General features: G+C 40.9%; 5 protein-coding genes across 12 annotated transcripts; 3 read left to right on the top strand and 2 right to left on the bottom strand.

Annotated features, from left to right (window-relative positions):
- The first annotated feature begins 9,441 nt into the window (after positions 1-9,441).
- On the top strand, positions 9,442-40,390 carry tpcn3 (two pore segment channel 3). The gene is made up of 19 exons (XM_026171996.1): positions 9,442-9,857; positions 11,639-11,721; positions 12,293-12,407; positions 15,269-15,397; positions 16,230-16,346; positions 17,657-17,775; positions 18,547-18,648; positions 19,737-19,863; positions 21,135-21,342; positions 27,606-27,750; positions 27,846-28,031; positions 31,021-31,085; positions 31,842-31,929; positions 32,094-32,163; positions 32,677-32,896; positions 33,140-33,230; positions 36,503-36,616; positions 39,666-39,781; positions 40,021-40,390. Exons 1-19 carry the CDS (start codon positions 9,768-9,770, stop codon positions 40,152-40,154), a joined length of 2,319 nt encoding a protein of 772 aa, XP_026027781.1. The 5' UTR covers positions 9,442-9,767; the 3' UTR covers positions 40,155-40,390.
- A 2,387-nt stretch (positions 40,391-42,777) lies between these two features.
- ttbk1a (tau tubulin kinase 1a) lies at positions 42,778-95,281 on the top strand. Of its 3 annotated transcripts, none has more exons than XM_026171993.1 (17): positions 42,778-42,879; positions 51,153-51,311; positions 52,222-52,369; positions 54,451-54,524; positions 55,366-55,506; positions 56,046-56,150; positions 58,563-58,655; positions 64,102-64,167; positions 64,754-64,846; positions 65,503-65,628; positions 65,709-65,863; positions 66,090-66,294; positions 67,580-67,752; positions 68,449-68,789; positions 71,376-71,557; positions 92,409-93,817; positions 93,923-95,281. In XM_026171993.1, the coding sequence occupies exons 1-17, from the start codon at positions 42,808-42,810 to the stop codon at positions 94,332-94,334; spliced, it is 3,954 nt and encodes a 1,317-aa protein (XP_026027778.1). In that variant the 5' UTR covers positions 42,778-42,807; the 3' UTR covers positions 94,335-95,281. The 3 variants fall into 3 exon arrangements, with proteins under 3 accessions (XP_026027778.1, XP_026027779.1, XP_026027780.1); XM_026171995.1 differs by lacking the exon at positions 42,778-42,879 and adding an exon at positions 45,780-46,060; XM_026171994.1 differs by lacking the exon at positions 58,563-58,655.
- A 26,381-nt stretch (positions 95,282-121,662) lies between these two features.
- saraf (store-operated calcium entry-associated regulatory factor) lies at positions 121,663-128,241 on the top strand. The gene is made up of 7 exons (XM_026171991.1): positions 121,663-122,215; positions 123,087-123,265; positions 123,922-124,111; positions 124,194-124,466; positions 124,722-124,875; positions 124,990-125,075; positions 127,767-128,241. Exons 1-7 carry the CDS (start codon positions 122,149-122,151, stop codon positions 127,790-127,792), a joined length of 975 nt encoding a protein of 324 aa, XP_026027776.1. The 5' UTR covers positions 121,663-122,148; the 3' UTR covers positions 127,793-128,241.
- Positions 128,242-135,561: 7,320 nt separating this feature from the next.
- On the bottom strand, positions 135,562-146,380 carry LOC113024708 (zinc finger protein 239-like). 3 transcript variants are annotated; one of them, XM_026171989.1, is made up of 3 exons: positions 146,104-146,377; positions 143,700-143,778; positions 135,562-137,667 (listed from the first exon to the last, which is right to left on the bottom strand). In XM_026171989.1, exons 2-3 carry the CDS (start codon positions 143,715-143,717, stop codon positions 136,567-136,569), a joined length of 1,119 nt encoding a protein of 372 aa, XP_026027774.1. In that variant the 5' UTR covers positions 143,718-143,778; positions 146,104-146,377; the 3' UTR covers positions 135,562-136,566. The 3 variants fall into 3 exon arrangements, 2 of the variants coding, with proteins under 2 accessions (XP_026027774.1, XP_026027775.1); XR_003272699.1 differs by lacking the exon at positions 135,562-137,667 and adding an exon at positions 142,741-142,774 and having other exon boundaries at positions 146,104-146,380; XM_026171990.1 differs by lacking the exon at positions 146,104-146,377 and having other exon boundaries at positions 143,700-145,019.
- An 8,465-nt stretch (positions 146,381-154,845) lies between these two features.
- Positions 154,846-277,717, bottom strand: LOC113024706 (glutamate receptor 2-like). Of its 4 annotated transcripts, none has more exons than XM_026171985.1 (20): positions 277,417-277,716; positions 263,890-264,030; positions 258,652-258,891; positions 258,284-258,405; positions 255,752-255,826; positions 244,691-244,744; positions 244,002-244,160; positions 242,827-242,994; positions 242,302-242,406; positions 242,093-242,200; positions 239,043-239,106; positions 235,099-235,241; positions 232,003-232,218; positions 231,275-231,429; positions 229,822-230,020; positions 216,954-217,201; positions 192,009-192,123; positions 185,456-185,590; positions 171,036-171,211; positions 158,410-158,469 (listed from the first exon to the last, which is right to left on the bottom strand). In XM_026171985.1, exons 1-19 carry the CDS (start codon positions 277,520-277,522, stop codon positions 171,041-171,043), a joined length of 2,724 nt encoding a protein of 907 aa, XP_026027770.1. In that variant the 5' UTR covers positions 277,523-277,716; the 3' UTR covers positions 158,410-158,469; positions 171,036-171,040. The 4 variants fall into 4 exon arrangements, with proteins under 4 accessions (XP_026027771.1, XP_026027770.1, XP_026027772.1 ...); XM_026171987.1 differs by having other exon boundaries at positions 171,036-171,217; positions 185,461-185,590; XM_026171986.1 differs by lacking the exon at positions 171,036-171,211 and having other exon boundaries at positions 154,846-158,469.
- Between the last annotated feature and the right edge of the window lie 10,641 nt (positions 277,718-288,358).

Below are 288,358 nucleotides of genomic sequence, written 5' to 3'. Positions count from 1 at the left end.
TGCCTCATTCGGTAGCTCTTTGACATCCTCAGCTTGGGTGTTCAACCTGAAGTCCCTACACACAAAGTTTAATACTCTACTGCACACCTGACCTTTCATGGTGTTTTCTTGGGTGTCTGTATCCAGTAAGGGTCCCTAGGCGAGATTCCCTATGCTAACCAAGCTACCTTGGATATGAGAAAGACAGAGATAACTGAAGCCATACCAGCTCAGACAGGATGTGGACAAGGTCCACGTCAGGTGTTGGGAAACCATGACACACAGATGAGAAGTGGGTTAACGGAACCGGAAGACATAAGTGGGGAAGAAATGAAAACAAAGCACTGTTGGCATGCTACTACATAATTAACCCCAGCGGAAGGCGTTACATGAAGACGATGTGGGACCTATGGAATCTTTGATACCCAGCATTTAGAGAGACAGCAAAACATTTAGTAGCTTCTAGAGGCCAACTTTGAACCAACAGCACAAGTTACCATGAAGTGCAGGGTCTACCAAGGAGTTCCTCTTTTCCAACTGCTGTTCTGCATTGGCCTGAACCCCCTCAGTTAGGTCATTGACAAGACTGGCTATGGAGACCAATTACAGAATGGGGCAATCGTCAGCCACCTCCTCTACATGGATGACATCAAGCTGTATGCTTAAACAGACATTGATTCATTCATCCACACCACGAGGATCTACAGCAACAACATCAGAATGTCTTTCAGACTGGAGAAGTGTAGTCAGAAGGTAACAAAAGGTAAAGAGAGGCGCAATTACCAAGTACCTGCAGAGGGTCAGGCAAGTCCAGAGAAGTCAGCTGAATGGAAAGAACAAGATCCAGGTAATCAACACTGGGATTGGGTAGCCTACTGGGATAATAAGCTGGCTAAAGGAGGAGACAGACGCCACTGACATCAAGACAAGGAAGCAGCTCACCAAGGACAAAGGGTTTCACCCCAAGACTAGAACCCTGAGACTGTATGCCAAACAGTACAGAACCACTGTCCAGGATGAGACGATAAACATTCACATCAGGATCATGGCCACAACGAACAATGTGCTTAGTGAATACCTCAGACAGCAGAAACCCAAGAAAGAAAAAAAGGAGCAAGTAGAAAATCTGTCATGGAGCCAGAGGCCCCTGCGTGGTATGTATCACCGGCAGACAGGATTTCTGGATGTCAGCCACTTCCTCTGTCAGTGGCTGGACAAAGCTGGACTGAAGGACAGCACAGAGGCACTAGTCATGGCAGCACAGGACAAGCTGTATGCACAAGATTCATAGAGGCTGGGGGCTGCCACACCAGGCAAGATCCCCAGTGCAGGCTGTGTAAAGATGCCCCAGAGACAATCCAGCACATAACAGCAGGGTGCAAGATGTTAGCAGGCAGGGCATACATGAGGCGCCATAACCAAATAGCTGGCATAGTATACTTTAACTTCTGAGCCGATTATGGCCTGGAAGTCCCGAGGTCAAAATGGGACACAAGCCAAGATCCTGTGGGTCTTCCAGATACAGATAGATAAACAGGTGATTAGGGATGGGTATCATTTAGGTTTTATCCAATACCAGTGCCAAACCGGTACATTTGAAATGGTGCCGGTGCTTAAACAGTGTTCGAACCGGTGCTTAAAGAATGGAGAACACAAACTTTGTCCAAAAAGCTTTTATGTTTTTATTTTTAGCAGTCTCTTTTTTTCTGCAAAATGATAACCAAGTTAGCCTTTTCTTTTGATACAACATACCTACTTTGTTTGGAACCGGTGCTTAAACAATGGAAAACACAAAATTTGTCCTAAAACCTCTCATGTTTAGCTGTTTGTTTTTTTTGTAAAAAGATAACGGTGTTAGCTTTTTCTGCAGCTACAGGGCATGTATGGTATCACTCTATCAAACAAGAAGACAGTCGCATGTAACTACGACGGTGTTTGCTAGTTCACCTTACGTGCATTAATTTAATAACGTGGTTAGCCTACTCAACATAAATTACACACAAACAACATTAAGCTACTCACCCAGAGAAGAACGGCTGCTGCCGCCATCATCATCCATCATCATTTCTGCTACACTGGCAGGGCTAGGGGCCAGGTTTTTCATCAGATTTGAGGAGTTACCTCCTTTGCACAGTATCACCTTAAAGCACTTGTTGCAGGCTGCTGAGTTTGCAGCTTTTGCTGTGAAGTACAGCAAGACTTTTGACCGCTTCGCCTTGGGCATTTTTAATCTGTAACTCTGCTCTAAAAGAACGTACTTACCTGGGCCCGCCTACTATCCTTGGATAGTCTGGTTACTACCGTTTATGTCAGAATGGCACCGGATACCGGTACCCATCCCTACCGGTGATGGCTAACAGCCTAACATCGTAGTGATGGACAAGCAGAGGAAGACGGCTGTAGTGATAAAATATAGCTATACTGAATGACAACAAAGATGCTGCGCAGGACCTCTGGGGGCTTGAGAAGTGTATTTGTGTGGGTGGGTGTGTGTTGGGGGCACTGCCCTGAGTGTTCCAGTTGCAACGAGGACTACTGCTGCTTTCAATCTCCACATCTTCTTGAGCTCTCCTCTCAGCTCTTGGCACTTCTCGAGCTGCTATCATTCAGTATAGCTACATCTGTCACTACAGCTGTCTTCCTCTTGGTTTGCCATCACCAGTTTTTCTGTCTGTATCTGCAAGTCCCACAGGATCTTAACTCGATCATTCTCAACTACCCTAAGGGGACATTTGGTTATGGTGTTCTATGTATGCCATACCTGCTAGCATCTTGCACCTTGTTGCTATGTGCTGAAATTTTCTCATTAGCATCTCTGTACAGCCTACGGGGTCTTGTTCCTATTCTGCCATATTAGTGCTGTCTCTGTGCTGTCTTTCAGTTCAGCTTTGTCCAGCCACTGACAGGATTTGTGGATGTCAGTCTCTTCTTCTGTCTGACGGTGGCACATACCGTGCAGGCTCCCATCCTTCCGTGATGGTTCCTTTTCCTGCTTCTCTTCTCTCGGGATTCTGCTGCAAGAGGTATTCACTAAACTATAGTGAATACATCTAAACTAAACTAAAACAAACTAACAAAAAACTAAATCTTTGTTGTCTCATCCTGGATAGTAGTTCTGACACTGACTAGTTCTCATCTTCCTTCCACTTTGCATACAGTCTCAGGGTGCTGGATTTGGGGCTAACCCTCCATGCACGGAAGGAGATTTCTTGTCTTGATGTTAGTGGCTTCAGTTTCCCCTTTGGCCATCTGATTATTCCAGCAGGTTATTTGATTACTGGCAAGGCAGCATCATAAGATGATGAAAGATTTACCCTCAGGCCCCCTCCTTGATTCAGAGATCATCTTTCCCTTTTTCGTAAATGGCCTCCTTGACTCCAAACCACCGTCCAGGATGTGTATATCCTTATCAGTAAAAGAGTGGCAGCTTGCCTGTAGGTGTAAATAGACTGGAGTCAGACATAATTTTTATTGGTAGTCCTCTAATGTCCTGTTTCCTGGAAGTTTCAGTTTGCTGTGCAACTGCCGTGCTCAGTTCTGTCACAAATTTCCACAGACATCATCCCATCCCCCACTAGAACTCAGCCCAAAAAGCTGATAAGAGTCACACCCAAATGAATGAATAAATGTTTACAGGGAATAGATTTTTTGGTCTGAGTGGTCAAAGTGTAAAGTTTTATCCATCTATTTTATATTTTCAAAACTTAGAGATTTTTTTTTATAATTTAACAGGTGAAGATATTCAAGAATGAAAACTATCAAGATAATGTAACATTCTATTTAATTGTATTTATATGGCACCAAATCTAACCTACAACAACTCGGCAATATCCTACAGTAATACTGATAAAGCAAATGACCTCCTTTGAGCAAGTACTTAGCCAAGCTATCTATATAAGTACCTTTGCAGATGCAGAAATTTTTCTATACCTTTCCTCAGATCTGCGCCTCGATACAATCCTGTCTCAGAGGTCTACAGACAATTCCTTGGACTTTACGGCTTGGTTTGTGCGCCAATGTGCACTGTTACATATGGGACCTTATATAGACAAGTGTGTGCCTTTCCCAGTCATGTCCAATCAACTGAATTTATCACAGGTGGACTGCAGTCAATTTTTAGAAACATCTGATATGTAATCAATTGAAATAGAATGAGTGTCAGAGTTACAGTGGCTTGCAAAAGTATTCGGCCCCCTTGAACTTTTCCACATTTTGTCACATTACAGCCACAAACATGAATCAATTTTATTGGAATTCCACGTGAAAGACCAACACAACGTGGTGTACACGTGAGAAGTGGAACGAAAATCATACATGATTCCAAATATTTTTTACAAATAAATAACTGAAAAGTGGGGTGTGCGTAATTATTCAGCCCCCTGAGTCAATACTTTGTAGAACCACCTTTTGCTGCAATTACAGCTGCCAGTCTTTTAGGGTCTGTCTCTACCAGCTTTGCACATCTAGAGACTGAAATCTTTGCCCATTCTTCTTTGCAAAACAGCTCCAGCTCAGTCAGATTAGATGGACAGCGTTTGTGAACAGCAGTTTTCAGATCTTGCCACAGATTCTTGATTGGATTTAGATCTGGACTTTGACTGGGCGATTCTAACACATGGGTGTGTTTTGTTTTAAACCATTGCATTGTTGCCCTGGCTTTATGTTCAGGGTCGTTGTCCTGCTGGAAGGTGAACCTCCGCCCCAGTCTCAAGTCTTTTGCCGACTCCAAGAGGTTTTCTTCCAAGGTTGCCCTGTATTTGGCTCCATCCATCTTCCCATCAACTCTGACCAGCTTCCTGTCCCTGCTGAAGAGAAGCACCCCCAGAGCATGATGCTGCCACCACCATATTTGACAGTGGGGATGGTGTGTTCAGAGTGATGTGCAGTGTTAGTTTTCCGCCACACATAGCGTTTTGCATTTTGGCCAAAAAGTTCCATTTTGGTCTCATCTGACCAGAGCACCTTCTTCCACATGTTTGCTGTGTCCCCCACACGGCTTGTGGCAAACTGCAAACGGCACTTCTTATGGTTTTCTGTTAACAATGGCTTTCTTCTTGCCAGTCTTCCATAAAGGCCAACTTTGTGCAGTGCACGACTAATAGTTGTCCTATGGACAGATTTCCCCACCTGAGCTGTAGATCTCTGCAGCTCGTCCAGAGTCACCATGGGCCTCTTGGCTGCATTTCTGATCAGCGCTCTCCTTGTTCGGCCTGTGAGTTTAGGTGGACGGCCTTGTCTTGGTAGGTTTACAGTTGTGCCATACTCCTTCCATTTCTGAATGATCGCTTGAACAGTGCTTGGGAAATCTTTTTGTAGCCTAAGCCTCCTTTAAATTTCTGAATACCTTTATCCCTGACCTGTCTGGTATGTTCTTTGGACTTCATGGTGTTGTTGCTCCCAATATTCTCTTAAACAACCTCTGAGGCCGTCACAGAGCAGCTGTATTTGTACACCCCACTTTGCAGTCATCACACTTGTAGTATGGCTGGACTGTCGTTAAAACATGTGATATCATCGAAACAGTGAGAACAAAGTGGCTGTTTGGAGGGAAAGTGCAGGGCTTTTTTCTCATCGTGGCTTTAAATGCATTTATCATGTCAGCAGCAGTCTTACCTTTTCCTTGCAGCTCACAGTTCAGATGGTTCAGTTTCCCAGTGCCGCAGCAAGTGAGACATACACCCTTTGTTTACCTGTGATTAAAAACAAACTCTTCCTCCCAATAACTGTGAAAATGGTCAATTTTATTTGGCTTCCCTGCCATGTTTTTCTGTATACCAAGTGTTTGTGAGTAAATACTGTTTTTCTTCTTCCCCTGCAGTGGTGTCACCATGAAACCTCAGAGCTGGCTCAGAAGGAACTGGCTGTGGGCCGTCTCTGGTGCCTTTGTGACTATCCACCTGGCTACATGGATAATGCAGAGAACTATGAAGAGCGTGGTGCGCTCTGAGGTTGCAGTCAAAAAGAAAACTGTTGAAGGGAGACCAGACTGATTTTTATTTAAGTCCCTGGAATGATGGAAGGATAGAAATCAGCCTCCAGACGACTGTGCCCCACATTAACTGATAAAGACTGTACTCTATCCACATCCATCCACATCCACTTGAGAATGTCAAGTTTGAAACGATTGCTGTAAAAAATCAGTTTTGTTGGACAGTTTGACACTTTTCTTGAGTTAGTTAAAAATAAATTGATGTTTCAAGTTGTGATTTAAAGTAAATAAAAACATGGAAATGTATATTTCAATAAAATAAATGTCGTGATTAAGACTTTTTTTATGTTGATTTAAAGGGTGGACTTACTCAGCTTCACAGTGTATTGTTGGGAGATTGTATTTATTTCTTCATGTTAACCAATTCAGTTTAAACACCTAAAATTATAGATGTCAGTGCTGCTAACAAGAATTATCTTAACCTAAAGCACAAATAGTCAAATTTTATTTCAACTGGGGCAGACACTTAAAACCACAGTATTAATACTGTGTTAAAAATGTATCCAAAATGATTTGTTTCTTGTCATTAAGAAAAAAACATTGTTTCATTAAATGTGATTGTTTTCATATCCATATCAAATAAATCTGTTGGAATCTCCCCTTACCTTAAGTTTCTTGCTTACTGAGTATGTCAAGCCGGTGGTCCAGTCAGGGGAATAATTATTTGATCCCCTGAAGAAATTTAAAATTTGCTCACAAAAAATGAACAGCAATAAATTTTATGGTAGCTTCATTTTAATTGAGAGAGACATATCAACAAAAACAATCTTAAAAAATACATTAAAAGGTTGTTTTGTATGTCATTGAGTGAAATAGGAATCTGTTCCCCTACAACCCAGCCAGAATTCGTACAGGTTGACTACAATCAGTCAATTACAGATACTTTTGATTTCAGCGTATGTGTATAATGCACACATGTCCACTGAATTGATATCTGCTGCTCCAACCACCTCACCACCATGGGCAGGACCAAAGAGCTGTTGATTGAAGGGACATAATTGAAGACTTGCTCCATGCTGGAATGGGCTCCAAGATCATCAGCAAGAACCTAGGTGATAACTGTTAGTGCAGTTATTTGGAAAAAATAAATGTATAAAATAACCATCTCTCGTCTTTGGTCAGTTGCAGCCAAGTGGTGAAGAGTGTCTGGTTTGGTGGTTGCAGGATCTCATCTCAGCTTTTTATGGATGATGTATCTTTTTTTTTTAGCTTCATCAACAACATCCAGCTCACACTGGGGCAGTTTGCAACACGTGTGAAGTGACTGGGATGAAAATTAACAACTCAAAATCTGAGGCCATGCTCTTCAGTTGGGAAAAGATGGAGTACCCACTTAGGGGTGTTAAATACCCCAACTCTTTGATCTTTGGGCTGAAGGAGGAACAACAGGAGCAAGTTACTGTCTCAGGAGGAAGAGCTAAAGATTGAGAGACAACTAGTATTTCACCATACTAGTTGTGATGTGGATTCTGTACACATCTGCTATGATGAAGGGAGAGCTCAGCGTGGAAGCTGACGATTTACAGATCGATCTACCATCACCTGTGGTCACAAGCTCTGAAAAATGAACTGAAAGAATGACATCTCAACTACAAATGGCAGAAATGAGCTAACAGGCTTAAGGATCATCCACAAAGCTTCACTCCTAAAAACATAAAAAAGGTCAGTGCTCTTTAATTAATTAATCATTAATTTATTGAATTGAATTCAATTTTATTTGGATAAAACAAAATCACTAAAACAGTTGCTGCCAAGTGGAGCAGTTTAAATATCTTGGGGTCTTTTTCAGGGGTGAGGAGAGAAGGGTGCAAGATAGTGCACCAATCAGTCTGTCAATATCTGCAGGGATGTGGATGCTGAATCATTCTGTCGTAGTGAAGAGAGAGCTGAGCATAAAGGGGAAGCTATTAATTTACTGGTCGATCAATGTCATTTCCCTCATCTGAGGTTATGACCTATAATAGTGGCTGAAAGAATGAGATAGTGGACACAAGTGGCAAAAATAAGCTTTCTGGCCTCTCCCTTAGAAACAGGGTGAGGAGTTCAGTCATTTGAGAGGGGCTCAGAGTACATCGGGCAGATTAGGGTCCCACTTGCATGAGCTGTTCCCACTATTTACACTATGTGTCTACACAATATTTGTGGTTGAAAAACAGTAGGATGAAGTTTACACTTTTTCTTTTCCTACCCACTTTTTTCAAATCCCATTGTTTATAAATCAATATTCAGAATTTGACATTATATTATCCATGCATGTTTAACTATATACAAGTCTACACTCATATACAATACACACATAAAACGAATTAAGCATATAAACTAAAACAACAACAAACTACAACACCCAGAATCAGAAACGTTATTGTCATTGTCACGAGAACAACGAAATTAAGAATGATTAACCCTATGATTAACATTCCAATAAATCTCTTATCTTTTTGAAAATTGTCTCTCTCTCCAATTTTATCCTCCGGCTCAGTGCTGGTGAAATTATTTTGGGTCTTCCACTTGACTTTTTTGTTCCATAACCCTCAGGATCATTTAAGAAATTCCAAATGACTGTCTTACTGTATCCCACCTCAGCAGCGACGCTGCAAGAGACCGTGCTTATGCAGTTCAACAACCCAACCACGTTCAAAAAGGGAACTTTTTTTTTGCCTTTGCCATCAGAAAGTTATGACAGTGAGACTACCTGACAGAAAATGACAACGAAACCACATTTTTGCACAGAATTGGCATTTTAAAGGCATGTGGTTCTAAGATTTTGATCATCTGTAAAACAGCCTGTTTCAGTTTAAGCATTGTTTTCAATAAATTGCATGTTCAAAAAAACGTTTTCTTACGTTATATTGTAGGATGAAGACCCTACAATAACGCAAAAACTTGTATTTCTGTATATTCTCCTAATTTTCCCACTATTTGAAATGCCTCTGACTCTTTCTCCCAGTTTCCGTTATCGTGCTGAGTCACATGATACCACATGGTGCTTTTACTGTCTCCGAGTAATGTCTGAAAAATACAACAGCATAGTAATACGAGTTCAACAGTGAAAACGGTGGGCATAAAAGAAAAAAGCACCAAAAATAATTCTTTTATAGAAACCACTACAAAGGAATAAGTATAGAACAAATTAAATTGTAGAGGTTAATTGGACAAGAATAAAAAGGGACATGTAACAATGACATGTAGCAACAATGCTACGAAAATAGGATTTTTCCTTTTACTTATTTATTCAAAGTTTAAAAAAAATCTTCAACCTTTTATGCATTTATTGTTGATTTTCATTGAGACATTTGGTCAACTACTCTAAATCTGGTTAAAACGTAACATTTTGCGTTTTGTAAGTCTATTACTTACTCGCTATCTGCAACTTCGTTATTAGGGAATATGAGATAGTTTGTTGTTGCTTTGTTTAATGGTAATCAGCCTGTTTTACACATCACTGTATTTTTTCCTCCTTATTCATTCCGCTGGTCCGTGAAGTCAGCAAGAGTCGTGGTTTATTGGAGCAAGACTTGAAGCGGCTCTGACCAGATATCAGTAGGCTGAGATAGATGGCAAGCGGTTGTCATTTTTATGCCACTGGAAAGAAATCCTCTGATGCGAATCTCGTGGATGACGCTTGATGTGACGTTTACGTCAAAAAGTGCGACTTAAACTAAGTTTGGATATATGTTTTTCTTTTTTTCACCACTTAGAAACGCCGAGGAGCTGGTAGTGAAAGTTTGGAGACATTTCGAGAGTCATTAAAAAGTTAGAAGAAACATTTTGGGACGTTTTGTGTCGGTCGTGTTGAGAGATGTCTGAATCAGAGAAGAATGAAAACATTCCCGAAGCGTCTGCAAGAAAAGGAAATTCAAACACAGGGAATACAGCAAAAAGCGAAGAGGTATGACACAGCTGGACGCTCCTGCACAACTACAAGTGATTATAATGTGATTGTGCAGGTTTTCTGTCAGCGGATGGCCTGGAGAACGTGCAAATGATTCCACGACTGCAGTAAACTGTTGGACTCTTGTCCTTTAAGCCCCATAAAGCACCCATCACTAGTATACAGCTTCCAACTTCCCTAGTTAGTTCTCTGTTAAAGATGAATTTATTGTGCATTAAGTGAATCATTGACAAATAAAATAGATTTTATTCGATAGCTTTGGACGACTGTTTAAAAAACAAAAAAAAGGGGACCCTTTTTTTTCACGGACCATTTTTGACAGATGGTTCAATGCTTGAAACAATCTATATGTTCCTTCCACTATTTGAGTGAACTGCCTTCTATATTAAATCACTGTAAATCACCTTAAAACTCTCTCGTCACAGCTCAGGACCTGCTTGCCAGTGATTCTTACCAGTTGCACTATTCTTTGCTAGCCTTCAGGCTCATGCACTGTGGTCACCAATTAATCAGACAGCATAGACTTGACCTCAAACACAGTTTTGTGTTTAAGTGCACTAGTCTTTTGGTGCTTGGGATGTATATTGGCCCTGAACCAAGGATCCATCACTGAGGTTCTGTCTAGCAGGTCACTGCTGACCCTGAGTCTGTGCTTCTGCAAGTTGTTTTCATTTCCTCAACCTTTCGGTGAAGCTGCTGATAATTACAGTGGGTAAAATAAGTATTGAACGTGCCACCAATTTTCTAAGTAAATATATTTCTAAAGGTGCTTTTGATGTAAAATTCTCACCAGATGCCAATAACAACCAGTTCGGTCTACACATGTAAAGAAATCTAACCACAGATTACCATAAATTATGTGTAATAATGAGAAATGACAGAGTGGAAAATGTATTGAACATGCATACTATCATTTGCCTTTGTTTCTCTGTCTGAAATCTTGCAGTGAGCACCTGGTCGTGGCCGGTTTATGGTGAAATAATGTTCTTTCAACTTCCGGATATTGGCTTCAAAAGTGCTCACTGGAACCTTCAGTAGTTTCTTCTGTAAATTCTTCTGTAACCAATGCTTTCAGTATGTTTTGCAACAATAAGGCTTCAAAGGTCTTGAGAGTCCTCATTGGTTTTACCCATGTTTCTTATGAGACATGTTTTTATAGGCCATCAGTTTGAATGAACCAACATCAATTTGAACCAAGTGGCAGGACTGCTTACTGATATTATTCAGCTGGTGTCATGACTTTCCATGCCTTTTTGTACACCCCTTTCTTAGTGTGTTCAGTATGTTTTCTGTATCATTTCTTATATTACACATAATTTATCGGGATCTGTGCTTTGATTTCTTTGCATGTGTGGATTGGATGGTTTCTCTGGTGAGAATTTCTTATCAATAGCAACAGTTTGTCACATGGTCAAAACTGATTTTGCCTGCTGTATCTCACACAGAGAAATGGCTTAGGTAAGGCTGTTGTAATTCATGCTGTACCTTAGCCAGTGTGCCTATGGATAATACCATAATGATGGTTTACACTTGATCTCATACCATTCATATATGTATCGCACAAGCCGGCCGAAAAAACAAAAAACAATCCACTAACAGACAAAGGAAATGTGAGAATTAAGGAAACAAACAACTATATGTAACTAAAAAAGACAATCAGATAGTAGATTGGTTTTAATTTTTGTTAATTTTTCAGCGTTAAATACCTTTTATTTTGCAGATCTTCTTATATTGAGAGTAATATTTAAATGCTTTAAATGCCCTTCTGTGTGTTTCAGGATTTTAACTTGGCTGCCATCTATGTGTCAGATGCCCAGTACAACAGAAATGTCTACTTTGACACATCACCTCAGGCTGTCAGGTGCGGCTTTCACATCCATCCATCCATATTAAATATGTGGAAATTCTATAATTATTTTGTTTGTCTCTGCTGTATTTCTGTTGTGCTGATTTCTGTACACACGTATATTTAATCTGTTCAGCCTGGAAGATGTTTCACTCCTCTCCGTCTCCTCTTAATTTTTGACCAGCAGTTTGAACATGTCAGACTAGAACAGTTTCTTTTAGCTCTGTTTACGATGACTTTCTTTGCCTGTGCTGACTGGTTGGTATTTTTTTTATTCTGTATATTTACTGTAAGGTGTCATAACTTTATATTTCACTTTTAATAAATACATATTAGTCTTTATAACAGCTTTAAATCAACATTGTTGAATGGATAATTTTTCATGTAGAATATATTGTCCCAGCAAATGCAACATTTTCTCCTGTTTATTAGTCAATCTGCTATGGCAAACTATGAGGGATGTGAAATGACTTCCCCCTAATGTGAAATGCATTTGGATGTGAGGACTTTAAGTTATAGCATGCAGTTTGGATTGAATAATGAGTGTGAGTTGCTCTAATATCCAACTTTGTGTGTGGATTTTCAGACTGTATATGCTCTATAATCATTGGGCCCTAAAGGTACTCCTCTACTTCTTCATGCTGGTCAATCTGTCTCTTGCCATCTTCGAGGATCCAGCTGTATACCCTCTGCCTATATGGGTAAGACTGCAACTGCCACACAGAGACACTGTCCTGTTTTTATAGTTTCTCTTTTTAATGTGCAGGCTAAGGGTGCCGAGAGGAATAAAAGGTTTGTCAGCAGCGCCAAATGTCCAAACAATCGTAAGTGCTTTTTGAAAAATTCAGAGATGCAGACAGTATTGGAACTGATATATCTGAAATATCTGAGCCTCTGTCATGCTGATTGAAGCAGAGTCTATGAAAAAACACTATAAGAGTTATTCTGATATAAACTAAGTACTAACTAAGTGATGTTCTGAGGGCTCTTGTAAATCTAAGTTTCATTTTGGTTTAAAGGCTGACTAGTAATTAAACTTATACAGATGTTAAATTTAGCAAGTATGTAGCAAAATTAATGAATGCAAAAAAGTGAAATATAGCAGTTTAAATAAACAACTAGCATACTTTCTTACTAGTTTGTTTGTTTTTGTTGTTGTTGTTTGTTAGTTTTTTCAAGGCACTTTTTATTGTAAGGTAGACCCTACAATAATACATACAGAGAAAAACCCAACAATCATATGACCCCCTATGAGCAAACACTTTGGTAACAGTGGGAAGGAAAAACTCCCTTTTAACAGGAAGAAACCTCCAGCAGAACCAGGCTCAGGGAGGGGCGGGGCCATCTGCTGCGACCGGTTGGGGTGAGAGAAGGAAGACAGGATGAAGACATGCTGTGGAAGAGAGACAGAGACTAATAACGAGTATGATTCAATGCAGAGAGGTCTGTTAACACATAGTGAGTGAGAAAGGTGACTGAAGAAGAAATATTAAATGCAATAGAAGCCAATAGAGGGGAAATCTGCTCTCTCTTTCTAGTCCCTGTCAGGACTCTTGCTGCAGCATTTTGGATTAGCTGAAGGCTTTTCCGGGAGTAAGACATTCCTGCAGTTTAACTAATTGGTGTGTGAGATCTGGTATCATGGATGGATAAAGCTGTGTGTTATCTGCAAAGCATTAAAATGTGTGAAGTCTATTAGTTAGATATGATACAAAACAATGCAGAGCAGTACCTGTAATACCTACAGCGTGCTCTAATCGCTCTAATAGGATATTATGGTCGACAGTATCGAACGCTGCACTGAGGTCTAGCAGGACAAGCACAGAGATGAGTCCACTGTCAGAGGCCATAAGAAGATCATTTGTAACCTTCACTAAAGCTGTTTCTGTGCTGTGATGAGCTCTGAAACCTGACTGAAACTCTTCAAATAAGCCATTCCTCTGCAGATGATCTGTTAGCTGTTTGACAACTACTCTTTCAAGGATGTTTGATATGAAAGGAAGGTTGAGATTGGCCTATAATTAGCTAAAACGGCTGGGTCTAGAGATGGCTTTTTGAGTAACGGTTTATCTACTGCCACCTTTTTTGGCTTCACTCCTTGACAATGCGAATTAGCAATAATTCCTCTTCCATTTTTATATAAATAGACTTCTCCCAGAGCTTGACAGACTTCAACTCCAACATTTTGGACTGCACCTGGCAATTGTATTTCTTGGTCTGCTCCCCAGTCTTGGTGAGCCTTACTGCTGCTGGTTCTGGCTAGAGTGAACGGCGAGCTCACAACAGGTGTCTAAAGCACAACAAGAGTTACAGTCAAGTACAGTCAATACGCTTGGATGGATGAGGTCTATTATGGAGACACTATCATATGTCTGATCTTTGATAATGATTGAGACACAGCAGCTCAAGATGTTTAGTTCTAGTATAATGTTCTAATCACTTAAAATAAGCTGCTTTTCTATCAGCAGTAATTTGTTACCAACTACACACCGCTATAGTTTTTATGAAACTGGGAGATAGTGGTATTAGGGTATATATTATATTTTGATGTAGCTACAGTCTTTCTATGTCTTTCTATATCAGTCTCATGGCGACTGAGCCTTCTCTGTGGCAGATCCCGCATTAGATCTGCACAAACACGTGATCAGTTTAAATCGTTACCGAAGACACATTTTTATCGTCTGGCTTTTAACAAACTTTGACCTAAACATTTTGGTTGTAACAGCCTTAGTTGTTGTTTTAGTTGTTTTTATTGATTTACTTTATTTATTTTTTCCATATTTTACTGCATCATTGTTTTACATCTTATTTGTTTCAGTGGCATTTTACATGGTTATGCACTTTGTGCAGTATGGACGGTTTGGAAATGTGCTATATAAATGAACTTGACCTTGAACTTGACCCTTGACCTATATGTAAAATGTGCAATCATTGAAATTCCAAATTGGAGTTCAGTAATAGCTGGTAATGTAAAAGTAATTAATAACACCATTAACTTTGACTGACTCTAATGTAATCTTCTGTGGCTTGTATGAATAGAAATACTAATTACTGTCTACACCTCAGCATTTTATTATAAAAAGACTGAATAGATTTTCAGGCCATTCAACATTTTACCAGTCCTGAAGAATAGAATACAATAGAATAAAATTCAACTTTATTGTCATTGCACATGTCACAAGTACATGGCAACGAAATGCAGTTTGCATCCATCCAGAAAGTGCTTTAGTAATAATATATAATACAGAATTTGGATCTATTATAGTATGTTACATGTACAAGGTATGAAGGAATGTTATGAATATACTATAAGTATGCGCAGGCTATGAACAGGTTATGCATATGTTTAAAAATATGAAAACTATACAGGTTGTAGATATACAATTGCAAGTATTAATAAACAGTTGGAAAACTATAATTATTGTATTGTACAGTATGATGGTCTATACAGCAATTACAGTAGTGCAGCTGAGATCAGTGAAATAGACTAGCTACTGTGAGGTCCAAGAAGTTAAATTATTATCAGAAGTATGGTCATGTGTTGTGTTATGTTGTTTTTCAGGCCACCATGCTGGTGGAGATACTCTGTCTGCTCATCTTCACCATTCGAGTCATTCACTATGCCAAGGTGATTCTCCGTGACAAGTTCTGGAAAGATCCCAAAAATATCTGCATCATTGTCATCCTCACGGTAGGAGTGCCAATCTGCATTATTATTGTGGGAGGGGTTTATACACATTATTAGTATATATGTATTTTTAATTGGAAGATTTTGGAAGAAGGCTCCTCTAACTCAGACAGAACCAGAACAAGTCATTGTAAAGATGTTTTTGACTAAGTACTTAGGAAGAGGTTATACATTCCTGTCAGTTGGTGAGTGTGCAGTGTGCACCCAGAGGACTTCCTGGTTTAGGGTCTGAAAGCTGAAACTGTTAACGTGTGCTGAGCTGCAGAGACAGGATGTGCTGAGAAGGCTTTCCTCTTGTTGTGAAACAACCTTTAGCCTAAGATGTTGCTTTCTCAGCACTACCAAAGTAGTAAAGCTTCCTTGTGACTCAGTGATTCTGAGGCTCTCAGTCACAAATTTTCTTGCACAACTTTTTATTTTCTGGAATATTTGGAATAAGTTGTTATTTTGTTTGTATTATATATGAAATCATTTTCATTTCAAAGAAGACTGTCCTTCTACTACTGCTCAAATAATTTCATTTTAGAATAATCCTGTTTATTCTTATCTAGCTAGTTTGGTCATGGAAACACTTTAAGTATTGACATATGCATCTTGAACTGCATCTGACTCTTTGAAATGCAAATAGATAGTAAATACTAGCATTGAAGCTGGTATTCTTTCAATGTGTGTGAATGTTAGAAGCACTTGCATAGAAAAAAGTGCTTGTGCGACTGGGTGAACGAGGCAAGTTGTATAAAGCGCTTTGATTGCTCAGAGTAGAAAAGCACTATATAAGAACCAGTCTGTTTACCATTTACCATTAAATGACTTTGTTCTTTTGTGCATTGACTAGCTCACTTTGGTTGATATGATCATTTATGGAGCATTGAAAGCTGCAAATTATTATGGTGTTCGCTGGTCCAGAGTCCTGCGGCCGCTTCTACTGGTCAACGTCACAGAGGGACGGCAGGTAATGGCTGAATGTTTAAACAATCCACAGTCAGTAATGAAAGCTTCATTACCATGAACATTTCAATTTTTTTCCGTTTTTTTCCTCATTAAATCCTCTCCAGAGGATGATCCATTTCAGTTGTAATGAGCACCACCTTTAGAGAGAACTAGCTCTGCTGAACTGATATGGGAAGGCTTGAAGCACTAAAAGTAAAGTGAGGATAAGCACTGTAGTCAAATGTAGGTCATTGGTTACATTTTTCATGGCTCTACTATAGACTGTCTCGGTGTCTTCTTTCTATGATTACATTCCTAGGGTTAAACTCAGAAACTTTGTGTACTACAGTGAAGATTAGGAGAAATTACTAAGAAAACTAAGAGAAATAACATATATCAGAATACATGTTAAAGAAGAAATCATCCCCGTTAGGAGTTCATTCTCAAAATATGACGTCTTCATTAGCTCAGTGTTTTTTGACACCAAATATAATGTGTTTGTGGGGATTATTAATGATTTGGCTGTAAGAAATATTCCAGAGACATCACAAGATGGCTCTATTTAACGAATTTTTAGGTCTTATTAAACTAACTTCTATTATTTATACAATTAACTTATTTATTTTATTTTTTGCCTGTCCTGTCCGGCAGTGCAGCAGTCAGATTTGTTGTCAAACAAAATCTCCAACAAATCTATTTTCACAAGTGGACCATTGCAGCTGCTATGCTTGTCCGTTCGATAGGCATATTTTATTCGATGTACTTCAAACACTATCTATCTCACATCCATGGCCAGTTTAGAATCACCAGTTAACCTAACATAGTAGTGGTAGAACCAAGAACCATCTTGCTGTGTCAACAGTACTAACCACTACATTTTTTGGCATGTTTTTTTCCCAGTCTCAGCCCTGAAGGTGATTAGGCTCATACAGAAGTTTTATGCATGTATGTTATAAATGACAAATTGCCCAGAAATCCAAGTGACTCGTGGTTTGCAGACATGTAGAAAGCTTTGGTCCTAAATTCAGTTTAAGTCATACTTGAAAATGTTTTCACATCTGGTCAGAGTTTGAGCATTTGTTTGTGTTCACGTGATCAAGGCTCTCAAAGTGGTGTTTTGTCTGTCATGAATTTTCTGCCGTTTGATCAATGGATCATGTTTGGTTTTTCTCTGTTAGAAATTTGTGGAGTGTTTGAGGCAGACATAATGTTGTTAAACATGTAAATGTTTGACTTCACGAGCCAATGGTACTTGAAAACATTGTTGATAAGTGTATAAGGAAAGAGCTTTTGCATGTAAAACTGTGTCACTGTGTGCTCCTTTGTGTTCAGCTCCGCAGAGCATTCAGGAGCATCCGTAATGCTCTGCCTCAGATTTTCTACGTCTTCCTGCTCTTCATGTTCAGTATCCTCATCTTCGCCCTCATGGCGCTGAAGTTGCTGGGCAAACGGTGAGAAAGCTGTACCTTTGTATTCTGAGGTTGGCTCTTGACATCAGTTTTCAAATTCTCTTTAAACTTGTTTTCAGTTAGAATCATTCAAGTTATTTCATTCCATATATGTGACATCTTTTTGGCCTGTTTATTATCTTTTAAAAGGCTGTATTTACATTGCATATAACTTGGGAGTCTTTGAGACCCATGCAACTTGAAAACACTTCCTGCAAAAGCTAAAGCGCTCTATAATGGGCAGGTAGGTAACAGATGATAGCTTTCAGGCAGTGTAGTGAGAAGCCTGGAATAATGAGAGTAAAAGGGACAATAGTAAGCAGCATACAGACAACAGATTTGACAGACTTGCTGGGTCATTCTCTGACATTTTGTAACAAGCTGAATACATGTAAAGATCTGAGATCCAATCCAAATATATTACCTGGATTTCTTTCTTTCTCTATGTAATAAAATCTTGCATGATGCAACCAGTGAAATTGTAATTTATAACATGAGCTTGCACAGGCAATTGTGCAAACACCCAGCTATGTCATCCATATAAATAAGCAAAGATTTTAAGCTTATGCAACATTTACAAACATGTTCTCCTGGTCAGTCAAAGAGCCACACCACCTGGCGCAGTTAGACAATGGTCAACATTTTCCCAAAGGCTCTACTGAGGCCATGTGTTCTGTTTTTTTGCTTTGTTTTGTTTTTAGTGAAAAAGTAGAGGACTTTTTTGAGTTTTAGCAATAGTTTTTAAGTGTATGTATTTTTTCTCTCTCTCTCTAGAGGTTTGACGAACATAAATGGAACACCATATTTCACCAGCTACCTGGAAATCATGTTTGACTTGTACGTCCTCGTCACCACGGCCAATAGCCCTGACGTCATGTAAGTTTGTATTGTAAATCTCAATTTGTGTTCTTTGAGATCAAGCAATTTACAATTATTTCAGTCTTCATGAAGCATGCCTTTTTCTAAAGTACGTTAAATCCCTGATTGTGTTTGCATGACGTTACTTTATATAGTATTTACTTTGAGATGATTCAGTTTGTGAAAATACGTGGAAGTCAGATTTTGCGTGTGATTGCAAAATGGAATGTAGTGTTGGTTCATTCCACTTTAGTTTTATGTGCATTTTGTCAAACAATCAACAAAATCAAGTAGACAAAGATGACTATGAAACATGGATGAAAATAGATTCACAGATTAATGATAGATGATTAAATATTTGGAGAGCAATTAAGATGCACTTTATCTCACATACTGTACATATAAAACTGGCATAAATGTCACATTTTTATCCAGATCTGTCTTTTTAATCTAAATTGGACATCTTCACATCATCTTATACATCATTCAGTGGCTCTGACTGAAAGAAAGAAACAGCACTGTTGTTAATAGTGCTTATCTCGTTGAACCAACTATTCCATCCCAGCTGTCATAGGGCGAGATGAACCAACTATTAATATTTGAAAAAGGACAGTTGATTTAAAAAAAATTAGCAGATTTTCTCATTTCTGTTAAAATTTTTGTTCAGATGAAACCCACTGAATGTAATTTGTGTTGCATTCAATGTTGTGCATGTATTCCTTGAATACTGGAATTGTTTATATGATCAATAAGGCGTGATGTCTGAACAGCAAGGAGACGACATGAATAACACAATTCAGCCAAACTCAGTTATAATCCTAATTCTCAGATTTTTAATTAGTGTATTTGACATAATGTATTTTGAAACTGTTTGTGAAGTAAAAGTAGTGTTGTTATTTAGATAGCACTTCAAACCACACAAACTCTTGTGTTTCTTTCTGGCGCTGACCTCTTGGTTTGAGAGGGAACTCTCTGAGCTTTACAGAAAAGAAGAAGGAAGTGAACACTAACCGTTTTTCTTCTTCTAGTATCTAGTATCTTTCTATTAGTATCTATTTGTCTTTGTATCTTAGCCTGACTTCTTTTTTTCTGCTTGTTATTGTCAGGATGCCAGCATACAACGCCAACTTCTTCTTCGCAGTCTTCTTCATTGTGTACATCCTTATCAACACTTACATCTTCATGTCCGTCTTCCTGGCTGTCGTATACAACAACTATAAAAAATACTTGAAGGTACAGCCATGTGACCGTTTCCTGTGCAGGTTCTCTATATTTTTATAATTTCTTTAAAAAATACCATACTGTGCAAAAGTTTTGAGCCACTCCGCATTAAAAAAAACCACACACACTTGACACAGGACTTGAGAGATGTATCTGGACCTGCATTTGATTTATCTACTGTTCACTGAAGCCTTATTACAAATAGTCTCAGTGGAAGCGTAGCTATAAAGAAGTCATTCTTAAGAGAGGGAAACCAGGAGAAAAGGCTAAGCTATACCACAGTCCACAAAAACTGAACGGAAAATCAGTGGGACAGGTCTTATGGTATCATAAATCCAAAATGAAATTTTTAATTTAAATCAGTATGTTCAGAGGAAGTTGGCAGAGGGGTACAGTAAGTGTCTATAGCCATCTGTAAATCACAGTAAAGGTTCTGTCCTAGTTTGAGCATTTCAGCCGGTGGTGTTGGGAATCTTGCCAAAATTGATGAAACTATGTACATAAAAATGCACTGTCAGATTTGATTGCAATACCATCTGGCAGGCCATTTATTTGGTGATGGCTTAATTTTTCAGTATGGCAATGATCCCGAAAACACTGACAATGCAATAAAAGCATGCATTTTTAGAAAAACACATGGTGGAACACAAGCAGTCATGGATTGGCCTCCCTAGAACCAGGACCTCAACATTAATAAAATGGAATTTCCTCCAAGAAGCCTGGAGAACTGTTTATGAAGACTACTTCAGGAAAGCTACAAGGAAGCTTGCCTAGGAAATATCAGGCCGTGGTAAAGAATAAAGGACGTTGGAGCCAATATTGACTTTTAGGATCGTTAGAATTGTACAAAATCACGCAACATTCACACAAGCATTGCCACTCTGATGTATACATCAGAGAACAACTTGGGGTTCAGTATCTTGACTAAAGGTATTTTGACATGCAGACTGAAGCAGCCAGGGATTGACCGCCAAACGTCTGATTAGTCAATGACTTTCCATACCTCCTGAGAAGCTGTGCAAAGGGTTTTGCAAAATACTCTATATGCCATGTAAGATTATATCAACTTATATAAAGTGGCAAGCAGATCTGATTAATATTTGTCAATTCAATCAAATAAGATGTATCCCGAAAGTTCCTTTGTCACAGCAGCACCTGGATCTTGGAATTATTTATTAAACGTACTTATTTTTCTATAAATTTATGTCACATCTTTTGTGAATACAGTAGATTTCCTTTGCACATTCCATGTCATTTAAGAAGAAAATGATCATTTCCAACAGGAAGAGGTACGGCAGCTAGTGAGAGCTAAGAGGCACAAGATGGTGCGAGCATTTGGTGTCCTACAGGAGCAAAGGGAGGAGGGCGGCGAGCCAGTGGTGACCCAGGCCAGCTGGAACCAACTGGTCCGACTGGTCCAACCCAACCTTAGTAATGCTCACAGAGAGCTGCTATGGAGCGTCTCTGATGACAAGAACCAAGGGGCCATTGGTGAGTGATATCCAAACCAACATACACACCTTAAATCCAAAACACGTTTAGGGAAGTTGAGTTTAGTAAAGTTCTTTATAAGTACCCAAGATGGAAGGGATGAGATTTATTTTTCTTTAGCCGGTTTGTTGTCAGCTGTTTAATCTGCATGTCACATGTCTAGTCAGCTGACAAGTAATTGTGACAATATGGAGAGTAACTGAGCATATTTATGTACATTTTCATGTGTTAGAGCTTTGACTTAATTTAAGGAGATGAGGTTGGAGATGAGGAGGAAGAGGAGAGAGCAGTGTTGGAAGAGAAAGGCATAATGAGAATGACATGATGAAAGTATGCATGTAAAAATGTTAAAAGGTCATCTATAGTTTGAAATAACTATTTGTGGCCTTTAAAGAGTAAGAAACACAAAGACAAACATTAAACTCGTGGTTAATGCCCCTGAAATTGTAATTTAAGCAAGTAGGCAAAGTCAATAATGTTGTAGGCATTGCAAAGTGTAAAATTTCTGTCTAGCTTTTAATAAACTCCTGGTGCGTCACTATGCAACTTGGCAAAATAGTTCGTTTGTTCCCAGATCCACAGCTAAGAAGCTATGAGAAGAGTGTAATATTCAGCACAAATGAACAAAGCTGCTGTGCAATGCTGCCTTCTTTACATTTTAGCAACATTTCAAGGCCAAACTGGCTCTGTACGACTGAATATGATTGCATGTCACAGATAAACTATGGAACTGCATTACATCTTCTATTATTCTACACAAATATCTCAACATTTTGTATTTGCTTTGGAATAAGGGTAAGGTTATGAATAAGATTAAATGTACATGCATTTTAATTGCTTAGAGCCGTAGGTGACCAGGTTGTCTCACAGTTTTGCGTGTTCATGTGTAAACTGAGTACAGCCTGCATGCCCTAAATCTACCTAAAGGCCATTAAATTGTCACCAGTCCAGTCTAATCCTTGAAGCTGAGGCATTGTTCAGATGTCCAGTATCATTCAGCTCTGCATACTCTGCTGAGTCAGTGTCTTCACACTCATCTTCCACATGAAGGAAGTCAAAATGCATTATCATTGAGCATTTCTATTTTTCCACCAACCACAACATCTGATGTTATACAACCCAACAAGTAAAAAAAATAATCTAATTGATCTTTACAGTTATACATATTTCCCTGTGTGTGGTTGTTATCCCTGAATTCCTTTAATGATTTTGTCTCTATCAAGTTATTTACTACTGCCTCTTATGCAGGTTTTTATTTTATTTTATTTTATTTATTTTTTTAAACCACAACTCTTGGTTTTTAACCTCTGCTTTATGAACACGCAGTGTGTGTGACTTTGCACTTGAGCAATAGCATGAATTTGCTGTTTCTGTTTTCTTCTTCCTCACTGTGAAAACCATTTTTGTGCTATGCTTTAGACATCCTTTCTAAAACTATAAAACTTTGCATTTTCACATGGGAGTCTTGCTTACAGAGCAAGCCTCAAGTGGCAGTTAGTTACTTCAGTTTTTGGCATTTTGTCTTCATTTTTCAGTCTTGCACAGGGGATAAAAATTTCCAAAAATGCTGCTATATACTCGAAGGAAAAATGAAAACAGTTTTGCGGTGCGTACTGCAATTCCTGCATTTAACAAACAGAAGGTTGTTACATTAGGTCAGGGGTCGGCAACCTTTCTGATCATGAGTGCCATATAATATTTCCTCAGAAGTCAATGTGCCATATGATTGCATTAGCAATAAATGTAATAACGCTCTATATTAACAGTTACACACTATATACAGTGTTGGGAAGGTTACTTTTAAAATGTATTCCATTACAGAATACAGAATACATGCCCCAAAATCTATTCTGTAACGTATTCCGTTACGTTACTCAATGACAGTAACGTATTCTGAATACTTTGGATTACTTAATATATTATCATGCTTTTTACAACAACGTGAATGTACTATTGCTGTGTGATTTATTACTATTACTGAAGGTCCGCGACTCCGAGCTGTAGTAAAGGGACATCTGACTAATACGGCGGGGTCCCTGTCGGCTCGTAGCCGAAAAATAGCTTTACTTTGTTGTGTGGGTCAACTTTTCTTGCGACAGACAGAGAGAGGCGTTGAAAGGCTGCTCCAACGGAACTTATTGTTTTCGGAGGAAAACACGAACACAGTGTGCAGTCGAGTCTTAATACCTTACTTACAACTGGGCTCGTCAGGCACTCTTCTTGGCTGCAGTGGTTATTATTATATTTACATGCTTCCAGCTCCCGTTTTTCCTCAATGACAGCTCGTACCTTTCCACTCCCCTTTTTCTCCCTCCTCGCGCTCACAGACCCATAACGTGTATGGCAGTCCATTCTCCCTGCAACACGGACTACACTGAACATGATGCTACATTCTTTAGAGCTATGCTTGTAGCATTCTGCCTGTTAGCTTAGCACAACAACAACAACAACAACAACGAAAAGGCGCTCTCTCACCCAGGAAACACACAGTCGCAGAGAGAGAGAGAGAGCGTCGCCCTGTAACCATGGCAACCGTAGCGCTGCCGCCTGGAACAACAGAACGTAGCTGTCAAACAAAACCCAAACAGTCCTGACCCGCGACAAAATGAAACAGGAAAGTACCGCAGTGTAATCCATTTATTTCAACAAAGTAACTGTATTCTGAATACCACCTTTTTAAACGGTAACTGTAACGGAATACAGTTACTCATATTTTGTATTTTAAATACGTAACGGCGGTACATGTATTCCGTTACTCCCCAACACTGACTATATAGAACCACTTTATAGAATTATATTTGTTCACAGATGTTGGCAGCTGTCAGCGAATAGTTATCAGCTATTTTGAAACAAAAAAAGACTTTTTATCCATAACAGCAAATGAACTGTACAACAGAAAATGCAAATGCTATTTATGGTCTCCTCACAACAGTAATAAGAAAAATAAACTGGGCCAATATGGCATGTTTGTTAATACAGAGACACACATGTTAATATGATCTCTGGTCTCCCACTCAGAGACACAGGTCTCCGAGTGTCCAGCATTCAGACGGCTACCTGAGGACACTCATGTCAGAGAAAATATGCTCACACTGATATGCAGAGCCAAATACTGTCAATAAGGCCTCTGCAATGTTCTGAAGACATTTAAACTTGTCCAGCAGGTGAACATGCAGCTCCATGAACACGCACAGCTGTGGATTCCAGCTGCGTCTGTAGTTCTGCAAACTTTGACCCCCACAGACTCGAGCTTTTCAGTTCAATCAGCTGCATTTCGATGTCCTCTGTGTCCAGCCAGTTAATGCAAGACAAATCCAGCTGCTCATTAAAGCTTTCTGGTTTGATCAGAAAAGAAAACATTGGTCCATACACCTGCAAGTCCCGAAAACGCATTGTGAATTCTGTCTCGAGTCTACGGATTTCCGTGGTGCTGATGCTGCACTGAGCAGACAGCTCCTGAAGCATTTGAAGTGTTGGAAAGTGGAAATTTCAACATTGCTCGAAAAAACTGCCAGCTAGCAACGTCCCTCTCACCAGTAGGCAAAGTGATTTTTAGCCAATTACAAGTTGAATCTGGTAGTTGGGGTTGTTAGCTAAGATACCATCATTAAGAAGCAGCACAACTAATGTGTCTATGCGAGCTAATTTGTGATGTACACCGCTGGCCCGGCCATTTTTTTTTTTTTTTAAATGCACCTGCTCAAATTAATTCCCTGCGTGTCGTGCCCAGGGCTGGACTGGGACAAAAAAATCAGCCCGGGCATTTTGACTAGAGACCAGCCCACCAGGTATTATAGGAAAAGCCATAAAGCCTTTGAATGAAAACAAACGCTGTTGTGACAGTGATGTACTGTCTCATTGGTATGATTTCTATACATTTTATATCAGATAAAAACTTTGGTTGTAAGATTCAGATAATTATTTATTAAAAGCGAGACATCTGAAATGAGAATAAGAAAGAAAAGTATTTCTTTGTTCCCACCTCTCCCTGTTAATGCCTCCCCCCCCCCCCCCCCCCGGCAACACTTTGCTAGACCCGCCCCTGCACAGTTACCAGCTGTCAGCTACATAGAAAAGGATCCTGGTGTTATTTGTCTCTCAGAAACAGTTCATAACTTCCCTTCAACTCATTCATGTCACCTAAAAGGTAAACCTGTTTCTCCATCACAGCTCTGATGATTCAGTAAGAACATCGCCTGGTTTCATCTTCATGTTTCCATCTCACCAGATAACCAAACCATATCATGACCAGCAGCTTTACAGCTGTGGCTCCAGCAAACATCAGCTGATACTAGAAATTAATATGAAATTAATTCTAACAACAGCTGATCAAGTTTAAAAGTGCTGCTGTTGTTTAGCGCGACATCCGCTGGTTTCCTCTTTCTGGCACAAAGTGATAAACAAACAAGAGAGAAAAGCCGATCAGCTGATCATGGATCAGTTTCATGATTGAAGTAGAAACAGGAGAGGGAGGGTGAGAGAATGAGAGAAGAAGAAACCGCTGACAGCGTAAACACACAGAATAACTCCAGCTTTGAGTCTTTTTCCATTGTAGCTGAAGTACGGGACAAACTGTGTTCCTTCTCAGCTCAATATGAAATGCGTAATATTTTCAATGAACGAGGGACCATTCCATTTTTAAGGGACTGTTGGCAACTCTACTAACTAACCTTTATGAATAAAATAAAATTCACTATCAGTAACATCATAGCACCCGCCCAGCTGTATAGAAACTCTGTCATGCTAGCTAGTACGCTGTACGAGTTATTGTAACTGACTGTAACAATTCAGCATAACGAAAATAAACTCCACCTAAACTTGGTTTATATCTGACCCAGATAGACTGCAGGTCATACCGTCTTACCTGAAGTTCAGTTCACCTGACACTCGGACCGGCGGCCGCCTCGGGTCTGTCCTTCTCCTGCCTCCCCTTTCCCTCATCCACCTGCTGGCCTCTGTGGAAGCTCCGCCATAGCCACCACCAAACAACTGAGTTATTTTTACGCATCGGCCAGCATCTGACCAATCCACCACCTTTCATTGTTCATGCCGTTACAAAAAGAACAAAAAAACAAAAAAGCATTGGCCCATAAAAACGAAAAATCACCATCGGCCCACCGGGCCCAGCTATAGTCGTGCCATCAGTTAACCCAGTGGTTCCCAAACTTTTTCCGCTGGGCCCCCCTTTGTTTTACAGAAAAATGTTCGCGCCCCCCCTCACAGTGTGCGCACGCACACACACACACACACACACACACACACACACACACACACACACACACACACACACACACACCCATATTTTGCTCAATTGCGGTTTATTTCACACCTCAAACATTTAGTGATCTGTAGGTAGTAAGAAAATAAACTACTAACTCTTTTACGCTACGTCTGCACCTACACGGGTATTTTTGAAAACGCATCTGCTCCGTTCACACGTAAACGGCGTTTCGAATCACCGAAAAAAATTTTTTTTTAAAACTCTTTTTTTCCGTTTACCTGTGGACGAGGAATACAGAGTTCTTCACGCAACGTTTATGGTATGTGCCTTTTTTCACGTCAGCTGTGCGCCTCTCTGTGCAAAATAGGTTTAAAAACATAAACAGCTGTGAGATCCTGTTTGTCCCTGATTTGAACTGGGGGAACAAATCCTGGCAGGATCAGCCTGATATTATTTATATCCCGCTGTAACTTTACTGTATAAAGAGCAAACATCTCCAACATGTCAGGAGTAGTTAGTCATTACAACAAGTGTTTGTGAACTAAAAATCAAGAATGTGGGATACTGTTTGTCCGTGATTTGAAGAGCCCAGCTGTGCTCCTGACGAAGGGAAAACCAATCCTGCAGGGAGACCTACCTCGGCACTTGTGCAGGTGAAACCAAAGGGAAGACATGCTTCACCATATTTTCTAGTCTTTGGCTTAGAATGAAGTTGGTTTGGAAACATATTCAGCGATGCTTCATCTCCTGCTTTGCGTTTGTGGGCGCCTCATGCTAGCAGTGTCCAAGTGTTGTTGTTTTTTTTTTTTCCCCCTCTTCATGCCCCCCCCCCCCCCCCCCCCCCCTGCAATGGCTCTGCGCCCCCCCTAGGGGGCGGGCCCCACACTTTGGGAAGGTCTGAGTTAACCCTTCGCGTGAGCTGGCACGCGTGCCCAGGGTTGCCGACCCCTGCATTAGATGATTCATTTTAAATAGACCTAAGTTTAAGTTTTTATATCTTTGTAACGTTTTTGATTACAATTCTAGGATGATTATTTTACAGGTAAGGTGGCATTTGTCCAGCTTGCTGACCTCTTGAATATTGAAATAATAACAATTAAGTCAAGACCTCATCCACTTCAAAGTTTGTGCCCTTCCCTCTACCAGTCAGCCCCCAGCAAACTCCTATGCCAACTGGTCCAACACCGGTAAGATACAAATTCAACTTTGAAACCTTCTTTTTTTTTCCTCTGATTTTGATGTAAGTAGTTACAAACACAGAACTATATGTGTTCTTTTCCAGGGCCTTTGTTATGGTATATGACCTGATCATACTGGTGAATGCTGTTTTCATCGGTCTTGATGAGGAGAATCCAATGATTGCGAATTCAGAGTGGGTTTTTCTGGCTCTGTATATTCTGGAGATTCTGCTGAAGCTGTATGTGTTTGAGCCCAGAGTGTTCTTCTCCAAACACAGTTTTTGGAACTGGTGAGAACATGCCGTGAGAACAAGTGTATAACATTATAATGTCATTAATGTGCTTTTGACACTTTGTCTTTACTCACCAAAGAGTCTGAATCCCCAGTACTGATTTATCTACAGACAGCTTAAGGTACATTTTAACAGGTGTTCATGTGGAATCAGAGATCCAGACATTACACAGCACCATCTATTCATGGGTGTGATCAAGCTTTTTCAGTGAGGCAGATGGTTTAAAAAAACAAAAAAAATCCACTGTGCAGATCAAAACCAACAGTGTAATCCAAGTCTGCTTGCTTAATACACAAAAACCTTACGTAGACATTTATAAATTAACATGTACTGTATTTGTGTGTTATGTCAAATGTTTAATTTCTTAAAATATGTGTATAGTATTTTTGAGTATTTTTTAATATAACAAGTAATGGAAGTATTTAAGTGAATCAAATCTAAGATCAACAAGTTGTGTTGCATGAATTTCACACAGCTTATCTACATCCCAGATTATAAGTACAAGGTATGTGACATGATTTAATGTTTCTTTTACATTATCAGCCGCTTCTTTTACCTTCATACGCCTTCAAGTGCTTCGACCAAGTCATTGATGCTCAGCGGGTTGTTTATCTACTCTTTTAAGCTTTGGGAAGTGAACTTTTCCTAATGATGGAGCTTAGTTTAATGTCAAAAGTAAAAACAAAATATCTCCAAAAGTTGATTCTGTTCATCTGGACGTAGCGTTTTGTCCCATATGGAAAAGATGTATATAAATCTTATAAAGTTTTTATCTGTCTTGTATGAAACTTGTATGAAAAGCATACAAGAGTGAAAACACATAAGATCCCTTGAAAAATTATATAATGAAACTTGTATGTTTTGTATACTTACTAAAAAAATATATGAAAGTAATGAGAAAGTGGCCACTTTCATGAGTAAATCATATATGTTTTTACTATTTCTTTTCCATATGGGGTGGGAGAAACGTTTCGTCACTCATCCAAGTGACTTCTTCAGTCGTCACTTGGATGAGTGACGAAACGTTTCTCCCACGAAACGCTACGTCCAAATGAACAGAATTAACTTTTGGAGATTTACTTTCCTGGATGATTGAGAATGCATCAAGACATAAAAACAAAATATGTTGTCGAACATAGGATAAAGGGTAAAACTAAACAAGTGCTCAATAATGAGAAATATAATAATAAAACAAAAAATAATAATACGTAACAAAAACCAGCAACTGGCTTACTTGGGTTATGCAAGTTATATAAAGCTTAAAGTTTAATAGAAATTCTACAAAGACAACTTCAAGTGATGACACTGGGAAATCTGATTGTGTTTGAATAGTGTGTAAAGGACAGTGTGACAATTTGTTATTTAAGAACAACAAGAATTGGACAGACTGAAAAGTCTTTGTACACAAGGGAAATTTCTATATTGAAAATCACCATCATTGAATTCAATCCACAAATGCGCGCACATTTGTAGACCTTTTCTGAACTTCAAATGAACTTCAGTTTGGTTTAATCAGAAAAAGTGAAAATATTAGTTTTTGATGTAATTGATAAACCTAAAGCAGGCAGATCCACTCACAACTAAACTGAAAAGAAAAGCGCAAAACAAAACATGGTAAAATGGTACAATGTACAAAAATGTTCTATTTAAAAAACAAAACAAAAAACCAACTTTTTTCAGTTAAATTTAGTTTATATTACAGTGAGGAACATCAGTATTTGAACACTCCACTCAAGTTCTCCCAATTAGAAATCATGGCGGGGTTTGAAATTCACATTGTAGTGCCACTGTGAGAGACAGCATTTAAAAACCAATTCAGGAAAACACATTGTGTTTGTTTTTTTTTTTGTTTTTTTAAATAATTTATTTGTATTGCACTGTTGCACATAAGCATTTCAGCTCTTTGGTCTTGCCCATGGTAGTAGTTGGAGTCTGACTGACTGTGGGGTGGACAGGTGTCTTTAAAGAGCTCAGACAGGTGTTACTAATTTAGATTAATAAGTGGAGTAGAGGTGGACTTTTTAAAGGCATAGCAACAGGTCTTTGAGAGCCGGAATTCTTGCTGATTGCCTGGTGTTCAAATACTTATGTACAGCAGTGCAATACAAATAAGTTCTTTAAAAATCATACAATGTGATTTCCTGAATTGTTTCTAAGTGCTGTCTCTCACAGTGGGAATGTACCTACAATGTGAATGTCAAACCCCTCCATGATTTCTAAGTGGGAGAACTTGCAAAATCGCAGGGTGTTCAAATACTTATGTTCCTCACTGTATTTGCCAGTTAATTGCCTCATTTTCATGACTTTTTGCACTTAGTGGCCACTTTATTGGGTATGATATTATTGTGTGTGTGTGTGTAGAATGACAATAGGTTTGTCTTTAGATCCGTCTTGGTGCACCTAATAAAGTTGCCACTGGGGTTTTAAGCTCTGATCCTTCTGAAGGTTTCTTGCTGCAGCTTTTGGAATAGTTTTTGTCTTCATTGTTTCTTATGCTATCATTTCTTTTTTACAGTAGTGTTACATTTGCTACTGAGCAGTGTAGCTGCGATAACTTCCGTCAAAAAAATATTCAGTATTGTGTTTGTATATTTTCTGGATAAATTGCTAGACCTGGATCCAGTCCATGAATGAAAGCTGCTTGTTAGGCTCAAATGGTTTCTTGTTCTGTTTGCTTCCACACTCTGCAGCCTCCTGCATGTGCTTGTTAGTTTTAATGTTCCTTAAATTTGAAATACTTGGATAAGAATACAAAAGATAAAATCTTTTGATTCTTTTACAACGTGAAGATTTTCTCACACTTAACTGATGCTGAGAAAAATGGTCGTTTTATTTACATTCATGGTATATTTGTGTTTTTTGACACGTTGGTGGTGTCAGACTGACGCCATAAGAAAAAAGGGTTTTGTTTTCAGCATCCTCGTTCATAGCATTTCTGCCTAAATTAAAGTTTGAATTTTTTCTGATTTCTGTTTTCTGTCTTCAGGTTTGACACAGTCATTGTCATCTCTGCTCTTATTGCCACCATCGTAAACTCTGTGATGAAGTCATGTAAGCGTTTCTAATTAATGTTAAGCTTTGTTCCAACAGGGTCAAAATCAAGGTCAAACTTAACCCTTGCCAAATTTACATCTGGCTGGCACATCACTTTTTGTTTGTTTGTTTGTTTGTTTGTTTGTTTGTTTGTTTGTTTGTTTAATGCAATCTGTTTCACCACTTTGAATGTACACACCAGCATGGAGTCGGGGAACAGAGGCAGAAAATCACTGAACTGAAAACAAACATGCAACTACAACAATAACAAATTACACGGTGTAGCTATAAAGGCAAATTTCGCCATGGCAGCGTCATCAAGTGTAATGTAGTCACCCCCCCCCACAACTACATTAATTGTGCAGTACAATTTTAACCAAACAAAACAAACAAACAAAAAATGCAGACTAACTAATATAATACAAATTAAAACTTTGAATATGCAAATTCACAAGTTTGTTGTTGTTTTTTGTTGTTGTTGTTTTTTTAAACAGTTTTGAAAATTGAGTTCTAAAATACTAAAGTATAAATGCTCAATTTCCCCCCAAAAAGGATTTCATGAGTTAGCCTTTAAAGCTCCTGCTGTTCTGGTCTCTGAACTGTTGATAGTACAATTCAACAAAACTTAATTACTCACATTTTAGATACATCTTTGAATGTTTACTTTGAGTGTTCATGTCACTGTCAATCACAATAACTATTTTAAAACACAGGATGATACAAGCTATTGGTCTTTGTTAATTCATTAATTTGTTAATTCCGTTTGCATTATAGCGAGTCATTTCTCCAGCCGACAAATCTTGGACATTGTTTTCATTCTACGAGTCCTCAGACTGATACGGGTGGTGGACAGCATCAAAAGGTTTAACTACATTTCTTATTCATTTATTTATCCTTGTATAAAAATCATCTGTATTTGTGGTGATCCTGCAGTAATCCTTAGATGCATCAAATGAAAAATGGATGTTACAGTAGGAAGGCATAAGCATGTTGCTTTACTAACAGTGAGGTCTATTTTCTTGCTAGGTTTCGTACAATCATCAACACCCTGATCAGGATTGGACCAGCAATCCTCACATTTGGACAGCTTATCATTGTGAGTTTGTGACAGCAGGCTGGTTTGTCATAGTAGCATTTGTTAACAAACACTAAAACAAAGCACAGCTGATGTTAGCCGCCCTAATGATGGTTCTGTCTTAAAAGATCCATCACCAATATGAGGGCAACCTTCAGTAGAGACTTCACTCTAAAACAGGGATGGGCAACTCCAGGCCTCGAGGGCCAGTGTCGGGCAGGCTTTAGATCTCACCCTGGGTCATCACACCTGAATCAAATGATTAGTTCATTACCAGGCCTCTGGAGAACTTCAAGACATGTTGTTAATTTAGCCCTTTGAATCAGTTGTTTTATATCAAGGACACATCTAAAACCTTCAGGAGACCTGCCCTCGAGACCTGGAGTTGCCCACACCTGCTCTAAAACATAGTGAGGACCAGCCAACCTACAAACGCTGCATTATGCAGAGCCTCAACCTGCTGAGGGGTCTGAAAACTGAAGCTGACATTATGTTTGTGAAGATGGTTCTGTCCGTTGTGGTGTTCCTCCACAGGTGGTGTACTACATTTTTGCCATGGTGGGGATGGAGCTCTTTAAAGGGAAGGTGACGTTTTATGAACAGAGCTCCACCGATCCAGCAAAGGCATATTGTGGTAATCCTCTGCTGAATGGAACAGACTTTGCAAAGCTCAACTACTGCAAGAATAACTTCAATGATGTGGTCTCCTCCTTCATCCTGCTGGTTGAGCTTACCGTGGTCAACCAATGGCATGATATCCTTTAGCTGAATGTCTCAGCATTTTCTGTGTTTAATCTCGTTTTCAGTTACCAGCAGCGATTTGAATTTTTAAGACATCTTCAAAACTACAAAAACTCCCCCCCCCCCCCCCCTTTTTTTTCTCAGTGACTTTCATTCTACTGCAAATAAAATCATCTGCATTTATGAAATGTTTGAGAATAATTGCGTTGCCAGGTTTGATTCCTGTTTGTGTTATCATTTCTTAACAAGACTCCACTTCTCAGCAGCGGCTTTGCCACAGTCACCCACATTTCGGCCAGGATCTTTTTTGTCCTCTTCCACGTCATAGTCGTCATCGTCATTCTCAAGTAAGGCTAATGGTGTCGTACTTTCATCACTGGTGTGGTGTCAGCCACAAAAACAAGTCCTGCTGTTCCCATAATCTAGAAGAATATGTATAATTATTTATATTTACGTCTGACACATTTTAACCACTAGATGCTTGAAGGTGAGTTGCACTGGGTGTTTTATCATAGAACTCTATAAAAGTAGAGTTTCCCCCTCAAACAGAGTCCTAGAAGTAGGCAACTCACTGATTCACAGTTCAAAAATATTAATTACCTGTTGCAGTCCTTCAGATATCCATTTTAGCTCCTTTCTCTTTAAGTGAAAAACTCCATTTAAACCACCTTTTTATCCTCCTATCCACCTTTAAACCTCACCTTTTATCTTACGCTAATAACTCGGCCTACTCTGACACCTTTATTTAAACAGTAGCCATGTTTATTAATAGTGGCCACTATTGTAGCAGTGTCAGTGCCATAAAGTAAGGAAAAGGTTTAGCAAAACACTGTTTCATTTGTGTTGAAATTCCCCAAAGTAGAATATGATCAGTGTAAAGGCTTACAGGATTAATGTATCAATGTGAGGGTTTTCAAAGTGGGATGTGTGTATCATATATAATACACAACGTTTTAGATTTTGTGTGACTTTTTTGGTAGAACAGAATAATCCTTTAATTGTCCCACAAGGGGAAATTTGGTTGTAACAGCAGCCAGAAAGACACATATACAAACAAACAGGACACAGAACAGAAACATTACATTAAAGACAATAGTTACTATAAACAGAGTACTGTACAGTTATTAAATTAAATAAAATTAACTACAGATAATTTAGTTAATTTTATCTGTAGTTTATGAGGATTTTTATGCTGTCAAAGCAACAAGGGGCAAAGATTAAGAGGACAAACTTTAGTTTGTGATGACTGATGAAATCATACAGATCATACATACAGGCTCTGGACGTTGTAGGGCTGTCCTGGTTGACACGCCTCTGCAATGTTGCGTGGAGATCAGGGGCAGTACCCCTGGACTGGCAGACCGGGGTGGTGGTCCCCATCTTTAAGAAGGGGGACCGGAGGGTGTGTTCCAACTACAGGGGGATCACACTCCTCAGCCTCCCTGGGAAAGTCTATGCCAGGGTGCTGGAAAGGAGAGTTCGTCCGCTAGTCGAACCTTGGATACAGGAGGAACAATGCGGTTTTCGTCCTGGTCGCAGAAAACTGGACCAGCTCTTTATCCTCTCCAGGATACTTGAGGGTGCATGGGAGTTTGCCCAACCAGTCTACATGTGTTTTGTGGACTTGGAGAAGGCATTCGACCGTGTCCCTCGGGGTGTCCTGTGGGAGGTGTTGCGGGAATATGGGGTGTCTGGCCCATTGCTACGGGCCATTCGATCCCTATACAACCGTTGCAAGAGCTTGGTTCGCATTGCCGGCAATAAGTCGGACTCGTTCCCGGTGGGTGATGGGCTCCGCCAGGGCTGCCCTTTGTCTCCGGTTCTGTTCATAATTTTTATGGACAGGATTTCTAGGCGCAGACAAGTGGCGGAGGGCTTTCGCTTTGGTGGCCTCAGAATCTCATCTCTGCTTTTTGCGGATGATGTGGTTCTGTTGGCTTCATCGGGTGAGGGCCTCCAGCTCGCACTGGAACGGTTCGCAGCCGAGTGTGAAGCAGCGGGAATGAGGATCAGCACCTCCAAATCTGAGGCCATGGTTCTCAGCCGGAAAAGGGTGGAGTGCCCACTCAGGGTCGGGGATGAGTTCCTGCCCCAAGTGGAGGAGTTCAAGTATCTCGAGGTCTTGTTCGCGAGTGATGGGAGAAGGGAGCCGGAGATCGACAGACGGATTGGGGCTGCAGCTGCAGTAATGCGGACGCTGCACCGGTCCGTCGTGGTGAAGAGGGAGCTGAGTGTAAAAGCGAAGCTCTCAATTTACCGGTCGATCTACGTCCCTACCCTCACCTATGGCCACGAGCTGTGGGTAGTGACCGAAAGAACGAGACCGCGGATACAAGCGGCAGAAATGAGCTTCCTCCGAAGGGTGGCTGGCCTCTCCCTTAGAGATAGGGTGAGAAGTTCGGCCATCCGGGAGGGGCTCAGAGTAGAGCAGCTGCTGCTCCACATCGAAAGGAGCCAGCTGAGGTGGTTCGGGCATCTGACAAGGATGCCCCCTGGGCGCCTCCTGGGTGAGGTGTTCCGGGCATGTCCCACCGGGAGGAGGCCCTGGGGCAGACCCAGGACACGCTGGAGAGATTATATCTCTCGGCTGGCCTGGGAACGCCTTGGTATTCCCCCGGATAAGCTGGAGGAGGTGGCTGGGGAGAGGGAGGTCTGGGCCTCTCTGCTTAGGCTTCTGCCCCCGCGACCCGGCCTCGGATAAAGCGGATGAAGATGGATGGATGGATGGATAACTACAGATAAGAGGCAAACCAGGTTGTAGTGCAAATCATTTGATTAAATTATTGCAGTTACAGCGCAGATATAAACATCTATGATTGTTGGGAGCAGTGTTGATTGTACAGTCTGACAGCTGCAGGGAGGAAGGACCTGCGGAAACGCTCCTTCATGCATCGAGGACGCAGCAGTCTGTCACTGAAGCAGCTCTGCAGTTCAGCAACATTTACATGCATGGGGTGGGAGACTCTGTCCATCAGAGATGTTATTTTGGCCAGAGTCCTCCTGTCTCCCACCACCTGCACTGGGTCCAGGGTGCATCCCAGAATAGAGCTGGCCTTCCTGATGAGTTTACCCAACCTCTTCCTCTCAGCTGCCGATAAACTGCTGCTCCAACATACAACACTGTAAAAAATGACAGATGCCACCAGAGTCATAGGTCTTTAAAAGCGCTCCCTGGACTCCAAATGACCTCAGCCGCCTCAGCAGGTAGAGTCTGCTCTGACCCTTCCTGTAAAGAGCATCAGTGTTGTGACTCCAGTCCAGTTTATTATTCAGGTGAACACCCAGGTACCTATAAGAGTCCACTATCTCATTGTCCACTCCCTGGATGTTCACCGGTGTCAGTGTGGGGGGGTCTGCGTCCCCGGAAGTCCACCACCAACTCCTTGGTTTTCCCAGCATTTACAAGCATGATATAAGAAAAAGCTTGTGATATTTTAAAAAATCATAAATTAGAATCCTAAAATGTTCTTTGATATCATGGAAATATAAATGGTCCCGGTTCTGCCTCAGAAAAATGTCTTCAATATTAAACTGATAAAGTGGTTGTTCTGAGTACATGCAGTAATACAGTTTGGTTAAGAACTGCTAAATGTTGCATGCGATTGTTCTTGTCTTTCAGTATCTTCGTGGCGTTTGTCCTTGAGGCGTTCTTTGTGGAGTACTCTGTGGATAAAAGTGACTTGCAGACATCTTTGGAGAGGAAGATTGAAGAACTGGAGCTTGCTGTGGCACAGTATGTTACCTTGCAGAGAGTGGTGTGTGGTGGTCATATTGAGTGGCTGGGCTAACACATATAATTCACAACCCCAATACCTGCACTATCACATCCCTGATAGGACGTGACAGCACCACCTTGTTATAGCAACACTTGAAACAGATTTACAAATTGGGGCAAAATAGCATTGATGGGTGTGATTTGTTTTGTCACACAGTCCATTTCAATATAACACGTGCAATATGTGAAGAGCCAAACAAATTGGAGGAAGGTCGCAAACTAAGAGATGTGACCAAACAAGGTGCAACCTTCAAACACACACCGGCTGGATTGGACGTCCAATCACATGACTAACATCTAACCACCCAGTGTGCAGCCACACCTCATCATCCTCTCTAGCTGTCTGACTTTTCCACATACATCATGTAGCACAGGATTTAACTTTAAACTTCAAAATCACCTCACAACATTTTCTTCTTTTGTGTGTTATTGCTAACTGTTACTATATACTATAACAGTCGTTTTCACTCCTCAACTACATTTAACATATCAATCAGACTTGTACTTTGGTGATATATTTGATTAAGAATAATAATGTTCTACTATTAGCAAAGAGTGAGAGAAAGAGAGAGACAGATATTGTGTGGCAGAAACTTTCCTTAAACAGCTGGGAATCAACAAATGGCATTAAGTGCGGGACTTTCTCAAAGCGAGCCTTTGACTGCTCCATCAATATGTCACATTACTGTGCAGCTACGGAGTCCACAGCATCCTACCCAATCTTGATTCTGTCAGGCAATTTGAACTGACCCATTGTTTCAAGGCTTGTCATTCCAAATGTTTTCAAAACACCGATTCAGTGTCTCTGTATGTTGAAACACCGTGTGGACGGTGTGAGTTTGAAGGTTCCACCTTGTTTTCCCTGACACTGGGCTCCTCCTGCCACACACTTCATCTAGGACTATGGTTCTCTTAGGGGGGTTGAGAGAAATACTGCAAAAATGCTGAGTTGCTGGCAAAAAATACTCTGTACACTGCCACACCAATCAGTTCAATCTGATAATGCAGCAGGACTGCTGTCCTCTCACACATGTCAAAGTATGTATGAGGACTAGGGCTTCTAATTATGGAGTCTTTCAAGTTTCCTAGCAGTTCTGCTGACTAAAGGCGAGAAACACAGCAATCTTTTTTTTAAGTGATGTATACTACCAGTCAAAAATTTGGACACACCTTCTCATTCAACATAGAAGGAAGACCACCCGAGTCCCCTCTGCTGTTGCGGATAAATTCGTCCAAGTCACTAACCTCAGAAATCACAAGTTAACAGCGCACCTCAAATTGGATCCCAGATAAAAGCCACACAGAGTTCCAGTTCATTTATTTTTCAACAGCACAATAATCCCAAACACACCTCCAGGCTATGTGAGGGCTATTTGACCAGGAAGGAGAGTGATGGAGTGCTGCACCAGATGGCCTGGCCTCCACAGTCACCTGACCTAAACCCAATCAAGTTTGGGATGAGATGGACCGCAGAGTAAAGGCAAAAGGGCCAACAGGTGCTCAGCATCTCTGGGAACTCCTTCAACAGTGTTGGAAAACCATTTCAGGTGCCAACAGTGTGCAAAGTAGTAATCAAAGGAAAGGGTGGCTATTTTAAAGAATCTAAAATATAAAACATGTTGAGTTATTTCACTTTTTTGTTTACTACATAATTCCAAATGTGTTCATTCATAGTTTTGTAGATTCTCATTGAAGACATCAATGAAAACAAAGAAAAACCATTAACTAAGGTGTGTCCAAACTTTTGACTGGTAGTGTACCTGAGCACAATTGCACAACAGCTTAAACATCCTGTATATGTTGTGTCATCAGCTCACACACAAATGGTGTCTGCAATGTTTTTCTTCAAGCAGTGGATTTTGACTAGTTTTAGAGGTGTACTTGTCACCTGCGTGTCTGAAAGATAATCAGCTCACTGGCCATCCAAAAAAGAGAACTGGTCAACCTAGTGATAGTGAATCAGCTCATTGTGCCATTATAGTGGTACGATGTCAACTGGACCTAACATTAATAGCACTACACCATTTCCAGTATGACTTTGCTACTTGCATGTTTCATAATTTTGTTTGATATCTTTTTAGATCCAGTTTATTTTTGGTGTGCTTAGACTTGCTCTTAGCCAGTTCTTTTGTTGTAGCACAAAATACAATTAGAATTTTGCTGTTGGTTCCTGGCTGTAGCTCAGGAGGCGATGGTTTGATTCCTGGCTCCCCCCAGTCTGCATTCCAAATATTCTTGGGCAAGATATTAACCCGAAGTTGCTCTCCGACGCGAGTATGAATGTGTGTGAATGGTAGTTAGTGAGCAGTAGAAGACAGTGCTTGTGTGAATGGGTGAATGCGGCATGTTGTATAGAGCGCTTGAGTACTCAGAGTAGAAAAGCACTAAATAATAATCAGTCCATTTACATTATTTAAAAATCATTTGGACAATGTGGTCCCTGTCTCTTAACTTCATTTTTTTTCTCCAAAGAAATCAAAGAAAATGCACATGAAATGAAAATGAATGACTAAGTAAATGATCAGCTTGGTTGATCATTGCCGCTATAGTCACGTTGTCCTCTGCACTCTCAACGTTCTGGGTTGAGCAAATTTTACTGAAATGGCAAATCAAAAAGGCTTGCAATGACACTTGTCACTCGCTGCATTATGAAGATGAATGGAAGCTGATGCTGCTGTGCTTCAGTGTTTAAAAAGTTTAATACTTTACCTTAATCTAGTGGGGTTTCTTTTGACTATTTGGTGCTTTCTTCATAGCACCAAGCTTTAAAAAGATCTTTTCTAAGATGATTAAAAATATGTTTAAAAAATATTTCTCTCTTTATCTTCTCTTTTTGAATCAAATCCAAATTAAGCTCTAATTTTCAACGTCTGTTATGCACAATGTCTAATGGACTCTTGGCTTCATGGCTTCTTATGATTATCTTGCACATCTTTCATGCTGTTTTATATCTCTGATTATCACTCTCATATTTCTGCCTGATCATCTGTATTTTTTTGTTAACCAGGGAGATGATGGAGGACAACTTGGTGAACGCCATGGAAACTATTGACAATGACCTGGGAGGCAGCCAGTCAGCAAAACCAAACTTACCGTCCCTGATGTTTAAAATTGCTTCAAAAAGTAAGTTGACAAGTGGAGACAGAAGGTGATTTTTAAAAGATAAAAAAAAGGAACACTTTTGGCTAACTTTTAATTTGAACATTTGCTCAATAGATTGTCACTAATTTTACATCAGGCATTCTTGTTCTCTTCAGGAAGAAATGTAAAAATGGGCAAAGTATTTGAGGACAGACAATAATAAAAACTTGCTCTTGTTTGTTAGAGACAATATTTATGTAAGTGTGTGTGTTTTGTGTCAGGATATCGAACAGTGGACGCCTTGTTACAGCGGATATTTGAGGCTGATCTGGACCCTGAAGATTTTGCTGAGAATGACGATCCTGAAGCTACGGGCAACGAGAATTTTGCAAATCCCTTATTCAGCCATGCATAGGCATTTGTAAACATGTATGAATGGATACAAACTGTAGTCATTTTACACTTTCAGAAATGTTGAAATCTGATGTTTATCCAGTGCAGTGTGTCAACAATATGATTGGGTGCTAATCAGTCTTATCTAGTGTTAAATGTTCATATTTCTGTCCTGTATCTTTGTGTAAAAATGCAAGAAAACCAGAATTTTCACATAAAGAATTCTTGCACAGAAGCCTGATTTGTTCAAAAATGCTTTTAGACCTTTGTTTTTTGTTTTGTTATATATTCTATATATATATATATATATATATATATATATATATATATATATATATATATATATATATATATATATATATTTTTTTTTTTTACATATTTTCAGTTTAAAAAAATGTCACTAGGCTTACAATACAAGCATAATGCGAAGTATGTGTGACGAATCACACTTTTCTGTTTGCCAAATTGATATACAGGTCTGGGTTTTCAATTGCCAGGAGACTGCTACTTGTCTGACTACATTTGTACCAAGTGTAAAGAAGGAGGGGAGATAATTTATTTGTTTTTGTTTTTGTTGTCTGTTTTTTTTTTTTTTTTTTTTTGTTTTTTTTTTTTTTTTGGAGGGGGTGGGGGGACCCCATAGTTTCAGTGAAAGGAGCTCTTAATATTTCAGCATACCAAAACATTTTCCAAAAATTTCCTGCTCGCAACTTTGTGGGTGGGAATAGGGGGATGGTTCCTTCCTGTTTCAACATGATTGTGCACCAGTGCACAGGACTAGGTCCATGGAGACATGGCTGAGTGAAGCTGGTGTGGAAGAACTTGACTGAACCGCACAGCTTTCTGACCTCAACCAAAAGAACACCTTTGCCATGTTTACACTGGAGACTGTGAGCCAGGCCTTCTCGTCCAGCATCAGTGTCTGACCTCACAAAGGTGCTTTTGGAAGACTGGCCAAAAATTTCCATAAACACACTCCCAAACCTTATGGGAAGCCTTCCCCTAAGCTGCAAAGGATTGGAAGACATCATATTAAACCCTGTGGATAAAGAGTACGATGTCACTCAATGATTATATGTGTGTGAAAACAGACAACAGATGGCAATATGTAAAATTGGCAAATAAGGCCTCTGTTAATCCCTGGAATATGCTGGAAAATATGTTGATGCCCCTTGAAAAGTAGAAAGAATGACTTCATCATTCTTTCTTACTGTAATATGTTCTTATGTGTATATGTACTCTGACCTACCCAGATAAACATTTCATGAACAGTCACACATACGATAATTAACATCTGCATTAAAAAAAAAAAAGATTGGATTGTTTTGGAGTGTGTGTGTGTGTGAGAGAGAGAGAGAGAGAGAGAGAGAGTGAGTATGGATAGATAGATATAGACAGATATATATCCTGTTCATCATCCCCCTGCAAATGTAAAGTTACTGTATGTGTTGTTCTCTATTTGCGTTAACAAATTTGTAACCACCACAGAATACACACATTCACAACTAAGTGCGTAATGAGGTATTTGAAAAAGTGCTCTGCCTGCAAGGCTAATTAATAAGAACCATAGTTAGTGTCAACCAGAACTATTTTCTTTTGCTGCCTAATGTATAATTCCTTATTGCTGCAAAGAAAAAGGAAAGAGTCTATTTCCAAAGTAGGAGATGACCATTAGTGATATGGTTAGCCTGCCAAACCTAACGTGTTAAGTTGTTGTGATGTCTTGCAATGGATGACAGGTTGGTGATTGTTTCATCTGTCCTCAAGCCCAACATTCACATCAAAACAAATCAGGGAGTCATAGTTTATTTATTAGCTAGAAATATGTTCACTTTGTAGCTCAGTCCTGTGAAAAAGAGTTTTTGCTGTGCTTTATGCAGTTCTGTGAAAAAATAAGTACAACCTTACTGCTTCCATAAGAATTAAGAGGGTTAGGTGCCAGCCACGTCCTGTAAATGCACTTAATTTAATGATCATTAGTAAATGTGAGCACCTCCTATAAAAGTTTGGTGGTCTTTAGTTTGCTGGTCTGGAGCAGGCGCGTGGCTGTCCCAGTAAATTCACCCCAAAGTCAGACTGTACGATGCTCAAAAAACAGACCGTACATCTCAGATTCTATAGGCCTTAGTTAGCATGTTAAATGTTAAAGGTCATCGGAGTTCAAGGTTGCCAACAGAAAGCCCCTTCTCTCTAAAAAGAGTATGCAGTCAATGAGTCAGCCATAAACTCTTGATGATTCTAGGTGCATCTAACCACTTAAGCTGGACTGAAATTGGGTGATGCAACAGGACAATGATCCCAAGCACACCAACAAATCGACAATTAAATGGAAAGAAAAAAAGAATCGAGGTGTTACAATGTCCCAGTCAGAGAGCTTAACCCAAATTCTATGGCTTGAACTACACATAAACAAATGTCCACAAGGTTACAATTTACATACACTAAAATTGATTGACAAACGTTGCAGTTTTGGATGAAGAATTGGTTGTTACATTTAAAGTGCTTCTAATATTTTGTCTTTAGGAATGGGAGCTTATTGGCCACTTCTATTCAAATAAAGATTATTAAGAAAAAATTTGAATCCCTAAAAAACTCCGCGACAGCAGGGGGCGGTGTGAGTGGCACTGCAGCTTAGACATGGCGACGCCAAGGGGGTGTGCGTGTATGTGGTGCTGATGCTGAGAGATGGAGGAGAGGGAACGGATTTATCTCAGCCCTCTGGTGTCCGGACGGAAAACAATACTCAGGTAAGAAGAAACGGATTGACATAAGCATCAAATGACATAAGGCATACCAAATTTTCAGATGAACTGTGTGATCAGGCTGTATGTGTGTGTGTGTGTATGTGCGTCTATGACAGTGTTAGTGGGAGAGTGTGAGGCCACAGGCAGGATGTCGGGTCAGTGAATCGTAATCGTTCGTTACTGTGTGTGTTCCTACACACACACAGCTTTATGTGTGTGTGTGTGTGTGTGTGTTTATATATATATATATACAGATATGTAAAAGCAGAAGGGTGGGATTAAACAGCGCTCATTCAACTGCCACTGTTTGATAATACATAAAAGACTGACTGTAAAAATAACAGCCTGTATGGTCACAGCGTTAGGTTGATTTTCAAAATAAATGTAACATTATACAACAAGACATTGACTGAAATGTATATTCTCCGGGTACTAATTATACTCACACACAAACAAACTATAAACCCGGTATGAGTGTAGAGCTGCAACTAATGATTATATTCATTTTTTTCTTTATTCTTTTTTCTGTTTTTTTCCTGTAATGACAAAAATGAAAACAGTTCACTTCCCAAAGCCCACAGTAGTCGCTTTGTTTGAAATGGTTATCATCCATTTGCACTGTAAAATTTGAGAATTATGTGTCAAAGGGGTTACAGACATTTCTCTCCATAGTTTTGCGGCATTTGGCTGAATCTAAGAATGGAAAATAGCCCTGTACACTTTATAATCCATCTTCCTTAATTTTTTCTGTTTCTGAGCTTTGCCACTTTAGCCCTGCAGACATTTTGCTATTTCTCTGAAAGGTGTATTTTGGCTTTTCAGCCTACTGATTGCTGCCTTCACTTGCACTGACATTTCTCTTAACCTCCTGTTGAGGGTTCCAGTGAACAGCCACCAAAATGCAAGATCAGCACTTTTAATCAACTCCAACTCCAATGTGAGGAGAACTCTGATCACTCTATAATTACTCCTTTATTTATCCAGTTAAAAATCTCATTGAGATTAACATCTCATTTCCAAGAGACACCTGGCAATAATAAAGCCAGAGAGTGTCAAATAGTGCTTTATTATTGTTGTATATACACTGTATATGCAGAATATTGCCAAAGATATTTGCCCATCCGCTTTCAAACATATATTACCAAGAGTGCCATCATCCCATTCTTAATCGATAAGGGTATGATGGTCAGACACTGATGTTGGACAAGAAGGTCCGGCTTGCAGTTTCCACTCTGTTCTGTCTACATATATATATATGTGTGTGTGTGTGTGTGTGTGTGTGTGTGTGTGTGTGTGTGTGTGTGTGTGTGTGTGTGTGTGTGTGTGTGTGTGTGTGTGTGTGCCTGTGTAGGGGTGACTTCTGTGGTTGCATAAAGACATAATGAGAAAATGGCTCTTGGCTCACAGTTTACAATGAGCTCAGTAAATATTTCCCTGGTGAGTTTATGGTCCCTATCTATTATTGGAAGCCTTGCTAAACAGAACATTAAGTTTTTTTAAATTATGGAGAAAAGAGAGAGAGCTAAGTTTACTCAGAGCTGGAGAAAGATATTGGATCTATATATGATGTGTTTTGATAAATTATGTATTTTTCACTTTGTGAAGCATCCTGCAGAACAAACTATGGTATACTAACTCTGTGTTATTCAAATGTTGCATGAAAGTTCTGGGTAGTTTTGTTGCGGATGAACAGGTCAGTTTGTGTTAATGGGATGAATTCACAGTAAAGCTCGGTGTTGGACTGATGCACAGTGGCTGTGGTGCTCATGATCAGAGTTGGGTTGCATCAAGTGAAATAGAGATTCATTTAAAGCTGATGATCCTTAGATTAATTTACTAATTTCAATCGTTATACTGTGTCTAGTATAAAGACAATGTACAATATACTGTTAGTGAGAGAAACAGAAGTAAGCTGAGTTAGCTGTGAAGCATCTGCTTACATCTTGTTGAATCCAGCTGTGTAAATCCACAAAGAGCAACTGGTCTGCTGATCACAGCATGTACACTAAGAAAATCTACTAAAGCTTATTTCTGTCTAGCCCTGGAGGCCTAATGTACTAATATCATAGTTGTATTATATTAATGTAGCAGAAGGTCCAATTACATATGCAAAAAAATAGGTGGTAGAATTGTCCTTCAAGGAGATACTTTTTGCTTTCTTACTTTGAGTACACTTCAGAGCCTGTACTTTTTCACTTTTACTTGAGTAAAGACAGTGATTCAGCACTTAAACTTATTGGAGTATTTTTTTTAACACAGATCTCTGTACTTTGACTTAGGTGCAGAGTTTGTGTACTTTTGTCACCTATCACACCTGCTCATAAAATCCATCACTGGAACTGGAAAACACAAATATCTTGAATATTTTAACAGAACCCATCTGTAAAGGTTTAGCATCTGTTTTTGGTATATTGGTAACCATTATGGTGAATAAAAGTGCATCACACACCGATGCACTGATGTAAATTGCTATCAAATGAACTGCCGTTTTGTTCATTAACGCGAGGAAAGCGTTGACGAGGAGGAGCTTTATTTTGAAAGTAGTGGCCGGATGTTGTGTTTGGTGGGGATGATTTGACGCTGGGGAAGGCAGCGCTGCAGTGCGGACAAACAGCCTGGAGCCGGAGAACCTGACACCTGCAGACCGTCCCTGTCAGCCGAGCCGGGTTGTCCTGAGCCGGGTTTCGGGATCTGGTTTTGTCCTGAGTTGGAGTTTAGGATCACATCCAGGAGTAGGCAGAGAGGACCAGTCCGCATCATCCTCCTCCTCCTCCTCAGCTGATGCAGCGGAGAATCGGAGGAGGATCCGGACGTCGGCGTGGATTTTATTGAGCGTTCCGGGGCTCTGAGCGAAAATAAAGGCTGCTATTGTGTGTATGTGTGGTTTTTTTTTGTTTTTTGTTTTTTCATTTTAATTAATTAATGTATTAATTAATTTATTTATTTATTCTTTGGACTCTGCCTTGGATGGGACTAACGGTCTGAGGATGGACCGTGTCTGGTTTGATATGAGGCACCTTTGTAGAAGAAATAAATGGTAATTTAATCCTGCGGAACCCTGAGGCCCAAATTCTGGCCCCACGTAAGAGGAACGGTGGGTTTTCTGGATCAGGACGTTTTGTGCCGAAATAAAATCCCAGATGAAGATTCCCAAAAGGCGGAAAAGGAGCGGACGGTGCGCCAGGTAGGCCTGATCCGAACTAGCTCTCTCGGCCCATACAGAAATCATTCAGTGGGTGTGAGTGTTTCGCAGAGATACGCTATAACGAAAGTGGCATGATGGTAATTAGACCAGGACCGACGGGGGCTCTACAACTGTAATTATATTTATATTTAATTCAGAACTTGTCCAGGCCACATTGATTGATCAGCAGGATGTGATGGTGCGCATGCGCACGGAGCATCCATGACTGTGCACTGCAGAGAAGAGATATATACAGAGGGGGGAAAACGGGGTGGTAGTGGGGGGTTAGACCTAAGCGGAAGCTCCATTCAGTGTTTAAGTCATTTAGTCCAGGATTATTTTCCATAGCATAAAGAATATATATCTAGTGGTTGTTCTGTGAAGACCAAATATATATGAAAAACAAAAATAAATATAAAGACTAATATAAAGACAATTTACAGTATGCTGTTAACGACAGGAACGGAAGTCAGCCGAGATAGCTGTGCAGCATCTGCTTACATCTTGTATAAATCCACAAAGAGCAACTCGTCTGCTGATCACAGCATGTATACTAAGAAAATCTACTGGAGCTTGCATTAGAAATTATTGTGAGTTGTTGGTTATATTATTATATTTGTCTAGGTGTGGAGGCAAAGTCACTGTGCACTGCAGAGAAGAGATACACAGAGGGGAAAAGCACATGCTCGTAGTGGATGTTCTGTGAAGACCAAATATATATGAAAAGCAAAAAAGGCAGTTCTTGAGAAAAGAAACAGACCTGCACTCTTTGCATGTTTTATTAGACCAGGCTTGGCGAGAGCTGCCATCCCTCTCTATCACTGTCAGAGCTTTCCTTGCTAATGTAGTGTAATAAAACATAAATTTCTTGTTTGTCTTAAACAGGTAATGCTGCCACCGCCTTTGGTAAATCTGTTTGGTCTTCAGAGGTCAAGAAACAAACAAATACTTTCAAAGCAAAATCTTTATTTGAAACATAATTCATTAAAATGACCATCTTTATTAGTCTTTATTCCACAATTTGCAGGTCTTTACCTCTCAGGACTCATACATAACACAACAAGCACTCAAACTCAAAGAGCCAGTGTCAGCTTGCCTTGATAGCTGCTCTCCCATCGACTGATCAGCGGTTTATCCACAGTGAGCATGTGCAAATCACCAAAAGAAGCTGCTGGTCTCTCAGCTTGCTCAGCTGGAGACAGACATGCCTGTAAAATGAAGACGGCTAAAGTTTACTATGAGTTTGAAACAGTCAGAGCTTTCAATGACAGTAGCTGACTGTGGCCACAAGATGCAATGTAAAGGATGGATGCAAACCATACAAGGAGCTCCATGACAGATGAAAGGAGAGAAACTGCTTTGACAAAACAAGCTTCTCCTAGTGATATGCACAAGTGTCTTTAAAAGAAAAAGAAAAAAATATATATATATATAGTCGCAAAAGTATGACGTCACAACAAGGTGATTGGTCACTTGCAATGTTGAACCTGGAACAACATTTATTATGATGGTGTGGGAACCACACCGACACGAGGATATCAGATCGTGCATCTGTAGTCAGTCTTTTCATATTATTCATTTCATGTTGTCATGTAACTCTGTTTAGACTTGGGACATGCTTCTGCAGCACCATCTGCTCATAGAAACACTAAAGGTCCTGTTTAATCTCATGAAACTGTACTGTGATTTAATGTCAACCTGAATACTTTAAGCTTAGTTTTAAAAATTCTGTATTGTCAGAAAACTCACAAAAGACACATCATCATCAATAGAATTCCTTGCAGGTGCAAAGAAAGTGTATGTTAATTGTTATACTGACTCTGTGAGGTGGACCTTTGGAGGTGCAGAAGTTCAAAATGCAGGAAACTGTAGCAGCTTATTAGCTATGTTCCACCATCATTTCCATTCTGAACTAATAGAGTTGCTAAAAGTTGTGTGAACCTTTTTCCAAAAAAATTGTTTAAAAAAAACAAAGGCAAAGGCTCGTGATTGCAACTGGCACAGCAAGAAGTACATTGTAACAGGAGTTTTTACCTTTTCTGTTGTCTATAGGGGCACATTGATAAATTACTCTGGGCTATACACTGTTTTCACTGTAGGAGTCTGAAAACAAAGTGCTTCCAAGTTTTTAGTCTATGAAGGGTTTAAAGTGCTGGAGTTGGAGAAAATTAAACAACCCACCACTGAGCAACATGACTGTTGTTATACATGGCTATACATTGTTGCAACCAGCAAGTGAACTTGGGACAAGATTGACACGGTAAATGAGTACAGTTTTTCGCATGTTAGATTATTTCGCTGCTTCAAGTTTTCAAGGTTAACGTGGTGTATATAGGCCCTTTGTGCCCGACCCTCGTATTATGTCTGGTCAGAAGACTGCAGCACTCACTGCTTCTTCTCTCCTGGTTAACTGTACCCTCTGTTTTGGCTTGTAGGCTAACAAAGGAACAGGAAGGGTTTTGCCACACTCAGGATTTGTTGTAAATCTTAAGGTTTTCCAGGAGCTCAGAACTATGGTGAGCTCTGACCAATTTTATCCAACTCAGACTGGAATGATGCAAGCCCAGCTTCTGGCAGAGCACCCCTCCCTGTCCCACCCACTAGCAGATTAATAGAGCTGTAGGTGACGAAGGAAGAAAAAAAGATTGAGGTTTAATAAAAGGTCTGTCTCTCCAATCTGCTGCTGAGACGCTTGAAAACAGCACAGTTCTCTCTTTTACACGTATTTCATGCTGCAGTGCAGATTATTAGTGTTAATGTAAATAGTTAAATGCTACGGCGAAAAAGTAAGACATAAGACAATGTTGTATCTATGACATATGATGGTACTACATGGTACTATTTGATAACTGGCTGGTGATAGTAACCTATTCAGATCATTCAACAATATCTGACAAAATAATGGTATAGCTTCATATAATAAATATAGCATAATGTAATTTACATATTTAAGATAATTGTACCAAATCTAAAGTATACCATAAATACTATACTAATTTATGCTTTGTATCCACTGTGCATCACATAGTGCTTTTGATAGTATATTTCCAAAATGGATTTTGTTACACATTGTCTGTTCTCATAGTCTGTAGCAATATATTTGACTATGGCACTATAATAACACGTAATGCATAGTATCGCAATTCTGATTGGCCATTTACTCTGCACTGTGCTTACTGTCGTCCAAGACTATTCCAGTGTATCCGGGGAGACTGTGTGGTCCCACCCTCTGCAGTGATTGGCGGCTCAGCAGTTTGTTGAGGCCTGCAGCAGGTTTCCCTACCTCTCCAGTGTTACAGTGACTCCCAGCTGCCTGGTCTCTGTGCAGCTGCTGCTGTTAAACAGATCTGTATCACTGTAGGTGCAGAGAAGCCTCCTCCCCACCTTCCCAGTCTGTCCAGTTTTCTATCAGAGTTGGCCTGACTGAAAATGCAGTGGACACGCTCCCTTATTATCTGCAGTCCGCCTGAGCTCTGCATGCACTGATGAAAGCCCATGGCATTGCATGCAGAACAGCATGGTTTGGGGACTCACATGTATCACTCTGAACTTAAGATTTCTTCTATGGATCCACTGAAAGCTGATAACCATTCATGGCAGATATCCTGTATAAAAGCAGAGAAAAGCCAGAGTTCTGTTCAAGTTGAATGGCTGGAGAACACTAAGGTAATGGCTGACTACATGAATTAAGTTGTTGGCAGTGCCTATTAGACTGATGGTCAGTGAGCTGACAATATTTAACAGGGGAACCACATCCTCCAGTCACTACTGTTAATGAACTGTGTTGCCTAATTCAGACTTATCACCTCCTGAAGCAGTTCACTGCTTTGACAGTGCAACAATTCACTCAGCATCGATGAGTCCCTGCACTGTTTGTAGATCTGTCCCATTTGCAACGATCAAAGCATGGTTGAATCTTGCAACAATAACAGGTGATATTGTATCAAACAGACAAAAAGATCTGTAAGGATTTGTTTTTCCTGGAGTAGTTTTCTCAGGCAGCGCTCACTCCAAGGTTGTTTTGTGCCCAACAAGCTCCTTATGATCTTGCTAGTCTCATGAAACTGTTGCTAAGCTTAAACGCAAACACATCCGGCGCATTGTCAGATACCTCATTCCAATTGCGTGATTTATGGAGTTTTTGAGAGCAGTACTGCCAACCGTTATTTAATTTCCTAAGGTCAACTTGGATACTTTCTTTGAAAAAAAAAGAGTTTTTTGACCCAAACAGTAAATCATGTTATTAGTAACTGCATTATAAATTATTCTGGCAGTCCTATATGTGTGTATGTGAGAGAGAATTAAACACAGAAGGTGAAATAGATAAGTTTTATAGATTCATTTTTATTACCTAAAAATGTCTATTACTCCAAATGTTAAAAGACCACTTAAAGTAATGCAGTTTGCACATATTTCTTAAAATTGAAGTGAAAAGTGTTCCCATGCCATACTTGTGGTTGTTAGTATTTTTTGTTGATTAAATCCATCTTGTTCTGATCTACAGTAAACATTGCAAGGTGTTGGCTATTGGGCTGTTGCAGCATCTGACCTGCAGCTGCAGTCAGGATAAGAATAGAGCATTAGACTGCTTCCTCTGCAGACATGATATTTGCTCCAGTTACTGCAAATACCATCACGCCATATGTCCGTGTAGGTTCTTAGTCATCCAGGTCATGGTAGTCTTCAGAGCTTGAGAAAACAAGGCAACTGGACCGCTTTAGGTTTGCAAAGATGTTTCCCCTCTCTTCTGAGAGAACTAAAGAAGCTTCTTGGAGAGGTAAAACATCTTCTCAAACCTAAAAAGTCCAGTTGCCTTCTTTTCTCAGGGTCTCAAGATCACGCCATACCCAACCCCTCTTGCACCCCGCACCCCACTGACCTGTACCCTGATCCAGCTGAAGAATGGCTTCTAATGGCAACCAGCCACCTCTAATGCCTGTTGTTATACGAATAATATAATAATGTTGCCATGACTGTCAGCAGCAGAGAGCTCTGGTTAGACTGGGAAAATCCCGGTAACAACATTGTGTGTATAAAGTATTGACTGTCTTTTCTTACTTCCTTTTTCTCCTCTCATCCTCCCTGCTCACAGATAAATGGCTCTTTTAAGTTGGGAGCTGCTCGTGTTCTGTCTAGCTGGCAGATGCAGTGCCTAGTCCCTGGCCTCCAGGACAACGCCAACATGAACGGAACATCCGAGCAGGCCGACATCCTGCCTCCAAACTGCATGGTCAAGGATCGATGGAAAGTGGTGAGTCTGGAAAGCTCCCATTCCCCCAGTTCAGTTTCACGTTCTGCAGTAGTGCGTTTGAAAGATTTGGGTGTCTGATTTCCCCCATACAATTTTGTATTTATATTTTCTTAGCTGGTATGCATATTTGTTAACTGTTTGCTATCTATTCTGATTTCATCCAAACCTTCTTTCCCCCAAAATTTTAAATATAAATAAAACAGAATCCAATCCTATATTCAGCAGTACAAGGCAAATGTTAAACTATGCATGTAGCATTTTGCATTACATTTTATTTGATTAGTACTTGGGAGCTGAGGAGACCAGCAAGAATTAGAAGCAAAACATCACGTATCATTTAAATGTAAGCTTTTTCCATGTATGAACGATACATGATACACAGTAAACCATTTTTAAACAAATTGTATCCTTTGTTCTGATTTTATTTTCATACAAAAATGTCTGTATCAGGATCAGAATATGTTCTGTTGTTCTGGTTGTGATAAAAAAAAAAAAGAAATCCCAAAGAAAAACACAAATCCTTTATAGACGATATTAAAAAGATGAGATGACTGTCGAATCACTGATGCCTCATGTTCAGCTAAATAAATTGACATTTAAACTGGCAAAGAATTCAAACATTTAAACTCGAGGGTTTAGTGGAAAGACAAACTTTTTTTTTATTTTCTGTTTGAGCTTCCTTTGGATTCTGAAGTACAAGGTTGCTCGTGTCTCAGCCAGTCAGGTTGCAAAATGAAGGCTGTTTGCACTTTACTAATCAATCTACTGTCTCCACTGAGCTGCAAAGACCCAACACATCATGAACTAAAGATAAAAAAGAATGAAGAATGAAGAATGAAGTCTTTTTGGAGGTTACAGTATGTTACTTTAAGATAATTAAGAGCTCTTTGCCCTGCAACCTGTGTTCCAGCTAAAGAAGATTGGCGGGGGTGGGTTTGGGGAGATCTATGAAGCCTTGGACTTGCTTACGCGGGAAAATGTGGCCCTAAAAGTGGAGTCAGCCCAGCAGCCCAAACAGGTGCTAAAGATGGAGGTGGCAGTGCTGAAGAAGCTGCAAGGTAAGCGCTGCCAAACCATCTCCTACACTGATTGCTTTGGGCCAGTGGTCCACAGCGGAAGTGATTAGGTTGAATTATTAGGAAAACCATAACTGACTGCAAAGACGTTGTTTATACAAGCTTCCAGTTGTGGAATTGTTAGTGAGTAGAATTCAAGAATGTTTTTTAGGTCCAACTTTCAGAGTGTGATTTTTAGCAGCAGGGCGGTGACCTTTCAAGAGTCTTTGTCTTGTAACCCTCGTATGCTGCTACATTCCCTCTTCTGCTTCACACTTGGTTGTCTTGGACTTGTGTTTCACTTTGTTCCTCTGATTTTCTGTGAACTGTTACCAGTACATCTACAAGCTGGCACTGAAGTGGCAGGTGAAGTGGTGGGAATGGGAATTAGTCCCTCCAAGTCTGAGGCCATAGACTAAGCCAAGAAAGGGTGGGGTCCCCACTTCAGCTCAAGGACAAATTGCCTCCCCAGTTTAAGTTGTGTCGTGGGTGTCGCGAGACGATTTTCACATCACATCCTGTGTCATGAGACACAATCTCTGTGGCGTGTCGGACGGCTTTTTGATTTTTGTAACTTGTGCATTGTGTTGCAGTCGTCGCAGCTGGCTTGAAGACACAAGTGTATGATCATCCTGGCTATTTAATCAGAATCCTGCACCAAAGCTCAAAGAAATACTGACACACAGAGAGATAACGCAACAGTTTGAAAACCTGAGTTTGTGGAAACACTTGACTTCTGCTCCTCCTTATCAGCATGTATGACGTGATATTGTCTGAGTGGCGACAACTATTGTCTACTGAATACTTAAACATCCGTGTGATAATGGTGCGTTTTTAACAAAGCGATCACTGTGGAGGGTGTATTGGCACTTTTATAATCTCTGAAAAATAGGACAGCCCTTTATTGTGATTGCATATGTTCAACAAAATTTGGGTGTTCCACACTAACTGTGCAGATATTAAATATGAATAGTAAACAGCAGGTTTAAAAAAAACCATGAGAAACATACACAAATATATTTCTCACTGCTCACCGCCACACCTGCATTGCACAGATGCAACCATTTATACCCGCTATTAAGGTGCAGGAAGCCTCTGTTGTATTCTCCTAAACAATAGGTGTTGCCACTCAGACAATATCGTACGCACTGATGAGGAGAAGTCAAAACTAGAAGCCAAGACTTTGTCAAGTGTTATTTTGTAAAGTTCTCTCCACAAACTCAGGTTGTTCTGTTTTTAATTTATTTTTTCAGTGTTTATTTGATAGAAAGAGTAAAGAGTGACGGGAAAGTGGAGGGGGAGAGAGAGGGTAAGACATGCAGCAAAGGGCTGCGGGTCAGATTCGAACCTGGGGAGGCTACTCCCAGCCGCACGGCATGTAGGCACCTGCTCGTCGCAGTGAGTTAAACCAGCACCCACAAACTCAAGTTTTTAAACAGTTGGAATGTCCTCCCCTTAGTGTTAGTATGTCTCTGAGCTTCTGTGCAAGATTCTCAGTAAACACACGATTATACACCCATTGTGTCTATTGTGTCTAGCGACACAGGATTTGATGTGAAAATTACACCACTACACAAGCAATGTGGCGAGCATAAAAATGGCCTTACATTGGTCTGCTGTGGTGATGAGGGAATTAAGCATAAAAGCGTAGCTGTTGATTTACTGATCAGTGTGCATTCCTACCCTCCACTGTGGTCGCAAGCTTTGGCTAGAGCTTTCTCCGAAGTGTGGCTGGCAAAGAGGATGAGAGGGGCTCAAAATAGAGGCACTATTCCTCCACATTGAAGGAAGCCAGTTAAGGTGGCTCGCATATCTGATATAGATGGGCACCTCCTGGGTCAGGAGCTTTAGGCACGGGAGAGTAAATCTCTCAACTGGCCCAAATAACGTGGAGGAAATGGCTATTGAAACATAAAATAGATACATCTCTGAAAGAATTTAATCCAATATGTAATTTTCAGGGTGCTAAATATATAAGTCTTTGTAAATCTGATTAGTTTAGTAGAACAATATTTGTTTCGTTGAAGTTGTGGTACATTAGGAAAGTGTTTATTAGCCTCCTCTCTCTTCTTTTTCCCTTCCAGGGAAAAACCATGTTTGTAAGTTTATTGGCTGTGGGAGAAACGACAAATTCAACTATGTCGTCATGCAGCTTCAGGTGAGTCACTGTCTGGATGCATGTCAACCACAGTCTTTTACTGGGAAGCATAACAGTGTAGAGGGACACATAACACACAGTAATAAGGTAGATTATTGCTTTAGAATTTAAAAAATTCTGCTTTGAGGAAGCACACCAGGAGGAAGTCTTCATGTTGCTGTCATGTTAAGATCTACCAAATGCATAGGTTTTACAGTCTTAAAAAAACCTTCAATTCAATTCAATTCAATTTTATTTATATAGCGCCAAATCACAACAAAAGTCGCCTCAAGGCGCTTCATAGATACAGAGAAAAACCCAACAATCATATGACCGCCTATGAGCAAGCACTTTGGCGACAGTGGGAAGGAAAAACTCCCTTTTAACAGGAAGCTACCTCCAGCAGAACCAGGCTCAGGGAGGGGCGGGGCCATCTGTTGCGACCGGTTGGGGTGAGAGAACCTGCTGGAGTGCAATTACATTAATATAACCCCTGCTTCAAGGATTCAGCATTTGGTATTATGACTTCCTGCAATGTAACCAGAAAAAATACATAAAATAATGAGGATAAGTGTAATTGACCTTTAATAAAGTCATAGCCAGAATGCAAACAGATGAATTTACTGGTGACCACCTTTTAATGTTGCCTTTGCTGATAACAGCACAGAACAGTCCCAATTTATTTGAACCTGGTGTATTTCTCATTACTGTTGCCACTGTGTCTCCTATGAGTCATATCCAGTTTTGCATTTTCCACGTTTTTATTAGATTACTTTTTTGAAACCTGATCTTTACACATTTCAGCCTGACTAAAAGCAAGCAGAAATTAAGTCCCGCTGTCTTGTCACTGTCCCTCACCCAGGGTCGTAACCTGGCTGACCTGCGAAGGAGTCAACCCAGAGGAACCTTTACCATGAGTACCACCCTGAGACTTGGGAAGCAGATCCTGGAATCCATTGAAGCCATCCACTCAGTGGGCTTTCTGCACCGCGACATCAAACCGGTACAGGTTTCTTGAAAAATTCTGCAACCTTGTGTTTCTCCTGTAGACTGAGTTCCTGAGTTAAAAGTGATTTTAGGTAGAGATTATTTACTGATATTAACTTTTGATTTTTCTTGCCCGGATGTGTCAAAATGGTAATGAATGCTTTTCCCCTAAGCTATAGTTTTCTGCAGGCCAAATATAGGTCCATGAGCTGGTTGAGCATTATTGACTAGTTTCTGTAATACCAGTAGAACAGTCCAAATGTCTGCAATTTGGTAACAATTTAATATAAGTAGCTGAAAGTTTCTCAATTTAAAACGTCTATCTGGTTTCAGGTGAACTTTGATACTTTAGATCTTTAGGTAATCTAAATATCAAAGCAAGCCAATAAAACCAGAACAGAAGGGGTGTTAATAGGATGTCGGATGAATAGATTTTTATGTAAATGAGCAGAGGTAGAACCAAAGTTAGAGGACCCATATACCCTTCACGTTTCTTGTGTGCAGATGCTTTTAGATTAAACTAGTTGAGTGATGCACTGTGTTTTATTTCTGCAGTCAAACTTTGCAATGGGACGGCTCCCCTCCACCTACAGGAAATGCTACATGCTGGACTTTGGTCTGGCAAGGCAGTACACCAATACCACAGGAGAGGTCCGCCCGGTAAGACACTTAGTCTGTGAAAGCGAACCGTACCAAAAGCTGAAGCACAGCACTGAAGCTCATCTATTACAGTGGAGATATTGTTGGAGAGAATATTTGTAACTCAAGGTTCATTTGCTAGTTTTTGCTAGTGTTTTTTCAAAGAACAGCAATTATTATAATAAAGTCACTAGAGGTTTGGAGAATGTATGGAGAATTATTCATGCATATTGGATGTTAGGGAAAAAAAAAAATCAGAGGTAGGACATATATCCTTATTTTGACTCTGCGTATACTCCAAACCTAAACCTAAACAACATAGTAAAATAATTTCTCAAGTATCTTTTTTTTTTAGCGTTTTCTTACAACTTTGTTATTTAATTTCTTATTGTGGTCCTACACACAACACATATGTCATTTCTTTCTGTGTTAGGATTCAACTTTATTGTCATTACACAGGTATAAATACAGGGTAACAAAATACAGTATGCATCTAATCACAAGTGCAAGAGCAGTGAGTGCAATAGGAGCAGATTATATGCCGATAAGGGTAGTATAAAAGGTGGGAATAGTTATGAACAGATTATGTACAAATAAGTCAAGTACACAGATGCTTATGTTGCTATACAGAGAGCAAATGTACAGATGTAGTTATGTATACATATGTACAGATATGTACAGATGATCTGTATAGCATACAGACGGACAGATATACAGATGTATCAATGTGTGGTAAATATATGTACAGTAGTGGGAGTATGGTGCTATGAACAGACTATAATAGTGAACAGTGTACGCACTATAACAGAGACTATGCTATATCAGTGTCCTAAACTATAGCAGTAACCAATATGAGATAGTTTCCTTTAAAGCTGCAAAAAATACCAAAGTAAATAATAAAAAACTACACAGGTGCACAGACTCAGGCAGACAAATGGGTGTGTTTGCTGCACTGCAGTACATTCTCTCTCATTTCCTGTGAGTCTGTACAATATCGGATCAATGATTTGCAGTACTCAATAACAAATCTCAGGGATTCATGTGATAGTTTGCTGTAAACTGACAGAAGTGGTTGTTGGGCTTCTAAACAGCTTTTGTATCGATCAGGTCTCTTGGTATTTGTAGTTTCAGTGTGATCAGACACAGCTGCTGCTTTTAGGTTCTCTCTTGCTTTTTTGTCTCTCTACCACACTCAACACAGCTATTTTTAGATCAGCGAGTATGTATAGTGCTTCCATTTGCTGTCAGCTTGCTCCTCGTCACTTTATCTCCTTACTTTCATTTTTTTCTCTTTTCCTCCTCTCCTCATCCTTTTATGGGCCCTTCTTCCTTACCTCTCCTCACCTATTCATCTTTTAACCAGCTCCCCTGTTCTTCTCCTGCAGTGTTGTGTTCCTTCTGTTGCAGCAGTCAATGAATATTTGATGCTGTAAAATGCGTCACTGGGTGAGAAACGTTAGCCCCCCCCCCCACGCACTTTCTCTCTGTCACTTCCAGTCTCTCCACCCATCATCTTTTGTCTCCCAGTCTCTCTCTCTCATTCTACAGCTGAGTCAGCTTCAGTGCAGTGATCTGAGCTCGCTCTTTCTCACTTGATTCACCCCTCCCCCACTGTATCTTCCTGCCTTGCTTCCTTCTTTCCCCATTACCCCCCTCTCTTTAACCAGTCTCATTGACTACAACATGATGGTAATTTTGTAAATCATGGTACCCTATAATTTCCAGATTTGGGGGTTGGTGTACCTGTTAAGTTGCTACCATATGCTTGTAGTATCTCTTGGTTTCTAAGTCAGAGCTACCCCTCCTATCTGGTTTCATAACACCCAGAAGACAACAACAAAAAACACTTAGCTGAGACTTCACCTACTTACAAATGCAGTGTATGAAGTACACTCAGTAATTTCTCAAAAGTGTCATTATTGTTTGCAACAGCTCTTGTGTGTCCAACACTCATTGTGGGACTGTTAGCAGAAAGTTGTCATCACATCTTTTTTAGCCAGACCTACCATACATTAATTTTAAAAAATTTGACACTTGATCTGAAAGTGAACATATCCTGATGAAACACATGCTCAGCAGATACAAACAGCAGCCTGAATCTGTTCTTACAATTTGCACGTATCAGCACAAGCGTTATTTTTTCATCTTGACTGTTGAGGTTGCTACGTAGTGACAAAATTTTTCACTTGCGGTATTTGGAAACTAAAGTATGTTGAGTGAAGTCCTCTGTAGAATGAACCGGTTGTCCAGTGAGGCAACCTGTCCAGCTGCTTGTGGATCAGGTCACTCTTTACTGTGAAATTTTGTATGATGTTCACTCTCTACTGATCACCTGCCATCAGTTTTTTTTATCAAAGATTTATGTTCTGATTTTTTTCTTGTTTTCTTCTTATCAGTTCAATGTGATTTATGTTCACCTTTTTTATGTTTCAGTGTTGTGTTTGTCTTTCTTACAGTTCCTTTGGATTTATGATTTTGACGTGCATGCCTCCTGTTTCTCCATCATCTCCATGGTTACCCAGGGATGTGAGTGGTTTCTATAGTGACAGATGGGTCACAGCCACATCGAAAGCTACGCACCAAAGTGAAAGCTGAATTAAAAAAGAAAAGGAGCAAACATGACATAATGTCTACTAAGAGTTTTCTAAAATCCACATATAAAAATAATCATGATCGTTACAATAACTGTAATGAACTGTGAATGTGCTAGAAGCCCTATCAGAAAATGGTCTGGTGGCACAGAGAATTTAGGCACTAAATTATACAACTTGTACTTGAAAGTGAAATTCAGATTTGATTTTTGTCCGGGAAAAAAACCCCTAGATGGTGGACAAAAACCTAAGTATACGGTAAGTCAGTTCTATAAACTAAAAAAGGACACAATATAAATTGTTTTTTCAAATTTATGTAGGTCATGAAGCCATCATGAAATTTCTGTTTTTATGGGTATTTTAATTTGTGTATTTCTACTTGTATTTATCCATGAGTTTCCCTCCCATGTAAGGTAGGACATTATTAAAAGAGAAAATATCATGTAGATTTTATGTAGATAACAAATTTTTGCACATACATGCAAACTTTGATGGGCTCGTCAGTGATATTTGAGGGTTCAATATCTTCCCCAAGGACACTTTGACATATAGACAGCAGGAGTTCCATCTTCTGAGTAGAAAACAACCTGTTCTAGATCATGAGAAATAAAAAACCAAGAAAATTTGTGACTGCCATAGATGACAATTGAGTCAGTGAGGAGTATAATGGGCCCATCCAGGAGTTGTGACTGAAACAACTGATAATACAACACATAGTACAACGTGAACTACTAAATCCTATGTCCCTTTCTGCAAATTGCTAACAAAAATGTCAGGGTAGTTTCAGACTTCTACAGTTGACTTCTACTTATTTAAATGTGTATAATTTAAAACTTAGACATTCATAAAAAAAAGAGTGTAGTTCACTTTATGTTTTTGTTAACAAGTAACTTGAAAATGGTCACTGTATTGAATTTTTAAATGTTAAATGGACTTTTATCCACCTGTCAAGTACAGTGGTGTGAAAAAGGTGTTTGCCCCTTTCCTGTTTTCTTCTTTTTGTCACACTTAAATGTTTCAGATCGTCAACAAAAAAATATATAAGACAACGATAACATCAGTAAACATAAAATGCAGTATCTAAATGAAGGTGTTTATTATTAGGGGGAAAAAAATCTAAACCTAAATGGCCCTGCTTGAAAACTTGGTTGGGCTGCTCTTAGCAGCAACAACTGCAACGAGCAATTGTGATAACTGGCATCAAGTCTTTTACAGCACTGTGGAGGAATTCTGTCCCACTCATCTTTGCACAACTGTTGTATTCCAGCCACACTGGAGGGTTTTCGACTATGAACCACCTTTTTAAGGTCATGCCACAGCATCTTACCTGGAGGTCATGACTAGGCCATTCCAAAGTCTTCATTTTGTTTTTCTTAAGCTTTTGTGTTTTGGCTGGTTTGCTTTGGATCATTGTCCCGCAGGCAGAACCCAAGTGCGCTTCACCTTGAGGTTACAAACAGATGACCAGACATTGCCCTTCAGGATATTTTAGTAGACAGCAGAATTAATGTTTCCATTTATCACAGCAAGTCTTCCAGATCCTGAGGAAGCAAAACATCCTCAGACCATCACCACCATATTTTACTATCGGTATGATGTTCCTTTTCTGAAATGCTACATTACTTTTATGCCAGATATTTGTCATATCAGTCCACAGAGTATATTCCCAAAAGTCTTAGGGATCATCAACATGTTTTCTGGCAAAACTGAGACAAGCCTTTGTGTTCCTTTTGCTTAGCAGTGGTTTTCGTCTTGGAACTCAAATGGCCACAAAGGCCATTTCTGCCCAGTGTCTTTCTTATGGTGGAGTCATGGACGCTGACCTTAACTGAGGCAAGCGAGGCCTTTAGTTCTTTGGATGTTGTTCTGGGATCTTTTGTGACCTCTTGGATGAGTTGTCACTGCGCTTCTGGGGTAATTTAGGTTGGCTGTATACTCCTGGGAAGGTTCACCACTGGTCCGTGTTTTTGCCATTTGTGGATAATGGCCCTGACTGTGTTTGGTTGGAGTCCCACAGCTTTAGAAATGGCTTTAAAACCTTTTCTGGGCTGAGAGCTCTCAGTTACTTTGTTTCTCATTTGTTCCTGAATTTTTTTGGATTGTGGCATGATGTCTGGCTTTTGGGGAGCTTTTGGTCTACTCCACTTTATCAGGCAGGTCCTTTTTAAATTGATTTCTTGATTGAGAACAGGTGTGGCAGTAATCAGGGCTCAGTATGTCTAGAACAACTCAACTTAGCTTTCCAAAGATGTGATATAGATTTTTATTCTGACATTTCAGAATTATACAAAAAGGCCCTTTTCAGGGAACACAAAATGGGTTAACAATTTAAAGCTGTTCCGCAGCAATGGAGGTTGATCAAGCCTTAAAAGCTGGTGCTACTAATTCCTACAGGTGTTGTAATTTTTCTAGATTACTTACAACCCCCTCTGTCTGTATAAAAGCAGTGGTGGAACACACTGTGGTACCATACCCTTGTGAGCTTTAGTTGAACAATATTGTACGGCAAAAAGTAGTGTGTTGCCACAAAGATGTCAAGAAAAAGAAAATTAACAATGGAAGAGAGACAGACCATCATAGCACTTAAAAGAGTATGTCTTTTCTACAGAGAAATTGCAAATAAAGTCAAGGTGTCAGTGAGTACAGTTTCCTTCATCATCCAAAGGCACTCAGAAACAAACTGACAGCAAGAGGTCTGACAGACCCAAAGACACAACTGATTCAGAGGACAGCTTGTTTGATAGGTGGCTCGCAGGACAACAGCTTTGAGCACAGCTTAATAGTGGTCGTATAAGCAAGTCTCAGTTTCAACTGTGAAAATAAGACTTCAAGCTGTAGGTTTGACAGGATGAGTTGCAGCAAGAGAGCCATTGCTAAGACGTGAGAATAAAACAAAGGGACATGCCTGGACACCGCCATTGGACTACTGAAGACTGGAAGAAAGTATTATGGAGGGATAAATCAAAATTTGAAATCTTTGATTCATCATTCAGGATCTTTGTACACCGTCGAGTAAGCGTGAGGATGGTTCCACAGTGTGTGGCATCAACTGCCAAATGAAGGAAGGAGGAAGTGTGATGATCTGGGGCTGTTTTGCTGGATCCAGGGTCAGTGACTTGTACAAAGTGAAAGGCACCCTGAACCAAAACAGCTACCGCAGCATTCTGCAGCGCCATGCAGTACCCTCTGGTATGCACCTAGTTGGTCAGGGGTTCATCCTACAGCAAGATAATGACCCAAAACATAAGTCCAAGCCATACCAGAACTACCTCAGGAAGAAATAACATGATGGTGAGCTTGAAAACATGAAGTGGCAGCACAGTCTCCAGATTTGAACCCCATCGAGCTGGTTTGGGATGAACTGGATGGAAGAGTGAAAGCAAAGCAACAGACAAAGTCCACATTTATGGGAACTTCTGCAACAGATATGGGAACAACTTTCTGAAGAATATTTGATTTCTATTGTAGAAAGAATGCCACGGGTGTGTTCAGCTGTTATAGCTGCCAAAGGTGGCTGCTTTGATGAGTCAAAGTTTAGAATATATTTTGGTCTATAAATTGATTCCATGATTTCTTTTTTAACTCCAATTGCTTATTTGTACTATGCTTTCATTTCAGAGTGCAACGGGCCAATACACTGCATAGTTTTCAATAAAAAATTGGAAAAACTTGTGTGTTCTTAAACTTTCGTCCTGTAGTGTAGGTTTGGATTTTTTTGACTCTTAACAATAAACACCTTAATTTAGAAACTGCATTTTGCATTTATTTCTGTTATCCTTCTAATTAATTGCTTTTTCATGTCACTGTATTAAGTTATCGGCTAGTAGGTGTCTTGCTTCTGTGTGGCAGAAGCAAGTACTTTTTTATGGTGAGACTAAAGGCCCTTTCACAGCGGATGTCTGAAATCTCAAAAATTGAATGTGTCAAGAATATTTTTCAGGCTCACCAAGTCAAGTATTCTTACTCATTAACACCACCAACACAAATTTGTGGCATTTATTTTTTCGAACCAAATCGATTTTTCCAATTTTTTGGGATACCAATGAATAGATCTGACTAAGATCACTGTATTTGGCAACAAGTGCACTAATAGCACAAATCTTGCACCTTTACTGAGTATACAAGGATATGGTAATAGTAAAATGATACAATTGTGTTCCCAAATCTGCTAAAAAGACTTCAAACTGCCTCTCTGACATCCTGAAATATGTACGAATGCAGCTCCAATTCTGGGATCAAACCATAATATTCTCTAGCAGCCGCCCTCTTGTGGGAACTGGATGAACCCAGAATATCAGTTTGTTCCTTTTCTCGTTTAGGAACATCAGGACCAGTTCGTTATCCCTTCATCACAACTTCATTTTTTTCTGTCTGTTTTTGAGGATGAATTTTACGCACCCATATACACACATTTGGTGTGTATATGGGTTACATGGGAAGATCCGTAAAATTTGGAATTTCATGTTGTTTTACACAACAAATTCAGTGTGCCTTTAGACTAACTGTCCAATAAATGTATAGATAGAAAAGTACATAAAGCAATTTATTAATTGATGTAAATCTAAAGACTCAAAGTTGAGTCATAAAAATGAATAAAAGTTAATTGTGTCTTTTTAAAAATGTATTTTTTATCTCATATAGTTATTTATATAAACATATATACATAGATAAAGGCATTACGCAATCTACATATAATATCCAAATGCATAACCAGATTTTAACACTACTATTAAGAATAGGTCATAAAAAACAGCCCAAAAAACAAATTTGAATAATATTAAAGTGGAATTATGTAAATTGATACTTGCGTGTGCAGATCTCTCTGATGATGTGTGTTCGTCTGCTGGTGTCTTTGTGTCTTATTTTGCTTATTTTTCTTTTGATGTCAGAAACACGTGTATAACGATCACATTGATGTTAAACAGGATTGCATCTGTTTCTTTCTAAAGCTCCTGTACTACAGAGTTATGTTGACACTGGGTTGAATGTTTGATGCTATATATCCACTTGATCGTTTTGTTTACAAGTTACATGTTTTTAATGATTTATTTTGTCACAATACTTACAGTTTATTTTCATGCCAACACATAGGGTATGCTATGTGTTGATATATGTCTATTGGGGTGCCCAAATTTATGCATCTGTCTAATTTTGTTATGATGCATATTGTATGTTAATCCAATAAACTTTATGTTATTGCTGAATCACTACTTTTTCCATAAGGAATGACATATATTAAAAGGAAGCCAATCACCCAATGATAAACACAAATTCAAAAAAAATAATAAGAGAGATTCCCAATCTTTTTCATATTAGTGTAACTGGATGTGAACTGGATGCATGTTGTTGCAACTGCTGACTTTTTTGCATCCTCTTTTTAGCCAAGAACTGTGGCAGGTTTTAGAGGGACCGTCCGCTACGCTTCAGTCAATGCTCACAAAAACAAGGTCAGTACTGTTTGTTTGTCTTTAAAGTATAACCTCTGAGTTGGCTGCAGAGTTGGTGGTGAGCCTCTTGTACCTAGAAATGGTGCAAGAGGCTGGGAGAAGCAACATGGATTTGTGAGGTAGAAGTTACCACTCTACCATCTACTGAAGAACAAACTGTGGTAGAGGACCTTGGTACTCCCTAGCCCAGAGCTCTCAGTTCAAGTGCATGAGACAGATCATTCTGCTCCTTTTTATTGATAAACAAATATAACAAATATACACATCAAATTGCCATCGTTGTTCTATATTTATATTTTTGTAGGAATTTTGCCTTTTTGCAGTTTTAATGATTATGCTCCTGAACACACAGCCAATGTGCAGATTTTGTTTACAAAAGTTGCTTCATACTTGTGAAAGATAAATGCAACTCAAGCTAGTCTGATTTGATACTGAAACACCTAACCTTAATGCAATAAATATTCCATTAGATTACCTGTCACCCCACAACACCGTCTTAATTAGCGATTTTAATGACACAAGTCAGAATGTGAACATTCTGTTTAGAATGTTATGCTAACAATGTCTTCCTGTTGTGCTCCTCCAGGAAATGGGTCGCCATGATGACCTTTGGTCATTGTTTTACATGCTGGTGGAGTTTGCTGTTGGGCAGCTGCCTTGGAGAAAGATCAAGGATAAGGTCAGAAGGTTTCTTGTTTCTAGTTTTTATGAGATGAGATAGCCTTTGTATCCACCTTAGTTACTATTACTTGTTTTGGTAGTGCCTCCATGAATCATACAAGGTGTTAAACATATTTAACATTTTGTCCTGCTTCTTTAAATACATCTATGTTTTAAAAACGTCTGTCTGTGAGCTTACATTATCCAAAAAGCAGTCAGAATTTGATCTGTTTTGATCAATGTATATATATATATATATATATATATATATGTACAAGCGGCAGAAATGAGCTTTCTCCAAAGTTTGGCTGGCCTCTCCCTTAGAGATTGTGTGAGAGGTTCGGCCATCCGGGAGGGGCTCAGAGTAGAGCCGCTGCTGCTCCACATCGAAAGGAGCCAGCTGAGGTGGTTCGGGCATCTGACAAGGATGCCTCCTGGGCGCCTCCTGGGTGAGGCCCCGGGGCAGACCCAGGACACGCTGGAGAGATTATATCTCTCGGCTGGCCTGGGAACGCCTTGGTGTTCCCCCGGATAAGCTGGAGGAGGTGGCTGGGGAGAGGGAGGTCTGGGCCTCTCTGCTTAGGCTGCTGCCCCCGCAACCCGGCCTCGGATAAAGTGGATGAAGATGGATGGATGTATATATGTATATATATTGTTGTCTTTTTTTCTGTTTAGGAACAAGTTGGTCAAATTAAAGAGCGTTATGACCATCAGCTGCTGCTCAAACACATGCCTTCAGAGTTTAAAATCTTTCTGGACCATGTCCTGGCCCTGGACTACTACACTAAACCAGATTACCAGGTAGATATAATAAAAGTTCAGAGGAGCAGTCTAATATTGAGACTTTGATTCACATTCATAAATTTGTGTATTTTTTCCAGCTGCTGATGTCAGTGTTTGAGAACAGTATGAAGGAGCGAATCATTACAGAGAATGAACCCTTTGATTGGGAAAAGGGAGGAAGTGATGTCACGCTGTCAACCAGTGCCTCCACCCAACCACAGCACAACACCCGACCTACTGCAGCCATGGTGGGGTAAGAACAAGCTGCAACCTCCTGTAAAATAAGTCTGAAATAGAAGTGCCAAAAAGGGAAGTTTCTCTAACAGCCACTTGCCATTTTTCTTTGATTTGTAAAGCTATGCAGACTGTATTAGAAATAATTTGGTTAATATACCATAACAAAAAAGTTTTGTAAATTGCAAAAGTATTTCTGAAATAACAGCATCTATGTAAAGATTTGCTATATTCTGTGTCCATAGAGCCATTGTGACTCCAGTTCCTGGAGACCTACAGAGGGAGAACACCGATGTTCAAGACGAGCATCTCAGTGATCAGGAAAATGCTCCTCCACCTCCACCGAGCCGACCCCCTGGGGAAACCAGTGTCCAGCATCCTGGAGAGACTGGAGAAGGCTGGGATGACACAGACTTTAACCGCAATAGACTCAGGATCAGCCTAACCAAGGTATGAACCATCAGTTATAGGTTTTGGTAATGCCACAGTCCCATTAAATCGACCCCAGAATCAGACTCTGGAGGCCTTAGTTAGCATGCTAAGGAGGTACTACAATTAGGAGACTTAAAATGTGGCTTGTTTGGAAGAATTTACAGGAGGGGAAAACCTTGAAAAATAAAAATGGTAGCACAGTTTATATTTGCTAAACTGTGTCAAACCACAAGCCTTCTAGAACATTGTCCATTGGATAGACATGACCAAAGTGGAGGTTGGGCCATAACACAGCATGTCAGTACAAACACTGACTGTCAAGCAGAGTGGTGATGATTTGGGCTTTTTTTTAACTTGGTCCAAATGGGATCATACAACAGATAATGATCCCAAGCACACTAGCTTGGGATCATTATCTACAGCAGAATGACTGTGAATAATCAAGGTTAGCTCTCTCGTCTTGCCTGGAAACACCTCAGTGTATCCCTGGATAACCTAGAGGAGGGGGTCTAGGTTTCTCTGCCCATGGGTAGCAGAAGAAAATGGATGTATGGCTGGACAATTTGAGAGACTGATTAAGCTATAGAGAAAACAATTACTTTGAGTTATTGCTGCTAAAGGTAGTTCTACCTGCTACTGAATCAGGGAGTGTACTTTTTAATAGGACTGCATGAAGTCCTGTGGAAATCCCTGAGATTTCACATGGACTTTTTTCATTAGAAACATAAGCAACATTCTTATGCAATTATTAGTTGATAAAAACAAAAAGTGGATTGCCTGAAAATATTTTTGTCATTACAGCCTTTTAGATGATTCTAAAATGTGTTAGTTGTTTAGTCTTAAGACATTTTGGTTCACATGAACCTTCTGCCAAGTCACTATCAGTGACTGCCCTCAACTCTACCCATATACTATCAGAAAATGTCATTTTTCTTTTTTCTTATTTTTTCTTCTTGCAAGTTTTGAAGTCTTGTACAAAAAAAAAAGAATCACTGGTATCAAAATGTATTAGTTTTATCTCCAAAAAACGTTTCTTTTGCTTGTCTCCAAAACATCACGTTAGCTTTTAGGCTTAGGGTTGCTGTTATTTATGCTTCTGACTTAATTCCAGAAAGTTGATTCTGTTCATCTGGACGTAGCATTTTCAGTGGGAGAAACATTTTGTCACTTATCCAAACTCGCTCACCCATTTCCTTACCTGGATGATTGACCATGCATCAAGACAATGTTGACTTAAGGAAGTCGTTTTAGAGTTGCCTTCGAGAGTGTTTAAATGGTTGCTCACTTTTTTATCATTCCTCAGGGGGCTCAGGAAGAGGAAGCAATTCGAGGGGCCTGTCCAGTGTCTCCTGTACGAGGTGTAGGACCCGAGTCCCCAACAGGACAGGGTCGGTCCTTACGATATCGGCGGGTCAACAGCCCAGAATCTGATCGTCTTTCTGCAGCTGAGGGCCGGGCTGACGCCTATGGACAGAGGTGACAGTAAAGTATAGAAAACAACAAAGGTGGTTTTAGGTGAAGAGACAGCGTTTCATGTTACTTTTGGTAACAAACAACAAATATGAAAACATTTTCCAGTTTAAAAAATAAACATAAGCCAAACTCAACCTGCCGATTGAAAAATAAAATCACACCAAAGATTAGAATTAATTAATTATGAGGCCTTTGCTCTAAAAGAATTTGATCTCAACTTTTTGAATCCACATAAATCAGAAATGTACAAAAGAGGTTCAACTAGATTTGAATGACTTGGATTTGGCTCTGAGATTTTGCTTGATTTTGATTGTTGAGAATTCATTTGGATACACTCCAAAGACCGAATCTTTTTAATGTGAAACTTGGCTTCAAAGTTTCTGTTACCATGACTTGACTTGGACGTGTCTGAACTGACCGAGGTTTGTAATGGACTTCACATTCTGTATATCATATGTTTTATATGATATGGATCGGTGGTGAACCGAGACTTAATGTTTCCTTTGAAAAATCAACTAGTCTGGGCTATATTTAAAATTGACTTCGTTTTACCCTTAAGAAGTTTAAACCTGAGCTTTAAATTGAACTGAATAATGAAACAAAAAGTTGAAAAAGTATTTTTACCAGGTTGTTAAGCTGTAGAAGAGTCATAGTCCCATATCCTTCTATTTTGTACACATTTGTTTGTGTGTCCACCAGGTCTAGGATGGACATCCTCGGTTCTCCATCTCGTCACGTCTACTCCTCCCAGCCGGCTCAGATGCTGTCTGTTGACCCCGGCTGCCGTGGAGATCGTCAGGTCAGTGGCCGTCAGGAAGTGTCCGTGGCATCCGTCGACCAGGAGGCCCACAGCAACGCCTTTATTCGTTCTGTACCGCTGGCAGAGGAGGAAGACTTTGATAGCAAAGAGTGGGTGATCATTGACAAAGAGGCAGAGCTGCGAGACTTTCTTCCAACCACGTCAGGAACTACTGACGAGGAGCCTGAGGAGCTACGCCCTCTGGAGGAACAGGAGGAGAGGAGGCGACTCAGGGCTGGAGGTAGGAGATAAAAAGAAGCTTTTTAGTCATAAAACTGAAATGAACAGGATAAATATAATAAAAATGGTTGGTTCATCAGAGCAGGGCACTATTTGAAATGTTTCAGTGCTAGTGTTAATCTGAAACCTTAGCTTTGGTGCCATCTTCCATAAGTTTGGTTGTTACCTAGGAGCTGATAGGATAGGAGCCCTGTTCTATTGACAAAATAGGTCTCTTTAAAAGTGGTGAATTCTAAGTGGATTGGAAGCAAGTCTCCATTTTATCAACAGTCATTAATAAAAAAAATAACCTACTGAATTATTAGGAAAACAAAAATGAAAACCAGACTAATTAAAGTGCTAAATCTATCAAATAGAGGCAGAATGAGGGAATTCAACAAATAAAACAAGTGTTTTGATGGAAATTATGAAACATCTAATTGGGTTGTTGTCTGTGACATAATACCACCCTGAAAGTCAGAGCCATTCCTTTTGGGGAAATATTGTATTACAGTTTCGCTCAAATGCTAAAACACATTTCACAAACGTTTCCACCATGTTCCCCAATGTCTAAACACAACACCCTTTTCTAAAGCTACATAAACACAACCACACCTTCCCACTGCAAAACTCAAACATTCACACCAAAAGAGCAGCTTGAAGCTTTCAAAAATGTTAACATTTTAAACACTGTAGACATTTAAAAAGTGGTCACTGTTGGTGGTGAATCACTCTCTGATTTGGTTTGTTCTGTGGAAGCGGACATTGTCCCAAATGATCACATAAATGTGATGTGCGGGCCCAGGATGGTGTTGTTGGCGGTCCAGGAGGATGTCTTTTAGCTCCTCTAGGAAGGTGAGGAGACGTTGGGTGTTGTAAGACCCAAGGACAGCAAGCCCCTCCGAACATTGTCTCGTCAATGCTCTCAAAGTTGACATTATCGGCAATGACTTTGTCTCTGATCTCCCGGAGTCTGATGAGGTTGTTCCCACGAACCATATCCACAATGAGGGTTTCTTGTTCCGCTGCAAATATGGCAACCCTCCCACCTCTATGTGGCATTCTTTCAACTCTAAAGAAAGAAACATGTGTTGTCAATTGACATGTGTTACAATACAGTCACAACTGATTTGAAACCACTAGACTACTTTCACAGGTTTGTAAAACTGTATTGTGACAAAGAAAGCAATCGAGTACAATACCTGTTGTGTTGTCTGAATGCCCTGATAATGGTGGCCACGGTGAACCTACTCAGGTTTGGACGGACTCTTAGTTCTGCTTCAGACATTGTCATGCCATGGTCAATGACTGTTGCTCGCATCTAGTCCGTAATGATGGTGCGAGGTTGTCTTGCTCTCCCTCCTGGACCTTCTCCTCTCCCATGTTGGCCTCCTCCTCTTCCTCGTTGGCCTGCTCGTCTTCCTCCTCTCATTTGAACTCCTCTTCCTCGTTGGCCTGCTCCTCTTCCTCCTCTCATTTGAACTCCTCTTCCTCGTTGGCCTGCTCCTCTTCCTCCTCTCATTTGAACTCCTCTTCCTCGTTAGCCTGCTCCTCTTCCTCCTCTCATTTGAACTCCTCTTCCTCGTTGGCCTGCTCCTCTTCCTCCTCTCATTTGAACTCCTCTTCCTCGTTGGCCTGCTCCTCTTCCTCCTCTCATTTGAACTCCTCTTCCTCGTTAGCCTGCTCGTCTTCCTCCTCTCATTTGAACTCCTCTTCCTCGTTGGCCTGATCGTCTTCCTCCTCTCATTTGAACTCCTCTTCCTCGTTGGCCTGCTCCTCTTCTTCCAGGGCCAAGCGCTTTGAGGGGTCCCAAAAAAGCGCTATATAAATGCAATCCATTATTATTATTAATAACTCGAAGAATCATTCGCTGTAACAAAGTTACGACTAACTGGCTACCCTTAAATTGCTCAACTGCTCGCTAATGTTATCTTTTTTTAAAGACACTGGACAGTTTTGCAGTGGTTGCACAATAATCTCAAGTTAAATTAAATACCTAGATGTTTTAACTCATTTTTTAAAAATACATTAAAGCATAATTATATAAAAGCAAACTAGAAACTGAGACCATTTGCCTTCAAAGCAAACGTTTTAAACTTAAGGCACAACTTTTACTTTGAAATTGAATGTTCTCTGTTTCTGGTTTGCATCACACTTTTTCACTACCGCTCAATGGTTCAGTGAATGTTTGCAGACAAGTTGGCATCTTGCAAACTGCAAGTGACTGTGGCAGCCTATTAGTGACTAACAGGGAGTTGGGCGTTCGTCTTGTAATCGGAAGGTTGCTGGTTCGAGCCCCGGCTCCGACAGTCTCGGTCGTTGTGTCCTTGGGCAAGACACTTCACCCGTTGCCTACTGGTGGTGGTCAGAGGGCCCGGTGGCGCCACTGTCCGGCAGCCTCGCCTCTGTCAGTGTGCCCCAGGGCGGCTGTGGCTACACTGTAGCTTGCCATTGCCTGTGAATGGGTGAATGACTGAATGTAGTGTAAAGTGCTTTGGGGTCCTTAGGACCAACTAAAGCGCTACACAAATACAGACCATTTACCATTTACCATAAAGTAAACACAAGGAGGTTTTGACTGCAGAATTGTCTTTGGTTTCCTTTGCAGGAGCGGAGCCAGTAGTTCGTCCAAAGACTCACACGCGGGAGAGCAGCCGGGGGATGCTAACGCTAACAGAGGAGGAGGCATCAAGGAAAAGTGGTGGTAGCCCAGCACAGTCGCCCTGTCATTCTCTGCCATCAGGACGTCCTCGCCGGAGAGAGTCTGAGCCCACTGGACCTCAGAGACCGGTAAGAGACCCAGCCAGCCAATAACACAAGTTTAGTTCTTTGATGGCATGTTTGCGGACAAATGAGCGGGCTTGACGACTGCAAAAGAGGTTTATTCTTTGATGTCAGTATGTGATTCTGACTGCTCAGACACTGACATATCGAGGCATAGTGCACGCTCCGGCTCATTTATCTGCCTGCCAACATACAACTTAAAAGACAAATCCAGCATGATCAGAGGTTTTGCAAATTTATATTCTTCCCTCTTTATCAGTGATGATGATTTACAATTTACTTTAAGAGTCTTTAAAGTGGTGCCAATTTATAAGTTGGTTGTGCAGGAAAAAAACACGTGTTGGAATGGAAACACTTGTTACAAGTGTAAAGGTGCCCTTAGGCATTCAATGGCCACTAAGTCAGACTGTGGTGGTGCTGAGAAACACAAACTGCTGGATAAATTAAGCAAGAAACTTGAATTTAGAAATTGGACACTAATATTTTCTGTTTGTAGACATGAAAGAGCATGTTGAGGCAGACCATTTTTGGAACATCCAGCTGTCCCATCCATCTCTATGTCCATCTGTCCATCCATCCATCAATCCATCCACCTTCTTCAAACTTATCTCAAAACCTTTATTCTTATACTGATGAGTATATATTTTTTTTTATCACAATTAGTTAATTCAATCAGTGTTCGCCTTACTAAAATATGATCTAAAGTTAACACACAAAGAGACTAGTTAAATTAAGAAATGCCTAATCAAACAACAAGTAATCAAGACGAGGAATATGTGCTTTCCTTCTTCTTCTCTATATCCTTCATATCGTAATCATGGGACTGCTACAGACTTCAAGTGCAATAGAACAATAATGCAGGAATCTGTCTATAGATTGCAGAGAATCAGACAGTCCACGTACTTTTTGGATAATGAGCAAAATATTTCGGGTCATGCTGGACTTGTCCTAAAAAGACCACGGTGATAAGAGGGGAACAGACACCAGACACCTGAGTTTGTTTTCAGATTCGAGGCAGCTCTGTCTTGAGCACCAGTCACATGTACAGTAGTTGTTCTGTTCAATTACCAGCATCCAAAAGATCCTCTGGCAGGTTAAATGCTGACCTTAAAGTAAAGCTGAACTCCGATAGCTTGCTCACAGCTTGTCTTTAGGCTAGATAGCTAATTGTTTTTTTTAGCAAATTTTAATTAGCCAATTTTTAAAATTAAATACTTGTAAGCAATGCTGAAAATACATTGCTTGGTACAGAAAATATCAAAAAAATCACCAGACCTGGGAAATCAAAACAATAGTAATTTTGATAGGATTTAGCTACAGAGTGAGTCAAATTAAGACAGCTACGTTTTAAAATGCTTTACAGACAGGGGATGTCTATACCAAGTGCCTTAGTTCATTTCTTCCCACCGAATGCCAAGATTCGAAATACTCTCTCTTTTTTTCTGTAGGCTAAATTCTGTTTAATAATCATATTATAGTCTCAAAACCACCACCTTTCTTTGAGTGTTGTTTTCTCAGGTTTGTTGAGTGAAGTTCTAGTATTTATTTAGTCTTTTACTAATTAGTATCTGCCTGTGAGGTGCACCTGTACTAGGCAAATCAACCTTGTTAGCATTAGCTGCTAACTGAAAAATTTACCATCTTATCCAAACATGGCCACTTGTGACAGCAGCTGAAATTCTAACATCAAAAATTCAAAATGCAGAGTTGTGTAAAGTCACAGTAGATTTGTCCATATTTTGTGCGTAATCTATGAGACTGACTTCCATTGGGAGTCTGTCATTCTTTGCATTTTTGCATTGTTGTTCATTGGTAAACTACGGTAAAGTAACTATGGTTAAACAAACTGCAGTTTGTTTCAGATATCTAATTACTGTTGCCACAATCAGCTTCATTCTGACCCAGAATATTACTGATGGTTTGTTTTTTACAACTGCCTATGACTCGTGAAACACAGATTTAACTGTGTAGCTGTGAGACTTGTCTCTTTCTAGTCCTTGAGACAGATTGATGTCTTTTCACACAAACACACACTCACGTCTGGTGATATTGTGATTGGGGAAATTTACTCCAGAATAAAAATGGCCGATTTTCCAGAGATTGATCTCATTGAATACATTTTCAGCTGAAGCTGTACATCCAGTGACAAAATTCCCCACTGGAGGAAGTAAAGGTGTGAAGGTTGTTGTAGTGTTGTGTGGGTGGCATTTACTGTTATGATAGCCTAATCTTTATGTTTAGTTGCGTAACCCTATCATTATTTCAATTGATTGTTTATTTTTCATGATCAAGCTCTTTTCCTAATCTCTGAATTCTGGCTTTGTGACATAACGTTTGAAAAGTGTGTTTTGCAGAAGCAACCAATAATGGTGTTCTTGTCTGGTTATAGGGTGATAAAAAGAAAACACATCTTTCTTGTGCTTTCTTCATGGTGAAATGCAATAGATTTGTGAATGAAAGCTGTAATGTAGATGAATGTTGTTGCAATGGTTGAGTATGTTGAATATTATTATTTCATTTTTGCGTGTTTGGTGTAGGGAAAAAAAGAAAAAATTGTGAAACAAAAAAAGGCTTTTCCAAATGTAAAGCACAATCAAAATATATTTTGTCATGTTAGAGAAGTTTTTCAAAAGTCTGATCATTTTTATGTTGCACTCTGCTCACTGTAATGTCTCATAGATTGAGTCCAAAATAGTTAGCTAAGAAGCCACTAATTGTAGCCGCGTGTGCTGATAGCTGATTGCAACCCGTTGCTTCACTGTTTTGTTGATGGGCAATGTAGGCCTTTCTTTGTCGTGTGAGTGTCCTGCAGAGGTGGCAAAAGTACAGACATTCTGTACTTAAGTAGAAGTACAGATTCTTGAAGTAGTGATTCAAATTCTTTACTCAAGTAAAAGTGAAAAAGTACAGGCTCTGAAATGTACTCCAAGTAAGGAAGTAAAAAGTAGCTCTTTGAAGGACAACTGTGCAAAGCTAACTGAACCTTGTGCTATATTAATGTATTAATGTAATAATAAAATTATATCAGGGAATAAAGACTTTATTTCAGTCTGAATTTGAATTCAAATAATTTAGTCAGGTTGAATTATTTATGTAGAACATGAGCAGAGAAAAAGACAAGCTCTATTTTCTTTCTTTGTACTCAGGAAATGAGTACAGTCAGGGGTTACAGTGGGATTCAGTGGGTGGGGGAACCCTAAAATCAGTTTTGATGGTTCAGTGTGGGGAAAAGAAGCACAGCTCACAATAATTTCTGTTGAGAGCTCCAATAGATTTTCTTAATGAAGAGACTGTGATCTGCTGAACTGCTCTTTGCAGATTTATACACTTGAATTCAACCAGATGTAAGAAGATGTTTCACGAGTGGTCCTGGCTAACTTACATTCTCTGCACTAATAGTTAGGGCTGCCACAAACGATTATTTTGATAGTCGACTAGTCACCGATTATTTTTGCGATTAGTCGACTAATCAGATCATGCATCCATTGGACGTAAAACGTACAGGTTATTGCACCAGCAGCATCTGCTCTTATATAACTATCATTATCTTACAGCTTGAAGTGTTTAAGGTTTGTGCTAACTAAAAATAAAGACAAGATGATAATTTATTAAATTTTAATTAAATTTGCAGATTGTTGTCCAATATGAAAAAACATGAAAAAACATAAACAGCTATTGGGTATGTACAGACCCAATAGCTGTTTCCCAATTCCTAAGCCGCATCCTTTGAAGGACCTGGCCCTTGCCGTCTACGCAGGCCCGGGTCCTTCGAAGACCAATAAGGCTGGAAGTGCGAGGCTGTGAAATGGGATGGTTTAGCCTTCAGATTTGCATCACCAGCTGTCTCGGTGAAGTTTAATAAACTCAGCCATCTTCTCCTTGTTATCTAAAGTATAACAGGACGTTGGAGTAAATTCTCAGCCATCTCACACTTCTGTTTAAGCAGTTTTCTGTTTGACGTTTATTCAGCTGTGTGAAAACTTAAATCTCAGTCAAACCAATTTACTCAGAAACAAATAAAAAAGCCTTACAATAACATTTTTAAGTTGTCTAAGTGACTTATATATCATGTTTAACCTGAGTAGCGAAAGACCGCAGGGGTCTGAAAACAATGTGCCAGGAGTCCAGTGTTCTTGCTGGCTCTAGTGAGTCTTGACCTCCCAGTCAGTTATCGAGCTGGTGGGTAACAGGCATCTCTGAAAACGTCAGAGCACTTTTGCAAATATGTGATGTCTTGATAAATCGAGCAGATATTTGAAGTTTACACAGCTACATTCTTGCCTGAAAATATCTTAAAAGTTGATTTTGGGACCTAGAAAGAGTAATATTAAAACTTAGTAGCGCTATAAATTCTGGGATAGTTTGGGACATGAAGGATACACCCGACCCATCCTTCATATCTGGGGAAATGAAGGACGCATTTGTCGGCTGCATTTGGAGCAGCCTTCGAATTGGGATCAGCCTTCGTCGCCTGGCTGTGATATAATCGGCCTACAAATGCGGCCTCCAGCTGGACCTTTAGCTAGCAACATGTTGTGCATCAAACTGCACACAAACAATTTGTGTGTTTGCTAATCTTTGTTGAGCTGATAGACGCGCCATATTTGAAATTACCTGCCACTTAAAAAATGTTGTTCCCCTTTATGTTCTTTTGTAGTGCTAGCTAGATGCTAAAGTACAGCAACCACAACTTATGGACACCTGTAGTCGTTTGAGTGCCCCCCCCCCCAAAAAAAAAACAACTTATAAAACAGAAAACACAACCCACTTTAACCCCTGACTATGACACACGATTGAATCTCTTTGATATCTTTTTGTGCGACATTTCCTGGTGATACCCAAACAGGACTGGCTGTTTAGCCTCAGATTGATTTGATTATAAGACTATTTTCTCAATTATAATTAGATTAGCCTATACAATACCTTCTCAAATACCCTTTTAATATCAAAATACCTTCTTATACAAATGGTACTGATATTTTTATTTTAGTGGTACAGCTTGTCCTATTTGCTTAACCCAGCATGAAATTTGAAATTTGAATGAAAAGTCTAAATTTTCTTCATTTTTCTTACTAAGAATTTCATGTTTTTAAAAGCAGAAAATTGCCATGACATTCCTGCACATGACGAGTGTATGGAAACCTAAGATCCCAATGACATTATGATTATAAACTTGGCACAAAAAGTAAGGAAATGTGAGTTTGTTCTAGTATTTCTTTATCATACTGCTTCTTGGTAACCAATCCTCTACCTGTTTATTTCCCCTTTAAATGGTGCCAAGTGCGTGAGGAAAATGAAATTCGGGCTTAGCAGAGCTAAGTATGTTGGCTACACCCATGAAAAACTTGCTAAATTGTCTCTTCCAAAGAGCTTATTCTGCTATTGACTCTTGTTTTGAGGTTCTGGTACCCCAGTAACTAAGAATCTGGTGCCTGATTAGCAGTGTCTGTGAGCATGGACCTAGTGGTCCGCAGCGGTCATTGGTTTCTACCAGCTGTCTCTGTGAAGCTGTCAGCTGTCTCTACCATGCCATGTTTGATTTACTTGGATCAGGTCACATGTCATAAGGCAACTTCAAGCTGGTGTTCCACAAAACCAACCACTTTTTGGAGTGAGGCTTATTGGCATCTCCAAGTGAAAGAGCAAGTTTCATATATCAAGGGACGTCAGAGACAGGCTGCAAAATATGTGTCCCAAGAAGATGATACCACAAGAATACGGTTTTCTTACCCCGTCAGCACTTACAAACTGTAGGCTGTCTTCTATATGTTCTATACCAGAACAAACTGCACACAGCCAATCTTCAGTCCCATAGGTCAACCAGGAGGCCTGCCATGACTGTACCCATAGGGTAACAGTTTTTGCTTGAGGCAATGTGATGGTGTGGGTGGGTGTTATTGAGATGAGATTCCAGTAGCAAACCCATGTCTCCACAGTCCACCTCGTCCCTACAGTGCAGGGTTTATCAGAGACTTCTTCTTGAATTTGGGAGTGGAGAGGATTGAATGGCCTACCTGCAGTGCTGACCTTGATGCTTAGGTGTGCTGTTTGTGCCAGAATGACCAACACAACCACACTGGCTTACTTGCAACAAATGATGGTTGAAGAATTGGATACCATCCCACAACCAAGCTGGTGACCGGCATGAGGAAGAGGTGGTGCCATGCTGTTGTGGCTATGTATGGTTCTTCCACATGCTGCTGAGGCCCCTGTTTGTTAAATGAATTCGTCCACACGTAAACGGCGTGGTCACTGAAAACGGAGATTTTTAAAAACTCCGGCCAGGGTGGATATTTTTGAAAACTCCGTTTTTGCATTTACGTGTGGACGAGAAAAACTGAGAAAACGCAGCGTCAAAGGTGTGCGCCTTTTTTGACGTCAACCTGTGCGCCACGTTATTGTTTCGGTGAAATGAATTTCTACAATACTGTTACTGTTAATTCTACTCTCTGCAGTGTTTAAATGCTTACATATACACACACAGTTACTGTCCCTCCACACATATGACTCGGTTCTGCTTCTATGCCCCATCTTTGTTTGCTATTTCCCACCGAGGCTTCTAGACTTCTGATTGGCCAACATTTCTACACGGTTAGGAATATATCGCCACCTGTTGCTTTGGTATGTTCCTAGCAGAGTTTTCCTTCATTTCTGCATTTATGTGTGGACGGGATTATTTTTTAAAACGAAAACGGAAAATCTCAGTTTTCAAAAATACCCGTGTACGTGTGGACGTAGCCTTAATCACCCAATACAATAAAACAGCACCAAACAGGACTCAATAACAGAATAAGCTGTTTGGCATTGGCAGAGAGGATTTGGCTAGTTTTCTATGGGTGCAACCCAAATACTAAACTCTGCTGCTTAACCAATGCTATCTAACAGAATAATATTCATTGCCAGGAAGCGCTGTTACAATAAAGCAATACTTGAGCAAACAAACATTTTCTTATTTTTTATGCTAAGTTTATATATGCTAAGTTTTGACCAAGTCAAAGTAAACAAATAAAAACATAAAAACAAACAGCACTTTGTTATGGAGGACCAAACTAGGGACCAAAAAGAAATGAAACTTCATTTTAATAAATAAATAGATTAAATACGTTTTAGTACATTTGTCTTGAGAATGGGGCTAGAAGAAATGTCATGGTATCATCTAATGGGTTCATTCTCTGAAAACCAAGAACTTTTCATGACACAGGATTCTTAGTTGTGTGTGTGTGTTTGTTTTTGTGTGCTTGGGAATTTCTCAAGAATAATTTCTATGGAAATGGCACTATAGAACTAGAGGAAGAGGTGGGGGGATGGGGTTGGGCGGTGGGGAGGTGAGCACAACAATTGCTTGGTTCTCCTTAGAGATAAAACTGAACTGAATTCTGCGTATGAAGAGCCGGTTATGTGGAAAACTAATGTGGAATCACTGAATTTCACATTAAGCTCACTTTGTATTTTCACATCATTTTCATTTTCCTTAGCAGGATTTTCTTCATGGATGTGATTTTCTATTAATTTAAATCTACGTTTGATTTTTTTAGTTGAATTACAATTTTGTGACCATTTGAGTTGTCCATTATTTATTTACAAATAGGTCAGGTTTGGTCCTCCATACTTGGTGGCTGCTGTTTACAGGCTGGACGTGCAACATCATCACTGAAATTTCACTTTATCTGCAGTGAAACAGGATACCTTTTAAGCCCGTGTCAGTGGAAAATTCGTATGCACAAATTAATTTTAGCGCTTTTTAGTGAGCTCTTCTTTGACTTTCCTTTGTTTTCGCGACGATTGTCATCTCTAGACTCAGAGCAAGCTTGTCTGCTGCCAACCATCGAGGACTGCCATTGTCTTTTCTGCGTCAATTCTTTTTCCCGCTCCCACATAACTACTGACGCCTTTGCCCCCAACCTATCGCTTTAAAAGTACACAGTATGTCAAGTTTGACTCATCTGAGGAGACAAAGAAAAGAGCGAGGGTGCCATTGGGACAACACAAGAAGAAATAAAGTGATGTTTCGGGGTAAGCACAGTTTAGGAATAGTCCTTTACCTCTGTTCTCTCACTGAATTTCTGTTCTTCCTCTTCCTTTTTCTTCTGTTCAAACATATTTCCTCCCTTTTTCCCTCCATTGTGTGTTTGTGTTTTGTGTGCTTGATGACTCATCTCTTTTTTGTGTTCCCTGTTTCTTTTTGTACCTCCAATGGTAATTTTTCATTCAGAAAACAAAAGCTCAAACTGACCAGACTAGTGAGATACAGTATGTGCAGCGCTTGTGCTGGTGCCTTTGTGTCCTTTTAAGTGCTTTGTCGGGGAAAGTGTCTTCATCGTCATTTTCCCAGTCTAATCCAGGATGCTAGTCTGATCCAAAAAGCTAGTCAATTGGTGTAAATGTCCAGTTAAGTTTCTAATAGCTTCTAAATAGTTTCTGATAACTGTAACTTTAGAGTGCCAGGTTTACACCAGCACTCCACCAGCTTCTCTCCCCAAGCACCTTTTCTCACAACATTTAAGCTGAGGGCTTTTGACAGAAGTGAGCATCAATCAGCTTTCTCCTGTCTAACCTGTCTAACGTCATGGAGGGGTAGGAGAAAAGGGCAGGAAGTCAAACCAATGTTGGGTTGTAGCTGTAAGAAAATCTGAAATTTATTGTTTGCTTGTTGTTTTTTTAAAATAAATAATTAATTTAAACTTTTTTAACCTCACTTCCCTCTTTCTGGTTGATCTGTTTGCAGTTGGAGGAGGACAGGCACCAACCACGGCCCAACCAACTGAGGAGGCTGGCCTCCTATGTCTTTTCTTCCTCCACCCTTGAGACAGAGCAGTATCCTCATGGAGGAGGGAACTTTATCCAGAGGAGCCGCTCAGCTGAGAGCAGCCCAGCACACGTCAACGCCACTGCAACTTCAACCCGCCGGCGGCATGCTGGCACTCTGCCGACCCCTGGCAGCCCACGGAGCAGACACTCTGTTCTGAATATGTCGAGGGCACAGCTGCAGCACGTGTTAGCTAAGCTCATGAACAAGAACAACAGCTGAGAGATGGACTCAAACACATTAAATTAACACATGTGTTAAGTAGGCACATACACAATACACACATACTGTATGCAGGGTTGGTCACACCAACTTGGGGCCCGGTGCAGTTTGGCCTCTCACTTCCTTTTCTTCCACCATTTGTGTTCCACAGTCAAGATCATCTCTGGTGCATTTGCTCTGATTAAGAGCACCAACTATTAAAATACTAATTATTTTATTAGTATTTATCCATAAATCTTTAAATTTCATTGGCCCTAAATAAAATGTGTAGAATGCTTCAAAAGGCCCTTAAATTACGAAGCATCACTGGTGAGCTGGGAAGACATTTGACTTGTGTCAAAACAAGGAGTATACTTATTAATACCAAAATAAAACACAGCTTTGCCTTTGTATTTGGTTCATTAGATATTTCTGGCCAGCTCTGCATATACAAATATTCTAATGAATGTACACATAGATAAATCAGACGTGATAAAAACAGCACACTAAGAGCCAGGCATGGTCATGAAACAAAACAAGCCATATTACTGGCAGACAGCAGCACTGCTAAGCTGGTAAACACTTAGTATCACACACACATTCACAGTCACGTAGCTCTATCAATTGTAAGAAGAGGAACAGAAGAAAAGAAGAAAAATGCTCAAGATGGGGAATATTTTCCATGCAATAAACTCTAACAAGCTTCTACAAACCTGATGTTGCACATGCCACAGATCTGGCAGACTCATGTGAATAATGTGAAACTGAATACATCCTTCTTGCTTCTATGAAGAAGAGGAGCGTGAAACAGAGTGGGGCTGCAAACAGACTGTTAAGCTTTACAATATCTGTGCATTTATTTATTTCAATTCTTTTCTGCTAAAACGAAAGTGTGATTATCAACAAGTGCAGGTTATCCCACCAAGGTTTTGCACCAAGACTTCACAAATCTTCGCCATTACTCAACCAGTGATATAAACATCTCACTCTGCTTCTGCTTCATTAAACTCTGTGTGTGAAGAGAGAGGGGTATGTGATAAAAGTCTTTCTCGAGGTGTGAAAGGGAATTCAGCATTAACCTCTAATTACACCTACACCTGACACCAAGAAGTACGGTGTCCCTAAAAGACAAATATTTCACAAAAAATAATAGTTACTAAATAAATTGAAACTAATTAGTAAAAGAAACCAACACACACTGGCATGTCATAAATGAATTAACACCAATAACAAATTTACAAATGTATAAAATCACTTTTTATTTACATTAATTTATATTACAAATTAACAACTACCACTACATAGTAAACAAATTTACAATAAAGACAATATTCTACCTAAGAAAATAAAAAGATTCCTTTTCAAAACAAGCAAAAATCATGAAAAAGACCAAAAAAAGGTTGTTTTTTCTTGAATGGATTTATTATTTATAGTTTATAGTCTTATTTAAAGTTTTAATACGCTAAAAAGTTTATTTGAAATAAATAATTTTCTGAACTGTTTTCTTTGAGATTAAGGGCCACCTCTTAACTGGAAAATGTATAGGGCTGAAGAAGGCTGCCAGATAGGACCTAACAAAGTTAAAGCCTGTTTTATGACATTTTTAAATTTAACTTTTGCACTTTTTTCTAATGAATTCTCATTAGTATCAGAAGACTGTAAAAGAAGTGAACTTACATTTGGAACATTTAAAAGTACATGTCAGTTTGTGAAGTGTTTGCTGGAGCTCTTGTTTGACTCTCCTTTGATACATATTTTTAGGTGATCGGGATCCATTCAAGCACACAAATGCTGACAAATTGAGCTAAACAGAATGTGCTTGGATGTATTATTCCATCAAAAGAATCGTGCACGTTAGTTGTACAGAATCTTGTTTTACACAACATATCTGTGATTTTCTTTTAGCATTTTTCTTTTTCTGTTTATTATAATTTAAGCACACTCACTGAGGTAGCAGATTTCCATGGAATGAGAAAAGGTTCTCAAAGGTTTTGTGGTCAGGAGCCCGTTTGCCGTGTGTCCTTTGCTATTTGCATTTGTGTGCTTTGAATGAGTTTTGGGCATTCACAACAGTGCCAGTCAGTGAGCCCATTACTGAAATATTTTAACATCTATTTTTCCTAACATCATGATCCTTTTGAATTCATTCAAACAGATTCATTCAAATTCTTAAATGTTTTAAATTCTTCATTTAAATTTGTAAACTTGTTTGAGTTTGAGTTAAATCCAGGTCTTCCAGAGGATGCAGTCAATCCTGTTATATTTATTGTTAGTTTAAAATATATTCAAAACGACATTTTATGTATTGTATGTTGGGTTTCTGTTGGAAGTACTAATGTAAATAGACACATAGATAGATATCACACCAACACTTGCACACCAACAGGTTACTTGGCAAACTGCCTGAAGGGGTATACCAGAGAGATAGAACCCTGAGAATAAACTGGATGTTCTCTACTGAACCATCCAAGGTATACTCTTAGCGACAGGGGAACAATATGGGAGCAGCCCCACCAAGTCTGGAGACACAGCAAAACAGGAAGATCAGATGGGAGACGAATGCAACAAATAATAACAATCCTTAGTCGTTAGTGGTTCTAAGAGCAGGCCACAGCAACCTTGAACAATTTCCAGTAACTATCACAGTGGCAGATATCCAAGAAAGAGTCTCAGGCACAAAGAGCTGGACAGTACTCGGCCCTGACACTTACTGGCTGAAGAAGCTAATTGCATGCCACGAGCGCCTGGCAACACAAATTAAGTTGCTGTTTATGGATGAGACATACCCAGAATGGCTAGCCAGACAGTCCTGATGCCCAAGTACGTCCAACTACCGACCAATAACCTGCCTTACGGAAACTCTTGTCAGGTATCATAGCAGCTAAGATGGACAGACACATGGCTCAGTATATGAGCGAGGCCCAGAAAGAAATTGGAAGAAACACCACTGGTGCAGAACACCAGCTTCTGCTTGATAGAGCAGCCACTCAAGTCACTTAAGACCAGACTGACCAACCTGTGCACCGCCTATGACAATACCTGACACATGGATCCTGGAAGCCGAGAAATGTATAAGGTCAACAGGACCCTAAGAGCCTTTATCAGGAATTCAATGGGGATGTGGCAAACAACACTAGAGGACAACTTCAATCCAATTACACAAGCCACTATTAAGTGTGGTATTTACCAAGGAGGTGCTCTGTCCCACTGTTATTCTGCATAGGTATGAAATCAGCCAGACCATTAACAAGACTGGCTTCGCATACCTACTAAAGAATCAAGCAATGTCAGCCAAATCCTGTACATGGATGGCATCAAGCCACATGCCAGGAGTGAATTAGACCTTGATTCGCTGATCCACGCCAACATCAGAATGTCATAGTCGAATGGTAGCAAAGAGAGAAAGAGTATATGGTGAATGGACTGGTTCTTATATAGCGCTTTTCTACTCTATCTGTGCACTCAATGCGCTTTACACAACTTGCCTCATTCACCCATTCACACAAGCAATTTTTTCCTTGCTATTTCTAAGTGCTTTCTGTCTAACATTCACACGGCAGGCAGCATTGCAGACATTGAGGATAGGTGCAAGTACCTTGCAATCCCACCTGCAAATAGGAACCACGAAGAGGCCCCAGGAAAGCTGCAGGCACCAAATACCTGCAGAGATTAAGAGAAGCTGAATGAGAAGAACAAGATCCAAGCAATCAATACCACCACTCTGCCAGTTGTAAAATACCCTGCTGGGATAATAAGCCATAACCATACATTGAGGGTTTCACCAGAAGTCCAGCACGCCAAGACTGTACAATAAGCAGAAGAAAGGAGACCAAGGAGTACATCAGGAAGATGGTCACAACTGAGAAATCCAATGGCTGGACAAAGCTGGACTGAGCATAGGCACTAATCATGGCAGTGCAGGAACAAGCTCTAAGATCGATAGAGGCTGAGGTCTACAACACTAGGCAAGATCTCAGGTGCAGGCTGTGTAGGGATGCCCCTGAGGCAATCAGGCACATTGCAGCAGGGTGGAAAATGCTAGCAGGCAGGGCATACGTGGAATATCGTAACTAGGGGTATAATGACCAGTCTAAGATCCTGTGGGACTTCCAGATACAGACGGCCAAACTGCTTATGGCTAACCATCCGGACATAGTAGTGGACACACAGAGGAAGAAGGTCATAGTGATAAATGTAACTTTACCAAGTCAAAGTGAGAAATATCAGTGGCTAAGAGAGGAGCAAGAGGAAATGTGGTCCTGTGGTAACTGGAGTGCTTAGGGCATTTACCCCTAAACTGGGTGAGTGGTTCAGATCCCAGGAACGGAATCAGAGATCTCTGTCTTTGCACCTAATATCACATAATAGATCCAGTAGAGCAGAATAAGGGATTTTTCTTTTTAAAAATGCAAAGGTCCACTTTATCTTCTAAACAAACATGATGAAACGTAACATTTCAGTTACATTATAAGGTCAGTGCCAGGGTGTCAGTGCCAGGTATGATTGACGAAGAGGTGCTTTTTGTTGGGAAATTGAAATGGTTCAATGCTGGAAAGATAACCAGAGATAAAAAGAGAGAATACGAACAAAGTAAATGGTTTTTCATTTTGGAGAACTTGTTGGAAAAACTCTTATCTCTATAAACAAAAGAATTCGTGAGCAGTGGAAAAGATCTTTGAAATAGAATATTTCAAAAATATTTTTATTTGTTTTCTGTTTATAGTTTGAGTAGCATTCAGTTTCAGCCAGGTCTGCAAGCAATAAGTCTGTGATGGTTACTATCATCAGCTTTTATCTGACAATAATGTAACTTTTTATTTGCTTTTTAACCATCACAAATATCAGTTATCCAGATATCTGCTGGCTTTTACCGGAAGAAATATTGGTCTTCTCAATGTGTCTGTGTAGGTTTTCAGTCATCTGGGTCATGGTAGTCTAAAGAGCTTGGAAAGAAAGCAAGTGGAAGTCTTAAAGTTTCATGAAGATATTTCACCTCTCATCCAAGAAGGTTTTTGAGTTCTAAATTAAAACGGTTTAGGGTCCTAAGAATTTTAAACCCTATTTGGGGTACCCTAAGAAGCTAACTGACCAACCACATGAGCCAATGTGAAAAAACATGGAGGGTTTCAGGAGGAAAGACATACAGTATATATGTCTTTCCTTCTGAAACCCTCCACTTTATTCATGTCATGGCTCATATAATATAGTCTGTTGTATGCTGCTGTTAAAGAACAATTTTCTCTTTAGTCTTAAATATACAGAACATTAGATAAGAGGGCCATGTTGTGCAATGAAAGACATGCTCGGGCAATGTCAGGGCTACAAAGGGCTACATTAACTAAATACGCACCACTTGCGCTTTTATTTAGCTTCTATTTGAGGCATTATCTCTGTGCCGACAGTTATTCAGATCCAGCCTGATGGTAAGACTGAGTTTGTTTTCATGCTGCTTCACACTGAGTTCAGGACACCCTGTATATTTTATATTACCATAGCATTACAACATAAACACTTTGAGAATGTATGAACGGGACTAGCTGCTAACTTTGAACTTTATTTTGCATGCAAGCAAAATGATTCAACTACCACACAGGATTGTCACTAGTACAATCCTGTATCACCATTAAGGTAATGCTACATTTGGTTACAAACAGGGAGTAGAAATATGTCAGTGTGCTTATTCTACTAAAAACACCTCAAGTCTAAAAGAGTGATCTGCAACAGGTGTCATCTTGTACCAAAACTGTTTGCCAACTGTGTCCATTCATTGCATGAGATCTGCTATCTGAACAACATGCATTGCCAACTGTAAAAAACAGCACTGTACAGTAATTATGTATACAGCTCTGACTAAAAGAAGTCTGGGATTGTTCTGTAAATAATTCACATCTACACGAGATACTCACGGATCAAGTCTTTTTGATTTGAGTGTTTTTGAGTGATTATGTGAAAATATATTTTAGGTGTTCTCCAGTTAGTGGAGGAACAACCTGCGATTAACCATATATGTATATTATGAGGTTTATAGTTTTTTATTTTGAAAACTCCACATTTTTAAAGTTATAATTAACTGGAAGAATAACTGTTTCATTACATAAAATTACAGCAGTTGTAAAGCAATTAGTTGATTGAGTAAAACATATTAAAACTGTTAAGGTCTACCATAGAAAATATGGCATGATTCACAAAAAATTATAAAATAAATAAAGAGATATGTCCTTCCAGATATACATACATACGTTTGCATATTTAATGTCTTCCTGATATTCTTTAAGGACTAACAAAAAAAATGTGAATATACATAGAGAGAGGTATATACTGGTGTCCAGTTGGTATATTTCAGCACTATGCCACTTTCATAGATTTGTTGATACAATTAGCCTAGCTTGGTACAAAAGCTAGAAGCACGGGGATACTGCAAGACAAGTTCGTGCATGTGTCTCCTAACTACCTTAATAGTTTAGAAAAAATCTATATTCTAAGTGACGCTGGTGTGTAGCTGCAGGAGATTGCTTGCTGTTGCCAGTTGAAGATAATCAATCGTGCAATTGCCTTGAACACTAGCAGACTGTTGCAGTTGGCCGTAGTTGGCAAGGAAGGGAGGATTTTGTTAACTGCTTGCTCAGTGCTAGTGAAACTGTGAAATTCCAACCAAACACGAAACAGTAACTGTTTGGCTTTGAATTAAAAGTTGGGACTTTTAACCACAACTTTTCCTTTGAAGTTGAACAGTTTAAGTTTTTCGTTTGCTTTGCACTTTTTCCAATTTCACTGCAACTGTTCTACTGCTTGGTAGCTAGCTAGCAAGAGTTTGAAGACAAATCTGCATATTCCATGCAAACTATGGGTAACTGCAGCAATCTGAGTTTTTTGGTGCAGAAATTGGTGCTCTTTGTGACCAATTTCAGCTGGTAATAGCCAGCAAACATTCACCAACTGGTTGGTGGAATATGCTTTTTCCCACCTAGTGATCAGAGGGAAAAAAGTATGCAATAGAATACTATAAACTATTGCTACTAAAATTAATTAACTAATTAATTTAAGTCAGCATTTGAATTAGGACATTTTTGTTGTTGTAGGAGACAGAAACTTTTCCTAGGCTTAAACGTAACCCTTTGCTTCTAGTTTTTGCTCTGAACTATGCTTCAAGGCACCCATCTTTAATTTGACTATAGCAGCAACAGAGCAAAAAAAAGAATATTAAATTGTACCTGAATGCTCCTTCATCAGTTTTGTAGTCTCAGCAGATTGTAGATAAGGAAAAGATGACTGAATGCTCACAATATTTGTTCAGTGTGATGATCCGTGAGTGTCTTTCACATGTACAATATATGTAAGCATTTTTTTCTATCACTATATGATTGTACAGCATTGCTTGTATAATTTACAGGTAAAGCATGTATTTTAAACTTTTGTAAATCCAAAAAATAACCCTGTACAGATATATATAGAAATGTAGAAAGCAATTAAGAGAAATCAATTTTCATTTAACCTCTAATAAGCATGATAATAACCGGGGTTCAGTATGTATGTCCAAGCTGTATGTTAAAGATTGAACGAGGGAAACACTTGAAAAATCACCTGAATATCAAACTGTGTGCTATCTAAGGATGAACTCTGCAATGCATTTTTGTGCCTTTTATATCAATTTATGTAATCTAGACAATCTTGAAAAGCTTGTGTTCAACCAAAATGACATTAAAATGGGTTTTGGGAAAAATGTACCAGTTTATGCTGTCTTTGCTTCTTAGGGAGAGCCCATTACAAGCTTTTAGCTTCCCCTTGTATTTTTTTTTGTTTTGTGATGATCCCAATGTTTTTAGGTGGTGAAAGGCGTGGACTGCATGCAGGTCAGTTAAACAGCTGGCCTCTTCTACTACAAAGCTGTTGTAATAGATGCACTGTTTACCTTAACATTGTGTTGCTGTAATATGTAAAGCCTTCCCTGAAAAAGACATCACCTGTCAGTGTTAATCTCGTTAAAATGACGTTAACGCCATTACCACATTAACGCGGCAAATCTCTGTTAGCGAGTTAACGTGGGGCTGCACAGTGTTAACGAGCTAACCACGATAACGCATTGACGCACGGGGCGATCCGTGTCAACTCGCTAACAGAGATTTGCTGTGTTATGGTGTTAATGTCACTTTAATGAGATTTTAACGAGATTAACGCTGACAGCACTACTTAAGCAATAAGTTGTTTTTTTCATTGTGGAAATTTGCTCCATGACGTCTCGCCATTGTTTCAATCGCAAAGGATCACTTTAAAGCCAGTTTCTTGTAATAATGTTTGTACAGGCATCAGTTTGAACAGGTAAAGGTCCTCACCGTGAATTACTTCTGCGGGTAGTAGGCCTAAGTACAAAATCTGTAGATCATTAGGTATTTTATAACTTAAGATATCCTCAGGTATTTTGACAATTCCCAGAAAAGTTGAACCTTTTCACATTTCCAAAAAATGTTAGTGATTCGCACTGATATGACTGCAGTCTCCACCATTGCTGTGGGATTCACAACTGTTTACTTGTGACGTGAGGTGTGATTAAAAAAAATCTTGTCAAATTTTTCCAGCCAGATTCTCTCCATTGTCCACAGCAAGTAGAAGTGTGTTGTAACAGGCAGCTTATCCCCTGAAAGGTTAATCTTCAGTTCTGATTCCCATTTTTGTGTTATCCACAATGAATAATTTCTGTTACATTTTTGGAAGCATTTTTACATTTTTGACACAACCTTTGACGGTAACTTCTTCTTCCACAGTAACCATTTCTATTAGCTCAATGCCCTCTTGAGAGACAGAGTTTCTGCTCTCAGTGTCTCAAATGAAGATACCTAAATAAGTCAGAATTATCCAGCTCAAACTCTTCTTTTTGAAGGACTTAAACACTTTCCCGTCTGTTAACATACATACTGCTGTGATTTCACCGTCTCTCCATTTCGTGAATGTGTTATCCAGTTGACCAGTTCTGAATTCTGGAGAATGTGAGGGCCAAATCAGCATTTTACAATCTCCTTCGATTTTGTATTTGATTACCAGATCCCACCAGACCTTTAATGTTGTTGCAACAATGGGATTTTGGTCCCTGAAATGTGTGTACATTTTGTCTGAGGGCAACTCACTCCATCATTGAGCTCAATATGTTTCCAGTGCATGTCAGCTGGGCTATCTGATAATACTCTCTTGGAATAGTCAGTCCTCCTCTTCCCTTTTCTAGTTGGAGAGTTTTCAGTTTTACCCTCGGTTTTTACCCCTTCTAAATAAATCTACTCATTTGTTTGTTCCATTTGGCAAATTGAGCATCAGGGATATGAATTGGTAGTGAAAGGAATAAATACAACAATCTGGGTATTACCTCTATTCTTGAATTGAGATCCATAACTAAGGGTGTCCATTTTGTTAAATCCTTTCGTAATCCTACTGTAAATGGTCTCATATATTGTGTTTAGTTAGATTCCTAATATTTTTAATTTTCTGAATCCCATTTAAGTTTGTATTTATGTCTGATAAATTCAATGGGTTTGTAGTTTATGCACAATATTTGAGTCTTAGAAATATTACATTTTCCTCCAAACTCTTCTAGAATAGTCCAGAGCTTTAAGAATGTATGATCTGGGTTTTAGAGGTATATTATTACATCATCTACGAAGAGACCTACACTTTGTTCTTCCACTGCTAACCCCTTTCAACTCATCGCTTTGTTATATATTGAGCCAGAGGCTCAATAAATAATGTCAATAGGGAGGGGCTTAAACAGCACCCCTGACGTGTTGCTCTGGAGCAGGGTCCTCAAACACCAACCCATACTTGGACTACACAATTTGGCCCTTGAAGTTATGTTTTTTGTTAGGGAGGATTTGTCCGTTGTTGAGTGCAATGTTAAAATAAGTTATTTTAAAAGCAAAAACTTATTTAATATGAAGGTAACATGAGCAGAGAGTAGAAACATGTTGAGGGATTGGCTGTGTTATTTGAGAGAGTTATTTGTAAAGAAAACAGTTTTCACTAGCAGTCAAAAACTAATGCGTGCACTTGTGTCTGGCCAGAAAGAGAATAGTAATTTGTTTATTTGGTAGTTCAATGAAATGCTTCAGTTAGTTAAGAGTGAGAAAAAAATTGTGTTCACATTTGCAGTTTTATTTTGTTATACAATATTTGAAATTGAAAAAAACAAACCAAAAAAAACCCACTACATTTTTGGGTGTTTTCTAGTTTGTTTGTTTATTCGGTTTTTTGTACTACTTGAACAGTAAAGTGGCCCTCCAATGAAATGTCAGAGCCAGCTGTGCCATTTAAGGTTGAAACCCCTGCTCAGGTGAGCTCAAAGCTGTCTGTCAAGTTTCCATTTATTTTAATTCTAGCCACTGGCTTATGACACATTGCTTGTAAATGGACTGATTATAGCGCTTTCCTACTCTCACAGAGTACTCAAAGCACTCTATACAACATGCCTCATTCACCCAAATTCTCACAAGCACTTTATCTACACTTAGTGCTTTCTAACAACATTCACACATTCATACTCCGATGCATCAGAGAGCAAGTTGGGGTTAGTATCTTGCCCAAGGATACTTGACATGCAGACTGGAGGAGCCAGGGATCGAACCACCGACCTTCTGATCAGTAGGTGACCTGCTCTACCTCCTGAGCTACAGCCACCCAGTTGTATGCATCTATTGTATTGATCTACAATATACACTATTGTAACTCACTGTTTATGTGTCTGCACATGTGGAACATCTGCAGGTTGTGCAAAACGCTGCAGCTAGGCTTCTGACCAAGTCCTCTAAATATTCACATGCGACATTGTTGCTATGTCATTTACACTGGCTTCCATTTTAAGATCCTGGTTTTGACTTTTAGAGCTTTGCATGGACTGGCACCAGCTTACATTCCTGATCTTCTATAGCCCTATGTCCCTAGCAGGTCACCGAGATCATCTGATCAGGGCTTACTTGCTATGCATCACACTAAGATGAGAACTAAGGGTGACAGAGCTTTTGCCACTGTGGCCCCTAGACTGTGGAACTGTCTCCCTCTGAGCCTAAAAACTGTGGACTGTAGTGGCTTTTAAAAAAACAACTGAAAACTCATCTTTTTAGAATTGCTTCTGGTTAATTTTTGCCTGTTTGGCAAGCTGTAAAACTGCCTCCATCCTAACTGTCCAACATCTTTACTCCTGCTGCTGGTGCCGCTCCTCTGTTCTAATGAGTTGAAGAGACTGTGACGTCACACGTGATATAAGAATGGCCTTATATCATCTATATCAATTATCTTCACGTCTTTGAAACTCCCTCTGCCTTTCTTTTACTCTCTGCGCTGTCGAGGGTCGGTTCTGTTGCTGGGGGCGGGCCACCCATTGCCATCGTAGTATCTTGAGCAGGCGAAATACTGCAGCGTCTTCCTCCAACGCCGCTGCTGGTGTCACCGTGTTAAAGCCTCGTCTGCGCAGCTTGAGGCTGGCTTCATGCGTGCTACTTTAGAGACGGACTATGTCCTCCTGTAATTCCTTCCCCACTCATTTGTGTATTTAACTCTAGAAAAATCGTCAATGAACGAGTTTTTAGTGTCATCACACCGGAAGTTTTTGCCATCAGATTTTCTTTTTTCTCATTTATAGGCTGAGACACTTATTGTGACTGTTCTCCCATTCCACCCTGATATTGTTTTAAAGGCTACGTATGTTAATATTAAATAAGCTTCTAATGAGTGCTTGACATTGTGCTCATGCATTGTTAAAACTGCTAAAAATGTTTCACTAGTAAAGGCCTTTTATGATATTTCTGTACAGAGCTGGGTGAAGTCTTTGAGTTGACTCATCGGTAATACACAATGTTATTGCATTGCTTCTAGGTGTTATCGCCTTCAGAGCAGAGTGGTTTGTCGCCTCCCTCTCCAGACTATCGGACAAAAGGCCAGAGTGACGAGAAAGAGCATTTTCACATCCTTCCTCAGCTGCAGGCCAAGAGGGCTGACTTTCTAACTGTCATGCTGACTGGTACTTTGCCTCAGCGGCGGAGTTTTGCCACACCAGACGAAGAAGTTCCAGAAACCCCAGGGCCAAAGGATGACGACGTTACAAAGAGTGAGTCCAACAGTGAGGTGAGTCAGAAGAGTACTGAACGTAGCCAGGATGCTGCGCCTTCAACACTGATGGCTGAGGACCAGAGGGGCCAGAAGGAGCATGCCTCCGCTGCTGATGCAGACCCAGACCTAGAGGATGCATCCAAAACCCTTGTTCTATTCTCCCCAGGAGACACTCGCAAGTCTCCTTCTGGCGGCGATCACGTTCTGGATGGTGAGTTGGCTACACCATGTGCTCTAACATCCCGTAATGACCGCCTTCTAGTTGGGGATGCAATACAGCCTGAACCTTCAGAGACTGGCCGTTTGTCCCCAGCTCTCAGATCAGACCTGAGGCCTTCCACACCCATTGCTCCTGGTTCACCCCCCTTCACCAAAGTTGAGCGTACTTTCATTCATATTGCCGAGACATCACACCTCAATGTTATGTCTTCCAAGGAGGGTGACCGGGAAGTCTTTCCCATCATGAATAAATCCGATATAGATGCTGACACCCATAAGAAGGTGGAGGGAGCACCAATGATAGAAGAGTATCCAAAGGACTCAGTGGAAGACCAAACTCAAATAGACAAATACCCCAAAACTGAGAATGGTCCATCTACTGAGCTGGCCCAGTCTTTGGAGCCTGTTCCAGAAGCAATGTCACCAACTGACATACATAAAGATCGGTCACAGGAACTTACAAAACAACCACCACCAAGTGAAGACCCTGCCAAACTTCAGACAGCAGAATCAAAAGTACTCTCTGCCATCAAGCCCAGAATCCGAAGCCGAATTCCAGTGCTCATTTCTATGGAGGAGGATTCAGGCTCAGAGCAGTCCTTATCTCTCTCGGCTCGGGTCCGGCTTCAGCATCGCGCCAGGCAGCTGGATTTGGCCCACCTGCTAGTCCAGAAGCAACACACTCGCTGGATGAGGAGGAGAATGCTTTCTGGTACATCATCATCGCTGTCTTCGGGGGACGATGAGCGTCGAAGACCGTCAGAAACCCTGTCCACTGCAGGCTCAGAGGAAGACACGCATACATCAGATGAGTCCAGGTGGAGCTCTCGTCTTAAAACAACTGAAGAGCAAGGCTTCAAAGAGTGCAGGAGCAAGATCCCCAGGCCAGTTACCCCCATAAAGCGGTCTTCAGGCGGGCTTGGTAGTGCTGCTCCTACTCCTCGCTTAAATAATGGGTATGATTTAGTTTCTTTCTTATAGTGTACCCACAACAATTTAAGCAGTTTGATACATATTTTTAAAGTAAAATAATTTTTCACATTTTTATGTTCTCTTCACAGGAATCAGAAAATTGGACTAAGCACTCTAGTTACCCCCCCAAAATTTAGGCCTATTTCTCCTGGGTCCTCCTTAACATGTCCCCGTCCCTCAACTGTCCCTGCTCCATCTGGCAGCCCTCGAATGCCCCTACGAGTCTTGTTTGGAACCAGACGCAGCCTTAGCTCATCCCACTGTAGGACTGACAGTCCCTCCCCTCAGAGAGTATGTTCATCTAGGCAGCCCCTCTCGGTACGAGCCCCAACTGTCCCCATGCTGCCACCCAGGACTACAACCATCATGCGACGCAGCGCCTCGCAAGAAGCCACCACTCAGTCCTCTTCTACCACCATGCCCGCTAGGACCAGGCCAAAAACAGCTAGTACAGCTAAGGGGAAAGCAAATTCTAGAGAGAAGGTGGCCCTTGCTAGATAATACAAAGACGCTTATCTCCAAGTATTTGTGAATAATCAGTCTTTGGACCAGCTATGCCTCAAAGGTTTTCACCTTATTCCATATTAGACTGTGATGCCACATTGACTTCTTTCAGTTCATTTACTATATACATACATACATTTTTTTTTCCAAGGACAGCTTATTGAACTGACTACCTGGGCTTCCATTTATCTTATTGTCATACAGGAGCATTACTGCCATGGTGCTATGGATACGTCTGCTGCTCCCTGGTTAGTCCCTAATGAAACTGCTGTCTGAAGCTGAGAATCCTTATTCCAACAAGTCCAGTTTCAGACACTTTCACCTGATACACCTAATACACTACTCCTGGCTTTCCATGGGTATATTACTCTTGAACTGACAATATCCTATTTGGTTCACATTGCATGGTAAAGTATATCAGAGAAACATTGAATCTGTAGAGGAAACACAACATGTACAAAAATCTGTACCCCTTGCCTATTGGCTAAAGAAAAAAAAAGATTAAATTGGACTTGTTTGAATACCCTTACTGTGATAATGTGAGACTCCTAATCTATATTCATTATGACTGCGGATAAAGTGAAGAGCTGAACGTGAACATATATCGCTCAAATGCTTGCCTACTCCTTATGGTGTGATAATGGCCATGCTTTAATCATTCTATTATATATTGGTGTTTTAGTTTGTTTATGCTTTGAATTGTACATAATCGAATCATTTCCCATAAAGACATCTTTATTTTTATCTTGGCAAGCAAAATGTAAATGAAGTCTTTAATCTTTGGTTCCAATTTGTTGGCATTATGCCTGGTTTTTATGCATGAGAAAAACAGGGTTAAGCATGAGAAGATGTTATACCTGCTTTAATTCTGTTGGCAATACAAGTCTGGACTGTGTATATGGAATCTCTGGGACTGAGGCGTGAAGTAAAGTTTTGATCATGTGGCAGAGGGTCTTGTCATTCTTTTCTCCCTGGTATCTGTAACTAACATTCAGAACTGACATATATCCATCACAGTGGCGTGCAATGACTTTAACAGAAAGGCAAACAGAGATGATTTTTGCATAAATTATCAAAAGTAAAAGTAGTTCATCTGCAGAAAAATGTTCCCCATCTGTGTTAAGCGGATTAATGTTATTTTTGCAGAGTTTAAGGTTGAGCTCATTTGAAATACTGTTTAATTGAGTAGCATCATACTAAAGCATATTGATGCTTCCTGTGAGGACCTCTGAAAAAAAAGTGTATTAAAAGATTAGTAAGAAAAATATCAGCTGCATTAAATGGCTTGATCATCATGTGACATAGTTAACTGTTAATACCTGAAGGGAGAATTCAAATATGAATGAAAACTTATCATGGTCAAGCCATTTAATTCAACTGATATTATTTTGGCAAAACAGTTAAGTGTATTACATTCAGATATTCTATAAGATGCAAATCTAAAAGTGCTGCTCAACCTGCACCTGCTCAACATGCATCTTTTATTAGACTGGAAATGGTTAGAGTCTCCATCATCGTTAAAGTTTTCCTTGCTGATATACTAAAACTATACTTTTCCACACATTTCCTCTACATCACATATGTTGCCCAAGGTGGTTAGCAAGGGGAAACTCCTTTGTTATCTCTTCCACAGCATGTCTTTTTTCCTGTCTTCCTTAGCTCTCCACAACCAGTCGCGGCTAATGACTAATCTCAGAGCAGTGAAAGCAGACCAGTGGTTGCTGGCCGTGCATGTTGATCTCCCATCAGTTTACAGTCGCAGACAAGCGGCTGTTTTTCAACAGGTTCAGTAGTGGACCCCCATGTTGCCTCTCCTCACACAGTGCCAATATTAACACCTCCTCAACCCTCCTCCACACAGAGCTTGGGTACCCAGAACCCCCTACCTTCCTCTCAAGTTTCCCCTTCACTGTGATGGCTGACCAAGTGAGGAGACAACTGACCAAGTGACTACACCAAGGCGAAGCTGTAGGCCCTGACAGTATTAGTCAGGGAATCTTTTTTTTTGTTTTGTCCTGTCCAGCAGTTGCCACAAGCATAATAATGGTCTGAATACTTTGTTGTGCCAAATATATTTGCTTTCACAAGAGGAACACTGTAGCCCAGGGGTCGGCTTGCTGACTGATGGGATGGGTTAACTGATGGCACGACCATAGCTGGACTGGCCAGGTGTTGTGCCAAAAAGTGATTGTCTGCCAAAAACTGATTTCCGGTATTTGCCAAAAACTGATTGCTCATATTTAAACTGCTATAAGTAACTCGTTGGGCTATAATATGTGAAACATATGTCAAATGCATCCCTCATGGATGACATAAAGTCATCTTGAGCCACAAACAACATTCGTGTAACAAGGTAGAAGCCGGCCAAAAAAAATCTGTTTTTGGCCGTGACTTTTATATAACCTTTATTTATGCAAAAAAAAAAAAAATTAAAAAATCTCATTAATATTAAAATAGTCTTTTTTAAGAGTAAGTTGGCCAAGAGGACAGCAGAAATGGCAGCAAATATTACAATAGTTCAGTAAAAATATTTTAAGTGGGGATAAAGGACCGGATTGGTTATAATGTAAGTACAATAACACAGAGTTATAAAGATACTTGAAAAACAGATAATTTTTAATTCTATATATAACCCCTTTGTAAACCCTGTTCACCGAAGTCTATTTACCAACATGCGTAAAGATATTACACATAAAAAATACACAGAAACATTGGAAATCACTTTTTGGCACAACAGCGATGGTGATTTTTCGTTTTTATGGGGAGATGGGTTTTTTTTGTTTGTTTGTTTTGGGTTTTTTTTTTATTGTTTTTGTAACGGTATAAACAATGAAAGGTGGTGGATTGGCCAGATGCTGGCCGATGTGTAAAAGTAACTCAGTTGTTTGGTGGTGGCTATGGCGGAGCTTCCACAGAGGCCAGCAGGTGGATGAGGGAAAGGGGAGGCAGGAGGAGGAGAGACCCCAGGCAGCCGCTGCTTCGAGTATCAGGTGAACTGAACTTCAGGTAAGACGGTATGACCTTTTCTTTCTGTACACCGTTATATTTGTGCCACAAAACCAACCAATCAGAGACTTGATCTCATTGGCTGTTTTGGTCTCCAATCAGCTCGCAATGACGAAATGCTATATCCCAGAATGCATTTTGTTCAAAACTCAAATGATGCAGTGGCGGAGAAACGCAGAGTGGCGATTTGTTTATCGCCCACTTTGCGCCAGAAAGAACATCAGCTGATATCAGTATAGTGGCACACAAATAACGCCATACTTATGAACTGTTTCTGAGAGACAATGGCTACGTTCACACTGCAGGTCTTAATGCTCAATTCCGATTTTTTGCTCAAATCCAATTTTTTTGTCTGCTTGTTCACACTACAAATAAAATGTGACAGCCAACGCGCTCTGGCGTGAACCCTCAAAGCGCCCGCATGCGCAAAAGAAGACGTCACACACAACGCGCTCTGTTTAGACCCAGACCGAACAGTATTGTTTGACTGATGGCCTTAATATAAAGACTTGTTTCGGACTTTACATTTCCCAATTTTGCTTTAAGTTATAAAGTTATTTTGTTATTTACATTTGGCCTAATAATGATCCTTACTGCAGTTTTAGAGAGGAGCGGTGCTTCAAAGGATAGTTGCAGATTTCTGTCAGAATCTGTAGATTATACAGTACAAATAAAATGTTCATGTTCCTCCAACGTTGTCTTCCCAACAGTTTCACTGGATGGCCAGGAAGCGTTCACGATGTCTACTTGGGCGCTGATAATTGGCGTCTGTCTTGTGTCAGTGACGTAAAAGACGGATTTAATGCGACATGACCATTGAAACAGTAGTCGCTTTCTAAAACATCAGATATGTATCGGATTCAGTACCACATACAAAGTGACCCAGATTGGATTTGAAAATATCGGATTTGTGCTGTTCACACTGTCATGATCGGATATGGGTCGCATAGGGTCAAAAAAGTCGGATTTGATGTGCTTTCGCCTGCAGTGTGAACGTAGCCAATAATAATACCAGGATCCTTTGTAGCTGACGGCTGGTAACTGTGCAGCAGAGGCGGGTCTAGCAAAGTGTTGCCAGGGGGCCAGGTAGCCTGGGAAAGGGGGGAACAAAGAAATACTTTTCTTTCTTATTCTCATTTCAAATTTCTAGCTTTTAATAAATAGTTATCTGAATCTTACAACCAAAGTTTTTATCTGATATAAAATGTATAGAAAGTATAGAAACAATACAGTACATCACTGTCACAACAGCGTTTGTTTTCATTCAAAGGCTTTATGGCTTTTCCTATAATACCCGGTGGGCTGGTCTCTAGTCAAAATGCCCGGGCCGATTTTTTGTCCCAGTCCAGCCCTGGGCACGACACGCAGGGAATTCTGCGAAGGTGCATTAAAAAATAAATGGCTGGGCCAGCGGTGCACATCGCAAATTGGCTTGCATAGACACATTTGTTGTGCTGCTTCTTAATGGTAAATGGTAAATGGCCTGTATTTGTATAGCGCTTTTCTAGTCCCTAAGGACCCCAAAGCGCTTTACACAACCTGTCATCCACCCATTCACACACACATTCACACACTGGTGATGGCAAGCTACAATGTAGCCACAGCCACCCTGGGGCACTGACAGAGGCGAGGCTGCCGGACACTGGCGCCACCGGGCCCTCTGACCACCACCAGTAGGCAACGGGTGTCTTGCCCAAGGACACAACAACCGAGACTGTCCAAGCCGGGGCTCGAACCGGCAACCTTCCGATTAATGATGATATTATAGCTAACAACCCCAACTACCAGATTCAACTTGTATTTGGCTACAGATAACTTTGCTTACTGGTGAGAGGGACGTTGCTAGCTGGCAGTTTTTTCAAGCGATGTTAAAATTTCCACATTCCGACACTTCAAATGCTTCAGGAGCTGTTCGCTCAGTGCAGCATCAGCACCGCGGAAATACACGGATACATCCATAGACTCGAGACAAAATTCATAATGTGTTTTAGGGACTTTCAGGTGTATGGACCAATGTTTTCTTTTTTAATCAAACCAGAAAGCTTTAATGAAAAGCTGGATTTGTCTTGCATTAACTGGCTGGACACAGAGGAAATCAAAATGCAGCTGATTGAACTGAAAAGCTCCAGTCTGTGGGGGTCAAAGTTTGCAGAACTACGAACACAGCTGGAATCCACAGCTGTGCGTGTTCATGGAGCTGCATTTTCACCTGCTGAACGTCACTACCTGACGAGTTTAACTGTCTTCAGAACATTGCAGAGGCCTTATTGACAGTATTTGGTTCTACATATCTGTGTGAGCAGATTTTCTCTCACATGAAGAGTGAGAGAATGCTCTCAATGACATGAGAGCATTCAGACGGGTAGCCGTCTGAATGCTGGACACTGAATGTTGTACAGTTCATTTGCTGTTATGGATAAAAAGTCTTTTTGTTTCAAAATAGCTGAAAACTATTCGCTGATAGCTGCCAACATCTGCGAACAAATATAATTCTATAAAGTGGTTCTATATAGTGTGTAACTGTTCATATAGAGCGTTATTACATTTATTGCTAATGCAATCATATGGCACATTGACTTTTAGATTAAATTTTAGATGGCACTCATGATCAGAAAGGTTGCCGACCCCTGCTGTAGTCTCTGTAAGCTCATCTTGTTAATGTTTTTATTTTTTTGTTTATCAATTTTATTATTCATATTATTGTCTATACACACACACACACACAGAGAGAAACTTCAGAGACACAAATCCATCCACATCCACCCCACCCACTGAAGTGTGGATAGACAGGTGCCCCCCTATAGGACGGAGTGATCCCAGGACGCGTTGAACCCATCACCAGATCACCAGCGAGCCCCAATGACAGACATTGATGGGTTTGTATCCTGAACCCATCCGCTGGAACGTTAAGACAATATAATTACACTGCAAGCAAGACGCAAGTAGGCAAACTTCTTCATGGTACTCGTGCACGGGAGAGAACCGGACAAACGCCGTTCCTTCGCTTGGCCCCAGTTGCTCTCGTCCGTTCTCCCGTACACTGCCCTTTTATTGAGGTTACATGAATATGCATAAGTTCACTAACATGTGACGTCTACATACACACAAAGAGTACCTTGCCTGTTGTGTGTGTGTGTGTGTGTGTGTGTGTGTGTGTGTGTGTGTGTGTGTGTGTGATCTGTGTGAGGTCAAGATGTGACCCTGTGAAGACTCCCCAAGGCTAGTGCCAGGACGTCTAACTCCATTTAACAAAAGGCTCTTATACTTAAACAGATATGCGTGTGCTTGCTATACCATAAATCAACAAGAAAAGATAAACTCTCCTAGGGAGTGTGATCTATGCCAGGACACTCTGGGGAATGTATGCACTCCCTTCTACAGCTACACAAAGTTAATACAGACCTCTTTAGGATGAAGCATTCTTTCAATCCACCAATGATTATATACTTCTAAGCATATATGAGTAAATATTTCTAAGCATAAATGACAATCAACAATACAAATCTAACAGACATGATGCAGGAAAAGGAGTTAAGAAGACCTCCCTGCTTCCCTGCATGTCCGTGTTGAAAATAGCCTGCTGGGTGCATGTGTTAAATGTAGATGTGTTGTTCTTCAATTTTGCAATATAATTATAACTTTGGAAATAAGTGCAAATCTCGTATTGCTACAGTCAATAAGACGATTGTTCATAGCTCCCGCTTTAAAATACATAACCTGACCTCATGAAAGGTAACAATTCAATGATAAAAACGGCATCCTTTAAATACTGTAAGGATAATTCTGGCTATAAAGCCACTGTATTTATATGAATTTCTCAAAATGTTCTCCTGACAACAGTTGAAAATATGACAACTTTGCAGCTGTTGGAAAGCTGTGTTATTAACATAAAACACCTGTATCTGCAACACATTCACAGTGGATGAGACACAAATGCAGAAGACAAAGCTTCTGGGTAAAAGACAAAAATCCAAATCTTTAGTCAAAAGATTTGGATTTTGACTAATTGGTTAAAAAAGAAAGTGGTTAAAAAAGAAAGACAACCAATCCACTAAACAGTGTACAGGGGTCATCAAATAGTAGTTCAATGAGTAGAGATTATTGGAAAGAAATTAACATGATTCACTGGTATTTGGCGGTTAGTCTTCGATGGTCCTCAGCAGAACAGAACCCCAACAGTGATTGACCCCCGGAGTCTAGATGCTAGTGGTGGAGATGAAAATGGGGGGATGAGAGGCGGTGATGGAGAGGAGGTGGGTTGCACAAAGGAGAATGACAGATGCGCAGTGAGAGTTAAAGTACATAGTGTGAATGCTGATAGGCCTGAAGAAGGCTGGGAGAAAGATCATTGGACTAGACCGATGATGTCATAAACAACCTGACAGCATGGGAAAGTGGAAGTAATGTAAAGCTTAGATTTAGCCGGCAACACCTGGGAGCAGACACATGTGAGACTATAGTTCTTCCTTATCCTTTAAATTACCATTTTATAATTGTTCGTTAAAATGACTGTAACTCCATCATTGTTTTTGCTAGAGAGAAAATGCAAAGTGTTTCAAAAAGAAGAGAAGCTGAGCTTTACATAGATATTTGGTGTATTGCAGTAGCATTAAGCATTCACAAGCTACTGCTGTCTGAACACAGAAAAATCAACTCGCTTAGATTTTACCATGGATGCTTTGCACTACCGTAACTCCTCAACCATTTGGGCTAGAGAGAGATTTCAAATGGTTACTGAACAATGAGAAGACAAGCTTTACAAAACTCTATGGTGCACCATTGCACAAGCAGTGACAGTCTAAACACGGGTATGAATTAGAGATGGCACGATACCACTTTTTTATGTCCGATACCGATACCGATATCATAAATTTGGATATCTGCCGATACCGATATGAATCCGATATAGTGTTTTTTAATCAACAAAACTGTTTTTTAAAATATCTTGCTGCATTTTGCAAGTCTGCAAGTTCATACTCAAGTTTAAAACAACAACTACACTAAAGCTATTCTGTTATACCTGTATACAAAAAAAATATTTCATAGTTCAGCAATACTGATCAATCTAATAAACTTAGACCTACACCATCCTCCCTATTCTGGTATTTTAAAGAGTACTTAGCGTAAATATTAAGCAACCTAACTAATAGGGTTCCAACTCCCAGCAACAACAAAAAGAAATAAATAAAAAATAGGGAACCACCCCTCACACTCCACCTCATGATGCTTAATCGACGTAATCAACCTTAATTTGATGCAGTGTGAAAAAAAATGCACAGAAATCAATTATTTTTCAAGAAATATTAAATAGATTCAACATCTTTCTTCAACAAAATTGCAGACTGCACAGATGGTACCTTCCCAAAGGAAAAAGTACTATAGCTTACTAGGGTATATATATTAGACTTAATAGTCACTATATACAGTAATTGACTTCTATTCATTTTACATCAAATTAAAACTTTGTGTGTCAGATAATTATTTATTAAAAGCTCGACATTTTAAATGAGAATAAGAAAGAAAAGTATGTCTTTGTGCCCCCTTTTCCCTGTTCATGCCCTATCGGCCCCCCTGGCTAAACTTTGCTAGATCCGCCCCTGCACAGTTACCAGCCGTCAGCTACGTAGAAAAAGATCCTCGAGTAGAAAGTAATATTAAATACATTCTAACAACAGCTGATCAAGCTTAAACGTTCTGCTGTTGTTCAGCCGCTGGTTTCCTCTTTCTGGCGCAAAGTGGACCAAAAACAAACGAGAGAGAGGACTCGCGACAGAAAAGCCGATCAGCTGATTTAAGCAGTTTCACGATTGAAGTAGCAGCCGGTGTTCCAGATCAACTGGCGTTTAGATCAACTGGCGTTGGTCGAACAGATGTGTGGCAGTCTTGCGTTTCAGGAGCTCCTACCGACAAACCAGCAAAAAAACACCAAATGTGTCACCTGTGACACTTGTGAGGTTGTCTCAAACACACTCCGTCAGTCTTGATGCTGTTGAACAACAAAATGTTTAAAAATGTGGCGAGTTTACCTGGTGATATCCTCATGCGCGACGCGATCGCGAAAACAGCAAACAAGTAACACCACGCCGTTGTTGTTCACAGGACAGCAAGAGTAAACGATCGGGAGACCCTTGTCGTCGTTATCGTTCCCCTCGCACGGTTTATTTCACCGAATTCAGCGTTTTTGCTCCACAACTAAAGCGAGCAGTTTGCTCTGTGCACCAACATGGAGTCGAGTCAACCAGCGCCACCTCTGGCCAAGTGCCACAGCCTACAGCCAGATCAACTGGTGACACACATCTGCAGCACGTTTGAATTCGTGTCATGCACATTTGTACCTTTCAATTGTGTCTGTTTGTGCGTCATGCAAATAAACCTTTGAAATGATATCATGTATTTATTATCAGCCTACATTTGTACAAAATGCCAAATGACATACACATAAGAATCACCATCCTGATATCAACACTTTTGCCCATAAGAAAAATGTCGTGAACAAATATATGACACACCAATATTTCACCAGTGTTGTAACTCACATGTCGCCAGCATAGTCTGCCTGTGTCCCCCCTCTGCAAACGCACATTTCAGAGTTGGATGTGATATACAGTCTGCATAAGTGTGGTCAATCTAATAAACATTTATAAGGAGATGGCAGTTACTGTGAATGTACAGCAGTTACACAGTGATTAGTAATAAACAGTCAGACAATGACCCTGACAATCACATTCAATCTTGCAGATTGCACCTTCTGTGGAAAGTGGTACCACACGGTGTGTGTGGACTTCCCCTGTGCAGAAGGCGACTACAAATGTTGTGGGTGCTAAATAAACAGAAACAAATGATCCCTGTTGTCTTTGCTTACTGATTGTTTTCAGTGTTGACAATCCACATTGCTGGCATTGCATGTTTCAACATATTTGTGGGTAGATTTAGATGCACCACGTGTGAGTGCAGCCACTCAGCCTTTACTCAATGTGATCATAGCAGCAGGTGCAGATGTGTGTCACAAGTTAATCTAGTGGTAGGCTATGGTACTTGGCCACAGGTGGCAGCAGTGGACTGACCTGCATTGGGGACTGGTCCAGCTGCTATGTGGTAGTCAGTAGATGGGCTCCACATTGGGGATTATATGCAAGTTTTGGGGACTGTTTATTGCTGATCACTGTGTGACTGCTGTACATTCAGCGTAGCTGCCATCCCCTTACGGATCGTTATGGGATTGACCACACTTATGCAGACTGTATATCACATCCAACTCTGAAATGTGCGTTTGCAGAGGGGGGACACAGGCAGACTATGCTGGCGACATGTGAGTTACAACACTGGTGAAATATTGGTGTGTCATATATTTGTTCACGACATTTTTCTTATGGGCAAAAGTGTTGATATCAGGATGGTGATTCTTATGTGTATGTCATTTGGCATTTTGTACAAATGTAGGCTGATAATAAATACATGATATCATTTCAAAGGTTTATTTGCATGACGCACAAACAGACACAATTGAAAGGTACAAATGTGCATGACACGAATTCAAACGTGCTGCAGATGTGTGTCACCAGTTGATCTGGCTGTAGGCTGTGGCACTTGGCCAGAGGTGGCGCTGGTTGACTCGACTCCATGTTGGTGCACAGAGCAAACTGCTCGCTTTAGTTGTGGAGCAAAAACGCTGAATTCGGTGAAATAAACCGTGCGAGTGGAACGATAACGACGACAAGGGTCTCCCGATCGTTTACTCTTGCTGTCCTGTGAACAACAACGGCGTGGTGTTACTTGTTTGCTGTTTTCGCGATCGAGTCGCGCATGAGGATATCACCAGGTAAACTCGCCACATTTTTAAACATTTTGTTGTTCAACAGCATCAAGACTGACGGAGTGTGTTTGAGACAACCTCACAAGTGTCACAGATGACACATTTGGCGTTTTTTTGCTGGTTTGTCGGTAGGAGCTCCTGAAACGCAAGACTGCCACACATCTGTTCGACCAACGCCAGTTGATCTAAACGCCAGTTGATCTGGAACACCGGAGAGCAGAGGCAGTCGCTCGTTAAGCTTAACGTGGGAATGCTTTACAAACATTCAGAGATGGACTTACACACTTGCTTTACTTCTCTCGGGGATAACTTTGTCAGAGATGAAATGCCAGGTTGCTAGCGAAGCTCCACATGCTATCCAGACCACCGACAGGTCCCGCATGCCACAGCTGCTCTATCACGTGATGCATACTGCTCCGACTGCTAACGTTCTGAGGTGAGTTACGGCGTGTTGCAAGTTTTGTGAGGTGCTTTCGTGATATTTAATGGATCGGATTACATTTTTTATTTTTCTCCGATATCCGATCCAGTAATTTAGGTCAGTATCGGACCGATACCGATACGTAATATCGGATCGGTCCATCTCTAGTATGAATTGATGACACATGTAGTACAGAGAGGCGGGTGTAGAGAAGTGGCAAAGACCAAAGACGCCTGGAGATTTGTTATATAAAAGGAACAATATATTTAAAAAAACTGGGTGAGCTAGGCTCAAAAACATTTTTTGTACATATTTAGTATGGTTCATATTTAAAGTTGATGTTGTGTTACATTTTGTTCATGGTGAATATCAGTTTCCACTTAACTATAAATCTAAAAAAACGCAGTCAATTTTCTTTCCACTTTAAGCTGCTGTTACATTGTCACAACAATACAGTAGTGTAAAATAATTGTGAGATACTGAAAGCTGAGGTTATTCTGAAAGAAGGGGCAAAAGGGTTCACTCTTAGTTTCTGACACTTTTACAACCAAATTGATCAAATAAATCCAGGCGGCCTAAATGATACTGGGTAAAATAATAATAATAAAAAAAAAAACACAGGGGGGGGGGGGGGGGGGGGGGGGTTGAACTTGTGCAGATCTTCATTACAAAAGAACACTGAAACTGAAAAACATTAAAGCAAAAAATTAACAAAGGGTCACAGCTGAGTATATTTATTGAATTACCACCAATTACAAAAAAGGAAAAACTTGTAAAGGCAGCAAAGTAAACTGAGCAGAATACAGAAAGACAAGTGATTACAAAATAAATAAGGTAATGACTTCAACCTCTACCTGGATTACTTAAATATTTTATAAATTCAGTTCAGTTCAATTCAATTTTATTTATACAGCGCCAAATCACAACAGTTGCCTCAAGGCGCTTTATATTGTAAGGTAGACCCTACAATAATACATATACAGAGAGAACCTCAGCAATCATATGACCCCTGTGAGCAAGCACTTTGGTGACAGTGGGAAGGAAAAACTCCCTTTTAACAGGAAGAAACCTCCGGCAGAACCAGGCTCAGGGAGGGGCGGGGCCATCTGCTGCGACTGAGAGAAGGAAGAGGGAAAAATGACATGCTGTGGAAGAGAGACAGAGATTAATAACAAGTATGATTCAGTGCGGAGAGGTCTATTAACACATAGTGAATGAGAAAGGTGACTGAAGAAGAAATACTTAATGCATCATGGGAATCTCCCAGCATCCTCCCCCCTATTGCACCATAGCTTAGCGAGATGTTAGTGAGTGGGTCTAACATCTCAGGGTCACCTGATTCAGCCCTAATGATATGCTTCAGCAAAAAGGAAAGTTTTAAACCTAATCTCAAAAGTCCATCCGTCAATGTCTATCTGCTGAATTCAAATTGGAAGCTGGTTGAACAGAAGAGGGGCCTGAAAGCTGAACACTCTGCCTCCTATTCTACATTTACAAATCTTTGGGTTACTTAACGTAATACCTGGTTCTTTGATAACAGAGTGAGGTGTTTCACTATGGGAATCGCCTCGGCGTGACCAACTACGGAAGCTCCAATGACACCACGTCTGTCTATGACAGACCTGTCGAGCCGTGCTCAGGGCTCCGCCCCCTCGTGCTAACACGGCCGACCAGCTCCTCCTAACTCATTCCAAGCAGATTTCTTTCCGTGCCTAAGCAAGGAGGGAACTGTTGGTGAAACACCTCACTCTGTTATCAAGGAACCAGGGATTACGTTAAGTAACCCAACGTTTTTTTTCTAACTTCGCTCGGTGTTTCACTATGGGAGATATGGCCCACTCCCGGATTGCGCCAGCTCCCGAAGCTACTCTCCAGTGCTACTCCAGGATCTCAGGTCGAACCTGAGGCACCAGAATCCAGCACCGTCTGAGCCAGGGATGACTGTGCAACATCCAGCCGATAAAACCGGCCAAACGGGTGCGGTGTAGCCCAGCTTGCTGCCGCACAAATATCCTGGACTGATACACCTCTGAACAACGCCCAGGATGTGGCCACACCCCTAGTGGAGTGTGCTCGGAGTCCCGGGGGGGCCTGCAAGCCCTTACAGCTATAAGCCAGAGCTAAGGCCTCTACAATCCAATGAGCTAGCCTCTGGCGTGATACGGGCCTGCCCTTGTGAGGGGAGGCCCAGGAAACAAACAGCTGATCCGACTTCCTGAATCCAGCTGTTCTGTCAACATAAGTCCCCAAGGCCCAGACAGGGCACAAAGTGTTCAGCCTCTGCTCCCTCTCGGAAGAGAATGGAGGGGGGTGAATAGCTAGGAGCTCTACTGTAGAGCACCTGTATGATGTTTCCAACACTTTAGGGACAAAGGCTGGGTTAGGCCTCAGGAGTGTTTTAGTGAGTCCCGGGGCCAACTGTAGATAAGAGGGGTGAATAGACAGAGACTGTAATTCACTAACTCGCTTGGCTGTGGTTAGAGCCAACAGCAGAGTGGTTTTAAGAGAGAGAAACTTCAACCCCACTGCCCCAATAGGCTCAAAGGGGTGGTGGGAGAGGGCGTCTAAAACGACTGACAGATCCCATAAAAGGGACCAGTGGTCTAGAAACTGGGAGCGTTCGACGTGCCCCTCTCATGAAGCGACTTACAAGGGGGTGCTGCCCAGCAGGTTTATCACCAAACCCCACGTGGCAGGCTGAAATAGCTGCTAAATAAACCTTTATAGTGGAAAAAGCTTTCCTTTTGTCCAGCAAGTCTTGAAGAAAACACAACAGCTCCACCACTGAACACTGAAAAGGGATAATCTGCTTTTCATGGCACCACTCTTCAAAAACATGCCATTTACTGCTGTAAATGGAACGAGTGGAGGAGGCTCTGGCATTCTGAATGGTTTCAATAACCTTCGGAGGCATGCCTGCTGCCTTCAAATTCCACCTTTCACGGGCCAGGCCCAGAGAGCAACCTGGTCTGGATGGGGATGGTATATCTCCCCCCGCGCCTGAGACAGAAGGTCCCTGCGGATGGGGAGTGGCCATGGCTCGTCCACCAGAAGCTGGATGATTTCTGCTATCCAGTGTTTGGATGGCCACCGTGGAGCTATTAAAATCAGAGACAGCCCCTGATCCCTCACTCTGATCAGTGTTGGGGAGATCAGGCTGAGGGGAGGGAAAGCATACAGCAGAGTTTTTTGGCCATGGATGGGCCAGCGCATCCATGCCCAGTGGCGCGTGTGCGTCTGACAGGGAGAAAAACAGGGGGCACTGTGTGTTTTCTCGCGAGGCGAAGAGATCTACGGCAGCCCGGCCGTATCTCTGCCAAATCTGCTCCACCACCTGTGGGTGAAGCCTCCATTCTCCGAACAGTGGATTTCCTCTGGACAGGAGGTCCGCCCCCCTGTTCAGAATTCCTGGCACGTGAGTTGCCCGAAGGGAGAGGAGCCGAGTGCTGCTCCACATAATTATTTCCCTGGCTAACCTGTGTAGCTGCCGGGAACGGGTGCCGCCCTGGCGGTTGATATAAGCAACTACAGTGGAGTTGTCTGTTTTCACTAAAACATGTTGACCCCGGAGATACGGCAGAAAATGCCGTAAGGCTAGGAGCACCGCGCGGAGCTCCAGCACATTTATGTGATTCAGAGTAAGTCTCTGTGACCAAACGCCATTCACTGCTCTGCCCATCATAGTTGCACCCCAACCTGACAGGGATGCATCTGTGGTCAGCGTCACCCTGGATGATACTGCCCCGAGCGGTGCCCCCGCCGCGAGAGCTGTCGGGCTCCTCCAGAGCCGCGATACACGGCTGCGTTATTTTTACACCACGACTGAGATGTCGGCGAGGGCACAGCTGCAGAGAAGCGACCCACCACTGAAAATCTCTCATCATAAGCAGCCCCAAGTGTACCACCGATATCACCGAGGCCATGAGGCCGAGGAGGCGGAGACAGAGTCGGAACCGCACGACTTTCCCCAGCTGAAAACAGGAAAGACAGTGAGTGAAGGATGCGATCCTCCGCTCTGAACGTGCGATACGATAAGAGATGGAGTCTATTCTGAGCCCCAGATACTCTGTAGACTGTGCGGGTTCCAAGTGGCTCTTTTCCAGGTTGATAGTGAACCCAAGCTCCGTGAGGTGATTCACCACCACCCCGGAGTCTTTGATCGCCTGCTCGCGCGATCGTGAGCATATTAGATAATCGTCTATGTAAGAAAATATTCTGATGCCGCTGTTCCTTAACGGAGACAGCGCTGCCTCCACACATTTGCTGAACACCCTCGGAGCTAAGGATAGCCCGAATGGGATAGTTTGAAACTCGTACGCTACGCTCTGATAACCGAACCTGAGATATTTCCTGTGTGGAGGATAAATGGTGATGTGAAAATATGCATCTGATAGGTCGATTGTAACAAACCAATCGCCTGTGTGAATTGAACGACAAAGCGTCTTGTGTGTGAGCATTCTGAACGTGTACTTTCTTAAATGCTTGTTTAACACACGCAGATCCAGAATAGGACGGAGCGACGTTCCGTCCTTTTTCGGGATGAGGAAATACCGGGAGTAAAAGCCCTGCTGAGCTTCTTCGCTCAGAACCGCTCCGATCGCCTGTTTGTGTAACAGGGAGGATATTTCCTCCTCCAGCACATTCGCTGAATCGCGACTGGCCACAGAAGCTAACACTCCGCCGAATCTCGGTGGTTTTGCCGCAAACTGTAGTCTGTAACCATGGGAAATGGTTGACAAGACCCAGGGATGAACTGCAGCTGCGCCCGCTCGCAGCGCAGCTGGAGCGGGCCTCTGAAGAAGCGGTAGCGTGACGTCACCCCTGTCTCCCGGAAGGAGTTGGGGCTCTCCCCCTCGGGAAGAGCGTGAGCTCCCCCCGCTGGGAACAAAGACAAATTGAAGTGATTTTCTTTTGTTTTTATTTTGAAACTGGGGGGACATTCTGCCCTTGGCAAACTGCCTGGCTGCAGAAATGCACGTTTTATTTCTTTTGTTACCCCCAAACCACAGTGAAGTGTCTGATGACTCTGGGCAGTGCTTGGTGACACAGACAGAGTGCTTAGAAGTGTTTGGTGACACTGCGCCATTTGTCCACAAGTCTGTCCTCCCTGAACTGGAGGAGGAGACTGAGAGGGTGCTCCTGGTGAACTGGAAACTTCCGGAGGCCCTGAACTTTGGAGTGATTTGGTTACCCCTTCTAACACCTTCCTTCTCTTTGGGGAAGAAAAGAGGGGTGACACAGAATGCTGCAGGTGTGCTAGGCTGACCGCTTCTTTTTCCCCTCTCCGGGGTGTGACGGCTTGTTCTTTGCAGCAACTGCTGCAAAGGAATGCTTGCCCCAAGGTCTTCGGTTCTCTACCTTGGCCTGGTGGGCACCCTGCTGGTCTCCTGCTCCTCTCTGCATTCTGACCCCACTCTGTCTCCCTCTCACAGCTGCTGCTGTTGCTGCAAAGCCAGCTCTTGGCGCCTGCTGGGGCTGAGAGTTAGGTTTTCTGGGTAAGCAGAAGTTGAATGCTTCACCCTCCTGCTTTCTGCGGGTGCTTGTTTCTCTCATTCTCTCCAGGGCTGGGCCAAAGAGACCCTTGGTTGGGTCATAGGTTGCATCCATGACCTCAGCCTTCTGAGCATCACCTAGGCCTGACAGGTTTAGCCACAAGGCTCTCTCACCCGAGACTGCAAGGCCCATAACGCGACCACACCCTTGGACTGCTCCCCTGGAGGAGCGACGAATGAGATCATTAACCACGCAGATTTCATCCCAGAGGGCTGGGTTCGGGGAACCCGAGTCAAGCTGACGGCCCATGTCTTCCAGAATTTCTGCCTGATATGCTGATAGCAGTGTGACTGCATTAAGCGAGCATGCTGACTGTGCAGCATATTTGTATGTCCTTAGATAAATAGATGCCGTGAGGCGATCTATCTTGTTGGGCAAAGAAATGCTAGAAGAAGCTGAGATTGCCCTGCGGTTAGGGTGAAGGTGATACGCCACTGAAGGCTCCACTGCTGGGGGTTCGGTCAGCCCCAGTTCACCCATCCCCTGGATCTCAAGCTTAGAGCAGCCCTTGGTCGGAAGCTTGCTTTTAAAAGGGCTTGACCAATTGCGACTCATTTCTTTCATGCAGGCTGGGACTGCTGGCAGAAGCTGCTTTGATGGCGGCAAGGCTGGTGGGAGCCTCTTGCCGTCATACAGGTCGCGTTCTGCCCCTTCGGCATCCTGGGCGGCTGGCCATGGGATGCCTAGCTTGGCAGCAGCCCGTTTGCAGACCTCGTACAAATTGCTGTCCACCAGGGGTGCAACTTCAGCCCCACTCGGTGGCCTGGACTGCTGGGGAGGAAAGGTAGAGTCATCCTCCTGTTCCTCATCCATGTCCTCCAGGTCGAGGAGGTCGGAGTCGGCATCGCCCTCCGCATCCTCGCCACCCGGCTCGCCCACGTTTTGATCGAGGAGGTCCTCGAATGATGGGGGCATGAGCGGGGACTCTTCTTCCATCATGTCCGCCCAGCTTGTGGAGGCTCGTGGATGACGGATATCGCTCGTAGCAGTAGCAGCATACAGGCAGCAGTGACTGTTCGTTACTGCTACTCTCAGCCTCATTTCCAGGACTTTCTCTGGCATCAAAGCACAGTGTGGGCATCCCTGAGGGTCCGCCAGTGAAGCCTGAGCATGCTTGGCACCCATACAGACGATGCACATTGGATGAGGGTCCCTGCCCGAGATGGTGGCACCGCATGATGCGGGGCACGGGCGGGATGCAGCCTCTTTAGCCTTCGGCTCCGACCTTTTGGCGGGAGTAGGAGCCGTAGACATGGTTAGCGGAAAGGGGTGAGACTAGGCTACACCAGGCTCGTCTCGACACATTAGCCCGTAAGTAGCTAGGACTAGCAGCGGGTGTTAAATCTGATCTAGTCGCGGCGGGAGTCAGCTCGTCGTGACACGTTAGCTGCACTCCGCTAGCCAATATCGTTAGCAACTTAATGCTAACCGAACCCTAGGTCGACCAACAAGCTAATGCTAGTGAGACGCTAATGTGGTTCGTGGCCTGCTAACAAGTTAATGCTAGCCGGACACTGAACGAACAGCTCGCCGTAACGCATTAGCCCGAGTCACACAACGTCGGCTACCTCGCTAACTAAAACCAGGAACCGCTGGGACAGCTCGCCTGACGCGGTTGCTGTTCCACAGTGCAACTCTAAGTACACTTCTTTCGAAGGACTTACTCAGCACGATCCAAACTGGAACCGGAAAAACTGCGTTCGGCGACGTACTCCTACACGGGACACCTGAGAACTGTTAAGCAGCTAATCAAGTTAGCCTGGATGCGCTGAGGGAGCTCAAAGTAGTTTCTCACGGGAAGAAAGCGAGAATGAGTTAGGAGGAGCTGGTCGGCCGTGTTAGTACGAGGGGGCGGAGCCCTGAGCACGGCTCGACAGGTCTGTCATAGACAGACGTGGTGTCATTGGAGCTTCCGTAGTTGGTCACGCCGAGGCGATTCCCATAGTGAAACACCGAGCGAAGTTAGAAAAAGAACCACCAACATTTTGTCTTTAGATTAGATTGTCTTTTTGGGAATTCCTCAGTTTACTCTGCCCAGTTAGCTGGTCCAGTAGTCTTCCTTCCTTCTTTTCAGGCTATTTCACATGTATATTTGGCATTTTTGGCATCTCCCTGTCAGTGGACGAAATGTGATCCTGTAGTCCACAAAAACTTGAAACACAACAGTCAACTTAAATCCTGTCTTGAGATTGTCTTGAGAAGTCCAACTCCAGGTCCAGTCTTGTCTGCTGTAGAGGACTTGTTTTTGAGAACCTGCACTTTATTGGAAAGCTTTTTTTCCCCATCTAATCCAAATATCACTTTTTGAAGAAATTCAGATGTGTATCACAGGCTCTTAGGCTATCTCAAGTTTAAACCGTAGATCAAGTGTGTGTGTGTGTAGACAATAATATGAATCAAAGCCAAGTGATGATACCAGCATTTTCAGGGAGATCCATCTCATCTGCTGCCTCATGCCTCACAATGTAGGTGCCCAACACTATTTTCTTAATTTGTCTCACAGGGCCAGAATCAGTACTGCATGGCAGAAAGTGCACACACATTAACACTTATACCTATAATATAAATTGGCAGTATTAATGAAACAATTTACAAATGATATAAGGTTGGTAATTATCTATATTTTCCATTTTCAGTAAATCCTAAGAGAAGATCAGAACCATCAATGAATAAACAGTAAGTAAAATTTAGTGTATATTAACACTCATAACTTGTTTGCACCACAGATCTCGTCTTATTGTGGTTCATGGAGAAAAAATTCCATGGTTTACTAGTGGAGAAAAATGGCAGTATTAATAGCACACTGATAATAGTTCCACCTCAACCATAACTCAAAAGTCCCATTTTCTGTATAAACAATGTGGACAGGTTTTTAAAATCAAAAAATGCTGTGTAAATTTTTTTTTTTTACAGATTTTCTTTGTCAGTTGGGCTCCAACGGTGTTGCAACTTACAAGAACTCTGTAATACGGCTGTCAGGATCTTCATTTAATTAGAGCCGCAATGCTTTCAGTATGTTGCCCCACCTTACTTCAATTGTGTGAAAGACGGTTTTTAAACTAATTATTTTATTTACACTATCCTGTAAATGTACATAAATTCTCTGCACAAGACACATTTTATATATGCAACCTGTATAGCTCTTGTCCTATTTCCAGGATCATTGTTGCATTATTATTATTTTTTTAATCAACATTCTGTGCAGAAGAAAAATGAAGCATCAAACGCTCCTTTTTAAGTCCACAGATCCTTAAGCAGAAACCCTGGAATAAGAAAGTTTAGAATCACAGACATGATAGCTGCTACCTCTGGGATTTTACATTTCATCAAGCAGACTAAAAGATATAAAGCCTGGTTATGTCAAACTTGCTTCCTGAGGTTTACACCTCAGTGTCAAGAGCTTAAACAATCATAAACTCATTCAACATGCACACCTTGTGCATGGTTGCCATGATCTGTCTGATATTGTGTCCTGCTGTCCCCCCTTCTTTCTAAACACCCATAGTAGTTTGCTGGAGTAATGCTCCAGTTGGACCAAAAAGATTTAGACTAGAGGACTGTGGTGATGCGGGTGAACTCTGCATTAACCTGAAAACACATATTAGCCAAGTGTATCTCAGAGCAAGCTAAAACTGATGTTGATCAGCTATAACATATTCTAGGTAAGAACATCTGGTTTTGGTTGGAAGTTTTCAGGTGCAGAGTCACTGACTAGTATGTTGTATGTTATACAGAATGAGTATTGTAATATAAGCAGAACAAGCGTATAATGCCCACTCTTTTTATCGTATTCACAAGAATTACAGCTACAATCAATTTCTGATGCCAGCCCATGTAGTATGTCTCCCTTAAGCTTGGAGCTTGGACTTAGAAGTGTGCTGTAGAACGCTCGATTCGCTCTCTCTAAACTAAATCTGTATCTCATAACTGAACTGAGATATTTTGAAGTTTGATGGCCATGGATGGGATCTAAGGGTAGAGCTGTGTCTCCTCCAACTCCTCCTCTTGCACTGAAAAAAAGGGATTGGCCAGCTCTAGGATTTACGTGAGCATCATGTATTTAACACAAGTGCCTCATGCTTTAAAGTTAAGTGTAACTGTATAGCGTAGAAACTACATGATATGCAGAGAGGCTAGATTAAATTGTTCATATCATGTTCGAGTGAAGTAAGTCAATAATATAGCAATGTTAAATCCGGCGACACTGCACGGTATTTCAGTCTTGCGCGCTTTGGATCGTGGTCTCAGTCAAGTCGAGCAGCCACCTCTACTTTTTTTGGTATACCGAAAAAAGTAAATTGGCTGGTTGTTACATTAAAAAAGTCTAACTTGTAATTTGAACACAATAATTTCATGTTTCTATGAACGTAATTAAATCATGAAGGATCTGTACGAAATTCAACAACTTAATTTGTTCTTGTTGCGATGACATGATACAATCTAGTAAGAGTGGTTAGTTGCTGAACTCATGAAATTCATAAGATTGCATGCGATGTCAAACTACAGGAAAATCACTGGAGTTAGAGGCAGACAACCATACACACACAAAACAAAAAAATTCTGCATCAAGCCTCGAAATCATAGCTTTCCTACTTTTGTTAAGCCTGGATTGGTGGCATCGTGGTTAATGCTGTTGCTTCACAGTATGAAGGTCCTGGATTCAAATCCGCAATATGGCTAGTTTGTAGTGGTTTCTCTCTGGGTCTACTGGTTTCCTCCCACAGTTAAAAGTCATGCAGTTATTATAGTTAAGTTAATTGGTGATTCTAAATTACCTGTAAATGCAAATGGTTGTTTGTCATGTGATAGACTGGTGAGCTGTCCAGGGTGTACCCTGCCTCATAACCTATCACTTCAGGGTTATTTCCCAGCCAGGATAAAGATAGGAGGATGGTAGTTGTTGTAGATCCATTCAACTTTCATGGTAACCAGACTCTAGACTTTGTTGAACATTATGTAGTATTTAGGTGACCAAGTAGTACTGCAGTAAAAGTTATTGAATAGTGGTGAAATAAAATGACAAAATTGTGAAGGATTAAAATATTCCAAGAGCTCAACTTACTTCATCTAAACATGTTTCAATTGCGTTTTTGAACACAAAATGCACAGGTTTATTGAATATGAAAAAATTGTGTTGATTTAACTAAGTTGTTTACATTTCTGCCAAAGCAAAACATTTGTGTGCAACCAATGTCCACTACTGAATTAAGTAAATCCAACATGGCCTTTATTTCAGTGTGTCTGACTCATTCTGAAGGTAAATAACTTTAACCGTGCTCTTGTCTTTGATCTCTGAAGTTGCTGACAAGTTCACAAACTCTTTGTCAAACTCACTGTCTCTATCCTTCAGTCTGAAATTGCCAGACAATGCAAAGTTCCTTCTAATCTCTTTGTTAAGGACTTCAGCTGAATCAGGTATTCCAGTGGGCAGAATTAACTTTGATGCATTGTCAACTCCAAGGACAACTCTCAGGACTGCAGCCATCTTGTGTTCACTCTGATAAAAAAGGACACATTTCTTAAGGAAACTGTTTTAATTTTCACCAGTTTTGTATTGAGTTTAAATTTGAAATGAGAAAACCATTGCATTTCTATATGATCTAAATTTGTTTTATTTCTTGTATCTTTCCTCTCTTCCCTCTTTTTTCCCCCTTCACTTTCATTTCTGGCATTTCCCCCTCTGCTTTAAAAACAGGTTTGTATGACAGCCAATAATAACAATATCATAATAATGACAAAAATATTGGCATTGGCCAGTGGTACCTCTCCACCTCCTAGTAGATAAACCTTTCAATTTCAAATCAATTGCAATATTCTATGTTGCTTTAGGCAAGTTACCTAAAATCCAATAAATCAGACAATATTTATGTTTCTTGCATGAAACAATAGATTGCAAACCTGGAAGTCATTAATATGCAAACACAATGAAATCTTTAAATCCTCACATGAAAAAAAGGATTGTTTGACCATCAAAACTTGTATTTGGTGTAAATTTGCAGAACAGGCTATATGACTACTAGCAAGCTTGTCCACTATATCATTGTAGTCTGTCTGTCAGTGCGCCCCAGGGTGGCTGTGGCTACAATGTAGCTTGCCATCACCAGTGTGTGAATGTGTGTGCGAATGGGTGGATGACAGGTTGTGTAAAGCGCTTTAGGGTCCTTAGGGACTAGAAAAGCGCTATACAAATACAGGCCATTTACCTTTTTTTTTTTTTTTTTTTACCATTATGCCCAAGTAGCTGAAGAGACTTAAGTATGGGAACATATTGAAATGTTTTGTTGAACCTTGCCTCTAGAACATACTCAACAGGTTCCACAACATTAAACTTTTCCTCACAGAATTGCTTAAGTTTGAAATCTGATGCTAGTGGACGTCCCTTAGATTTAGCTTGGACCAAAGGACTGTTGCTAGAAATGGCAAGGCTGAGTTCCTTAATTATAACCTGAAGATTATACTTAAAAAAATCTCAACCGTTGTATTATGTGATATCAGTGCTGTAGCAGAGGCAAAAATGAAACCTTCAAGTAACTTTTGAGAAATTGGACAAGCCAATTTTTTAATCAATTTTTCATTTGGTACAACTTCACATAAATTATGTAACTTCTATGTCAGAGGCAATTTCTCCAAGATAAGTTGACTGTTCTTCGCATAACTGAGGTGCTCAATTTTCATCACCATCACAAGAGTTTGCAGTTCGTCTTGTAATCGGAAGGTTGCCGGTTCGAGCCCCGGCTCGGACAGTCTCGGTCGTTGTGTCCTTGGGCAAGACACTTCACCCGTTGCCTACTGAATCGATTCTAGAACGTAAATATCTGGTATTGGAAGAATCAAAATTTCAGTATCAATCCACACACCACTATTTTTCAATGTGTTTCCAGTCTGTGAACTGCAGGTCCTGAGCTAGTGATGAGCAAATGAAGCTTTCTGAAGCACTGAAGCTTGTATTGAAAAACTATTTCAACACAGTTCCCCTTGGTGACATCTGGTGGCCAAAAATATGAAGAGCAGCTTGAACCTACAACTTGTAATGAACTGCTTCATTATGCCCAGTTAACAGAGCTGAATTGACAGCCTCTGTTTGATATCATGTGACAGTTCTGTCTGATATCGGGCTGATATGGTGTTTTGAAGGTGTATTTTTTGTTGAAAAAATGATGTTATACCCATTTTAATAATATTGATGAATACATTTTCCTTGTTTAAACATGTGCCATGGTGTGTTCTCCTTTTGCTTGTGACTTCTTGATGGTTTTTTACTAATTAAAAAAAAAAAAAACCCACACAATAAATAACAATGTACAACACATTATAATAGCTTGGGAGTATGCTTGTACTGTGAGGCCACGTGATTATGCAATTACCAGCAGACAGATTCGTTTATATAAAATATACCAAGGGCGTAGATTTGGTTTTGGCATTGGTGGGGACAGATGATTCAACCACCGAACCCTGCCCTGTTTCTTTTTTTCCCCTTTTTGTCTTTGCTTCTTGATAAAAAGGAGAAATATACTTGCCTACATATGCTATTCTACATGCTTTTAAACCATTTAAAATTACAATTCATAGTTTTACATTTGAAATTATATAATGTTAAATTACTATTAAACAAATGACTGACTAAGTATTTTAGGCTTTAGTTTACTTCAGCCATATTTCATATAAATCAGGCATCATACAAACATAAAAATAGCTTCAAATACAGTCATGACAATAAAAGAATATGACTTTAAGGAATTAACAACATTACTTCAGTTGTAGTACACCAACATCTCTTATACATTAGCACTAAGGGAACACTGAATGACCTGCTGGTTTTTGTCCATAAAGCTACTCATCTAAGATTACCACAAAGTAAAAGATCTCTCAGCAAAATTATGCAACATTTTAGGCACTGTTGCTCCGATCAAATCAGTGAGCTGGGATTTTTTATTCCAAACATGAACTACTGTTACAGAAACAGACATGGACTACTAGTGTCCCACACAACAACTCAATGTGGACTATGTGAAGGGGCCACACACATGCCTTCTCCTCTCGTTAACTGAGGTAAACTGCTGGCATATCTATATATACATCTATACTGTCCAGTCTCTCCTGGTGGACATGGCATACAGCAGCATTGTTTAATCTCATTCGAGTCATTGTTGACCTTACCCATCTTTTTAGTCTTCTGAGAGCACTGAAGCTTCTTTCAGCCTCAGTACATGCGTGTTATCCTCAGATTAAAATTATTACTATGTGCTTGATGTGCCTCAGCTTTGGCCCTGGCTCTTCCCCTCTGACTGCACTAGGACATATTGCCACCTGATAAAATAACACATTGATTCATGCCATATTCTTTGTCAAATAAACACTAATGAATCAATTTACATCAGCAGCTGACAATTGTCATGATAATAAATACTAGTTAATCTACAGCACCAAATCATCAGTCAGTCACCTGTGACCTCGCCTCTTCACCTCTGTCTGAGCTACAACATGGCAGAGCTGCCTGTCACCTGATGAATAACAGTGAGACATTCCAAATACATGCAGTCACACATGTGCTTCAAATACAGTAATTGAACCATCAAGTCATCATCCAATTTCACCTGTGATCTTGTGTCACCATTGTTGGTTGGAATATTTGCAAAATCATGACTACCATGATATTTTGTCTCAAAAATTAACCCTATGAATATGTCAGCACCATTAGGATGAAATTATTGTGTCACCAACATTTAACGTTAGATATATAATTTTAACAGCCTCTGTAAACTAATATCCTGGCTGCTCAAGGCTGCCGTTTTCTCTGACAGTTTCAATCAAAATTAGAAATGCTACTGTGGGAGACTGAGGTAACTAATAGTGCCGCCTGCATAGCCTGTAACGTTATTGTGACGGACACATTTTATGAGTGAACTTGGCTTTAAGTGACTTACAGGTAGTGATGTGACGTTCTGTATCGAGGCTTCGAAGCTTGTGTCGAGTAATGGAGGGGGCGTTTCCGCGATGCGCGTATCGAGGCTTGCTTCATTTATGGGAGGAGCTGAAAATGATGACGTCCGAAGCCTCGCTGCCCGGCTGTACCACGTGACTGGTTCATGAAGTGGTTCGAATTTGCCGCGAGCTATGACAGCGATACAAACCCCTCAGACTTCATTCTAAATGTGGGTGTTTGATGGAGAGTTGCGGTTAGTGAGAGTTTGGAGACAGTTTGGAGGTTTATGAGAGTGAGGAGAGAAAGTCAGGAGAGAATGGAGCCAGCTAAGAAGAGGAGGATGTCCTCCCCTGTGTGGGAACATTTTGATCTTATATCTCCCAACAAGGTATGTAAATTTCTACAGAAGATGTATTTTCATAATACTGATGGTGCAATACAATTTATGTTAAGCGGCTTTACTTTTGTACAAGGTGGAGTGTTTGCTATGTGCCAGGGAGCTGGGATATAACAACAACACCTCATCCATGCTTAGGCACTACAGAGCTTTGCATGAGAATAAGGGGAACACTGATTGTGGAGCAAGACCAGGTGAGCATCAAATGCCATGATAATATAGCATGCAGTAATGTTACTAAATGAGATAACGATATTATACAATGCAATAAGTTACGTGTGTGATATTTATATTTGTGCTTTGTTCTGCTGAGGAAAGACAATAAAGACAATCTCAAATAGATGAAGACCTGGTTAGCATGGTGATTGAGGACTCCCAGCCATTTAGCATTGTGGAGGACAAAGGATTTAAAAGATTTGTTAAATCATTAAATCCTAGCTATGTTCTCCCCACTAAAGGTTATAGAAGCAGTGAAAATTTAGTTTTTACAGAATAAAATGTGAACAGGCAGGACTGAGGCCTCAGTGTGTAGCTGTCCATACCTCAACGTTACAAAAGCACCACCACTGTCCACACCCCAACCACACCTCACAGTAAATGATCATTTCCATTTTAAGCATTTCCAAATGATCATTTTCCATACTGCCAGTATAAATATACACAGTATACTGCCATCACTACAATATAGATGCTTACACACTCCTTTTGTTGTTGACATTTACGGGCTGTGTGCAAAAGGCCACACTCTTCAAATTCATGCCAACTAATATTTTTACGTCCAGTAGGTGTCCTACTAGAGCAAATGAAGCTTCAAGACGCTTTGCGCTGGGGTGAACCAATTGGATGAAAAGCTTCAGTGCTTCATGAAGCTTCATCTGCCCATCACTACTTACAGGTTTCTTTGAAAAATACTTTCTTATATCCAGGTTCTTCCTTTTTGCTGCCGTCCTCCCCGCAGCGCAGGCTTGCCGCTGCTAAAACTAAACAGAGCTGCCTGAAAGGCACAGCCAATCACATTGGCCATATTTGTCACATGACGTAGGACTCCAGTAGAGATCGTAATTTAACTCTTTCTGCACCGCTGGGTGAATGAGACGTCGACAGATGTTTTTTTTTTTCTTTCTATTGGGTTTGTTTTTCTTTACTCGAAGAGATCAAATTATTGGTGGGGACAATTCAATAATCGCTGGATATTGGTGGGGACATGTCCCTTCCGTCCATGCCAAATCTACGCCCTTGAAATATACTATACCTTCTATAACTATAACTATGATTATTTCTTATCTAGACTTTAGACCTGGGAGCAGAAATGCTTATGAACTGTTTTTTATTTAGGAATAGGCAGAGCATCCTCTTTTTGTCTGGCTCCATGTCTCTGATTACGATGGACGGCATTGATCACGTGACTCTGTTGAGAAGACCTGAACCTCGACAGTTTCTGAAGCAGTGTTGATTGTTTTGACACATGTGCCGGAGCTTTGCCGTCATTATCCCGAGCAAACTGCCCCTGCCCTTTTCTCTCTTTCTCACTCACAAACACACGGACGTGCCACAGTCCAGCCGTGCACGTTCCTCATTGGTCCCAGGAAGCGAAAAACAGGTGACGCAACACGGAAGTATCGGCAGCAGAGTCTTCGGGTTGTGGTGTGTTTATCGAGGCTGTGTGTGTGAAGGCTCTTGGAGAAACAACGACGCGACATGAAGGTGTTTTTTTCCGGTGTACTGCTGCTCCTGTGTGCGCGGCACACCGACAGCTGGGATGACGGTGGGTTGGCGTTTAGTGTCCGCTTCTTTTACGCTGCTCTTCAGTTCCGGTGAACTGAGCGATCGCCTGCCAAAACTGATTTCCGGTATTTGCCAAAAACGGATTGTTCCTATTTCAACTGATATAAATAACTTGTTGATCTGTAACATGTCAAATGTATCCCCCATAAATGATATCAAGTCACAAACAACGCTCCTGTCACAAGTTAGAAGCCGCAATCAGTCTTTGGCCGTGACTTTTATTTATTTATTTTTATTTATCCAGTTAAAAAAAAAATCTCGTTGACATTAAAAATGTCTTTTTTAAAGAGTAATCTGACAAAGAGGACAGCAGAAATTGCAATAAATATAACAAAAAAACCCTAATATAAACATATTTTAAGTGGACAAAAAGGACCAGATTGGTTATAATGTAGGTACAATACTAGGACGTTATAAAGATACTTGAAAAACAGGTAATTTTTAGATATTATATATAACCCCTTCGTAAACTCTGTTCACCAAAGTCTATTTACCAACATATGTAAAGATATTACACGTAAAAACAGAGGGAAACACTGGAAATCAATTTTTGGCAGACAATCACTTTTTGGCACAACACTGGTTACCGAGATGCTCCCCTGTTTAGGAAATACACCACAAACTAGTGACAAACACGCTGTGCATGCATGTTTGTCAGCAATGGTAGGTTATATGATGAGTATGGCACTACATGATGTCATAAAGAACAGCGTACAGAAAATGCTGGTTGATTCAGGACTAACGAGTCAAAGTTTGTTCCCGAAGAAGAGCTTTAGTGTGTCTAAAGCGACATGACTGTGATTTGTGTAATCCTAGTGTGGAAATCAGCCCTTGCCTTTTGTCACCTGCAGGCAGTGTACTGCTGCGGGACATCCAGGCACTGACTCTGTACAGGAACCGGTACACCACAGCCAGGCGCTCTAGCCCGATCCCTCAGCTCAAGTGTGTTGGAGGGTCAGCGGGCTGCCACGCCTTCGTCCCAGAGGTGGTCCAGTGTGTGAATAAAGGCTGGAATGGAGTCGATGTGCAGGTGAGGGACCTACTGGTGCTGTACTGTGTGAAATGAGCTCAGTAGGACTGATTCAGCTGCTTTATTTCAATTTTTGAAGAAATGACTCCTGTGTGTGCTGTGCATATTAAAATGTTCATCTCAGACAGTGGTAGGCCAACCCAAACTACAAGGACATTATTTCTACAGGCGACAACGAGGAGAGGTGGTTTGAGCCTTAATCTTTATTGTTGTTTCCATGTTTTTTTGGCACCACTGGCTGTAGGATGGTCTGCATGTTCAATTTCAGTAATATGTATGTGTTGACGGGCACATTCTGTCACATTCAGGCAGTTTAATCTTGTCAGCACAACTGCTCATGAAAAAAACAAAATCTGACAAATTAAATTGGGACTTTTTCTAATCTGAAATTTTGCACTTCAAAACTTGAGCAAGATTTGAGAAACTTGTGTGGGGAATCTCATCCTTGACAGATATGGGACACCTGCAAAATAGAAGACCTCACATTTTCCTTTTATTTTGTCTCTTTAAACTAAGTTCAAATGCAAGAATGTCTAAGTGGTGAGAGTGAAGTTTAAATGAGGTATTGTACCGTGTGTATGAGTAACCCTCAAACTTGTTATGCTTAAATACATTTTAGACTGATGGGGTGTCTCTTGTTCTGCTGTGTGTCACAGTGGGAGTGTAGGACTGACATGGACAACACACATCGATTTGGTCACATTGAGGTGAGCTGTGAGGGCTACAGTCACCCTGCTGATGCCTACATACTGAAAGGGTCTTGTGGGCTGGAGTACACACTGGAACTGACTGAAGAGGGCCAGAGGAGGTCTCACAGTAGTAGGGGTTCCCGTGATGGGTTTAAAGGTAGGAGGATTAGTGATGCAGGTTTTCATTTTTACACAAGGATTAGTTGTTTAAGAATGTTCTTTGTTGTTTTGTCTGTCAGATCTCTGGGGATTTGCCTCCAGTTTCTTTACTGGTTCATCAGAATATGGGCAGCAGCATGACCGTCAGAGCTCTTACACTGCAGGCACTCAGGACTCAGGAGGACTGCTGGTTGTTGCTGTGCTTCTGCTCTTAGCCTATGGCATCCATAAACTGTTCCTAAGTGGGAACACCACTGGGGGGCAAGATGGTGGACCAGCTACACATTCTGGACACAATTACCATGGCTCCATGGGTGGACCACCCCCACCAGGATTCAAACCAGACTACACAGGTAGTTGATGCAAAATGACGACGTGCGGAGATGTAGACGGTGTGGTCTGCACATTTGTCAAAGCAGCACATCCTTTTGGTAGAGCGGACCTTGTATTCTGTATTATTTTAGGATCTTTACTGAACAACATAAAGCACCTTGAGGTGACTGCTGTTGCGATTTGGTGCTAAAGAAATGAGACGAGTCTTATTTTATGTAATTTAGGCTGCATTGCATGAAAAAAAAAGTTTTGATCAGTTCTTGTTTTCTGCTCAGACTACCCTGGAGCCAACCCCAGTTATGGTTTCCACAGTGATTACACTCACAGACACCAGTACCCAGGAGGCCAGGCAGCTCCCGGCACAGGAGGTGGTTTCTGGACTGGAATGGGAACAGGCGGGTTGCTTGGATATCTTTTTGGTGGTCGGAGGTTAGTAAAGGGGTGGAAGGAGAGAGAATAATGGAAAACGGAGACTATGGACTTATGTTTCACCTTCCTGTCTTCAGGATATTCATGCTGTGTTCCATCTCATGTATTCTGCAGGAGCCAGCCCTACAATTCTAACTACTCCACTCACACTAACAGACCTGCCAGAGAACCTCCCTCTTCCGGGACACGCATTATTTCAGGTACCAAGACTGTATGTTATTAGAAGGGACACAGAAACAGTTTGCACATGTTACCTACCTACCTTTGTGATTCTTATAGCCCTTTTCCATTAGTACCTATCCGGGTCAGCTCGACACGGTTTGTCCAAGAAATCAATTTGTCCTATCTTTCCGATATAGTGTGTTAATCCTATCCATCAGAACTTTTCTGTGGTCATACGCCATAATGTTTTGGAGAAAGACACTTTTTTTGGTCTCTGTACACCACCACAGTGGATTGTAAATTAAAAAAAAAAAATCAATTCATGATTGAAATGCAGACTTTCAGCTTTAATTGCAAGGGTTTTCCCAAGATTTGCATTAGAGACAGTTTTATAGACAGTCCAAATTAATGGAAGAATTGATGAGTACTTTCAGGGCCAGGTGAGACCTGGTCCCTTCTTATTTCATGACAAATGAAGCAGACATGACCATTCTGACGTTGATTTAGAGCGTTGAATTTCTATCTTTAAAATTACTGCTCATGTAATTTTAATGCATTTGAAATATGAGACTCACAGAGAAACTTGGGTAAGATGTGGCGTAAAAATATTGATAGTTGGTAGTAAGGAGCCCAAAGTGTGCCAAGAAAATACCCCCCGCCATTATACCGCCACTGCCAGAAGCCTCAATGCAAGCAAGGGTGGATTTATGCTTTCATGCCAAATTCTGACTCTACCTTCTGAACGTTTCAGCAGAAATCAAGACGCAGGTTTTTCCAGTCTTCACGTGAGCTGTAGTGTAAAACTTGGAGTGGTCTTCTGCTGGTTTGAACTTCAGCCTGTAACTGTCTGATTAGATACCTGGTTTAACGAGCAGTTTGAACATGTGAACTAGGGCTGCTCAATTAATCGAATTTTAATCACGATTACGATCTGGGCTTTCAACGATCATTAAAAATGACTGAGCCGATTATTAGCCCCTCCCTCATTTATCCGCGACACCTTAAAGGCCGGTCCGTGAAAATATTGTCGGGCATAAACCGGTCCGTGGCGCAAAAAAGGTTGGAGACCGCTGATTAAGAGGACCCGAGGGAAGCTCGGAAAGCTAAGCAGAAGTTATTTGGAGAGGAGAGTGACTGCCGTTGGTTGAAAAGAGAGGTAAAAAAAACTTCAGTGGTGTTGCACACTATTTTATATTATTTTTTAAAGTCATTGTTAACCCTTTAAAGCCGGTCAGAGCAGCACGCTCCGTTTTGTGTAACTATTTTTAAATCCCTGTAGAACCTGAACCGTGTAAGCTAGCGCAATAATTTGTTTTGCATATGAAACCGGAGGAGTTGTACTTACATCTTATGCCATCAGCTTGTCCTCGGTCACGGTTTCCTTCCACATAAAGCTTTGCAAAAATTGCATAAAAAGCGCTTGCAGGAACAAAAACATAATATTCCAGAAACACGCTTTGCCGATCCGATCAGCTGTTCGTAACACTTCCCACAGTGTAACAGACGTCAGCGCGATCACATGTCCGCCATTTCCTGGCCGAAACCGGAAGTGACGTCATTTTCGCGGAAATGTAGTTTTTTTTTTACTTGTAGGCCTTAAAAGCCTATACTGGTCATGTTTGACTTTTCTGAATAGTTTCTGGGATGCTTAGAACTCGAATTGCACATCTGGAAATAGTTTATTTTGATGCACCTGCTGTTTTCTTTGCAAATTTGCATCATAGGATTGTTTTTTCGTTTTTCCTGCTGTATCTCCAAAATAACACTATGAAGACACTCAAAATAAATTTCTTGTTGTTGTAAACTATTTTTTGCAACTTTTTTGTATTTAACGTTTTGAGGGATAAACCTCTTAAATTTCTCCAAGTAGAAATATATGTAAAAAAAACAAAAACGATTTTCCATTTTTTTGTAGTTTATTGCACTTTTTTGCAATTAATGTAGTTACTGTGGACTTGATACATAGATATTATTAAAATATGGGCTATAACAGTTGTATAGCAACTTGAAATGCTCCCACAAATGGCACTACAACATGTAAAAAAATAATATATATAAGCTCTGGCGGACTTGGTTCTATAGTAGGTCTTAAAGGGTTAAATAAATATCGTCAAATAATCGAGATCTCAATTTCAGTGAAAATAATCGTGATTATCATTTTTGCCATAATCGAGCAGCCCTAATGTGAACCTAATAAAGTGTCTGAGTGTGAATACCAGTCTTAGCTGATCAGAGCAGGATATTAAATGGTTTTTAAAGCTGTGCCTCCATGCACACGGTCACATTGATCTGCTGATTCACCTGCTTAGTTACGTGAATTACATTTTTTTTTTTTCTTGGTTTAAAAACTAACTGAGAGAACCATTAGTGCAATTAATGTCATGCTCATGTCAAGCTGCGTACCACAGCTGATGCTAGCTAGTTTGATAAATGATGTTAGACCAGTTGATACATTTTGCTGCATGGCTGTGTGTCTGAGCCATTAAGCTGCTGGTTTAGCTGCTCTTAAGTGAATGAAAAACACATCAGTTACATCCATACAAACAATCCCAAACAACTTTATATTACATGTTATAATGATATAAGCATTAATATCTCCAAGCACAGAAGCAGGATCACCGCACCCACAATAAAAGAACAATTCCTCCCTTTTTTCAATGAGCATGCCAGTAAGTGTTCAGTGCAAATGGCTACAACTGACTGACTCCTGTTTGTTTTTTGTTCTTTAGGTTTTGGAGGAACCAAAAGAAGATAGAAGCCCCCCCCCCCACACACACACACCCCCACACTTTCTGCAGTGGACAGAATATGACTAAGTGCATTGATCTGTTTGCTGCTTGCAGGCTGTAATCATTTCTTCAAGCAGAGACGTCCAAACGTTACTGCTCGGTTGTGTGTTTCTTGGAGAGCTTGCTGTGGTTCAGTAGTTTCTGTCAGCGTGTGGTTTGGATTTTAGCCTAAAAGTTTTAACGTCCAGCATAAGAAGCTTGTAGGGCTTTATTAAAACAATAATAATGTTTCATTGATAATTACTAGATTTGGGGGTTTTTTGTAGGCAAGTTAAATATTTGAACTCTTTAACTGCAACCTTCTGCTCAAATGTTTGTATCTGTTACGGTGTTCCTCTGCTGATGCACCTTTTCCCTTCCAGTAAATGAAATATTAGAATTGACAAAATGGTTAATAAAATGGTGTGTACTGCTGCTCTCTGGCTTTGTGCATCAGCTAAGAAAAAACCTTAGTCTTTAGACTCATTGAGAAAATCCACCTTTCAATCATCTGTGCAAACTCATCACTGGATGAGTTTGCACTAGGGCTGTGCGATATGACCAAAATCTCATATCCCGATATAAAACATTTCTCATCCTGATAAAGATATATATCACAAAATAGTGGTTTTTGTGTAAATTCTGTGAATCTCAGGCAACTCGACTTGTTTTTAGCTAGGCGTCGTGTACCTGGCATCGAGTGTTTTGACAGATGCATGAAACTATATATTTTTAGATATACGTTGTAACGGCCATCATTTTCTTTGTATTTATTACATAGTGTGTTGCGGGGGAAAACCTGGCGGCTCTTTTTTGCTTCTCATCCATAAACTCTCTCCATACTCTTTCACGTGATTCTTGCATAGGTGGTAGAAGAGGTTTGTTGTGTTTGAGTCTGTGGTGGGGACTGGTTTGCGGCATAATTTGCACAGTACAGTTTTCTGGTCAGACTGTGTCAGACTTTTGCATAACCAAACCATGTCCCCTTGTAGGAATAAGGTCCTCGATCGGTTTTGACTGGTCCTTCGGTTTGGAGCTGCCTGGTTCTGCCTCATCTTCACTGGCCATGCTGGTATTCTCTGTGAGTGTAAGCGCCATTTATAGTTACTTCATGTTTTTATTTGAGGTAATTTGTTTGATGCACATTCTGAAATTTGATGTTTGAGGATAATGTATATCATTTCATTTCATTTTGAAAACTCATCAGGATCTTGAGCTTTATTGTGAAAGGTTTATGTGGAAAATAAACGAGCGGACGGCGGAGCCACACAATGGTTTTACCGTCGCTGTTGCTAACGAACCAACGGCTAAGAAGTTGATTGTCCTCCTGTAGTGTGGTTATTTTAAATATAAGAGAAAGAGAACTTAACATATAATATGAAATGATCAATGTTTTCATATCGATATACTTATTTTGATACATATCGTCATATCAAACAGCCTTAGTCACTTGATAAGGAATCCCTTGTCATCCCCCCAGCCGCTGTTTGTGAGGCCCTGGTTGTGCCTTTATAAAGCTTCACAGGAAAAGCTGTCGATATTTAAGAAATGTTTCTGATCACACTCAACAACACATCAAGGTAGAAAACTGATTTCTACAATCCTCATTTTAATTGCATATTTAAAATATCAAAACAAAGTGTGCACACTTCCTGCTTTCCAGAACGTATGAGATGTACAGGCACAGATGGGCCCACACTAAATACAAATAAATACAGTGCAGGGCACTGGTGTGCGCCCTGGTGCCTGTATTATGTGAAAAAAGGTTAACATTGACTAGTAATGGATCACTTTTATTCAGAGTAGTGAATAAGTATTTAGACTCTTTACATAAATTATAATCCTACAAAACAGTCTTACATTAATTTCATATGAAAATATATTCAAAATAGCAAGTAAAGTAAAACATTCTTTAACATTATGTTCCTTTTCACGATATATTAATTATTCAATGATAAATGCTGATTGGCTAATGTACTTTAATGTTTCATATGACACAATACGGTCATATTAATATGACAGCACTGGTCACAATGATGCAAACGAGCTCCAACATTTAATGTTACACTGATGATCTGACACAACAAATGTTAGATGAAAAGCATCAGACACAAAGTCTTTTACAATTGTATCAGCCTCTCACATATGTTCTCAGGCTGATCTGCTTTCTTGCAACTTGTGAAATTTGTAAAGTTGGTTGCATTTAATAGACTTACATTTGTTTATATTAGCTAGCTACTGACGGGACTAAAACTAAAAATTAGTCACTTTCGTACTGCCCCTCACTGCAACAATGAGTTTTATGTTAAGAAACTAAGGATATACTGTTTACTTTCACTGTCTGTCTCTTTGGCAGTTGGTGGTTCATTACATTACATTAAATACATAACATTACATCTACGGGTGCAGCTAGTCAAACAATGACACTTGCTGTTTAAGAGATCATATGACTGATGGGGTTTTGCTGACTAAGTGCCTTTTTTTATTTTGTGATTTAGGGCTATATAAATACAACTGAATAGTAGAACAAGACGGAGAAATACTTCTACATCACAGCAGTCTTTTGCCCTCACTATGTCCAAAAGATTAAAGTGTCAGAGGGCTTATGTTAGCAGCTGTGCAGAGATTCTGCACAACTGCTAACATAATATGGATCGCACGAGAGCCCACACAATTTGCAAATCATGTTCAAGATATCAAATCATCCTTTTTGCTGCTGATTCCTAAATCAAATAAGAAAATTACACTGGATCTTGCGGGAAGATTTATTTTTAGAGATTAATAGAAAGATGTGGATGTAATGCATCTGAACGGTTGCTTTGGGGATCCTCATCCTTATGTACAGGTCAAGAGAGGAGTTGACTGTATGTATGTGACAGGGAGAGAAATTTTTAGAGCTGCAATGTCTCTAAAGAGATTTTATTTATTCTCAAGGATCATTAGATTTGATGACTGGGAATCAAGATCGGTTATAAGGCAGGGATAATCTGCACTGTGGGACAACTTCATGACACTAGGCCCACGAATGGTTTAAAGGCAAGGCAAGGCAATTTTATTTGTATAGCACACTTTCAGCACAAGGCAATTCAAGGTGCTTTACATCAGCGGTCCCCAACCCCCGGGCCTCGGACGTTTGGTACCGGCCCGCGAGAGTTGAGGCTCAGATGTGAAATGTATGGTTTTCAGGGTTTTTAATCGGTTTTCAGCATTATTTTGTTATCGTTTTTATCGTTAACTCGGTTTTCCTGAAAATAATGTCGGGCATAAACCGGTCCATGGCGCAAAAAAGGTTGGGGACCGCTGCTTTACATGATTAAAAATAAAACACTATAAAAGTAAAATACAAGAAAGCATTTACAATAAAACAATAATCAAGACAATAATTTATATGAAAAATTAAAACAAACAAGTAGAGAGCCATAATATGATCAGTTACTCATAAGCAAGTCTAAATAAGTAAGTTTTAATTTTAGACTTAAAAGAGTTCAGTGTCTCTGCAGCTTTGCATTCTCCCAATAATGTGTTCCAGATGTGATGAGCATAGAAACCAAAAGCTGCTTCTCCATGTTTAGTTCTGGTTCTAGGGACGGTCAATAAACGAGAGCTGGAGGACCTAACTGATCTGGATGGTTTGTACCATGATAGCAGATCCCTAATGTACAACCCGTTCAAGGATTTATAAACTAATAAAAGCACTTTAAAGTCTATTCTCTGAGCTACAGGGAGCCAGTGTAATGACTTTAGAACTGGAGTAATGTGCTCTATTTTCTTGGTTCTAGTGAGAAAACGAGCAGCAGCGTTCTGAATCAGCTGCAGTTGTCTAATTGATTTTTTGGGTAAACCTGTGAAGATACTGTTACAGTAATCAAGGCAGCTAGAGATAAATGCATGCATGAGTTTTTCTAGGTCTCCTTGTGTCATCAGTCCTTTAATCCTAGAAATGTTCCTCAGGTGATAGAAGGCTGACTTTGTTATAACTTTTATGTGGCCATGGAGGTTCAGGTCTGAGTCCATTATTACACCGAAATTTCTGGCCTGGTCGGTAGTTTCTAGTTGGACCAGTTTGAGCTGATTACTGATATTTAATCGACCTTTTTTGGGTCCAAAGATAAGTACTTCAGTTTTGTTATTGTTCAGTTGAAGGAAATTATGAGACATCCAGTAATTAATTTGCTCAATGCATTTATTAAGAGTTTGGATAGGTTCAACATGACCTGGTGACATTGAGATATAAAGTTAAGTATCGTCTACATAATTGTGGTAGTTAATATTATTGGTGGTTATAATCTGGCTTAATGGGAGTATGTAAATGCTAAATAAGAGGGGCCCTAGGATGGAACCCTGGGGGACCCCGCATGTGATTTCTATATTTTGTGATGAAAATTGGCTAATTGACACATAGAAGTTCCTGTTCTTAAGGTAGGACTTGAACCAGTCGAGTGCTGTACCAGAGAGTCCGGCCCAGCTCTCTAGATGTTCCAGTAATATATCATGATCAACGGTGTCAAACGCCGCACTAAGGTCCAGTAGTACCAATACTGTGGATTTCCCACGGTCATTATTTATACGGATGTCATTAAACACTTTGAGGCTGTCTCGGTGCTGTGGTGCCTATGAAAACCAGACTGATAAATATCAAAGCGGTTGTTCATTGCGAGAAAGCTGTTTAACTGCTGGAAAACAGCTTTTTCAATAATTTTACCGATAAATGGAAGATTAGAGATTGGTCTGTAGTTTTGCATTAATGTGCTGTCTAGGTTCTTTTTCTTTAATATTGGTTTGATAACTGCTGATTTTAAGGCTTTGGGAAAGACACCTGATAGGAGGGATGCGTTAACTATTTGGATCAGATCCTCCCTGATGGCTGGGAGGACCTTTTTAAGAAAACCTGTCAGTAATATATCCAAGCAGCAGGTGGCAGAGCTTAGATTCTCAATAATTTTATCGAGGCTTGATTGATTTATTGTTTGAAAGGGAGTCATTTTCTCTGCATAAGTGCTAATTGGGCTTAACGTCGGTATTGGGGTTGAAACTAATGTTCCAACTGATCTTCTGATTTTCAAGATCTTTTCAATAAAGAAGCTGGCAAATTCATTGCAGGCCCTGGTGGAGCTTAGTTCAGGGGCTTTTGCCACTGGAGGAGTAGTTAATCTTTCCACTGTAGCAAATAATGTCCTAGCATTATTGTTGTTTCTATGAATACTCTCAGAGAAAAATGACTCCCTTGCATCCTTCAGGGCTAGTTGATACTTATTCAGCCTCTCTTTATATATCTCGCAGTGAACCTGGAGTCGAGTTTTCCGCCCCTGACCCTTCAAGGCAGTATATGGCTGCATGTGATCTTACTGTATTTTAATGTATGGAACAGAACATTTATACACATAAGCCAGATGGAGGAGCTGCTGAAAGAAACTAGGGGGACAGTTTTTCACATCATACAACCTCGGATAGTAGCTTCTCAAAACAAAGCTGACAATGGTTGGAACGCATATTAATGCTAATGAGGACATTGTCTCAATTCCTTTTCTCCAAGATAAAAATCCACTATACTGAAAGCTTAAAATAAAATATAACCTTATGACAAATCACGAACCATACATCTGTTGCTAATTGTGTTCCAGTAAAGACTGATTGCAATCATTAAACATGCTTTTTTCTGTTTAAAAATGAGATACAGACATAATATGTTAATGGTTTATGAAGGGAAATTTTATTTCAGACTTGTTACTAAAACCCCAAATATGTTCAGAAGAATACCAGAAGGTCCCAAAAATGAAGACCATACACGGGTTAATCTGGAGAATTTCTGCATTTTAGGAAATTTAAAAAGGGTGAGCATGTTCAATAGTTATTTCTGTTAGATATTTTATGATTGATGAGACCCATGTGGGCCACTCAAGTCGTCCCATGATCACCATCACATTTCTATAAAAGTAATCACAGTATACTGATTAACTATATATTACTACTATCACGGCTAAAGTACTGATATTTCACTACCCTTATCATGTAACCAGCAGGCCACCTCCAGTCAACTAACTGCACCCCATGTTAGCCCTGATGCTGTGCTGTAGTGATGTGTTTGAAGTGCACAGGATACAGCACTTTATGAATGTGTGTGGTTGGGCTGATGCAGCTTGAGCAAGTATATAAGTGCTCTATCAATTCCAGTCTATTAGGGTACAAATCTCGGTGGGACCTTGTCCTTTTTGTTCTTTAATGTGTGCTTTTCTCTTGTTTTGCATACATTTCTCCAGGGGTCCGTTCTTCGTACGTCGCTCACTACATCCAAGATCAAATGACACATCCAAGACCAAACCATCGCCCTAACCGTGAGCTCGCTAATCCGGTTCCCCGAACACACCTGCTGTTGACGATTAGTACAGCTGGACGCAGTAATGTGACATCACTGGGTGTTGTAAAAGGGGCTACGCATCGATAGTAGAAACATTGATCGGCAACCCTCTGATTGGTCGGCGAAAATGTCGACGGAGTGCGCTCGGCTCGGTATTTTTCGGCAGCAGAGCAAGAACTCTTGAGTGAGGGATTTCAGGAGTTTCAGAGTTTAATCAGAACGCAAGGGAACACTGCAAAGGCTGCAAAAGCAAGGAGAGAGGGCTGGCAGAAAGTTGCTGACAAATTAAACTTGTAAATAATTTAATAATAACAATAATAATGGAGTGGATTGATATAGCGCTTTTCAAGGCACCCAAAGCGCTTTACAATACCACTATTCAGTCACTCTCACATTCACACACTGGTGGAGGCAGCTACAGTTGTCGCCACAGCTGCCCTGGGGCAGACTGACAGAAGCCAGGCTGCCATATCGCGCCATCGGCCCGTAGGCAGTAGGGTAGATTTATTATATTACACTATATTATCCAATATTATATTACATTATATTATAATATGTTATATTATATCCCCTTTCACATTAGAGCCACAACAGGACCCACTAGAACATGGGAACAAGTAAAAGTGAAATATAAGAATATTCTACAGAATGGTAATATTTATCACTTATATTGCTTTTCGTCTCTTGGAAAGAGACCCTGGAATAATCTGTTTGTTTATAACAGCAACCAAGAAAAGGGCAGAGCAAAAAAAAAGACAGGTGGTGGTCCTGCACCCCCTCGTCAACAAGTTGGTTAAGTAAATAATACCCTCACGGGAAAATCGATATCTCTCTATAAGCACAGTTGCGCTGAGCTAAAGGATCCTGTCTGTCCCGCAATATACGCTGGATTCTGAAAACTCTCCTTATCAATCTTGCACCTTCCGCAATGGGTGGCTCGCGTATACGGACAGGACATGGCTGCGACAGGCTTCCCAAATCCACCTTCGCTTTTATAGCCGTGGTCTCTCATCTTGATTACACAAAGTAATTTGCAATTGCTACTCTGAAATATGAATTACATCTGTAATAATCACATACATGTGATAGAATGTTAGTAGTACATTTCCCTTTTTTAGGAAATGACCTGTATGTGTCTGTGTGACATCAATAAATGGATCAGGTGCTGCATTATCTTTAGTTACATTGATGTTATTTATTTATGGTGAAACAGTGGTGGAATATCGCTGTTGCTTTCGTATAAATGAAGCGGACATACCTGCGTGGCCGTGATCTAATCCTGTTTACATAAAGTAAACCTGCTCCCGAGCAGGTTTACGCTTACGGCTCTGTTGCTATGACAGCAAGTCCCGGATGAGCTTCGGGGAACCGAACGATCCAAGATCACGCGAAATCATCAACAATCAAATCCAGCTAACCTACTTAGCGAGGTACGAAGAACGGGCCCCTGGTTGCTGCTTATTCCTACTGTCTACTATTTATGTTTTATCCTGGCAAAGTTACTGTGGAGCACCCAATTTCATACAATGCCAATAAAGGGCTATTCAATTCAATTCAATTAAGCAGGTGACATCAAAAGTCTGCTAAATTCAAAGAAGTGAATCTTTTCACTTCTTTTTTTATTCAAAATAAAAAGCTGGTTTTATGGTCCTGCAAATGTGTCCGACTGCATACATTTTTCAGTTGGACAGAGCAGGAAGAGGGGTTTTTAGAAGCTCCTGGGCAGTCTCCAAGATCCTGGCTGTGCACAGCTGGAAGCAGATGATGTAAGCAACTCCCAAAACTTATTTGGTTGACAAGTGGGCAGGTATAGAGCAGGGATAGCGGGTTTAACCGATAATAAGAGAACCATGAAAAACAAACAAACAAAAAACTTCATAGAATTTTAAAAAAGAAAAAAAAAATCTAACTAAACATGAAAAGCACAGACAGTGGCCGTTTTCCATGGTTTTTAAACACTCATCAGCTCTTTCTATGTTGTGAGTCACAAACCAACAACACATACTTTATATACTGCCTCCATCTGACAACAGAGCTCTCCTCAGGCAGAGACGGTCAGGCCCTTGATTGGACCCGACAGGCCTAGTGGTCAGATCAGATTTTTTTGGCTGTTCGCATTAATCTTTAAATGTGGCCATTAGTCTGGCCATTATCAGATTCTAATATAAACCAGTATTGGCCCTGTCATCACCTACAAAAGAACAAAGGTATCACACGAGATTCCCAAAAGAGTCCCAAAGATAGCTCCAATAACAAGGTGTCCAGAGCTCTTATAGTGTGGGGGACATTTTTTTCCCCCAATCCACTTGTCCCTTTAAACATCCTCTTTATCAAAAAAGTTCTTGCAAGTTATCAGCTTTGTCTAGGTATTTTCATCATGTCAGACATGTTCATTTGACACGTACATTAGTTTGTCACCTCTTTCTGTAGGTTGGAATTGGTCGAGGAGCAGCTCACCTCACTCTCTCTCTCGTCATCGTCATGTATTACAGTGCAGCGATGAGTCTTTAAGGACTGTGACCGAGTGAACAGTCTCTTGCAATGTGAACACCAATATGGTTTCTCTCCAGTGTGAACACGTAAGTGGCGGTTGTAACTGTATGAGCTATTGAAACATTTCCCACACTGGTCACAGCTGAATGGCTGCTCTCCAGTGTGGATGCGGAGGTGGCGAATATAATTGCTTAGACGACCAAAACTCTTTCCGCATTCTTTACAATTATAGGGTTTCTCTCCCGTATGAGTGTGAATATGTTGCTTGTATGTTTTTGAAATAGAGAAGCTTTTCTTGCATAATTCACACTGGAATGGTTTCTCTCCCGTGTGTATGCGTAAATGTGATTTATAATTACCCAGCTGAGAAAAACTCCTGCCACACTGGTCACAGCAGTATGGCTTCTCACCTGTGTGGACACGCTGGTGTATCTTGTAACTACTTAAGTCACTGAAGCTCTTTTCACATTGGCCACACTCATATGGTTTCTCTCCGGTATGGTTCCGCAGATGAAGACTGAAATGGCCTGACTGAGTGAAACTTTTTCCACAAAAATCACACTGGTAAGGTTTCTCTCCACTGTGGCTCAGCTGGTGCCGCTTGTATGAGCTTAAAAAGCTAAAACTCTTGGGACACTTGTCACAGCAGTATGGCTTTTCTTTAGTATGGACACGCATGTGTATTTTGTAAATACTTAAGTAACTGAAACTCTTTTCACACTGCTCACACTGATACGGTCCAGTGTGATCGCGAAGGTGTTTTCTGTAGGAACTCTGGTCACTGAAATCTCTCCCACACTTGTTGCAGCAGTATGAGGTGTCTTCAGGGTGAGTATACAGGTGTATCTTGTAAGCATTTAACTGGCTGAAACTGCTGCCACACTGTTCACAGTGGTATAGTTCCTCTGATGTGTGACTCAGTTCGTGTCTTCTTAGACTACAGATCCGAGTGAAACATTTCCCACAGGTCAGACACTGGTGAGGTCTGCTTCTGTCTGGATCTGACGGTTTCAGCTAAGTGGGGAAAAAAGACAAATTAAGGTCAGCTGAGAACTTGCTCAAATAGTCCCTGTATATCATGGAGTGTTAACATATAAAAGATGCAGTTTTTTGAGGTTTGTTAGATACAGCTCAGATTGTAATTTTAGGGAAAGTTACATAGGTTTTTGTGCTTAAATACGCTACTGCTTATTCTGAGATACAGTATGAGATTTGCTATTGCAGTGCTTAAACAATTATTAAAATGGAGGAAACACAAAACCTCTGTCCTGTCCATTGTGCATGCCACCTCTAACCCAAAGTCAGGTAGAACAGACCAGATGGGGGTGAGGGGTAAGAGGGGAGAGCAAAGAGCCAGGACACAATCAATCAATCCATACATCCATCCACTCAGAGAGAAATTAGCCACACCTCTGGCCAGTTTAGACTCACTAGTTAACCTAACAACATACATGAATGTGAGAAGAACCTGAAGTACCCAGAGAGAACCTACATTGAGGAGCCCATAGCAATTATTAAGAGTTAATAAATAACTTAAACATATTTGAGAATTGTTAACAGCACTTAATAATTTATAAAACAATATAGAACTTTAAGTAATTTATATTTCATCATTAACTACAAGCTTGGCCTGGAATCATGAGGTTGATATTCACAGGTGGGCAGACTTGAGCAGATAAGGTAAAGCATGTACTGGAGCCTGCAACAGGACCTGTGCTCGTAGGAAGTGGAGATAGGAGTGATTGAAATAATGCTGACTAATGGACCAATCAGAAAAATAATTAGCTGATTTGTCAACCCTCTCGTGAGGGTTTTTAATCGGCTTTCCCACTCACTCCAAAAGGTCCTTGATTCTATGGCTCTGTAAAATCCCACTCTGTTTCCTTCGCTCTGCTCCATGATTTACCTCTGACCTCTGAGCATTGAAGGCCAAAACTCGGGAACTAGAGCATAATGCAGAAATCTGTGAACTCCAGTATAAAGATTCCATTAACCAGGCCAAACAAACCTTTTATTGTATTATCAATTCAATTCAATTTTATTTATATAGCACCAAATCACAACAACAGTCGCCTCAAGGTGCTTTATATTGTACAGTAGATTCTACAATAATAAATACAGAGAAAAACCCAACAATCATATGACCCCCTATGAGCAAGCACTTTGGCGACAGTGGGAAGGAAAAACTCCCTTTTAACAGGAAGAAACCTCCAGCAGAACCAGGCTCAGGGAGGGGCGGGGCCATCTGCTGGGGTGACAGAAGGAAGACAGGATAAGGCATGAGGATAAGGCAGTTCTTATGAGGGTAACACCAGGATCCTGTTTTTGCTTTTCTACAAACTTCTTCAACCCCTCTGACGCTTTACCACCACACTTTTATTCATCTGAAACCTGTAAGTCCTTGATGCTGTTCTTCACTACGAAAATTAACAACATTCACCGCCAACTCAGTTCAAATGTTGTGTCTACCCCCACTTCAGAAGGTTTTCTCCATTTTGAGCCTTTTTCCAACTTTCATGTTCCTGATATATGTGATATTTCTGAGTTTATATGTAAATCAAAGCGGGCTACATATCATCTTAATCCTATGCCTACAGGACTTATGAAATCCTGCCTCTCTTCCTTACTCCCACTCATCTCTGCTATCATTCACTCACCACCGGTATCGTTCCCTCCTTATTCAAGATTGCTTCAGTCACTCATATACTGAAAAAAACCTTCTTTGGAGCCTGACAACTTTAACATCCTCTGACCAATTTCTAATCTACCCATCATTTCTAAAATACTTGGGAAAAAAAAATAGTCATAGCTCAGCTTCATTCACACTTGGTTAATAATAACATCTACGACAGAATTCAATTTGGCTTTCGCTCATGTCACAAACTGCTTTATTTAAAGTTACTGATAATATTTTACTCAGAGCTGACTCTGGTCTTCTGAACATTCTCATCCTTTTGGATCCGAGTTCAACCTTCAACGCCATCTCTCACTCAGTCCTTCTAGCTGAACCCTGGTTCAGCTTTGATTTTCTTAAGCTCAATGAGGATAAAACTGAAATCCTTCTTATAGGCAATAAATCCAACCTACTCAAGGCAAATCATTTCACCCTCACTACTGATAACTCCATAGTTCTCCCATTAGAGCCTTGGTGTCATTCTAGACAGCTCACTATCCTACAAATCTCATATCAATCTACGGAACGTTAACCGATTACTAGGGATGGGTACCGGTATCGGTTCTGACATAAACGGTAGTAACCAGACCGAAAAGCAGCGCACATTTCGGTGCTTTTTTTTCCCTGAGATGTCACACACTTTGGATTCTAGCCAATCATTTTACCTTTTCGAGGATAGTAGGCGGGCCCAGTTACGTACGTTCTTTTAGAGCAGAGCTACAGATTAAAAATGCCCAAGGCGAAGCGGTCAAATTCTGGCTGTACTTCACAGCAAAAGATGCAAACTCAGCAGCCTGTAACAAGTGCTTTAAGGTGATACTGTGCATAGGAGGTAACTCCTCGAATCTGATGAAACACCTGGCGAAGTATAGCATTTTGTTAAAAGCCGAGAAATGCGCCGTATTTCATAGCTTGCTGCGAGACCTCACACCGAGCACATCTACTGCAGGTGGGTTGTCTGTTATCGGGCCCGGAGTTAGCAACATCCCCCAAAAACCCAAAGAGGAGAGTCCTGGCCCCTAGCCCTGCCAGTGTAGCAGAAATGATGACGGATGATGATGGCAGCAGCAGCCGTTCTTTTCTGCGTGAGTAGCTTAATGTTGTCCGTGTGTAATTTACGTTGAGTAGGCTAACCACGTTATTACATTAATGCATGTAAGGTGAACTAGCAAACATCATCATAGCTACATGCGGCTGTCCTCTTGTTTGATGGAAGACGCTCCTTTCACCCTGGCCAAAAAGGCTAAAATGACCAAAAAAAAGTGGAAAACAGCTAAACATGAGAGGTTTTTGGACAAAGTTTCTGTTTTTTTTTTCCATTGTTTAAGCACTGCTTCCAGCCAACAGTGATACCATAAATCCCCTATAGCTGCAGAAAAGGCACACATTGTTATATTTTTACAAAAAAAAAAAAAACCCCAGCTAAACATGAGAGGTTTTTGGACAAAGTGTGTGTTCTCCATTCTTTAAGCACCGGTTCGAGCACCATTTAAGCACCGGCACCGTTTCAAAAGTACCGGTTTGGTACTGGTATCGGATAAAACCTAAACGATACCCATCCCTACCGATTACGTCCATCTCTTTCCACCTAGTCTGCGTCCATTCTTGTTCATAGTCATGTTACCTCCCACATTGACTATTGTAATTCTCTCTTGCATGGTCTCCCCCCCAAAATCCCTCCATAAGCTTCAACTGGTTCAAAACTCCACTGCCCACATTATTACCAGAATCCCCTCATACCAGCACATCACTCCTATCCTTCAGGAACTTCACAGCCTACATGTGAAATTCCAAATAGTGTACAAGCTTCTTCTGCTCATCTTCAGGGCCCTTCATAACCTGCTCCTCCTTCCTTTTTTTTATTGGTCTTTGTTTTGTCATTTTTTAATATGCGTTTTATTCTATTGCTAGGCATTCTTGGGTGTCTTCAAAGGCACTTTTAAATAAAATGTATTATTACTATTATTATCACTGATCAAAAGGCGTTTCAGTGCATTATTGAACACCTACTGTAAAGAGTACCCTGCACAGCAGATAAACACCCACCCATATTTGTCCTGCAGGATGTTTGCAGCCAGCACTACATTGGAGCCATTGTCACAGACGCAACTTTGCTTGGTGGAATCTCAAACTTGTCTACAGTATGCTCAATCCAAGGAACAATGTTTGGCCCAGTGTGCAATTCATCAAGTTGCATGTTTATGAGGCAGAAGCTAATGTTATCACTTAGTGACTGATTTAAGAGTGTTTGATTCAAGAGCACCTTTAAGCTTACAAAGAGCAGTTTCATACTTCCCCTCCATTAGCCTTGTAAAATAAATTCTGGAAAGCTGTGTAAGCTGTAACCTGAATGATATGTGCCGATTATCATTTTTTAACTATGGATATTGGTCTCATGTTGTTGCCATGACAGAGAATCCTCTCTGTTAAGATGTCAACCATTTGCTGGTTGCGTGAGCCTGTCCTTCAGCGCAAAAATCATCTAGACACCCTTCGCTTATTACTATCAAAACAGAAAACAAACAAACAAAAACCAACAAAGCTGTTACTAATCTAGTAAGGCCTTGAGGCAACTGTTGTTGGGATATGGTGCCATCTAAATAAAATGGAATTGAATTAGTTATCAAAAACTGATGTCAAATAATGTTAAAGTTAATGCAAAAAAACAAACCAAAAAAGCCAAACCCCACACACACACACACAAAAACAACCCCAAAACAAGAACAACAACCACATCAAGGAAACAGCAACTCCAGGTCACTGGTTTACTATTGCAGTTCACCTGTTAGTTAACATAACTGAACTGGTGTTCACTTGGCAAGCAATTAGCTTGTTTCCAACAGGTAAACGAAGATACATTAACAGTAGGGATGGGTATTGATAAGATTTTCACGATTCCGATTCCATTTTCAATTCTGTTAAACGATTCGATTCTTTATCGATTCCGTTATCGATTCTTTTTAAAAAAGGAGAACACTAAGGTCGATTAGCTTAGAACTTTGTTTTATATCTTCTCTTTGAACAAGATAGAAATTTAGGAGTAACACGGCCTTACAAACCCAACAGTGAGATCTTAAGAGATCCAGCCTATGGCTCTTCAATGGGTGTCACAGGGTCCCCAGGGGGAAAAAAAACAAAAAAAAAAACTGTAAATGTAAACTATTAAAAAAATAAATATTCTTCTGTAGCAATAACAAAGTTTAACATAAATTATTCTGTAGCAATTACACAAGAATATCCAGTAATGTCCCTGCCTACAATTAAACACATTCACTTACCGAAAATCATCTGCTGTGGCAAATGGATGCAAGCCTTTTACCCCAAACTTAGTCACTGCTCGGTGACATTCGTCTATCCTGGCCTGAAAGGAGACGCTACCTGTAGACTGCAGCGAGAACTGCCAGCGAGCGCCAGCCAGACTCTGTCTGTCTCTCTCATCATGGTCACCTAAATGCAGCGCACAGTAATGGCAGGTTTTGTAATAAGGCAGCTAACATAATATGCATTGTTAGTTGATTATTTACCTGCCGCATTAACGGGAGAGGACGTGCAAACGTTACCGCCGCTGCTGGGTTGAGATTCACGAGTCCGGAGCGGATTTAAAAACACGACATTCATTTAAGGTCATCGTGTGTTTTGTGAACAAATGCTTTTGCATATTCGTAGTGTTTCCTCCCTTAAATGAAATATCTACTTTGCAAGTTGACCTGTTGTCATCCGTTCTCGTGAAGTATGACCAAACTTTTGAGCGTTTGAGCCGCTTAGGCGCCGTGTTCGTTGCCAGGTAAATGACGCTCCGCAATGTGGTGACGTCATGCGGGGCAACTGGAATCGATAAGGGAATCATTTGCAAAAATGGCAAACAATTCCAAGGAATTGAAACAGTGGGAACCGGCTCTCAACAAGAACCGGTTTTCGATACCCATCCCTAATTAACAAGGTGTCAAACTGACGCTAAATTGAAACAAACTTAATTCTCTAAAAACTCTAGCGTTGACATGACGGCTCCAGAGTTGCTTAATGCTCATGCACTGCAGTCGCGCTACCATGCAAGGAACGCTCTGCTTTGCACAGTTTGCATTCAACTTTGTTTTTTGTGAAATGCTCCCACACTATTGAAAGTCTCTTTGAAACATCCACTATGTGACGTGTCAACATTAAAAATTGATCATTGCAGTAAAACATCATCAGAATGGTTCTACAGACATTGCAAACACTAATTACATTGTACAATGCCAAGAAAAACTCTACAGCAGGGTTAGACAATCATCAGATATGATGAGCCATACACACGAATCTGCACTATGTGATGCTCATTCTTATTTTTGTTGCCCATGTATCCTGAAACATGTTGGTTTCTTTTTGAGCTCACCTCTTCTGAACAACTCATTTTCCCTGCTCACTGGTAAAAGATTACGAACTTTTCCTGCTTCTTCTCAGCTGTGCTGCATCTAAAAATCACAAAAAGAAGATTATTTATCACTCAAACACAGGCATATGACATAACATTAAAATAGACATTTAATTCCACTATGCTGAACTTGAAATTGCTCTAAAGCAATTAGCCACATTCCACATGCTACTTATTTTCAACAATTCTTTTATTAGTGGAGATGAGACACTATTTCATCAAAGCCTTTTTGTCATTTCAAAAATACTCAAATTTTTGTAAATTTTGATTCAAATTTGCTGAGGACACGCTTGAAATTGAATTGGTGTTCATCAGATGCAGGTATGATCAATGAGAGCAATGCCTGAACCACAGAGCCGGCAGTCCACAGGCAGATGGATGACAACGCATACGTCTCTTCCACCCTGTTGTTTGGGCCAACAGGGAAAGCTTTCTGTGAGTGGTGGGCAGAAGGGAGGGGGGCTTGCTATTCTTTTTAACACTGAACTGTGCACTGCTGGAATTTACCCAACAGTGGGGGTAGGGGCTGGACAGGTTGTCAGTCTGTCATAGGACCAACACATAGAGACAGACAACCGGAGAGTGCCCAGAAAGAACCCACACAAACACAGGGAGAACATGCAAACAGAAAGGACCCAGCTGGTTGATAGAATCAACAGTGCTAATCACTGCGCCACCCACAGCCGCATGTGACATTATTCACTTTGCCACAGCCCGGTTATGGACTCAGCACCTAAGTGCCTTCATTGCTTTGATTTCAACTGTCTCAACTTGGACGCTACACTGCAACCTTTACAGTTTATGGTCTGATCCAGGAGATCATTTTATCTATCTTGGACTTCCCCAAAACATTTTCAGAACCTGGCTTTAAACCAGAATGAGTGGTCAGAACTCATTCTGATTTTATTTGTGTTATTTTATTATAACACAAATATACACAATATAATTTAGTCTTATTTGTGTTGTTACTCAGGTTCTCTCATTTTATGTGCCCTTTCTTAAATTCTGTCATCTTTTCCTGTGTTTTTATGTCAGTTGATTCTTTGACATAAATTTGACTTTGACCTACAGTATGCTAATGCTATGGATGCATACAATCTGACCCTGGGGTCACGGGTATAAACAGACTCAAACTCATCCACAAGGCTGGTTATGCTGTAGGGAAGGAGCTGAATAACTCTCCACCACCTCCACTACAATAACTGTACACCTTTAATACGTTCAAAATGCAAAGCTACAACTGCAAAGCTCTCCAGCGAGTAGTGCGGTGCTCTGAACGGATAATTGGAGGTGAGCTTCCCTCCCTCCAAGACATCTACAGGAAGCGGTGCCTGAGGAAAGCGGGGAGGATCATCAAGGACTCCAGTCACCCCAGCCATAAACTGTTCAGACTGCTTCCATCAGGAAGGAGGTTCTGCAGCATCCGGTCCCGTACCAGCAGACTGAGAGACAGCTTCTTCCACCAGGCCATCAGACTGCTGAACACGTCATAGACACCTCAGCTTCACTACTGGAACTTCAACATTATGCACTCCACACTGTATATAAATGCCACTTGTTCTGCACATATTCAACTCTGTATATTTTATATATTTTATTATTATTATTATTATTATTATTATTATTATTATTTTTATTTATTTATTTATTTTTACTATTTAATTTGTAAAAATGTGTATACACACACACACACACACACACACACACACACACAGGAAAATATTTAGTATACACATCCAGAAATGCATATACTATTATATATTGTACATATATTTATTAGTTTCAGGTTGGCCATTCTTGTATTTTGCTCGTTTGTGTTGTTGTGTTTGCACATCTCTGTTGCTTGTGGGGCTCGCACACAAGAATTTCACTCGCATGTGCTGTGCCAGTGTGCCTGCACATGTGATGTGACAATAAAAGTGATTTGATTTGATTTGATTTGAAATGTAAACTTCAAAACTTGCATTTGTTTTTTTGTTTGTTTTTTTACAAAATATATACAAATTTGTGTATATGTCTAGATGACCACTAAGGATACCCTACCCTAAGTGATTAAAACCATTTAACACATCAGGTTTGAACTATGTCATCCATCATAAAAAAGTTTGAATGAAGACATATTTTCAAAAAATATAAACATAAACATATAAACAGCCATGAATCATTTTATTTGAATAAACTAATACTACTGATTGGTGGGAATGAGACTTAAAAAAAATCATACAAATTAGGACCCGATTCAAGTGAAAAACTTCTCCACTGGGAAATACAAGAACGATCAGTCACCCAATCAGACATGGTGTGTTCCAGTAATGCTATATGGTGATGATAAATAAATACCCAATAAAACAAATTTTGCACATACCTCTATTTTTCCTTGCCGGTGCAGTCCGAGGCCTGCAGAGACAACCTGAGCTCAGAGCGCTCGGAGCTCCGCGCAGAAGATCACTGTGCAGATCCCCTCCCTACTAGGAGTCAGTAATCGCCCAGATTTAGCCTAGCACACCGTTCATTCGGTATAACGCAGATCCTTTCAAGCCCTCATCTGTCTGCTAACGTCGAAACGCAATTGCCACCATCTTTAACAGTGACGTCAGCTTCTTCATCTCTCCGTTTGTGGGAGCTGTGACGTATTAGAGCAGCGCTACTGCCCCCTTGTGCGGGCCCCTGGTTTTCAAAATCTTTTCAAAATCTATTTTTTTTTTTAAGTTGAAAACCTTTTTTTTTTTTTTTCAATTTTGAATTCGAAAATGGTTTTTCAAATGAGGATTTCTTTTTTGTGAAACTCTTTTCTTTAAGTATTTATTAATGGAATGACAATTCATTTTTAAAATATTGATTTAAAAATAGTGTTTTTATTTTAAATTTAATTATTAAACAATAAATTACTTTAGTAATGTTTGAACAAATGAAATAATAAAAATGCAATTTACTAATGCATATTTGATTGATTGATTCATTCATTATTTAAGCACAGAATTGATTATTCCAAACCGTGTGGCTCTTGTAGTCCTACATACCTGTCATATTCTTAGGATTCAGCTGTTTATAATACTTTTAACTTTGGATTTGTAATCAAGAGATTTCAATGACTTTTTAGCCAATACATCTACCTCATTTTTCCAGACCAGCATCTGCTTGAACCCAAAGAAATCCAACATTTATGCCACCATTGCACAATCTTGACCATTGTTCACCTGTCCTTATTGCAGTCTGCAAGTTTCATTAGCGCTGATAAACTGTCAGATGCAATAACTATAGCTTTCTGAATATTTATGCCCACTGCAAACCTAGCATTATGGCTTCCAGCTCTACTGTGTTAAGATTGATTAAATGTCTCTTTTTAATAATTACTCTAAGTTGAGGAATGAAGACCGCAGCACCGGTCTTTTGATCCATCTGTAAATATTAGGACTTCATGTGTATATTGTTTCTCCAAGTAAATCTGTGCTATATACTGAACAAGTGTACGACTGGACTTTCCGTTATTGCCTTTTGAATGTATAAGTCGCTATATAAGTTGCTTTTACTGTGCTCATAGCACTCTTGCGTGAGCTTATCTCTTCTACTTTGGAAGGACATTTCTCCCATTTCCACCTGCATGGCTGTTACTGGAGATTTAAATGCACCACTGCAAATTCTGAGGGCTTGGCTCATTCTGCATCCAGAAATTCCCCCCCCCCCCCCCCCCTCAAGTCCAACCTGTTAAACATGTTAGTCTGAGCCTTCCTGATCTCTGACTGTAGGCATAGCAGAGCATCCATTGCATTTTTACCTCTACTGAATCCATTTTGGTATGATGAAAACAGGCACTTGCTTTCTAAAAAATAAGTGAGTCTTTCAGTGACCATCTTTACTATAGTTTTACCTAACTGAGACGTTAATTGGTCTGTAATTTGATGGATCTGATAGATCTTTTCTGGGTTTTAAAATCGGAACAATTGCAGGCTGTTTCCATGTAGATGAAATTATACCCGTTTCCCAAGCTGCATAAATAATCACAAAACAGCAACAACTCAGTCATTATCCATGTACTCCAACACAGTATAACATTTACTGTCTTTACCTGGAGAGGTGTGACGAACATTTGTTAATGCTTTCTTAATTCATACTGAGCAGTAAGTCCAAACTGCCTCTGAATTCATTTCTTTTTACATTTACCCTGCATCTAAGGTTCTTTGCCAGTGTCTCATTCCTGCACTGTTTAGGAATATCTGATAAATTACCAGAACTATGAATCTTTACAAACATTTGAACATTGAGCTCTGCCTTGTCTATATTATTAATCGCTATTCTGTTCTCTGTCCCTACTGTTTGGAAGCTTGTTTGTCCTCCTCACCACACCCCAAATGTCCACTAACCATGTCTCTCTGCCTATACTATTACAGTACTATTACATTGCCTCCAATATGTATGCTTTGTAGACCTTTTAATTCTTCGCTTGTGCTCTTGTAGTGAATCAATACTTTTATTGAGTGGTAATTTTTCAGCTGTCTAAATGCTCTTTTTCTGTTCTTTACCGCTTTACTTACACTCCTCATGCCACCAAGGTACATACAGATTATTATATCAAGTTCCTTTACCATTATTAATACACACTAGCCCCACCCTATCCATAAAATCCTACTAGCACTGGACTACTAGCACTGGACTGACTAATCTGTACCTGGCTGTAGCTCAGGTGGCAGAGCAGGTCAGCCACTAATCAGAAGGTTGGTGGTTCGATCCCAGGCTGCCTCCGGGCTGCATGTCAAATATCCTTGGGCAAGATACTAACCCCATGTTTGCCTACTGGTGGTGGTCAGAGGGCCCGGTGGCGCCAGTGTCCGGCAGCCTCGCCTCTGTCAGTGCGCCCCAGGGCAGCTGTGGCTACAATGTAGCTTGCTATCGCCAGTGTGTGAATGTGTGTGTGAATGGGTGGATGACTGAATGTAGTGTAAAGCGCTTTGGGGTCCTATGGACTAGAAAAGCACTATACAAATGCAGGCCATTTACCATTTACCATTTATTCCAGTCTCCACAATAGTGCAAGAATAGCTGTGGTTAAAAAGAAAATGAGGAAGAATATGTCGCAGAAGCCCAGCAAAGAGGATACAGTGTACTCCTGTAAGCGATGTGGTAGCAGACATGAACCTAGACAGTGTCCAGCTTATGGCAAAAGATGTTTGAAATGCGATGGAAAAAATCATTTTGCCAAACAATGTCTGTCGAAAGCCAAACCCAAATCAGTGCATGTAGTTGAAGAGACTGACTTAAGCGAGACTTTCTTTGTGGGCATAGTGTCACTTGAGGATGTAAAAAGTGAGCATAACGAAGCAGAGGACAGTGAGCGATGCTCAGATTATGAAGACACGTGGATTGTTTCACTCCCAATACAAGGAGCTTTGGTGGCACTAAGGATTGATACAGGTGCGCAGGCGAACCTAATCAGCATGACAGAGATCCATGCCATGAAACCAAAGCCCAAAATAATAAAGAAAAGAGTACCTCTAAAAGACTACAATGGAAAGTATATTGAGAGCAGTGGTCAATGCAGGCTTAAAGTGACAATAAAACATAAAGATTATGATGTATTGTTTAATGTTGTTCCAGAAGGTCGTGAATCACTGCTGGGTGGCGTGACATCCAAAAGATTGAACCTAGTAGAAAGAGTGTATCACATCAGCTGTCCAGAAACAGAAAGTGGACAGCGAGGAGCAGTTGACTCCATTGTACAGCATTATGAGGATATCTTCAAAGGTTTGGGATGTCTACCATGCAATTACAGTATCCAGCTGAAAGAGGATGCAAAGCCAGTGATCCATGCACCACGTAGAGTCCCCGCTCCACTGAAGGACCGTTTAAAGAAAGAACTTAACAGGATGTTACAGTTGCAGGTCATTACAAAAGTGGAAGAACCGACTGCGTGGGTAAACTCAATGGTGTTTGTGGATAAAAGGAATAAAAACAATGATTTGAGAATATGCATGGACCCTGGCGATTTAAATCAAGCTATAAAACGTGAGCACTACCAGATACCAAAGCGTGAAGAGGTTGCAAGTGAAATGGCAGGCGCCAAATACTTTTCAAAGCTAGATGCAGCACAGGGTTTTTGGCAAATAAAGCTGGATGAGAAAAGTTCAAAATACTGTACTTTCAATACACCTTTTGGCAGGTATAGATTCCTCAGAATGCCATTTGGCATAATCTCAGCATCTGAGATTTTTCATCGTGCCATGGACAACATGTTAGAGGGTTTACAAGGTGTTCGCTGTTATGTTGATGATGTGGTTATATGGGGCTCCACCCTACAAGAACATAATGAAAGACTGGTGAAGGTGCTGCAGCAGATGAGGGAGAATGGATTAAAGTTAAATCGTGACAAGTGTCATTTTGGTGTGAAGGAAATAACATTTCTGGGAGACAAATTCTCTGCTGGGGGTATTGAGCCAGATGAAAGAAAAGTAAAAGCAATCGCAACAATGCCACGCCCGACAGATAAGAGAGGTGTGCTCAGAGTGATGGGAATGATAAACTTTGTAGGAAAATTCATACCTAACTTGTCAGTGCGAACATCAGCACTAAGGGAGTTACTTCGTGATTCCATAGAATTTAAATGGTCAGCGAGGCATGAACAAGAATGGAATGATTTAAAAACCACACTGACAACGCGCCCAGTGCTTGCATATTATGATCCAACTAAGAGTCTGAAAATCTCAACAGATGCCTCAAAGGATGGGCTTGGAGCTGTTTTACTTCAAGCTGAAGAGGGGAGTTGGAAACCAGTTGCTTATGCTTCTAGATCCATGACTAAGTCTGAAGCTAGATATGCTCAGATTGAGAAAGAATGTCTCGGACTGGCATATGGACTTGATATTTTTCACTGTTATGTTTATGGTCTTCCTACCTTTACAGTTGAGACAGATCATCGTCCTTTGGTGTCAATCATTAAGAAACATCTGAACGAGATGTCACCGAGGATTCAACGTCTCATGATGAAACTGCAAAGGTACAGCTTTGACTTGATATACACACCAGGAAAGCATTTAGCTTTAGCGGATGCACTGTCGCGAGCATCAGAGGTGTGTCACGCAAGCTCCACTGAGAAAGAAGTAGACGATCATGTTAATATGATAGTGGAGTCTCTGCCAGTGTCTGACGCAAAGATAAAACAAATATGCGAGGAGACAGCTGCAGACAGGGAGCTGCAAACGGTGATGGAAAATATCCAAGGGGACTGGCCCAAAGGGTCTTGTTCAAAGTATTATCATGTTAGATCGGAGCTCAATGTGGTAAATGGACTGCTGTTGAGAGGCAATAGGATTGTGATACCACATAGTCTGAGACAGCTGATACTTCAAAGAATACATGAGGGACATCTGGGAATAGAAAAGTGTAAAAGGAGAGCTAGAGACACTGTGTACTGGCCTGGCATTAATAAAGACATTGAGACCATGGTCGGAAAGTGTGAAACATGTAACAAGTTTCAGAGCAGACAGGCAAGAGAACCCATGATGATTCCTGAACTTCCTACAGCGCCTTGGAGGAAAGTCGGAACAGATTTATTTCATTTTAATGGGAAAGACTATCTGTTGGTGATAGATTATTACTCTAACTTTCCTGAGATTGCTCTGCTTACAAGTACAACTGCTAATAATGTGATCACACATGTGAAGTCTATCTTTTCCAGGCATGGAATACCTGAAACTGTCATTAGTGACAATGGTCCTTGCTATAATTGCAAAGAATGGCAGAATTTCGCAAGAGAATACGGCTTTAAACATGTCACATCAAGTCCTCAACATCCACAGGCAAATGGCAAGGCTGAAAAAGGAGTGCATATCATCAAGCAGCTTCTGAAGAAGGCTACAGACAGTCGATCAGATCCTTATTTAGCTATGCTGAGCTACAGGACTGCTCCTCTTGACTGTGGTTTATCCCCTGCAGAATTGCTGATGAATCGTAAGCTACACACAACTTTGCCCTGCTATGCAGAAAGCAAGCAGAGTGAAGAAATTATAAAAAAGCAAGAGCATCTGAAATGGAAGCAAAAACTGCAATACGACAAGGGAACAAGAACACTTGGATTGCTTGCAAAGGATGATGTAGTGAGAATCCAAGATCAGAATGCATGGAGCAGGAAAGCCATTGTTCTTCAGGAAGCAGGTCCGAGATCATATGACGTAAGAACTGAAGAAGGTCATGTGTTCAGAAGGAACCGTCGTAACTTGCTGAAGACTAAAGAGACATTTCAGGAGGAACAATATGGTGAGGAAGATGAAAATGTTGATGTGTCACATGCAGAGACAGTGTCTGGTTTAAAACCACTGGATGGACATGAGCATGTGGAGAAAAGTGCAGTTGTTTCAGAACCTGTATTGAGGAGGTCAGAGCGTAAGGTCAAGAGACCAGTTAGGCTTAATCTGTAAAGCTATGACTGGATTTGTTTTTATCTTATATTCTGATGGTGTTGAGAGAAAAAAAAATTATTGTTGTAATACAAATATGTGTATATGTTGATTCGTGGGACCTATGTTGTCAGAGAAAAGGGGATGTGGTGATGTGTGGGTGTTCATGTGCCAATGGGGTTTTGCCAGTAGGGGGCGCTGTATTTGAGAGGGCTCATGAATGCCTCTATAAAAGAAGACTGACCCTGATTTGGATGGATGGATTCTTCATCATCTTTTTGCAGCTCCCTTCAGGGGTTGCCACAGCACATTACACAGGTCTGCAACCAAAAATTGTAATATAGTATTGATTTTTTTTTTCATTGCTGCTGTGCTTTTTAAATGAAAACTCTTCAAGTTTTGCAAAAAAAGAAAAAAAAATGTATGCAAATATCCCATGCAGCTGAAATTTTTTTTTTTGCAGGCCTGTGGTATCTGCCTCCATCTCACCCTCTCTCAGCATCCTCCTCTGTGACACCAACCCTCTGCATCTCCTCTTTCACTACGTCTTTACCTCCTGCCTGGCAGCACTATCTTCGTTATCCCCACTTTCACTCCTCTGCACATGTCCAAACTGTCACAACCTCGCCTGTCAGACTTTGAGCTTTCTCTGATGTACTCATTTTTAATCCTCTCCATTCCAATGTGTGAGGAAGACTCCCCATTTATATGAACATACTGGGTTACATTAGACAGTAGCTTTAATTACTATGCCATGCATAATCTCTTTAGTGAAATATTATGGTCGGCAGTGTCAAACACTGCGCTGAGGTCTGGCAGCACAAGCACAGAGATGAGTCCACTGTCAGAGACAGCAAAGACAACAAAGACAGCTGGGTCAAGTATTGACTTTTTAATTAATGGTTTAATTATTGCCAACTGTAATACTTAAGCCCATTAATAGAAATAATCATGTTTAACATCAAAACATGAACACTAGGACTTCTTTGAGCAGTCTTGAATGAATGGGATCTATTAGACACGTTGATCGTTTGGAGGAAGTGATTGTTGATGTTAGAAGTTTCAGTCTGAGAGAATGAAAAATTTAGTATCTGGTTTTGGGGGGTTTTCCACCTTTTTTCAAGCCCAGACTACTTGGATTATCTATCCACAGATAAAAAAACAAACACATTAAGATGAACTATTTTCTGCTCCAGCAAGTCATCTCCCTCCAAGTGGCAGATGACTTGCTTTATCTTCTGAGTTACAGCCACCCCATTAAATTAATTAATTAAAATAAATCCCTGAAAGTGGCGATGTTTCTCCCAGGGCTTGAGTTCAACGACATCTATGTGTCTCATATGGAGAATTGCTCAGCGGGATTTATAGTCCTGCAAATGTGTCCATCTGGGTACACGTCAGAAAGAGAGGGGGTGAGGGGTTTTCACCCACATGAGACATGCAGTCCTCCACAATCCTGACTGCAGTATGCTGGAAGTAGATAACATAAGAAACTGCTGTACATAATTATATATCTGTGAGATGATTATGAATATTTTTCTCTAACTGTTAAATTTTTATTTGTGGAGAAATTCATGACATCATTACTAGTTATGGTTAAAGTGATACAGAATCCACACGCATGAGGATATAAAAGAATATTAAAAGAATAATCTACTTCTCTGGGAGTAGAGTTTAGGTAGCTGCTCTATACTGTTTTGGCACATAGTATTGAAGCAAGTAGAAGTAGAAGAATTATATCCTTAAATTTAGTTACAACACTTTCTGAAAGACATTTCTTATAATGAAATGTGTTCCCCACTGCTGTGTAATCCATTACTGTAAAGTTAAATGTTATTAAGAAATGATCACATAAATAAGGGTTTTTGGGGAACACTATTTATGGCAGCAATGATTTAATAATAATAATGGATTGGATTTATATAGCGCTTTTCAAGGCACCCAAAGCGCTTTACAATACCACTATTCATTCACTCTCACATTCACACACTGGTGGAGGCAGCTACAGTTGTAGCCACAGCTGCCCTGGGGCAGACTGACAGAAGCGAGGCTGCCATATCGCGCCATCGGCCCCTCTGGCCAACACCAGTAGGCAAGTAGGGTAAAGTGTCTTGCCCAGGGACACAACGACCAGGACAGAGAGCCCAGGGATCGAACCGGCGACCTTCCGGTTACAGATACGCTTCCCAACCCCCTGAGCCACGGTCGCCCACCATTTGACAGTAGAGAAAGATGGAAGAATAGTTTTATGAATATCGTTTATCACAACTCTGTAACTTTAATCTCTGTTTTACCAGGTTTTTCAAAAAAAAATAAAATCTAAAGAATGTCACAAAATATCACGTCTAGTGTAGTTAGAAAAGTATATTTTAACTTTCGCATTCAGTTGCTGGGTGTAGTTAGGTGCTGCAGTTGTCTGCATTGCCTTTTGCCAACATTATGAGCAGTTCTTTATAATAATCATCAATAATTAAGGTTGTGTGAAAATTATGTAAGGTCTGTTTAATGCTAGGCATAAACATAGATATGATTATGGTAACCAACCATTGGGATAATAGCATTACTTCTTAAATAGCATTACTTCAAGTCTAGGTTTAGTTATAGCCTTTCCTCACCCATCAGTTTATCTCACCTTAGACAGCATTTTAATTTAATTTTCAAAGTCAAGTCATAATTTATATGGCCACAAAAGGTCAATATCATGAAAACAGAGACAAAACTTCTTCAAGAAACTGCTATGTTAAGTGTGTCCTTAATGTCTTTGTCTGTTTTTATTATGACATTTCAAGGGCAAGCATGTTTAATATATATCGAAAATAGTCAGATAATGAAGACCTCAAGAACTCAATACATGTTTATATGAAATATAAGCAGTATATAAAACGGAAGGGACTATGTTGGACATAATTTACACCTCGAATGAAATTAGCCCAGGCAATAATCTGTTCTGTTAAAAAGCAACTTACTTACATTTAATAGAAAATGAAGTTATACCAGAGGTAACGTTAAGAGTGATCATTTTCACATTTCCATCAGTGAAGGATGTGTTTTATTTTGCTGTTACTCGTTCATTTGACTGTAACACCATGAGAATATAATGAAAATTAACATGTGCTTAAGGTGAAAATGATACGAGTTCATAAGAAGAAATGGAAGCAGATGCCTTTATATCTTCAACAACCCTGTGTTTATCACAGTTTGGGCATTTTTCATATCGTATAAGAAGATTTTAAGCTAACCAGCTAGCTTCTAACCAGCAGCACAAACATCAGCTCTCTTGTGAAAAAAATAGCATACCAGAGTTCTTAAAAGCATACACTATACATAACAAGAATCACAATAATACTGCAATTAATATCGCTAATAGTATTCTTATTAGTATTATTATTAAACACTAAATGCAGCAGTCACAAAGCTTCAGACTGAAAATTTCATCAAAGGAAAAACTTAAAGTGACATGCAAACTTTCTTCACTCCATCCTCTTCCATCGTCTTTGTTGCCATCCTTTAGTGCAGTATATTTATTAAAACAAAAAGTTTTTCTTCACAGTTTCTTTTTTTTGTCCAGTTCACAGCAGTGAGAACTCCTACTGGCTCAGGTTTCAGTATCAGCAGCTGCCATTGACTGAGCATAAAGAACTCTGATTGGGTCTCAGTCTGTTTGGCACATCATCCAATTGACTTCAGAACTCTTATGAGAATACTATGCAGGTGCACATGCAAATGTGAAAATATATGTCAATGTATAAGCAAGGCGTGTTTGTGTTTATGCTGCAGTTGTGATGTGCTGACCTAGAAAGAGGGATGGGAACATATACTTCTCATATATTCTAAATATTTACAGAACCATATAATTAAAGGGAGCAAATTTAGTCCACCTCAGTTTGTGAAAACAGTATCTGGGGCTCTAAATAAAAGCTTTCATCCACTCGTCCGTTTTCTTCCGCTTTTCCAGTTCGGGGGGGAGCCTATCCCAACTGCCATAGGGTGAGAGCAAGATGTAATTTACACACACACTTTTTGTTTAGATCTTTGAATGCAAACGTTCTTATTCTCTTTTGAATAAATTATTTTTTTGTCTGATAGTCTTTTTTTTTTTGAAAGAAAATAGAGCGTGTCTTTAAAATTAAATGCAATTTTTAAATTCTAGATCTAGATAATAGACCATTTACTACACTACAGCAGCCAACAGAAAGTGATTGTTTATAATATGGCACTGATATGAGTAACATTAGCCTATTTTGCTGCCAGTGGGTTGCACTTTATTGTGCCTTTCAATTTTTATGTATCAGCAAGTTCAAATTGTGAATATACAGTCATAGATGCCATGCAAAACCCAATTACCAAGGAAGATCTATGAAAAAAAAGAGTGGTTTCTACAAGAATAGAAGAATAAAAACTGGTTTTTAACTGGTTTCAGATCAGTTTTAAAAAAATTATTATATTACAAACAAAGCATACTGACATGTGTAGGGTGTTACCAATTAATTGGGATTCATGAAATAGCCCTGTTGAATGCCTTATGAATGTGTGTTTCTGTTTTTAGAGCTTATTAAGGAATTGTAAATATCTTCACTTTGTGGAAGTGCAACAAAAAATGATTAAAGTACCCCTTCAGTGTCTTCATGACAAATGACTGCCAATAGCTGCCAAACAGCTACACAATTTATGCGACTTGTCTGTGTATTTTTTAGTCCCTGTTAGTGTCCATATTCAGTAAGGATACCAGTACATTAAATAACTGCACAAACTTAAAGTTGCTATTTTCTGTGTATTTATTTATAGATAAAACCAATAATATTTAGATAAGCACTAAAACTAACCTGGGGCTGATGCTTCACAGAACTTTGCTCTAAAACTCAATCTGACCTGCAGTTTTTGATCGTTTTAATTCACCTTCACTTAGCTGATTTTAATTCAAGCCTATGTTTGTGTGTGTTTTCCCTTTATTTGACTCAGCTCCGAGTGTATACCACCTATCTCAGTCTTTAACTGGCTGGGACACCTTGCATTGCAGTTTGCTTCTGCTAACATACATTTTTCTTTCTTATCACCAACGAGTAAAACTTCCCTTACTAACCACACCGTGTGATTTTTCCATAACCAGGGTTGAATCTCCATCTAGTTTTCCTAACTCTATTTTGTGTATATAATAATGGTTAAATCTATGATCCTGTAGTTAACAGTCCAGCATGAAAAACAAGGAATGTAAAAACTGCCAATGTGCTGTTTACACAAGGTGTTAAAATATATTTAACGGATTCAACATGATTTATTATGTCTATTTTATAATTTCATATGCTGATCATTAAACGTTTAGAGCTGTGTGTCACACAGTCAAACATAAATCACTGTTAAGCTATTGCCCAATGAACAAGAGGAAAGTGTAAACATATTTACAGTAATTCTGCAAAGACTATAAAATATTCATGTTACCAAGAATCCAATTAAAAATTTTAATTGGATTAAACACTAAATATTTGGGGAATTTTGTTTAATTATTTAACATATCTTGGAGTGGACAACATTTCATGAAATGCATTATAAACATTAGTAATTGCTTCATTTTAATCGTAATACTGATGAGTGGTCAGTTTGAGCCAGGGATATTCACTTTCTCAGATTGCATTTGTTGATGCTTTCGGTATCACACCTTGCTCAGGTACTTTTTAACCCATTTCAGCCCATTCCTGCATAAAATTTGTATGTTTTTGTAGTGTTGTGTTGTAGAAGTGTTTATACTGTGTACCCGTGGTTGCCAGTCCATGCATCCCTTAATCTGGTAAAAGTTTCCACTCATTAGGGATTTTCAGGGAAAAATAAGGAGAAAAAATAGGAACAATAGCAATATCATTATCTGCTACCACAATTACTAATATTTTATGGATGTGATATTCCATTTCATCAGTCTGCTTTTATAACTCCTGATCACATTCCTGATTAATATTGTTATTGCGTTAGCATCATTGTTTCTTGTTGTCTGTACAAGAGGGGGGGAAATCCATTAAATAATGATGTGTGTTTGATTAGAAAATTGTCCACTGTGCTTGATTGCTTTTCATGAATTTGTATATGAACAGCCATTCTTCTCACTGATGGTCAAGTGACTCTCTTCATTGATGGGCAGGTCATTGCTGAAGCCTGACAGCCAAGTGGTGGGTAGACATCTGTCCAGTCTTTCTAGCTGTAAGGCACTGGCTTGGATGTAGTCAGGAGAGATCAGTCATGCTGAGACTCATGGGTAATCCAGGACGGAGGTAAGCCACTGGAACACGACCATTCTCGCTGGTCGATCCTGTGATAGACAGACGGGCTTTGGAGCGCATTGCATCCGTGAATTTCATCTGTATAAGGACAAAAACACATTAGCCACATTTTCATCAATGACACGTAACTTAAAGCTGCATAGACAGGGTTAGAATCACCAGTTAACCAGAGTACTGAGAGGAATCTGCCACTGTACTTCATAGGCACTGGACTACTTGAATCTTTTTTTTGTTGCACTCACCAAACCCTTTAAGTTCCCCACTTATATACCTAATTTCATTTTTCAATCCTTTATTCACAGGTAATACTGTACAGCTGCTAACATAGCCTTTTTTAAGAGAACGTGCTTTCTCCTGGAAACCCTTTTAAGCCTCCTATTTCTTTAAACTTTAATATTTAACATACTAACTGAGGAATGTAGAATTGTGCTATTGCTGGTACTACCTGCTGGACATTGTTGATCAAGGGTCCAATACTAGCTGATATGGCTGATATGACTGATTACAACAACCTTGTGAACAGCCTATTACACTTTCTTATATAACAACTATTGTTGGGGTACCAGGGTGTGCTATTGGCTGTATTGGCTTTAGAGTTGTGGCAGCCGGACTGTCACTGAACCAGTGACTTTGTCCTAGAGCCCCCCAGGGGGTCCAGACCTGGATGTAGCATTAGGAGGGAGCTGCTGAAGTTAAGGAAAGACTGTTGGACAGCTGTGCATTCAGCTGTTGCGAAACAAGAAGGAGCTGGGCTTTGAAACAGCTGCTGGACTAGACGTGGACAGAGCATAGATTGTGTGGTAATGCCTTGCTTTTTGACTGTTTTATTGAGATTTTAGAATATCCCCTCATCTGCTTTTTTTGTCTTTTTTATGGTAATATTTAACAATTGTTATCACTCTTGTTCCTATTACTATTTCAGGTACAGAGGTACTTCCAATTTATACTTGTGTTTTTATTTGTGGGGAAAAATTTCTTTGCCCCAATGTCTGTCTTTGGGCTCCTATAGGCTCTTTCAAACCTAGGAGGCATTGTTTTTCAGCATAATCTGCTACTTAGCTTGACCTTACCTTTACCATTTGCCCGCTTGGCTGGTACACATATGAACAAATCTGTGTGTAACTCGTGTGTCTGAATGTTTTTTACACAAGTACAGAAGTCCTTCAGACCATGTATGTGAACAAATGATAACCTGGTTGTCTTTTAGAATTTAATCACAAGGCTGAAATGAGTGCTTCTGCTACAACTGCTAATTGTTATTATTGATTTCCCAAAACATTGTATGCCACAAAACCCTCAGAATTACAATAACAATTATTACGGCATCAACATTTTAATAAGCACTTTGAGCGCTTATATAGATACAGCAGAAAAGCATTACACGAGAACCAGTCCATTTACTTGAGGCAGAGTGTCTCAGGGGAAACAATATTCAGCAACCTGTTGTTTGAGCTGGAGCCTCACTTTTTGGTTTATTTATTTATTTTTAAGTGGTCATTACTCCTGTGGACACATTCTGAAAAGCAGCCGTTTTTTTCTGGCTTGCTCCTTGGACCTCGGACACTATTTTAAGTTTCTTTCACTTCGTTTTTGCTTTAAACAGCTTCTTTCTTACATATTTACCACTCTCTCCACTTCACCTCCAGGTAACCTTATTTCCTTGTGTAGCAAAATAGGGGTGTGCTGCATGCAGCCCACTGACTGCTAATATGAGTCTAACTTAGCCTGATGCACAGCTGGACTGGCCACCCAGTGGGCTGATTTTTTGTTTTTACATTCACATGTGGTCTCTTTTCTTCATGATAGAGGTTTAACCTGCATTTTTGCAATGTACTGTGAACTGTATTCACTAATAGTGATTTCTGTAAATGTCTGTCAGTCTGAGGATGATGATCATCCAATATTGATTTCAGGTTCTTGTGCACAGAGGCTTCTCAATATTTTTTTGAAACTTTTAACTAAATTTACTGTAAATAATGAGATATTTAAGCTCTTTGCAATTTTACACTGAAGAACATTATTCTAAAATTGTCATACAATTTTACAAGTTTTTGTTTTTGATTTGTATTTTTGCAAACCTCTGATATCTTTCTTTCTGAGAAACTCTGCCTCTCTAAGATACTATTTATACACAATCATGTGACCTGTTCATTAACGTACATTAGCTGCAAAATGTTCCTCCTACTTTAAATACTTGATGTGTTTTCAGTGAGTGATTGAATAAAGTTGAGGTTTAATAATAACTGCATTCTGTTTTTATTTATATTTCATATAGTATTCCAGCTTTTCTTTGACACTGGGGTTGATAAGTGCTGTATAACACTCAATACAGCACTTGATATAAGATTTTCAAAAGACTGCATGAAATGATATGAAATGTTTTGCTTTTCTTAATATTATATATTGTATATACTGTATATAATTCCATTGATACATTGTATTAATGGATAGTGGCTGTAGGCCAGTAAGTCAACTACTAATTATCTTCTATGGTTGGTGGTTTGATCCCTGGCTGCTCTTAAGTCTTCTTGCACAAGACACTAAACCTTAAGTTGCTCTCCAATGAATATATGAATGGCTAAATGAGGCATGTTGTATAAAGCACTTTGATTGCTCAAGCAGAGTAGAAAATCACTATATAAGAACAAGTCCACTTACCATTAGGAAAGAAGCTATGTCAAACTTTAAGTATACTATAAAGAAAATAATTAGTGGCAGCAACTAACCCAGCCACCAGGGCACGTGTATGTGACGAGGTGAGGCCAAACCAGTGTCCTCCTAGTGTTGGTCCCAAACCCAGATAAATGAGGAGGGTTGCAGCAGGAAGGGTCTGCAATGTAAAATCTTTGCTAAATCAAACATATGGATCATCAAGAATGAGATTTCCATACAGGAACAGTCAGAGCCTGGCTTAACAGCGACTCCCTTCTGTGCTATCCGGTCTTTAAGTCTGACATAGCCGTTTCCGGGTCCAAACTCCACTTCAGGTCCCAAAGTCAAACTAACACTGCGGCATCACTTAAAGTTACAAACTGTCTAAATTCTTTCATCTTTAATCAGTGATCAGTTGTACCAGGTGTAACAATTAAGTTTAACATCCAGGAAAACAGAATTTATGAAATTTAATCGAGTTAGAAGTTAGCAGGAAGTTAGCTCGCTAGCTTCCACCTAAACATGATATAGCATGTTCTGACTGAGGGATTTTGGAAAAAATTAAAACGTACAGCTCTGCTATCACATCCAACATAAATGAAGACAGAAAACTAAACAGCAGTGACGTTTGTAGGGTTACTGAAGTTGGGCTAGTTGGTATATAATGATGTGCTACCTGATCGCTAGTGACACAGCTGTGTTAGCTTAACATAAACGCTGTGAAGCTGGAGGATGAACGCTAACTTTTTCCCCCTCGATAAAAGTTAACGTGAGAGTTCCTGATGGTTAGGGACAAATGCAATCCCATGGCAGGATGCTGTAAACAGACCAAACTTCAGTCAGAACAACTGAGGTAATCCATATACTGCTGCATGGGCTGGGCTGTAGTTGCATCGTAAGGGTTTAAAAACTGAGCTTTAAAATGATGGTAACAGTAGTAATAAAAACTGAGAGAGGCCGACAGTGATCACTGACTTTTATAGGGGCTTGTTCAGATTAAATAGAACCGATACAAAGCATTAAAACATGTTAAAAACACAATAGCCTTAATAAATGCAGAGAGGTTTGGACCTGGAAGCAGGGTTCATACGTGATCACTTAAAGACCAGACTGGCCAACAGGGTGTATCATGCAGGCTGAAATTTCACGACTCCACTTCAGCCAGAAATTAACTGAGAGGCTCAACATCCGGTCTTATATGTGATTTAAGCACTCTGTTATTTGTGTTTTTTGCCAATAATATCCTTTTTCTTTATTCTTAATCAAAAAAATAAATTAAAATATGAGTTTGAACAGTATGTTAACAGAGAAATGTAGTCTGAGGATGTCTGTTCTAACATCTACACATTTTGTGTGTGTAGACATGATCCACTATAATTTTTAACAAGAAAAATAATGTTAAATGTTGTAATTAATTATGCTCACTACTGATCAGAATATAATCAGTTAAATATATATTGTTTACGTTTAGCCAAAAGGATGAGAGTAAGGCAATATAATAATGATTCTAAAGACAGGCCTAATTCAGGTCGAACTGAGAGGCTGGGTAGGTAAGGCCTTGAGAAACATGAGGGTGTGTGTGTGAGGGAATGAAGCAAGAGCCACTCTGATCGTTGAATTTCTGACTTTAAAAATACACAACTGAAGGGTGATGGCGTAGATCAGTGGGTGAGCAGGGCACTATACACCATATGGCTAGAAAGCAGTAGGCCTGGGTTTTAGTCTGACCCGCAGCCCTTTGCTGCATTTCTTCCCTTTCCTCTCTCCCTACTTTCCTGTCTGTCTACAATGTCTCTATCAAATAAAGGCTAAAAGCCCCCCACCCAAAAGAATCTATAAAATATATTCAATTTGGTGAAAAAAAAGTCTTGAATAAATAGTGATGGAGAGATGTCTGTGAAGGTTCTCAGTCATCCAGGTCATCATAGTCAAAGGAGCTTGCAAAGAAAAGTGTCCCAGATTTAAACCCAGTGGGAGTATCCCCCCCAAAGAGGGACAAAAGGCCCATTTCCTGGGCCATCTGACCTCAGGAAATCGCATGATAAAGTGGGACAAGGTTTCACAATGAGCTCACCCGAAGCCCTGGCTGATTGGGACCCACACCCGTTTTCACACCTTGGCTCATGTGATTAGAGGATCATCAGGGGGTCCTTTTGTCCCTCTTTGGGGGTGTACTCCCACTGGGTTTAAATCTGGGACTCTCAACCATTTGACCTTAGAACTAGAGATGGACCGATCCGAGATTACGTATCGGCATCGGTCCGATACTGACCTAAATTACTGGATCGGATATCGGAGAAAAATAAAAAATGTAATCCGATCCATTAAATATCACGAAAGCACCTCACAAAACTTGCAACACGCCGTAACTCTCCTCAGAACGTTAGCACGTCGGAGCAGTGTGGTCACGTGATAGGGCGGCTGTGGCATGCGGGACCTGTCGGTGGTCTGGATAGCATGTGGAGCTTCGCTAGCAACCCGGCATTTCATCTCCGACAAAGTTATCCCGAGAGAAGTAAGGCAAGTGTGTAAGTCCATCTCTGAATGTAAAGCATTCCTGCGTTAAGCTTAACAAGCGACTGCCTCTTCTTGCTGCTACTTCAATTATGAAACTGCTTAATGATCAGATAATCTGCTTTTCTGTCGCGAGTCCATCTCTCTGGTTTGTTTTTGGCCCACTTTGCACCAGAAAGAGGAAACCAGCGGCTGAACAACAGCAGCACATTTAAGCTTGATAAGCTGTTGTTAGAATGTATTTAATATTACTTTCTACTCGAGGATCTTTTTCTACATAGCTGACGGCTGGTAACTGTGCAGGGGCGGATCTAGCAAAGTTTAGCCAGGGGGGCCGATAGGGCATTAACAGGGAAAAGGGGGCACAAAGACACACCTTTCTTTCTTATTCTCATTTAAAATGTCTAGCTTTTAATAAATAATTATCTGACACCCAAAGTTTTAATTTGATGTAAAATGAATAGAAGTCAATTACTGTATATAGTAACTATTAAGTCTAATATATATACCCTAGTAAGCTATAGTACTTTTTCCTTTGGGAAGGTACCATCTGTGCAGTCTGCAATTTTGTTGAAGAAAGATTGTCATGATCCTGGGTCCTTTTGACCCAGCATTTTGTGTTTTCTCTTCGATTTTGGTTCTGTTCTTCCTTTGTTTAGTGTTTACTCTGTTCTGCCCGTGTGTTCCTGTTTTATTGTGAAGGTCTGCGTCTTATGTGAGTGTTTTCAGTTTGCCTCCCTAGTCTCGTTATGTTAATCACTCCAGCTGTGTTTCCCACCTGTGTGTAATCTCCCTGTGTTCTCTGAGTGTATTTAAGTTGTATTTTCTGTCTTAGTAATTGCTGGTTCGTCTGTGTTGTTTCCCCTTGGTCTCCCTGCGTCTTCCCATATGTATTTCTCCGGACCTCCCTGCATCCTCGTTCTGGTTTGTCTTATTAGTTTACCCAGTTTAGGTTTCCAGTTTCATGTTTTGTCGCCACCGCTGTTTGTACTTACCCACCCCTGTTAATAAACACTCACCTGCACCAGAGCTGCTGCCTTTTGGGTCCTTCCTACATTCCACACGGCTTGCCCCGGCAATCCGTGACAAAGATGTTGAATCTATTTAATATTTCTTGAAAAATAATTGATTTCTGTGCATTTTTTTTCACACTGCATCAAATTAAGGTTGATTACGTCGATTAAGCATCATGAGGTGGCGCGTGAGGGGTGGTTCCCTATTTTTTATTTATTTATTTTTGTTGTTGGAACCCTATTAGTTAGGTTGCTTAATATCTACGCTAAGTACTCTTTAAAATACCAGAATAGGGAGGATGGTGTAGGTTTAAGTTTATTAGATTGATCAGTATTGCTGAACTATGAAAAAAAATTTTTTTGCATACAGGTATAGCAGAATAGCTTTAGTGTAGTTGTTGTTTTAAACTTGAGTATGAACTTATACAAAATGCAGCAAGATATTTAAAAAAACTGTTTTGTTGATTAAAAAACACTGTATCGGATTCATATCGGTATCGGCAGATATCCAAATTTATGATATCGGTATCGGACATAAAAAAGTGGTATCGTGCCATCTCTACTTAGAACTGAAGAAGCTTCTCGGATGAGAGGTGAAACATTTTCAAGCAACTTAAAGAAGTCCAGATGCTTTTTTTGCAAGCTCCTTTGACAGTGATTGAGAGAGTTTTAAAGAGAAAAAGTATTTGGATTAAGAGGGATTGTGCTAAATTGAATGTGCAAATGAAACCTAAACTGAATGAAACATGAAATGAAGCTTATTCATATTGGACTGAATAAATTAACGCAATTTTCCATGTTAGAGAGATAGAGAGAGAATGAGAATGATAATATCTGACTGAAGATCGGTGGATCTCATGCAAACACACCTGATTGGTTGATTAGATACCAGAGAGAGAGGTGGAGAGAACGGGACTTGACAAAGCATAAATTGGAGTGCCTAGAGGAGTCCCTGCAACCTGTGAGATGAGCAGTTCAGAAGACTGAATCTCACAACTGTTTGAAATGTCAGACCACATCGGGATCCCCTTCAGTTCACTCACCAGCCCCACCTTGGCGCTGAGGATGCCGTGATCTACCTGCTCAATTGTGTCTACACCTATCTGGACCAACCAGAGGGCACTGTGAGGGTCATATTTTTCGACTTTTCCAGTGCATTCAACACCATCAGGCCAAGCCTCACAGGTGATAAGCTGACAAAGATGGAGGTGGATGCTTCTATCCCAGGGGTCAGCAACCTTTAACACCCAAAGAGCCATTTGGACCTGGTTTTCACGCAAAAGAAAACACTTTATGTCTGCGCTATCTATGCTGTTGTGTTGGTATGTGTCGGGCTGTGAGCTGAAAAGCTACAGCCGGCTGTATGTGTCAGCAACCGTGTGGGAAAAGTTGTCAATAAAGAGATGCTGAAAAGCATGTTCATGCAAACATCGTCGTGTCTGCCGTGATATGTTTACAATGGGACTTCTGCTCCTGAACCTCTGCGCACAGCGTCTGCAAATCGGGGCTGTACGAAGTGACTTTCATCTTTACGCAGGACTGTAAGCTGCCATCTGTGAGGCGTGAGCGGTGTTTGTCTTTAACATAGTTCACGGTGGAGAATAGCTGCTGACATAATGTGGATCTATAATTGGCCTACCTGGGGTTGAAAGTCTCGATAAATGCACGGCGTTTCGGCAGGCATACCGGCTTTCGCGAGTGTGACGCTTATTTTGAGCGATGAAAAAATAAAAGAATATAATTTTATTTTTATATTTCAATATCACAATAATCTTCCAATTTAGAACTACAAGGTAAAAAAGAACTAACATAAGTAAAATACACTTCAGCTAAATACTTCTAATTTATTTTCCCAAACCACGCGGAGCTGCACTATAAGGACTAAAGAGCCGCAGATTGCCGACTCCTGTTCTATCCGGTCGTTAAGTGATGACATGACGAATCCTGCTTCCGGGCCCAAACTACCCTGCGTTTATTAAGGCTTTCGTGTTTTTAACATGTTTTAATGCTTTGTATCTTGTTCTATTTAATCTCAAAAAGCCCCTAAAACAGTCAGTGATCACTGTCGGCCTCTCTCGGATTTTCTTACCGCTATTCATTTTAAAGCTCAGTTTTTAAAACCTTACCATGTAACTACAGCCCAGCTCACTTAATTTTTAGTTTTTCATCAGTATTTGAATGACTAACCTCGTATTGTGAATCGATTATCTCAGTTGTTCTGACTGAAGTTTGGTCCGTTTACAGCAGCGTGCCATGCGATTCCATTTGTCCCTGACCACCGAGAATCCTCACGTTAACTTTTATCGAGGGGAAAAAAGTGTTCATGCTCTAGCTTCACTGTGTTTAGTATGCTAACATAGCTGTGTCGCTAGCGATCACGTAGCATATCATTATATACCAGCTAGCCCAACTTCAATAACTCTACAAACGTCACTGCTGTTTAGTTTCTGTCTTCATTTATGTTGGAAGTGATAGCAGAGCTGTACGCCTTCATTTGTTTCCAAAATCCCTCAGTCAGCACATGCTATATGTATTTAGATGGAAGCTAGCGAGCTAACTCCCTGCTAACTTCTAACTCAGTTAAATGTCATAAAATCTGTTTTCATGGATGCCTGGATGTTAAACTTAATTGTTACACCTGGTAGAGCAGCCACACTGATCATTCTATTACAGATGAAAGAATTTAGACAGTTTTTCAACTTTCAGTGATGCCGCAGTGTTCGTTTGACTTATAGATATGCAACGGAGTTAGGGCCCAGACACGGCTAATGATGTCAGACTTAAAGACTGGATTGTGTCATGGATTGTTGATTACCTGACGGGAAGATCACAATATGTGGGTCTTCAACATTGTGTGTCTGACAAGGGGATCAGCAAAACAGGGGCACCACAAGGGACAAGCCTCTTTCCTGTTCACCCTCTACACCACGCACTTCAGCCACTGCACAGAGACCCATGGGTCCCATGTGTGCGACTAATAAAGGTTTATCTTATTTTATCTCTTTTATCTTATGAGTGACGGTGATGAAACAGAGTACCAGGCTGTTGTTGACTCATTTGTCACGCAGTGCGAGCAGAATCATCTGCAGCTCAACGTGGCAAAGACCAAAGAACTGATTGTGGACTTTAGGAGGACCAGGAAATGTGTTACCCCTGTTTCGATCCAGGAGGTCCATGTAGACATTGGGGAGGACTATAAATACCTCGGAGTACAAAATGATAATAAACTGAATTGGGTTAAAAACACTCCCCCCATCCCCGTAGGTCTGGTATTCTTCATGAGCTCCTGGTTCTCTCTAGCCTGGGGTTGTCTACAGCTAAGCAGCTTCTGGTTTTTCATTTTATTTTTTAATTTACTGGGAGTCACTTTCTGACCTTTCAGGTCATGCCGACGTCCCTCTCCATGCAGATATAATGACCTCAATATGGCCCAGTCTTATGCTGACCTGCCTCAATTCTTTTCTCTGTTTTTTCTTTTCCAAACACACAATCATCTCCCACATTTTTGAGGCTCGTGTGGGTCATCAATCTTGTCCCATAAGGAATTTCCACCCGTTGATCTGTAGATAACCTATCATGTCTGCAGGCATTTCAGGGAAACTAACGCTCTGTAGTTGTTATTTCTTAGACTCACAGGCCTCCCTAATGGCTCGCTATTGCTCTGGACTCAGCATCCGATAAACTCTTGTGGGAATAAACCCCATTTCTTAGCTGGCGTCAGCCTTTATGTGGGTTTGGAGGATTTTGCTTTTATCTCTAAAGGTTTCACCCTCACGGCTATAGGAGAAGGGGACGCTGATGAAGTGCTTGTGGAAACTGTTTTACTATTTGCCAAAAATAAACGTATTGGCTAGGTATGGTGTTAAGAAAAGAAATGCAGAACAACACATGGTGATGGATTTTGTGAAAAAGATGGAAATAGCTGTGGTGAATATGTACTGTGAACATGATCGACTACAAACTCTCTACTTTTAAATCGTGTCTAAAACCCATCTGTTCAGAATTGCATACTCATCACTTTTAGTCTATTTTTCCTTGTTTAGCATTTATACTTACTTACATTATTTTTTTTTAATTTTTGTGTTTACTGTATGTTTTTATTTTGTTGTACTAATGTAAGGTGACCTTGAGGATCTTTAAAGGCCCCTATAAATAAAATGTATTATTATTATTATTATTTAAGAAGAGGGAGGATCATAGAGTGGCATATAAGAGTGTAGGTAAGTGTGCACAAGTGGACTTCACCTTACACAGATGGTGGGATCTTAAAGACATAGGAAGCTGCAAGGTGCCATCAGTGGAGAAGGTAAATTGTTTTCTTATATTGTGCAATGATGTTTGCATTACGTTTTCATATATGTTCAGGTAGGTAGGTTAATAGATGAAAAGTGGCACTTCCAGTTGATTTTAAACCAAAACTGTGAGCATGACCTGCTCTGAACCAGGCTTTGTACACAACAAAAGTTACCATGACACTGAAAATTCTGACTTAAAGCACAGCATAGCTTGCTAACTTTCTTTGCTTAATTTTGTTTTTTAGTCTAAAGCCAAAAAACAACAACCAAAACAGCAGCAACCAAAAAACAACTGTTATCTAACAAAGTCTCTCTCCCAAACCGTGAAATCCATGAGCAATTGTGTTAACATTAGGGATGTAAACAGACTCTGGGGCAAAATGTTGTCTTGAACTGATACGACAGGCTAAATGGTAAAGTTTTTAACACACACAAGCCTGAATCTAAAATCTGGGGCAAAACGAAGGAAGAAACTGAGATAGATGCGACTGTTTTTTTTTTTATCCATCTTGGATTTGCTCTTAAATTCAATTGCCAACCAATTCCCATGGCCACTCTAATGCTGATTCTGTCAGAGTTCTTTGTTAAAAGGGGGTTTTAATTCTCCTCTGTTACCAAGGGCTTGCTCAAAAGAGAATTATTGGAATTTTCTCTCTTATATTCTAAGGGCTTGTGAACTCGGATAATCACAGGTTATCTATCATTAAAGCAATTATAGGGCTGTTTCCAATTAGGTAATTAACAGAATAACTCATATTTTGTGTTATTACCAGTCTAAATTATTAGGGCCACCGAATAAAAACTGACATTAAGTCACATAGGAGTACTCAGTAAAGAGGATGATTGGCTATTAAGACAAGAGTAGGAGAAAAGGAGAACGTACAGACAAACATAACAAAAAGTAAAAGGGCAAACAACGAAGTCAGAGAGAAGGAAAAGGAGAGGGCAAGGACAGAAAGGAAAGTTTGAAAGAGGAGTGGAGAAAAAATGGGAGCCAAAGAAAATGAAGAGAGAAGGAAGGGGGATGAAGGAGGCAAACAAGCTGTTGAGAAATAAGTAAACGAAGGAAAAGAGTACCACAGCCATACATAGTTTTGATCTTTTACTTTGAAGTTTTAAAAAAAGACTTTATTATTGTCTCAGTGTTAGTATTGTTTGTTAGGAAAAATTGCTGCATTCACATCATACTCTGAACACACACTGGCTCATATCACAATGCAATGCGAGACTCAATGGCAACTTTTGTATTTATGTTGTTCACAGTCAAAACAGTTCATGTATGTGAACAATGACTAAACAATGCTTTATTAATTATAAAGTAAATGTCACTTAATTTTTAGTTTTTCATTTCAGAACAAGCATCTTTTTAAATTTTAAACAAAAAGTTTGCTCGTTTATAAACAAAATGTTTGCTGGTCACTGGTGTCGTAAACTTTCTGTACATAAAGATAAATTGCTACACTATAGTGTTATCATAATATAGATATATTATGTTTTGTAGAAAAATAACTACTATAATAATAATGATATTTTTTTTATTTTTAATGTATTAATTCAATCAGTAACTACCACCTCTTTTAATTTACCATGTGTATCTGCCAATTTACCACCACTAGAGTGATCAGTTAGCCTAACGAATGACAACACTGCAACTATATTAAAAGTAGAAATGTATACTTATATCTGAAATGGTAAAAAAAAATTATATGGACAACCCAAGATCTGCACAAGTGTTTGTGAAACAAAACACTATGCATCTGGAAAATTTGCCTGCATATTCTCTATGTTAGGTAACATCTACAGTATGACACAAGGCACAAATTCAGTTGTACAATGATTTGCAGATGACTAGATCTGGGTGCAGAAAAGTACAAATGCAAGTAGTTGTGCATTAACTATTTAATATACTTACTACTTATTTCCCTTCACAAGTTTTTCTTTACATTGGTAAATACAGACAAAATGACTGCACAAGTTTAACTCCAACTCTACGTTATTTTTGCCGCTGAGGCTGCTTTGCACCAGTTTGATATGAATACAGCTGTAAATTGAATTTAAATGGATGTTTGAAAAGATGATTTAACACCAATTAGTTGAATGTCTATGACACAAACATTGTCTATGGCTGTAAGGTAAGGACACTTTTAGCCATCAATCATCACTCTCCTACCCGTGTTAGATCTTGACGCTCTCAATGCCGTAAACGTTGTAGCCTTCTTTATAGGTGGCGTAGTTTGGCTGGTGGCTGGGGGACAGCAGGTTGTAGTTGGGGGGATGTTGAGGAGAAGGCAGAGTGTGTGTGTAGTTTCCTGTGTGCTGGGGTGATGACAAGGTGTTGGCTGCCACCTTCATAACAAAAATAAAGTCATGGTTATTGCTGCAGTGATTTTTCTAAGAAAAATTAGTATAACTGTTATTATTGTTACTTTAAGTTACAAAGTGACAATAGTAGTTTAAGCTATAAGACCAATAATAATTGAAAAAGCAAAATATGGCAGAAGTCAAAAGAAAGAAAATAGTCTCCGTGTCCATCCTCTCTCTCTCTCTCTCTCTCTCTCTCTCTCTCTCTCTCTCTCTCTCTCTCTCTCTGGACTGGTCTACTGGGTATGTTCCTGGTGGCCAATGCACTTTTGGGCCGGTGGGTCAATTGAAGGGCTGCTGCACACTAGCTGTACAACAGCTCATACATTCATACAACTTTCATTACTTACACTTCATCATACCTTCGATGTGCACGCACCTTGAAGAAGAGTTTAGTGTGGAAAAAGTAGTGAAAAGGTGGAGCTGTAAAGCTAAATAGAAAAAGAAACTAAAAGTAGATGCAGTAAAATATGTCCAGTTAACCAACACGTTAGCTGTCGGGCCTGCTGCTGCACCGTCAACAGCAGTACCAGCAACAACTAGTAACAAGCCCTGGTTCACAGGAGGCTGCTGTTGGTAGCACCAGCTGTGGAGAAGAGTAGGAGGTGGGACAGCAGTCTCAACAACTAAGTGAGGAAGAGATGGAGTAAGGTGAAATTAACATAATTAGGAAAGGAAAGATTCAAGGATATAGGTAAAATGAATGGCTACTTTGACCATAAACCACTCCTAATAGCTAAAGTGTGGCTTTTAATTGTAACATGTTGCACTGCAGTGCAACTAAGATGTCCTAACAAAAGTACAACTGTACCAATAACAATTAATATCTATAATCAACATAATATGTGTATACATGACATATTTATTTAATTTATTTTTGAGTGATCATGGTGGGCTTCCTGCCAGGGCCAAATTTTTGTCCCAGTCCAGCCCTGTCCACAGCCCAAGGGCCAGAGTTACTAACCTTTGCACCAGTGCAAAGTGTGTTTTGGTGTAAAAATTAAAAGTAAGTATTTAAAGTTTTAAAAAAAAAAGTATTTACTAAGACAAAATTTTGTGTAAGAAGTGGGACCTGATATTTTTGTGACTCACCCTCTTGCATATGCATTTCTGTGAGTTCCTTTCTCACGGTGTGAAACATGGTGCCAACTACTAACTAATGTTTGCAACATGCAAAGTACTGCTAATTGCGGCAATATTTAACACTGAAAAAAAGCATGTTATTGTATTATCTTATGGGACTTATGGGAAACTTATTATTATTGCTTATAATATTTGTCTTTTGCTATTGCAGCAATTATTGCTGAGTGGTTAATAATTAATTTTCTGTTCTTTTTGAGTTACCTGGCTGCTGTTAGTTTTTCTGTATTATGTTTAGTTATTGTCCCCTCTGCTGTCTCTCATTTGGGCAGGTCAGTTTGTTGAGTTATGATATTTAGTTAAGTATTATTTTTTTGAGCAGAATTCTGTTTAGTTGACCTCTCTTATAGGCTCAATTAGTTCTTAAAATAGCTTATTCTGTGACTGTATATTTTTGAAATGGGGCTATAATAAAACTCATATTTTGAAGAATACACCTGTTCCTGTATGTTCTTGACTGCTTGGTCTCTAATACTCCACTTTAACGGCTCTCAGCCAATGACCCTGCGTCAGTGTGGAGGGGCCTGCAGGAAATCACCAGCTACAGACGCCCCCCACCCACTATTGAAGCAAACAAAGACCTGGCCAACGAGTTAAACACTTTCTATTGCAGGTTTGAGACGGACAGACTCCCACGCCCCACCCTCCCCTCCCCAGGGCCATTGCTTCAGACATTGACCCCCAACACACCTTCCACCTCTCCGCCCTTCACCCTCCCCCTCCCCAATCCAGTCTCAACGACCACCCCCACCCTCCCCAATCCAGACCTAACGAACACCACCACCCTCCCCAATCAAGACTCAACGACCACCCCCATCCTCCCCAATCCAGACTCAACGACCACCAGCCGACTATTCCAGAAACAGAAGCCCAGGAAAGCCCCCGGACCAGACGGCGTCTCACCCTCCTGCCTCAAAACCTGTGCTGAACAGCTGGCTCCCATCTTTACTCGCATCTTCAACAGATCCCTGGAGCTGTGTGAAGTTCCCTCCTGTTTCAAACGCTCCACCATCATCCCTGTTCCCAAGAAACCCACCATCACAGGACTGAATGACTACAGACCTGTCGCCTTGACGTCTGTGGTCATGAAATCCTTCGAACGACTGGTGTTAGCCCATCTGAAAGACATTACAGGCCACCAGCTGGACCCTCTGCAGTTTGCCTACCGGGCAAACAGGTCGGTGGATGATGCAGTGAACATGGGGCTGCATTACATCCTGCAACACCTTGACCGCCCGGGAACTTATGCCAGGGTCCTATTTGTGGACTTTAGTTCGGCTTTTAACACCATTGTGCCTGAACTTCTTTCCTCCAAACTCTCCCAGCTCAGCGTGTCACCAGCTACCTGTCAGTGGATCACCAGCTTCCTGACAGACAGAAAGCAACAAGTGAGGCTGGGGGAGATCACCTCTGAAACCCGGTCCCTCAGTATTGGTGCCCCTCAAGGATGTGTCCTCTCACCACTACTGTTCTCCCTCTACACTAACGACTGCACTTCCAAGAACTCGGCTGTCAAACTCCTAAAGTTTGCAGATGACACCACTGTCATTGGCCTCATTCAAGATGGTGATGAGTCTGCATACCGGCAGGAAGTTGAGCGGCTGGTACACTGGTGTAGTCAGCACAATCTGGAGCTGAACACTCTTAAAACTGTAGAGATGACAGTGGACTTCAGGAGACATCCCTCAACTCTGCTCCCCCTCACCATATCAGGCAGCCCTGTGTCAACTGTGAAGACCTTCAAGTTCCTGGGTACAACCATCTCCCAGGACCTGAAGTGGGAGACCAACATCAACTCCATCCTCAAAAAGACCCAGCAGAGGATGTACTTCCTGAGACAACTGGGGAAGTACAGTCTTCCACAGGAGCTGCTGATCCAGTTCTACACTGCGGTCTTTGAGTCTGTCCTGTGCTCCTCCATCACAGTCTGGTATGGAGCAGCCACTAAACAGGACAGGAGCAGACTGCAGCGGACTGTACGGGCAGCAGAAAGGATCATCAGCACCCCCCCTGCCCTCCATCCAGGATCTGTACCTCTCAAGAACCAGGAAACGGGCAGGGAAAATCATCACAGACCCCTCACACCCTGGACACAGACTTTTTGATCTGCTGCCCTCTGGCAGACGGTACAGAAGCCTGCAGACCAGGACCACCCGACACAGGAACAGTTTCTTTCCCCTCGCCATCTCCCTTCTTAACAGTTGACCTGTCACACTGCTCCCACTGCCAGACTGCAGCTGCACCTTATGTACATTTTGTAGTATTCATTCCACCTCATTCATTTCTGTATTTTATGTATATAAGTTTAGAGTCGTTATTTATAGTTGGTTTACACAGCTTTGTGTATGTATGTGTAATGTGTATATATAGACACGTGTGTGTGTGTGTGTGTGTGAGATTTACATTGCTGTGCTTGAGAGCCACCATCTACCGGAACCAAATTCCCTGTATGTGTCTGCACATATACTTGGCCAATAAACACGATTCTGATTCTGATTCTGATTGTGTCAGTTTATTAGGAATGTCAGACAAAAATGTGATTAAAACATATAGATTACCAAGCACAGGAACCAATCTTCTTTCAGCTCTTCAGCTTTTGGCGTTGAGTTCATTTCAATGTACTATAGCTTCTGTGGCAGGGATTTTATTAGCTTTGTTCCAGGTGGTGACGTTACTAATGAAAAGAGTGTAGAGGTCCAGCGCATTCCCAACTAGCGAGGATGCCCTTCAGCAAGTAAAACAGGAGTTTCAAACTAACCAAATACATGTATTGTTAATCCCTGAAACTGACCATGTGTTCCATAATAGGAAGTACACATTCTCAATTATTGTGCAAGTATTTTGCTAATCTATAAACATTATAATAAGTGTGATATCCAGGGGTGTATCCAGGGTCTGTTTATGATGCCTCTGATTTCCAGGGGAGCAGACTTTTTCAAAAACTGTAGGACGGAGAGTATAGAGAAGATTGGCTTTTAGGAGTATCTTTTTTATTTTCCAATGATCAGGATTTCATTATGATGATCATCTTAGTTCAAGGTGTTCATGGAAATTACCCCTTACACTCATGGATTATGACACAGGTTCAAAGCCTGACCACATCACCAGAGCAGCGCTACAACCATGGCCACATCTGTACCCGAAGCACGTCAGTTACCGAAGCCTGTTTCCATTATAATGACTCTGTTTGTCAGACTAACACCGTAGGCCTACATTTAACGTACACATGTGTGGCAATTGTTTAAAGGGTCATTGTGCTGGCTGTTTTACCATTTGACACTCAAAAGTGTTCCCAATGCCATATTCCGAAATCAATTCATTAAAATAAACTAACATCCAAATGACATCCTGACAAACTTGACTTTACTTGTAGAACTGTGATTATGTACAAATGTAGGTATAATATGCTTACATTTGCATCATGTAAAGTGTATGGTATACATGACCTATATGTCTGGTTTCTCTCTGGTCTCCAGGACACTTCCTTATCAGTCCATCCAATCCTTGTCATCCATGATGAGTGAAGCTTAAACTCAGTGTTCCAGTTATATTTCCAAGTACGCCAAGTATTTTTGCTAAACCAGATACTGCTGCAGTCATGCTCTTATGTCTGGGTCACAATGCTTTTGCATTTCCATACGTCCTATACACTTCCTGATATGAGCTGGAGTTGACTCACCAAGTTTGGCAAGCTCTCTTGTAATGCCGATGTCTGCTTTGTCAGGCTTTGAGTATTTTCACGGCAATATCAGTGGGGTGGGTGGGTTTGTTGATTTTAAATATTTACACCGTAGCTGCGTCCATTCAGTAGACCTGGTAAAAAGTCACCTCTGCTGAAATGTGCACAGCAGTTGAAATTTTCCCTATTCAAGTCTAAAGCCCAAGTTCAAGAGTCACATTGTGTTTTTTTGCCCTGTCTCCCTCCCCTTATTCTCAACAAGTTTCATTTCAAGTCAATACAATTTTATTTATATAGAGCCAAATCACAACAACAGTTGCCGCAAGGTACTTTGTCTTCTAATATAAAAAAATTAATGCAAGGAAAACAGAGAAAATCCCTACAATTATGTGTCCCCCTACGGGCAAACACTTTGGGGACAGTGGGAAAGAATAACTCCCTTTTAACAGGAAGAAACTTCCAGAAACCTGCAGAACCAGGCTCGGGGAGGGGGAGCCATTTGCCGTGATCGGTTGGGGCCAGGCCAGGAATAAAGTCTATTAGATAGATAAGATGGAAGCCACCTCATACGCTTAATACCTACAGCATGCTGTAATCTGTAATAAAATATGGTTAACAGGATCAAACATCGCACTGACTGAGATGAGTCAACAGTCAGAGCCCACAAGATCATTTCATTAATGCTTTGCTTTGCTGTGATAAGCTCTGAAACCTGACTGAAACTCTTTAAACCACTGCTCTGCAAATCAGTAAGCTGTTTTACAACTACTCCTTCAAGAAATTTAGAGATAAAAAGAAATTTGGTGTATTGTTATAGCTAAGACAGTTTGGTTAAGTGATGGTTTTTCAAGTAACAGTTTAACTACTGCCCCCCCTTAAAAGCCTGTGGTATGTAGCCCATTAATAGAGTCAGACAGATTGTAATAAGACTGAAGCATTAATTACTTCCATTCCATTCTTAGAGCTGTCTTATAGAAATGGGGTCTAATAGACACAGGTTTGTATGAAGTACTTAAGTTAGAGAAAAGAATCTAAATGGATATCAGTAGTAGTAGAAGTGACAGTGCATAATGTGTCTGTGAAGGTTCTCAGACATCCAGGTCATCGTAGTCTACGGAGCTTGGAAAAAAAACGTCTGGACTTTTTAAAGTTTCCTTGAAAATGTTTCACCTCTGATCTGAGAAGCTTCTTCAGTTCTAAGCACAATTGTTAGAGAGTCCCATTTCTGGTCGTCCCTAGTTGGAGTCTGGTCTTCTTTTTGTGCATCTTTGCTGACTTGATGAAAGACCAATTGGGATTACCACATGTTTTAAGAGCCTGGGCCATTTGACCTCAAATGGCCCAGGCTGGCCATGATAGGACTGGGCTAGGTTTCACACCTTGGCTCCTGTGACTCAGTAGAGGATCAATAGGGGGTCCATGACCCTTTTGGGGACACTCTCATAGGGACTCTCCACCAATTTTTCTTTAACCTGATAGCTCTTAGCACCTGTTATTGTGATTGTATTGTTCTGTGAGTCATGCTATTTTTCAATCTTTAAAACAAATAAAAAGATTTGAAATTTGAACACTTAAAACACTGGGAAGCCTTTTTTACTATTAATTTAAAATTCATTAATTTTTAGTACTAATTAGTATCAGATAGTGGAATCCACTGGTATACTGTGTCGAGGAGGGAAATTATTTTACTGCTATTGTTAAATAATTGTTATTGCATTAATAATATAATTTGCAGCATGGATATTGCATTCCAAGGTTTAAACAGTGTCTCTTTCAGAAAGACTGAGTTGCAGGCTGACAGGAAGTTGTATGCAGAAGTGAAACCAGGAAGTTATTTTGAGCCGCAGGCTAAGACGAGACTTTAACAATGTAACAGATAGCTTTAAGAAGGCCTTAAGATCAGATCATTTTATATTAAGGTTTTAGTAGAGGTTCTTGATTAAAACATTTATTTAGTAGAAGACATACACATAGTCTCAGTGAGCTTCTGGTCTGGTAAAAGGTCAGAAGTGCAACAGGTGAATTGAGAAAGAGCATGTGAGGTCAACACACACACACACACACACTTTAAATTAGATTTATTTAGAGGAAGAGGTTAGTTATGTTTGGTTGTAACTACAAAATTGTCTCGGTAAAAGAGGAACCGTTTCTTGTTGTCTCGACAAGAAAGAGGAACAATTCATTTTAAGATAAGAACGGAAAGTACCAAGCCATGAAAATAGGAGATGATTTTCTGGGTGAAAAGTCATGATGATGTTGATCTGATCTATGTATAAAATGTGTCTGTGACGTATGAAGGGGCGTCAGTAAATAAACCCTGATGCTATAAAATATCTGTTCATGCTTTGAGTAAGTCGAAGACTACTTCCTGTCTGCGTACAGAGTTTTCTTCCCACGCGTGTATTCATTAAAATCATCGTTTGACTTCACCCGGCCGGATCGGTGTGGTTATTCTTCGATCACCTCTTGTACCCTTCCTCAATATTGAATCTTAACATTTGGGGGCTTCGTCCGGTTATTGGGGAAGGAGAGTTGGAGGTTTAGATGGAGAAATTTGGTGGTCTTGGGTGGTCTGACGGGCAGACATGAGTTCCAGTGGTCTAAGTGAGTGGGCATAAGCCGGCTTATCCAAAAGGTAAGGCACTACCTGTTGAATTATTTCCAAAGTGTGCCAAATTGGACATGATAAAATTTAAGTCTACTCACTGAAGTTACTGGTGGATGTCTGTTTTGATTTTGATGAAAATCTCATGAGTTGAAGCAGTTAGAGTTCTGCTAAGAAGAAATGAAAGTAGTTAAGAGTCTGATAAGAAAAGTTTAAATAATGGGTTGAAGTCCCAAAGAAATTGAGTTAGAGTCTCAAGTAGTTGGTAGGGAATTGGTTATTGTGTTGGTTAGAGTCCAAATTTGGTCATAAGAGTGGACCTGAGCGGTCAAATTGGCCACTAGGTTGCACCTGCCTCAGTTATACACTTGTTTCGGGTGTTGATTGTTGTTTCAAAATATTCTAAATTATTCTAGAACGGCAGTTCGAGTCTGCTAGGAAGTGCAGAGCCCGGAGGTTACGCTCCCTCCTTGTCGTGGACGCGCGACATTGACCTCTCGGCGAAGAGGGTTAGTTCAGTGTGGTTTAGCTGTGGGGTACAGGGCATCCCGGAATTAAGCTAGGAGTTGGAGTCTCCTTACCGTTTGCAACGGTATCTGCGCTTTTTTGGACAGGAGAAGTTGGTCTTCGGGCGTGTAACTTTAACTCAACACTTCGAGGTAAGCCTTGGCTGTGAAATGCCAAAAATAGAGCTTCAGGCAAAGTTTGGGTTGGTTGACGCTTTTAAATTGAGTTAGGGATTTTAGAAATGAGGCCAGAAACAGTTAAAGTCTTGATACTGGTTAATTGGTGGGCGGTTATTTTAAATTTGTCGAAATTGGTTAGGCGCTAAAGCTGACAGATCTGACAGTAGTTGTAAATATAAGACGTCTTTGTAATAAGAGATCTCTGTGTGTCGAGTCAGTAATGCACTGACTGCCTGCTGCTATTTTTGGAGGTGTGTGTGTGAGTGAAAATGCAAATGAGTAAGCAGTGAACTGTTTAAGCCACAGTTGGTTTTACAAATACTGCTGCAAACAGTGTTGAGTGTGTGTTTAAAATGCCATTTATGTTTAGCAAAGGACTATAAATAAAGTTTTGAGTTGCCGTAGTGGATGTATAGTAATTGACTGAGTTTGGATGTAGATATATAAATATATTGAGTGCACTGTATATACTTAAGACTAACACATGACTTTCAGTAGTAACTGTTCTCCAGCATTAGCTGCTGGTGGGTTTTATTTTTTCAATTTCTTGTGTGTGCGGTGAGAATTAATGGAGGTTTCAATTTTTTGTTTGTTTGTTTTTTACTTGCTTTTTTGATTATGACAAGCATGTCTAAAATACTCTTAGGAAATTGTGTTTTGAGTTATATTCTTCAACTCTAGTCACAGTTTAAGTGTGAATGCGGTGACTAGAAGGTTTTGAATGATGAATGAAGGTGTGAGAGGTATTTCTTTGGTGATGTAAAGTAGGAGGTTTTAAAGTTTGAAAGTGTTTTTAATTTAAGAGATGCATGAGTGATGTTATGAGAGTTTGAGTTTCTTTTTCTTTCAGTTTAAAACACATAAGTACATACACTTGGTACACCTGTTTACTCTTTGACTTTATTAAAACAGATGGTGTATTTGAGTTTGAATTTCAGTAATTGTATGTTGATATGGTAATTTAGTTTTATGTTAGGTGAAGGAGATGTCCATCTCTGCGTCTTGCAGGATCGAAAGTGAAAGTTGAAGGTTGTGATGTGAATGCTGTGAGTACTCGATTTGAATGATTCTGTGTGAGGTGTACAAAATACTAAATAATAATAACACTATGAAAGTTGATAGTAGAGTGAGTGCAAGGTGATGTGTGAACAGAGGAAGTCTGAGAGAGAAGTGTGTGCGTAGGCAAAATGCAGAGTGTGTGCGTGAAATAAGGGAGTATTGTTTTTTACATCAAGGTTTAGTAGAACTAAAGTAGAACGTTACAAACAAACAGATAAATAAAGTAAAATGAAGAGAGAAAATAACTGACAATTACATTAATGAATAGAAAACACACATACACAAAGTGCCATATGTGAAATTATTCTAGGAAGGAGTCAGAATTGAGATAGCTTATTATAGAGATAGTTTAACATAAGATGCAGTGAAGGAAGCAGCTTACATTCCTTTAATTCCCAGAGCCAGTGTGTTCCCTCCCCTGCCCACTTGGGCCCCGTATCAGGCGAGTATGGAAGGCTGGATAGCCCATGACGGGTAAGATCCCACCTCGAAACCCTGGGACAACCTAAGGCAGGCACAGTCACGAATACTCTCGGACCTGACGGGTAAGACCGCTGGGCTAGGGTGGAGGTGGAAAGTGGCAAGTGGAGCCCTACCTTCTGGCTGAGGACAAGGAATGCTGCTATTTAAGGTAGGAAATCAGAATTTGGGTTAGTAAAGTTGGGGAGGAGAAAATTGACTGTTTAAAGGCAAAATTATGAAGGAGTCTGACACACTGTAAAAGCACCATATGCAAATTCACACACACAAATAGGAAATGCATTAAACTTATAAAGACAAGACAAGCTCATGGAGTTTAATGCATAGACACTGATTAAACCTGGCTAAGAACACAAACATAGGCAATGAAGAACAGCTTGCTATTTTGTATGAATGATACAAGGGTGTGAATGCTTAATAAAATACATTTGAGTTTGTAATTGAGGAATAGAATAAGCCATATGACAAAGGGAGTTATGAAAACGAAAAAGGGATTAAAGTAGTTTTAAAAAAGAGTGACTTAGGAGTGCTCTCGTACTGAGTGATCAACACTAGTGATCACTGTTGGAAGAAATAAAATGATTTAATGAGTTGGGAATGTTTAAACATATGTTTCTGTTGTTACAGCTTCTTGAGAGATGATTCAGTATGCAAATTAGCTGGAGTGTGTGGTGACGAAAGAACTTCCTGAGTGTGTGTGTGACTGTGACTTTCAGGAAGAGGAAGCATAGCAGAGACGAGAAGTGCAGATTGGGGTAGGAAATTTATAGTTTAGTGATTATATGATGTCGTAAGGGGTCTTATGCTGAATTTAAGAGTATAAGGGGGTGATTTTTGTGTGCAAATTGAGTGGTTTTAATGAGACTTTTGGTGTATTGAGGAGGTGAAATTATGTGGTGGCAAGATTTGTGTGTTTAAGGTTGTTGTGGTGATGGGTTGATTCTGTCAGGTAGGTTGTTGTTGTTGTTTTGTTTTTAATAGAGGGAGTTTTAGGAAACATGGACATGTCTAAAAAAATTGGGCCCATTATTTTATAACAGTGCACTTAAAGAAAACCTGTCAGGTGATTTTGTTTTGTTTTTATGAGCTAACAATCAGCTCTATTTTTTTTCATTTCTGTTTTAAGCAGGCCTGCAACAGTGAATAACGGCGCTGAAAATTATCGGGAGGAGCAAATATAAGGGGGCTTTCCAGATTACAATTGGCTGAGGAGAGCTACCTGGGGACAATTCAGGTCGTAAGTCCCTGTAAAAAGGATTTTATGCGAGTCAATCCAGTCCAAAAGCATAAAGAAATATTTTCCTATGGAAAATAAAAAATGACGGAGCTCATTTTGCTGAGGGTGGAGTATCTGATCATGCGGGAGGCTCCACTATCAGCAAATACATGGTGTGACTGCATGTGAGTGAATGTGTGACTGGATGAAGGTGAGGATGAATAAATGTGGATAAACAATTTGCTTTTACCAGAAAAATTTTTGTTTTGTTGACTGGGGTTAGATTATGGGATTATAGTATATTGTTGGGAGAATGCCAAATGCTAAAGGGGAAATATTTTTTGATGTAACTCAGTTATCATTGTTTGAAGAAACACATGACTGATAACTGTTCTGTTTTAAGTTTGTTTTTATGACATAGATTGGATCATGAGTGGGGAAACTGAGCATTTTTAAGTTTTGTATAGTATCTTGACACATGAAATGTATCAAGATAAAGGGGGGTTTAGGGTTTAATAATTTAATTGTTTAATAATTTAGGATCATTTTAGGACCTTTTGGGTTTTGATCATTTGGATATGGTAAAACTGAAACTGTTATTTTTAAGTTAAGGTTAAAGGATTAAAAGTGAACTTGTCACGGTTTGCGAGGCAAGCCGTGTGGAGTTGTAGAAAAGGACCCAAAAGGCGGCACCTCTGGTGCAGGTGAATATTTATTTACAACGGTGGGCACAAAACAGCACTGGTGGAAAAACAAGAAACCGGAAACCTAAACTGGGTAAGCTAATAACACAAACCAGAAACGAGACGCAGGGAGACCGAGGGGAAACAACACAGACAAACCAGCAACTACCATAACAGAAGACACAACTTAAATACACCCAGAGAACATAGGGAGATTACACACAGGTGGGGAACACAGGTGACACTGATAAACATAACGAGACAGGGCAGGAGTGAACACAACATTACGCATACTGACGAGAGACTGTCAAAGTAAAACAGGAAGTACACAGAGGTTCAGACAGGAGGAGAAAAAGTACGGGGAGAACACAGACATAACAGGCTGGGGGAAACATGGAATAAACACAAAGAGAGACGAGAGCTCATAAATACACAGAGGGGCACAAGGGGGTAAGAGTCACAAAGGAAAAATACTTAGGGAACACCACAATAGGACACCTCAGAAAACCTGGCCTAAATAAGGAGCGAAAATACAAGGAACCAAGAATACTGGGCCAACATGGCCCAGGACCATGACAGAACTGAATCCTGTTTAGAAGATACAATGCCGGTTTTTCAAAGCTGTGAATAAATCTTAGAGGGAAAATTAGTGAGGGTTGAAGGGGTAGAACAGCTTTGATTTTTGATTTCTAGAAGTAGTGGTTATAATGTAGGCTTACACATACAGATATTATATAGGAGGTATTTTTAGGATAAAAGGGGGAGCTTATAAATAGAAATGATTTTTATACATATTGCATTTTGTGCTTTTAAAGGAGTTGTGGCTCAAATTTGTCTCTGGAGGGTCACGAGCCTTTGGCTAGCGCTATGATTAGCCAATCTACTGTGAGGATAATATGAGTTCATGAAGGATTGCACACGCTTACAGACACAGAGTTAAGAAACACACATGACAGTATTGATTCCAGGCAAAAGGCCTTAAATTCATTTAGCTTTTAACTGAACTTAAAGAAGGACCAAAGAGGAAGGAAAGCATATATTTTGGTTAAGTCTGATAAACTAGAATTAGGAGGTATTGTTACATTAAAGGGAGCAAAATGAAATAAAAAGGCTATACCAAAATGGATTATAACATAGGAAATGTGAGGTTTTAAAATGAAGTTAGTGTTAACACATAGGAGTTGTTTCAAGGCAGTATTTAGCTATGAGGAAATGTATACAGGAGTAATTGCTTATATGCTTAAACTTAATTGATTAAAGTGGTTGTTTTCTTTTGGAGTAGATTAACTTGCAGCAGCGACAACTTGTGCACAGGATATTGATGATCAGATAAGGGAAAAATAGAGCGAGCAACCGGACGTGAAACCAGCGCTTAAAGGGATTTTAAAGTGATGAGTAACGTTGAAGAGTATACATAAATACAAGTCAATAAGTTAAGAGCATAATTAGGATCATGCTTTTAATTAAAGAGTCCCAGATAGGATAAGTTAGGGAGATGCAAGAAAAGGTGTTTTGTTTCCTTTGCAGAAGACTGATCTCGGCGACCACAGGAGGGGCGAGGATCCTGGAGATCTCGAGGTTCGAGACCACCAGAGAAGGGTCTGCGTGAGGACACAATGTATTGTGACCTCTGGTTTTCAGAGGTCAAAAGGGGGAGTGTCGAGGAGGGAAATTATTTTACTGCTATTGTTAAATAATTGTTATTGCATTAATAATATAATTTGCAGCATGGATATTGCATTCCAAGGTTTAAACAGTGTCTCTTTCAGAAAGACTGAGTTGCAGGCTGACAGGAAGTTGTATGCAGAAGTGAAACCAGGAAGTTATTTTGAGCCGCAGGCTAAGACGAGACTTTAACAATGTAACAGATAGCTTTAAGAAGGCCTTAAGATCAGATCATTTTATATTAAGGTTTTAGTAGAGGTTCTTGATTAAAACATTTATTTAGTAGAAGACATACACATAGTCTCAGTGAGCTTCTGGTCTGGTAAAAGGTCAGAAGTGCAACAGGTGAATTGAGAAAGAGCATGTGAGGTCAACACACACACACACACACACTTTAAATTAGATTTATTTAGAGGAAGAGGTTAGTTATGTTTGGTTGTAACTACAAAATTGTCTCGGTAAAAGAGGAACCGTTTCTTGTTGTCTCGACAAGAAAGAGGAACAATTCATTTTAAGATAAGAACGGAAAGTACCAAGCCATGAAAATAGGAGATGATTTTCTGGGTGAAAAGTCATGATGATGTTGATCTGATCTATGTATAAAATGTGTCTGTGACGTATGAAGGGGCGTCAGTAAATAAACCCTGATGCTATAAAATATCTGTTCATGCTTTGAGTAAGTCGAAGACTACTTCCTGTCTGCGTACAGAGTTTTCTTCCCACGCGTGTATTCATTAAAATCATCGTTTGACTTCACCCGGCCGGATCGGTGTGGTTATTCTTCGATCACCTCTTGTACCCTTCCTCAATATTGAATCTTAACAACTGTTATCACTTTCACGATTCATTAACCGTAAGACCTTTCTGTTTGTGGAGGATTAATTCCATCATGTTTCACATCATGTTTTTAGTGAGAATCCTCAATAAACTTTATTTCAACATTGTTAATATATAATCTTATATTATTGTTTAAGATTGAAATTCAAATTCAGCTTGTACTTCTAAAGATCATATACCTTCATTTTTTTGGCTTCTGCACGACTCTTGTAGCAAAACTCGACCAGTGCCACCATCATGGCTAATCCCAGACCTCCAACCAGGATGTAGAAGACTCCTGCTACATTACTAAGAGAGAGTGCGCTGGTCTTCTCCTAGTATGCACACACACACACACACACACACACACACACACACACACACACACACACACACACACACACACACAAGGAAGAAAAATCATCAGAAACCCCAGAGAAAGTTCTAGCGGCATGCTCTTATATTAATAGCTAACTTTATTTACTGGGAAGGTCTACTCAAAAGTAGACTCAAACTGAACCTAAATCAGTCAAGCTAAATATATTATAAATGACCTAGATTAAAACTTTACATGTAGAACACTGTCTTCAACCTTAATCATTCTGTATCTCTGCATATAAGAAACATTTCAAGCCTTTTTTGTTTTATTTTCAATGATTATGGCCTCAAGTTAATGAAAATCAAAAAGTCAGGATCTCAGATTATTAGAATATTTCAAAGTGATTATTGCAACCTTGGTGTCAAAAAGGTCAGGAACTGGGACAAGCTTCACAATACTAAATAATGATAACAGAAATAAATTTTATCTGTCACCCCCTCCTTTGATTTTTTTACGTTACCATGTTGGAGAGGTTTGTATGCCCTAGTGATCCTGGAAGCTATGTTTCTAGGGCCGATGGCACCTCGTAGGATCCTGGGTGAGAGGCTAGACTAAGAGCAATTCAGAACAGTCTTATGATGATTGAAAAACCAAGGGCCCAAGTTACCTTTCTTGAGCTCCACAGTGGAGCGAGGGCAAGAGCCTGAGAACAAAGAGCCTGCAATGTATGGTATGTATGGTAATGGCTGGGGTGTTGGGAAAGTAGAGGCCCTGATGTTCTGAAATTTAGCTTTCAAATTTGGCTACAGGGACATGGAATCTGACCTCTTTAAAGGGGAAGGACCTTGAGCTTGTCCATGAAGTTGAGAGAGACATGAGGTTGAGTTGGACTCACCTAATCACGTAACTTGTACATCTTAGGTTCTAAAACCAGCTATATGTATTGAACACTTGGATGAAGAGAGGAACCTGTAACTGTTTAGTATCTGGTAGTCAGTTGGATCACGTAGCGGGGGAAGAAGCCAGACACATCAGCTGCACAATAAAATACACTGAGTGAGCTGGCTACAACCCAGATCTGTGAGATCTTCAACTCCCACAGCAGCATTCCAAGGCAGGCTGGGTACAGTGTTTGAATGGACAGTATTATTCATCTAAGGCTAAAGCAGCTGTCGGGAACTATTGTCATAAGGTAATTGGTGGATGAGGGGAACAACTTGCACATCACTTGGGCCCTGCACCCAGAGAGACCACAACCAATCTGTTCACTCTGTGTTCCTCAAGGCTCTTGCCATTTTGGCCCAGAGTTGGTTGATATGCCTCTTTAACACTGTGAAGGTCTGGGGTGGTACCTCTGGATTGGCAAACTAGAGTGATGGTTCCTCTTTTTAAGAAAAGGGACTGGTAGTTGTGGTAAAACTTCAAGGGGTATCAACTTCTCAGCTTTCTGGTTGTGGAACATCAGAGCAGTTCTCCTCTTGTGGAAATTGCAGCAGACATGGGAATTTGCCCAATTAAACAGAATACATGCAGAAGTGTGGTCCATGGCTCAGCTGCAGGGGAGGGGTGGAGCAGTGAGCTCAAGGGGCAGTGACAGGGAGGTTGGTGGCACAGGTGTGTTTTATTTTAGTTATTGAGCTCTTTCTCTCTTCCTGTGTGATTTAGTGAAGCCGGAGCAGAGAGTGGAGAGGTGTGTCAGAGTGCAGCTGTAAAGCTGCGCCCATGGGTGCCGAGCCAGAATAACAACAAAGAAATTGTCAGCAGTGTGTGTCACAGCAATAAAAAGGGAAAATAAAAATAATAAACAGTGTGTCCACTTTTGGTCCATTTTCACACTGGTGCCAAAAACCCTGTTGACATGTCGGACCCGCAAGCCATGCCACCTGTGCAGCCACTGCAGATTCCAGGCCTGCCGGATGACGGAGGAGGAGCAACCGTTTGCCTGGGCCTGGAACCTGCATGATGCGTCGGCGAGGTGGCTACAGCCCGGGAAGTCCAGAAGGGGAGGCCCACATGCTAGGGAAAGTTGTGCAGGAGCAGTCCATGGAAAAGGGCTGTCTGCAGACACATAGCGGTGGGTGCATTGCCACCAGTCCGCGAGTGTGGGGGTGGCTGTCCATTTTGCTGGCAGCCAGAGCGGAGGGGCCAGACAGCCAACAGGGACACAGGCCCCTGTGACAGTGCTGAGGCGATGGGTTCCAGCAACTGCTCCAGTGGAGGGCCCCCTACACTGCACCCCAGTAACCTCTTTCTCTCCATTCTGCCTTCCCAGGGCCCGGAAGGGGCTGGCGCTGCACCCTAGCCATGGAGGGCGGGACATTGTTTATTGTTAGAAGACAGGCTATATCGAGTGAGTCGTGACACTCGCACGGAGGAGACACACACCCAGTTGTTGGTACCACAAAGCCGCCGAGAAATGATTTTCCAGGCAGCTCACTATAACCCTAAGACAGGGCATATGGGATTTGACAAGACTCTGGAGCAAATTATGACCCAATTTTATGGGCCAGGTATCCGAGAGGATGTGCACCGCTGGTGCGCATCTTGTCCGGAATACCAACTCATTAACCAGCCAGCCATACCAAAAGTGACTTTGCGAACCCCTACCATTGTTGGAGGTCCCATTTGAAAGTATTGGCATGGACCTCATCGGGCCATTTCACCGGAGTGCAAGTGGCTATCACTTTGTATTGGTTCTAGTTGATTATGCAATGCCAGAAACACCCAGAAACAGTGTCGTTGCAAACCATCACTGCAAAGAGTGTGGTGCAGGCACTGTTTCAGGTCATCTCCCGAGTCCGTATTCCGAAAGAAATACTGACTGACCAAGGCATGTGGTTCATGTCTTGCACACTGAAGAAACTGTACAAATCATGGGGCATTAAATCTATTCAGAAAAGCGTCTACCACCCTCAGACTGATGGGCTGGTGGAGTGGCTGAATAAGACTTTAAAGTCCATGATTCTGAAGTTCATACATGAGGATGAACACAATTGGGATCACTGGTTAGACCCTCTGCTATTTGCAGTGCGGGAGGTGCCCCAGGCCACCATGGGATTTTCTCCCTTTGAACTACTGTTTGCCAGGAAGCCGTGTGGGGTGCTCAACCTAATTAATGAACGCTGGGAGGAAGGTCCAGCAACGTCAGCAGCATCTGTATAACAAAGTGGCCAGGCAATTTTCACCAGGGAGACAAAGTGCTTGTATTACTACCTTCTTCTAGCTCTAAACTACTCACCAAGTGGTAAGGGCCCTTTGTGGTCACACAGCGAATGGGGAACGTTGACTATGAGGTCTCGCGGTTGGACAGAGAGGGGGCCACACAGATTTGTCATCTCAACCTCCTTAAAGCATGGAGAGAGACTGAAACTGCGTCTCTGGTGAGCCGGGTCAAGGAGAGAGATAAGTTGGGGCAGGAAGTACCAAATTGCACCATTCCCACCTCCCTCCATTGCAACGACCATCTCATACAGGCCCAGAGAGCTGATGTTGCCACATTGCACCAGTGCTTTGCAGACATGTTCTCCCCCCTGACCAGCTGTACGTCTCTCATCAAGCATCATTTTGAAACACAACCTGGCGTGACAGTGCATTCATGACCCTACAGGCTTCCTGAACATAAAAGACAAATTGTTCAGATGGAATTGGCTGAAATGCTAAAAATGGGAGTAATAGAAAAGCCAAACAGCACCTGGTGTAGCCTCATAGTTCTTGTAGTGAAGAAAGATGGGTCTATATGGTTCTGTGTTGACTATCAAAAGATGAATAAAGTGTCATGCTTTGATCCTTAACCCATCCCCTGGGTTGACGAGCCCCTGGACCAGTTGGGCACGGCCCGTTTTTTCATGACACTGAATTTAACCAAGGGCTACTCACAGTTTCTCTTATCTGCAGATAAGAGGCAAACTGGTTTTTGCCAGTTCGGTACACTTCTTTTTGGCTTGTTTGGGCCCCGGCCATATATCAGCACCTCATGGACTGGGTGCTGTGGCTGCACGCTGCAATGCTGCCGCCTACCTGGATGATGTTATCATCTACAGTGACACCTGGGCGGAGCATGTGCAGTGGGTGGCAGTGGTCCTGGAGTCCCTGAGGCAGGTGGGACTCACAGCCAACCCGAAGAAGTGTGCAGTTGGACAGAGGGAGGTACAGTATCTGGGGTACCACATGGGAGCCAGGCAGGTGCGTCCACAGGCGGAAAAGACAGCAGCTACTGCACCCTGCCTGCGCCCCAAGACAAAAAAAGAAGTGAGACGGTTCCTGGGGCTGACAGGTTACTATCACTGGTTTGTGCCCGGGTTTTTTGACCTGACCAGCCTCTTGACTAATCTCACCCGAAAGGGTGCTCAAGATCTGGTCCAGTGGACACGGCTGTGCTAGGCGTTTGTGCAGGTGAAAAAATATCTCTGTGGGGAGCCACTGCTCCACACTCCAAACTTTTCTATCCCTTTTCTTCTGCAGACTGATGCCTCAAACAGAGCGCTGGGGGCCGTTTTGTCCCAGCAGGCAAGGAGGGTCGACCGGCCCGTACCCTACATCAGCTGGAAGGAAAAGGAGTGCCTGATGGTTCAGCCGGATGGCTCCCCAGCCTCAGTTGGGCGGTGGTGGTGTGTGGCGGAGGTGTGGTCCATGGCTCAGCTGCAGGAGAGGGGTGGCACAGGTGTGTGGTGTTTTAGTCAATGAGCTCTCTTTTCCAGCTGGAAAGCTGCACGCATAGGTGCTGAGCCGGGAAAAACGACAAAGAAACTGTGTGTGTCACGGCAATAAAAAGGGAAAATAAAATGGCCTGTATTTGTATAGCGCTTTACTAGTCCCTAAGGACCCCAAAGCGCTTCACACATTCAGTCATCCACCCATTCACACACACATTCACACACTGGTGATGGCAAGCTACATTGTAGCCACAGCAACCCTGGGGTGCACTGACAGAGGCGAGGCTGCCACCGGGCCCTCTGACCACCACCAGTAGGCAACGGGTGAAGTATCTTGCCCAAGGACACAACAATGTGTTTTGTGGACTTGAAAAGGCATTTGACAGTGTCCATCGGGATGTACCTCCAAGTCTGATGTCATGATTTTCATCTGGAAATAGATGGACTGCCCACTATGGGTTAGGAATGAGTTGCTGCGTGGAGGAGTATTTTGATGTCTTGCAAGTGAGGGAAGGGTGGAGTAGGAGATTAACAACAAACTGGTAGCGCCTCAGTGACAGATCTTTTCCTTGATACCTATAAATTTTGTTTCAAAGATAGTTCCTTCCTCAATGGGCAGAAAAGGTCTGTTAATACACTTTTTGGTTAGCATTATACATGTGAATATTGTTGAACTGTCTCTGTTCTTGACATTACCTAAAGCTGCAAGTAATCCATACTAACTACTGTGGAGTCTTACCGTGTATATTGAATGTGTGAACAGACAGTGTGTTTGACTGACCCACAGACATAAAACTAACCTTATTTGTGGAGTCCTTGAAGCCACATTCTCCTTTATCGTACCACCACTTGTTTTTCATCTTGTCTAGGGTCCCTTGCTCATTCAGTTTCAATACGGCAAGGTTTACTGGCACTCTTCAATGGGAATAACATAAATAACATCATTATCAATGTTATCTTATGTTATTAATGAGGCAGCGGTTCTCAAACTCTGGTCTAGCCACCAAGACAGGTCCCTCATGTGCTACTAATTATTCATCATTAAAACTTTCATTGCAGTATTTGAAAAGATTACTTTCAATGTAAAGATCGTCTAATGGCTTTCTTTATTTTGTATGAGACACCTTTTAGCAAGTTCACTGTCTGTTGATTGTCAAATATTAAATACTAAAAGTATTTAGACATGACCATGAACAGGAAGTCTGTAAAGACTCTGTGGAATAATCTTGTTTAATTTGGCAAAGCTGCTTAAAGAAAATCTTGTGTTGTCAGGGCCTCTCTGCTTGGCCCTGGAGACAGAGAATGAGATGTGCTCAGCGAAAAGGCTTTCTGCTTTTTCAGTAGCAGTACTCCTCCAGGGCAGAGCCATTGATAAATAGAGTTTGGGCAGTTGCACAAACTCTTTATCGACAGCTCTTCTCCTGCACTGTTGCTACCATCTGGTGTGAGGTCACCTGACCCTGATCTGTAAGTCCTCATCTGCCTGCAAGTGTGCTCTGAACCTGACCTCAACCAAACAGGGGCAACATATCAGCAAAAGAAGCATTACAGACTACAATGCTACATGTTCTGGTTCCTTATTGCATCTGCTAAATCTAGTAGTTCTAGCGTATTTGTTTTTCTTTGTTCTTCAATTTCTGTAGGGGGTTACAGCTAGCTACTAGTGTTTGATGTCACATGTGGCATTGTAACTCTGTTTCTTCTTTACACTTTTTACATTTAATAACCCAGTGTCACCTGTGTGTTGTGTGCTGTAGTGTATGTGTGTGTGTGTGTATTAACCTTGCTCTCCCCTCCTCCGCTGCCGCATTCTCCCTTGTCATACCACCACTTGTTTTTCAGTTTGTCCAGCAGCCCCTGCTCGTTCAACTTTAACACCGCCAGGTTCACCGCATTTCTACATGAACACAGTGGCTGTTAGCAGTTCAACTCTTGCCAGTGTCTGTCCTCCTGCTGATATGCATGTTAATAGGATGTAAATAATAATAATTACTGTAAACACAATAGAGATAAAAGGAAATCGATTTTCTCATAACAGTTATCTTGAAGTAATATTTATATAATATGGTGTTTTGGTGGCTACACTCATGGAAATCAGAATGTTGTGTGGTATGTCAAATTTATATTTGTCGTTATAAAACAGAGATACACAGAGATGGATTTTTGGTTCTCATACAGTTGTCAAAAGTTTACATTCATCACTGAGATGAATGCCATAGTAATTTGGGACTTTTATATATGTATATATCAAACTAAAACAGTTTTAGATACAGTACCTGAATCTCAAATATCTATAAAGATTACTTGAAAAGATAACACTGAATGTGTGCAAGGTTATTTGTTGGCTTCAATATGTTTTTGTAGTGTGGGGCTTAAAATCTACATCACTGCACTGTTAGGATTTAAAAGTACCAGTCTCTTGAGCCCCACTTTTGATACAAGTTGAGTGAGCAGTGCTTTGTCTTCCTGCCAGGTCCTCTTAAATCACATCTATTGACTTCAGAGGGTTAAGATAGTGTTTGTATAGTTTTGAGTCCGCATGTAAACCTTTGACCATGTGGATTATAAAAAATAAATTTTTTTACTTGTGCATCCAATTCTTGTTTTTTTAAGTAATTGAAGATATATGCCGTACAATTATTCCACCCTAAAAAAAAAACCCAGTTGTTCTTGCTCTGTAATTAAAGTAAGTAGAGTGCCCCTGATATCTCAGTATATTAGGTGTTAGCAGTGTGTTATGGAGGATGAAATAGACTGTCACTCAAACCTCCAGTGTAGAATTTAGCACTTTTTAAATAGCTTTTATTTTTAATAAACTGCTGCCAAATCCTGCCCATTTATACAACTGCAATCATTCATCAAATTTTTTCGATTTCTCTATCTACACCTATGTAAAAAGTGTGAATCTGAACATAACATTCACACTTGAGATAGCTTTCAGGGTGATTCTAGTAAATGGCAATGATTAGGTCATTTTTTAGATTTTTTGTAAAAGTTACAGCAATGAAAAATGATTGCATAATTAAACTCGGAGTAGCTGGAAAAGTGAAAGTGAGAGGTTTTGTAATTTGGTAAGACATATGTCAAGGGCTAGGTTAATGCCTTTGCAAATTACCAGTAATACTTTATGGGTATTATGGCCAGTGTTGGGAAGGTTACTTTTAAAATGTATTCCATTACAGAATACAGAATACATGCCCCAAAATGTATTCTGTAACGTATTCCGTTACGTTACTCAATGACAGTAACGTATTCTGAATACTTTGGATTACTTAATATATTGTGGCGAGTTCAGACAAGGAGGAGACGGAGGTATCGTTTGGTCTTGCTTCCCGTGAGCTAGCCAGGGAGCACAGCCGTTTATTACATTTGCAGAAGAACACACTGCCACTAGCTAACTGCTCAGCGCGGCAACCACAACACACATAGGGCGCCCTCTGACCCCGGAAGGACACACCGTCGCAGCGAGAGGGCGTCACCCGTCACCATGGCAACATACACAAAACATAACTGTACAAGCAGAACCCCGAACAGCCCTGACCCGCTACAATATTATCATGCTTTTTACAACAACGTGAATGTACTATTGCTGTGTGATTTATTACTATTACGGAAGGTCCGCGACTCCGAACTGTAGTAAAGGGACCTCTGACTAATGCTGGGCTCACACTGTGCGATTTTTGGCCCATTTTGAGCCGATTTTTGAGTCGTGCGATCGTTTTGGCGATCGGCCCGATTTTGGCCTTCATCGTGCGTCGTGCATCGTGTAGTATACGTGGGGTAACGAGAAGCGATTGACACCTCACGACCAGCTCCCGATCATCAATCGCTTGGTCGTGAGGGTGTCACCGCAGTTTGCCACACTGCGCACGCGCAAACACAAATGTCAGCGAAAAAGACGGCGTAGCACGGCAGTGCAGCGTGTGATCTGGACACAAGCGATGGAGGCACAACCTGTAGAACCATCCGAGCCCTTTCGATGTGGCCTCACAAAATTATCACGACCACAACAACCTTGAAAATAGTTGGATCGACACTGCTGCTCAATCACAGCTGCCTGACCAATGTTTTTCATTAGCAATTTAGCAAAGTTGATGGTGGTGGTGTGTCTGTGTGAGTGAAAGACGGAGAGGGAGAGCGAGCGACAGAATTTCTGTTATAACCTTCATTTTTATGGACGCACAGTGTGAGCACTCAGGTCGCATCAGAGCATCGGGCCGTATAGTGTGAGACCCTGCATCGTGACCTATGAACTTCTAACCCCTGCGAGTCAATCGTACAGTTTGAGCAGGAGCTCAATCGCGCGACTGAAAAAATCGCACAGTGTAAGCCCAGCATAATACGGCGGGGTCCCTGTCGGCTGGTAGCCAAAAAATAGCTCTACTTTGTTGTGTGGGTCAACTTTTCTTGCGACAGACAGAGAGAGGCGTTGAAAGGCTGCTCCAACGGAACTTGTTGTTTTCGGAGGAAAACACGAACACAGTGTACAGTCGAGTCTTAATACCTTACTTACAACTGGGCTCGTCAGGCACTCTTCTTGGCTGCAGTGGTTATTATTATATTTACATGCTTCCAGCTCCCGTTTTTGCTCGATGACTGCTCGTACCTTTCCACTCCCCTTTTTCTCCCTCCTAGCGCTCACAGACACATAACGTGTATGGCAGTCCATTCTCCCTGCAGCACGGACTACACTGAACATGATGCTACATTCTTTAGAGCTATGCCTGTAGCATTCTGCCTGTTAGCTTAGCACAACAACAACAACAACAACAACGAAAAGGCGCTCTCTCACCCAGGAAACACACAGTCGCAGAGAGAGAGAGAGCGTCGCCCTGTAACCATGGCAACCGTAACGCTGCCGCCTGGAACAAAAGAACGTAGCTGTCAAACAAAACCCAAACAGTCCTGACCCGCGACAAAATGAAACAGGAAAGTACCGCAGTGTAATCCATTTATTTCAACAAAGTAACTGTATTCTGAATACCACCTTTTTAAATGGTAACTGTAACGGAATACAGTTACTCATATTTTGTATTCTAAATACGTAACGGCGGTACATGTATTCCGTTACTCCCCAACACTGATTATGGCATACCTTAGAATGATATGAAATATATTTAGAATGGTGAGTTGCTCAAATTCCAATTATAAATATCCATTATAAACCAGCATACCTTTATTATAATAAACTAGTACCTACTCTATAATAATGTTCCACATAACCAGACTAGGAGCTGATTGCACACACATTGTCAGTGTCATCTCATACTGATGCTTGGTCTTGAGTCCCTTTTAATCATATTTGCATTTAATGGTAGTGCCATTTTAAAATATTTTCTACCAACTGGAATTGTACAGGCTTGTTCAGTTTTGGTGGTTCTAAGCCTGTATGTATGCTATATTTCCATCCTGATACAAAAACAGTCCCATTTAAAAAAAAATATATAGATCTTGGATTAGATTACCAGATCATTCAAGGCACTGGTTGCCACCAGCAGCACTGTTAATAAAGAGGGTACTGGTAGAAACTATGAAGCAACAGTCAAGGAGAGGAGGAAAGAATGTCTGAAGACAGCTGATAAAGTAGGAGTTTGAAGTTGAGAATCTAAACTGTGACTATTGCGGTGAAGGGAGGAATGAGTCTGAAAGGATACAGAGAAGGAATTATTAATATATACATTTGTGCAAGTGATGAGGCAGAAGAGGATTAAAGCCAATAGCATAAGCAGCTATGGCTAACAGGAAGAAAAGGTCATCTGGTAATTCCGAGGTAGGTTGTTTGCACCCTGGCATTTCCAGTCAGCATATCAAAATGTCCTTTGGCAAGATACTGAACCAGTAAACACTAATTAAAATATATCTCAAATAATCAATGAACCTGCCAGGTCTATTATAAAGAACATTCCCTGATCTGTAATTTATCTTTTGTACTAATGGAAGTGACAGCGTCATTGGACAAGGTGTTAATGATTTAGGGCTTGAGCTACAATCCTATTGCATGTTACAGAAAAACCACCTTAAGGGAACCTAGAATTATTTTTAAGGGAAAAACAAGCTATTTCGCACAGTCTCACAGAAGCCAGTAGACCTGGGGAGGGAACTTAAAGGAGAATGCCTGGTGGCCGTGGCAACCCAAAGAGATAACCCACATAGCAGACAGGTTTGGCCTGGATCTGGTATCAAGCCAGCACTGCTGGCTGACTTCTGGCATGGTAAGTAGTATGTCATCCAGATATGGGCCAGGCCCGGCGTAGATGGCACTGTTTATGTGATGGCATGCCACATCTGTCCCAATTGTGGTTTGGTTTATGTGGCCCAGGCTCATAGAAAACAGGTCCGGCCCGGATCTGGCACTTCTGACTGACTAGTGTCATGGCAGGGTGTCTGTCAACCAGATGTGGGCAAGGTCTGGCAATGATGGCACTATTTATGTTCCTATTTTCCTGTTTTAGTTAGAAGACCCAAATGACATGTTACAATACTATACTGCTATGGTAGCCAATGTTTCAAATGCAGGTTTGACAGGTTTGTGAGTGTACACTTTAGCCAAAACCTAGTGAGGTTTACTCATGCTTATTACTGGGTGGTTGTAGCTCAGGAGGTAGAGCAGATCACCTACTAATCAAAGGGTTATTGGTTGAATCCCTGGCTTCTCCAGCCTGCATGTCAGGAGTATAAATGTAGTTAGGAATCACTCCGTTTAAAGAAAGTGTGTGATTGGGTGAATGTGGCATGTTGTATAGAGCACTTTGAGTAATCCATGAGAGTAGAAAAGTGCTATATAAGAATCAGTCCATTCACTGTCTGAGTTTTGTCATGTTACTTTTGCACTATTATGTTCCGGCACACGTTGTTATTACATGGCTTGATTAAGGTACACATCAGGCTGACATCTGGGGTGTGTGTGTCTGCAACTGGCCTTGTGCAGGCCCATGTGTGGGCCACCTCTGGCAAACCTGATCTGGGCCACCAAAGGGCCATCATTCTTTGCAGTATGTGGGCCATGTGTAAGCACATTGTGTGGGCCAGATCCGGGCCATACCAATTTTGCTATGTGGGAACGTTGGCCTGTTCTCTTGTGTGCTCACTATCTGCACGAGGCATAATAGGGGTTTGGTGCAGCTGGTGTCAGGCGGTAGTCAGGGACTGAGGCAACAGGGAGGTCTCATCTGAGCTGTGCTGAATGATATTCAAAGTGCAAAGAAGTCTTGGAGTCATCCAACCAGGTGGGGCAGCTGCCAGTACCCCACCTGGTTGGGTACTTGGGTACATCCTAGATTGCTCAATGATTGATTTTGTAATTGTATCATCATATCTGCAACAATGGGCTCTGGACACGTGGGTGCAGTGGGGAACTGAACTGTCAATCAATTGCCACCTAGTGGTAGGTTGGATTAGGTGGCAGGGGAGGATGGTAGACATGCCTGGCATGACCAAACGTATAGTGAGCGTGGACTGGGAGCTTCTGGCAGAAGCCCTGGCCTGTGAGATCTTTAACCCCCAGAGCTTTGACAGCATTCCAATGAAGGCTGGGGACACTATGTTCTGCACTTCCACTGTTGTGCAGAGCTGTAGCTGCAATGTGGTTCGTGCCTATATAAAAAAAAACTTGACCTTGACCTTGTCATAGTGGCAATCCCCAAACTAGATGGTGGAAAGCGGTTGTGAAGGGAGCAATCTACCTGAAAAGCAGTGTTATTGGGCTTGGTTAGTTTGTGTGACTGAAAACAGCTGACAAGTATCAGCAGCCAAAATGCACTTGGGCTCAAACAAAATCTTGGGTGTGGGAAGAATTCATTGAGGCCATAGAATGAGACTGTCAGCCTTGAAGTGATTCTGGTTACGTCAGGCAACTTAGGAGGAGAAAGCCACACTCTACACATATTTACATAGTGTACAGTGCAGCTGGAGCACTGCTGACTTCACTGATGATATGGTTTGGTGCTGAAAGTAATACTTTGAGGATCTCCTAAATCCTACTGACATATAACTTCCATCGTGGAAGCAGAATATGGGAATGACCTATGACCAGTGTTTGTGTTTTCAATTTATACAATTCAGTTTTATTTATACAGGGCCAAATAACAACAACAGTCACCTCAAGGTGCTTTATATTGTAAAGTAGACATTACTTTACAATATAAATATAATGTAAATATAATTTGTTTTCCTAACCCTACCTACACTAACAGTCATGCTTGAAACTTGAAGCAAGACATAAGATCCATCAGACTTTATCCTCCAACCGTCGCCAAAGAGCGACAAACTTTCTTTTAACAGGAAGAAGAGTCTGACTCTTGGACTTTCAAGTTCTGTTTATTTCTTAGTTTTTGCATTGTTTAGATTTTCACCTCTGCATCTATGCATAGTCTTGCCAAAGGACATTTGGCATGCAGACTGAAGCAGCCAGAGATTGAACCACAAAGCTTGCAACTAGTAGATGACCGGCTCTACCTCCTGAGCCACAGTTTCCCGGCCTGCCTGTTTTCCCATGTGCTATTCTGTATTGCAAGGTATATATTATGTTGTATTTTGGACTTTTTTTCTTGTAGTCCCCTTCTGTCATGATGTGGAGTGTGATAGTGAGGAATGAGGACTTCAAATGCAGGATGCAAAGACAGAGTTTTAAAACAAAGCAATCCATTTGAATATAGCTGGATAAACCCCCATAATACAAAGTAACACAGTACGACATGAAAAACAGTACAACATAATGGAACACAGGCAAACTAAGGTAATGAGTGAAGTGGAAACAAAAAAAAAACAAAAAACAAAACAGAAATTAAAAGTCCAAAAACACAAACACAGGGTCATAGGACGTGACAAGTCTACGTGTACAGTAACTTGTTTATCATAAACACCATATACTGATTAACGTAAATATTTTTTTAAGATTTCTAAAATCCTATGTTTGTTATGTGATCTAAAATCTTACTTATAGCCACTTATAGCAACTAATAATATAATCACTTATTGGTCAGTATTGCCATTCATATATTTTAAGTTTGATGCTTTGTATATACCAGTGTCCTACATTTTGTTTCTGAACAGAGCCCATCAGTGACTTAACATTGCTAATCTGTAACAGTGAAAAAATGAAAGAAAATCTGTATGCCCATGCTAGGAGCAGAGACCATGCAATTCAATACGGCAAGTAATTCAGTATTTAGCTCAAATCAAGACTTTTTCATAAGAGAAACTGTAGAAATGAAATGTGTGTCTCTGGTTCTACCATGATGTATACAGTGACAACAGAAATCCAATAAAGCTGTAAAGCTCCATTAAGCAAAGTTTAGCATTCATTTTAAAAAATGAAATGTACGGATCCTAACACTCAACACTGAACTCAAAACCTTATAAAGATCTCTAAATTCATTGTTCTGACTTATAAGTCCAGCGTGTTAAATCCTAGTCCTTAGCAACTAGCAACTGTTGGCTAATACTCAAGTCCTGTTCCTTACATATTGTTTAAAACATTTTCAAGGCCCATATCCTCATTGGGATTTCTTTGTTCCAATTAGCCACAATCTAAACAAACAATAGGAGTGAAATTTTCCTTCAGTCTTCTATAACTAGATAGCAGAGGTGGTAAACGTACAGAAACGTAGTAGAAGTATGGATATACGAGTGTTAAAAATTACTACAGTAAACGTTGAAATACTCAGTTCAATTCAATTATATTTATACAGTGCTAAATCACAACAACAGTCACCTCAAAGCGCTTTATATTGTAAGGTAGACCCAACAATAATATATACCAGGGGTCAGCAACCTTTAACACTGAAAGAGCCATTTGGACCTGGTTTCCACGCAAAAGAAAACACTGGGAGCCGCAAATACTTTTTGACATCTAAAATGAAGATAACACTGTATATATTGTTTTTTACCTTTATGCTTTGTTTGAACAACTAAAGTGTGTTGCTTATGAAATCCATGAAGTGCTACAGAGAAAATTACATTTTATTTATGTAATTAACACATTTTGAACTCTTTAAGAAATATAACGAAAGGAAAGACACCAACATGAATTAAAATGATCCATGTAGCAAACAAAAACTGTTATATCGCCTTCGGGCTTTTGGAGCCTTGACCTGACTTTTAAAAAATAATTGGGAAAAAAAGCACTAAAAAACTAAACTTCACTAAAAAATGAAAAATAGACATTTGCAAAATTCTGTCTAAATATGTATTTTACCTGGTTAATGTGTGTGGCGGGGGTGGTCTGCAGCGCCGCTGCAGGGGAGGCGGACTCACTTGAGCGGCACCTGCAATCCGATCACGCATTTATGTCTGTGCTATCTATGCTGTTGGGTTGGTGTGTGTCGGGTAGTGATGGGTCGGTCGCGAACAAAATGGCTCTTAGAGCCGGCTCTTTGACGTGAACGATGCGAGCCGGCTCCTTATCGCAAGCCGTGGGTTTTTTTTTTTCTTTCTCTCACCCTCTCTCTCTCGCACTTTTTTTCACTTCACTCAGCATGCCAGCCTTGTGCTTTACGCTGGGAAGAGGGGGGAGGGGCGGTAGTTACACTGAGTAGCACAGGAACAGAGCGGGAGGGAGAGAGAGAGAAAGAGAGCCAGGGACAACAACCTCACATTAGAAAGGTATAGTAATCATCCACAGCTATTTTCAGTTGCAGATGATAAAGGATTCAGAAAGTTTATTCATGCAGGTCCATGTTCTTTTTGTTTTCATATTATAATTTATATTTAATTGTGTTGTGGTTTGCAGTGTTTTGTGTTGTTTCACTTTAAATTTGTAAAAGGAAAAAGCTGAAAATTTAAATAGTTAAAAGTTGAAATGTGAATAATTGATTTTTGTATTATATGATTTATTTATCACATTTTATGTGGAGTGAATAAATAAAAGTATGTTTACGGTGGCCCCTACAGACAAAGCACGTACAAACTTCATATCACGTACGAACTCTGAAGCACGTACAAACCCTGAAGCACATACAAACTCCAAAACATGTAAAAACACGTAAAAACTCCAAAACACGTACAAACTCCGAAGCACATAAAAACTCAAAACACGTACAAAACACAACAGAAGTGCTCCACGATGCTAGGGGCAGTGTTGAGCTTTTGTTACCTAGTGGCTACACAAGCCAGCAAGTACCAACGACCGGATTTGGTGTGTGGTAATAACAGGTAAATGAACTTTTTTTTATTATTATTTGACTATATATGAATGCTTGTGTATAAATACACAAACAATACACATATGCTTTCATGCTTTCAATTGTGTAATTTAAGTGATCTAGGTAGCTCTGTTTTGGAAGTTCAGTTCATGCTAGAAATGTGTTTTGGAGTTTGTATGTGCTTTGTCTCTAGGGGCCACCGCATATACCAGGGGTTTATGCGGTTTTGGCTGGTGTATCTGGCTCTGCCCTAGACTGGTTTTCTTCCTACTTATCAGACAGGACCTTCTCTGTTAGGACTGATAGGTTCTCCTCTAACACTGCTGCCCTGACCTGTGGTGTCCCACAGGGCTCAGTTTTAGGTCCATTACTATTTTCTTTTTATATGCTTCCTTTAGCTAGTATCATTCAATCTTTTAGCAACCTGTCTTATCATTTTTATGCTGATGACATTCAGCTCCATATGTCCTTTAAGCCTCATCAGCTGGATAGGCTGTCCACCCTAGTCCAGTGCTTAACCCAGGTTTCTGATTGGCTTTCAAGCAACTACCTTGTTCTAAATACTAACAAGACCGAGACCATGATCATAGCTCCTCCTGAGCTACATTCTAAAATCAGTCAGGTTCTTGCCTCTTTCTGTCCATCTGTCAAGTCAAATATTCGAAATCTTGGAGTAATATTTGACTCTTCTCTGGGCCTTGACTCTCATGTAAAATCTTTGTCTTGTTCCTGTCTCTATCATTTAAGAAACATATCTAAACTGCGACATATGGTTTCCTCAGCTGAACTGGAAAAACTCATTCATGCATTTGTGTCATCACGCTTAGATTACTGTAATTCCCTGTTTACTAGCTTGGATAAATCATCTCTCTCTCGCCTCCAGACAATACAAAACGCAGCAGCCAGATTACTAACTCGCTCTACCAAGCGTGTTCACATCACTCCCATCTTATATTCTTTACATTGGCTCCCAATAGAGTTTAGAATTCGCTTTAAAATTCTTGTTTTAACATACAGAGCACTAAATGGCCAGGCTCCAGATTACTTATCCAAGCTTCTTTTAAAATACACTACTGCTCGTCATCTCCGCTCACAGACTCAGAGTCTCTTAGTTGTTCCCCGTACACGATTGAAGACAAAAGGGGACAGAGCCTTTCAGTCTGTTGCACCAAGGCTGTGGAACAGTTTACCACTACAATTACATTTGCTTGACTCTGTGGATTCTTTTAAAAAACAGTTAAAAACTCTTCTGTTCAAACAAGCCTTTTGTTGATCTACATATTTTATTTTATTTTTTTTACATTATTTACATTTGATCTTTTACATTGTATATAATGTCTATTGATTTTATTGTTTATTTTAATATTTGTGTACAGCGCTTTGTGATTGCCTGTCTGCGAAAAGCGCTTAATAAAATCATCATCATCATCATCATCATCATATATTTATATATAAACATATATAAATAAAACCACCTTTTTTTTACATTTACATGCAGTAAACGCCAGGACCACCTCCTACAACGCGGGTCTCGCCACTGGCGATATGAGCGCCTACAAAGCGGCCTCATACGGCGTGCGGCGCGCGGTGAGAGATGCCAAACGCAGGTACCGGGAACGTGTGGAGTCCCGCTTCCACCAGGGCGACACACGGAGTATGTGGCACGGACTACGCACCATTACGGACTACAAAGCCAGGGACACTGCGCCGATCAACGCCGACTCTGCATTCACCAACGAGCTGAATCGGTTCTACGCCCGTTTCGAGGTTAGCCAGGCGGCTAATGCTATCTACCGCCTGACTACCGAGGACAGTGACGTCATCAGCGAGAGACCAGTGACCAGCATCGCGGAGCATGACGTCCGAGCGGCACTGAGGAGAGTGAACACAAGGAAAGCGGCAGGGCCAGACGGCATCACCGGCCGTCTGCTGCGCTGCTGTGCTGACCAGCTAGCAGGTGTGTTCACTTACATCTTCAATGAGTCTCTGGCGAAGTCTGTGGTCCCCACATGCTTCAAAAGATCCACCATCATCCCTGTGCCCAAGAACAGCAAACCCTCATCCCTGAACGATTACCGGCCAGTTGCACTGACCTCGGTAGTAATGAAGGTGTTTGAGAGGCTGCTGAAGAACATCATCTCCTCCTCCATCCCAGACACCACAGATCCGCTGCAGTTCGCCTACAGATCCAACAGATCCACAGAGGATGCCATCGCCCACGTCCTACACACCACTCTCAGCCACGTGGACAAGAAACAGGGTAACTATGTGCGAATGCTGTTTGTTGATTACAGTTCAGCGTTTAACACAATAGTGCCCTGCAGACTGTTCACAAAGCTGAGGGATCTGGGACTTAACAGCCGTCTGTGTGCATGGGTGTTGGACTTCCTCACTGGCAGAACTCAGGTGGTGAGGGTGGGCAGGTGCTTCTCCAACAGCATCACCATCAACACAGGAGCACCTCAGGGATGTGTCCTCTCGCCACTGCTCTACTCCCTCTACACTTCAGACTGTGTGGCCACCCATGGCTCCAACACCATTGTGAAGTTTGCTGACGACACAGTGGTGTTGGGTGCCATCTCCAACAACAATGAGGCGGCCTACATGGATGAAGTGAAGAATCTGGCATCGTGGTGCCAGGACAACCACCTCCAGCTGAACGTCAGCAAGACCAAGGAGCTGGTGGTGGACTTCAGAAGGGGTCAGCACAGAGACTACAAGCCCATTATCATCAATGGAGCTCCAGTGGAGAGGGTGCAGTCCTTCAAGTATCTTGGTGTCCACATCTCCTCAGACCTGACATGGGCTGCCCACATTCAGGTCCAGACCAAAAAGGCTAGGCAGCGCCTGTATCACCTACGACAACTGAGGAAGTTCAGGGTCTCTCCAAAGATCCTCAGGATTTTCTATACAGGTGCTGTGGAGAGCATCCTCACACAGAACATGACATCGTGGTTCGGGAACAGCTGTGTGAAGGACCAAAAAGCTCTCCAGAGAGTGATCCGTACAGCAGAACACTGCTGCAGGATTGCTCTCCCCCCGCTTCGGGACACCTACACCAGGAGATGCCGGACTAGAGCAGCGCAGATACTGAAGGACCCATCCCATCCTGGCAACAAACTGTTCCAACTTCTGCAATCTGGTAGAAGGTTCCGCATCTTCCGGGCAAGGACAGAGAGACTCAAGAGGAGCTTCTATCCCCAAGCCATTCGTGCCCTAAACACACACACCCGCCCTCTCACATCATCTATAATTGACTGAGACAGGACTCTTCCAGACACTAAACCAAGGCACAATGTACATTTCAATTCCTTTAATTTTAAATATGTTTATATTGTCTATCCTGTAAAATAGTCAGATGTCTATTCATATTAATGTACAGAATTCACCTGCTTGCTGCTACTACTGCACATTCACCCAGTGTATATACTATATGTGTATATATATATATGTATATATATAATGTTCTTCCTCTACACCCCCCCCCCCAATTTTTGCACATGTCGAGGAGCGTGTCAGGCTACATTTCACTGTGTGTTATACTTGTATAACTATGCATGTGACGAATAATAAAGAACCTTGAACCTTGAACCATTAGTAATTCCTTTTGTGCATAATTTTATATTGTTGTTAATAATAAATTAATTAAAGCAACAAAACAACCTGAAGAGCCGGTTCGGAGCCGAAAGATCCGGATCTTTTTAGTGAGCCGAAACGAAAGAGCCGGTTCTCTAAAAAGAGCCGAAAATCCCATCACTAGTGTCGGGCTGTGAGCTGAAAAGCTACAGCCGGCTGTATGCGTCAACAACCGTGTGTGAAAAGTGGTCGTTAAAGAGATGCTGAAAAGCATGTTCATGCAAACATCGTCGTGTCTGCCGTGATATGTTTACAATGGGACTTCTGCTCCTGAACCTCTGCGCACAGCGTCTGCAAATCGGGGCTGTACGAAGTGACTTTCATCTTTACGCAGGACTGTAAGCTGTCCTCTGTGAGGCGTAAGCTGTGTTTGTTTTTAACATAGTTCATGGTGGAGAATAGCTGCTGACATAATGTGGATCCATAATTGGCCTACCTGGGGTTGAAAGTCTCGATAAATGCACGGCGTTTCGGCAGGCATACCGGCTTCTGCGAGTGTGACGCTTATTTTGAGCGATGAAAAAATAAAAGAATATAATTTTATTTTTATATTTCAATATCACAATAATCTTCCAATTTAGAACTACAAGGTAAAAAAGAACTAACATAAGTAAAATACACTTCAGCTAAATACTTCTAATTTATTTTCCCAAACCACGCGGAGCTGCACTATAAGGACTAAAGAGCCGCAGGTTGCTGACCCCTGATATATACAGAGGAAAAACCCAACAATCATATGACCCCCTATGAGCAAGCACTTTGGCAACAGTGGGAAGGAAAAACTCCCTTTTAACAGGAAGAAACCTCCGACAGAACCAAGCTCAGGGAGGGGCGGGGCCATCTGCTGCGACTGGTTGGAGTGAGAGAAGGAAGACAGGATAAGGACATGCTGTGGAAGAGAGACAGAGATTAATAACAAGTATGATTCAATGCAGAGTGGTGTATTAACACATAGTGAGTGAGAAAGGAAACTCAGTACATCATGGGAATCCCCCAGCAGCCTACAACTATTGCAGCATAACATCTATATTCTTAAGCAAAAAGGAAAGTTTTAAGTCTAATCTTAAAAGTAGAGCTAGTGTCTGTCTCCCAAATCCAAACTGGAAGCTGGTTCCACAGAAGAGAGGGGCCTGAAAGCTGAAGGCTCTGCCTCCTATTCTACTTTTAAATACTCTGGGAACAACAAGTAGGCCTGCAGGGTGAGAGTAAAGTGCTCTAATGGGGTGATATGGTACTATAACGTCATTAAGATAAGATGGGGCCTGATTATTACAGACCTTGTATGTGAGGAGCAGGAGTTTGAATTCAATTCTGTAACTAATGAGACACCTAGGTTTGTTCTTATTTACTCAATCAGTGATGAATAATAAGATGTTCTTATAAAGCACTAAACTATTTCTTCAGGCTAAATGATGATCTTCTACATTTGTGACATGCCATTTCCTCTCCGGCTTACGAGTTATCTGCTTTAACCTCCTAAGACCCGAACTCTTCCACGGCATGCATTTTTAATTTCTCTTTGATATTTGGGCATATTGGGCCCCAGTGAATGTAAAAACAAAGAATTGCCAGATTTTTTTAAAATCTTATTTTTGTTTTTAAGAAAAATAAGGTAGCATAGAACAGTAGCAGTATAATGTCCTTGTAAGTGGATATCAGGCCCTTGTAGAGCAAAATTGAGTATTTTGGTCTAAATAACCCAAAATGTGATGTCCACATATGTGGACGCCAGGGGCCCGTTCTTCGTACGTCGCTTACTACATCCAAGATCAAATGACACATCCAAGATCAAATCATCGCGCTAACCGTGAGCTCGCTAATCCGGTTCCCCCGAACACACCTGCTGTTGACGATTACTACAGCTGGACGCAGGAATGTGACATCACTGGGCGTCGTAAAAGGGGCTACGCATCGATAGTAGAAACATTGATCGGCAACCCGCTGATTGGTCGGCGAAAATGTCGAAGGGGCGTGCTCGGTATTTTCCGGCAGCAGAGCAAGAACTCTTGAGTGAGGGATTTCAGGAGTTTCAGAGTTTAATTAAAACGCAAGAGAACACTGCAAAGGCTGCAAAAGCAAGGAGAGAGGGCTGGCAGAAAGTTGCTGACAAATCAAACTCGTAGGTAATTTAATAATAATAATAATAATGGATTGGATTTATATAGCGCTTTCCAAGGCACCCAAAGCGCTTTACGATACCACTATTCATTCACTCCCACATTCACACACTGGTGGAGGCAGCTACGGTTGTAGCCAGGCTGCCATATCGCGCCATCGGCCCCTCTGGCCAACACCAGTAGGCGGTAGGGTAGATCTATCATATGACACTATATTGTCCAATATCATATGGCATTATATTATATTATAATATGTTATATTATATCCCCTTTCACATTAGAGCCACAACAGGACCCACAAGAACATGGGAACAAGTAAAAGTGGAATACAGGAGTATTCTACAGAATGGTAATATTTATCTCTTAGATTGCTTTGCGTCTCTTGGCAAGGTAATACTGGCCTGTAATACTCTGTTAGTTTGTTCATAACAGCAACCAAGAAAAGGGCAGAGGAAAAAAAGACAGGTGGTGGTCCTGCACCCCCTCGTCAACAAGTTGGTTAAGTAAATAATACCCTCACGGGAAAATCGATATCTCTCTATGAGCACACTGTCGCGCTGAGCTAAAGGATCCTGTCTATCCCACAATATACGCTGAATTCTGAGGACTCTCCTTATCAATCTTGCACCTTCCGCAATGGGCTGCTCGCGTATACGGACAGGACATGGCTGCGACAGACTTCCCAAATCCACCTTCGCTTTTATAGCCGTGGTCTCTCATCTTGATTACACGAAGTAATTTACAATTACTACTCTGAAATATGAATTACATCTGTAATAATCACATACATGTGATAGAATGTTAATAGTACATTTCCCTTTTTTAGGAAATGACCTGTATGTATCTGTGTGAAATCAATAAATGGATCAGGTGCTGCATTGTCTTTAGTTACATTGATAATATTTATTTATGGTGAAACAGTGGTGGAATATCGCTGTTGCTTTCGTATAAATGAAGCGGACATACCTGCGTGGCCGCGATCTAATCCTGTTTACATAAAGTGAACCTGCTCCCGAGCAGGTTTACGCTTACGGCTCTGTTGCTATGACAGCAAGTCCCGGATGAGCTTCGGGGAACCGACTGATCCAGGATCACGCGAAATCGTCAACAATCTAATCCGGCTAACCTACTTAGCGAGGTACGAAGAACGGGCCCCAGGTCCTAGGAGGTTAAGCTACGTGTTTGGAAATTATACCACAGAGTCAAATATTTCTGATTTGAGGCTCTATTTTTCACAGGAGCTATAGTATCCAGAGTCATATGTAGTGAGGTAAAATTATTAACAAGATGATCGACCTCTGTTGGAGTAGTGTCCAGGTGCAGTTTGCAGTGTGCTGCAAACTGCACTCATAGCAGCAGTTTGTGTGTTTCCTGATGTCTGTTAAGCTGATAGAAATGTAGCATTTGAAATCACATGGATTACTTTAAAAAAAGTAATCATTTACATCCTTTATGCTTACTCCTTTTCTGTACTGGTAGCTAGATGCTGAAGTACCACAAGCGCAATTTATAGACAAAAAAAAACAAACAAACAAAAAGCCGCCAGCCCATATTAACACTTGAATATGGCACAAGGTTTTATCTCTTTCATCTCTTTTTATGTGATATCCCCTGGTGATTAATACATGAACAGTATTGTGTTGCATGTATTTGCTATTTAGACTCAAATCGGTTTGATGTTTGATAGCCTACAATGACGTGAAATAATAATTTCCATTAAATGTGTTTAATCAAAAGTAATGAGCCCGCTTTGAAAATGTAAGCGGTATAATGTAAAGTGCAGATTATTAAAAATTCTACGTATGTACAGTAACAAAGTATTTGTACTTCATTACTTCCCACCTACGTTATATAGTCTTTTCCTACATAATTTGAGCACTCAAAGCGCTTTCTAACTCCAAGCTTCATTCACCTATTCACAAACACAGTAATATAAGTACTTTTTGAACCTAACATTTATGCACTTATATTCCGATAGATACATTGTAGGCAACTCACAGTGGTTCAGAATGTTGGACAAGGATACTTTAACATGCAGGCTGGAGGAGCCACCAACCTTTCAATTGGTAGACGATTGATTATGAAAGAGTGCGTTTGTAGAGCATGTGGCTAAAACGGACAAGTGTCCTGGCAGGAAAGTGACATATAAACTGTCATGGCGTGACTGGGAGGAACAGCCAAGCCAACACATTGATCTGAACCTGAGTGGTGTTCTCTCACAAAACTTCTAGGTTCACAGATTGTCCATGATGAACATTATGATCAAGTAAAACCATGTTTGTGATAAGAGTTGGAACCAGGATGCCATCAGTCGCAGGTTGATGATTGATTTTGCAATTGTATCATTAGACCTGCTGTCATATCTTGCACATTTGGGTGAAAAGATCCATTCACCTGGTGGTGAACAGATCAGGTGGGAGGGGAGGATGCCAGACAGGACTGGTGTATCCACATATAAAGTGAGGGTGTGCTGGGAACCTCATTCTGATCTCCCCAGTGCAGGAGACTTTTAATTTCTGGAGAAACTGAGTCTGAATGGACCATGTTGTGCATCTCTATTGCTGAGGAAAGTATGGGGCTGTAGCCACCAGGGAGCCAAAAGGGAGCCAACACGCTGAAGGAGTCTGCTGACCTTGGCTAGCTTGTCGGATGCTGGAGAAAGGTACTAAGCAGAGCCCAGCTCTTGGAGTAGCTGAAGCTGAAGCATGTTGTATTATTGTAGGGTCTACCTTAAAATATAAAGCGCCTTGATGTGACTGTTGTTTCTGATGTTAAATTAGCTGGTATCTGGTGATAAAGTTCTGCTGATCTGCAGAGGGTGGTGAGATCAGCACAGCGCATCACCAGGACTGAACTGCCAGTCACGCAGGATGAGGAAGATGCAGCGGATCCTCTCTGATCCCAGCCACAGACTTTTCACACTCCTGCTGTCCGGCAGGCGGTTCAGGAGCATCCAGACCCGCCTGCCGGACACAGAGACGGTTTTTACCCACAAGCCATTAGGCTTTTCTGAACTGCTGACATTCTATACACACCATTACACACTCACTACAATTACAGGACTCTACACACTGTCACTTCAACTAATCCCACTTAAATGCTCATTGCACAAGTTTTGCACAAACTGTAAATACCAAAACTAGTCTCAAATTCTCTAAATATTCAATACTTTTTTCTCTTTATCATTATTATTACTGTTATTTCTGTTATTTTCTTCTTCATTTAACTGCACACTTTTATATGCTCATGTAAAGCTGAGGAGCACAAGCCAAAGAATTTCATTATGGGTAAATGTGGCTACACTGTTTATCTGTACATGACAATAAAACTTGAAACTGATCTGAACCGAGAACCTAGTTAGGTTGAATATGCTGAGGATCTCTGTGACCTCACCAACAAACCTTTTGTACTGAAGGAGAGTTGAAGTCACAAAGATAGTTTAAAAAAACTATTTGTGGTCCGCTTGGTGCAGCTTCTACAGTAATGTGGATAAAGTCTAAGGAGCTTGGAAAGAAAAGCGTCTGGACTTCTATAAGTTGCTTGAAGACGTTTCACCTCTCAACTGAGGCTTCTTCAGTTCTAGGGTCAAATGGTGGAGAGTCCCAGATTTAAACCCTGTCGGAGTATCCCCCCAAAGAGGGACAAAAGGACCCCCTGATGATCCTATACCTAATCACATGAGCCAAGGCGTGAAAACAGGTGTAGGTCACAATCAGCCAAGGTTTCGGGTGAGCTCATTGTGAAACCTAGCCCCACCCTATCATGTGATTTCCTCAGGTCTGTAAAACCTCTTACTACCTGTGCGCCCTGTCACAATCTTTTGGACATGGGCTTCAGTTGATATAAAATACTCGAGAATCACTTTACTGACTTGTGAATCATGATTCACAAGCCCAACTGACTCCTTCACTGACTCATCCCTGTTGCTGTTAGCAAACTAATTTCAATAGTAGAAATATATTTCGCTTATAATTAAAATTGTGGGGGGAAAAAAACAACAGCCAGTTTCTTAACAGAAACATTTCTGCTCTGAACTGGAAGAAAACACCCTGAGTAGAAAGCTCACATCAAGATAATAGCTCCTCAGTTCACAGTAGCATCGCTCTGCTAACAGCACATTTGAGTTACTCACCCCCTCCCTTCCTGTGCTGAATCGTAGCATGAACGAATCACTCATTCACCTCCTCCCTTCCTGTGCTGAATTGTAGCATCAATGAATCTCACTCACCCCCACCCAACCCCCCAACCTTCCTGGCTCACAGCTTCTTCTTCTACTTTTTGGTTGGCAACCACTGTTAAGGCACATTACCGCCCCCTGGCTCACAGCTCAGTGGACATTTAGATGAGAAAATATATATTTGACATTTGAGGAAAAAACTAATAAAATACAATAAAAATAAATAAAATAAATTTTCCCTTTAGAAATCGTAATTTTTTTTGCTCTTTTTTGCTCTATAAAAATAGTTGTTATTCTTTTTCAATCATCTTAGCAGTAGGATATACATGAAAAGAGAAACACATTAAGTTTGAGTGAAAATGTAATTTTTTTGCACTCTCTGGGCAACTGACTCAGTGACTCAAATGACTCAAAAAATCCGATTCATTTTTGTGAGTGACTCATTCAAACTCGATTCAGTAAAAACAATCAAATTTACCATCACTACTCCCTGCATTGCTTTTACTTACATTTCACATAGTTAACTTTTTTCTTTGTGGAAATGAGGCTATGGATTAAAATGCCATTGGGTGTCATATGAATACGAGGCCAATAATGGTGTAACAGCCTAGAAACCGGAAAGATAATTTTGATAAGGACCCAATGTTTGCAATTTTGCCCCTATACACCACCAGATTTTTAAATGAAACAAGATTTAAGGAGGTTAACAAAAATACTGCATGAACAGTTTAAGAATTACAGTAGTTTTATACTGAATCTCTGAATCTCACATTTTAAGAGGATTTTCTAAACTTGCTGACTACAGTACGCTTCGGAGTACGCATTTTGAGACCTATTATGTCACAGCGACGTGACCATGGCTGTCCCAATCCGAAGTGTACTCCAAATGCGGTCTCCAAATACGCCGTCGTTTTCCCCAAATATGAAGTTTGGTCCGCTGTGGACTTTGTGATCCCATATATCGCAGAATTCATAGTGCGGCGGTGGGTGTGGATAATTTTGCCGAAAAAAGCGGCAGATGGGTTAAGCAGAGCGGCCGAAAAAGTAAACTTTCAAAAGTAAGTACTGAATATTATGTCACTTATTTATGTGCAAATGTTTAATAATGAAGAACATTAAAACATTACTGTTAGCCACATGTCGGCAAAGTTGCAAACATTAGCAATGTTAGTACTATAGCTGACCTTAATCTTACAGAGAATGTGATGATTTTATGGATAATTAAAGTCAGTCATATATCCACAAATACAACAAGATGAAAGTCAATGAATGCTGCTCGGTTTGCAGTCCTGAACATCACGGCACAAGCAGGATTCACTGCACTGTTAATGTTAGCTATGTTATATTGCTGCCTCTGTTCGGTGGTGTCGAGCCAAACGGACTTTAATGTGTTTTTGAACGAGCTGACGGTTCACTCGTTAAGCTGAAAGAAAGATGCTTTAATCACAGGACCATCACTGTACCATCTGGGAACTCTTCTTGTTGAGCACTCGTAATGACACAAACACTAAATCCTCCTTCTCTTGTGCTGTTTTGTAGCAGTGTATACACCTGAGACTGTCACCTGTCTGTCTGTCCTGCACTCTCTCTTTTTCTTTCTCTCTGATTGTGTAATAAAAGTATGAACATTCATTTATAAGTCACACTTGTGTTTGAATCCTGCAGCTTATCACACATTTGATTTCCATGTGTGACAACTGCAAGTGTCCGGAGTGAGGACAGACTGAAGGACCCACTGCTGCACATCATCTGTGAGGCTTTGCACCCCTGATGATCCACCAGGACAAACTCAGCAGTGTGTGAGGAAGAGGAGGAGGAAGAGCCAGCAGCAGCTGACAGATGGAGAGAATAGACAGACTGTTCCCTGTTTGTGAAGGACTGCTAGAAAAGTTTAAAATAACGAATTGTCTGTCCTGAATCAGTCTTATTAGGTAATGTTTAAATCATTTTATCATTCCAGTGTTTTCAGTGTGGGAGAAAGTACTCAGGGCCTTCAGGTTACACACTATGAAAGGCAGAAACAAGTTTAATATTCAGAAACCTAAAGTATGTATCAGCAGCAGAATGGACCTAAAAATAAATGTTTGTTTCAGTTCACTTATTGGTAATGCCACAAGAAAAACAATGGTGTGCTTGGTTTCAACGTAACTTTATTCTTTCATGAGTTATTTACAAGTTTCTCTTTGTTCACAGCCATTGACATGTCGAAGAGGTTAACACGTGAGGAGCGGATCGAAATTGTGTTGATATCTGGTGAACGCAGTCATTGCAGCAGATTTCAATGCAAGACACCCTACGAGACCACCCATCTCCCATGCTACAGTTAGCAAACTGCTTGCTAAGTTTCGTGAAACTGGTTCAGTGTTGGATTTGCCAAAATGTGGACGCAAGAAAACTGTCACTAATGAAGAAACATCAGTGGCTGTCCCAGCTTCATTCAGCAAGAGCCCACAGCGTAGCACTCGCCGCATGTCACTGGAGAGTGGCATTAGTCGAACATCCCTTCGGCGGATATTGGCTACTCACAAATGGCACCCTTACAAACTCCAGCTACTGCAGCATCTCAGCGAGGATGACCCAGATCGGCGCACAGAATCTGCAGAATGGGTAAATCAAAAATTGGAACAGGACCCTCAGATCACGCAGAAGATTTTGTTCAGTGATGAGGCAAACTTTTATGTGAATGGTGAAGTTAACAAACAAAACCACCGCTATTGGTCTGACACTGACCCACATTGGATGGATCCTCCAAGACTGTTGGAACAACAAAAGTGATGGTTTGGTGTGGTATATGGGGTACAACGATAGTGGGTCCATTCTTCATCAATGGAAACCTCAAGGCCACTGGATATTTGAAATTGCTACATGATGATGTGCTTCCCTCTTTATGCACTGAAGCTGGCACGTTCCCTGAGTTTTTCCAGCAAGATGGTGCACCAACACATTATGGGTGCCAGGTCCAAGCATTCCTAGATGAACAGTTTCCTGGAAAGTGGATTGGTCGTCATGGGCCAGTTGAAAAGCTTCCAAGGTCTCCCGATCTGACCCCCTTTAGACTTTTAGCTTTGGGGTCATCTGAAGGCAATTGTCTATGGTGTGAAGATACGAGATGTGCAGCACCTGAAACTACGGATATTGGGTGCCTGTGCTGGCATTTCTCCTGCGGTGTTGCTATCAGTGTGTGAAGAGTGGGAGAAGAGGGTTGCATTGACAATCCAACACAATGGGCAGCACATTGAACACATTTTATAAGTGGTCAGAAACTTGTAAATAACTCATGAAAGAATAAAGTTACGTTGAAACCACGCACACCATTGTTTTTCTTGTGACATTACCAATAAGTTTGATGTGTCACATGGCCCTGTTCCTATTGAAAAAACAAAAGTTGTATCCAAGATGGCCGACTTCTAAATGGCCACCATGGTCACCACCCATCTTGAGGAGTTTGCCCCCTCACATATACTAATGTGCCACAAACAGGACTTTAACATCACCAACCACTCCCATGTTATTACGGTGTATCCATATAAATGGCCCACCCTGTACAATACAGTGCATTGTTAGTAGATCACCCTGCAATTGTGATATCACAATAATTTGACAGTTGTGGACAGGTGTATTTTTATGGCTGGCCTTACCGCATATGTGTTTGTAAGAGTTTCATTGTCAGTAAGTTAAACTAAACTATGTTTAGTAAACAAACAGGGTGAATTATTGCCTATAAAATATAATACATCTTACATATATATATAAAAATATTTACATGCTTCCATCTCCCGTTTTTGGTCCGTGACATCTCTTACTTTTCAACTCTTTTTCTCCCTTCCTCGTTCACAGACACATAACGGGTATGGCAGTCCATTCTCCCTGCAGCACGGACTACACTGCCCATGAGGCTTGATTCTTTAGGGCTATGCCTGTAACACTCTGCCTATTGCCTTCATATTAAATCATTTTTGTGAATAATTTTTTAAAATATTTCTTCACGTCATTATGTGGGCTACAAGTAGAGGTGACATCGGCCGTGAGATTGAGACACAGACATGAGAGCCTCTTAATGCGTGTTTTGTTTGGGTTTCCACCGGCGTGGACACCAAAAATATAGAGTTCATAGCCTAATGAAACAGGAAAATACAGCCATGTAATCCATTCATTTCAACAAAGTAACTGTATTCTGAATACCACCTTTTAAAACGGTAACTGTAACGCAATACAGTTACTCATATTTTGTATTTTAAATACGTAACGGCGGTACATGTATTCCGTTACTCCCCAACACTGTTGCTAATCCACTTAATACCATCTGATTTTTTTTTTTGCTACATTTATTAAAGTGTTCCGTTCTGATTTTGCTTTGTTGATTCTGAAGTGTACATATTTTTTCTCATATATATGACACAAATATTGTTGAGCTATATACCATTCTTCTTATTTAAGCTATTTCTTAAGGGCCACTTTAGATAGGTCTATATAAAGTGCTAAATGTTGTTTATTTATGAATGTAAATTTGTTGTATTTTCTGTAGCAATTTAAAAAAAAAAAAAGGCTATTAATCTGCATGTGTAAACATGTATGTAAATTCTTGCGCAATTGCATGAGATAAAAGAAAAATATAAAACTACTACTACTTTCACATATTAAAAAAATAAGAGACAGCTCTGAGGGAATGTAGGGGGAAGCTAATTTATGTATAACTGTCCGTATGTAATTTAAACATTTTATGGTGACATATAGTGCCCTCCCTCCTCCCAACAGACACACACACACACACACACACACACACACACACACACACACACACACACACACACACACACACACACACACACACATGTGTACACACTCAGACAGACGCAAACACACACATGCAAATTGCAAATTCCAACTTCAAATGGAATGCAGCATTAGGTCATAAACTTTGCAAAAGTCCCTTGATCCAGGTCTTAAAGAGCCAAGTTATCAATGGAGAAAAGCCTGCAGCCAAAAATAATAACTAACACTTAAAAAAAAAAATCAAACAGAATATGAAGACACTTTAATTTGACATTCACAGGTTTGTTTAGAATGTTTTACACTATAAATGTCATCACATTTATTTTCAAGATAAAAGGAGCCTATCTGAAGGGGTTCTTTAAGACCTGGAAGCAAATCAAACACCCTATCCCCCATTTGTCATGGAAACCACCGCTAGCCATTGGTCAGAGGTGGTAACCATGGTAATAAATACAAACCACTGAGATGGTGTCATCAGGGTAGGTGGATTATTATAACAACGAGTTAACCGCCGTGTCCCATTCATCACACTCGCATACTGCGACACCCAGCTGGCAGTAAGCCTTGGGATGAATCTATCTGCTCTCCATAGTGAGTTATGTGTATAGGCACAGGGACAGCTTGAACACTGGCTAATTACCACCTGATAACAAGCAGTTTGTCAGCCAGGGTTATTACTGTGACTTCAAGTTACTGAGTTTAGGAAAAATCTGGATCTCTTTAAAGCTCAAAGTAGTTTAGCATGATTTTCTCTTTCATCTACATATACAGAGAGAAGAACTGTAGGAATTAGGAGAGGGATGGTATGCTAGGCAGCAGGTTAGTAGTGTGAATGGTACATGGCAGTGCAGGTTGGCCAGCATTGTTATACTGATCCACCCACCTTAATGGGGATCCTTTTGGTGTGGCGATGCCATAGCCTTTTGAGTCCAGGTTTCCTCCAACTTTCATTGTGTCACAGGGTTTCCTCTGCTCGATGTACTCATTCATGGTGGACTCCAGCAGGTAAGCGTACTTTCCCTTGGATTTCCTGACACGCTGGACACCCTCTGATGTTTTCTTGACAAAAACTGAAGGTTCTGCGATTTTCATGTACTGCCACATCTTGTCAAACAAGGCGATTTTAGAACGCTAAAAAAGAGAAACAGACACAGATAGTATGCGATAACTTAATTTTTATAACTTACCTTTAGATAACCTGTAATGTATGTAAAGAAGGCGTTTACCTAAAGCACTTTTGAAGGTAAAGAGAGTATGACTGTAGCCTGAATGAGTTGATGCATCATCCCACAAGACAATATTCTAAAACTATCTCCATAATGCTCCACTGGGCAATGTTGTTAAGCCTAAATTGTAAAACTGTTAAAACCTAGTAATACTGTAGGTTCTGTGGGGATCAGGGAAATTATTTTACTGCTACTGTTCATAACCATCATCTTTATCATTGCATTAATCAGCATTGCATTAAAGCATTTATTGAAGCTGTTAACATTACATTAAAGTCTGTATTACAGGTGGTATCATAATCATGGAATATTCTTTCATTGCAGGAGCAACTGTAATCATTTTATACACATTGCATTTTGGTGCTTATTAAAGAGTTGAAGCTCGGTCAGTTAATTGATGGTCAGAAGCTTTGTCCGGCGCGATCTATTGAGCAAAGTGGCCTAGAGCTATGGAAGAATTGCATACACGTGTGTTCATTAAAATCATCGTTTGACTCCACCCGGCCGGATCAGTGTTGTTATTTGGATTTCCTCCTGTATCCCTCCTCAATATTTGAACCCTTAACAATATACATCAATACAACTATTATAGCCCAAATTTTAATAATATGTATGCATTACGTGCATAGTAATTACATAAATTTAAAAAAAGTGCAATAAACTACAAAAAAATTGAAAATCGTTTTTTGTTTTTTTAACATATATTTCTAGTTAGAGAAATTTAAGAGGCTTATCCCTCAAAACTGTAAATACAAAAAAGTTGCACAAAATAGTTTCCCACCACAGGAAATTTATTTTAAGTGTCTTCATACTTTTATTTTTGAAATACACCAATTTTTATATACTGCAGGAAAAACGAAAATAAATATTATAATGCAAATTTGCAAAAAAACAGCATATGCATCAAAATAAACTATTTCCAGCAGTGCAATATGAGTCCTAAGCATCCCAGAAACGACACAGAAAGTCATAAAGTCAAACATAACTTTTAAAAACACCAGTACAGGCTCGCAAGGCCCTGATGGGGGCCCTTCATGTCCTGAGGAAGAATAACCTGGGCCAGAAGCTCCTGCTGGACTTCTACCACTCCTCAGTGGAGAGCATGCGCTTCTACTGGCTGGGTCTTTAGTACACAGGGGCCACTACTGACAACAGGAAGGCAACACAGAGGGTAATTAATACTGGTCAAGTTGGCTGACATCAGCCACCCTTAGAGGCCTTTGCCAGCTCCTCCTGTCTCAAGAAAAACAAGGTCATCACAGGTGACCCCTTGCACCCCGCCCACCACATGTCTGACCCGCTCCCGTTTGGTCAGCACCTCAGGTCAATCGGGTCCCACACCTACAGACAGACTAAAAGTTTATTCCCCTGGGCCATTCGGACTTTTAAGAAACACTCCCCCCCCAAACCCCTGCCCACTCACCTCACTAATCTGAGTACCCTGATCACTCAGAACACTCACATGTGGACTCTAAACTCAGAGCAAGTGCTTTGCACCTCTTCCAAGCACTTTGTTCTCCAATATGTGCTTTTCTCTTGCTTTGTATACATTTATTGGGGTGACCGTGGCTCAGGGGGTTGGGAAGCGTATCTGTAACCGGAAGGTCGCCGGTTCGATCCCTGGGCTCTCTGTCCTGGTCGTTGTGTCCTTGGGCAAGACACTTTACCCTAACCGCCTACTGGTGATGGCCAGAGGGGCCGATGGCGCGATATGGCAGCCTCGCTTCTGTCAGTCTGCCCCAGGGCAGCTGTGGCTACAACTGTAGCTGCTTCCACCAGTGTGTGAATGTGAGAGTGAATGAATAGTGGCATTGTAAAGCGCTTTGGGTGCCTTGAAAAGCACTATATAAATCCAATCCATTATTATTATTCTCCTATTTGTTATTTATGCCTGCTGTCTTACTATTTATATTTTAGTCCTGCACTGATGCTGTGGAGCCTCCATAATTTCATTGCATGTACAATGACAACAAAGGGTCATTGGGATGTGACAGTGGGATGTGACTCTACTGTCACATCCCACTCTGGGCAGCGCATCTCGCATGTTCTTCTCTCTGCCTCTTCCTCATTTCAGACTTGCTGCCCCGTGGGAAACCTCCCATAGACTTTCTCCGCACATTTGCAAATAAGTTGAAACCTCACATATTCTCCCGCTGTGCACCTGTAAATAAATTCACCATCACATCAAAGTACTTTGAGTTGTGTGTCCGCCCTCCAGTACCCTGTTCCCGTTACCAAAGGAGCCTGCTGAGCCCATGCAAATCGGGCAATCCAGGCTCACTCCGTAGGAGAGAGAGAGGCGTTTTCCTGCATGGGAGTTTGTACTGTGATCGGCCAGGGCATTTCATTGGCACCTGAAATTTGGGGGTACTGGTGGGCGTTTCAGGTGCAGCTAAACTCCATCTCCCTCCCTGTGAAGCTCAAATACCATCAGACCTCTCATTCTCTCCAAGCATTCGTGGAGTCCGGTTGTGAGAAAAATTTAATAGACATGGATCTAGCCCGACAGCAAGGTTTCCCTTGGTGCCTCTCAAGCCTCCCATTCCGGCCTCCACTCAAGGTTTTGCCTATATCACTCATAAAACCAAGCCCGTGCAGCTAATCACATCGGCCAACCATTGGGAAACAATAACTCTCTTCATGTTTCCATCCCTTATCTTTGGTTTTCCCTGGTTGAAAAATCAGAACTCCCACCTGGACTGGACTGCTAGCAAATACTTAACTGGATTTTAACGTGTCACTCTCTCTGTTTGCAATCAGCTCTACTCTCAGTTTCCAGCTCCTGGTGCTGTACACAACCATCTTAGATCTATTTCTGGTCCTCGAGGAGTACCATGACCTCAGAATGGTCTTCAGTAAGGAAAAGGCTCTTTCTCTGCCACCACATCATCCCTATGATTGTGCTATTAACCTCCTCTCTGGTGCTGCTCTCCCCTCCAGTCCACTATACAATCTTCCTAGGCCAGAGAGGGAGGCAATGGAGGAATACATTCAGGAATCACTAGTGGCTGGCATGATCCAACTCTCGACTTCCCTGGTAGTATTCCAAGCCCTCGTCCATGATGTACTAAAAAAATTTTTACTCACCCCCTGGTTGCAGAGACATAATGCTCACATTGATTGGACCAGGTAAAAAAAATCACCAGCTGGAGCCTGTTTTGCTTGGCGAACTGTTTGAGGTCAGCCATTCCCACTGCAACAGCAGATCGAGCTCCACCCCTGTCACAAACACCAGACCTTCCCTCCAGAGTATCATGATTTACAGGAAGTGTTCAATAAAGACAAGGCTCGCTCTCTACCGCCTCACCGACCATACGATTGCACTATTGACTTACTTCCGGAAGCCCCGTTGCCCTCTAGTAGACTGTATAACCTGTCCCGTCCTGAGAGAGAATATATGGAGAACTACATCCAGAACTCGCTGGCAGCAGGAATAATTAGACCTTCTTTCTCCCCAGTTGCTGCGGGCTTCTTCTTTGTATGAAAGAAGGATGGGTCGCTGTGGCCGTGTATCGATTATCGAGGTTTGAACGATGTTACTGTAAAAAATAAATACCCTCTCCCACTAATCAACTCTGTTTTCGAGTCTCTCCAGGAAGCCACAGTTTTGAGTTCCACACCTCATCTATTTCCTTTTTGGGCTACATTTTGGCAGGAGGACAGGTGAAGACCGACCTAGTAAAGGTCAAGGCAGTGCTGGAATGGCCGGTCCCAGAGTCACGGAAAAAGCTTCAAAGCTTCCTTGGGGACGCGGACTTTTTACGGCCACTTCATTCGGAACTACAGCCAAGTGGCTGCACCTCTCACCTGTTTCACCTCATCTACGGTACCTTTCACCTGGCCCCCAGAAGCCCACTCAGCTTTCGCTAAGTTGAAGCACATTTTTACATCCGCACCCATTCTAATCCATCCTGATACTTCTAAGCAGTTTATCGTGGGGAGTGACGGACTGAGGAGGTAATTGACAGAAGTGATGTACAAGGTAAGCGACTCATGCTGTAACTGACGTCAGACCCAGAAGATTTTGGCGGAAAATTAAAGCGAATGATAGTTTAGAATTGAACAAAGTTTCTTTAAGCTTCAGTATTACCAAATATACTAATAAATTGTCATATAACTAACAACATCTGTCCTAACCCTAACACCCTGGAGGACAACGGGGAGAATTTAGACGCTCTCCAAGATTACATCGACCGCTGTTTCCAAGATTTAGTCATGAAGAAGGCTCAGAGTGCATCTTCCCCGGCCAAAATTGAGACACGTCCTATTGTGGCCAAATTCGGCCACTTCAAACAAAAGGAACAGGTGAAAAGCCGCGGCAGGGAATTAAAAGGAACGGACTTCAGCGTGAATAGGGTTGCCAACTCCCTGAAAAATAAATAAGGGACACCTCGTGGCCAGGGCCGGGCAACCCAGTTGCCTTCACCCTTCCCAGTGTGGTAGCTCTTTTTTTTGTGTGTGAAATTATTTTTTAACCATTTGACTTGAATTTGATTTAAGCAGATGCATATTCTTTGTGATATGACCATATGGGAAACAAATGATCATTTAGCCATTTATTTTTAGCTCAAAATGACAACATTAACACAGTAAAACAGGTCTCTTTCTTAAACAGAAGCCTGTCATGCTTAGCTTTTGAGGATATAAGTAAATCTTTCTTTAAAAGAACTCTGTCCTGCTTAACTTAAAATTATATAAATTAATAGAAAACAATAGAACAAAATCATTCTTGTAACTGTGCACATTTAGTGCATTTAGTACAACTGGCTTCAGTTGAGGTATTATTTCAGCTTTTCTAAAGCTAATCAGGTTTGTAAACCCACTTGTTCCCATGATTACGCATCATAACTCATCATCATTATTCATCTATGTATTACTTTTATGTATTAGTGATCCATTTGTTGTAATCATCTATCCTTGCAGTTGTTTATTACACAAAATAAGTTATATTATCACACTTCTGGCCACATAGCGCTGATATTCACCGCACATGCCCATATTAACCTTAACCAGAGGGTTTAAACAACAAACCAGTGTTTACATACCATATCTGCTTCTGCCGTGGCCTGGTGGACAAGAAATTGGTTAAGGGTTCCCCGAGCTTTCACGCCCCTCATGTTCTTCATGTGCCCACCACTAGAAGCATGCCTATGGAAAAAGTGCGCCGGCACACAGTGCAGTGCGCTTTAAAGGTGTTATGGTGTATTTTCCCAGCCAGGTGTTTCCCTTTTCCCATTCCTCCCTGTACTTTTGCAGCCTATTTTTCTTTCTCTGAGCGAACAAATATTGCTGCTCTAATGCTGGGCTTACACTGTGCGATTTTTGGCCCATTTTGAGCCGATTTTTGAGTCGTGCGACCGATTTGGTGATCGGCCAGATTTTGGCCTTCATCGTGCATCGTGTAGTATACGTGGGGTAACGAGAAGTGATTAACACCTCGAGCAGCTCCCGATCATCAATCGCTCGTGAGCCGCTCACACTGCTCACGCGCAAACACGTAAACGTCGGTGAAAAAGACGGCGCAGCACGGCAGTGCAGCGTGTGATCTGGACACAAGTGATGGAGGCACAACTTGTAGAACTTTGGAAAGCTCATCCGAGCCCTTTCGATGTGGCATCACAAAATTATCACGACCACAACAACCGTGAAAATAGTTGGATCTACACTGCTGCTCAATCACAGCTGCCTGATCAATGTTTTTCATTAGGAATTTAGCAAAGTTGATGGTGGTGGTGTGTCTGTGTGAGTGAAAGACAGAGAGAGAGAGAGCGACAGAATTTCTGTTATAACCTTCATGTTATGGAGGCACAGTGTGAGCACTCAGGTCGCATCAGAGCATCGGGCCGTATAGTGTGAGACCTGCATCGTGACCTACCAACTTCTAACCCCTGCGAGTCAATCGTGCAGTTTGAGCAGGAGCTGAATAACGTGACTGAAAATCGCACAGTGTCTGCCCAGCTTTAGGTGTACTGTCGTCCGAGACTTGCACCGCAGTGTCGCCGTTTGTTTCCCTGTTGGCCATGCTTCTTGTTGTGGTCATCTGTTGTCTTCCGGTATTTTCTCCGTAAGCGACCTTTCATCGACCAATGAGATGAGCGGTAATCTGAATTGTCATACTCGAATTGTCATAAGTGTGCTGTCAGCTCATTGGTCACAAAGCAGGAGAGGGGCTGGGAATTATGCTTTCCAACAAAGCGTTAATTCCATTAACATTTATAGACTACTTTTGATTCTCACTGTATTACGGGACAAAGTGCGTCCCTTATTAGCTCAATACGGGACGTGTGCTTTTGTTTCTAAATACGGGACGATTCCGTATTTTAAGGGACGGTTGGCAACCCTACTTTAGGTGTACTGTCGTCCGAGACTTGCACCGCAGAGTCGGCGTTTGTTTCCCTGTTGGCCCTGCTTCTTGTTGTGGTCACCTGTTGTCTTCCGGTATTTTCTCCGAAAGCGACCTTTCCTCGACCAATGAGATGAGCGATAATCTGAATTGTCATACTCGAATTGTCATAAGTGTGCTGTCAGCTCATTGGTCACAAAGCAGGAGAGGGGCTGGGAATTATGTTTTCAAACAAGGCGTTAATTCCATAAACATTTATAGACTACTTTTGGTTCTCACTGTATTACGGGACAAAGTGCGTCCCTTATTAGCTCAATACGGGACGTGTACTTTTGTTTCGAAATACGGGACGATTCCGTATTTTAAGGGATGGTTGGCAACCCTAAGCGTGAACGACCAAAGAGATCCTGGAACGAGATAATTGATAAAAAAAAAAAATTCTTAGTACAAAGACTACGCCTACAAAATTATGAACATGGTAATAAATCCGGTCAATTTTTAGCAAACCAGCTAAAAATAAAGAAAGAAAAAACAACTATATGTGCTGTTCAAGATTCATCTGGGAACACAATATATGAACCGATACAAATAAACATTTTCAGGGATTTCTATAAAAGATTGTATTCACCACAAATAAACCCATCTAAAAAGGAAATTGATCAGTTTTTGGACAACATAACTCTTCCAAAATTATTGGACACTCAAGCAATGGCACTGGATTCACCACTGACATCAGGTGAACTCCAGGAAGCCCTGATAAGTATGCCCAATAATAAGGCTCCAGGTCCAGACGGCTTTCCTGCAGAATTCTACAAAGAATTCTGGACATTTTCTAGCACCAGTTTTTTACAGAACGTTGTTGGAAATCAAAGAAAAGGGCAGACTTCCATCAAATATGAATTCTGCAAACATTAATCTCCTGCTAAAACCAGGCAAAGACCCTGTATATCCCTCAAGCTATCGTCCAATATCCCTTATAAATGTAGACCTTAAAATAATCTGCAAAGCTCTCTCAAAGAGACTGGAGAAAATAACCCCCCTCTTAATTCATCCTGACCAAACTGGTTTCATAAAAGGTAGGCACTCATCAACAAATACACGTAGATTACTTAATTTGATAGACTACTCATACAGTAAAAACCTAGAAACTACAATATTCTCTTTAGACGCAGAAAAAGCATTTGACAGAGTTAACTGGAAATTTCTATTCGCAACTTTACACAAATTTGGTTTTGGATCCTCTTTCATAAACTGGTTAAAAATATTATATAATTCCCCAACAGCTTGTGTTAGAACAAATGACCAGACATCCTCCAGCTTCTGTCTCCTGAGGGGCACCAGGCAGGGATGCCCACTCTCCCCTTCACTGTTTGCAATTTTTATTGAACCACTAGCAGCAGCAATTAGACAGAATTCAGTAATTAAGGGCATAAAATGCAAGAACGTGGAACATAAAATCAGCCTTTATGCGGATGATGTGTTACTTTTTCTCCAAAACTCACAAACCAATATCTCTGGGGTGATTGAATTGATAAACTCTTTTGCAAGAATATCAGATTACTCAATTAACTGGTCAAAATCTACAGTCCTTCTGATTAATTGCTCCTTCCATAACTCCTTTTCTACACCACTGCAATCGGGAAATATAAAGTATTTGGGTATTAATGTTTCTCCCAAGCTTGCAGATCTAACTAAATTAAACCATATCCCACTTTTAAAGACAGTAGAAGGTGATCTGGCTAGGTGGAAATGTTTACCCATATCACTCATGGGAAGGGTTGCCGCTATAAAAATGATGGTCTTACCAAAAATAAATTATTTATTCTCAATGATCCCAACTAAACCGCCACAAGATTGGTTCAGATCTCTAGATTCATGTATGTCCAAATTCCTTTGGAAAAATAAACCCCCACGTATAAGCTTAAAAACACTACAAAAGACCAAGGATAAAGGAGGATTAGAACTACCTAACTTTCAGCACTACTTCTTAGCCAACAGGCTTCAGTTTATCTCAGGATGGCTAAAACACACCCTCTTAGATGAACCTTGGCTAGATGTAGAACAAGCACTTTGCAATAATCTAGAGCTTATCAGCTCAAACATCCAACGACATGAATGCTTCAAAAGCGTCAACATCAGCTCTTCTCTGACAGCATGGTGGGAATTTCTAAAATTGACGGAGTCTTTTTAATCCCATGCAAACGTACATCTATCTGGAACAACCCTGACATATTATAAAACAATAATATGATAAACCTTTCAGATTGGAGTGGTAAAGGAATCAAATATTTAGAACATATACTAGAAGGAACAGAATTTATTCCATTTGACAGACTGGTTACACAATATGGGATCAACAAGAAAAGATTTTTAGAATATCAACAAATTAAATCCATAGTAAAAAAGAAATTTAAACCGGGTCAAGTTGAACTACAAACACCACCAAGTGTGGTTCAATTTCTTACTCTTAAAATCCCCAAATTACTATCCAAAATATACAGAATGCTTTCTAAAACAGATGAATCAATATCACTTCCTATTGCAAAATGGGAAGCGGATTTATCAGTTAACTTAGACCTAAACTTCTGGTCTCAGATTTGCTTAAAAACCTTTCATCTAATTAGAAATCCCAGTCTTCAATTAATTCAATACAAAATATTACATAGAGTGCACTATACAGGTCATCGGATGTTCAAGATGGGCTTTACGTCTACCAACAACTGCTCACACTGCCAAACCAATTCAACGGACAATTATATACACGCTCTTTGGTTCTGTCCACCAGTTCAGAGGTTTTGGCGCGAGATATGTGAAGACTTATCAAAGTGTCTGAAGTGTAACATTCCAACTTCCCCTTTAGTGTGTTTGTTGGGCAGCTTAGATAATGTCACTACAGATAAGAATATAGCCCATATGGTTTTCACTGCCCTATGCATAGCCAAGAAAACAGTCCTCATGAACTGGAAAAATAAAAATAACCTTAATTCTAACCAATATAGAAATTATCTATTAGATTACATTAGTCTTGATACAGCCTCTGCCACCACATCAGATCAATTGCTCTGGGCTCCTTTGATCAGCTCCATCACCTAGCGGGGATGGGGGCTCATAGTTTGGTCCCACCTTCGCTGTTGTGATTGGTGTGGGGGTAGGGACAGGCTTAGGGCGTCGGGGGGTTCCCCAGGAGCATCTACCTTGGAGGGCTCAACCTGGGGTAGCGGTCATGGCCTATTATTGGCTCTGTTGGCTCTTAGGTGACGGTTTCCTCGTGGCTGCGTGCAGTGGGGCTAGGGGAGGGTCTGTGCTGACGGACGTGGGTTACTGACCTGGTAGCCTGGCTGCCCCGGGGTGGGTCCGGGACGGGCGTGGGGTTGTGGGGGTACTCCGTCTCCGGGCTGGGGCCCTGGTTGGTGTGTTGCCGGGGTTGTGGGCGGGTGGGTGTATGGGGCCAGGGTGCCGCTCCATGTCCTCCTGGGTTTTAAATGCACCTTAGAACACACATGCATCAACAATACATATGAGCGGGCAGACGGAGGTCTGGAATCTTCTCACACCCCCGTTCTCTGCGGCCTGATGGAGCGGGGGTGCTAGGAGGAGGATTTGGCCGTTCGACTGGCGTCTGGAATGTGGGGCCTCCCTGCTGCTGCGGAGTCGGGGCGGTCTGCATCTCTCCACCCCAGGGAAAAGGGTAACACCACCTGGGTCTGGGTGCAGTTTCCCCCTCCAGCGGCAAGGGTACCTAGACCTGGGGCTTAGAGTACGCTTGGGGAGTGTGATTGTGTGTACAGTGTCTCTTTATGTCTGTCTCCACGTTGGGTGAGTGCCTGACATATGTGCCTGTATGTCTGTGTCCATATGTCAGGTCGGGTATCAGACGCCACCTCTCTAGGGACATCTCAGGCCCTCCAAGGTATGGAGGCCTATCTCCCACCACCACTTCCCCTGCCAGTGGCAGACGCCCACAGACATCGGTGCGTTGGTGGGTCTTTGTGTCCGGGGATGGGCGTCACACCGGCTCACTCCTTGGTGGCTGCTTATCGGGGCCTGGAGCCTGGGGCTCGCTCGGGCCACTTCGGGGGTGGGGTGCCCTCGGCCTCGGTCACTCTGGCGCAGCTGGCTGCCGGCGCTCCCTGGGCACGTCACTGCTTATGCTCCGCGGCTGCTGAGTGACCCCTCATCTGGGACTCTCCTCAGCTCTTTCTGGGATAGTGGCGCGGCTGCCCCTCTCTTGGTCTTCCTTGGTCTCTTGTGTTCTGAGAGCCTCCGGATGTCTGGAGTTTTGATCTCCTCTATACCTGCTTCATGCCCTGGTGGACGGGGCTGTGGCTCCCCACACCCTCTAACAGATATGTAGGAACATGTAGGAACCTTTTAAAAACAAGCGCATTCATGCTCACAGGTGTACAGACGGGTGCTCATACACAAAAAACTATACCCTTATTGGCTACGACCTTAAAGCGCACTGTGCGCTGTCGATCTTACACAATAATGTTTAACATTTAGTATTTACTGTTATATTGCCATAGATCATCATGATGTTGTTTATTCTATTGCTCTAGTTTCCTTCTGCTTGTTTTCTTTTTTCTTTCTCAACAGGTGATCCAGGAAAAGAAAAAGAGAAAAAAAAAGACAAAGGTGATGAAGCAGTCTTTTCTCACTATCTCTTTTCTCCTTTTTCTTTCCCTCTCCTTCTGTTAACTTTCTTCTCAACTGTTCTTCTTGTTTTTCTTTCCCGTCATCGGGTCCAGTCTGGCCTGATTACAATAACTAATAAAAATATAAAAATAACTAATAAAGATCAAATAAACTATGACAATCAAGATGACCAGTATAGCAAAAGGCCCACTTGGGAAAGTAAATCTGTTGGGCATTTTTCTTGGCCTTCAGACAATAATTCTGATTGCTACAGTGCCAGACAGGACACACACACACACAAAAAAAAAGCAGTTTATCGTGGATGTTGATGCGTCCGACACCGAAGTTGGGGCAGTTCTCTCCCAGCGGTCCGGGCCACAAGGTAAGCTCCAGCCATGCGCCTACTCCTCATGCCGACTCACCCCCACGGAGAGAAACTATGACATTGGCGACAGGGAGCTCCTGGCTATAAAACTTGCCTTAGAAGAATGGCGCCACTGGCTGGAGGGGGCGGAACAGCCTTTCCTCATATGGACAGACCATAAAAATTTAACTTACCTCAGAACGGCCAAAAGATTAAACTCATGGCAAGCCCACTGGTCTCCATTCTTCACTCACTTTGACTTCACTCTCTCCTATCGCCCAGGGTCACAGAATGTCAAGCCTGACGCGCTCTTCTGTCAGTGTTCCTTGGACACTGAAGCATCCTCTCCCGCCACTGTCCTGCCCCCTGCCTGCGTTTTAGGCGCTCTCATCTGGGACATTGAGGAGACTATCTGCCAGGCCCTCGCAGGGGACCCCAACCCAGGTACCGGGCCACCTGGGCGGCGCTTCGTCCCCGCTACCGCCCATGGGGCGGTCATTCATTGGATTCACACTGCACGATTTTCGTGCCACCCTGGCGTGAGTAGAACAATACAACTCCTTAGACGACATTTCTGATGGAAATTTCTAATAAAGGACATAAAGGAATATGTGTCAGCCTGTGCCGTTTGCGCTCACAACAAGCCATCCACTAAGCACCCCCTAGGTCAGCTCCACTCGCTCACAACACCTCACCGGCCTTGGTCTCACATCTCCCTTGATTTTGTTACTGGTCTCCCCAGCTCCTCTGGAAAGAGTGTCATTCTCACCGTCGTTGATAGATTCTCTAAAGCTGCTCACTTCATCCCACATCTAGCTCAGTTGTGTGCCGTTGAACCACTATGTGAAACTAAGTTAAATGAATGTGACATACAAAAAATTAACATACAAAGGGCCTGAAACCATGCTGACTTGAATTCAAGTTTTCTTTTAAATGACAAAATTTTGTTTTGGGGACAAATATATCTTTCAGCTTATAAAGAGGACAGGTTTCAGGACATGATTCAGTTGAACTCCAAGGAAAGATCTATCGGAAATTTTGGATTAAGTTGCGAGACTACAATCATCATATTTTGTCATCTAAGGATTCCCATTTGAAACAATAAATTTCATAAACACTCTAGGTGCGTGGAAGTGCTGAAGCAGGCTCTTCCTATTGTCCAGCTGATACTAAAAGTCCTTACCCTGAAAAACTCCTTGGTGGATCCAGAGTCCAGTGTTCCATATGCTATCTCCGTCTGCTTAGCCAAATCTTCAGCACTCTCAATGGGAGACACCATCCTCTCCACCGTGAGGAAGGCAGCCAGGTTAGCAGTGTATGATGAGATAATGATCAGAGTGAAAAACCACCACACCCCACCAACTATACGTCCTGAAAGAGACCTGCCCACATAAACACATGAATCAAATTAAACTGTTCTAGGACTCATGGCAAATTCATTCAATTACATCTTGAGGCACTTGTTGTTATGATTTGACACATTGTAGATTCTTACTGAAGGCATCAAAACTGTAAATGAACACACATGGAATTGTGTAATAAAAAGTGTGAAATAACTCAAACCATGTTTCATATTTAAGATTCTTCGTAACAGCCTTTGCTTTGATTACTGCTTTACACACTGTTGGCATTCTCTTGATGAGTTTCATGAGGTCGTCACTTGAAATGGTTTTCCAAGCATCTTGAAGGAGTTTCCAGAGATGCTGAGCACTTGTTGGCCTGTTTACCTTTACTCGGCGGTCCATTCCATCCGAAACCATTTCCTTTGGGTTTTAGGTCTCCTTCTTGGTTCTAAAAGTTCTAAAAGTAATGATGGACTGATAATTCTCTTAGCTGTCATTTCTACTTAGCTGATTGGTTCTTGCCATAATATGAATTTGAATAGCTGTCAAATAGAGCTGTCAGCTGTGTACCAACCTGACATCTGCTCAACACAACTGATGGTCCCAACTCCATTAAGAAGGCAAGGAATTCCACCACTGAACCCTGACAAGCACACCTGTGAGGTGAAACCATTTCAGGTGGCTACATCATGAAGCTCATTGAGAAAAGGCCAAAAGTTTTCAGCACTGTGAACAAAGCAAAGTGTGGCTACTTTCAGGAATCCAAAATACTGCTACATAATTCCATATATTTTGCTCCATATATTTGATGGAGCAAAATATATGGAGCAGAGAAACAACATTAAATGAGAAGGTGTGTCCAAACTTTTGACTGGTCATTGTGGATAAAGAAAATATTTTCAGCTGACAGACTACAGTGACTTGCCCAACACAGCTAGCTACAGCAGCAATGCCATAGTGGCAACAGCCTCACCCAAACTGGACAGTTTAACAATGACCACATACATCTCTTCATGGCCATAGTTAACATTACAAACATGATGCTATACCAAGTCAGTGTAAAAATATTAGGGTTGAAGTAGAACAGAACAATTGTAGCATGAACAGAGTTTCTAATGCACTTTTATCTCATTCAGTCTATGATAAGAACTGTGCCTGTTTTACAGCCCTTAATTAGTATTAATATTCAGTTCCTGATTAACGAGGCAGTGAATGTATATTAATATAATATACTGATTACAACATCGGGAGCTAATACCGTATATGACTATGAAATGTCAAGGGCATACCAACCTTGGTGAGATGTCACAACCCTGCCGCATGAAAGCACCCAAAGAAAACCAAAGAGAATTAAAGATCCCAAACTCATTGGTGGATTCAGTGGTTAATGGCAAGGCTCCATCTTCTGGCTCCTCAAGCGTCCATTCATAAGGGCTGAACCTGGATACCTACAGCAGCAAAGCATTAGAATGTCAACAGAAATACACAAATTACATAGATTGTTATAACAGGGTTTTCTAAAAGTTTGCAAAAAACAAGGCATTTCATTTTTTCCACTGTTTCAAAGAGCCCAGCCACAAAGTAGGTGCCTAGGCTGTGAAGAGGAGCTTCTGTCTAACTATACTGCCATAAAAAGACACAATTGCTCTTTAAGAAATGACACATTTTTAACTAAACTGCTCCTCTGTAGTGTACCTCCTCGTTGTTAAATCAGATTACATGTAATCAATTGATCATAAATATAAAATCTTTCTGAATCGAAGCAAGTTTCTAGTTTTCTATTAAATTAACCCTAAAGTTGAGGCAAGGAAGGTTGGGCTTCAAACTTGAACTACACTTTTTGAGACATAATACATTAGTCTCAATAAGTGTCAGTAGGTATTATGTCACTTATTTCAAACATAGTATTTATGCCTTCTTTTAACATAACCATATTAGGCACTGATACTTATGAAAACAGGATAGCACCTAAAAGAGGATTTCAACAAAGCATGCAAATTCATAATAGCAGGCTTACTTACCAGAAAGAGAACAACACTAACTCCTATGTAGGCAAAGACAATGCACATCCAGATTTCATAGGCCAGTGGGTCCAGAAAGGAGAAAACACCTGGTTTGGATTTTTGCGGCTTTTTAATCATGATGGAGATTCCCAAAGACATGAAGGGTTTGGAGAAATCTATCACCTCTTCACGGACAAGAGTGATTGTCAGGGGAGCAATAGCTATATCTGCTTTCTGTTGGAAAGTAGAGACACAGTGACAGGGACAATGTGATTGCTTCATGGACTTGGAAGAGCTGCTGCTACTACAGCGCTTTGGCAGTCGTTGTGATCACATAAGTGATTCTAGCCTACAAGCCACATTTAACTATACAATCATATAGTGTTTAATTCTACACACTGTAAGGACGTTCACCTAACTTTACATCCATATCTCTGGACTGAAGGAGAAAGTACCTGTAGAATACTGGAACATGCACAAAGAAGACTTTAGAGGCATGCACCAGGGGCCACATGCCTGAAACAATAGTTTCTATGATTTTTTTTCCTATGACTTAATGGTGATTTGTGTGATTAACAATTCAAGTACAGGTAAAATTTAAGATTATAATGGACCATAAGTTCCTAGAGCTCCAGATTTTTTCCTAGAGAACCAGCGAGAAGCACACATCATTCCAGGCATAGCAGATGGCCCAGTCAGTGATTGAGATCAAGGGTCATGCCGTTTGGGCTCCTACTGGTCACCTCGAGAGGATTCCAGAACCACAGCAATAACCACGAAGGGGTTGGCGGAAATCCAGAAGGACCAGACTAAGAAGGCCAGAAGCCCTGACTTGGCTGAGTCAGAGAAACACCCAGACCTCAAAAAGGGGGCAGAATAATCCCCCGGTCTGTGGAAAAAGACCTCATGGTGGTCCACCCATGAGGTTAAAGTAAGAAGAGGAGAAGAGCACAGAGAATTGCCCGTCCCAGAAGATTAGTTGTTTAAATGTAAAGAAGGTCAAAAGCCCTTTAGACAGAGTTTCTAGTTTGAGCACAAAGGTGGAAGCTGAAAAGTAATGGGAGGTCTGAGAGTATTAGCTTTACTAATAGTTTGTGTGATTTTTATGTTATGTTAATTGCCCGAACACAGTGGTCATCCCACATTTGGTCCAGCCGTTAAAGGGGGACAGACTGTCCAGAGAGGGAAAGCGCGACAACTAAGAGAACTGACAGATACTGGGTATAGAAATATCAACCTGGGGTTAGATTGGCTAATTCAAAATATAAAGGAACAAAAGGTGTCAGACTGTGTGGCGTGCGTAGCCACCCGCCCACACCTGTTCACCGAACCTGGCCCTGTCTATTCAAATGACACGCGGGGATTTGGTTGTGTGCTTATAATAACCAGAAGTGCAATTCCACCAATTGATAATAAAACTACTCCGGGACCTTTTACCCGAAGAAACGCTAACTATACCTGTTTTGATTTTACAGTGAGCAGCAAGGGAAGTCAGAAGTATGACGTAGGAGAGATCCCAGCGGACTGGTGTACGGTGGTGTATCCAGCCCAAGGGAATGCCTCCAGGGGTAAACATGACATAAATTGGCCCGTGGGCAAGAGCGGGTTTGTACTATTATGCTGGGTAAAAAGGGGGTAAGGGTCTCAGGAAACAGGGCAAGGCAGCTCACAGCCCAGTGTAGATGCAAGGTGCTGTTCTGGACGTACACTTACTTGTTTGACTTATTTGTGGGGTTTTTAACATATATGGATGCAATAGGGGTGCCTAGGGGAGTAGCAGCATCAGAAGTATGGTGACCTTCTTTCGAAGGTCAAAAGGGGGAATTGTTGAAAATATATCATGAAGCAGTATTTCAGCAAAGGCCATATTAACCCAGCCGCTAATAAAATGTGCTAGATCATAGGGTATTACCAGAAGTGCTTTGATTGTAATTGCATACGTGCTTGCACAGCGACAGTCAGAACAGGATGGACTCAGGATGTGTCATTTACTATTATAAGACTCATAACGAGAACAACAGGAAACAGGTGGGGGTGAAAGGCAGTTAAGATAGATTTCTAAGTACTTGTAGAAGATCACCAAAAAAGGAATCGTATCTAGTTGTCACTAATTGTAACTGATGCATGTTATGTTATCTGCTTATGCACGAAGGGGCGTGAACCCTGACATATAAAACTGTGTATCAAAGTGCTTCCTCTTTGAGAACTACACGGAAGGTGGTATTGTGTACATCTCCCTTGCATGCAAGCTAAATAAATAATTGTGGATTGACTAGACCTGCTCTGAGTATTGGTTGTTTGTTCTCAACCCAACATCAAAGAATTCAGGACAACTTCATGACCCAATAGCCTATTTTGAATGGAGGGGAGAGTAGGGAACTGTCTGTTGGTCTGGGTTCTTGTTACAAAAGATAAGAATATAGTGTGAACAGGAACAAAACAATAAATCTGGGCGATGAAGCTGGAATCCACCCCATCCTCTCCATTTTATCTATAAAATGGGGGATTGGATGGTATTAAATGGTTATTTGAGTCTCATCCAAGAATCTCATGTAATGAATTTGTTGAAAAATACGTTGTAACTCACTAAATTACTAAAGTTATTACACAGTGTTAGAGATGAAACCCCAACAATCAGCTAATCTTATATGAGGGAATTTTCTGAACTGGTGCTACATAAAGCTTAATTTTCCAGATTTTTCAGACTGCCTCCTCTAACTTAAATGATTGGAGTGTTTGGTCAGTTACTCAGATCTTTAATGAATGTTATTAATTACTATTAATACCAATTTAATCTAATTAAAAGTAAAGAAAATTTCAAGTTTAAAGTGTCATTCACACTGCAGGACGTGCAGCTGCAGTTGGTTGATGTCCACAAATTTCCAGGCATTTGGTTAAATGTGCTCATGCAATTCTAAGAGATAAAGCTCAGCAGAGATAAAATCTAGTACTTAACAATTTCTATTCCATGTCTTAAGTAATATTTATAAACTTTGCTTTGAACATGGTTTTCACACACCATTTTTGTTTTGCACTACCACCAATATTTAATTTGTCTCATGCTCAAGTTAAATAAAACATTCTGCTGTTTATTGTGCCTGTGTAAAGTCTTACCCCATATACCAGCTCTCCAACCATACCATTCCAGATTTTGGTTTCAGCATCTCTTGCTCCATATTTGCCATCTCCCACAATCCTCAGCTGGTAGCGTATCCCACAGTGCTTTGCAATCTCCGCAGCCAGGTCGACACAGTAACCTTGCATCAGTACAAACAGCCAAACAACAAAGTCGCTTATATGAGATACAAGAGTAGTGTGTAATTGAATATCACATATCTTAATATCAAATTTACTCTAAATTAACGGCACCTTATGTGTCTTGAAAAAGTTTTAAAAGTAAGGAAAAACATATGCTATTGTGGTATCATTGAGCTATCTTCATGGCACATACTTCAAACAACAAATTATTTTCATTAATACTTCAAGTAGAGGAATGAATAATGAAAGGTTTTATATGCAGAATGCTATACACACTGGTTGCCACTCACATGGTGCTACTTTAAATGGTGGCAGTAGCATTTGTATGTAATCTATAAATCCAATCCAACTTTATTTATATAGCATTTTAATATATATAAACAAAAAAAAGAAAACACCCAGCACGCCCCTGCGGGCGGTTTATCCTTCAAGCTCGGGTCCTCTACCAGAGGCCTGGGAGCTTGAGGGTCCTACGCAGTATCTTAGCTGTTCCCAGGACTGCGCTCTTCTGGACAGAGATCTCCGATGTTATTCCCGGGATCTGCTGGAGCCACTCGCCTAGCTTGGGAGTCACCGCACCTAGTGCTCCGATTACCACGGGGACCACCATTACCTTCACCCTCCACATCCTCTCGAGCTCTTCTCTGAGCCCTTGGTATTTCTCCAGCTTCTCGTGTTCCTTCTTCCTGATATTGCTGTCATTCGGAACCGCTACATCGATCACTACGGCCGTCTTCTTCTGTTTGTCTACCACCACTATGTCCGGTTGGTTAGCCACCACCATTTTGTCCGTCTGTATCTGGAAGTCCCACAGGATCTTAGCTCGGTCATTCTCCACCACCCTTGGGGGCATCTCCCATTTTGACCTCGGGACTTCCAGGTTATACTCGGCACAGATGTTCCTGTACACTATGCCGGCCACTTGGTTATGGCGTTCCATGTATGCCTTGCCTGCTAGCATCTTGCACCCTGCTGTTATGTGCTGGATTGTCTCTGGGGCATCTTTACACAGCCTGCACCTGGGGTCTTGCCTGGTGTGATAGACCCCAGCCTCTATGGATCTTGTACTCAGAGCTTGTTCTTGTGCTGCCATGATTAGTGCCTCTGTGCTGTCTTTCAGTCCAGCTTTGTCCAGCCACTGGTAGGATTTCTGGATATCAGCCACCTCCTCTATCTGCCGGTGGTACATACCGTGCAGGGGCCTGTCCTTCCATGATGGTTCCTCGTCTCCCTCCTCTTTCTTGGGTTTCTGCTGCCTGAGGTATTCACTGAGCACTCGGTCAGTTGGGGCCATCTTCCCAATGTATTCTTGGATGTTCGTTGTCTCATCCTGGACTGTGGTGCTGACACTCACCAGTCCCTGGCCCCCTTCCTTCCGCTTAGCATACAGCCTCAGGGTGCTGGACTTGGGGTGAAACCCTCCATGCATGGTAAGGAGCTTTCTTGTCTTTATGTCAGTGGCTTCTATCTCCTCCTTTGGCCAGCCTATTACCCCAGCAGGGTACCTGATCACGGGCAGGGCGTACGTGTTGATGGCCCGGATCTTGTTCTTACCATTCAGCTGACTCCTCAGGACTTGCCTGACCCTCTGCAGGTACTTGGTGGTTGCAGCCTTTCTAGCGGCCTCTTCATGGTTCCCATTTGCCTGCGGGATCCCCAGGTACTTGTAACTGTCCTCTATGTCTGCAATGTTGCCTTCTGGTAGTTCAATCCCCTCAGTTCTGACTACCTTCCCTCTCTTTGTTACCATCCGACTACACTTCTCCAGTCCGAACGACATTCCAATGTCATTGCTGTATAGCCTGGTAGTGTGGATCAGTGAATCGATGTCTCGTTCACTCTTGGCATACAGCTTGATGTCATCCATGTACAGGAGGTGGCTGACAACTGCTCCGTTCCGTAGTCGGTATCCGTAGCCAGTCTTGTTAATGATCTCACTGAGGGGGTTCAGGCCTATGCAGAACAGCAGTGGGGACAGAGCATCTCCTTGGTAGATCCCGCACTTGATGGCATTACAATAATCAAGGCGAGTGGGCACAAATGCATGTAAAACTCTCTCGAAGTCATAAAAAGAAATAAAAGGTTTGACTTTAGAAAGCTGCCTCAACTGAAAAAAGCTATTTCTCACCACTGTATTTATTTGTTTGTCCATTTTAAGAGCTGTGTCAATTGTTACTCCAAGGTTGGAAACAATTGGTTTCACACAGGAAGTGAGAGGACCCAAGTCAGATGGAGGCACACCAGGGCCACTCGGCCCAAATATAATGACCTCTGTCTTCTTTTCATTAAAATTAAAAAAATTCAGAGCCAGCCATGCTCTGATATCTTTAAGACATTCTAAAATAGGCCTGAGGGGGTTAGGGTCATTGTGTTTCAGGGGTAAATAAATTTGACAGTCGTCTGCATAAAAATGATATGGAATTTTATGTTTTTTAATAATATGGCCAAGGGGAAGTAAATACATGCTAAAAAGAAGGGGCCCAAGGATGGATCCTTGGGGTACACCACATGGGAGGGGGGCGGAAGATGAATAAAATTTACCAAGTGAGACAGAGAAACTTCTGTCAGACAGGTATGACTTGAACCACTCCAAGGCAGTGCCTCTAATTCCAACATGATGTTCTAGGTGAGAAATCAAATTGTTTTTGTAAACTGTTGCCACTCCTCAACCTCGGCCGTAGTCCTCGGTGAGTTAAAATAGGAACAGTCTGGCGGTAATAGTTCCGAGAAAGCGCTTAACTCACCGTCACTTAGCCAGGTTTCTGTCACACAGAGGAAATCCAGATTATGAGAGGTGAAGAAATCCTTCAAAATGAACGTTTTATTTTCTAACAACTTAGCGTTACCCAGAGCAATCCGGGTAGGGTCCATCATTGCGGTGACAGCCATCCAGGGAACCTGTTTCACTGGATTCTGCGGATTTACTCCACCGCAGCGAAGATGAGGTAAGAGAAGGCGGGGATGCTGGATCTCTTCAGCCAAGCCGACAACAGGTACCAGCTAGGTGGCAATAGGTTCCAGGAAGCAACGGGGGATGAAACGCCAGTGCAAAGGTCTGAATTCAGCCAGAGTGCATTGGGAAACTGTTCTGTTACTGCCAGATGAAAGAGCCAAATATGATTTCAGTTTCACGAGTAGCCCGCTGCGTTTTCCCCGACGTTTAAAGCGCTTCCTCTTATGAGATGTGGTAGGGGTGTAATCCAGGTGATGCGGTACTCCAGATAGTAGCGGAGGTGGAAAAAAGTCCTGTCCATCAGCGTTAGTCCCTCCCAAATTCTCTGTGGCAAGTCGAATATTTAACAGAGCTTCACGATCGTAGGTCAATAGAGAGTCAGCGTTGTTCAATAAAAGTGACAAAAACAATAAAAACACGCAGAGCAAAAGTGGATCCGACAGCCATGGACGGCAAGCCATGCACTCCGGCGCCATCTTGGATGTAGGACTTGGCTCTACTTTACTTTACGTCTTAATGCATGCGCCCTCATCCAGGCAAGGAAATCCCAAAGGTTGATTCTGTCCATGTGGACGTAGTGTTGTCATTTAGATAAATGCTTCATCACTCATCCAAGTGACACTTTCTCCCACTGAAAACACTATGTCCACATGGACAGAATCAACCTTTTGGGATTCTGTACTGAACGTCCAGTTTCAGTCAGTCTCAATACAGAATACTGATATGACAATTTTGGTCTAGATTTTTTGGTTTAAATAACAAATAAAACGTTTTACTGTACTGTAAATAACTTTTCAAACATTTTTTATGAGTATCATATAGACATATAGTACCTGATGTAACGTACCTTCATAACGGTCATTGTCTTGAAACAATTCAGCATTCTTCTTTAGCATCACATACGGTGCTTCCTATATACACAAACACATTGAAATGTTAACAATACAGTAGACTGGAGTATGAATGTGTGTGAGTATAGATAGAAAGCACTTAAAGGCATAAAATAGGTGCTTGTGTAAATGAGTGAATGAGTGCTCAGAGTAGTATCTTGCCCAAGGATGTTTGGCATGCAGCAGCCAGGAATCAACCAACAGTCTTCCAATTAGTAGATGAAAAGAACACTAAATAATACAGAATACTGAAATAAAATGCAAGATTATTAAAAATGCTAACTAGAATCCCCTAAACATCTCCAAAACTCAAAACCCTGGATCTAAACCCATGGCACTGTTTGTAACACAGTGGACCATCTCTTAAATTAGATCTCACTTTGTTGTTGTGAGATCATGCAAAATCTTGATGCTGTGTAAAAAATGTACAGACCAATCTCAAAGTAACATTTTACAGCAAAACTCTTAGAGAAGATTGTCTTCAGCTTCTTAAAAACAACATCCTTGAAAGAAATTCAGTCAGCATCACAATACTATGACTGTGTATTAGGTTACAAATTACATCTTAAAAACTGCTTGTATGGTGAATGTTCTAGTCTTGCACTACCTCACATAAGTTCAGCATTTCATACAACAGGACATCAAATTCTGGCTGCAGCACTGGGACGGTGTCTGGGACATCTCTGTGGTGGTTTAGACAAACTGTAAGTTTTTTGTTTCCATTGGTGACCGCAGGTCTGTGTAGTCTGGACTGAACTGTGGAGTCCCCCAGGGGACCTATCCTTTTTTCGATTATTTATGGTACCATTTGGTCACAATATACAGAGATACAACATTTCATTCGACTGTATCAAGAAGACTGAGATCCCTCAGCTCAGCTCCAACCAGAAATTAAGTAAATTAATTTAGTAACTCCAGCCTTTTTGGGTGTTATAATGTAACACAGAGCGACAGAGTTTTATGTATGCACTTTCAATGGGCAGTTATTCCTGCTGCAATCAAATCAGAAACCTGATCAAAACATAATCAAGAATTAACAAGCTGAATAATTTAATTTAAGGTGAATAAGAACATAATCATTACAATGAAATAATTCTAATGTTAAGAATTTGTTTTCTGTGCAGATGTGACCTTGAGCTCTGTGTGTGTGTGTGTAAGGAGTTAGACTAAACAATTGTCTGGGTGTGAGTAGAGTAGGCAGAAAGACAGAGAAATAGAAAGGTTTTTTTTTTTTTTAATCATGAACAACCAGAAAAAGTCGTTTTAAATGTAATGTGACTGCAGATCTTAACAGGTGTTAAAAAGAGAAGACAAGAAAAACAGATTTTTGGACAAAAAGAAGTAATCAGAAATGAAAAATACATAGAATGATAGAGGGAAACCACATATTTCTTTTTAACATGATAAGAAATCATGTTGGTATTATGCAAACTGAAGTATAGTGTTGAATAAACATGACAATTGTAATAAAATAACTTTTACTATAGAGAATGAGGGGAGGGGAGGGGAGGGGAGGGGAGAAAGAGAAGAGGGAGAACCTCCCTCTTTTGTGAGGTTGTTATAGAATATTCTCCCTTTAAAAATTAAAAGATCTGTCACGGACCCGGCTCCGGGGACTCAGGGTCCGTGAGCAGTGTGGACTATTATTTCTATTATTTGATGTGTGTGTCTTCTGCACGATGCTGTCATGTCTATGTTCCACATGTTGTATGTGTAGGCAGGGTGTGTGTGTATATGTGTGTTTCTGCGGGTGTAGCCATAGCTGGACTGGCCATCGGGCATACCGGGCATTTCTGGTGGGCTGATGGTGATTTTTCGTTTTTATGGGCCGATGGTTTTTGTTTTGTTTTTTTTCGTTTTTTTCCCGTAACGGTATAAACACTGAAAGGTGGTGGATTGGCCAGATGCTGGGAGATGTGTAAAAATAACTCAGTTGTTTGGTGGTGGTTATTGCGGAGCTTCCACAGATTCAGTAACATTAGCAAGTGGTGGAGGCCAGCAGATGCAACACGCTGGCAGGTGGATGACGGAAAGGCAGGAGGAGCAGAGACCCGAGGCGGTGAATTGAACTTCAGGTAAGAAGTTATGAGCTGCAGTCTATCTGGGTCAGATATAAACCAAGTTTAGGTGGAGTTTATTTTCATTATGCTGACTTTTTACAGTCAGTTACAATAACTCGTACTGCGTACTAGCTAGCATGACGGAATTTCTATACAGCTGGGCGGGTGCTATGATGTTAATGATGTTGAACTTGTTTTATCTTATTTTATTTATAACTTCTTACCTGAAGTTCAGTTCACCTGACACTCTCGGACCAGCGGCCGCTTTGGGTCTCTCCTCTTGCCTCCCTTTTCCTTCATCCACCTGCTGGCTTCCACCACTTGCTAATGTTATTGAATCTGTGGAAGCTCCGCGATAGCCACCACACAAAGTAACGAATAACGAGCCTATCTAAATTCCAGTAACGAGTAACGCGTTCCCGGTTTTGGCATAATAACTAGTTACCGAGCTCGTTACCACAATAATAACGTAGTTACTGTAAGACGCAACACCTGCACAAACAAACACATGGACATGCAAGTTCGTAACAAACGCGTTACTTAATAACGCGTTAGTCCCAACACTGCTGAATGCTTTCGGCAGATTTCCATGTGTACATCTGTAATGTCTGTATCATACAAGGCTTAAATAATCTGGTCCCATTTTATCTTAAAGACCTCATAGTACCATACTATTCCAATACAGCACTTCACTCTCAGACTGCTGATGTACTTGTGGTTCCTAGCGTATTTAAAAGTAGAATGCAAGGCAGAGCCTACAGCGTTCATGCCCCTCTTCTGTGGAACAAGATCCCAGTTTGGAATCAGGAGACAGACAGCCTCTTCAAAATTTCATGCTATTTTTTCACATTTTGGATCATCTTTACTACTGCACTATTAGAGAATAGAAGACAGAAAACGTTTGACATTGACTGACATGGTCAATTGTAACTCTATTCATGGGTTACCAGTATCGTTGTAACGATGACAGTCTTATTTTCCATTCCCATTGTGTCATTTGGGTAAAGGTCTGACTTTGTCAGAACCATCTTATCCACCTCATTCCAATACCCAATCTGTGAACAGACACAAGTAAGGTTATGCAAATATCTTGCACATACAAGCTAGAAAATGTGTTCTAATGATACATATTATGGCAACCTGATGTTTTAGTTACCTTAACAGGTCCATTGTTCCTAAGCTCCATGATTGTCACCGAATAGTTGATCCTTTTCCCGTACTGGTCAAACTGTATATTCCCTGTTAAACCATCTACATGCACCTGCATACACATTATTTGAATTATTAATGGCACAGCTTAAGAATGAAATTCAGTCAATTAAATTACAAAAATGAAAATAGGCACTTTCTGGATCTCATGCACACCCACACCTCATGCACACCTGGTGGCTATAGTAGGATAAGTTAACAAAGGGAAACCCTACTTTTGGTCATCTTCACTGGTACCTTCACCACACACTACTTCCACTCAAACAAATGACTGATTGTGTTGCTAGAACAATTTTCAAATGATTATATTTTCAATTATATTTTCAAACATTAAATTTTAATAGCTTTTGACAAGTAACCAAATAAAAGACAGCAAGATTTTTCAACAACATCTCTGATCTAAACTCTTACACCTAGCTTTTATGATTTCTTCTTTGTGCATTCAAACTAAAGACATTCAAATCCTTTTTACCTGTTTGAGGGCACGCTCAATTTCCACCCCTTGCGCCCAGGGCACTGCTGGATTAGCTAGACAGTCCCCACTGTTGCCACGACGACTTATATCTATTCTTTGCTTGTGCAGGAATCGGAATGCCTCAGTCATCACATGGACTGCATCATAGGTGAGGGCTGAAGTATACTGAAGGACAAAAATAATGGCAAAAAATATAGTTTGGGGACATTTTACTTCATTTAACAGTTGCAATAAAGGCAATGCTGCAAGGGACCAACTGGCCAGGTGTCCAACCAGGGAGCTGTCTCTTAAGGAATTCTAACCTATGTCAAAATGTCTGATGTTGACTGTGAATCTCATAGAATTAACACGAAATTTCAGGTGATTGGATCAGTTTGAAAGGCAAAAGGCACCTGCAGGTGACGACGTATCGTCGACATTGTTGTGTTTGTTGGGGAGAAAACTCAGAAACATACAGTACAGCACTTCAGAGTCACACTGACAGCGATTGAAGATTTATGGAAATTTGACAAGCTGAACGCATTCTGTACTGTCAGGAGACACGGCGCAAGATTGACTGATATTAAAAAAAAGCATGCAAAATTGCAAACACAAAAAAAAAAATATGCGAAACAGCGAGACTGCAAATGGTGAACCACGATATAGCAAGGGACCACTCATCAAGCATCAGCCAGATCTCTCTAACATAGGTTAGAATTCAAGGGATGAAACTATGACAAGGTTTCATCCCTTGTCATAGTACAGACTACATATGGCATGAACTAACGAGCCTCCAAGCTGACATTTTTTATGTTGAATGTGGTGCAGTATTTTATTTGCCAGCTAAAAAGAAGGCAAAGAAGCTCTCAAACCCATTGATCATTTTCATATATGCCTCAGTCTAGCCTGAAATCTTCTAGAATTCCCTAGAAGTGCTACAGGTGTGACTTTTAATTTTAATGCACACCTAAGTCATGTACAACTCACTTTGATTAACTCAAGCTGTATGTATTATACTTGTTTATGTATTATACTAAAGATTACTTGATATTAGAATACATTTTTGCTGGCCTGATTCTTAGACCATCTCCCGGCAATCTTAATCCATTTCTTATAGCATATAACTTTTGCTGAAATAACTAAAACTCCACTAAATTAAACAAAAAAAAGATTGTTGGATGTCCAAATCTTACTCTAATCCTTATATCAGCTCCAGGATACTCCTTTTCTTCCAAAGCCTCCCATCGCTGATCAAACTTTGCCACCACAGGATCATCAAAATCTACAATCTGAAAGCCAGACACATTTGCACCTCCATACTGGATTTTAGAGAGGTCACCATCCACAAAACCCTGGAACAAGATCAACAAAATATACAATTACTGAAATTTACAAAAAGTTTATTTAATACTATTATGCAAACACTATTTTCTTCTCTGCTAAGATCTCATGCAGAGCAAATGATGTGCCTCCAGCAATTTTTCAGAGATTTACTTAGATCAAAGGTGTTAAACATAAGGCCAGAATCAGCAACATCTAAAAATACTGTTGAATGACACTGAGAATAGTCACAAAAGCAATCTAGTCCGCATGCCAATAGAGAAACGAGATATGGAATGAGTTATGACTAGTATACTCAGCAACTACTGCTCTATTATATAAATTGCAGTAGTGCAAGCAAAAGGTAGTCTTCTCACAGCATGTCTAAATGTGACTGCCTGCTTTAGGATCCCAGTTACTAAGTGTAAACCTGTTATTAGATCCTAATCTAAACTGAGTTATGTAAACCGTCGTTATTGTTAAACAGTCATACATAAATGGCCTGCAGTACATACATAAATATACTTGGTCAGCCTCATTTAAAGACTGGAAAATGACTCACCAAGTTTGCGATGATATAGTGATATCCTTTCACGTGCCTGCCTATAGTGATCACCTGGTGAATAAGAGGAAGAGGTTATGTCAGCAATAAACAACAATTTTAAATGGTTAACAGGTTAATTATCCTAACCCAGAAAGAAAAACTAGATGCTTCAATTCACTGGAAAAAAAAATCATAATTTTTGGAGATACATGGTATGTAATTTTATTTATATAACACTTTTCTACTCTTACTAACCAGTCATAGAACATCACATTTTCAAATTCAAATTCAAATTCAAATTCAAATTTTATTTGTCACGTACACAGTCATACACAGTACGATATGTAGTGAAATGCTTGGACAACTGCTCGTGACCTAAAGAAAACAAAAAAGGAAAGGCTATGAATAAGATAGGAAATAAATATGAAAAATTAAAAAGGGTAAATTTAACTAGGAAGGAATAAAATATAAATTAAGGTTAAAAATGAAATAACTGTACAACACAAATTAGAATGAAGGGTAAATTTAACTGGGAAGAATAAGATAAAATATATAAATTAAAGTTGAAAATAAAATAACTGTACAACAAAATACACAATACACAATATAGAACTATATAAGAATGTATGAAGAAATCTAAATATAAATAAATATATACACAATAACAGCAGCTGTACAAGTATTAACTAGAAATGAAGAATATAGTGACCAGTGTTGTGCAAAAACAAAGTCCAGAAAGTCCAGTGTGTGTGTAAGAACCATATGTGTGGGTCAGTACTGTGTGGTGGTGTGATTGAGAGACCGTATCGCCTGCGGGAAGAAGCTCCTCCTCAGTCTCTCTGTGTTGGTCTTCAGGGAGCGGAATCGCTTTCCTGACCTCAACAGAGAGAACAGTCTGTTGTTGGGATGGCTGAGGTCCTTCACGATCTTCCTGGCCTTGGTCCAGCACCGCCTGCTGTAGATTGAGTGCAGGTCAGGGAGCTCGGAGCGGATGGTGCGCTCAGCTGACCGCACAACCCTCTGTAGAGCTCGTCTGTCCTGCATGGTGCTGTTCCCGAACCAGGTTAAGATGTTTCCCGCCAGGATGCTCTCTATGGTGCACGAGTAAAAGTTCCTGAGCACCTTGGAGGGCAGTTGGAAGTCTCTCAAGCGTCTGAGGTGGTAGAGACGCTGTCGGGCCTTTTTCACCACGGTGTTGATGTGACAGGACCATGACAGGTCCTGCGTGATGTGAACTCCGAGGTATTTGAAGCTGTCCACTCTCTCCACTGGGCACTCGTTGATGACGGGGGTCTGGTAGTTCCTCTCCTGCTTAGTGCTGAAGTCCACTATCAGCTCCTTTGTCTTACTGACGTTTAGTATTTAGTATTTTATTTATTTATTGTCATTGTCAAGAACAATGAAATTGCGTTTGGGGCTTCCATACAACCCAAAAAAAAAGAAGAAAATAATAAATACCCCTTAAAACCCAAGTGTACATATTTAACCCAGTGTGACTCCAATGCAATAAGACAATCCTTAGCAATAATGTTCGTAGAAATTCAGACAAAGACCTGAGAAACATGACAAAATACAACAATGCAACCCATTCAATATTATTGTACTGTGAGATATGATATCAGATATGATAGTTATCTATTTAAGAAAGAGGGGGGGGGCAGGAGGGGGAAGAGAATAAAGATATGATGCACCAATGCAGACCAGTTCACTGCTATTAAGAAGTTGGATATGGTTATTGTCCGTGAGAGGGGGGCAGAGAGTTCAGGAGCCTCACAGCCTGTGGATACAGGCTGTTGGCCAGTCTGGATGTTCTGGCCTGTATAGACCTGTACCTTCTCCCTGAGGGCAGCAGATGGAAAAGGTGGCGCGCAGGGTGATGTTGGTCCCGCAGGATACTGTGCACCCTCCTCAGACAGCGAGTGGGGAAGATATTACTGATCTCTGGCAGACTTGTTCCAATAATTCTGCCAGCTTCTTTCACCACCCGCTGGAGTGCTTGCTGATCGGCCTTGGTGCAGCTGGGGAACCACACTAGAAATCCATACGTCAGAACGCTGCTGATGGCACAGTTGTAGAAGTTCAACATCAGAGATCTGGGAATGTGTGCGCTCCGCAGTCTCCTCAGGTAGTAGAGGCGCTGTTGGGCCTTCCGTACAACTGAGGTGATATGGTTGCCCCAGGACAGGTCCTCGGTCACAGTTACCCCCAAGAATTTAAAACTGCTCACCCTCTCCACCGCCTCACTGCCAATGAAGAGAGGCAGATGGTTGTTATGACCCCTCTTCCGGAAATCTACAATGATCTCCTTGGTCTTTTTGGTGTTTAAGACCAAGTTATTGTCGTGGCACCATGACTCTAGTTGTTGCACCTCTGTCCTATAGTTTGTCTCATCATTGTTGGATATAAGTCCGAGCACTGTAGTGTCATCTGCAAACTTAACAATGAGATTGGACGCGCAGGAGGAAATACAGTCATGGGTGAAGAGAGTGTATAGCAGAGGGCTCAGAACACACCCCTGAGGGGCACCGGTGTTGACCACAAGGGTGGAAGAGGTGTTCTTACCCACTCTGACACTCTGTCTACGGTTAGTGAGGAAGTCCACAATCCAGTTGCACAGAGAGGAGTTAAGTCCCAGTTGGTGGAGTTTGGGACGGAGTTTGTATGGCCGGATGGTATTAAAAGCCGAGCTGTAGTCTACAAAGAGGAGCCGTGCATAGGTGTTCCTGTGTTCCAAGTGCTTCAGTAATGTGTGCAGCACTGTGGCGATCGCATCCTCGGTTGACCGGTTCTCCCTGTATGCAAACTGGTGCGAGTCCAGGGATGGTGGAAAAGCAGCTCTGATGTGTTTAATGACCAGTCTCTCCAGGCATTTGGCGGGAATGGGGGTGAGTGCCACAGGTCTGAAATCGTTCAGACATGTGACATTTGACTGTTTTGGGATGGGAATGATGGTTGCTGCTTTGAAACAGGATGGTACCAGTGAACAGGACAACGAGGTGTTATATATAGAGGTGAAGACGTCCGCCAGGTCCGCAGCACAGTCTTTTAGCACCCGGCCCAGCACTCCATCCGGCCCGGCCGCCTTCCTGGTGTTAATGCTCCGGAACACACGCCTCAGCTCATGAGTGCTCAGGACCGGAGCAGGGTCGGTTGAGGGGAGAGGGGACAGGACAGGGTCGGTGTTCTCCCTGTCAAAACGGGCATAAAAGAGATTTAGATCCTCAGCCAGAGTAGAACTGTCGGCTGAGGGTGATGGTGTTCTTCTTTTGTAGTCCGTGATAGCCCTGATGCCCTCCCAGACCTGCCTTGGGTTTGTGTTGTTCTCAAACCTGGCCTCGATACGCCTCCTGTGCTGCTGCTTGGCAGTCTTGATGCCTCTTCTCAGGTTGGCCCTGGCAGCACTGTATGCCTCCTGGTCCCCGGATTTGAAAGCGTTGTTCCTCGTTCAAATAAGTTGTTGAACTCCGTGTGTCATCCAGGGTGGATTATTAGGGAACACACGGAATCGTTTCCAAGTTGTTACATTGTCCACACAGAAACAGATGTAGTCCAAGACAGTGGAGGTGTAACTGTCCAATGCGACACGATTGTCAGTGTCCTGCACCTTGAATACATCCCAGTCTGTGCAGTGGAAACAGTCCTGAAGCATCGGAATAGCGTCCTGCGGCCATGTTCTCACGGTTTTGGTTGTAATCCCAGTGCTCTTGATCTTTTGTGTGTATATTGGGTGTAGCAGAAGGGAGAGATGGTCTGACAGACCCAGGTGGGGATAAGCCTGGGCTCTGTACGCATTCGCCATGTTGGTGTACACCTGGCCCAACGTTCTATCTCCTCTGGTAGCACACTTCACATTACGGTGGAAATTGTGAAGTACAGATTTCAGGTCCGCGTGGTTAAAATCCCCAGCCGCAATAAAGACACTGTCCGGGTGTGCTACCAGGCTGTTATTGATGCTGCTGCTCAATTGTGCTAACGCTAGCTTAGCATTAGCATCTGGTGGAATGTAAACAGCGCAGATGTAAACGGCAGAAAATTCCCGAGGGAGATAGAATGGACGGCACTTTAACACCAACAGTTCTACCTCTGTACTGCACAGTTTTTCCGTTACCGTGACGTTCATGCACCAAAGGTTGTTAATATAGATGCACAGCCCCCCGCCAGTCTTCTTACCCGAGTCCGCAGACCTGTCGGCTCGATAGGCGGTGCGGCCTGCTAGATCGATAGCCGCATCGGGAATGGCGCTGTCCAGCCAGGTTTCAGTGAAAATCATGCACGAACAGTTATTAAAAGTCCATCGAGTGGCGATCTGCAGTCGTATTTCATCCAGTTTGTAACGGATTGAACGGGCGTTGGAGAGGAATATGATCGGGAGTGGTGGTTTAAACGGACTAGTCTTTAGCCGTGCCCACAGGCCTCCCCGCTTGCCTCTCTTCTGCCTCCGCTCGCAACGTCTCCTCCTGCGGCTTGCTGTTGCGGGTAGCCCCGGGGGTTGCTTAACGATCTCCGGGGGGATGAGATACTCGGATGTTAGTTGAAGATCTCCACGGCTTAGTTGTAGTAGATCATCTCTGTTGTATTGAAGTAACCCCAGACTGTGTGAAATAATACACAGTACCACCAAAAGTGCAAAAGTGTAGGAGCTCCGGGCCGCTGCGTCTGTGCGCGCCGCCATCTTAAATCTTTGTAAGACTCATGGAGGTTGTTCCTCTGGCACCAGTTCTCCAGATTCCTAATCTCCTTCACGTAGGCCGTCTCGTTGTTATCAGAGATCAGGCCCACCACGACGGTGTCGTCAGCAAACTTGATGATGGTGGTGGAGCTGGTAGTGGCCACACAGTCATATGTGTACAAAGAGTACAGCAGGGGGCTCAGAACACACCCCTGGGGGGCTCCAGTGGAGTCCAGTGGAGGCTGAGACATGTCCGCCCATCCTTACTGCCTGTGGTCTGCCAGTTAGGAAGTTGGAGATCCACTGACACATAGATGAGCTGAGTCCCAGATGCTCCAGCTTGGTGGTGAGTGTGGAGGGAATTATGGTATTAAATGCAGAGCTGTAGTCTATGAAGAGTATTTTAACATAATTCCCCCTTCTAGTGTCCAAGTGAGTGAGTGATGTGTGGAGGAGATGAGAGATGGCATCGTCTGTGGAACGATTTGGACGGTAAGCGAACTGTAGTGGGTCCAGTGTGTCTGGTAGTGAAGAAATGATGAAGTCTCTGACCAGGCGTTCAAAGCACTTCATCACTACTGAGGTGAGGGCTACAGGGCGATAGTCATTGAGAGAAGCAGGGTGGGGTTTCTTCGGGACAGGAACAATGATGGACTCTTTGAAGCATGTGGGGATCACCGACTGAGATAAAGAGATGTTGAATATCTCAGTGAACACAGGAGCTAGCTGGTATGCGCAGTCTCTTAGGATACGACCTGGGATGCCGTCTGGTCCTGCTGCTTTCCTGGTGTTCACTCTCTTGAAGGCTCTCCTTACTTCATGCTCGGAGATGACGAGCACGTTTCCGGTGCTGGCAGTATCTTCCTGTCTGCAGCCGTTAGCGCCGCTAACACTGGCATTGTTGGAGACCTTAGCTGCAGCCTCGAAGTGAGCATAGAAAGTGTTCAGCTCGTCTGCCAGAGTCACGGCCGCGTTCATCATACCGGTTGTTGGTGCTTTATAGTCCGTTATTGTCCTTAGTCCCCGCCACAGGCTCCTAGAGTCACTCTGTTGGAGTTGTGACTCTAGTTTCCTCCCGTAGCGCTGCTTCGCCTCTTTCACCGCCCTCCACACGTTATATGACGCGGCTTTGTACGGGTCCATGTCCCCCGTCATGAGTCCCGTGTTGTAGGCAGCGGTGCGGGATCTCAGAGCGTCGCGGATGGTTTTATCCACCCACGGCTTCTGGTTGGGAAACGTTGTGATAGTCTTTGTCTCCACGGTATCATCCGCTAGTTTCCCGATGAATCCCACAACCGCTTCCGTAAACACGTTGACGTCATCGTCGGAGCTGTTTCTGAACATGCCCCAGTCTGCGTCATCGAGTGCGTCCTGTAACGCGGCCACCGATTGATCCGTCCAGCGCGCGACCTTCCTCTGAACCTGTGCTTTCAAGGAGCACTTTATTGTATTGTCACCTTTCTCCCTTACTATATGTCAATAGACCTCTCTGCATGGAATCATACTTGTTATTAATCTCTGGCTCTCTTCCACAGCATGTCTTTTGTCCTGTCTTCCTTCTCTCACCTAATCGGTCAGGACAGATGTCCACCCCTCCCTGAGTCTGCTTCTGCTGGAGGTTTCTTCCTGTTAAAAAGGAGTTTTTCTTTCCCACTGTTGCCAAAGTGCTTACTTGTAGAGGGTCATATGATTGGGTTCTTCTCTGTATGTATTATTGTAGGATCTACCTTACAATCCAAAGAGTTTAATTTTGGTCTCTTTCTGACCAGACTGTACTCTCAGTATTTCACAGGCTTGCCTAAATGTTGTTCAGAACCTTTAAGCATGCTTCAACATGTTTTTTTCTTCAGCAATGAATACTTGAATGGTGAGCGTGCATACTGGCCATGTTGGTTGAGTGCACTACTTATTGTTTTCTTTTAAATAGTACCTGCTGATTTCAAGTCTTTCTGTAGCTCTCTTCAACTGGTCCTGCCTCTTAGACAACTCTCCAAAAGTGCTCACTGGGACCTTAAGTTGTTTAGAAATTTTTCTGTAACCAATGCCATTAGCTGGTGATTTCAGCCGGTGTCACGACTTTCTATCTGTGTCATTTCTTATTATTACACATAATTTATGGACATATATGATCTGATTTCTTTGCATGTATGGATTAGAGTGTTACAGACATCTGGTCATGTCATGTCATGTCAATAGCACGTTTAGAAATATATCTATTTAAAAAATTGGTTTTGTCTTCATTACATTTTACATTACATTTTACCAGGTGAATATTTCCCCAAAATGCAAAAAGAAAATATTTTTAACATGAAATTCTTAGCCACAAACATGTATGTGTTTTAAACCTAACCTGAATTATAAGACAGCTCTGGGGCAGTAGGTCGGGAAGGTATTGAAGATGAAACAAATGCTCATATTTAACAATTTTTTTCTCAGTTATTATGCAAGTAAATGTGGATACTCCAAAATTTGTTTCTTTTCAGATTAAACTGCTGATAATTTTATTTTTCTGGTACAAAGTTGAATGAAAATAGAATTTTCATAATTTTCGTAATCTCCATGTTTTATTTTGTATTATTGTGAGATATAACTATCAACAATTCAGAAATTGCCACAAGTTGCATTTTGCAATGAGAAGTTTTTTTTTTTAATTCATGTGTGTTCAAATAATGGATTTTAAAGGAATACTTAATTTTTTAAATATTTTAATTACCCAATGCTTAAACTGTCTTTAGTGTAGCTGCCAAATTACATTTCATGTTCAAGCATTGCTGCAGATTTAAAATTGGAGATGGTTCAGCAGATTTAAAAAAAATAAAATTTAAAAAAGAGAGGAAGGCACTCACATCACTTAGTGATGACAACAACATTATCATCCTTCCGGCAGACAAGGGTAGGTGCAGAGTATTGCTAAACCAGAAAGACTATTATGAGAAGATCTTGTCACTACTCAGTGATGAAAATACTTATGAGCCCCTGAAACAAGATCCAGGGAGTGGCTGCAGGAATAGGGTAATAGACTGTCTGAAGCAGTTAGAACAAGACAAGGCTATCGACTACACCAAGTCTGTATGGTTTACCGAAAATACATAAACAGGGTGCACCTTTAAGACCGACTGTCTGCATGATCAACTCTGTCACCTATAACATCTTTAAGTTTCTGGCTTCGATCCTCAACCCACTGGTGGGCAGCTCTGAACTCCACATCCAGAGCACCCTGGATTTTGTTGAGAAGGTGAGAGATGTAATTATGGAGGCAGATGAAACCATGGTCTTGTACAACGTTACATCTCTCTTCACTTGCATCCCAGTCACGGAAGCGTTGGAGATAGTCCGTAAGAGATTACAGGATGACACCAACCTCAGCAACAGGACCACTCTCAGCATCGACCAAGTGTGTTTGCATTTGCAACCGTGTCTTCATTCCACCTACTTCACATACAAGGGTCAGTACTACAGGCAGAAACATGTGTGTGCCATGGGTTCCCCAGTTTCACCCATCGTGGCCAATTTGTACATGGAAGAAGTGGAAAAGAGGGCTTTGCTATCCTACCCTGGAACACCACCAAGCCATTGGTTCAGATATGTGGATGACACCTGGGTGAAGATCAAATCTCAGGACGTACTACTTTTCACGGATCACATTAACTCGGTGGACCGACACATCAAATTCACCAGGGAGGATATGAAAAGTGGCAGGTTAGCCTTATTAGACTGTGAGATTTCCATCAGTAATGGGGGACATCTAAAAGCTGACGTGTACCGTAAACCTACACATACGGATCAGTATCTAAGGTTTGACTCTCATCATCCACTGGAGCACAAACTGGGTGTCATCAGGACACTACAACACAGAGCAAACACCATCTCCACTGACACAGCGGCCAGGGAGGCAGAAGAACATCACATCAAGAAGGCCCTGAGTAAATGTGGTTATCCCAGCTGGACTTTTGTCAAAGCTGGGAAGGCACCTAAAGAAAGCTCCGCCAATCCAGGAGAGAAGGACAACCGCTGCCTATGTGAAAACCTGTAGTGATCCTGTACGTGTCAGGAGTATCGGAACAGTTGAGACGCATTTTTTCTAAACACCGTGTCTCTGTGGGTTTCAAACACCTCAAAAAATGCTGCGCCAAAAATTGGTCCACCCCAAGGATCAGGTCCCCCGACACAAACAGAGTAACATAGTGTACGCTGTTAAGTGCCAGGAGGATTGCCAGGATTTATACATCGGGGAAACCAAACAACCTCTGGCGAAGCGGATGGCACAACACAGAAGAGCTACCTCGTCAGGCCAGGACTCTGCAGTCTATTTACACCTACAGGCCAGTGGACACTCTTTCAATGATGAGGATGTAACATCCTGAACAGGGAGGAATGCTGGTTTGAGCGCGGAGTCAAGGAGGACATTTACGTGAAAAGGGAAAGACCATCTCTGAATCGAGGAGGGGACCTAAGGGTACATCTTTCGCCATCTTACAATGCTGTGATTGCAGCCATTCCCCAACTCTCTGTGAATGGTACTCATGGCCATTGATCAGTGGGCTTTGATCAGTGGGTTTTGGTCAGTGGTTGTTGATCAATGGTCATGAGAATTTGCATAATTATGATTAAGGAACTGACCTCCCAGTCCATTGTTCCTTCAGTGGGCTGGTTTCAGTCATTATGCAAATGTACTGTTTATAAGATTGGGGAAACCTGCAGTCAGCTGAGACTGAAGAAGTCACTTGGATGAGTGACGAAACATTTCTCCCACAAAACGCTACGTCCAGATGAACAGAATCAACTTTTGGAATAAACAAAAAACATTTATCTGAAGTCTCACTTTGCTTCTGGTGATTCGACACATAATTTTTCATCACTGATCAAATAGAGTTGGTAAGATATACCACCACTGTTTCTGTCTAGTTGATAGTAGACTTTTCTCTCCACCTATCTGGGACTGTAAGAGGAACATGTTGCAAAAATAGTTGTGTTATATTGTTGAATGATCACTGTCTATTAACATTACAGATTACAACACTTTGCAGAACTAATAATACTTGCTGCCTAGCTCCCACATTAAGATTATTATTTTATTATTGGAAATAGCCGCTACTTTAATGCTAACTTAACAGACGGGTAATGTGGCTCTTGAATAACTGCTACAAGTTTAACAGTTGTGTGCAGTAGCCAAGTTAATGTTTATGATAACTGTTTAATACATTTTTTTTAGAAACACGAGCTTTAGTGACCTTTCAAAAGTCTTCATGACCCTAATAAACTTTTCTGGTTTGTAAAAAGTTTTCAGACTCAGATAGCACGTCTGGTATCAATACTACTGCTAATGTGTATCCAATAGCTATTTTGATTCATATCAGAGTATTGATTTCTATTGTAACCCTACTCCACAGAGTAACAGTGCTAACAACTGTACCACCATGCTATCCGTATAGCAGCTTCTATTTAGCTACTTTTCTTTGTAATTTTTTTTTGTCTTCTGTGACAGAGATGCAACATATAGGGTTCATACAAATATTTAAAATCAGTCAAAACAAGTCCCCTCCCCCAGAATTAACTGACTGTTTTTTATGCATTTGTCATATTTTCAAAATGTTTAACAGCTTGTGCTTTGCAGATTTAACTTGCAGCATTTGCAGATGTCATGAGCAACATGCCCAGTTCTGATAATTGTGACATTATCAAAATAGGGTTTTCCAAATGATTATCATGAGCTGGTACCGTAAAGCAGTTAGCAGATAGGGGTCTAATTTTAGTTTTGATCACAGTTTTGATCCAGCCAATCAAACCAAGCTGAAAAAGAAAATCCAACTGTTTTCTAGATTATCATCATTACAGTGTAAGTTAACACTAATAATTATGTAGCAGCCATCTGCATGTGAACAGTGAAAGTTCTATGCGATATCATTTTGCTAACCATGTAGAAAAGACAAATACTGGATACTAAGCACACATCATTTCCATTGTTTGCCATCTGATGATGGAAACAGGCCAACAGTACTTACCGAAGAGGAAATTAACTCTGCCAGAATAGAATTTGAAAGATTTCAAAACACGTATAGTAGTTTCATTTAATTGTTATTTAAGAAAATTTAAATGACACAGACACCATCATGACTAGTTCATGTCTGGTCTGGTATCACACCTAAAAAACATCCAGGATAACCACAATACTGTTGGTTTCACTGAACAAAAGTCTCCAATAGTATGTTTTGCATAGTTTCATTACTTCTTTTACACAGACACACACATATAGAAATATTATCAGTTGACTCTGAGTTGGTTGGATGAGAGACATTCACTGTTTTTTAAGGAATGCCCAGTAAAGAATGGATCTATAGAATCAGCTTCATTTTTGATGGAGAGAAAATATTGCTCATACTGGTAGCAGCAGTAACAAGATAAAAATCAACCTGCTCCATGATGTCTTTCACTTTATCTTGTTCGCAGTCCAGTATGATGCGTCGTTCCTTACGGATCTCCAGGTCCTAAAAAAATAAGACAACAAGCATCCAACATTATTACACAGTCTTTAAAGATTTGTGTGCTCACAGTACAAGATCAAATTGCATCTTCCTGAGGTGCAGTGCTGCCACATACTGCTTGACACCATAGGTTACACAAAGATATTTATTATAACTAGCTACAAAACCCTGAAAAGCTTTCTGGAAAATACAAACTAAAAGCTTAAGCTTATTTTAGTATTTAAAACAAGCATATGTAAAAACAATAGATAACATCAAAGCAAAGTATACTCTACAATGCTGTACAGCTGCTACACTGTACAGCTGACAAAGCCCTTTTCCCAAGACATCACAGACCAAGTTTTGGTCAGGACCCATAGGCTTCAAATTGTAAGGCACTAGCTACTGTGTCAGTATGTGGTGGGAGTGGGAATGTGCTGAGCTAACTTTAGAATAAGTGCATAAAAGCATGTTTTTATTTTTTGAGGTTTTTTTTATGTCCTTTCAATCAGCGATCAGAATTATTGTCTAAACACCAAGAAACGTGCCCAACAGATTTGTTTTCCCAAGTAGACCATTACAGCTATTGCTATACGGTCCACTTAATTGTCATATTTGTTTTTATTATTATTATTATTATTATTATTATTATTATTATTATTATTATTATTATATGTTTTTATTTAATTTTCATTTTGAGTTATTACAATCAGAATGGACAGGACCGGGGACAGGAAAGAGAAAGAAAGAGAGGTTGGGAAGAGAGTTAAATGAAGGAGAGGGGAAGAAAAATAGAGGAAAAGAGGGATAGTGAGAGAAAAGACACTGAAAATCTGCTTGATCACCTGCTGAGAGAAAAAAAAGACAACCAAAAAGAAGATAACACAGTAGGGAAACCACAGGTAAATAATAAATATTGAATGTTACTGAGCAGCATACAGTACTAATAATGCATGAAATGTTTAGAGGCATCAGCCAACCAAAATAGTGTGTGTCTGTGAGTACCTGTTTGTACACCTGTGTGCACACCTGTGTGTGTGAGCGCGCTTATGTTCATAGGATTTCTCCATGTAAGCATCTAATAGTGGGTATTGGAAGCCATAGCTCTGCCCCCCAGGGCATGATGCAGGACAAAAAAACATCCATCCATCTGCTTCCGCTTTTTTCAGGTCGTGGGTGGGGGCTGGAGCCCATCACAGCTGTCTTAGGGTGAGAGGCAGGGTACACCCTGGACAGGTCACCAGTCTGTCGCAGGGCTAACACACAGAGACAGACAACCATTCACACTCACATTAACTCCCCTTTGGGCAATTTAGAGTTTCCAATCAACCTATCCTCACTAACTGCATGTATCTGGACTGTGGGAGGAAGCCGGAATACCCGGAGAGAACCTACGCAGACACGGGGAGAACATTCAAACTCCACACAGAAAAACCCCAGCCTGATGGTGGAATTGAACTCAGGAGCTTCTTGCTGTGAGGCAACAGTGCTGTTTGGCTTCTCTGAGTGTTTAGTCCATTTTAAATTCTGTTACCTTCTGTTAACCTACTTTCATGTGTTCCCTGGACTCCTAGACTCTGTTACCTTTCCTTCATGGAATTCCTTTTGGACTGCTTCCGCTACTATTTATTGTACATAATAAAGATGGTTTTTTTTCTGGAAAAATCATCATTCCAGAAGAGGGTTGTATATGATTAATGGAGGGTCCTTCACCAAGGGGAAGAGGTGGCTGTAGCTCAGAAGGATGCCCAGGCCATCAACTAATAAGAAGGTTGGTGTTCTGATCCCTGGCTACTCCAGTCTGCGTGCCAAATATCCTTGGGTGACATACTAACTACAAGTTGCTTTCTGATGCATTCACTGGAGTGTGAATGTTAGTAGTTAGGAAATAAAATGCTCAGATGCTCAGCACTATATGAGGACATTTTGCTTTTTAGATATTGATAAAATGTTTTCATATAGCTGGATTAATGTGACTATTTTATTTTCATGTCAAATAGTTGGACTGAGTGCTGGTGAAAAAAAGACTTGTTTTGTAAAAACACTTTTTTGAGAATTGTGAACATGGTTTAAATAAAATAACTGAAAAAACCATATGGAGTTATTTCAACATTTATCCACTGAACTGTGAACAAAAAATAAAAAGACTGAATTCTTGGAACAATTCTCCAACTCATTTGAAGAGAGAAAAAAAAGGAAAGAGAAGCTTGTTTGTTATAATCTAGCCAAAATAACTTAAATATTTCGGACTGTGTCATTTGCTAAATTACTATGGCATAGTCAGGATTTTCACATCAGGCCAACTGCAGTGCATGTACTTGCCAAAGAATAAATAACATAACAGAAGACACTGTTGAAAATGCTGGTTAGCAGCCTAAACTGATGAAAAAGCTGTTATGACCAAAACTTTAAATTTGTGTCTAAAATTTGATTTTCTCCGCCTCTCTCTTGCATTCCAATATAAGAGCAGAATACCAGTACCTGAAACAGGGACCGGTAGGCTTCATCCTTTCTCTCATCTTTCAGGTTTCCTACATTTATTGCAGTGACGACCCATTTTTTCTCTGCTGCAGTGTCCAGTATTACCTGAAGAGTCGAAAGACCTACACACACAGAGTCTCATTATTAATAATTAATAATTCATTAACTTATACATTTGTAGAACATATCTCTATCTCATTCTTTTCTATTTATATGAAGCATATTTCTCTGCCTTGCTGTGCTTTCTATAACTGTAGCAAGTTTCTGCATTTGCTTAACATTTTCTGTATTTACAATTATTTCAGTATCTTATCTTCAAAATTAAGCACTAGCAATATTTATGCGATAAATGATGAGAATTTCCTTACCTCGATCACTGTCATACAGATAGGCAAACTTTTCCCATTTGTAGTATTCCACTAATGAAACTAGTGGCCCCTTGATGTCCGGCCTCATTTGGAGAACAAACTGATTCATTCCTTCTGCTGGGAAAGAAGGTGTAATGAAGGAGACATGAAGTGTCTCACAAAAGGATGTGATGGTGTTGACCGATTTCTTGTCATAGAAGCCAAAAATGGCATAGACACCCCGAGAGAACTGGGAACAAACTAGGAAAGAGAGAAGAAGAGAAAGATTGTACAAATTAAACAGTGAGTTCAAAGGACCTGGGAAGAATATTTGCACTCATTAAGTGTCCCAGTGCCTTTATCCCAAATAAACACTAAACGCACACTTATATTTAATCACATTGAAGAACAGTTTTTTAAATTGGGGTACATTAATAAGCACAGTAGTTACAATAGGAGTGGGAATTCTGTGGTTCACAATAACAAGTAAAATAAAATATTTCTAAAACAAAGCAACACAAAAAATTTAAAAAAAGAAGTGCTTCTGTCCAATTAAAAGCTAGAGGGCTTTATATCTGATATAGACAGTGCTAAGTTTCTATAAGCTGCATAAAACAGTATAAGAGGCCAGGTGTAATAAGCTATAACCAGTTACACTTAAGAGAAGAAAATTAAAATGCCAGTTCCAATCATCTGTTGAGAAAAAATGTATGTATTTTGTGTCAGCATACATGATCCAGCTGTGTGGCTGCAGGAAGGTGAATTATTCTGAATGAGAGAATTGGTATTAAGTATCCCACTGTGGAAAGTGACGTCGGCGTGACGTCTTTCATAAATCATTCTCCAAATTTGGTCCACTGAAGGGGTTGTTTTATAACACCAGGCAACATCTTTTTTTTCCAAACTCTGCTGAAAGTATGTTGTTGTCAGCGGTACGGCCACGGTGTACGGGCTATTTATAGTCCAAATATGGTTGTTGTGGATGTCTTTTCAAAGTCAAACTTTGACTCACTTTAGAGATAATTTTTATAAACCAGCAGAACCAGCAGAAAAACCACAAACCTCTCTTACTTTCCATCACAACTTCTCCCACCTTCTCTCAACCTTAAAAATTAACTATATATAATGCAAATGCACTTTGACACATTGCTTCACAAATTTAAACGAGCAAAGGGAATTTCAATTTCAAAAATACTTAAGCATTATTATTTTACATTTTAAAATGGATTTCATCGTTTTTAATATATCAACAGATTTTAATAAATGACATTTTTAACCTTGTTACAAACAAATAAGTTGATATACTAAAATAAATAAACCAGTTAAAGAAAAACAGAAAAATGCAAAATAACAAAAAGAATTACCCACGCGTAGTGAAGAAATCAATAGGCTAACACATAATAAATTATATTTGTTTATACATAATCCATATTCATTTGTATCATGTTAACAAAACCAATGTTAATATTTGTAAATTTAAAAAATTACATTTATTAATCATGCAAATTTCCTGCAATTGTCATAGACGTCAACATGATGTCCAAAAATATTACCCAATCCAAAGTTCAAATGTTGATCAACATATTATCATCCAAGTTGGGTCATGTTTAGGTGTCCAAATTGTGAAACTTGTTTGGAAGTCATATAGATATCTAGAATTGGTCATGGACTGAGGGACCCAATATACACATGGTCTCCATCTTGAATTAACTTCATTATTTATTTCCACCAAATCATTAATGTGTCTTTTAGATCCCGTTTCTACAAGAAAAAACCCCATTTTGGACAATGTTTTCACCACTCAGAGAGGAGATTACAAAGCCCTCCCCCTCCACCACCTTGGTGCCTGTCTTCTATTCTGACTTCCTTCTCTCACCCCAACTGGTCACAGCAGATGGCCCCGCCCCTCACCCACCCGCACCCAAAGTGCTTTACAATTCCACTATTCATTCACTCTCACATTCACACACTCGCTGTACAACTGGGGCAGACTGACAGAAGCGTGCCATTGGCCCCTCTGGCCAACACCAGTAGGTGGTAGGGTAAAGTGTCTTGCCCAACAACACAATGACCAGGACAGCAAGAGCTGGGGGATCGAACTGGCAACCTTCCAGTTACAGATGAGCTTCCCAACCCCCTGAACCACAGTCGCCTCAATTTGGTGCTATATATATATATAAAACTGAACTGAATTGAATTGCCTACCTGGAATTGGCATAACTGTTATGCTAATTCCAGCAGGTACATATGTGGTCTCAGAGACAATGGAAGACTGTTTTTCCACCACAGACTGGGAAGTCTTTAAACAGGCCGCCACACGTGACAACACCACAGACCTGCAGGAATAATCAGAAACTGTCATTTCCTATATCTCAGAGTGCATCGATGATTTCCCAGAGACCAGGACTATCACTATCCAGGCCAATCAGAAACCATGGCTCACAGGTGAGGTCTACAGGCTTTTGAGGGAGAGAAATGCAGTCTTCAAAGCTGGGGATTAGGTGAGCCTAAGAACAGCAAGGGCAAACCTGCATCAGAGAAGTGAAAAGGCAATACTCCAGGAGGATTTCGCAAAGCTGGACGAGCACAGAGGGACTGTGCTGCAGAACTCACAGATGTCTTCACAGACATCTTTAATACATCACTGAGCCAGGCTGTCGTTCCCACATGCCTCAAAGCCTCCACCATCATTCCTTCACCAAGGAAGTCTCCTCCCTCCTGCTTTAAGAACTACCATCGGATCACACTCACCCTCAAGTGCTTTGAACAGTTAGTCATGCATCCATTTAAAACATCTCTTGCCCCCAAACTGGATCCATTTCAGTTCATATACCGGTCAAACCACTTGACGGATGATGCATTCTCAAATGCCCTTCACTCAGCCCTCACACATCTGGACACTAGAGACTCATGCGTCAGAATGCTGTTCATAGACTTCAGTTCAGCATTCAACACGATCATTCCCCAGCAACTCATTAACAAACTGGATCTGCTGGGGATCAGGAACTCGCTTTGTAACTGGCTGCTGGATTTCCTGACAGGAAGACCGCAGACAGTACATGTCGGCTGCAACACTTCCAACACAAGAACACTGAATACGGGGGCTCCCCAAGGATATGTGCTGAATCCCCTTCTCTTCAGTCTGCTGACCCACGACAGCACGCCATCACACAGCTCCAACATCTTCATCAAATTTGCAGATGACACAACTGTGGTAGGTCACATCAGCAACAATGATGAGCCCTACTACACGAGTGAAGTTAACCATCTGGCTGAGTGGTGCAGTGACAACAATATGCCCTGAATGTGGAGAAGACTAAGGAGATCATCACACCCTGCACACCCCACTAACCATCAATGGTGCTGCTGTGGAGAGGGTAAGCAGCACCAAGTTCCTGGGTGTGCACATCTCAGAAGATTTCTCTTGTTCAAAAAACACAGCATCACTTGTCAGTAAAGTCCAACAGCAACTCTACTTCCTCCGCAAACTGGAGAGCAAGAGCCTCATTCCCATTGCGAGCACCTTCTTCAGAGGCACCACTGAGAGCAGCATCACTGTGTGGTATGGCTCCTGCACTGCAAAGTAACGAGTAGTGAGAGCAGCGGAGAGGATTGTGGGCACTTCTCTTCCCTCCCTCCAGGACATCTACTTCACCCGCTTCACCTGAAAGCCCTCTGCATTACAGGTGACTCCACTTATTCATCCAACAGCTTCTTCAGTTTGCTGCCATCGTAAAAGAGACTGAAGAGCTTCTGAGCCAGAACCAGCAGACTGAGAGACAGCTTCGTTCATCAGGCTGTTAGGATGCTGAATTCACTCCCTGCTCTGTCCCTCGCAACTCACACACACGAACTCCAGACCTGCATTCACCTCTTCCCTCTGAACCCCCCCAGACTTCTACCGACGCCTTTTCACTGACTGCCCCACCCCCACTTGCACACAAACTCTTGCCCACAAGCACTCTGACTGTGCTGGACACTGTTGTTTATGTAAAATTGTATTGTGTTGTACATAAGACTTGCATTTTATTTTTATGTTTATATTGTTTTAGTGTACACTGAGGGCCGTGGGAGAATTGCAGTTTCAAATTCCTGTGTATCAGCTTTGAGGTTTCAGAGCATGTCACAGTACTGAAACAGCTTTAGTGAAGAATACAAATAATCTTCTTATATTCCTTCTTATATTTTATCATTAGAGAATGTTGTAGGTATTAGAGGTACTGCACTGCAATGGTTTAAATGGCATCTATCTAATACACTTCAATTTTTATGTAAATGAAGAGTTAATTATGGAGTTCCACAGGGTTCCATGCTAGGACCAATTGTATTTCATAATATGTTTGCATTAGGCAGAATCATTAGAAGGAATAGAAAACATTTCCCACTGCCTTGCAGAGGACACAATTTTTTTCTATCCATGAAACCAGATAACACACACCAATAAGTTAAACTACAGAATCATGGACATGTCCTTCAATGTCCATATTAACAAATATGTAGCACTGCTTTGTCCCATTTGCACAATATCTCTAAAATTCAAAACATCCTGTAAGAGTGCTGAAAAACCAGTTCATGCATTTATTAATCCTAGGTTGGACTACTGTAAGTCATTATTATCAGGACGTCCTACAAACTCCCTGAAAAGCCTTCAGTTAATCCAAAATGCTGCTGCATACTGTACTGAAAGGGACTAGAAAGACAGAGCATATTTTCCCAATACTGGCTTCACTTCAGTGTCTCCCTGTTAAATCCAGAATCAAATGTAAAATCATTCCTCTCACATGGAAGGCCTTGAATAATCAGGCCCTATCCTGTCTTAAAGACCTTACTGTACCGTATCACTCAAATAGAGCACTTTGCTCTCAGACTGTGGGCATACTGTGGTTCCTAGGATATTTAAAAGTAGAATGAGAGGCAGAGCCTTCAGCTTCCAGGAGATTTCTTCCTGTTAACAAGGGTTTTTTGCTTCCCAGTATCACCATAGCTCTTGTTCATTGTCAGTCATCTGATTGTTGGGGTTTTCTCTGTTTTCTCTGTATTGTTTCCCTGTTGTGATTTAGTGCTATATAAATAAAACTGAATTGAAGGGTTTAGGGTTAGGATGAACAGCCACAGCACACTGCACAACTATTGCTACATATTGCCATGTTTGTATTTTTTTAAATTTCAAGTATTATTCTAGACTTTTAAATAATGACCCAATAAAAATAATTCTTTTTTTTTTTTTTTTTGTTTAAAAATGAAGAGATCAATACTTACAGCAGTTAGTAACAGCAAAGCTGTTGGCCACCTCCAGGTTATCTATGTGTGGAGTTAGCCTGAAATCTGCCATCCCAAACTGAACCATGCCAACTCGGAATGCACTGTACTCCTGATCTGCGCCTCTGGGAAATAAACCACCTGAGAAAAACAGAGACAGAAAAGGTCGTGATCATAAAGAAAAACAAAACTAAGTGGAGAAACAGGTTTTCTAGCTACAAACATGTTGAGATAGGGACATTTTTACCACTTTATGTCTTAAAAAACAACAACAAAGAAATTGCAATCCTTCATTAACAATTGCTAAATTTTATATTCGTCAGAATGTTTTTATAATGTGATATGGAATCTCAGCAGTTTAGGCTCTCCTTTTTCATATTTATTGAGTTATTTACTTTTTTGTTTGTTTGTTCTATATTAGTTCAAATGTTCTGCATTTCTCTCATAAACTTCATACCTACCTGACACCTCCTCATCACCTTTCTTCCATTTACCTACATGTCCACTGAAGTCTGCTCCAATCACCAGTCTTTTCCACATGGGGAAACTTTCTACCACTTCAGCTAGCTTACTTCAGAATCCTTCTCTCTCTCTCTCTCTTGTCTGACAACCTATGCATTAAGCCAAGCGCTGGCCAATCCCATATGGAAATCTTATTATTTATCAGCATGTTTGATTTGGTAAATATTTTACATTGGGAACCCTTCCTGACCCAGAACTCTTGTCTGGGTTTAGGAACAGCAATAGAAATACTAATCAGTAATTCTGAGCTAGAGTCTGCCTGAGACAGAGATATCTATCTCAGGCAGACATTGTCTCTCTAAAGGACATATGTCCAAAAAATCGGTACATACATTCACCACTCCACAGTTCACTCACGTTTGTCCTGTTACAACTCAAAACAAAAAGGCAGAGTGATGTTAATTAAAAGAAACATAAACATTACCATTAGTAAGACTGTAGCAGAAGTGGAAGGTAGATTTATAACACATAGCTCTCTGCGGTATTTCACCTTTAACAATGGTTTACCTTGCCTTCTTTCGCCTCTGTCAGTGCGCCCCAGGGTGGCTGTGGCTACAATGTAGCTTGCCATCACCAGTGTGTGAATGTGTGTGTGAATGGGTGGATGACTGGATATGTAAAGCGCTTTGGGGTCCTTAGGGACTAGTAAAGGGCTATATAAATACAGGCCATTTAACATTCCTTTCAACACAACCTCACATGTCTGAAGTTATTTTTTTCATTTCCACATACTGTATTACCACAACTGGTCTAAAAGCACACAAAGAACATAACATCGGAGTGGGTAAAATGTGATTTTGTTTACTATGATGTCTCTAATGAATCATTTTTATAATTTGAAATGCAAGTATAAATCAGAAATTTCAGAAATGTATGCACATCCAATGGATGTGCTGGGATGCATCATTAGCAGTGTTGGGTAAGTTACTTTAAATGAGTAACTTAGTTACATTACTAGTTACTTCTATCAAAAGTAACTGAGTTACTTCAAGTTACTCGTTACTTTCAGAGTAACTAGTTACTAGGGAAAGTAACTTTGGTTTTACTCAAAATTCTCTTGCTAATCTGTTGCTTCCGTAACTGGATACCCAGCAAGATTGCCAGTCTTCTAGCTTGCTTACTTGCCACAAGTGCACTGTGCCACCTACCAATAGAAAGGAAAAAATAATGTGCACATTTCCACCTGATTCTATCCTAGCCTGCTTTTTACATCCAACACAAAAACTGCAGTCGCGGTGCTTTCGATTGCACTCAGAACTCGGAAATTCTGCCTTCTGAATAGGAAGATGTAGGTAACACCAGACTGCAGATGAGCTGCATACAGAGCTGGACTGGGACAAAAAAATCGTCCCGGGCATTTTGACTAGAGACCGGCCCACCATTATAGCAAATATCATAAAGCCTTTGAATGAAAACAAACGCTGTTGTGACAGTGATGTACACTGTTCTGATGGTTTATATGTATCAATCTATCAATTGTTTGTTGCAAGACTCAGATAATTATTTTTTTTAAAGTGAGACATTTTAAATGAGAATAAGAAAGTATTTCCTTGTGCCCCCCTTTCCCTTTTAATGCCCTACATGGACCCCTGGCAACACTTTGCTAGACCCGCCCCTGCACAGTTACCAGCTGTCAGCTACTTAGAAAAGGATCCTGGTGTTATTTGTCTCTCAGAAACAGTTCATAACTTCCCTTCAACTCATTCATGTTAACTAAAAGGTAAACCTGTTTCTCCATCACAGCTCTGATGATTCAGTAAGGACATCTCCTGGTTTCATCTTCATGTTTCCCTCTCACCACATAACCAAACCGACATCATGACCAGCAGCTTTACAGCTGTGGCTCCAGCAAACATCAGCTGATACTAGAAATTAATATTAAATAAATTCTAACAACAGCTGATCAAGCTTAAACGTGCTGCTGCTGTTTACCGCGACATCCGCTGGTTTCCTCTTTCATGGCGCAAAGTGGGCGATAAATAAACAAGAGAGAAAAGCCGATCAGCTGATCATTGATCAGTTTCATGATTAAAGTAGCAACAGGAGAGGGAGGGTGAGAGGATGAGAGAAGAAGAGGCAGCTGTGCAGCGTAAAGACGCAGAGTAACTCCAGCTTTGTGTCTTTTTCATTGTAGCTGAAGTCCGGGACAAACTGTTCCTTTTCACCTCAATACGAAACGCATGATATTTTCTCTGAATACGAGACGATTCCGTTTTTTACGGGACGTCTGGCAACTCTAATAATTAACCTTATGAACAAAACAAAGTTCAACATCAGTAACATAGCACCACCCAGCTGTATAGAAACTCCCTCATGCTAGCTAGCACGCAGTATGAAAAAGTCAGCATAACGAAAATAAACTCCAACTAAACTTGGTTTATATCTGACCCAGATGGACTGCAGGTTATAACTTCTTACCTGAAGTTCAGTTCACCTGACACTCTCGGACCAGCGGCCGCTTCGGGTCTGTCCTCTTGCCTCCCTTTCCCTCATCCACCTGCTGGCCTCCACCACTTGCTAATGTTATTGAATCTGTGGAAGCTCCACGATAGCCACCACACGAAGTAACGAATAACGAGCCCATCTAAATCCCAGTAACGAGTAACGCGTTCCCGGTTTTGGCATAATAACTAGTTACCGTGCTCGTTACCAGAATCCGGTTGTTCAGTGATGACGCGACGAATCCTACTTCCGGGTCTAAAGTAGTCTGCGTTTAATATGGCATTTGTGTTGTTAACATGTTTAATGTTATGTATTTTCTTCTATTTGATCTCAAAAAGCTCCTAAAACAGTCAGCGATCACTGTTGACCTCCCTCGGCTTTTATTACCGCTAATCATTTATTTAAGCTCAGTTTTTAAAACCTTAGGATGTAACTACAGCCCAGCCCATGCAGCAGTATATGAATGACTAACCTCGTATTGTGGATGGATTATCTCAGTTGTTCTCCTGGCTGAAGTTTGGTCCGTTTACAGCATCCTGCCATGCGATTACATTTGTTCCTGACCACCGAGAACACTCACGGTAACTTTTATCAAGTGGAAAAAAGTTAGCTTGTTTATATTATGCTAACATAGCTGTGTCGCCAGCGGTCACGTAGCACATCATTATATACCAGCTAGCCCAACTTCAGTAACCCTACAAACGTCACTGCTGTTTAGTTTTCTGTCTTCGTTTATGCTGGAAGTGATAACAGAGCTGTACGTTTTAATTTGTTTCCAAAACCCCGCAGTCAGGACATGCTATATTGTATTTAGATAGAAGCTAGCGAGCTAACTTCCTGCTAACTTCTAACTCCGTTAAATGTCATAAATTCCGTTTTCATGGATGCCTGGATGTTAAACTCAATTGTTACACCTGGTAGAGCAGAACGCTGATCATTTTTATTAAAGATGAAAGAATTTAGACAGTTTTTCAACTCTCAGTAATGCCATAGTGATCGTTTGATATATGGACCTGCAGCGGAGTTTAGACCCAGACACGGCTAGTGACGTCAGACTGAACAACCGGATAATAACGTAGTTACTGTAACGTGTTACTTAATAACGCGTTAGTCCCAACACTGATCATTAGTGATGTATCCTGGGTTCATTAGGTGTTAGGATCTTACAACATCTTACACCCTCGCCCAGGTGACCCAGCCGAGGTTGATCATGCCCTTGAGACTGGCCGGTGACGCCTCTGCAGCCTACTTCCACAGGGCATGCTTGCTAACCCTCCAACACTCTTCCAGAACACCCTGGCATTTGGCCAGCTACCTTCCAAATGCCCTCTATGTGGTCTCCAAGGAACCATCAATTCTATCAGAGCTATCTGTCTTGAGGCCTCTGACATTATCACAATATCTGGGCACAAAGATGTTTCTGCAATGTGTGCTGGATTGTGAGCGTTAGGTTGTTGCTTATTTGCTGTTATCACCGAGGAGATGCTTTCACCAGCTACCATCAGCAGCTGGTCATGGTGCAAGCAGCGGTATAAGGACTCGGTAAGATATCATATACAGCTTGGATGAGGAACTTTTATCACTACTTCTTAGCCAGTAGATTGCTGTTCTTCAAATTGGATCAAATCAAGCTCAGTAGACAACCCATGGTTGGACCTAGGACAAGCATTCTGTAGAAAATTAAAAATCTCTGATTTGCCTTTTATTAGCTCTAGAGTTAAGAATCATAACTGCCTTAAAAGTCTTTGCAGAAACACTTCGAGTTGGACATCCTGCTGGGAATTTCTAAAAAAAACAAAGTCTTCCTTTACCTCATGTAAACTGACAACCATTTGAAACAATCCAAATGTGTGTCCAGAACATGTTATTCAAGAGAAAACTTATTTTCATTCAAAGAACTTTTATCAAATTATGGAATCAGCAACAGTAAATTTCTTGAATATCAGCAAGTCCATCGTACAGAAAACAGCCGTCAGCTGAACTTAGAAATGCATACATGGGCAAGAGCATTTTTAAATCTTTGTATCCCTAAATTGTTATCAAAAAATGTTATTGTTAAAAATCGATGACTCAATTTTACTTCCAGGGCCCTATTTCAGGAAGCCGGTTTAGTGCAAACTCTGAGTAAGTATACCCTGAGTTAACGAAAACTCTGGGTTTTCGGTTTCACAAAGCGAGTTTAGATTAATTCTGAGTGAGTTACTATGACGACACACTCCGTGAAGCTAACCTGCCCCCTAGCAGGTTTACTTCAACTAACCCTGACTTTCTCCGCCTCTTTGTCGGAAACCTGACTGTAGGAAGTGTCAGACATGGCGTGCTCCTTCCTTGAAGAGCCAGTAGATATTGAAGCCCAAATTCTCCGCAGAGCTCTCCGCCGGGAGAGAGTGATTAGAGCGCGTTCGGACATTTTATCATTTCCTGATGATTTTCTGTGTGAACGTTACCGTTTTTCAGCACAATCTATAATTCATTTGAATAACATCCTCAGGCCTAATATTGCTCATGTGACACATCGCCGACATCCTCTCAGTTCTGTACATATTATTTGTATTGCACTTCGGTTTTTTGCAAACGGGAGCTTTCTGTATAATATTGGTGACGCTGAGCACGTTTCCAAGGCTACCGTCTGTCGGGCAGTCAGGAATGTTACAGTTGCACTGAAACGTCTCCTGTACTCGTTTGTGGTGTTCCCCGGTCATAGACCCACAAGATTTATCAAAGAGGGATGCCACAAAATTGCAGGTATCAGGATGAACGAAACTTAATTCATGATGTGGTGATATTTGAACTACTACTTAAATTTTACATTTATTCTCACGGTTCCCAGGCGTGATTGGCTGTATACAGTGGGGCAAAAAAGTATTTAGTCAGCCACCGATTGTGCAAGTTCCCCCACTTAAAATGATGACAGAGGTCAGTAATTTGCACCAGAGGTACACTTCAACTGTGAGAGACAGAATGTGAAAAAAAATCCATGAATTCACGTGGTAGGATTTGTAAAGAATTTATTCGTAAATTAGGGTGGAAAATAAGTATTTGGTCACCTCAAACAAGGAAGATCTCTGGCTCTCACAGACCTGTAACGTCTTCTGTAAGAAGGTTTTCTGTCCCCCACTCGTTACTTGTATGAATGGCACCTGTTTGAACTCATCATCTGTATAAAAGACACCTGTCCACAGCCTCAAACAGTCAGACTCCAAACTCCGCCATGGCCAAGACCAAAGAGCTTTCGAAGGACACCAGGAAAAGTATTGTAGACCTGCACCAGACTGGGAAGAGTGAATCTACAATAGGCAAGCAGCTTGGTGTGAAAAAATCAACTGTGGGAGCAATCATCAGAAAATGGAAGACATATAAGACCACTGATAATCTCCCTCGATCTGGGGCTCCACGCAAGATCTCATCCCGTGGGGTCAAAATGATCATGAGAACGGTGAGCAAAGATCCCAGAACCACACGGGGGGACCTGGTGAATGACCTGCAGAGAGCTGGGACCAAAGTAACAAAGGTCACCATCAGTAACACACTACAACGGCAGGGAATCAAATCCCGCAGTGCCAGACGTGTTCCGCTGCTGAAGCCAGTGCATGTCCAGGCCCGTCTGAAGTTTGCCAGAGAGCACATGGATGATACAGCAGAGGATTGGGAGAATGTCATGTGGTCAGATGAAACCAAAGTAGAACTTTTTGGTATAAACTCAACTCGTCGTGTTTGGAGGAAGAAGAATACTGAGTTGCATCCCAAGAACACCATACCTACTGTGAAGCATGGGGGTGGAAACATCATGCTATGGGGCTGTTTTTCTGCCAAGGGGACAGGACGACTGATCCGTGTTAAGGACAGAATGAATGGGGCCATGTATCGTGGGATTTTGAGCCAAAACCTCCTTCCATCAGTGAGAACTTTGAAGATGAAACGAGGCTGGGTCTTCCAACATGACAATGATCCAAAACACACCGCCCGGGCAACAAAGGAGTGGCTCCGTAAGAAGCATTTGAAAGTCCTGGAGTGGCCTAGCCAGTCTCCAGACCTCAACCCCATAGAAAATCTGTGGCGGGAGTTGAAAGTCCGTGTTGCTCGGCGACAGCCCCAAAACATCACTGCTCTCGAGAAGATCTGCATGGAGGAATGGGCCAAAATACCAGCTACTGTGTGTGCAAACCTGGTAAAGACCTATAGTAAACGTTTGACCTCTGTTATTGCCAACAAAGGTTATGTTACAAAGTATTGAGTTGTATTTTTGTTATTGACCAAATACTTATTTTCCACCCTGATTTACGAATAAATTCTTTACAAATCCTACCATGTGGATTCATGGATTTTTTTTTTCACATTCTGTCTCTCACAGTTGAAGTGTACCTCTGGTGCAAATTACTGACCTCTGTCATCATTTTAGGTGGGGGAACTTGCACAATCGGTGGCTGACTAAATACTTTTTTGCCCCACTGTAGATGGCACTCACATTCCAATCATTGCTCCTTCAGTAAATGAAGGAGACTATGTGAACAGGACGTCTTTCCACAGCATTAATGTACAGGTACATAGTTCCCTGTAGCATTTCAAACTAACAAATTATTTCATGCTAATTTGTGTTCTCTGCACTGTGAAGATCATATGTGATGCTGCCAACATTATCACAAATGTGGAAGCCAACTGCTCAGCCTCTGTGAGTGGTGGTGGAGGAGGACCCCCACCTGTTTTTCGGGCCTCCACTTTTTTTTTCCGTTGGCTATAACGGGTCACATTTGAGCATACAGAGTAAGCAAATATGTACTTGTAATGTGCTCAGATAATTTCAATAAGTGCTTACAGAAAGAAAATTAATGTAGCCTCTAACTGCAATTGATTTACATCGGACAAACAGACCAAGCACTATGGCTCATAATACAATTACACCTCACCTGTTTGGACTATATTTTTATATTTCATTTTTACTTGCTGCCAGGAACGTTTGGGGCCTGTTGGGTTGCACCTGCGCTCACATCACATCACAAAATAAAATGTATGAAATAAAAAATAAAATAAAATATAATAAAATAACGTGTTAAATGGGTGGAAATCCCTAGATCAATGTTTAAATTAACACTCACGCATTGACTCTGTCGGCTTTGTTTTGCCATGCATGCTCTCTTTCTTTTGCAGCTGAGGCTGCGTTACTTTTTTCCCGCAAAATTTGCATGTTATCGGCATATGCTGCCATCAGAATTTCAGCCTGTAAAATACATTGACCGCGCCTTCTTTCCCTCCGTCTCCATGGTGACTCGCTTAATCTGTGCTCCACTAATCAGGGCTTTATGTATCCTCGTGCGCGCGCTTAACTTGGGGTTAAAGCAACTCCGCGTTGATTGAACTAATTGTTATCAGCCTTTCTGAAACCGAATATTCCGAGTTGGACAGTTCGGGGTTACTCAACCCTGAGTATCGTTTTTCACTCTGAGTTTTCTAAACCGGCTTCCTGAAATAGGGCCCAGCTAACAAATGGGAGCGAGATCTCTCCATTAAGGTTACCTGGACACACATATGCTTAAATACGATCAAAATGTTGCAAGTCCCAACTTACAACTTACACAAACCTCTCCATAGAACACACTATACATGTTCCAAGTGGGCATTATACACTCAAACATATGCACCCACTGCACAGACAATTCTGGAGCCAGGAACCTTATGCATACACATAAACATACACACACACACACACACACACACACACACACACACACACACACACACACACACAACACAAGACGGTTGATTTGTTTTTCTCTTCCGGGTGCTGTTTGTGATTGTTTTCTTGTATGTTTTTTTTTGTTAAACTTGCAGCTTTTGGCGATTTATTGCTTCTCTGTTCTCTTTATCTTTTTATATATTTTCTGCCCTTTTTTTCTCTCTCTCCTACTTTTCAGCTTTGACACTGTTATGTTACACATGTACTGTAATAACAGAAATAATGTTCATAGAAATTAACAACTTAACATGTAAAAGAAGCACATGAACAAGAGTAGCCAAGAGAGAATTTATAGAGCTCATCTTGGAAAAGAAAATGTGTTTGTTACCACGCTGCATTCAGATCATAATTCTGATTGCAAAAGCTGCCAGACAACAAAGGCTAGAAATTTTTTTTAAACTTAAGACATAACTGACTCCATCTAAGAATAAACACACATAAACTAGCCTACTGGACACAAGAAAGGAGGATATGTTAGTGTTGGTGGTGATTAGCTCATGCCCATCTAGCTGTCTGTATGGAGTTTGGATGTCTGTGCGTGTTCTCTGTGGTTACTCAGCTGTTCTGCCACAGTCCCCACTTAGCAGGATTATTTTAACAGGTGATTGTAAATTGGCAATATGTGCAAATGTGACAGTAAATGTAGGGCTGGATATTCACAAATCTGGAAATACATACTGTATACATAATTGACAGTTATCCATACCTCATTTATTTCATGATTTTATTTCATTATATACCTGTGGCACAGTGATTAGCACTGTTGCTTTACAGCAAGAAGGCTTGGATTTCATCTCCACTATGTGGCCGGGGCCTTTCTATGTGGAGTTTTCATGTTTTACCCGTGTTTGTGTGGGTTCTGTCCGGGTATGCTGCATGCAGTTAGAGGTATTAGGTAAACTGGTGATTCTAAATTGCACATAGGTGTGAATGACAGTGTGAATTTTTGTCTGTATCTATGTCTTAGGTCTGCAACAGACTGGCAACCTGTCCAGAGTGGTACCCCGCCTCTCGTCCAATGGTTGCTGGGATAGGCTTTGGCCCTCATAAGGATAAGCAGAAGAGAATGAATGGATGAATCTGCACTCTGCACATATAAATATAAATATGCTTTATTTTCTGTGTCATGTTGCTATTGTCTGTTTGTCTACTCTGTTAAGGACACAAGCTAAATTACTTGTATGTGTACACATACCTGATATTCTACACTATAATCTACAAATTGTATAGAATATACTATATTTCTGAAATATTATGTTTTAAATTATGGCTCCACAGTGTAATTGTTTACACATTTGCCTACAAAGTGAACAATCCCCTGTTATATCCCGGGAAGTGACAAATCCCTTGGGTTGCATCAACACAGGCATCTGGCATAAAAATGTGCCAAATCAAACATGCAGAGGTTCCTGCAGTGGTGATCATGTGGGAATAAGGGCGCGTCTTTAAGTAGCTTTATACAAATATTTCCACTACACTTTGTGTAGTTTGTCTACTAGAACGATTGTCTCTGGCATCAAGTCATGCATTCCAGAACTTCAGGTGAAATGGAAATGTTCATACATGCTGTCATACCTCAATTACTGTCCAGAATGCTGCTTCAAGGATTTGCACGGAGTCCTCTATAAGGTAATGTGTGACGTCTTTACATAGGCTAGTCATAAAGTAGGATTGGTAAATGCACTGTTCTTGTATAGTGCTTTTCTACTGTACTTGAGTACTCAACAAGCTTTATACAACATGGTGCATTCACACATTCATGCAGTCACTTTTTCCTGTGCCTAAGTTCTTTCTATGTAGTATTCAAACACATTCCCACTCTCATGAAAGCATCAGAGAGCATCTTGGGGTTCAGTTTGCAGGTGGTGCCTCTGGTCACATTACAGAAAATAAAGAGACTGCTTTTGAGGTTGTAATATCCAACCTGTGGAAGTTGGTTCAAAGTTGGTATAAAGCTGTGTTGTTTTAATGTTTCAAATATATACATTTTTAGAACATTTTCTGATTCACTATCTGTGATTTGCTTAAAAATGTTAATCTTTTGGTTCAAAGTTTGAACATATGTGCTTTTACCTTCATATATCATAGTTTTCAGGCCATTTTGGCACATTGGAATCTGAGGCCATTCTTGAATATACCTTAAAAACAATTAAAGATAAAAGTATGACATTTATATTTCCCTTTCTTAATTTAGATCTATAATTTGAAAGAAATACATTACAATATCTGAGATTTCACTAGTTAAAATATTTTAAAAATCCAGGGAAGGTAATAAGGTAATAACCTGAAATTCTTAAACATGAAAATTAAGAAAATTATATTTTCATTCAACTTTTATGCTCAGCATTTATTCAGACGGTTATCATACCCTTTCTCTGATCTCGCCTTACCTCTGGCAGCCGTGGCATTGTGGTTAGAGTTGGGTTAAGGGGTTAGGTGTTAAGCTGAGGTATTTAGGGTTTGTGTCTTATTAGCATCAGACTACCAATTCTGTCATGTGGACACAGCAGCTGGGTCTTGCAAGACTACATTATTATTCTAGGGGCCATGTTATTCATTGCTAAGTATATAAATTACTTGCTTGATGTTAAATAAGGAAATGGACTTCATGCCTATGAATAAACACAATTTAGTCTATGGGAAGCACCAGCACAGTTTGGTAGATTTTTAAGTATTTTTTACTTCTTCTTCTTCTTCCTTCCCCTTTAAATTAATAATTTTTTTTTAATTACTATTGATATTTCATGTGTTTTCATCATAGCACATGAAATATAAATCCTTTGAAGTATACATATATAATGTCTGCTTCTCTGTCTCCGTTAGGTTAGAATATATAATCATTTTTCTAAAGCTCCCATTCCTTAATCAGCCCAAAGATACTTCTCTTCTGCCTGATTGCATTCACAGACCCATATCAGCAGTAGCATCTGGAGACTTTGTGGAACTGTCTTGATGTGGCAGATAAGCTGCCCATTATAGATAGGTCAGCAAACCCTCTGCTTAAGAAATGTATAATTTTGTCTTATTTCACAATTGATTTTTTTTCTATTTAAGAGCCCCTTGCAGGTTTAGAGTAAATATTGTCAAATGGCCAGACTACAAAATCAGCAGTGTTTGAGTTCATATCTTTGCAAGCATTTATACTTTGAAATGCTGGACTAATTCGTCATATAGTAAAATGGAAAAACTTTGGGGAAAATACCTTTCATTGCCTCCATATAGTCTTTAAGTGTCATTAAGTGCCAGTCTTAATCCTATAATTTACCGCCCTCTTGATGGCCACAGTTAGTTGTTGTCTTTGGGAGCTGGACTTCTGGACTACCAGTAACGGAAATGGTGAGCTAACACGTTTAACATATTGATAGATCCTAAGTGTTTTACCATTTTTTAAGTAGTGTGTCTCACAAAATCAGTTATTTGGCAAAACCTTTGCCACCCAACACCCCTCTTTAGACACGCTCCTGCTATAGCTATCACATTATTAATGCCATGTCACTCCTAAATCAGACATCATCAGAAGCATACTACATGGGCTGAGGGCAAAAAGAACTGGAGTGATGCTTAGTGATCCATAGTCCTCTTTAGGGTGGAAGAGAGTGATACAAGAATGAGCCTTTAACCCAAAGGCTCATGTTTGCAAAAATAATATTGTAAAATGCCAGAAATTTAAAAATTACAGAGATATTTTTCTAATGTTTGCATATTTTCCAGAAATATTTAAGTAACATTTTCAATAACATTTTCAATACTCTCATAGTGAAATTATTGTTTGCAACGTGTTATTCGAGCCTTCTGAATTTTAGTTACATTAATAAATTTTAATAAACCTTAACCAAGGTGTGGAAGTAGCTTTTTGTGAAAAGCTACATTTTTAGACTTATGCAGTCCTCAGAAGACAGAATTGATACAACAATGTCTTATAAAAGTTTCAAATATAATTTAAAATTTGTTCAAAATATAAATGTATGTTTTAGTCTACTCCAACCTTGTCTTACTAAATACGAGCCAAACAATCCAGCTGAACCAAAATTTTAAGTTCAGATGGAAAAACATACCTACTCCACAGAGAAAGGGCTGCTGTGATATTTAAAAAACATTTTTTTAAAAAGATTTTCCAGCACTGCATCATGTATGTAAAGTAAATGTAAAGTATGTAAAGTGTAAAGTATGAGATTTATAGTTCAAATGTAAAAGCAGTGTAATGTGACTGAGGAGGAAAAACTCTGAATAGCATAAAATACTGTAGATTTGAAAGCTAACTAAGTGTAATAATGGAAAACTTTACACAAACAACCAGTAATGTTCATTATAGCTTATTCTAACATTTTAATGAAATGCTGAAAATCACCCACTTCCACTAAGGGCTTGATGGATATAGGTCCAACAAGAAATGCAGTTCAGGAAATAAGTCTCATGTGCTGCGTTTCAGTGAGCTTAGATCTTCACTTGTCCCTATGACAGCACCATTAAGACTTCTGTGCACACAGGAGCAATTGCAGATTGACGGAATGCTGCAATGTTAGCAAGACGTTTGGAACGCATATAATTCCTTTTATTTTTTGATCTATTTAGTTTACTATTTAAATGATGAACGTATTAACTCAATTAGAACACTGCAGCAGCAGCAGCAGCCGTGCAATCACGAGGCCTGGCGTTACTGACAGCAGTATAAAGAGGATGGAGATGAGAGAGGCCCACGGGCCAATAAAGAAGACACGAAAAGACAATGAAAAGGAAAGGTTTGAACGGGTAAAAGACGAGCTTTAATACACGCTGGAACAGGAAAGGTGAGGATGACAACGATCGGGCGACGACAGATATAAAAATCCTACCAATCTGGACGCTCGGAGATCCGCACAATGCCCCGCGCCATAAGAGTGCCACCAAAAATAGCAGCTTCATTGTGGTGTTCAGGATCCTCGCACAACACCACAGCATCTTACGATAGAGGTTCCTACCAAAACATCACCTCCATCAAAGACGATGTAATCTCATGGCGTTATTCCGGTGTTATTTAGAAACGTGTCGGGCTCTGCAGATGCGCGATCCTGTCGCCTGAGGTGCGCGTGCTGCTGCTGAAGCTGGACTTGAGGGCGCGCGCACTGAATTGCCCAGGAATGCCGATGAAGCACGAGAGAGAACCGAGAGCAGCCGACTGCTGCACATGAGGTTATTATAAACCTCCGCTCGAGGAGGCTGACACAAATTCTAACATAACAGATGCACACTGGGAATTTTTACAATAACTAATTTCTAATTGCATTAAGCAGTGCCTAAACACTATTATAATAATTATATTATATACATTATAATTATGATTTCCTTCTGTCTTTTTTTTTATTATCGTAATCATTACATGCGCCTTTAAATATGTTACTATGTATTTTCACATTGCTGTATAGCAGCTGTGTCTATATATATTGCCGTGTTACGTAGGGCAAAAAGAGACTGAAGCCATCCCCACCCAACGCCCGGCTACCTCTATATCACAGCTAACGGATATAGATCTTAAAATCCAGCCTTATGTGACTGAAAATGATCCAAGTGCAAAAACAGAGCTTTTCTGTATGTCCTAATAATAAGGCATTTGGATTCTTACTCAAAGATAAATCAAAATTAGTTAGATCTATATATAAATGTGAAATGTTGTTTGAGTAGTGAAAATGTTCTAATGGCTCAGTATTGTGTCTGTGATTGTGCGTGTGTGCACATGAGCCAGGAATGCAGGAAGACAATAACTGTGTTGTCACACAAAATCCTGAATCAGAACAATAATTGTTAAACACAGAACCAGGATTTATATGAGGTTTTACTACTGCAATCCCTTAAAACTGATCAAACTGTAACACAGCAAATGTAAATATGTTCAATTGGTCAATACTGGCATGTTGAATCGAAATAAAATAAATAAAAATAAAAATGTTTAAGTTAACTAGTATAATAAATCAATAAATGTGATTCTAATAACTGGCCTCACTGAGAGCCTGTACAGAGTCTGACCTTGGTGTGTGTGTGTGTGTGTGTGTGTGTGTGTGTGTGTGTGTGTGTGTGTGTGTGTGTGTTTGGTGCAGGATGGGTCAACATGACACACTGGAGCCACTAATTTCAGTGAATGTCTGACTCACAAAATGTATGATTTTATAAAAGAAGTTGACTAAAATAAATTTTAAAAATAAATAAACGTTGATTGACAAACATTATGAAAAGAAAGTGTTATCTTCTGTATTTGAATTATAAAGGAATTATGTTACAATAAATGTTCATGTGAAAATGTGCTAAAAACAAATCTGAATTACATAAACTGAATGAAACAGAATAAATTATATCCATGTGTGACTGAATATTTAAATGTGATGTGAACTCTCTATACTAGAAATAACAAAGAATATGTAATAAAGTGGTTTTAAAGGTTAAACTTTGTGTTAAAGTTGGATAAACAGAGACTGATAGATAGGGTGTGGGTGGACACTGGATGATTAGACGTAAACAGCTTGACTGAATGACCAAAATATGAAGATGTGATGGCTAGCATGAGAGGGGGGAGAAAAGTGGGCTGTAATAGAGATTTGGGTTCTTTCCTTTTTGTCTTCTGTGAGATGAGCAGTTCAGAAGATTAGATCTAAGAGGTTCAAGTTAAAATTCCAGCAGGGATGCGAGTGTGAAAACAGCAGCACAATCTGTGAACCTGTGAATTGATCTTGTAATTTTTGTCTTTCCATCGCATCTCATTTTTTCCATGTTATGTGGTTAATTCACAAGGATTTTGGTTTACATTATACTTCCACTGGATGGCCAGCTGTTTGGAGATGATCATCTACTTGGAAACAAAGGGATAAGTGCAACTTTAGGTCTGGTTGTGCTCATTCTCTCTCCAACCTCTCTTCACCAAAGATAAGAACAAAATCAGCATTAGCTCAGAGTAGGTAAGTTATATAAGTATAGATTAAGTGATTTGGTTATTGTTTTTGTCATTATTACTATTTGCTAAATTGCTTTAGTATAATCCCCTGCAATTAAAGTTTAAATTGTGGACATTCACTTATTATCCTTTAGTGAAACACATTCGGCACAGGATTATCTGTACAGAACATGGCCCGGAAGACCCGTTCCCTAGGGCAGTTGAGAATGATCGAGCTAACATCCTGTGGGACTTTTACAAATGGACAAATGGTGATGGTGGATGACCAGAGGAAGAAGGCTATAGTGTAGCAACATGTAGTGATGGCAACATGAGGAAAAGGAACACGAGATGCTTGTGAAATAACAAGGGCTGAGTGAGGAGCTCTAGGGTGGAGGAATAATTTTTATTATTGAACAACAACCATGTTCTCAATGAACCCAAAAAACTCATTAATATCAAAGCTGAATGTTTTTGGAAGTAGTTTTTAGTTTGTTTTTAGTTTTAGCTATTTTAGGGGGATATCTGTGTGTGCAGGTGACTATTACTGTGCAGAATTATTAGGCAACTTAACAAAAAACAAATATATACCCATTACAATTATTTATTTTTACCAGTGACACCAATATAACATCTCCACATTCACAAATATACATTTCTGACATTCAAAAACAAAACAAAAACAAATCAGCGACCAATATAGCCACCTTTCTTTGCAAGGACACTCAAAAGCCTGCCATCCATGGATTCTGTCAGTGTTTTGATCTGTTCACCATCAACATTGCGTGCAGCAGCAACCACAGCCTCCCAGACACTGTTCAGAGAGGTGTACTGTTTTCCCTCCTTGTAAATCTCACATTTGATGATGGACCACAGGTTCTCAATGGGGTTCAGATCAGGTGAACAAGGTGGCCATGTCATTAGTTTTTCTTCTTTTATACCCTTTCTTGCCAGCCACGCTGTGGAGTACTTGGACGCGTGTGATGGAGCATTGTCCTGCATGAAAATCATGTTTTTCTTGAAGGATGCAGACTTCTTCCTGTACCACTGCTTGAAGGTGTCTTCCAGAAACTGGCAGTAGGACTGGGAGTTGAGCTTGACTCCATCCTCAACCCGAAAAGGCCCCACAAGCTCATCTTTGATGATACCAGCCCAAACCAGTACTCCACCTCCACCTTGCTGGCGTCTGAGTGGGACTGGAGCTCTCTGCCCTTTACCAATCCAGCCACGGGCCCATCCATCTGGCCCATCAAGACTCACTCTCATTTCATCAGTCCATAAAACCTTAGAAAAACCAGTCTTGAGATATTTCTTGGCCCAGTCTTGACGTTTCAGCTTGTGTGTCTTGTTCAGTGGTGGTCGTCTTTCAGCCTTTCTTACCTTGGCCATGTCTCTGAGTATTGCACACCTTGTGCTTTTGGGCACTCCAGTGATGTTGCAGCTCTGAAATATGGCCAAACTGGTGGCAAGTGGCATCTTGGCAGCTGCACGCTTGACTTTTCTCAGTTCATGGGCAGTTATTTTGCGCCTTGGTTTTTCCACACGCTTCTTGCGACCCTGTTGACTATTTTGAAAGAAACGCTTGATTGTTCGATGATCACGCTTCAGAAGCTTTTCAATTTTGAGACTGCTGCATCCCTCTGCAAGATATCTCACTATTTTTGACTTTTCTGAGCCTGTCAAGTCCTTCTTTTGACCCATTTTGCCAAAGGAAAGGACGTTGCCTAATAATTATGCACACCTGATATAGGGTGTTGATGTCATTAGACCACACCCCTTCTCATTACAGAGATGCACATCACCTAATATGCTTAATTGGTAGTAGGCTTTCGAGCCTATACAGCTTGGAGTAAGACAACATGCATGAAGAGGTTGATGTGGACAAAATACTCATTTGCCAAATAATTCTGCACTCCCTGTAGAAAGTAATATTAAATAAATTCTAACAACAGCTTATCAAGGTTAAAGATGCTGCTGTTGTTTATCCGCTGGTTTCCTCTTTCTGGTGCAAAGTGGGCGATAAACAAACAAGAGAGATGGAGTCGCGACAGAAAAGCAGATCAGCTGATCATTAAGCAGTTTCATGATTGAAGTAGCAGCAGGAGAGGGAGGGAGAGAGAAGAAGCAGTCGCTCCATATATCGGTTGTTAAGCTTGACGTGGGAATACTTTACAAACATTCAGAGATGAACTTACACACTTGCTTTACTTCTCTCGGGGATAACTTTGTCGGAGATGAAATGCCGGGTTGGTAGCGAGGCTCCAAATGCTCAACCAGACCGCTGACAGGTCTCACACGCCACAGCCGCTCTATCACGTGATCCATACTGCTCCGACGTGCTAAGGTTATGAGCCGAGTTACGCCATGTCACAAGTTTTGTGAGGTGCTTTCGTGACATTTAATGGATCAGATTACATTTTTTATTTCTCTCCGATATCCAATCCAGTAATTTAGGCCAGTATCTCTAACCAAGACATTTTGGACAACTTCATTCTCCCAACTTTGCAGAAAATGTTTGAAGATAGCCCCTTCCTGTTCAAACATGGACCTGCAAGGTCCATAAAGACATGGATGAGCAGATTTGGTGTGAATGAATTTGACTGGCACGAAGTCCTGACCTCAGACCAACAGAACACATTTGGGATGTAGAATGGAGAAGAAGCATACTTTTAAACCTAGCTGTTAAAGCTGGGTTAAGAAGAAAGGTTATGATCAGTGAGCTGCAGTAGGCATTATATTGCTCCTCACTGATCAGATGCAATGTTTGCTGTCAAAGTGTTGATGCAGAAGTATAGAGAAGGTCAGAAGGAGCTTCATTGTATTTTTGTGGGTCTAGAGAAAGCACATATTAGGGTACCAAGAAAAGAAAAATTCAGTGTTTAGGTGTGAGGGAGAAATTACAGATGGGTTCAATGTGGGGGTGGGACAACATCAGTGATCTGCTCTGAGCTCCTTTATGTTTGCACTGCTGATGGAAAGCCTGACAGATGTGGTTGGGCAGGAATATAGGATATAATATAGGATTATAGTGTTTGCAGATGACATTGTAATCTATTTTGAGAGAAGGGAGTAGGTGGCTCCACCAATCCTAAAATCCATATACAGTTTTAGAATAACATATGCGCCCATCCAGATTACACCTTTTTCAGATGTATAATTCATATACATGATATTCAGCAAGATAATGCTAAACGCTATACTGCATCCACTAAAACACTAAGGTTTCATATTAGAAAAGTTGTTGGACTGGTTTGCCTACTTCCAGACCTGTTGGCAGCTGAAAACATCTGGCCCATCATGAGCCAAAAAACATGACAAAGAAGACCCAGGACTGATTAGCAGCTCTATTTTTTCTTAAAATGGACCAGTTCCTCAGTTTAAACTGCATTCTGTAGTTTACATTTTACACACTGCCTGAAGTGTTTTGGATTTGGCTTTGTTTTAACAATAAAAATATTACTTAACCTCAGTTTTCTAATGCCAAAAACACTCTAAAGTCCAAATGCTACAGATTAAAGAGAAATAAGGTAAAGAGAGCTCAATTTCAGATCTTATACTAAAAATACTGAAGGACAAACAAAAGATGCTGAAAAGGCTTAGGGGACCTAAATGGTTTTGCTGTCTTCTTGAATTTATTGCCATTGTTACCATGGGTACATTTTCTTTGAGAATGTGAACTGCTTCACGTTGTGTTTATTTTGTTTGTGTTTAAAAATAAATAAAACAAACAAACAAAAAACAAGCAAAAAACAAATACAGCACATCTCTTCTTGGGGAAAAGAAATTTTTATTCACTTCCACAAAAATGATTCAAGTTCTTTGCAGTGCTGGGAAGACAGTACTTCTGAAATATATATCATGGCAATATATATTTTAAGAAAGGGCATAGCAAACAATTTAGCAACTGGCAGTCAAGCTTAGCTGGTACTTAAAACTGTGCAATCTAACGTCAAAGTACTCTAGCAGTTAGTTAGAACACTCCAGCAAAAAGATATATCATCGATCTTTAGTGAAATTTGACATATTGCATAATGCCATCAGTCTACTATATATGTATTTGATTCAGAGTCAGAGCCACATGGAAATATTTCTGATTCTTTTCCTGTTCTTGCCCATTCATTTAAATCACATCTCCACAGTTTTCTATTTGGCATTTTAAGTGAAGAGTTTCTTCCTTTTGTATGATTATATCTTTACATACTGGAATGTTACTGACTGAGCTGATTACACTTTATGTTACAAAGTACAGATAGCATGAAGTTATTCATAAAAAGCAAGGTGTCATAAGAACTAATAATTGTTAAATTAAACTTTGGAGTAGTTTTTCTGTAATGTTATGCTATGTAACATTAACTCCTTGCATTTTGCATACGGTTTTTCAAATTAAGAAAAAAAAGAACACAATATATGTATGTGTGTATTAAAAATAACAGAGAAATATTCAGCAGCAGCAATTGTTCCTTGTTTTGTAATAGGATTGCACACGGGACAATAAGCCTAAATGTCAAGTCTCTAGTGAGATGTAGGTATCAAAAAGATCACACTAGAACAAATAGTTAATAGTTACACTGTGCAAAAAATTAAAGCACCACTTTGAAAATGCATCAGATCTAAATATGGATTCAAACGCACCCCGAAAATCGAAGTAAAAAAATTATGGTGCTGGCTAGTTCATTTTGACAGAATTTAGTTCCTTCCACTCAACATGGTACTCAGTAGTCAATATAGGCCCCACACGCTTGTCATTCCTGACAGTTCCTAATGAGATTCTTCAAAGAGTAGTTGTAAAACATTTAACAAGATCATCTGCAGAGGAATGGTTTATTTGAAGAGTTTCAGTCACGTTTTAAGAGCTCATCACAGCACAGAAACAGCTTTAGTGAAGGTTACAAATGATCTTCTTATGGCCTCTGACAGTGGACTCATCTCAGTGCTTGTCCTGCTAGACCTCAGTGCAGTGTTTGATACTGTTCACCATAATATTTTATTACAGCAATTAGAGCATGCTAAAGATATTAAAAGTTCTGTACTGCAGGGATTTGGATCATATCTATCTAACAGACTCCAATTTGTTTATGTAAATGGAGAGTCGTTAGTTATGGATGCCACACTTTGTGTACTAACACCAATTCTGTTTACATTATCCATGCTTGCCTTTGGCAGTATCCGTAGTAGTAAGTTAGATAGCACACACCAATTAGATTGCAGGAATTTCTTATAAAAGTAAAGACCTGGATGACCTCTAATTTTCTTTTACTCTACTGTGGCCTAAAAGAATGTTAGAAATATGGTATCTAACCAGATTCTTGCTATGGATGGCATTAAATTACAGGGCACTAGTAGTGGACCTACCATTAACACTGTGAGGAATACTGGAGTCGTTTTTGACCAGGATATGTCCTTCAATGCACATATTAAAAACATTTGTAGGACTGCTTTCTTCGAATTGGGCAATCTCTCTGAAATTAGAAAGATTCTGTCTTAGAGTCACGCTCAAAAGCTAGCTCATGCATTTATTACTTCTAGGCTGGACTACTGTAATTCATTACTATCAGGATGTCCTGAAAACTCCCTGAAAAGCCTTCAGTTAATCCAAAGTGCTGCAGCAAGAGTCCTGACAGGGACTACATTGGCTTCTCTTCATTGGCTCCCTGTTAAATCCCAAATTGAATTCAAAATCCTGCTCCTCACATACAAGGTCTTGAGGACCCAGGCTCCACAATAGAGCATTTGTTTTCAGACTGCTAGTTTACCTTTGACTACTAGGGTAGTAAAATGGGAGACAGTGCCTTTCACTTTCCAGGCCCCTTTTCTGTGGAACCAGCTTCCAGTTCGGATTTGGGAGAAAGACACCCTCTCTACCATATAGCATATAGTTAAGGCTGAATCAGGTGACTCTGATCCTCACTTAGTTTTACTGCAATAGCCCTGGGCTGCTGGGAGCTTCCCATGATAGAAGTGTTTCTTCTTCCTCACTTTGGCATACACATGGTGCAGCCAGGAATCGAAACACCAATCGTCCGACTAGTAGATTACCCCCTGTACCCAGTACCAAGTTAAATTTTATGTAGGGTAATGGAATTTTAGGTAACAGGTTCACTTTCATAAATACCAAAGCAGATGATAGTGATTAAAAACCCTTGCTGCTATTTAAATGACCAGATCCATTTCCCAGAAGTTTAAGTGACTTGATGCTATACTCTGATTAAAACGTGTTCTTTTGAGCAGTGTATTTTAATCCAAATCCAATTTGTTTATATAGCACATTTAAAAACGAAAGGTTTGCCCAAAGTGCTGAACAGAAACAAAAGGGTAAAACACAAGATAAAACCACTGACACTCACATAAAAACATAATAATACACATAATATCGAAAAAAGGTGTGTTTTCAAAAGCAACTTAAAAACAGGAAACGAAGATGCCTGTCTAATATTTAAAGGGAGCGTATTCCAAAGCTTGGGGACCATAATTGAAAAGGCTCGTTTTCCTCTATGTTTTAGCCTAGATTTTGGGACAACCAACAGCAGCTGGTCAGCTGATCTAAGGGTCTGCGAAGGAATATAAGGCTGAAGCAACTTGGAAAGGTATGGGGGAGCAAGACCATTAAGGCATTTATAAACCAGCGTTAGGACTTTGAAAGTAATCTGTCATGAACAGGAAGTCAATGAAGAGAGGACAGGATAGGTATTACATGTTCATGCCTGTGGGTACCAGTCAAGAGGCGGGCAGCAGCATTTTGAATGAGCTGAAGACGTGCAAGAGACCCTTGGCTGACTCCAACATAAAGTGCATTACAGTAGTCAAGCCATGTTGAAATAAAGGCATGTATTACCTTCTCCATGTCACATTTTGACAAAACTGGCTTCAGCTTTGCTATTTGCCTCAACTGGAAAAAGCTTTGTTGCAACACAGAACTAATATGTTTGTTCAATTTAAAATCTGAGTCCATAATGACTCCCAAATTTGTCACATGCTGTTTGATATAAGACCCTAGCCAACCACAATTTCTAAGCGGGTTGCATGAAATATTATTAGGTCTAAATACAATCACCTCCGTTTTACTCTCATTGCAATTCAAAAAGTTCAGAGCCATCCAAGCTTTGACATCTTCAAGGCCGTTCAAAAGGATTTGGATGGAGCCTGGGCCATTTGGTGCTAAAGGCAAATAAATTTGGCTGTTGCCTGCCTAGCAGTGAAAGGATATTTTGTGTTTTCTAAAAATAGACCCCAAAGGGACCAGGTATAATGAAAAAAGAAGAGGGCCAAGGATTGAGCCCTGAGGCACCCTACAAGGAAGGGGGGCTGAGGTGGACTCCAAATTTTCAACTTTAACACTAAACGTTCTGCCACTCAAATATGAACGAAGCCAATCCAGTGCTGCACCTTTGGTGCCAACCAGGTGTTCCAAACGAGAGGTAAGAATATTGTGGTCAAGAGTATCAAATGCTGCAGTAAGATCTAAAAGCACAAGGATCACAGGACTTCCACAATCACAACCACTAAAAAGATTAGTCTTAGTAACAAGTGTCAGCCTTCCAGTCTGGCTCTGTTGCGCTGACGCAGTGATGAAAAAAAGGCCGTGAATCTAATATGACTTGGATTTTTTTTACCTTAATATGAAAACACGGCATCTAATTAAAAACATTAAAATGTTTCTTTTTTTTCAATATGGTGCCAATAAAATGTCTAAATTAAGACTGTTATAATACAGTGGGGCAAAAAAGTATTTAGTCAGCCACCGATTGTGCAAGTTCCCCCACTTAAAATGATGACAGAGGTCAGTAATTTGCACCAGAGGTACACTTCAACTGTGAGAGACAGAATGTGAAAAAAAAAATCCATGAATTCACATGGTAGGATTTGTAAAGAATTTATTCGTAAATCAGGTGGAAAATAAGTATTTGGTCAATAACAAAAATACAACTCAATACTTTGTAACATAACTTTTGTTGGCAATAACAGACGTCAAACGTTTACTATAGGTCTTTACCAGGTTTGCACACACAGTAGCTGGTATTTTGGCCCATTCCTCCATGCAGATCTTCTTGAGAGCAGTGATGTTTTGGGGCTGTCGCCGAGCAACACGGACTTCCAACTCCCGCCACAGATTTTCTATGGGGTTGAGGTCTGGAGACTGGCTAGGCCACTCCAGGACTTTCAAATGCTTCTTACGGAGCCACTCCTTTGTTGCCCGGGCGGTGTGTTTTGGATCATTGTGATGTTGGAAGACCCAGCCTCGTTTCATCTTCAAAGTTCTCACTGATGGAAGGAGGTTTTGGCTCAAAATCTCACGATACATGGCCCCATTCATTCTGTCCTTAACACGGATCAGTCGTCCTGTCCCCTTGGCAGAAAAACAGCCCCATAGCATGATGTTTCCACCCCCATGCTTCACAGTAGGTATGGTGTTCTTGGGATGCAACTCAGTATTCTTCTTCCTCCAAACACGACGAGTTGAGTTTATACCAAAAAGTTCTACTTTGGTTTCATCTGACCACATGACATTCTCCCAATCCTCTGCTGTATCATCCATGTGCTCTCTGGCAAACTTCAGACGGGCCTGGACATGCACTGGCTTCAGCAGCGGAACACGTCTGGCACTGCGGGATTTGATTCCCTGCCGTTGTAGTGTGTTACTGATGGTGACCTTTGTTACTTTGGTCCCAGCTCTCTGCAGGTCATTCACCAGGTCCCCCCGTGGGTTCTGGGATCTTTGCTCACCGTTCTCATGATCATTTTGACCCCACGGGAAGAGATCTTGCGTGGAGCCCCAGATTGAGGGAGATTATCAGTGGTCTTGTATGTCTTCCATTTTCTGATGATTGCTCCCACAGTTGATTTTTTCACACCAAGCTGCTTGCTTGGTGCAGGTCTGG

Source organism: Astatotilapia calliptera, chromosome 6 (assembly GCF_900246225.1).
Source record: "Astatotilapia calliptera chromosome 6, fAstCal1.2, whole genome shotgun sequence".
NCBI classification, from domain to species: Eukaryota; Metazoa; Chordata; class Actinopteri; order Cichliformes; family Cichlidae; genus Astatotilapia; species Astatotilapia calliptera.
The sequence above is the reverse complement of the archived record's forward strand: the minus strand, read 5'-3'. Positions and strand labels throughout refer to the sequence as shown.

What these genes read in the sequence shown, in the direction of transcription:
- tpcn3 (XM_026171996.1), top strand. Translation starts at nt 9,768, where the DNA reads ATGTCTGAATCAGAGAAGAATGAAAACATTCCCGAAGCGTCTGCAAGA. An exon ending in ATACAGCAAAAAGCGAAGAG is followed by an intron (nt 9,858 to 11,638) that starts GTATGACACAGC and finishes TGTGTGTTTCAG; the next exon opens with GATTTTAACTTGGCTGCCAT. An exon ending in ACATCACCTCAGGCTGTCAG is followed by an intron (nt 11,722 to 12,292) that starts GTGCGGCTTTCA and finishes GTGGATTTTCAG; the next exon opens with ACTGTATATGCTCTATAATC.
- ttbk1a (XM_026171993.1), top strand. Translation starts at nt 42,808, where the DNA reads ATGCTGAGAGATGGAGGAGAGGGAACGGATTTATCTCAGCCCTCTGGT. An exon ending in GGACGGAAAACAATACTCAG is followed by an intron (nt 42,880 to 51,152) that starts GTAAGAAGAAAC and finishes CCCTGCTCACAG; the next exon opens with ATAAATGGCTCTTTTAAGTT. An exon ending in ACTCCTCGCTTAAATAATGG is followed by an intron (nt 93,818 to 93,922) that starts GTATGATTTAGT and finishes TTCTCTTCACAG; the next exon opens with GAATCAGAAAATTGGACTAA.
- saraf (XM_026171991.1), top strand. Translation starts at nt 122,149, where the DNA reads ATGAAGGTGTTTTTTTCCGGTGTACTGCTGCTCCTGTGTGCGCGGCAC. An exon ending in CACCGACAGCTGGGATGACG is followed by an intron (nt 122,216 to 123,086) that starts GTGGGTTGGCGT and finishes TGTCACCTGCAG; the next exon opens with GCAGTGTACTGCTGCGGGAC. An exon ending in TATCTTTTTGGTGGTCGGAG is followed by an intron (nt 124,876 to 124,989) that starts GTTAGTAAAGGG and finishes TGTATTCTGCAG; the next exon opens with GAGCCAGCCCTACAATTCTA.
- LOC113024706 (XM_026171985.1), bottom strand. Translation starts at nt 277,522, where the DNA reads ATGCTGTGGTGTTGTGCGAGGATCCTGAACACCACAATGAAGCTGCTA. An exon ending in TCTGTATGACAGTGATCGAG is followed by an intron (nt 258,406 to 258,651) that starts GTAAGGAAATTC and finishes CTGTGTGTGTAG; the next exon opens with GTCTTTCGACTCTTCAGGTA. An exon ending in GGAACAATGGACCTGTTAAG is followed by an intron (nt 242,201 to 242,301) that starts GTAACTAAAACA and finishes GTCTGTTCACAG; the next exon opens with ATTGGGTATTGGAATGAGGT.